We start from the raw sequence: 288,358 nt of genomic DNA on the forward strand, positions 1-288,358 counted from the left end.
AACTGCACCTTATTAGTTTTCAACTTGTGGGCTTTGGACTATGGAACTTGGGCATTACTCTACCTCCGGGTATGTTTTAATAGCGCCTCTTCTCACAATGTACACCGTCCTCCTGCTGGTGTGGGAATCAGTTTCAATTTAAATCCCGGTTTACAATCATCTAGGCTAATTCTAACTTTCACTAAGGTAATGGATCGTTGCCACTGTTTTAGAGAAGATCGGGAGCTGTATGTCATAAAAAATTCAAATAAATGAATGTCACAATCACTAATCTATTTTAAGTTGATAATGAGAGTTTGGAATGAGTTAAAGGATTTTAATAATCCAATCATTTAGTAATTCATCTTTTTATAAAGTCACAAGTTAATACTTATTAATCTTGTTCATCAGAAATTGATCATCAATATTAGTCAGTCAATATTTGTATTAAAGTGCATTAAGCGCATTCAATAACCGAAATAATCAATATTCTTGTTAAGAGAGGAACATGTGTCAGTCATAACCCTTAAAGAGTTCTAGTTCAAGAGAGAGAGTGAAAAAAGTATAAAGCTCCAGCATCAAAGTCAGCTTAATAAATCAGTAATCAATTGAAGAAGAATTTCTCATAAAGAGAGGTTCAAGAAACTCGTAGAATCTCAAAGCAGGTAGGACTAAGCATAGATGTAGAAAATGGAGATATCCCTCTGTCATAAGTCATGAAAAAGACTGCAATAATGTGTGGGTCTGCTCTAGGAACACACACCATTATAGACAACACATGTTATCAACGTTGTAGTTTGTGATTTCTTTTTTCGTCAGCCAGCCAATAATCTTTCTGTACTCCTATAGGAACAGGATCACTCCAGACAGCAAATTTGGTGAAACATTTCTCATCAAATACAATGTTAAAACTTTTGGAGTTTCACATCTTTAATATCCTTTAGAAGGTCTCCATTGTCATATGTGAACCTATTCATTACATCACTAAATGACAAATCCCTAATCATTAGTTAACAGTGGCCATTTTGTAAGGATGAAAACATTTATGCAACTATTATTCATTAAGTCAATGAAAATGTCAAGAACTAAACATTTTACTCACATTAAGCATTTTCTTGTCATGTGAGCTTGTTAGACAAATGTTGCTTTAGCCATTTGAGGCCTTGTAAAAGAAAAAATGGTTATGTAGAACAAATTTTGCTTTTAAAAATAATTTTTATTTTTCATTTAAGCTTATACTATAATTCTGCACTTTATTATAAACTACGTTATTTCTTCAATGCTATTAAATGTTTCTTCACATGCAACCTTGGGTGATTAAACCAAAGCGTGTTATAGCAATAGGTAGGCTAAAATCCTTGGCTGGAAGGAAAGGAGTAGATTGAAGGAGCTCGCCCAGTTGACAACATGTAAGGTGGGTCTTCAAAGTATTCCTGGAATGCAGAAAGGGCTGCCTGGCTAAATTGCTCTTCTTTGGAGCATGGAGAATTGCCTGTTTGCAACATGGTAGCCCAGGTAGACCATCAATTAAAGAACAGCCAGCACAATCACACTAGAGCACAGTGAGGGTATTGAAAGACCAACAAAATGCACTCAGATTTCTGAGATTTGAAATTCACAGTTCTTTCTCATGAATTACTCTGTACAGTAGGTAGTTCCATGAGCCAGTAAGTGTGAATGGTCTTGGCATTATGCCCAATATGCATCTTTCAGGTGCATCTTTGAGGACTGCTGCAGAATCCCTAATCTTGTTGGTGTCAGCAGTGTTGAGGTGGTCCGATTGCCCCATTCCTAATCGAGTTGTCAGACCGACGGACATGAGGCGATTGGACTGCCACTGACAGGTGCGTGGCTATCCAACCGCCATCGTCTTAATTAGGCCCTAAGTCTTAACAACAACATAAACAAATGCATTTAATGCATTTTTGAAAATGTGAAATTAATCTTTGTAGACCAAAGTTGTTAATTGATCACATGATTAAACATTATTTAGTGACGAATGTGAGTAAGTTTGCAGTAGCATTCTGCTATCAGCTGTAGTTCCCTGCAAAATATTACAGCATGGACGAACTTAGGGGTCGATTAGGATGGCGGACTGAAACGGGTACCGTCCACCATGGTCGCGGAAAAATCACTCCCGCCCGCACCGCGGAGAATCCGCGGTTGCGATTAGGATATCCATGTCAAGAAACTCGGACCGCGGCGGACAGATCACATCAAACACCGTACGGTGACCGCGGGAACAGGCCCAACCGCCGCCATACCTGCGAAGGGTCCGTCCGCGCGATTAGGATAATGCCGCCATTCCAACGGAACTCACCGCCGTTCTCCACCGCCACGGAAACAATACCTCCGAAAACGGACCATGACTGCGGAAGGAGCACACAAACACCATCCCTGCCGTCAAACCGATTACAAAATGGCAGACGGAAGTAAATAGAAAATACATTAAACAGAACACCCAACCACCAGAAACACCCACCCCCAGCAACTACACGCCCCAATGACACCCCCCCCCCAGCTCCAAAAAATGCACCTAAATCACCACACCCACAGAACACCTGATTGCCAACAACCATTGGGACACCACCACCACACAGAGTATAAAAAGATCCCCTCCCACTACCACAGTCCTTTGCATCACAGCATAGCTGCAAGCAAGAGACACATTACCACAAACAGCAGACACACACAAACACACATACAACCTGCTCACAAACACACACCACACAACCCAACACAACACCATCCCTACACACCACACACATGCACATCCCACCCCACCACACCAACACCTTAAACATCACACACCATGGCACCCAAGAAAAATCCAAAATTCACTGACACTGAGTTGAAGGTCATGGTGGATGAAATCATCCGTGTCGAACCACAGCTCTTCGGCAACCTAGTCCAGCAGACAAACTTGGCAACCAAAAACCACATGTGGGACAGGATAGTGACCAGAGTGAATGCGTTAGGGACCGTGCCAAGCACCAAACACGACATCCAGAGGCGGTGGCACGACCTCACGGCAAGGGTGAAAGGCATCAGGGCGAAGAACCACCTGCGGGCAAACCACACTGGCGGCGGCACTCCCCCGGAGCCCTTACCATTTGCTGAATGGTAGGTGAAGGTGCTGGGCATACTGCACCCTGAGAGCCTGGAAGGAATCGAGGAGGGAGAAGAGGCTGGTAAGTACAAACAAATGACCACGATCACACTGCCTTGGTCTGCCATGCACAACTGACAAGACACATCTCCCTGGCCCCAATCCATGCATGTGGACCACACAGTCACCCAAATGTGAAGTCCTCAGCTCAAATGCACCCACCATGACCAACCACAAATGTTGCCTCCTACGTTCCCATGCTTGCAGGTTGTTAGAGCAACCAGCACTACAACTCCCAACAGGCCCCCATGTCCACAGGGAGGGTGGCGGTGGGGAGGAGGTGTGGTTTCCGCCATCGTGATTTGGAGGACAGTCGGAGATGTCATTCCGTACGGCGGTGTGTCTGGATTGGGTGTGTCCGCCGCGGGGTCGGGTGTACTTCCGCGGCGGTGCGTGCTCTTCTGCCTCGTACGGAAATTTGACAGTGTTTCCCATCCTAATATGGCGGACGGAGTGTCTGCGGCAGGCGGACAGAAAAAAGGCTTTTTCCGCCTACACCAGGACGGCGGTCGTCCTTCCGTCCGCCATCCTAATGAGCCCCTTAGTCTGTGAACTCAAATTTCAAGCACCCATGTAATGTAATCCTATGTAATGCAGAAGTAGAAATTCTGTATGAGCTGCATCTTTTTGAATTGATCTATGAGACCTATTGATTAATCAAGGAGTTTGAATATATCCACTGGATCTGACCCTAACTCATACATTTGGTGATGGAAGGCTGATTGTCACAGTACACAATAAACATTTAAGGGGGAAAGGCAGACAATCAAGAGTTAATGTATCCAATTTAACCTCTGCTAAGTTTGCCAGACTCCAACATTGCAATGTTTTGTTAATATGGTAAGCTCACAACCGTTGCACTTTGGGCCAGATGTACGAAAGAGTTTTGCATTTGCAAACTGTCCAGATTGCTATTTGCGAATGTAAAAGTCCCTTTCAGAATATAAGCAAGGCAATTTGGCTGGTCCAATTGCCCTTCCTTCCTTTTGGACATTGCTATTTTTGGAATTCCAAATAAGTAATCACAAATAGGGAATTCCAAATTCGTATTTTGTATGTATGATGTATTTCCTAATTGCGCCTAGTTGCAAAATGCAGTTTTAGGAAATGCAAATACCACTAATTTCAGGTGCTAAACAGGTGCAACCTATATACACTGGCCTGAAATTCAACAGGCCCTTTCACAATGGCATCATTGTATGTTCTGTTGAGGAAGATGAGAATTTTAGATGGTATGCAGAGAAGGAGACAAGAGAGTATTGTTAGGTTTAGGGTAAACCTGTTCAATCATAGTGAGGAGGGTATATCTTAGAAATACAGGCTCAGTGGTCAGTAGTCAGATCATTTTAGAATTGATTGCTGATTTACATCCATACTTATAGACGCCACAGTTAGAAGCAATGCTATTTCACCATATGTGCAGGTACTGTGTTGCCTACACCTTTTAGTAGCTGGAAGTTACCAGGGAGCATTAGCAGTTGCAGTGGAAGTTTCCCAAAGCGCATTGTCGCATTTTGTCCCAGCTTTCATGTTGTTTCATCTCCTAACTCAGGGAGTGATGAAACGGACTTTTTTTGTGTGGCAGGTATGTTCATGAATTGCTCAATTTCACAGGAGCATTCATCAGTGTCTATCTCATCATGCTCTATCATGCTCTATGTGGTTTGATACATCGGAGAAAAATATCTAATGTACTTCGGTATACTCATTTTTTATTTACGAGAAAAGATATTTTGTGCTCTAAATTCACTTCTCTCATTATTGGCTATGTTTACTGACAAGTTTTTGAGAGAAAACTAATTTACATGTGTTTCTCTACATATAAGGCATTAGAAATTTAAAACAATCATTAAAATGGAGTGAATTTTCTTATATACATGAAAGTAAGATCTGTAGTTCTCATACTATTATAATTCAATGAAAATCCTATTAAATTTTACTTTCCAATGTAGATTATAGATTTGAGGTTTCTATGTTGAGCTCCCCAACAAACATTTCCGGATGAATTGTTGCCTCAATCATGGTTTCCATGGGTTTGTGTGGTGGCTGCTGAGATAGTTATCCACCTGTCCAACATGGCTACACCAAATAACTTGCTACCTTTTGTTTCGTACACAATCTTAAGTCATACAATCTTTTCCTGATTTCTGGTATGGTAATTGGTGTCACTCAACGGGAACTGTTTTTTCCAAAATGGTGTTCCAGGTTTAATTTTTGTGGGCTTCTCCAAAAGTGAGAGAGCTCTTACTACACAACTGGCCATTATGAACAACAGGCTCCTCGGTAAGGACCTCCAGCTTGTTCTCCGAAAACTTCAGCTTCTGCTTTCTATTAGCAAGATCTTTATCTGCCTGGGGCGGAGCTTGCCATGGCCAATGGCGGACGCGTGTTGAAGACGCTCCGCACTAACGCCCGTAATATCCTTAAAATATCCTACTAGTGGAGGCCAAATCGAGTGTCAGAGGTGGCCACACAGTGCCTGAAGACTCCGCAACCAAGATCTAGAAGAGCGGAGCCGCTGCGAGCCACGGTGACCTACGCGGCGGGTGAGAGGGAGCCGGCAACCTAGGCCGTTAATCCCCGAACTCGAGTTGCCGCGGCGACTGCTATACGTGCTAAGGCGTGCGGCCGGCCGTGGCGACGTCGGCCCGGGGGGGAGTGGAGAGCTACGGAGGACGTGGAAGACACTGCGCCCCTCCCCTGCGGAACGGCGGAAGACCACAACTCGGTCTGCACGCCCACATACCAGCGCCCCAAACTAGCTCACCCCAGAAACGCCACTTGGGGGCCCAAAGGACCGACCACCCAGAACCTCTGCAGCGCCGTTAGCAGGGTAAGGCCTACTGGAGTACAAGCTGAGGAGCCCCTGACTAAAGCGCCAGACACGAGGAAAGTGACTGCCAGCCCCGCTGGGATTTGAATGCTAGCTGCAACCAGACGACCCTCCAGGCGTAGTCTACACGACCTCTGCGGCCGCGCTGTGGGTAAGCTCACTGGTGACGCTAGCTCACGAGCGACGGAAGGGGCCTACCTCCACAGTTGGTATAGCGGGAGCATATCCAGACCGTATAGAGAGAAGGAGTTGGGGCCCAGAAGAGTCATGACTGCGACGTGGACAGCACAAAGAGCTTTATAATCCTGCGCCCTTCCCACTGGGGACGGAGTTGCTGTAAGGGTCCGGGATAGTGGTGAATGTGACCTGGGTGTCCGACCGACATAACCGCATCCTCAGGACATAGCGAAAGTGCGTGGGGCTGCCCACCCGGAGCCCAGCGAGCCAAATGGGTAAAGGGGACAAGACCCAAACCCAGTTGCCATTCAAACAGCGTCGCACCAGAACCCCGGAGACGCAGACAATGGAACCGGACCCATATGCGAAAGGAGCTGAGGCCACGTTTTACTCGGACATCAAAACACTGCTCGTGTCGAGGGAGAAAGGCCTCCAAGAGAGCATAGCATCATTGGGCTCCAAAATAGATGCCTTATCTTACCGCATGGACCGTATGACGGAGATGGTTGACAAGCACGCAGAAAGATTGGACATGGCGGAGAAGCGCATAACAGAGGTCGAGGAGGCCCAAACGGAACAAGACAAATTTCAAAAGCAGCACGAAAAAATTCTCCCAAGTCATACAAGAAAAGTCTGAGGATTTGGAGGCCCGCTCTCGAAGATCGAACATACGTATCACGGGAGTACCGGAGACCACACAAACAGGCAAAATGGAGCTCTTCGTCGAGAAACTGCTGACGACACTGCTGGGAGCGGAGGTGTTCTCGCCGATGTTTATTGTGGAACGAGCGCACCGGACATTGGGCCCACGCCCGAAGACGGGAGCGCCGCCAAGGTTGATCATAGCAAAACTACTGAATTACAGAGATAGAGACGCGGCCTTGCGCACGGCCTGTGAGAATGGCACATTGCAGTACGAGGGCTCAAACATCTCTATATACCCGGACTTTACCGCGAAGGTGCAGGAAGAACGCAAACACTTTGCCCCGTATAAAAGACAGCTCCGCGACCTGGGCTTGGATTATGCTATGCTCTATCCCGTGAAATTAAGAATTAATAGACAAGGCCACTCACACATTTTCACAGATCCTAAAGACCTGCACAAGGCTTTGAAAGTCTGGACGAAAGAACAGAGAGGCAGACCTAGGAGCCAGAACGACGAGGAGGTCACAGGTAGTCAGCTGGACAATCAGGATTGAAGGACTGCATTGAACAGAGGAGCAGCTACTTAAGGGACAACTGACTGGCGACGGCGTGCTTTGCCGCGACCTAAAGCACTGGCGTGGCCATATGGACCACATCGAACACTGGGCTGTTCCTGTCTACGCTTCTGTGTACAGATCTAAAGATTCCGGAGGCTCAGAGACCTGGGTGAGATTGTTTTGATTAGCATTCCCCAGCCGAACATTGAGCCTGAATGACAAACTAATTGTGATATGGGGCGGGAATCTGGGGTGGTTCAGACCTTAACCCTTGCATGCTACACTTGGGTTGGAGACCGCGCGTGCTGGCACACAAGTTAAAGCGGCCAATCTGTGCCTGAATGGCTTCCACTGGTGTCACCTTTTATGGGCGTTAGCAGCAGGGGTGACCCCTGGGGAGTCACTGCCTGGAGTAACGGCCACCCACCTGGGACCCTTGGCCCCCGTGCTGTGTGCAATGTTGATCCCAATTCTGGACTGTTTGATAGTAATGGGTATTATTTGGGTGGGGGACATTAACATGCTGGGCCATGTTGGGGTTGGTCTGCTGTGGGAGGGGGGTGGAGGAGTTATGGGGTACTGTTTAACAGAGTTGCCGCATTATGCATAAGTTCACATTGTTATGTGGGGGAAATTGCGCGATCTGACATGGCACAAGGAAAACATGGTTTACACAGTCTCGCATTTGCTTACTGACCACTCACCTTCAAGGCGTAATGGCTGACACCAACTCGGATGAGACACCTACACACACTCCTATACTGTCTATTCTCACCTGGAATGTCCGCGGACTGAACGACTACCGCAAAGTCAGAAAGGTTGTTAGTTGTTTGCAGCGCCAGCATGTCGATATAGCATTGCTCCAAGAAACACACCTCCCATCACATAATCGCATGCTCCGTTGCAGAGGGCTGGAGGGCAACATCTCGGTGGCGGGGTTTACCACTAGCTCCAGAGGGGTCTTGACTTGGGTTAAACCGAAATCCAAACTGCAGATACACACGCTGGAAGCGGACCCTGATGGACGTTTTGTTATATCTAGATGTGTCGGCCCACTAACAGACATGATAATAGTTAACACACATGGCCCTAACTTTGGTTCACCGGACTTCTACAGATCACTCACGGCCAAGATCAAATGCTTGAATAATGAGAATCTGTTGCTGTGGGAGCGAGTCTTCAATCTTACGTTGGATCCGGCCTTGGACAGATCCTCCGCCTCCCCCGCCGACCGGCGGTGGCTGCCCAGGAGCTGCAGAGCGCCATCACCTGCCTAGACCTGGGGGATGTGTGGCGATCTAGGAATCCACAACAGGGGGGATACACACACTTCTCCGCATTCCCTAATATCCATACTAGGATAGATTACTTACTGACTTCCACCTCCCTACTTCAACGAGTGAGGGACTGCAAGGTCTTGCCAATAACCTTGTCTGATCACTCACCGATCCTTATGAACATCCGTTTACCGGGCAAGCACATACCACCGATTACCTGGAGGTTCCCGCCAAACTCATTGCTAGATCCGGTGTTTAAGGCGGAACTCGCTGAAGCAATAGACTTATTTTTTTTTTAAAACACAGGATCGGTCGAGAGCTTTCAGACAGTGTGGGAAGCCTTTAAGGTCTATATCCGAGGTGTGGCGATAGCCAAACACTCGGGCATTCTTAAAGCAATCAGAAGGAACCTAGCGGATATAGAGAGGAAGCTAGGAGAATTGGAGCGCAGACGGTGCCTCTATGCGGATGATGTAGTGAGCGCTGAAATTAAGACACTACTAGAGGAGTACCATGAGGAGGCGGACAGAGAGATCTGCCACATGAGCAAATACTCCACAGCACGGGTGTATGGGGAGGGAGAGCGCCCGACGCGGTGTTAGCCAACCTTATGAAAGGGATGAGGCCACGCCAACATATACCTTTGGTTCGCACAGCGGCAGGTACTCCTGCCACAGACGAGAGAGAAATAGCAGACACTTTCAAGTCTTATTATTCGGAATTGTACTCCTCTAAAGTGGGGGATATGGAGGAGGAAATAGAGGACGATCTCAGTCACTTAGACATTCCTACTCTTGCCGACCATGACAGGGAATTCCTTATGCAGCCGATTGAAAAAGACGAGATACTAGACGCGCTTGCTAGCATGAAATCGAGTAGCGCGCCAGGGGCGGACGGCTTAACGGCTGGATTTTATAAAGCTTTCAGGGACCAACTGCTTCCACACCTGTCGACCCTTTTTGATGATATATGCGTGGAGGGCGAAATGCCGCACTCCATGAGAGAGGCACTTCTTGTTGCCATACTGAAACCGGGAAAACCACAAGAGGAGTGAAGTTCGTACAGGCCCCTGTCGCTGCTTAATGTCGATATCAAACTGTTTGCTAAGGTGCTAGCCACCCGGTTAGCCTTGCTGGTGGACGGACTGATAGCCCAGAGCAGGCGGGGTTTGTTCTGGGCAGGAACCTAGTATATAACACACGTACTGTCTTGGGGGTGATTCAACATGTCAGACCAGATGTGAAGGCACTGGCAGTCTTCCTCGACATGGAGAAGGCCTTTGACTCCGTGGAATGGCCCTTTATGCGTAAGGTGCTACAGCGAGTGGGCCTAGGGCAGCCTTTCCAACAAATGCTAGGGGCATTATCATGGTCCGAAGGCGAGGCTCCGAATGGGGAACCTGGTCACTGACCCGTACCCAATCAGCAGAGGCACCCGACAGGGGTGCCCCCTCTCGCCCCTCCTATACGCTCTGGTGGCGGAACCGCTGGCCTGCGCTTTGCGAGAATATCATGGAAACGAAGGCATAGGTTTTCCGGGTTATAGAATAATAGTTTCAATGTACGCTGATGACACCTTGCTGTACATACGTGACCCAGACAACAACTTATCACCAGTACTTCGGGAAGTGGTACGATTTGGGGCGCTCTCTGGGCTCTGGGTCAACTGGACCAAATCGCTTGCCTTTCCCCTCACACCGTTCACGCAACAGACACATATGAATACCCCCTCCATTGGACCACAGACACGGTTTGATATTTAGGGATACACCTACACACAGAATCGGAAACTCTCTTCAGGGCCAACTATGGCACCGCGGTGAGTAGATTGGAGGACGATGTGGTACGATGGAGCAAACTCCCACTATCCCTGATGGGACGCATTTCCATAATGAAAATGGTTGTGCTACCGAGGTTCTTGTTCCTGTTCCTTACTCTACCGATAGTCCTCCCCAAATCTTTTTTTACACGACTACAGCAGCAGATGACGAAACTAGCTTGGGCGGGAGGTCAGCCAAGAGTTAAATGGATGACACCTATTATGCCTTACGAGTTGGGCGGGCTGGGAGCACCAGACATGGAGGCGTACTAAAGGACGGCGCAGGCGTCACATTTACACACATGGCTACACGGAGACAGAAACATACCTCATGGACAAATGGAAACCATTTTTGCACAGCCAGATAGTCTCCCCCACACAGTTTTCAAAGACCCGGACCGTAGAATGGGCATTCTTGACTCCCTGACAGCCACCAATCACGCATGGCACAATCTCTTGCGGATGCAGGGCGGGGCACTGCTATACTCGACGATAATGCCGCTTGACTGGGCTAGATGGATTCCGCCACTCAGGGAGAAGGGAGTAATCGCAGCTATGCATGCCCTGAACATACATACGGCAGGAGACTTATTTATAGATGGCACGGTCAAGACATGGGAGCAGGCCTTAGACTCTGGTGTGTCGCCTCCGCTACTGACGCGTTTTCAGTTCCACAGGGTGCGCAGCGCCTTGGGTGATCTATTGGGAGGGGACATGGCGGAACCCCCAGAGGTCCCCGAACTCACGCATGTACTCAAAACCACAACACCCAGAGGACTACTGTCTAGCTTATATAAACTCACACAAAAACCTACCCGGTACCCATATACCAAGGTGCGACTAGCATGGCAAACAGACCTAGGCCTAGCACTAGACGATAACACGTGGCGCTACTGCTGCACAATCACTAAGAAGGTTTCTCTAAATGGCAGACATAGATTGATTCACTTCAAGTTCTTAAATAGAGTATATTACACCCCTGCGCGACTCTTCCGATATGGCCTAAGGAATACGGCAGGTTGTGAAAGGTGCAGCGCCCCTGAGGCGGATTTCCTGCACCTTGCTTGGCAGTGCCCGGGAATCAGGGAGTTCTGGGAGAAAATCTTTGCTGAAATAAGCGCACAAACAGAGGTTGAGATAGCCCCGGACCCCCTAATGGCACTATTGGGTTACACTAAAAAACTACCCAGAGCAGTTAGACGACTGGTTGATATGGGTCTTCTAATGGCCCGCAGAGTGCTTGCATGCTGCTGGATGAGAGGCCCCTTACCTGTACTGAAACGCTGGGAGCGCGACATGCTCTACTGCTGTACCCAATCCGAAACTTATAGCGAACTACAGCCCCCCACCAGCAGACCTAAAAATTTCAGGAGTCTCTATCACACATACTTAACGAGCAAACATAATGATAACGCTCATAAATCTCCACGGGGAGAGGATTAAAGTGCTGGCTGAAAGGTGCGGGACAGATCTAGATCTCGATTGAAGGTTATAGCTGCGAGTCTATTACGGTGTTAGCTAGTTAGCTACCATCCAAGTGACAAGCGAATGTGGTGGAGCACCGCCTGCCCTCTGTAAGGGTTATTGGCTGAATGGCTGTGTATATTAATGACCGTACTGATGTTATACTGCTAAAGGACAATTGGGGGGAGGGGGGTCCATGTTGGGGAGTAAGAATGTAAATGGATGTACTTTCATCAGAAATGCAATAAAAATGTTATAAAGAAAAAGATCTTTATCTGCCTCTTCCCTGGAGATATTTGTAGTTGTTTGCAGCCAAAGATTCCCCCAATGGTACACAGAGGAACTCCAAAAGCAACTTTTCCTACTAGCGATTTCCTAATCCTGAATCGAAAATGTTGCAATTCCCTTTTAGGAAATCACAAAATAGCAAATCTGACTCTTATCATTTAGTGGAAAGTGAACTTTCATACATTAGCATTAGCCATTTCATAATAGTGATTCAGATGGACTCGCTATTTGGAAATCGCTAAACGTAACATAGGTACATCTGACCCCTGGTTTACACCCAGTGTTGGAGGGGTAGTAACCATGGAGATCTTCAATGTCTTTTTATTGAACAGTTGTTTAGTACACCATTTCAGTTGTTGCACATAGAAAAGTACATTATATTTGGTGAAGTGGGAGGAAGGATATACACTGATGAGACACTTTATGGACAATAAAAGCTCGCAATGCCCCTTCCCGCCACCCTGGTCCCTGCCGCCACCATTGCTGCAGCCCATGTCCAGCTGCCACCCTATTTGTGTCTATATTCCTCCCACGGGGTTCAGATCTTTTCCCATTTTATGGGACATCCCCTGCTTTGAAAAGCAACCTTCTTTGCCTGCTGGCTTCAGCATATATCGATTTCGCAGGCACTCACTCTGAGGGGATCCGCAGCACCCCATGTCCTTGCAATATTTCTCTTTGCCACTCCTGAGGCCATCACAAGCCAAAGTCTAAGGTATTTGGGTCACCTCTCTTTTTCTGTTATCTCCAAAATGTGCCATCTCATTGCTAGTGGGATCTGGAGAACTGTGGCTATAATACTGGTCACCCCCTCCCAATATTGTTGAATGTTGAGACAGACCCACACTATATGAAAAAGGACCCCTCTTCCATGCAACCGCTGCTACACAAGTCTGAGTCACAATGTCCCCATCGATGTTGGAGTGTTCTGGATGCACACGACCTGTGTAAGACTCGGAGTTGGATCAATTGAAAATCTGTCCATATGGCTATCTCTCTCAGGCACTGCAGTGCTAATGCCTACTAGTCAACATCCGGGAGCCCAAAGTCTGTTTCCCACGCCTCCTTCAGGGGGCCCAGAGGGTCCGTAGAGTTGTTTCTGAGCTTGCAGTATGTCAGAGAGATGGCCTTCTCTACCATTGGGTCAAGGAGGAGCCAGTCTTCAAGAGGAGAATATTCGGGTATCTGTTTCCCCTCAGGCATATGACATTGTAAGGGATGTACGTTGTTACAACGCATGCTTTTACCACGCATGCTGTTACAACGCAAGTTTTACAACACAAGCCTTTACAACGCATTGCTTTGGGGGGTGCTGGATAGTGAATAGTTTAATTTACTATTCCAACTTCAGTACCCGTGGATAGTAGGGAAGGTGTTGGATAGTAAATTAAAACTATTCCCTATCCTAGAGCGCCCCCCCAGTGCAATGTGTTGTAATGGTTTTCGTTGTAAAACCTGCGTTGTAAAGGCACTGCGTGGTAAAGGATGTTTCCCCATTGTAAGGTGTTCCTTTAACTGCAAGTATCGAAAGCACTCACTGTCTGCCATTTAATACTCAATTTATAGGTCCTCGAATGAGATCATTGCCCCATCCAGCCAGATGTCCCCAAGATGGTCAATCCCTGGGAGGCTCCATCATTGGAAGCCCTGCAGGCATCCCCCATTGCCGTCCCAGAGCAGGGTCTGAGCTGTCAGTTTCTTGTCCCAACGCAACAGTTTTGCTTGCACTTCTATCTGTGTGTGCATTGAGAGCTGTTTTTTGTGACTCTTTAAGTAGAGCGCCACTGCGTATCCCTCTCCTCCCATGGTGTGTCGGTCCATCTGTTACACTGAATCAGTGGTTGCTGCAAATACCCAGTCATTCATATTTATCAGCTGGGACACCAAAGCAGCTGACTCCAGAGCACAAGCCACACAGTTTGATCCCCCGTGCATTCTGCAGTTCAGTTCAGCACCCTTTGACTCTGGGCAATAGCTTATTTCATCTCCACGACAGCCTCCAGAGCCTTGAGACCCGTAGGGGTGATTATTTTGCGCTTTACAAATACTGGACACAGATACACAATGTCTGGAATTGCCAGGATGCCCTCATACACCCCTCAATAAAGTATGTGCAATGCTATCCAGGGGCTACATCACCCTTAGAGCAGGACACAGAGTTTACCATCTATCATCTGGAAAAAGTAATTCAGAATTGTTTAAGGAGTGTTCTGAAGCATGTACAGCAGATGTTGGAGGGCCATCATTTTGAAGAGGACGGCCCAACATGGCAAGAATATCGGAAGCAGCTGCCATAAGCAACATCCTCCCACAGGATCCCTGGTTGTGGGAGTAAGTTCAGAGACACAAACTCCCCCTACGATCTTGTGACTCAGATAACCAGGTATTTGAACTTTTCTTTCCATACCAACGCCTCGCTGGTGGACTTTGGGGGGGGGAGTGCGCCGGCCAGCGGCAACATAAGGGACTTGTCCCAGTTTATCTGGTATCCTGAGTAGCTACCAAACAGCGGGAACATGTGGAGGAGTCTATGGATTATCAGACACAGCTTGGGCGTGTATAAGACAATGTGGTCATCGTATAGGGAAATACACTCTTCCCAGCCTACCTTTCCTGCGATGCCACTCACAAGTGGATCTTGGTGTACCCATGCTGTGAGTGGCTTGAGTGCCAATGTGAAGATCATGCGGGACAGCCCTGGCGTGTGCCCTATGCAGTATGAATGGCCTGGACACAGTCACATTGAGCCTGACTCTCGCATTTGGCTCACAATAGAGGAGTCTGACCCATTCACAAAATTATCCCACAAGCCCAGTCTAGTCAATACGACTAACAAGTACAACTACTCAATGCTGTGAACGCCATATGAGCATCCAACAAGAGCAGTGCTGGGGGCTCAATTAGACCGGTCACAGTCATTTGCATGGCATCATATAGATGCCAGAGGTTCAGTCGGGTGCTCCTTTGCAGCATAAATCCTGATTGGTCTGGCTGGATTACTGTAGAGATTATTGGGTGTATTGGGTTTGCCAGTGCTTGACTAGGACCTTAGCCTCAAAGTTCAACAGTGAGATGGGCCTGTACGAGACACACAGTTCTGGGGGTTTATCTTTCTTCAAGATGACTATTATGGTGGCTGATCTCAGGTCGTCATATTGCCGCCCTTCTTTCCTTGCTGTTTGAAACATGTTAAGCATGGGTTGTGCCACTATGTCTGCCACTCATTTATACAATTCCGCTGGGAGGACATTCAGATCTGTCTTCTTTACGGACTGCATGTCCCAAATAGCACCATTTCTTTGACTGTTAGGTGGGGTAGAGCAGCTATCATTCTGTTTGACAAGAGCGCAGTATTCAACACCGTAAACCATGCAGTGTTGCTGCGGCGGTTGAGGGTAGCAGGTATTAGAGATTAGGCATTAGCCCTACTTACATTCTTCCTGGCATCTAGGGAACAATTGATTCACTGGAACGGCCTCCAATCAGGAAATTTCCATCTTCCAACATTGTTCAACTTATACGTCACACCACTAGCCAGAATATTAAAAAATCATAGTCTGGTGCTAGTGTCGTATGCAGACGGCGGGTCAGCGGGGCACCCGCTGTGCGTGTCTGCTGAGCTTCCGCGCGGCTTCCTCCATAAGAGGACAGGTGGGAGGGAGGAGCAGCTGGGAGGCAGGAGCGGGGCGGCCAATGGGCGAGGGAAGGCTAATCAGAAGGCAAAATTTGGCGGGGTGCAGCAGCGGGAAGCGTGGGGTGGGGGGGTCAGGGAATCAGGGGGAAGACAACAGCAGAGCGCACGGTGACCCAGACAAAATACCACAAAAATACAGCCACAGAAAATAATGTCACAACAATACAATTGACGGCAATACCAGTCCCCGGGGCACACCAGCGGCGGGATCCAGGTAGCAGGGGGAGTCATGGACCCACAGGGGGAGCCGTGCGGCGTGAGGGGTGACCAGAGGTCAGGTCACAACCACTGCCGCGCGTCTTCCTCCATAAGAGGACAAGTGGAAGGGAGGAGCCGCTGGGAGGTGGGAGCGGGGCGGCCAATGGGCGAGGGAAGGCTATCCAGAAGGCAAAATCGGGTGGGGGAGCAGCAGCGGGAAGCGTGGGGCGGTGGGGGGGTCAGGGAATCAGGGGGAGGACATCAGTAGAGCGCACGGTGGGACCAGACAAAATACCACAAAAATACAGCCACAGAAAATAATGTCACAACAATACAATTAACGGCAATACCAGTCCCAGCGGCACACCAGCGACGGGCTCCAGGCATCAGGGGGAGTCATGGACGCACAGGGGGAGCCGTGCGGCATGTGGGGTGACCAGAGGTCAGGTCACAACCACTGCCCGCGGCTTCCTCCATAAGAGGACAAGTGGGAGGGAGGAGCAGCTGGGAGGCGGGAGCGGGCGGCCAATGGGCGAGGGAAGGCTATCCAGAAGGCAAAATCGGGTGGGGGAGCGGTGGCGGGAAGCGTGAGGCAGGGGGGGTCAGGGAATCAGGGGGAGGACAACAGTAGAGCGCACGGTGAGACCAGACAAAATTCCACAAAAATACAGCCACAGAAAATAATGTCACAACAATACAACATGTGTTGAATGCAATAAATATGAAGCGATCTCCTCAGAGACTGTATGAAATTTGCCCTACTTCACGTCTTTGTTTCTTTGCACCAATTCTACCATTTTAAGTACAGTATTGTCGATTTTTGTTGTTTGTCGTCTTGTGATAAGTCTATATACAGAATACTTATTTTTGATATATATATTTTAGGAGTGTACCACCTTACCCTGACTAGAGGCAAGGGTCCTTATTTGTCACAAGTACCTACCTGTGCCAACTAGAGATCCCCAAATCTAACACTAAGGTACACAGCCTAGGTTTCAATTGGAAATACACCCATCCCAGGTGTTTTACTATTTCCCATCTCTGAGACAACCTTTTTTGTTTCAACTGCTGATACTAAGGCTTCTAATCCTTCTCTCCATACATGGAGCGCCTTCCCGGAGGGCAACATCATTTATGTTGTCATTACTTTTAAAGCCTCTGGTCTTTCATTTAATCTTAGGCACCTAGTCTAGAATCGGGAGAATGCTATACTCCTCATACCTCAAATGCCAATTTCTCTTAGAAGGATTGCTGATCATTTCACAGCTGCCTTATGGTGTGACTCTGCATTTATGACTGTATCTAACTCTATGGAGTTCTGAATCCCACTTATAGAAGCACTTATTCACTAGTTTAAAAAATAAAAAAGTGTGTACTCATTAATTAGTTCCATCAGTTCTAAAAATCACCTACAAACAACATGTTGGTGCTTCCTCATGGCATCTATGATGAAGCTCAGAGCTACAGTATGCTTGATTTCAAGTGATCCATTCTACTGGATAATAACTCTACTAGACGAGCATGAGATGTAAGACATAAATATTTTGAGTTTGAGAGGCAGTTTAACGACAGAAACTATGTATCCATGGTATTATGTCCTCTACTACCCACATTATCCTTCAAATTGCTTATTTTTGTTTGTGGCAAGATTTGGATGTCAAAATGCCAGTTGGGAACTGGGATTTGAAATGTCTACTACCACAAAGACCCAAGTGATACCAGATCATATAGGGAGATATGGCCCCTGTTTCACAAAGGCAAACTCATGCTTATGTGTAATTTTACACTTGCTGTAGTAACTTTTCAACTTTTTGGTATTCACAACTATGGGGCTATTCTCAAGAATGTGTGATAATCATCACCAAAATTGGTCAACGCAATCTCTCATATTGCTGTCTATGGCGGGAAAATAACTGTGTCAATGCCCTATTCACAACACAGCAGTAACATGCGATAGTCACCCAATAACGCGTCAAATGTCCGCAATAAAATCACTGGGACATAGATACAAATCTGAACTCGAACATGAAAAAATCTGGAATAGGCCGAACTGCGAGAAAAAATGCAGTGATAAGCAGCTCCACGCCTGCAAGTCCCACAAGTCAGGCCAGAAAAATCACTATAAAAGAGGCAACAAATAACACAAACAAAACACATACAACTGCGAAGCACCATGGGGGTAGCATGGAGCATGTACAGAGGACAACCAGAACCCCACAAGCCCCACGGAAGACCATCCTGGGACCATCATTGGGGATACGGTGTCAGGAGTTGGGGGGCCGGACACTGCACAACATGACCTGAGCCAACAGCAATAGGGTGAGTAACGACCAGGAACTGGGTGGACGGGGAGAGATGGGTACAATGTCACACATGCACAAGTAATTATAGCACATCTGCAGACAAACCATGCCCAAGAGTCACAACTCCGACCAAGAGCCCAATTTACACAAGTCTGCAACATCTCAGCACTATATGAGCGCAGAAGTGAAAGGCACACCACCTGAAAGGGATAAGAGCCAGCCAAATCAAAGCCGAAGGGGCAACTCACCCACAATGCAGCACACCCACATAAGATGCAGAGCACCCCAACATTCACAACAATGTAGTATGAACTGCAACACTGTCACAACAAAACAGAGGACACAACTGCTGCCGCTTGTGTCCAAAGCATGGCCATTCGCATGTGGCATAGCAGGAAACTGTGAGATGACAATGTACAACTACAACCTCACATCCCTGATGGCGTAGAAATGCCAAGTGTCCCGCTTCAAATAGGCGTCTCCTCATAAACAGTCACAACGCACATTGCAATGCAGTCTGACAGTAAAATTGTACAATGCATGAACACAAATGTAAACACCATGCCAATCTGCATTTCCCCTTCACATTGAAGGAGAATCAACACCTCCTGTAGAGCAGGCCCAACAACTCAGCACTGATGATGAAGAGACCCCCCCAACATCTACACCGACACACTCCAACAGTACAGGGACAGCTCCGGCACCCCACCTCCCGGAGCAGGGCAGCCCAGCTTCATCCATGAGACCCCACCCCTTGCACAGACCACACAGCAGGAAGCACCCATCACCATGGCTGTCTCCCAGGACCCCCACGACCAACACATGGCCTTCCAACACCGTGTGTTACGGTACAAGGAGGAGATGTCGGAACAGCTGCGGGTGGGTTACGACCTCCTGGTAGCAAAACCAGATGCCATACATGGATGTCTGTGTCCCATCAGGGACCACTCACAGTTCCTAAAGGACACCCACTATTCACTCCTTGATATACAACAAGCCATGGCTGACATTGCTGGACTCTGTGCCAAAAACAACCATCTAGTCAGAGTGGCCCCAGCAATGTCAGCATGGAGTTGCATCACATGTGAACGATCATGGAGGACAGAGAGCTGATGTAAGTCTCACAAATGGCTGCCATGGCACATAAACACGAGATGTAGCTGTGATCTTCTTTGCCCTGCCGATCCTCATCATGGCATTGCCACCACAAGGCCTGGCGTGGATGGATGCCGGTGCTACCACTCCATCCACATCCCCTCCCCGTGATGGGTCACTGCCACACAGTGGTGCAGACAAAACACCAACACCCACATGTGAGGCACCTGACACACCCGAGGACGAAGATGATGATGAATCTGGCTGTGTGGTAAGAATGAAGTGGTAGCATTCATCACCGCCACATGGCCATGATCAGCTTGGTTAGGCCTTCTGCATCATGCCCTGGAATAACACCTCCTACTGTCTCCCTAAACACTGAGCGACACTCAACTTGGACCTCGACATGGACTGCCATATTTGGTTTGGTTACCAATGACACAGCGATCACACTGCGGACTGTAGTCTTCCACTCCCAAGGAACTTGTCAATCCGAAAGGAGTCTGGCTGGCCCTCCATGGGCCAACAATGTAAAGTGGGGTTTGCATGGCCCTGTACTAGTCCAGCTTCAACACTCCACTGAATGTGAATAAACATTACAATTCACACAGATGTTTCATGGCCATGAACAATCAAGAATGAAAGTATGGATGCATGTAGGGACAGTGATTCCACAAAAAGTTACTCGCTGGATAATGCTATCAATGCACATGTATGGCCATGACCCAGATATCCATTGATACACACATTGTCATTCAAATCATCACTCATCACAGTTGAATACAAGTGAAGGTGCGTAGAATTTATTAGCATTTGCGTGTCAGTACGGGCAAGATAGGTGCCACAACATGCAGACCAATGCAGCAGTATGTCAGAATGAGGAATGTTGCCAAGTGCCGCTGTCGACTCAGGGGGGGTGCCTCACCTTTTGCCAATGGCAGTGACCTCAGTAAATGCAGCATTTGTGCGCGTTACAGTTCCACATGACAGGGGTTGTCCATGTGTCCGGGACGTTCTACCATCGCGTCAGTGATTCTGCATGAAGCAGCACTGTTCTGACCTGCGCCAGTTCTATGGACAAAATGCCACATCACAGATCAATGAGTTGTTTAAGTGTTAAACGGTTGTACACCTCGGAAGGTGTGGGAGTAAGTTTGATGACCATTCCATGCAAAATAACTTCGAGCAAGGACTTCTGTCTGTGGGGTGTGTATACGTTTTTCCTTGGTCAGGCTGTGCGTAGTGTAGGAGTCGGCATCAGCTGCTGTGGTATCTGTCAGGGGGTGCTGGGCACATCCAATTCCGAGGTCAGAGGTGTAGATATTCTTCCACCTGATGGTTCAAACAAAGGAGCTTTCATCCCAATGTTATTTTGTCATCTGGTTGCATTCAGGAATTGTAATGTGGCTTGTTGGAGTTGGGGTTTGGGATGAGTGCGACTTTGGAATTCATGTTTGACATGTCTGGCATACGGCATATGAGCGGCATCACTGTGTGTTACGTTGCTTCTCAGCTGCTCCTCACTCCCCCAGAGTTTATTTACTTGTGTGCGATGTGCGGTTGCATCACTTGCCCTCCTAAGACACACCATTGTCATGCCTGTCTGCGCATGTCCACGAGCCTGACAATTACACTGTGATGTTGGCCGTTGTGGGTGTTGAGCCACGTGAGTGTAGGCCTATGATAAGAATAGGGCAGACACAGATGTAGAGTACATGCCTGGCTGAACTGGCGCATCTAATGTGTCTGGACATTTTTGCTCATGCTGGGGCAATATAGAAACACACAACACTTGGCATGTATGATCCTGGACCCCGAGCGTTCTTGCACTCCTTCATTACTCCGTTTGTGAGAGCCCACCCTCGGAGTGCATGCTACATTGCAACATTTTTGCTTACGGGGGGGACTTAGCTACATATCCAAGCTCTTCCCCACTGCCTGAGGTAACATGGTTGCGTCCGCTGTCCACAACACTACATACACCAGCTGTATATGTCCACATGGACAAGTCTGTTGCGCTCTGCATACTGAGGTCTGTCCAGCACATCACCACCACACTTGGTATTGTGTGCATTCTTATTCATGGGTGACTTGCCTCCTTCAGGAATACTTGGTTCCCACTCCTCCCCACATTCTGCTATTGTGTGGCTGAGGGGCCATGATATTTACGGGACGTCCGCTGTCCTGTTCTGCACTGCCTCAGTTTGGGGGGTGGTTCTCGGTGGGGCATGTTGGTGGTGGCTGTGGGTGTTGTGGCCATCTTGGGTCACTGAGCTTCATGATGAGTGTCTCCATGCCATGTGTTGGTCTTCAGATGTGGCTCTGTGTTGTGTTCCTTATCATTCTGCAGGTAGTCATCCTGCTAAACACCAGTAAAAGGCACGTATTAAATCCCTGCTGCTAACGCGCCTTATCTTCTGTTTTTGGATTGCATCGCAGATCTGGCTGGCTGTTGAGAATATCGCAAAGTGGTGTTTTTGTTCTTTTTTTCCTGGGAACGCCCACTTTGCATATCATTAGCGTTAGTTGTCGCTCTCATCCATGGCGATATTTTTTGCAGGAGCGATCGCTGGAAAACTGACGATATGGGCAGTTTGCACCAGCTTGTGAATTGGGCGATTATTCTTTCACCACTTTTGCTGTGCTAAAGTGCTGAGAACTCGGCGATGAGTTCTTGAGGATATGCCCCTATGAGTGTTATCTTACTACTAATAAAATTAGCAGCAGTAACATTACTCTTGTAGGTTGTGAATACTGAAACAGTGGTAAACCTACTTTAAAATGTAAATTTACTTTTAAGAAACAGGCCCTGTGGGCCTGAATCAGAGGGCCTTATTCACTCACATAAATGCACACTTTTATGTAACTTGCTGTAGTAACTTTGCTGATGTTTTGGTACTCACAATTCACAAGTTTAATTTTAATTTTAGAAAGTTAGTGACATGTGACGGCAGGTCTCTGTCTATGCCGCCTATCGTTGCACAGTCAAGTCAAGAATAACTTTATTCGGTTCAACGAATTGACCATAAAAGTATAACGTACATACAAAAAGAAATGAATAAAATGTGTATATTACATTTGCTCATCAATACATCATATGACTCAAATACTACATAGTGAGTTGTTTTCCTATTTTGAAAGATTTAAGGTTACATTTATTAAAAAAGGCAAATAGTCATTTCATTTACATTTCATACTGTTTCCTTATCAAAAATGCAATTCTAATTAAATATAATACTGTAGCACAAATAACTGACAGGGATCCCAGGATATCGAAACCTTCCTGATAATTGCACGGGCAACTTTTTCTTAAAAATGGCATAAGGAAATGTGTTGCACAGTCTAAGCGCATCCAAACTTCCCTATTGTAAAACTAGCTAACAGCTTGATGTTCTCTAGTTGTCTATGACATCATTTCCATCTACTTCAACATTGTCTCACAGTTGGAGAGAAGGCATTTTCGGAGCTGTATGGGCTGTTTCCTGATATTGAGATTACAGTACCAGTTATGTGAGCCAGATGGCTTACATTAGTGCTTACCAAGTAGCGATGTGTTGTGAATCACTGTTTGGTAATCTCTATTATTAATGTACTAAAGTTTTATTTTTCCATTATATCCTAATTAGTGATTCATTGTAGGTCCCAAATATCCATTCCTCATGAATATTAATGTGATAGGTCGCAGTTTGTGACCCACTAGGATTCCCTAGGAAGTGAGTGTGGATTGCGCACACCTGTGATCTGCTATAGTTATCAAAAATTCAATTATTTACAAAGATGTTGCTTGCTTTGTGTAAATCATGTTAGCCTAACATGTGAGTAAACAGTGAAAGTGGCCAAGCCCCAACAGGCGACTTGGGCTCACACTAGCACAGCATTAGGGGTTAATACTAACACTATATCAACAGTTCTCTATATGTTTAACACAATTTACAATGCAAGAATATGATGTTCATTTCATGCAATTTTTAATCATTGCATCAAAATTTATTTCGCTTTTTTAAGCATGTTCACAAACAACAATAGTTATACTTGTTTCAAATTAAGTACAAACAGTCGAAAAATGCATTCAAATCAATGTACAAAAATCAAACAAAACAAGCCCGCCCAATGCATTTCGGGACCCCTGTCTCTTCGTCAGGGGCAAATCTGAAAGAATATTGAGACATGAATCATTTATACATCTTCAACAGACAGAGAAAAGAATAACCAGAAAACAAATTAAAAAAGACCCAGACCGCAAGGTGGCCCATGCTGGGTGATTGGTGTGCCCACCCACAGGACAACCAATCCTGTAGTGCAACTAACCAAACACGATACCCGTGATATTTATGAGACCCTATGTTAATGAATTGTACCATCACCAAGTTACCATCCAAGTGTGTAGCGACTTATCATGTGCTAAAAAACCTCCTTAGATGAAAAACGATAAGAATACTTTCATGACAAGCAATGCCGGCAGGTTCCAAACCAAAAAAAAGCCAAGATTCTGTGGAGGCTGAAGTACATACAACAAGCTGTAACAGACTTTGATACATACTATGTGCTTAAATAATTCCATTATCACATTAATCGCCTACCTCTATTTTTTACAAAGCATCCACCTCGATCTTGTAAAGGATAGCCACGGTGTCCACTGCCTGAAAACCAACAAATACTCTAGTTGAAATGTCATGCCCACGAAACTAACTAAAGACTTCAAAATCAAAAATCCCCATATCTTACCTAACGTTCTGAGCAGCACTGCTTGAAACACTGACCAGCTACAAGCAAAGCCGAATATTCCACCTTCCACTTTGCGATATATACCACTGCCAAACATTAAGGACACACAAAATCAGTAACTTACAACACAGCACACGCAAAGCCTACAATTTAAATTACAAAGTCAGCATTCTCCCTCTTGCCTTCCAACTGTTAATGCCTGATACTGGTACTAACGTCTTGCTTGCTTCTAAACGCGGCTCCGCTCTACTGGTGATATCCGGGATGTAATAAAAAAAGAAGGGACTATACTATAGTCCGGGGTTTCGTGGTTGCCATGTTAGGTTGTGACTCCAAATCTTAAAGAGGCAAAAACTGATGATGGGCAAGAACTACTAATAGCGGTGTCTCCATCCTCTAAAAACCAAACCTTACTGCTTTCGAAATGTAAACAAGATAAAGTGAACCTCTCTCTAAATGCATGAATTTATAAAAGGCAATTTCATTTTCCAGCTTTGTGTTTGTATATGTGGACATATATGTAATTCTTTTGTTAAGAACACGTTGTTGAGGTTTTGTCAATTCGATAGTAGAGATGTTAAATATGAGGTTTTGTCCCGACTCCTCAATCCTGTTTTCACTTTTTGTTTTTCTTTTTCCTCGCCGGGTTTTCTTTGTGGTTGTGGTTGTATTGTTTGTGTTTCCGGTGGTCTCCCCGCGATCCCGGCCTGGTCTAAAAAAGAAGACGAGGAAGCTGTTGCGGAGCTGCCTTGTGCTGCTCCATTACCTTCAATAGATGTAATTTGACTCAATGGTGCCTGGAGAATGATTGGCACTCTTCTGGTGTCACTATCTTTATCGGTCACCACGCTTTCTTCAGATGACCCCCATGTTTGGTATTATTTCACTCTAAACCCTTATTTGCATATACCAGAGGACGAAACTTAAAAGAGCATCTATCTAGCTAAAAAGCAAGTTTGCCAGAAACAAAACCAGGCACTACTAGATGTGGAAATTGCATCCATTGCAATAATGTGATTAAGGGGGATACCATTATACACCCCCGAACAGGAGAGAAAATTAAAATCAAACAGGCATTTGATTGCAACTCGTCGCACATAGTGTACTCCATCAAATGTCCTTGTGGCCTACTTTATGTAGGGAAAACTGATAGAAAGATGAAAACTCATCTGTCAGAACACAAAAGTAGGATTAGAAACAAGAACAGCACTTCATGTTTAGCAGTCCATTGGGAAGAAGCCAGACACACCATTGCTCAGGTGCAATTTCAGATTATCGAGCAAATCAAGATACAACAGGGCATGGACAATGTGAAACGTTTATTACAAAGAGAGATCTTTTGGATCAAGAAATTGGATATGCTGATGCCAAATGGGCCTAATGACAAACTTGACATGGTATATTTTCTGTAGAGAAACATCACAATAGCACAACCATAATACATGATCCTCTGGTTATTACACATATGCATAAACTTAAGTTAGTCAACATACCCATTAGTTAGGTCACCGATAACTGTATAATTCATAAAAACACAGCATGCAATAGAAATTGCAGCGTCCAGGTAAATAGAAACCATCAGATGTGATGAGAGATGTGATATGTTATGAGTGAGCAGCATTGTTTCCATAAACACAGATATCGAGTATGGCACATGTGCGGGGACGGTTGGCGCCAGTGTGCGAGCGGTCCACATTATGCATTTTTCAACTGTTTGTACTTAATTTGAAATAAGTATAACTATTGTTGGTTGTGAATATGCTTAAAGAAGAAAAAAAGAGAAATTAATTTTGACGCAATGATTAAAAATTGCATGAAATGACCATCATATTCTTGCATTGTAAATTATGTTAAACATATAGAGAACTCTTGATATATTGTTAGTATTAACCCCTAATGCTGTGCTAGTGTGAGCCCAATTCGCCTGTTGGGGCTTGGCCACTTTCACCACTAGGATTCACTGCCATCATAGGGATGGTATCTTGAAAGGTCAGCAGATCACCATTTCTTTGATTGTTTTTCTGCAAATTGTGCCATTTGCGACCGAATAAATGCTTTTTCTGCAGCCTAATGAAAAGTGAAGGCATGCACAATGGCTGCTTGTGGCAAGTAAGTTACAAATATGATTATTAGTAAAAACCATGAGTTTCATACCTGCCCTGGAGCACGTGTTTATTTTTAAGTGTGTCACTGGTCCAAAGAATTGTAAACTAAAATCTTATTAAAAATATATTCTGACATCAAAACACTCTTAAAGTAAAAAGATTAATGGGAGATAGCAGTGATCCTTAAGTGATACTATGCCACTTCAGAATATGCTGTTCAAATCCACTATCTTCAACATAGAGCATCATATCTTTAAGGATTGCTCCGATTTAACACCAGAAATGATCTCAACTGCTACACAACTGCTCCTGATGACATATATTTGATCCAAAGGTCAAGGAAGCAATATATTACTACTGGGAAAATTCCCATGCCTAATGGTCATGGTATACCTTCTATATGACATGCCTATCTGCCAAGATACGTTATGGACCTAATGATGTGCTAAAAAACCTCCAAAGTGTTCTGAGCCATTTGAATTGTGCAAAAGAAGTATGTCAGGGATGTATTTTAGCGCTCATACTTTGTATCCTTTACAGAAACAACCTCAATGCTCATTGGCCCAAAGTGGACAGGATGTCTCTCAGATTGACAGGCTTCAATGACCTGCCCTACTTTATGCAGATGATGCCGTATCATTAGTTCTGAGACTCCTCTGAGCCTTAAGCAGATTCTATATTCTTTCACTACTTTTAGGACTAATCTGGAGATGGATATTAATTATAATGAGTCACATCTAATGATATGTTAGGAAGTGAAACTATCAGTGGTTAGTAGCTTTTCCTATTTGGGCGTGCAGTTTGATTCAACTGGAACATGGAATAGCATTATAAATGTAAATGTAAATGTACCGATATTTATAGAGCGCACAGCTACTTCCCGAAGGTAGTGTCCCGGCGCAGTAAGTATACCGCTTAGGAGCCCTTTCTGGTTTTCCCTGTGAGTGTCCACTCCTGGGCACCCCCAGGGTGAAACCAGGCATCCCAGCGCTTTTGGGGCCGTTGTGGAGATTAAGCAAGCTATTGCCCAGAGTCACAGAGTGGGACCCATGATTAGAATAGGCACCGAGGCGAGAATTATTGGGTCCGAGGAAATTGAGCCCAAGACCCGCCTAGGCGGGTATTGAACCCTGGTCCCGGGCCAGACCTCTGCATCAGGGTCTGCCGCTCTAACCATTTGAGACACACTTCTCCACTGCCCATTATCACTGCTATACGCCTCACATATATTAAGTCGAATTGGTGCTCTTTTTTAACCTTTTTGCTCTGGTAGAAGGCAATTCAGTGCACCTTTTTTGTAAATATATAATGCGCAATGCATACCTGTGACCACTCATGGTGCTGGTGTGTGAGGGTATTCTAAGTTATCTTGCCTTCAGACGGAGGAAAACCATTTCTGTTGAGGATTACTTTCTCAGCCACCTTGTTGCCTGTATTATGTGTGCCACGAGGGGCTTGGGCTCAGCCATACTTAAAGTATCATCAGGCTCGCCCCTGAAACTTTGGTTGCAAATTTGGAGTAACCCAAAGTCTCTAAACCAACTCATAATACAGGACTGTTTGGACTGCGAGAAGCTAAGATATGTCCCTTGGCTTGTCAACATTAAATTACAATTTCTAAGGATGGACAAAGCACTGCTGAATGCTTACTTTGAAGAGCAAAGCCTATCATCCTGCAACTGGGAAGAAAAGTACTGAATCCAGCCCAGCAGGGTCACACAAGGCCACTCTCTGGTTCTGTGAAAGTGAAAGAGATATTTGGTTTCATATTGGGTACCGTTGTGATTTAGAAAATACCCACCCTCACTTGGAAGATACCAATGGGATACAGATGGATCCTTGCTTGGCTGTCCCTATTTTACTAGTCCTGAGGAAGACCTGCAGTGATGTGTAACAACTAACACATACACAAAGGGTAGAAGTGTCGAAACTATTTGATCAGTCTATGTCCTGGGTCAACTATCCACTAAATGTAATTACAAGATGTGATTAGGTGGATATTTAACTAGTCAATACAAAAAGGCTGGACATTTTCTCTATTTGTTTTTTATGTACATCCTTTGCATTGTGTTTCGATGAGCACATTTGGGCTTTATGTTACTACTTCTCTTAAGTCAAGTTGTCTGCTTTTTGTTAATGTTGTGACAGACTTACATGTAGAAAACAGTGTATAACGTTTGGATATATTACTCAAATATATGCAAAAACTGATGGTTATGTTGAGTGTTTTTTATCCCTTTATTTGATTTGTATTATGGAGTGTTACAATATTGGTCAAGTATAAGACCAGATTCTACTTATGTTGTGGACATTGTCTACTCAATTCTCCAGACCATAGTTTGGTATACTAACATTGTTGATATAGTCTGGATATAGTCTAGATACCATTTTGATTATACAAAGTAATCTAGGTCCCCAACATAACTCATTGAAGCTCATTACAGGAAACGCCCAGTTTCTGAGGAACACTGGGTAACCCCATTATTTTCATGGTATCTGTCCCAATAGGGACACTATTGTGGCCACAAAAGGCACCTACTTTCCACTCTGTGGCCTTCAGGAGTCCCTGGCTGGCATCGCCGGTGTCATGAGACAGAGGCATGAGCAAGTCACCTTCCAAAGTGGCCCCAACAAGGATTCCAACCAGATGGGGGCAATCAGAACCATCTTGGAGTCCATGGAGAGGAAGCAGGACTCCCACATTGCTACCATGGCTGCCCACCACTGCAGCATTGCTGCTGATTTGCAAAATCATCAGATCCTCCTTGCTGCTGTGCAGCCTCATGTGTTGGCACAGATGAATTCTGCTGCAGACACGGGTTCCACATTGGCTGCCCCTGATGAGTGTGTTTGCCTCCCTTGGCTCCCACACCTATAACACCCCCTCACAGGAGTCACTGCATACATCAGAGGAGGAAGATATGGACTGCACCTCTTTCTCATGCAAAAGTGTCCGGTAGTGTTAGAAATGAGGGTCTATAGGTGGCAGAGGTGGGTATCTTTCTCCAAACAGGGATCTTTGCTTCTAGTTATGGTAAGGGGGATACACTTCTAAAATAACCCCTGCTCACCTCCTTAGTAGCTTGGCACTGCAGACAGGCTTATCTCAGAGGTAGTGTGTAAAGCATTTGTGAACACATGCAGTAATACAGTGAAGAAACTACAAATGGACACCACACCAGTTTAAAAAAGTAAGTAATCTTTATCCAAACGAAAACAAGACTAAACAACAAAAATCCACAATAGTGTAATAAAAATATGACTTTCAGAGGAAAATTGCAGATGAGACACTGTTCACACAAAGTACCTTGGATGCGTCACACAAATAACGAAACAGGCCACAAGGAAGATGATGCGTTGGTTCCTTATAGTCAGGGTAGATGATGCATTGGTTCCTTGCTCCAGGGAAGGTTATTCATTGTTTCCTTACTGCGGTGCAGGAGAGTTGTGGCATCTGTTCCTTACTGGAGAGAAGTTTAGGCATCAATTTCTTACTACATGTGGAGTTGCTGCGTCTGTTTGTTACTGTGTCCCTCAACGATGCAACAGACTTGGCGCCTTGATGTGCTGCAATGATCCACGACGATGTGTGGATTCTTTAGCCACACAGGAGGGCCTGCGTTGGGATCGGAGCGGTGATCTCGGACTTCGGAGATTGTTGCACCTGATGTGTTGTGCAGTGATTTCTCATGCGGCGACAGGCGCTACAACAGTTTCATCCGCGGTGTGTCGGAAACAGGCACAGATTTGTCACGCTTCATTGATGTTGAATTGATTTTCCAGCTCCCCGCATAAAACAGTTCTCTACAGGTCCAAAGCAACAGCAGGCACCTCTTGCAGAACAGAACTCCCAGCAAGATAGTTCAGTGGAGCTGGTGGTAAAGTCTTTGTGTCCCTGAGACTTCAGAACTGAAGGAACGCTCAGTTTCAAGCCCTTGGAAATCTTCTCAAGATGGGGACACAGCAAACAGCAAAGTCCTTTTCTCCTTTCCTTGGCACCAAGTAGCAACTGCAGGCCAACCCCAGACAGAAAACAGCACTGGGCAGTATTCTTCTTCTGCTTTTCAAGCTCTTCTCATTGGCGAAGGTTCCTCTTGATTTCCTAGAAGTGATCTAAAAGTCTGGGGTCTGGGTCCTTCTTTTTATACTCAACAATCCTTTGTTCTCCAAAGGTAGAGATTGTCTGTATCCAGCCAAAACCAGTTCTGTCCTTACTGGTGCAGCTTCCTGGCAGGAGGTTGAGACAGCATTGTTTAAGGCAGATTCAGGTGAAAGGAAATCTCATATCCCTACTCTAAATGCAGCCCAGGTCTATTCAGCCCAGCCCTGACTCATCAGGCTCTCTGAAGCCACTGCTTCCCCCAGCCCCTGTCATCCAAAGCCAGATATTCAACACACAAATCTAGCAGAGGCACGCTGCATGGCAAAGCAAGAAAATAACTACTTTCTAAAAGTGGTATTTTCAAACACAGAATGTAAAAATCACCCTCCCTAAAACATGCATTTTAACATTCTGCGTTCAGACATACTAAACTGTATTTTCCTACCTGGTTCCCAGAGGTAGTTATGTTTATAAGATGTTATAAACAAACTCCCCATTCTATCCTATGGGACCAGGTAGCCTTGCAATAGTGAAACAGGAAATTGGCAGTAATTCATTATCAGGACATGCCATACACATCAGGGCATGTCCTACCTTTCACATACATTGCACTCTGCCTACAGGGGTACCTTGGGCCTACCTTAGGGGTGACTCACATGTAGTCACCCCTAGAGCCTGGCAAATAGGTACACTTGCCAAGTCGACATGGCAGTACTAGACTACACACAGGCTCTGCAATGGCAGGTCAGAATTATATTTACAGGCTGCTTATGTGGGTGGCACAATCAGCGCTGCAGGCCCACTAGAAGCATATGATTTACAGGCCCTGGGCACACACAGTGCAGTGTATTATGTTCTAACTAATAAATCAAATATGCCAATCATGGTCACCCATCCATACCAACTATTTACAGGGAGAGCATATGCACTTTAGCACTGATCAGCAGTGGTAAAGTGCTCAGAGTCATAAAACCACCAACAACAGGCCAGAAAAAATACAGGAGTAAGGCAAAAAGTTCTGAGATGACCATGCAAAAAGGGCAAAGCCCAACAGGTAGCATTCATCTGTTCCACATACCCAGTTTCTCCTTTTCCCTGTGCTTATGAACATACCAGCAAATATAAACTGCCACTCTCCTCAATTTGCTTTCCACCTGTTGACCTCAACTATTAGTGGACAGTCAATGTGGCTGATCCTCCCTAATGGCAATGTGGTTGTCCTCCTAATTGAAACACTCCTCTCCTTCACATGTCCCATGACATTTCCCCAATTATCTCTGTCTGGGCATCCACAGGCTCAAAACATATTTTGGGGTTGTTGTCATGTGAACTATCCCGGTATGCTGCATACGTATCAGCACATGTAAATAAATGCATTTAGTACTACCTGAATGTTGTCTGTCTGTTGAAGCCTGGACCAAGTTGACCATTGTGCATTCTGTGAGACAAAGACACCAACTACTTGCCAAAGGGACATGTGTTGTTTGGAGTCAGGGACAATGGTGAGTATGAATCATATTTGTTTAACCGTATGTGTGTGTTGACTAGTAAGTAGTTATTCAAGCTTACAAGCATGAAGTGCAACAGGTATCATGCAGTCAATTATAATGGGTAATGAAGTCACACCACAGTTGTCAGGTTTACCCATGGATACTAGCAATCCAACAACATTGGGTTGACAATTAAACATTACAATTGGGAGTATGTATGGGGCAGCTATCAGTGAGTGAGTCAATAAACCTTCCATTTGGATGAATCATTTTACATCCCTACAATGCATGTTGCATTATGTACCCACACAGAGAAATCATGTGTGAATGCATATGTTTCACTGTGTATCCATTTCCATTATGATTGCCATGTACACTGCACAAACATGCCTGTAGAAAGACTATGTAAACCCAAGGGGAGCCTGACAACTCCCTGTCCATATATAAATTACTTACTCATACCTGTTGCGGAGCACTGCTAGCACAGACAAATACATGTACATAACATAACCTGAGCAGACAAGCTAATTCCCACACAGTAAATCATGATGTAGACCTGTATTTAGCAAACAATATCACTTAATGTCAACAGAAAATATAAAAGTACTAAAACCACATAACCTACACTAACTAACTAATCTAACCTAACCTACACTACCTTATCCTACATACTATCTAAAATCACCTTAACTTAACCTAGCTTACTCTACACATATAGTACGACATGATAAACATCAACCACCCCCAACCTCCTTAATACATGTCTTCACACGAGGAGAACAGACACTGCACCTAAACATCAAATAACTACACATATAATCCTAAACAATCATATATATATATATTTTTTATTAGGAATCTGTTAGATTTTTTCATAACACATATAAAACATATTGACCCTCACCCCAAAGAGCACAAAGTACCCCACCCCACTTAAATTGTACTCACCCATACCAAACGCCTAAAACTACCTCCCTAACTCTATAAGTACACGAACTAACCTAAACTAAGCTATAAAACTATTAATAACAACAAAACAACATGTGCAGGGTAAGTGCAGAATGTTTCCCTGTGGCTGATTGGGGCTATGGTCTTGCCACTGCCTGCTTAACTTACTGTAGCAGTGAAATTTCAGGGTCCATCTTATGATCCAGCACCGTCACTCTCATATTTAGGTCCGAAAGGTCCGTTCTAATGTCCTGCTCAAATTAGTTATCCCCTTCTGTGGGCTGAGGCTTGGGTACTGACGGTTGTGTGGGTTTGCTGATGGAGGTGTTGGATACCGGTTTTCTGAAAGTACCTTCACCTGCCCAATGAGCTTTGCACTTGCTTGTCTAAGCTTGGTGGTCCCTAAGGGAAGAAATGTAATTTCCCAGCAGCCTTCTCCGCCGCATAATGCTTCCCCATTGCTGTGTGAGCCTTTGCCACTTTCCATATGTGATGGTAGAGCTCCTTCCTGAAATTGTGTTTCCTCAACTGCTCTGAGGTCATGTTATCTGTTTAAGCAAAAAGGACAGCTGTCAGTCAAAGAGTGACTATCAACAGGTACAAACATCATGAAACAATAATCTTTATAAAACATCAAATGTAGGAGCCCTTACAGCCTTAAATCATCTTACAGCTTAGAGTGAGCATACACACGTCTATTATCCATCATGTCAGAATTACTAAGGCCAACGTACCAAGGCATGGCAAATGTTGTGCAATGCATTTGCACCACCTTGGCACATCGAGGTAGGACCATATCAGTACATGGTATGCTGAGGAACAGTGCTGTGTTATACCAATGGTATGGTACACTTCATCTTCACTGAACATTAATGTGCCTTCTGCTTAATGATATTGGCATTCATCACAGTAAGATGTGCTGTATCTCCAAAGTACATGTATTGTCACAACATAGTGTACCTGATATGGCTAGGGCCCATATCAGGATGCATTGATAACTATACTGAACACTTAGCAGGTATTATATGTAACAATTGACCCTGGATAAGTAACTCACATCACACATATAAAACATCTCCTATCTGAACTGTTGTAAGTCCATGGTGGACCATAACACAGCTCATTACATGCACCCAATGTCATATCATGTGCAACTGACATGCATTTTTAAGTTTTCACACCCATGGCCATGTTCAGATATTTATCCACTGCCACATATTTTCACAAAGTCTGGCAGTGTGAACATGGCTTCCCTTTCAAGCCTTATATCCTGTGGTCCATCCCAGATTGGCAATGTATTCTTCTTGACATTAGTCAGCGGCTGATCTTTTCCAGGCCTATCATCTGTAACGCAAATGTTTTTTTGTGAATGGGAAGCACAATAAATCTGGCACCTCACAAAGAATCTGACATCACACTCAATCCTTGCACTCCACATTTATCATTGACGAAGGCTCTCTTTGGTAATATTGGGGTCCTTGAAACCCTCCACCTCACCAACTGTGTTTGTGGCAGGTCCACGTACAAAACATAAAATGTAAAGCAAATCAGTTAAAGTAGAGCACATACATTGTATGATGCAGAAGCACAGTACTATTGGCTATGTAACCCTTTAGGTTGTAATTAATATGATGATACAATTGACATGCCTGAATGATACACATTGGAAAGGCAGGATAAAATGTACAAACATATTATAAGCAAAAACTAAGCATGGGCTGAAAATTCGTTCCGCTTGCAAAATTTGCGGATTTTTCGCAATTTCGCGTTCCGCAAATCGCGCGAAATTGCCAAACAATCCGCAATTCGCAAGTTTGTGATTTTTTTTGCTTGTTTGCGCTTCAAAAATGCAATCTGGCGCGCGCTGCGTTGACTTACCTTGATTCTGAGTTTGCCGAGTTGTTTTCCTCCCGCGAACAAGATGGTCGCGCCCAAAAATGACCGCATGGGTAAGTTCGCGGTAGGCGCACTGAAAAAAAACGCCACGAACACGCCAAAATAAAAAAAATTGCAAGTTCGCACAAATTCGTGGATTTCGCGAACCGCGAATTCACTTTCGCGAATTCGCAAATTTCGCCCATACCTAGCAAAAACATGCACCTGTTAGGAAATTTGTGGAACCAGTTTTTAGACCTCATAACTATTATATTTCACTATGGTAGCTGATTTTGATGAGTTTCTGTACCTACATATCTCTCATACTATACTCAACATGATATTGAAATACCCATGCCCTCCTACGATTTACACCAGGAAATCAGTATGCAACATTTATCATACGTTATGCTTCCTTGTTCCTTAAGTTAAGCAAGGTATGTACCTTTCAGTGCTGCAGAATACCAGATATTGTTCAAACTTTCCCTGTGCATCCTCGTTTATGTTATTGGACAATTAAAAATAGATATGTTGAGAAATGTCAGATTCAGGCTGACATACCCTAAGATTCAATATCATGTCAGTGGACTCTCTTCTGACACACTTCAGTTCACTTTTTCAATCGGCATTCACAATGGGAGTCTCATAAGGTAAGACCGCTCCAGTGGCTCTGGCCTCAAAATCACCTCCATGAGGCCAAGCAAAGCCAGAAGTCAGGGAAGCTAATGCCAACACAGTGTATCCATCATGGACATCAAGGAGCTATACTGTTTAAATTGGATTTTCTGGTTAGTACTAGTGAAATGTGTTCATTCACATTTACAAATTAGCTACGCTTTGTAAGACAGGCCTCATTGAGTGACTACCCTGAGGCAGTGTGCCATGGAGGATCGTTAGTACATCACTATGTGTCATTCAGTACTGTATGTGTGCTTTATGCACACAAACAAAAGTTTTAAACTGCATTTCTTTGTGCTGAGAGCTGTTCCTTCCAGTACAATATGCACACAAATGCGCACCATAGGTCAAGGGTGCCTGTGTATGCTAAGAACACCAAGGTCTCAATTTGCATGCCCCTTGAGCTGCCGAAGCCTCACTTTCTTACATATGAAAAGTGACACACCGACGTCGCTAGGGGCTTGTAAATTAGCACCCTAATTTGCAAGGTGGTACGCTATAACACTACGGACTGCCCCTTCAGCAATCACTTCTGCCCAAATCTGCATTTGCAGGCCAGCTTATGACAAGCCCTAGTTGAGCAGCATATTACCACTATTTGTGTTTTGCACTCCCACAGAGTTTTGCAGACATATTTATGTGTAACGTATGTTCTGCAATGGCCCTTCACAACTGTATGTGACAGATCTTTGTGGTGAAAGAAGCACCTCTAGAGCTGACATGCACCACCTGGTTTGTCATAATATAGGTTGTCTGGATGGGTTACAGTCATGTGAGTCAGCTCTAAGCTTCTCTAGGATTCAATTGTATCACCTAAAGAGACAATATCACTTGTGTGGCCTCTCACTCACTCAGATAGCACTGGTGCACAGATCGTGCTTGCGCTATTCCCACATCATTTGACTCATTTGCATGAGGGCATGGCTATTTTCAGCAAAACGTTATGTAAGTCATACTTACTGTTAACACTATTCACCAATAGGAAAATGAGACACATAGGAAAACACACAAATCATGTGTACTTACCAACATGTCTACCAACTCGGATGCCAATGTCTGGGAGGTCTGACTCATGTACTACCACATCCGCCCAGTGATGTTTCAATTGATGGAACATCCAGTCGATGCCAAACAGCATCTCCATCTGTGTCCGCAACTTCTCCCACCATTGGCTCCGCACTGCCGTTGGGTAGCCCAGGAGTACACGTCCACCACTGGCTACCATGTTTGGCAGGTAGATGTTAACCAGTCACAGGAAGCTCAAAAACTCCTTGTCATTCAAGGGGTTGGCCCTACCCTTCCCAGATATGACCAAACCCAAACTCAGTTAAAAACCCAAAAAAACAGAACCCTCCAAAAACTCACAACTAATCCTATTTCAATAATACCCCAATATAAAACACCTCACTAAACACAGAACAATACACAACAATGCACAACAAGAATGTACAAAAAGGGACATATCAGGGACAGCAGACACAAATAAACAGCTCTAGAACCAAAAAAACACTCTCCAACCCAGCTGATAGACAACCACTCAGAACATAGACAGTTTTTTTAAATTGAGTTTCATAAAGCGCAAACTTGACTGGATTGGAGCATGCATCATCCATAACATCACTTCCTAGGCAGATGCATCACGGTTTCAGAAGTGCGTTTTTTTTAATGCTACCTGTCAATGCATCGATTTCACCCAAGGTCTGACAAGGCATCTTGCGGTCATTCAGATGCATCAGCTGGGAGCATCATTTCTGTTTCTTTTGCACAGTGGGGCAAATGTGTGTTATTTGGTGTACTGTGATGTGAAATTCATGCAATAATTTTCAGGGATTTCTGTGCTGGGTGTGAATAGTTGAATAGGCGTGCTTAATGTCTTTGCATGTGTTTAATGTGTGTGTTGACAGTATGCATATGTGTAAGTCCATGCTTTTCAGGGATCATACTATGCACAGGGCCCAATTCCTTTGGTAGCACAATGCACGCCTTGCAATAGGTGCCCTGTGTTCTAAATTATTATTATCACCCAATTACATTGCTTTAGCTTCCCTCAGGGAGAACTCAAACTAGCACTGCCATAGGGACAGTGCACCCACATCTACAACAGCGCAGCCTATTATCAATCTATGCCATGAATAACATTGCAAATTGCAAAAAACACAGTAGATGGACAGAATGTAGAACAATGTCATACATTCACCCCAGTACAGAGATTTGGGCCTAAATCCATTGTTTTTTTGCACTCCACACCACCCTGGGTTAGACACTGGCTATATGCAAATCAGCTTTGGCCCTGTGCCTCATGGGAACAGTCTAGTCCGAACTACCAAGCCATGTCTTTGCCAGACCGGAATCAAGCATCCAAGGACCGGTTTCTGGCTATCAGCCTTCATCAGCCTGGATAGCTTGACTCCAGTGGTGTGGAGCGCCTGGGACTCACGTCTGAGCATACCCAGCCCACTCGGGGTGAAAATTGCAAAAAACACAGTAGATGGACAGAATGTAGAACAATGTCATACATTCACCCCAGTACAGAGATCTGGGCCTAAATCCATCGTTTTTTTGCACTCCACACCACCATGGGTTAGACACTGGCTATATGCAAATCAGCTCTGACCCTGTGCCTCATGGGAACAGTCCAGTCCGAACTACCAAGCCATGTCTTTCCCAGACCGGAATCAAGCATCCAAGGACCGGTTTCTGGCTATCAGCCTTCATCAGCCTGGATAGCGTGACTCCAGTGGTGTGGAGAGCCTGGGACTCACGTCTGAGCATACACAGCCCACTCGGGGTGAAAATTACAAAAAACACAGTAGATGGACAGAATGTAGAACAATGTCATACATTCACCCCAGTACAGAGATCTGGGCCTAAATCCATCATTTTTTTGCACTCCACACCACCCTGGGTTAGACACTGGCTATATGCAAATCAGTCTGGCCCTGTGCCTCATGGGAACAGTCCAGCCCGAACTGCCAAGCCATGTCTTCCATGGACTTGAAACAAGCATCCTGGGACCGGTTTCGGATTCATAATCCTCATCAGCCAGGCTATCTTGAATCCAGTGGCCAAGTGAGCAAGGGACTCACGTCTGAGCATACCCTGCCACACTTAGGGCGAACAAAGCGATACAAAAGGGGATGATGGACGGAGCGTTTGAGCAAATCAAACACTCACCCCCAGTCAACTGATCTGGGTTTAATCCATCACCATTCTTTAGCCCACTCAGCCACCCCATTTCAGACATGGCTATATGCAAATCAGTCTGACCCTGTGCCTTATGGGAACAGTCCAGCCCGAACTGCCAAGCCATGTCTTCCATGGACCGGAAACAAGCATCCTGGGACCGGTTTCGGATTTATAATCCTCATCAGCCAGGCTATCTTGAATCCAGTGGCCAAGTGAGCAAGGGACTCACGTCTGAGCATACCCTGCCACACTTAGGGCGAACAAAGCGATACAAAAGGGGATGATGGACGGAGCGTTTGAGCAAATCAAACACTCACCCCCAGTCAACTGATCTGGGTTTAATCCACCACTATTATTTAGCCCACTCAGCCACCCCCTTTCAGACATGGCTATATGCAAATCAATCTGACCCTGTGCCTCATGGGAACAGTCCAGCCCGAACTGCCAAGCCATGTCTTCCATGGACAGGAAACAAGCATCCTGGGACCGGTTTCAGATTCATAATCCTCATCAGCCAGGCTATCTTGAATCCAGTGGCCAAGTGAGCAAGGGACTCACGTCTGAGCATACCCTGCCACACTTAGGGCGAACAAAGCGATACAAAAGGGGATGATGGACGGAGCGTTTGAGCAAATCAAACATTCACCCCCAGTCAACTGATCTGGGTTTAATCCATCACCATTCTTTAGCCCACTCAGCCACCCAATTTCAGACATGGCTATATGCAAATCAGTCTGACCCTGTGCCTCATGGGAACAGTCCAGCCCGAACTGCCAAGCCATGTCTTCCATGGACCGGAAACAAGCATCCTGGGACCGGTTTCGGATTCATAATCCTCATCAGCCAGGCTATCTTGAATCCAGTGGCCAAGTGAGCAAGGGACTCACGTCTGAGCGTACCCTGCCACACTTAGGGCGAACAAAGCGATACAAAAGGGGATGATGGACGGAGCGTTTGAGCAAATCAAACACTCACCCCCAGTCAACTGATCTGGATTTAATCCATCACCATTCTTTAGCCCACTCAGCCACCCCATTTCAGACATGGCTATATGCAAATCAGTCTGACCCTGTGCCTCATGGGAACAGTCCAGCCCGAACTGCCAAGCCATGTCTTCCATGGACCGGAAACAAGCATCCTGGGACCGGTTTCGGATTCATAATCCTCATCAGCCAGGCTATCTTGAATCCAGTGGCCAAGTGAGCAAGGGACTCATGTCTGAGCATACCCTGCCACACTTAGGGCGAACAAAGCGATACAAAAGGGGATGATGGATGGAGCATTTGAGCAAATCAAACACTCACCCCCAATCAACTGATCTGGGTTTAATCCATCACCATTCTTTAGCCCACTCAGCCACCCCATTTCAGACATGGCTATATGCAAATCAGTCTGACCTTGTGCCTCATGGGAACAGTCCAGTCCGAACTGGCACGTGAGTCCCAGGCTCTCCACACCACTGGAGTCAAGCTATCCAGGGTGATGAAGGCTGATAGCCAGAAACCGGTCCTTGGATGCTTGATTCCGGTCTGGGAAAGACATGGCTTGGTAGTTCGGACTGGACTGATCCCATGAGGCACAGGGTCAGAGCTGATTTGCATATAGCCAGTGTCTAACCCAGGGTGGTGTGGAGTGCAAAAAAATGATCAGTTGACTGGGGGTGAGTGTTTGATTTGCTCAAACGCTCCGTCCATCATCCCCTTTTGTATCGCTTTGTTCGCCCTAAGTGTGGCAGGGTACGCTCAGACGTGAGTCCCTTGCTCACTTGGCCACTGGATTCAAGATAGCCTGGCTGATGAGGATTATGAATCCGAAACCGGTCCCAGGATGCTTGTTTCCGGTCCATGGAAGACATGGCTTGGCAGTTCGGGCTGGACTGTTCCCATGAGGCACAGGGTCAGACTGATTTGCATATAGCCATGTCTGAAATGGGGTGGCTGAGTGGGCTAAAGAATGGTGATGGATTAAACCCAGATCAGTTGACTGGGGGTGAATGTTTGATTTGCTCAAACGCTCCGTCCATCATCCCCTTTTGTATCGCTTTGTTCGCCCTAAGTGTGGCAGGGTATGCTCAAACGTGAGTCCCTTGCTCACTTGGCCACTGGATTCAAGATAGCCTGGCTGATGAGGATTATGAATCTGAAACCGGTCCCAGGATGCTTGTTTCCTGTCCATGGAAGACATGGCTTGGCAGTTCGGGCTGGACTGTTCCCATGAGGCACAGGGTCAGATTGATTTGCATATAGCCATGTCTGAAAGGGGGTGGCTGAGTGGGCTAAATAATAGTGGTGGATTAAACCCAGATCAGTTGACTGGGGGTGAGTGTTTGATTTGCTCAAACGCTCCGTCCATCATCCCCTTTTGTATCGCTTTGTTCGCCCTAAGTGTGGCAGGGTATGCTCAGACGTGAGTCCCTTGCTCACTTGGCCACTGGATTCAAGATAGCCTGGCTGATGAGGATTATAAATCCGAAACCGGTCCCAGGATGCTTGTTTCCGGTCCATGGAAGACATGGCTTGGCAGTTCGGGCTGGACTGTTCCCATAAGGCACAGGGTCAGACTGATTTGCATATAGCCATGTCTGAAATGGGGTGGCTGAGTGGGCTAAAGAATGGTGATGGATTAAACCCAGATCAGTTGACTGGGGGTGAGTGTTTGATTTGCTCAAACGCTCCGTCCATCATCCCCTTTTGTATCGCTTTGTTCGCCCTAAGTGTGGCAGGGTATGCTCAGACGTGAGTCCCTTGCTCACTTGGCCACTGGATTCAAGATAGCCTGGCTGATGAGGATTATGAATCCGAAACCGGTCCCAGGATGCTTGTTTCAAGTCCATGGAAGACATGGCTTGGCAGTTCGGGCTGGACTGTTCCCATGAGGCACAGGGCCAGACTGATTTGCATATAGCCATGTCTGAAATGGAGTGGCTGAGTGGGCTAAAGAATGGTGATGGATTAAACCCAGATCAGTTGACTGGGGGTGAGTGTTTGATTTGCTCAAACGCTCCGTCCATCATCCCCTTTTGTATCGCTTTGTTCGCCCTAAGTGTGGCAGGGTATGCTCAGACGTGAGTCCCTTGCTCACTTGGCCACTGGATTCAAGATAGCCTGGCTGATGAGGATTATGAATCCGAAACCGGTCCCAGGATGCTTGTTTCCGGTCCATGGAAGACATGGCTTGGCAGTTCGGGCTGGACTGTTCCCATGAGGCACAGGGTCAGACTGATTTGCATATAGCCATGTCTGAAATGGGGTGGCTGAGTGGGCTAAATAATAGTGATGGATTAAACCCAGATCAGTTGACTAGGGGTGAGTGTTTGATTTGCTCAAACGCTCCGTCCATCATCCCCTTTTGTATCGCTTTGTTCGCCCTAAGTGTGGCAGGGTATGCTCAGACGTGAGTCCCTTGCTCACTTGGCCACTGGATTCAAGATAGCCTGGCTGATGAGGATTATGAATCCGAAACCGGTCCCAGGATGCTTGTTTCAAGTCCATGGAAGACATGGCTTGGCAGTTCGGGCTGGACTGTTCCCATGAGGCACAGGGCCAGACTGATTTGCATATAGCCATGTCTGAAATGGAGTGGCTGAGTGGGCTAAAGAATGGTGATGGATTAAACCCAGATCAGTTGACTGGGGGTGAGTGTTTGATTTGCTCAAACGCTCCGTCCATCATCCCCTTTTGTATCGCTTTGTTCGCCCTAAGTGTGGCAGGGTATGCTCAGACGTGAGTCCCTTGCTCACTTGGCCACTGGATTCAAGATAGCCTGGCTGATGAGGATTATGAATCTGAAACCGGTCCCAGGATGCTTGTTTCCGGTCCATGGAAGACATGGCTTGGCAGTTCGGGCTGGACTGTTCCCATGAGGCACAGGTTCAGACTGATTTGCATATAGCCATGTCTGAAATGGGGTGGCTGAGTGGGCTAAATAATAGTGATGGATTAAACCCAGATCAGTTGACTGGGGGTGAGTGTTTGATTTGCTCAAACGCTCCGTCCATCATCCCCTTTTGTATCGTTTTGTTCGCCCTAAGTGTGGCAGGGTATGCTCAGACGTGAGTCCCTTGCTCACTTGGCCACTGGATTCAAGATAGCCTGGCTGATGAGGATTATGAATCTGAAACCGGTCCCAGGATGCTTGTTTCCGGTCCATGGAAGACATGGCTTGGCAGTTCGGGCTGGACTGTTCCCATGAGGCACAGGTTCAGACTGATTTGCATATAGCCATATCTGAAATGGGGTGGCTGAGTGGGCTAAATAATAGTGATGGATTAAACCCAGATCAGTTGACTGGGGGTGAGTGTTTGATTTGCTCAAACGCTCCGTCCATCATCCCCTTTTGTATCGCTTTGTTCGCCCTAAGTGTGGCAGGGTATGCTCAGACGTGAGTCCCTTGCTCACTTGGCCACTGGATTCAAGATAGCCTGGCTGATGAGGATTATGAATCCGAAACCGGTCCCAGGATGCTTGTTTCCGGTCCATGGAAGACATGGCTTGGCAGTTCGGGCAGGACTGTTCCCATGAGGCACAGGGTCAGACTGATTTGCATATAGCCATGTCTGAAATGGGGTAGCTGGGTGGGCTAACGAATGGTGATGGATTAAACCCAGATCAGTTGACTGGGGGTGAGTGTTTGATTTGCTCAAACGCTCCGTCCATCATCCCCTTTTGTATCATTTTGTTCGCCCTAAGTGTGGCAGGGTATGCTCAGACATGAGTCCCTTGCTCACTTGGCCACTGGATTCAAGATAGCCTGGCTGATGAGGATTATGAATCCGAAACCGGTCCCAGGATGCTTGTTTCCGGTCCATGGAAGACATGGCTTGGCAGTTCGGGCTGGACTGTTCCCATGAGGCACAGGGTCAGACTGATTTGCATATAGCCATGTCTGAAATGGGGTGGCTGAGTGGGCTAAATAATAGTGATGGATTAAACCCAGATCAGTTGACTGGGGGTGAGTGTTTGATTTGCTCAAACGCTCCGTCCATCATCCCCTTTTGTATCGCTTTGTTCGCCCTAAGTGTGGCAGGGTATGCTCAGACGTGAGTCCCTTGCTCACTTGGCCATTGGATTCAAGATAGCCTGGCTGATGAGGATTATGAATCCGAAACCGGTCCCAGGATGCTTGTTTCCGGTCCATGGAAGACATGGCTTGGCAGTTCGGGCAGGACTGTTCCCATGAGGCACAGGGTCAGACTGATTTGCATATAGCCATGTCTGAAATGGGGTGGCTGGGTGGGCTAAAGAATGGTGATAGATTAAACCCAGATCAGTTGACTGGGGTGAGTGTTTGATTTGCTCAAACGCTCCGTCCATCATCCCCTTTTGTATCGCTATGAACAACAGTGCAGGCAGCAGTCCTTTGAAGGCTAGGGCTGCAATTGGCTACAACCACCTGGAAGGTGATGTATGGATGGTGCCATATGATTGGTTGAATATAGGCCCTTCATATTCAAGGGTCATACCGCACAGGAAAGTAACAATGTCATTGGGCCACATGATTCTCACTCATGCTAGTGGTGCTGTTTTAGATCACCATGCATGCCTTGTAATGCTGCGTAAATCACACCGTAACTACACACTGCATCAAGGGGGTGTTGCTTTTGCGTAGCAGTGAGTGCTCACATGCAACACTCATGTAATTTGACCCTCAGACATGTGATGAGACTCACGTGGACCTGCTATGGTCCAAAATTTGACAGACGTCCCCAGTATAGCCAGAGCAAGGATATATCAATTGATGAAACCTTGGCTCATCTGTTTCTATGCGTCCTGCATGCTGTTGCTCATATTGGCCATGTAGAAATATTCCATGAGTTTAGGTACAGAGAAGTGTTGAGAGAACCCACGATATCATGTTGTGGTACATAACCATCAGCAGTATGGCCTTGTGTCTGTGAGGATATGTGTTGGCTATGTACTTTGCAATTGCACATAAACTTTACCACCAAGAGTAGCCTATGATTTGTGGATGATAAGGCCAGCTTGTCTATCCATAACTGGTCAGGAGTAGTACAATATTATATATGTTTGCCACTGGGACCCATCACAATATGTTTCTAGGTTCTGTGGTTACTTGAAGTTTGGTGATTGTGATGCATTCAGATATGAAGGTCCCTTGCAATGTTTTAGACACATTGGAACACTATATCTTGGAATGCATTGATGAATACCACCTTGGCTAGATTAAATTTGAATTATGTGATTTTTGATGCTCAATTGTTACATATTTTGAATCTGGGTGTTGCGCCTTCACATTGCACTAAGACAGTACTGATGGAAGTGAAGCCATTGTTTGTATCTGAGTGCAGTGCACCAACGTGGTAGGCTACTTAACTGCTTGTCCCATTGGCCTCTTAGTGTAGTAGGACAAGTGTGGCTACATTCTCACTAGGTAGACACTGTTGCACTGGCAAAATATAGTATGCAGTATTTGTATGTGTGATATGAGATCTCCTAATGGATTTGATATGTGGATACAACTTTGGATTCAGCATATGTCGACTTTAGGTTTAATCACGTAAGGAGGGAAAAACATGGTGGCCAGCCAGCTGGCGGGTGGCGGGTGAGCCTGAGGAGTGCTTTAAAAACCACAAGCGCATGTTTATCGTAACATGGAAGGCTAGATTGGAGTAGGAGGATATTTCGTGTCACAGATACGAAGGGGCAACTTACTGAAATTGCGGATTAGTGGGGAGTTCAGGGATCTTGCTGGTTTGTCACAGTGCTTAATTTGTAAAATATGAAATGCAGGTGTTCAAATATTTTTTAGGAGCCCACACCCACTTTCCTCGGCTCCACCCACTTCCATAAGTGGCCCCACCCACTTACTCTAGTTGCCCCACCCACATCCTCAACTGGCACTGCTGACTCTGAAGTACCAGAAAACAAACTAGCACATGGTGGCAAAGGCTCATTTAGTGGACTCTGGGCAGATGTAATAAGGGTGCTTCCATGCAAAAAGGAGGCTGAAGTGAAGCAGCATGACAGTAGCAAGTATTGAGTGTTCTACAGTCCCTATCTGTTGGAAAGTGGGTTATTGGTAGGGACAAATGTAGGTGTGCCACTGGCAATAAGGTCACTAACACATGGTAGGACCCAGGATAGGTCTTAGAAAATTCTTCCTATGCTCAGGCCTTGGTAACGTGGCTGCGAGCAGACTAGCTTAACTTCACAGACAGGTATGTAAAGCATTTAAAAACACCATTTCAGTAAATAATTAAGACACAACACAAAATAGAAATGCAACACTAGTTTATAAAAATAGGTAATATTTTTATCTTTTCAATGACACCAAAACAAAAAAGATCCACAGTAGGGAACCAGAGATATGAATTCTTAAAGATTAGTCACTTTCTAGTGCTTAGAAACCAACAGTGCCATTTTAGTGTTTAATTTTCTCTGACAGGGACACCTTTAAAAATTGTTCTGAAGAATTGTCTCACCACTGTGTCGTGCCGCCTTCTTCAGCAAGCGGGGTCGAGTTAGAACTCCTTCCTTAAGTTCTGCTTGCGGGTCCCACATTATCCAACACACAATCCGAGGATCTGGAATCTCCAAGAGGGTCCTTGAAAGTGTGAAACTTCAATTCAACAATCCACTTGAACAATACCCTTACAATTCCACTGGTACTCCTGGCTGGAAATTCATTGTGGGGATGTCCAGGTGCGCTCTGTTAACCTGTAGCATGTAGGGATTCTACTTCTTAGTCCTTTTGTAGCAAGGTAATCCACAGGGCTGCAGTTTTCGGATGGTACAGTTTTCAGAGGTCAGGCCTTAGAAAGTTTGGCACAGCAAAACTTCTCAGCAGGGCACTTCTTGCTTCAGTAAGTTTCAAGCAGCAGATCTGGAGGGCTCTGCCCCTCTCAGATACCTATTAAAAATTCTCTGGGTCAAGCACCAGGTCACTTCTGACCAATGAGAGCAGGGTAACTCCTCATAGTTATGACCACATCCTGTAGAGTGTGGCATTATTTTGTCCCTGAGTGCAACAATCTTCCAAATCCATCATGGCTGATTTTCCTGCAAGGAGGTAGGAGCTGGCTAAACACACCCCCTGGGATGGCTTATTTCCATGGACTCTCCCCCTGCCATCTGCACATACCTTCCTTAAGCCTATGCCTGACTCTGGGTCAAGAGTGTAAGAGTGAAACTTAAACTCAGGTCTCCCCACTGCCTTTGAAGAGCATGGTTTACGACTCCACCCCCTGGCCTGGCATTCCTATAGACCAGCACACTGCCCTCCCAGCAACGTTGTTAACCCTAGGGGTTCTTTATCACCTCTTCAAAGCAGCCTGGCTAATACACTTAACTCTGACCAATCAGGGCAGACCACTGGAAGACTGAATTTGGACTTAGACACAAGAAAGTATTAAACCTTCTTATATGTACACTTTAGGAGAAATTCAACAATATAATGATGTTGGATTTACTACTACCATTCTGGGAAGTCTTTGAATGGTCCAGCTAGTCCTCTCCTATCAATATTTAATAATCAATAACTTCCTACCATGTTAACATGCAGGCCATGGGGTTTGATCCAGTAGAAATGGTTCACCAACCGGTTCCATGTGTTTGTCTGTTCGAAATGTCCTGCCAAGGGAATATCATGAATATCATGACCCTAAGTCATGATGAACTCTCTGTACTTCTGAGGCACCACCAAGCTCCAGGTGGCCCCTTCCTTGAGGTTTCTGACCTCAGTATAAAACAGTCCATCTTCCCAGTAGACTTTGTGAAACCCACTGTCATCCCCCTCCTCTTGCTTGGAAGCAATGCGCTTCAAGCTCTCAAGAGTGGGACAGTCACGCTGTCCCTGACTGAACTCCTCTCTGGAAGGTCCACCTGCTCCTGTCAGTTCTGCCGAATCTGACAGCTTTGGCAGGGATGGAGTCCCTCCCTCAGAGGCCAGATCCTCCCCATCAGGGTTTGATTCTTCCTGCACCTCTGGAGTTCCCTGGGCTAGCTCACAAGGCCCAGTGCCCTTGTCCTTGGATGCTTGGCCCTTTGTTCCAGGGTCCAAGTGTCCAGCCCCTCCCTTCTGGCTAGTCTGTGACCTAGTCACAGCACATACCCACTCATGGAGCTACAATATTTTCATATGGAGTCCTCCCTCCACCTCTGGCCACGCAGAGGCATCAAGATCATTGCCTAGTAAACAATGGACTGAGAGCACATTTGACACAGCTACCTTCATTAGCCTGTCACACCTCCCCATTCGAAATCTACCACAGCCATAGGATGGAGTTTGGTAGTGCTGTCTGCATGTCACCTGGTAAAACTTACCAGGTAACAACCTCTCTGGAAGCACCAGTTCATCCAGGACCATAATTACACAGCCCCAGTGTCTCTGATAGCCTCAACCTCAGTCCCACTCACTTTAGGCCTCTGCCTGTACTTGTCCATGTTTAGAGGTAAGGCAGCAAGGGTGGCAATATTTACCCCTCCAAAGGACACTAAGGTTGCTTCCAGCACCTGACTCCCCCTCCCTGGGGCAGCACTCTTGACCCCTACACTGACATTGGCAATCCCGGTGGATTGCCCCCTAGGGGGAGCTTCTTGGTGCAGACTGCATCTCCCTGCTTGTGCCCTGGCTGTTGACAGTCATAGCACTTACCCACATTTGAGGGGTCAAAGAACCTACCAGGCTTTCCATGAAACCCCTTCCCTTTGAATTTGGGTTGGCTCAGGCCTCCCTTCCTTGTGCAGGTTTTTTGTGGGTCTTTGGAGGACTGGGCTTTCCCCTGGGGAGGGACCTGTCCTCCTTTCTTCTGGTCACCCCCCGGTGCTGAATGGAAACCCAGGTTCTCACCCACTCATCAGCTGATTCCCCTAGCTCTCTGGGGTCTGGCATCTTAGATCCCACTAGATACTGGTGTAACTTTTATTCTGCACAATGAGTCAAAATGTGTACTTTCAAAAACAAACCCAAGACTTTGAACTCAATTTCTGTGTGCCTCTAAACTTCAACCTGTACTGTTCTGGAGTCAGACCAAATCTCTTGACTAAGCATGTCTTCATCTGCTGGTATGATTCTGCATCCTCTCCTTTCATGGACAGGAGTCTATCCCAGCTATTGGAATCGACTCTCACAGGAGTGCACCCCAATACCTAGAGTGGACCCTACTCATTTAAAGGGCCCTCTCAGCTGCTAGCCACATGTCAATGTCATCCCCCTCAGTGTACTTGGGTATTATGCCCTTGGTAAGTTTAGGTTCAAATCTACCACCCCTGGACATCTCAGCATCTTCTTCACTTTCGCTGCTACCATTCCTTTTCTCTTCCTTCTTCCATTTCTTCTCAGCCAAGTCCAGTTTCCTTTGCTCTAAAGCTATCAAAGCTAGTTGAGCCTGAAGCTGTCTCTCTGTAAGGGACGGTAATGGTTCCTGAGTAAGGGACCCTTCCCCACTCCCACCACCACTTTGATTCACCTGGCTAGCACTAGTCACAATGGAAGGGGTCTCATCATCACCCCTCGCTCAGGTGAGGTTGGGAGGAACATCCTCCTCTCCCTTGGTTCTCCTCAGCTGCCCTGGCCCAGGGCTTTAGGGACTCAAGCAACCCTGCTTTTCTCATCTTTTTAGCAGCACACAGCCCCTACACTGTTCCCTAAGATCAGCCATCTTAAGCTGGATCAGTTTAGCCGGGTCCAGCTCCACGGTTCCCTAGTTTTGGGTCACAAAAAACTAGGCACAATAGACTTAGAACAATTTGGAAAAATCAAAACAATGGATTAAAAACAGTTTAGCCCAAATTCCAAAAACCAAACTCAAAAGTTTTGTTCTAAGGCAATTTAGAGGATTTTTATAATCTTAAATCATTCACTAAAAGGTGTACTTTTTAAACGCAAGTCCCCATCCCACTGCTGCCACTCAATGTTGGAAAGTGGGTTATTGGTAGGGGCAAATGTGGTCTGCCACTGGCAAAAGGCTATTAACACATGGTAGGACCCAGCATAGGTCTTAGACAATTATTCCTATGCTCAGCCCTTGGTAACGTGGCTATGAGCAGACAGGTTTAACTTCAAAGACAGGTATGTAAAGCATTTAAAAACAAGATTTCAGTAAATAATTAAGACACAACACAAAATAAAAATTCTACACTAATTTATAAAAATAGGTCATATTTTTATATTTTAAATGAAACCAAAACAAAACAAAATCCACTGTAAGGAACCAGAGATGTGAGATTTTAAAGATTAGTCACTTTCTAGTGCTTAGCAACCTACAGTGCCCCTTTTAGTCGTTTCATTTTCTCTGACAGGGACACCTTTAAAAATTGTTCTGAAGAATTTTCTCACCACTGTATTGTGCCGCCTCCTTCTGCAAGCGGGGTCCAGTTAGAACTCCTTCCTTAAATTCTGCTTCCTTAAGCCTAGCCCTGACACTGGGTCAAGAGTGTAAGAGTGAAACTGAAACTCAGGCCTTCCCTCTGCCTTTGAAGAGCATGGTTTACAACTTCACCCCGGGCCTAGCATTTCTCTAGACCAGCACACTGCCCTCCCAGCAGAGTTGTTAAACCTAGGGGTTCTTTATCACCTCTTCAAAGCAGCCTGGCTAATCCACTGAACTCTGACCAATCAGGGCAGACCACTGGAAGGCTGAATTTGGACTTACAAACAAGAAAGTCTTATAACTTCTTATATGTACACTTTAGGAGAAATTCAACAATATAATATTGTTGGATTTACTACTACCAATGTGGGAAGTCTTTGAATGGTTTGGCTAGTCTTCTCCTATCAATATTTATAAATCAATAACTTCCTACAATGTTAACCTATGGGCCATGGGGTTTGCAATGGGGAAAATGACTTGGGCCAGTTTTATAGCACCAGGGCTTATAAAAAAGTATTTCCCTAATTTCTTCAGGACTCCCTGTGCAACTAAGGGAGACTTTAGGGTTTCCGAATCTGCAGGAATATTGCAGATCCTTCTTGCCCAGTGCTCCTAGCATCAAAGTCGAATTTGGCCAGCACTTTAACACAATGTGGGGAGTGAAATGTGAAATTTCACTTTACCCAGGCATGTAAAAACTCATTTTATAAGGGTGTCAGTATAGATAACTGACCCATCACCCCTGGAATACTTAGGGGAGACCCTGGGGCTCCCTAATATGAAAAAACATTGTAGGTTTTCCATTTCTAGGTACCCCTACCACAAAGTCAAGTTTGGGCACGATTTACTGTGGAAAAGCAGTCCTGGCACCCAGTGCTGCTTTTAAACTGACCTCATGCTTCAGCACTGCACACATGCTAGTGCAGAAAATGCTGATGGCCTCTAAACTGCCATACCCCAGAATACTGGGAACTTCTAGGTAGTTTCAATCCCCTGCCCTATTATATACTAGGGGCCTATGGGGTAGGTCATGCCAATTACAGGGGTACCCCACCATACCATAGTGTACCTTACTGTATGTTGGCTGTTTTAACTGTATTTTAATGTGTTTCTTTCAGCTAAGCACTGGCCCTGGGCCTGGTTAGTCAGAGCCCTGGGTCAGTCAAAATCAGTTACCACCAGCATCAGTCACCAAAACGTTGGGGGGTGCCCAGGGCACAGGATGCCTTTACTATACTATCCCAAAGTAATGTAAGAGAGCCAATGTTGAAAAGGAGATGCCTTTTTACTTTGTTGGGGCAGGATTACATGCTATCCCCACTTGACACATCTCTCTCTTTGTTTCACCGAATGTCAGCGCTTGATGTGGAACTCCATTGAGCAACTCGTTGCTCAATAAACACAATATTTCCTCAAGGGTTTGGCATCTTAATTTAAGGCCATTCTAGTCAGCTGGTTATTTGTCCTATGTGATGTGGAAAGTCCGGTATGTTGCAGTTAACTGAATGAAGTCAAGTGGGGTACTGGAAAACCTAGCTTTGTGGGCGGCATGCGTTCTATGATTGCAAGCAGGGTTCAACAAATCAACATGTACATCTCAATTGCTTCTTATTTGTAGAAGAGGTAAAAGAACCAAAAAATAAATTAATATTGATTTTAGAAGGGTTCTATTAACAAAAAGTGTGAGTCCATGCACTCGAGATGGAGGAGGAAGGAAGTGGAAAGTGATTGAACAAGAACATTGGGAAAAGGAATGAGAGCAGTGCAAATCCAAATTCAAATGAGAATAATTAAAACAAAAATATGCAGTTTAGTTTGATTATTAGTGTTACTGTCAGTTTATAATATAGCTTTAAAAAAGAGACATTGCACTTAGTAACATCGTGCTTGGAGACCCTGAGCTCCCTTACCTCCACTCTTCTGTGAGGCACTTCCTTTTCACAGCGTCTTTCGGTCATCATTTTGAAAGACATCCATAAAAACTTTGTGGCTAGGCCTCCGGATTAACAATAGTGCAAACCACCTTCCAAAGCATGTGTGTTGGGGGAGGCAGCCTTAGAGCATGTAGTTCGGAACTCTACATGTGTTCAATGCATGAAGCTGCTGTTCACTGTTCTGTGAGTGATACACGCACCTGAGAGCATTTTGCATGTGGGTGAGAAGTGATAATGTGTTTTAGCGACTGTAGCTCGGAGCTGTGACCAGGCCCATCTGCGTTGCAGGCCTGTGGTGGTTTCACGCTCCTGCTTCATAGTGCAGACATGCTCTGCTTCCTGTCAACTCTCTGTGCCCTCTCTACCCTGAAACATCAGCACTCACCATCAGTTTCAGCCCTCAATGGCCACCAGCTTGAAGCTGATTCTCGTATTACAGGCGTAGGGAAGCAGCACCTTAGAGCAGTTACAGAGAGAAGAGCAAAGCTGATAGAGACAAAAGGGTCAATGCAGACCACTGTTGTGTGTGTACAGGAGAGGGAGTTCTCCTTGTCGGAACTAGGGCTCTCACACACACAGCAAGCTAGGTGTCATGCTTCATCATTTGAGCCTACCCCTCTTTAGGTCGGTGCTGCAATACCTGAGGGGCACCTGAAACCGGGGCTCTTTATCGGGGATCTTTTGTTCCTGTCGGTGGGTGCAGTGGGGGTGAATGCCCTAGTATGTGTAGATGTGGGAAGACATGTGAACTAAAATAGGTCAGTCAGTCCTAGCCAATATTTTATTCAGAAGGTTAAACTGCTTAGAATAAAAAGAGCGAGAGGGGCAAAGGACTAGTTGTAATGTGTCTAGTGGTGTATGCCCTGCTCTCAGGTGATCGACATGTTTCGTGCCTATTGTGTAATAAAGAGCTGGGCACTTCCTCAGGATCAAAGGGACGCTATCTACACTAAAAATAGGTAAGTGGATTCTACATACCCAGATCTCAGGTTTTGTGACCTGTGGTTTGAATAAAAGCAGATGGAGATGAAATGTAAAAATTACATGTGGACAACACACAATATAGTAATCATCCGGTGTCTCTATAGCCCAAACACTCAATGTCTGGCATGGCAGATGTGCTCTTGAATAAAACCAAAGAAAAGGACACTGTGTCACGCTAATATCACAGTGAACTAGGTGGTAGTTGCCAGTGTGCTATACTCCATATGCATAGAGCTCATAGTTCTTTGCAAACTTATAACAGTGGAGTAATCAGGTAAGTGAGAAGGCTAAACAGAAATATATATGTAGTCAGGACATAATGCAACTCACCTAAACTGTCAGCATGTTAGTGCTTGCTACAGTAGCTGGCGGTAATAAGAGGACACCGATTGGGTCCTATCAGGAAGAAATGGAAGAATTTATGCAAATTGTAACAACAGGTGTAGTCAGAGAGAAGGTAACAGTCAAGTTGTCTTAACGGTTCCATAAACACTGAAGGGGTGGTCAAGCAGGAGTACCGGTAGACCCCCATTAACCTAACCTCTGAGGGGGCGCCCAACTAGTGTGCAATGCGGGACCCAGAGTAGCCAGCCCTAGTCACGTCGGTCCCAATACTGCACCGGGAGTCCTATGCACTACCGGAGCCCCACGAAACCTGGTGAACCGCCCCGGAGCCCCAAGCAGCCACAGGCTTGTGACGCCCCCGGGTAGATCCCAGCGTGGATCCAAACCCATACAAAGCAAACTTACCTCCAAAAGTAGTCGGATACCTTCAAAACAACCCAGAGACACTCACCGATGTTTCCATGTTGCTCGTGTTTAACCTACCCTGCCGCCGACACCGGGATGGTAAAGGGGGTGTCGGTGGTGGATCTAGATATAGTGGGAGTGACTGCGTCAATCATGAGGTCACGTGTGTAGTTCGTAGATGAATGCGCTGTGTTACCTATCAATGGCAGTCAGGCAGTGAGAGTGGAGCCCATATTGTAGTGTACCTACAGTGAGGCACTAGGTCGGCTCCTAGTAGTTAAATGGGAAGAACCAGGTTACAAGAGCTTATGAAAATGAGAGCCAGGCTTCATAATGTAGGTCATGAGCCCTATTACCTAACCATCAGAACCTGTGGGTATAGAATACTGGATTGTCAGTCTCGTAACCATGCCATGAATATTGCGGCATGCAGGCGGTTGCTACCACAGGCTGATTATTTCTGCACTGAGGTGTATAAGGGGAAGTCAGAGACAATACATGGTGTTGAAGCTGAAATGATAAAGGATACATAATAACACAGAAACAATTCTCTATCAGCACACAAGTTTGCAAGATTTATTGGGAACCCAATCAGAATTCAAAATAAACGTGCAGCACGGAGACCTCAGCAAAACTTACTGAGTGCCCAATTGGTTAGACTTTACAGAGATATTTTGTAGGTACCAGCCCCAGAGGATGGGCATCACAAAATACGTAATACAGATCAGACTATGTCCTGCTGGACCAATCAGTGAACCTGGTGTGATACCTTTTAAGGACCGACATATGTCTACGACCTGGTGTTGCTGCCCACGTGTCATTGACAAAGCAGAATTGGGGTTTTCCCACAAAGGTGAACTATGTGTTTCTGCTATACGTGGACATGACACGGACGTGACCGGTCAGGTCATGTCAACACCATTATGAAATGTGCTGTTTCTGCAATAGCAAGCTGGAAGCTGGCACGCGCATTTCTTGGAAAGCCTTGCGTTGCTTTGCACGTTGCAGCTGGCTGACACAGAAAATGGAACGTGTGAACAGTTTGTGCATTCTTGTTGGTGTCAATTTTAAATAGATCAAAGAAAGCTGCAGGCCTTAAAGCAAAGGCATTTGGTATCCTAAAATATCAGCTTCATCATAGTGTGGTGAATTAGTCTCTGGGAAGGTCATGTGTAGTTGATCTGAGTGCGAACAACGCGGAGTGTAGCTCCCCCTAGTGGCAGCAGAAAAGTAGCATTGTAGATGAGATTTTCTGTCAGAGTGAGCGGGAGTATCTTACCTCTACGATCCAGTATGTGATCTAGAGGCATAACGTAGGTCAATATGCATATCGCAGGGGGACCTACCTCTTGAGTAGGCGTGGTAATGAGGTAAGGTGTTCCAAAGCCCCATCTCGAAAAATAGCTGTGGAACGAGTCCCCTTCGGGTGCTCATATATTACTCAAAAAGATCAACGAAGTGTTGTAAAATGATGGTAATCTCTTAAGTCAGTGAGCCCCATGGTATGTCATCATTCAGGCCAACAGTATGTGTAGAGAGTTTATACACCCATCTCTGTTCGGCTTTAAACAAAGCGATCTTGGTGATGTGTGGGTAAGATTCTAACACTATCCAGCGTAGACCGTCGGGAGAGTGTGGTGCTTCCTTGTAGTGAGTGTAGAGTTTAGTAGTGACTTTTTGACAGTGGATATTGCTCCTATGCTCAGTTATTCTGGTCTTAATGGGTCTTATTTTCATCCCTACATACTTAAGGCCACACGGGCATGTGATCATATAGATACACTGCTTCGTATTGCAATTAGTGTGTCTCTTCAGAGTCCATTTAACGTCAGGTTATAGAGATATCTCCTTGGATGTGGGGGTAAGTGGGCACACTACGCAGGAACCACAGGGATAGTGTCCGGTCACAGCCGGGAGACCCCACAGGGTCCTCTGTGCGTCGGTGTTGGGTCTCTTAGGTCTAGTGTGTACCAGGGTATCTTCTAGGTTGTGAGTTTGTTTGTATGCAAACCTAGATTTAGGTAGTTGTAGAGCTCCTGTGTTCAAGATATGCCAGTGTTTTAGGATGATTTATTTAATCCTGGCGGAGTCAGGGTTAAATGAAGTAACACAGGTTAGATTATCAGTGATCGGTTTGTGCTGTACTTCAAGTAATGTCTCCCGAGGGTTATTCCTAGCTCTTTTCAACGAGTCCTCTCAGCATGGTCCTGTCCTAGGCTGCTGAACCTATGACCCTCACTGACCCTCAGATCTCTTGGAGTTGTACTTGTGAGGCGTGACGATAAATGAAAACTGCGCAGTGAGCACATGCCGCCTGCAGCACAACCCCAATGACTGCAGAACCAAAATCCAACCCAAATAAAATCACAGTGTCTCTCCCAAACCACCCACTGAACCGGCAACACTAAGACTAAAGGCCGGGGCCGACGGCCGCCATATCGAATTCGAGAAGAACTTGATTGTGATTCATTCATCATCTCATGAATCTCTACATTCTCCTCTTGGTAATGGCATCATTATTGATGATCATGGAATCGGGCGGGCGAATGGCGGCCCCTGCGCTATGCCATTACTAGTTGAAGTTTCTACTGTCTGTGTGCTTAACTCACTGGCTGCTTAACCCTCACTGGGCGTGGGCGGCCAGTAATTTCGTTCATTCGTGGTGGGACCCGGGCACACACTGACTGTAGACAGAAAGTCAGTCAGGCACTGCCTTGCTTTATTAACTGATTATAATAATAATAATATTAATATTAATTAAAAAAATTATAAAGCGCCTGGTTACACTGAGGCCAGTGTGTCCCCGTGCTGTTATGTGGCTAGCAACAGTTAATCGGGCAGGTCTTCCCCCCAGCTCCTCAGATGCGAACCTCCTCACTCTCTAACCAGAGGGAAGAGAAAGGTTTTCAGTTGTTTCCGGACTATGCGTTCCGAAGTCTCTGATCGCATTTCGGGTGGGAGTCTGTTCCAGTGTTGAGCAGCTTGAACTCTGAAGGAGCGCCCGCCCATCCGAGCTGTTCTGAACTTAGGAACCTTAATCAGCCCTGTCCCGGAAGATTTCAACTGGGGATTGTGGGGCGGTGGGGCCTGCCTGGTGCACCATGATCTTGTTTGCATGCCTCGCCTGGGTGCTGTTGGCCGCCGGGCAATACTGGCTACTGGTAACTACTGCTCTGCTGCCAGTTCCTTAACACCAATGTTGTCGTCGGTGTGGGGTACAGGGGGTCGCACTGGATGGCTGGCACTCAGAGTGAGTAGAGAGTAGTGATCGAGGTGTGTTGAAAGGCCTCCATGGCCCATTGAACCATGATGACGGTAGTGTGGGTGCAGTGCCATGCATTGGTATGCTGGGGAGTAGTAATGCACAATCAAATTTGCGCACATTTCCTCCTGGCGCCCAACCCCCGCAGAACTAAAGTCCAGCCCATTTTAGTGTCCGGACCCGCCAACCCGGCCGGTAACACTGCTAAGGGCCGTGGCCTCCTCGCCAATATATGATCATCAGCAGTACAGTGAGACAGACACTGATTGCAGATCGCATCTTTGAGACGATTGAGATTCATCAAATCTCCCTTTTCTCATCTTGGCACAGGCAGGGCAGGGCAGAGGGCAAGACAGGCTCACAGCTGCAGCCGAACCGCCCGCAACACAGTTTGCTCTGTCGCTGGTTGCTTGGGACTGGGACACCGTCCCGCGGACACCTAACTCTTGGCATTGCATCCAAGTACCAGCGCAGCATGTCATATGCAGTCTGCAGACACCAGACAGACAGTTACTGCTTGTGTACCTGACCGGCATGTTGTCTTCCACTTGGTGCCTTCCTGGATGTTTTTTAAATTTCCCAAGCTGGCAGCACTGAACACTGCTCGCCATCCACACCCAGCAGTGCCACACGATCCGGTGAGGTATCCAGCATTGTTTCAAGTTGTTAACTCAAGCACATTGACTTTTCCCGAGTCATTACACATAGCTAGGGCTGCCCTCCTGGTGTGTAGTGTTACTTTAAGTTCCACGGCAAAAACAACCACTGTAACAGTAACACTGTGCAGACAGGTGCTATCAAAATCAATGACGTGCAGCATTGCGTGTAGACCCAGCCCTGATAATTAAGTGCCGGTGTTAAGCACCGGAAAGCAACGGCACAAATTAATCACTGGTTCCTCAGCAAGAGCAGAGTTTGGCTTCCGGCATCACGGCAGAATAGCCGTGGGCTAGGGCAGCGCTCAAGCTGCGCAGGGCTTGGTGCGCTGCTGCCAGGTTTCCCTTCCGGGGGAGTGAAGGAAGAGGAAGCAGGGATAGTGGAGCCGGCTTCTGGGGAGTCTGCAGTGAGGCTGTGCATGGCACACGCATTGCTGTCCCAACACAATTACCGAGGCTGGTAGCTCAGGATCTGCTCCAGGAGGGGAGTTCTGAGAAAGACGATAAGAGAGGAAAGTTGGGCAAAAGCAGAAAGAGAGCATTAAAAGGCAGTGCAGGTATAACACATTCGAAGGGAGTCTCAAGATACACTCTCAGGAGTATAGGGAGGGGTAGTAGTTGGTCTGTCTCTGAGATGATAAACCCGGTTTTTGAAATTGAGGAGGAGGCAGGATTGGGGAAAGAGGAGGTTAAAGTAAAAAAACTGAGCAGGCCCGGACGTCATAAAGAGTTACCACATAAAGAGGATATAACTTATAGGAGGTTATCAAAAAAGCCTAACCCTGAACAAAAGATAAAGTTTACTCCCTCGCTCAGGACATATTTTAAAGGGGTGCCAAAAACCCTACTTTGAAGGAAAAGCAACAGGGTGGAGTCAAAGAGAGGCCAGGAAGAATCGGGCAAGGACCAAGGGGCAGTAGGTAGAGCTACAGAGCTATTGAATATGGGTGAGTGGTCCAAGCATTTGAGCCCACATCGTTATCAATCCCTGGTACCTGAGATTGCAGATATGGCAGATTCCCGAGAAGGGGAGAAGTCTTAAATGCTAGCCCTGAGGTGTTAAACCCCTGTAGTAGTGTGGATGGGTGAAACCTTTGCTTGGAGGATAGCCAGACGAGAAGGAGACTAGTGAGAGAGTTGTTGGTGATGAAGCCGTGGGGGCTCAAAAAGTACAGAGAATGGGGATCATTCAATTAGTGCTTTGCTTACAACCCTAACGCTAGAAATAAAAAATAGATTTGAAATTTCAGGGAAGAATCAGAAAGAGATCAGGTCAGCCTGTGAAATCTTGGAAAAAAGATTGATGATTTGAGCAACAGAACATTGACCTTGGAGGATGAAGTAAAAGGCCTTAAAGTAGCAGTGAAGGTAACACAATGGAAATAGAGGGTCTCAAAACAAGGAAGAGAGAACAGGAGGAGAGGGTAGTAATGTTGAAAAATTTCCAGAGAAGGAACAATCTATGGATCTTGAGAATCCTGGAGGGCAAGGAGGGAGAAATCATAAAAGCCTACACAGTTCAATTGATTAAAAGGGAACTTCAACTGGAGGAAACTGAACAGGAAATTATGGAAGACATTCAAAGGATACATAGAGACCCCTATAGACTCAATACAATTAGGTCTGAGCCAAAGAGAATCTTAGTAAATGTTCTCACGTATACGTTAAAGGAGAAGATCCCAGTGTAACATCCAACAGACAGTGGGAGTTAGGAAAAAGAATTGAGCCTTTAAGGAAACTGGGAGCATCAGTTCAGTTGAAGTTCCCAACTTTCTTGAAAGTGATGTATAATAACAAAATGCATACATTCTGTTTTGTTGAGGAGGTAGATAAGTTTATTGAGGCACTCCTGCCTGGGGGTTAGCAAGATGGAACAAGCTGTATTAGTTTCTTGTGCGCCGGTTGTTGTTATCCATTGAATTTGAGTTACTGATATGTTAAATGCAAATCTAAGTTCAAAATTAAACTAATCTTCTTTCATGTATGAGAATTATTTTCTTTGGTTTTCGAAGGGGGCACCTATAGGGCTTTTTGACATTGGAACTTGTGCAGGGATTTCCATGGGGGTGGGTGTAGGGTACACAGGGTGAGGGGCATAGGGAAAAAATGAAAACAAAAATCCTCCGATGTCTCGCTGGCATTATACCTAAGTTCAGATTTTCATAAGTGAGGGGATGGTTGAGAAAAGAACAGATGAGATAAAAATGTTATCGTTGAATTTTAATGGGCTTCGGGTAAGATGAAGGCGGGAAAGGGTACTACAGTATCTAAGGTACTGTCCTGCTCAAATTATTATTATACAAGAGACACACTTAACGGAGGGTGGGAGTAGGAAGATTTTTAAAGCCAAAAGATTGATTTCACAGGCAGTTTACACAAGACAGTCGGCAGTTACAAAAGGGGGGAAATAACAAACATAAACATTAATTTGACTGGACTTTCACAGGATAGGGTTAGGAAGAAATGGGAGTCTAGCCGGCTGGCTAACTTTGACTACGGGGAAGAATGTATTAAGCTGTTAGCTTGGAAAGCAAAGAACAACCAAATTAGAAACACAATAAAAGAGATAAGGTGTGAGGAATCAGGAGCCGTTCCTGAAGACAGTCAGGGAATTGGGACATTTTGGGAAAGTCTACCAGGAAGATCAGGACATCACAGAGGAAGAGGTGCTGACTTGGTTGAATCAAAATCAAGCGGATCCCCTACCTGTTGAGAATAGGGAGAGGTTAAATGAGAAAATAAGCGGTAGGGAATTAGAAGAGGCTATAGGGGGAGGTAAGAAAGGGAAGGCGCCAGGACCAGATGGTCTTCCCCATGAGGTTTATAGAGCCTTGGCCACTGTAGTAAATCCCATTCTTGGTGAACTGCTTAATTCAATACATTTAAAAGATATTGTCATGCCGGAGTCTTAGAAAGAGACTATTATATCTTTAATCCCAAAACCAGGGAAATGCCCCAAAGGCTGTGATACTTATAGGCCCATATCGCTTTTTAAATTGCAACTATAAGCTTTTTGCAAAAGTATTGGCAGAAAGATTAAATGGGGTCATGCCGCAGTTGATAATCGAGGATCATAAGGGGTTTATCAGAGGTAGGACACTGAAGGAATTGACATATACGCTCATAGGGTCGAATTATTTGGCCTCTTCCTATGAGCTTACTTTGGCAGTTATGGCGCTAGATACTGCCAAAGCTTTGGACCATGTGAACTGGGTTTATTTGCAGGTGGTAGCTAAATCTCTTATCTTGGGGCATATTTTCTGTAACATTTTGAGAGGAATTTACTTCGCACCAGTAGCCAGAGTCTTGGTAAATGGGGTTTTTACAAAAGCTGTTCAGATCACAAGGGGCACTAGGCAAAGGTGCCCCTGTCTCCACTCTTGGTTGACTTGTACATTGAGCGGCTAGCTATGAAAATCAGGAGCAACAGAGATATTCTGGCTGGAGTATGAAAATAGGCTTATATGCTGATGGCATCTTAATCTTTACTACCAATTTACAAAAAACCTTGAGTTGTGTCCTAACGTTAACAACAAACTTCAGAAAAATCTCAGGTTATGACATCAATAAGGAAAAAATGTAGGGTATGGCCTGGAATACAGAGACTGTGGAGATAAGGTGCAAGAACGAAATGAGATATCTAGGGGTTAAGATCACCCAGGATATTGCAAACCTTACCAAAGAGAACTTTGAAAAGGTAAAGAAAGAAGTGAGTGGCTGGACGAAGGGCTGGTTACATCTGCTATTAACACTGTTAAGCCAAGTGAATCTCCAAAAAATGATAGTTCTCCCGAAGTTCACTTTTTTGTTTGACTCAATCCCTTTATCCTTTAAAAAGGAGTGGTTTCTTAAGATGCAAACCGAGATTAGTTGCATATGGTCCTCTAAAGGACCACCGGTAGCTTGGAAAAAGCTATGAAGGAGGGAGGCGAAAGGAGGGCTAGCGTTACCAGATCTGCTTTTCTATTCATGGGCTTTTCTATTAATGAATGGTAGAATTCTTTTGGACAGATCCACAAACTCTGAGATTGGCAAAATGTTTGAGTCGATGTTGAAGAAAAGATGGGGGTGGATTGTGGTTTTACTTACAAATATGCAGATCCAAAATACTTTTTAAAAAGTTAGGTTTTGAGACTTGGAATAAAATAGGAAAACTGTACATTTGCTATAGTTTAGTCAGCTGGCCCCTATCTGGGAGGTGCCGGGTTCTTCAGAATGCGTTGGAATTCCCACAAAGAGAGGCTGGTATAGTAGAGTGGAAACAACTACTTCAGGAAGGCCATCTGATTACCTGGGAATGGTGTAAACAGGTAATGGGTCAAAGGCTCTCAAAATGTACGTTTCTCCAGATTCAGAGCTGGTATCAGGACACGGACACAAAAATACGAGAATCTAATGAACTTTGGAGAAGCTGTTGTCAGGGGTCATAAAAAGGAAATTGCGTTGTGGTATTGGCTGATGATAGAGATGGAAGATATCTATGTCTATTTATTTTTATTTATTATTTGTATTAACCTTTTTTTCCAAAAAGCTCCCACATTACATCTCAATGCAACTGGTGACATTACAGCGGTACAAACATGCCATCGGGATGTAAACTGAATTCATATGAGAGGAATATTGGAGGCATTAGTCCGTCAGTCTTTGACGCAACGTGAGTGCAGGGGGGGAACTGGGGGAGATGAACGGGGAAACGTGTGTGGGATGAAAGAATCAGGCAATTTTATAGATGGAGATGGAGACCGAGCCAGGGAGAAAAGATTGTGTGGGATGGTCGGGACACATCTGCCAAATGTTGGGGGGGAAGAGGGGGTGGAGAGTATCTCCGACCCGCTTGCCGGTCAGTTACGCTCCTATGGGTCTGCATATAATGTGACTGTGATTGTGATATTTTAAATCCAGAATTCGCGCTGATACTTTTAAATTGTGTATTTTTTTAAAATTGGAATCCACATTTCCCGCACTCATCCAGCATTAACAGCTGCTTTCAGCCACACTCGTGTGCCTCTACAGTCGCGTACAAGCGCTGGTTGCCGCCTCCCACCTCCCATTGTTGCTAGGGGGTGGTAGGCATTTGCGGCACTTCCTGTCCCACTAGGAGCGGTTAGCGCTCTAGTGGTTGTACACAGGGCTATTTAGGCGGAGCACCAGAGGAGCTCGCGGCGGGAAGGAGACGGTGGCAGTATCTCCGACCCGCTTGCCGGTCAGTTACGCTCCTATGGGTCTGCATATAATGTGACTGTGATTGTGATATTTTAAATCCAGAATTCGCGCTGATACTTTTAAATTGTGTATTTTTTTTAAATTGGAATCCACATTTCCCGCACTCATCCAGCATTAACAGCTGCTTTCAGCCACACTCGTGTGCCTCTACAGTCGCGTACAAGCGCTGGTTGCCGCCTCCCACCTCCCATTGTTGCTAGGGGGTGGTAGGCATTTGCGGCACTTCCTGTCCCACTAGGAGCGGTTAGCGCTCTAGTGGTTGTACACAGGGCTATTTAGGCGGAGCACCAGAGGAGCTCGCGGCGGGAAGGAGACGGTGGCAGTATCTCCGACCCGCTTGCCGGTCAGTTACGCTCCTATGGGTCTGCATATAATGTGACTGTGATTGTGATATTTTAAATCCAGAATTCGCGCTGATACTTTTAAATTGTGTATTTTTAAAAAATTGGAATCCACATTTCCCGCACTCATCCAGCATTAACAGCTGCTTTCAGCCACACTCGTGTGCCTCTACAGTCGCGTACAAGCGCTGGTTGCCGTCTCCCACCTCCCATTGTTGCTAGGGGGTGGTAGGCATTTGCGACACTTCCTGTCCCACTAGGAGCGTTTAGCGCTCTAGTGGTTGTACACAGGGCTATTTAGGCGGAGCACCAGAGGAGCTCGCGGCGGGAAGGAGACGGTGGCAGTATCTCCGACCCGCTTGCCGGTCAGTTACGCTCCTATGGGTCTGCATATAATGTGACTGTGATTGTGATATTTTAAATCCAGAATTCGCGCTGATACTTTTTAATTGTGTATTTTTTTTAAATTGGAATCCACATTTCCCGCACTCATCCAGCATTAACAGCTGCTTTCAGCCACACACGTGTGCCTCTACAGTCGCGTACAAGCGCTGGTTGCCGCATCCCACCTCCCATTGTTGCTAGGGGGTGGTAGGCATTTGCGGCACTTCCTGTCCCACTAGGAGCGGTTAGCGCTCTAGTGGTTGTACACAGGGCTATTTAGCCCTCGCCCCTCCCCGAGCGCGCAGCGATCGCGCGCAGCCCCGCCTAAGACCCGCCAAAGAGCTGCCCGTCTGCGCCCGTCCGCGACAGGACGGGGCCAGGGGCCCTTTACTCTGCCGCTTTTTGGTATTATGGACGTGCCTACAACCGCCCCTTATATAAGGTACTCTGCACATGCTCTACTTGCCCTACAACCCCAGACCAAGTATAGCTGTACTAACAGATTGTCAGTATGTCCCGAAGGGCCTTTCTCCTGCATTTCATGTTGCTTTCAAGCTACTCATTCCCATATTACAGTTGGGCGCCCCTGTGATAATCCTGATATTCCAAAAGGCTGGAAAAGCTTTCTACTAAATGTAAGGTCCCTCCCTAAACATCATATACAACTCTGGGATACCATACACAGCATTAAACCAGAGATTTGTTTTATTACTGAAACCTGGCTTAAACCCCACACTACCCCCACTATCACCTTAGGAATACCTATGGGATACAAAATTTTTCGCCAGGATCGACTTGGAAAAGTAGGAGGTGGGATCGCCATTATATACAAAGACACTCTGAATATTAGAGTTCTAGAACAAGTAATGCTACCTACTATGGAAGTAGTAATCTTTCACTTAAAAGCTAGCCCTAAGGTATACTGGAAAGGGGCACTAGTATACCGCCCACCTGGATGCTGGGTTCTCCCTAGCCCTAACTGAACTCTTAGCTCCTTACATTAAAACCAATGAAAATTTTATTTTACTTGGAGACTTCAATTTTCACATCGACACTGCAGACCACCCTGATACAATAGCACTTTTGACAGATCTTGCTCTACTGGGCCTTCATCTTCGTAACAATGGTTCCACCCACATAGGTGGCCACACCTTGGACTTAATTTTTACTTCCCTCCCTAAAGTTTACTGTCATCCCCCTAAGTACATCTACTGGTCTGATCATAAAATGCTTGACTTTTCTTTTCTGCATCTTCCTGAACCCATTAATCACCCTACTACACAGCCCATTAAACGCAGACCATGGCATAAAGTCACTCCTGCCAGATTTGCACAAGCCTGGAAGCAGCCAGTATTTTTAAACTCGGATGACGTTGAGACATCCCTGTCCAAATTTAACTCCACTCTGGTGACAGCCATTAACATACTGGCTCCTCAGAAAACTGTTAAACAGCCAATCATGGCTAAGAGGGAAATATGGTACACTGAGGCCCTCAAAGCAGAAAAGCAGGGATGTAGGAAACTAGAGAAGCATTGGAGACGGACACGTAAGGAGGAAGACAAGGAACGATACTTGGTAGCTATGACCACTTACTACAAAAGCATCAAAAAAGCGAGGAAAATCAGTCTTACCTCCCAAATAACAGAGGCAGGCAATTCTACTCGAGAGCTATTTAAAGTTATAAAGGCCTTCACCAACCCAGTAATGTGTGAGAGCCCGGATATTTTTACCCAAGACCTCTGTAATAAAATCTCCCAGTTCTTCGAAGATAAAATTGGGGGGATATATAAAAAAATCATGAAAGTCTCAGGTCCTTTAGAGACTGCGGTCTCTGGAATCTCCCCAATGGTGACCCTTGGGAACACCCTTCATGTAATCCCAGAAATAACTTCACAACAACTCACCACACTTATCAACAAAATGAAGACCGGCTCCCCCAATGACTTGATTCCTGCTAAAATGATTTCCTCCCTGACGGAATTTCTAGGCCCCACTATTCAAAAACTATTGAATCTCTCCTTTGCCGAAGGACAACTTCCACAACCCTGGAAAGAAGCGGTTGTGAACCCCATACGCAAAAATACAACCCTACCTTGGTCAGAGCTCTCCAACCTCCGCCCTATTTCCCTCCTCCCTTTTATTAGCAAACTGGCTGAGAAACACGTTAACACCATCATTTCCAGCTTTATCGAGGCGACAGGGGGCCTGGACCAATCACAATCTGGGTTCAGGCCCAACCACAGCACTGAATCGGCTCTCCTCTCGGTGACTGATAAGATCAAAATGTCACAGGATAGAGGGGGTTCCATGATTCTAGTGCTGTTGGACCTGTCTGCGGCCTTTGATACCGTGTCCCATAACATCCTTCTCAGCCGTTTGCAGGGAGTGGGGATTGGAGGCTTAGCACTATCCTGGCTGGAGAGCTTCCTTTCCGGGAGGTCGCAATCTATTAGCCTGGGCCCCTATTGTTCCACCTCGAGGGTGCTCACGAAGGGGGTGCCACAGGGCTCATGCCTTAGCCCTACATTGTTTAATGTATATGTGGCCCCCCTTGCTGAGATTGTGCGGAAGTACGGGTTCACACCGGTCTCCTACGCTGATGACACCCAGCTCCTCTACCCTTTCAGCTCCCTTGGCCCCAAAGTCAAGGAAAATTTTGCTGAGGGTATGAGGGCAGTGTCACATTGGATGGCCGCAAACTGCCTTCAATGTAACGTTGCAAAAACAGAGGTTATGCTCTTCGGCAAAGCAAGTCTTTTGTGGTCTCCAGATTGGTGGCCGCTGGATTTGGGTCCAGTTCCAACATCAAAGCCACACGTTAAAAATCTAGGGGTAAAAATTGATCAAAAACTGACCCTTAAGGAACATACCAACCACATCGCAGGATTGTGCTTCCATACCATTGGCCTCCTAAGACGAGTCTTCCCGTATCTTCCTGACACCTACAGGAAGACTCTCGTACAGGCCCTGGTCACTAGCCGCCTGGACTACTGCAACGGCCTGCTGACACTAGCAAACGCAGATGCAGTAGGCCGTTTGCAGGTAGTCCAGAATACTGCGGCTAGACTGGTCTTGAGTGCACCGGCTAGGACTCCCTCTAAGCCCTTGTTGGATGAGCTGCATTGGCTCCCTATACGGCAGCGCATCAGTTTTAAGATATGCTGCACGGTCCACAAGTGCTTATATGGGGATAGTCCTAAATATCTTTCTCAATCACTGGAGTTGTATCAACCTAGCCGGTCACTCCGCTCAAGTAACCAAGCTTTTCTGAAACCCCCTGCAACAAAAAAATCCAGACAGGGTGACCGAGCATTCTCCTCAGTCGGCCCTGCCCTATGGAATAAGCTTCCTAAAGATTTGAGAATGACCACCAATCATCTGTCCTTTAGAAAGACATTAAAAACTCTCCTTTTCCGGGAAGCATTCCAGTTCCACTAATCACTCTCACTGACTCTGTTAATGTTCTGGTGGGCAAAGCGCGGAGATACCCTTACGGGATTGATTCCTGCGCGATATAAGAAATTAAAATTAAATTAAAATTAGAGGAGGAGGGATTACAGCATGTACACTCTATTGGGGCGGTAGCGCCGCCGGGGTTGCAGCGTCGCGTTGGGAGTTGCTGGGGGTAGCGTGCATATGGGCTTGCTTAAACTGGTGGGATAACGTGGCCCATTCTAAGGATATGGGGTGTTTACGCTGACCTTTCGCTTCCTCCACCCTTAGGGCTACTTCTTCCGCTGCCGCCCATTGTTGCATCACACCCACCCATGTCTCAAACGAGGGACCAGTGATCGCAAGCCAGTGCATAGTGATGTTTCTTTTGGCTAGGAGTAGGGCCAGAGCAGCATAGCGGACCTGTACCTTGCGTGTCTTTGGCCTATGAAAGATTCCCAAAGCAACCGCCTCCCAGGAGCGTAGCTCTGTGAGACCCGTAAGAGTGCAGATGGAGTCGAGGACGGCCGACCAATAGGGCTGAAGGGCTGGGCAGCTCCAGAACATGTGTTGAAAGTGTGCAGCTGGGGAGCGACATCTAGGGCATAGGAACTGTGTGTCGGCGTAGAACCTTTGGAGGCGCGCCGGCGTCTGGTATGCTCTATGTAAGATGTAGTACTGTATGTTTTTGAATCTTGCGTTTCTAGACACCTTCTTCGGAAATTCTAGCGCTCTGTCCCATTCCCGGTCACGTAGTTGCCGCCCAAACTCGTCCTCCTACGTGGCTCTCAGGGTGAGTAGGGGTTTGTGTGCGAGTTCTCTAATTGACTTGTACAGCAATGTGACAAGGTGTCGGCCAATGCCCATGTATAAGATAGTGTGGACGACAGGGTGTGTTGCAGGCTCAACGGTGGTAAGGTCGCTGTGTGGGCAGAAACAGTCGATGAGCCGTCGGTGTGTCAGAAACTGCCCCGGGGGGAGGTCGTAGTCCTCCATGAGCAGCTCATACGGGCGTAGTTGCCCCTCCGCAAATAAGACTTCCGCTTCCATGACCTCGGACTTTGTCCACGTACGCAACATGGCTCGCGTGAAGTAAGTGTCCCCCCTTGGCTACCCCACCAGCAGTAGCCGCGGGGAATAGCATGGAACCTTTGCTGCAATGCGATGAATTAGTTGCATGCACCGGCGGGCCACCGACACCTGCAGGGGGTATGTCCGGCAGGGTTTGGTGCCAGGGAGGAGCAGGTGACAGAGCTCGGGGATGGGGATAGGGCCCTGCATTGTGCAAGTCTCCCCGTTATGTCTGCCCACTGTCCAAAACAAGAGCCATTGGAGCTGTGCTGCTAGGAAGTACGACTCAAAGGCGGGGGCGCCTAAACCCCCCTGCATAGTGGGCAACTGCAGTTTGGTGAGGGCTATCCGATGGCGGCCGTTTCCACACACGAGTGCACGAAGGAACACATCCAATTCACGGAAAAAGCTTCGGGGTGGTATTATCGGCAAATTGGTGAAGTAATACAACAGTCGGGGGACGATGATCATTTTAGCTAGAGCAACCCAACCAATAGGGGCTAGCGGTAGGTTTTTTCAGAAGCCTACTGATGAATGGATGCTGGCGAGGGCCTTACAGTGATTGCCCTCATAAATGTCAGTGGGAGAACGGTAGAGCTGAACACCGAGATAACGGGGAGCGCCCATGATCCATGGTAGGCTCTGCGTGCCGATCCGTATTTCCCGTGGAGCGAGGGAATGATGTAGGGGGTAAACTACGGATTTTTCCCAGTTCACCTGGAGGCTCGACGCCTCCGCAAATTCCAACAGGACTGTTCATATGGGGGTCAAGTCCCCGGTATTATCCCAGATATATAGAAGGAGGTAATCCGTGTACATGGATACACAGTGGAAAGTATCCGCAATGGGAATGCCCCAGGCAGTTCCCTCCTGGCGTAGGCAGATCGCCAGGGGTTCCACTGCTAAGGCGAAGATCAAGGGTGAAAGGGGGCAGCCCTGTCTGGTGCCTCTCTCGACCTGCAGCGGGGTAGAAATATACCAATCAAGCCTGACCCGTGATTAGTGTAGAGCAGCCAAGTGCATCGTAGCAGTGTTGGGCCTATTCCCGTCCGACGGAGGACAGCGAATAGGTATGGCCAGGTCACAGTGTCGAAGGCTTTTTCGAGGTCAAGGATGATACAGGCCGCGTGGGGAAAGATGTCCCCTACCTGATCCTGGACATGGAATATCCGTCTGATGTTCTGAGACGTGTTCCTGCCGAGAACGAAACCGTTTTGGTCCGGGTGGGGCGCAATATTTGTTCGTACCTGGTGGCTAGTATTTTCCCCAATACTTTGCAATTGGCTGATAGAAGAGTGATGGGGCGGTATGAGGACAATTGTTGTGGGTCTCTATGTAGTTTAAGAAGGGTCACGATGACCGATTCCCGGAGCGATTCTGGGAGCTCTCTCCGTTCGAATGCGTCCGCGAACATGGCGGTCAACCGGGGGACAAACAGGGTGGAGAAGGTACTCTAGTAATCGAGGGGTAGCCCATCGAGGCCCGGAGCCTTATTCCGCGCCAATGAGCGTATCTGATATCTTTGCATCCAGGGAGACCCTGGTTGCCTCTGCGATATGGGGGAGTGACAGCGGGTCTAGGAAATGGGTTACCGCTTCTTGCCGATAGTTCATCGGGGTGCTGTAAACTGTGGCGTGATATTGCCGAAACGTGTCTAGTATGTCCTGTTGTGAGCACACCAGAATGCCAGCGGGGGTTCAGATCTCGGTGATGGGTGCGGTATCTGTGTCCTGGCGCGCCAACCATGTCAACAGCATACCCGTTTTGTCCCGCTCTCTGTGAACCCGAGCGGCGTACGCTCGAAAATTAAATTTATGCAAGTCAGCTAAGGCAGTAGCGTATTTTGTTTTTGCCTCGGCCACCTGAGCTGCCGTTGCTGACCGGGCATCCTCCTTTTTGGTGAGTGTTGCTAGTGTGCGTTCAGTGTCGACAAGCGTTTGCTCCAGTGTGCGGCGGACCCCCCATATCTGTTAGATGCAAGTGCCTCGGGTCACTACATTAAATGCATCCCATTCCACTAGTCTGGAGGAGGTGGACCCCGTGTTGTGAGTAAAATAATCTTGGATATGCTGTGCATGGTCGTGCCGAAATACCTGGTCTGTGAGGCAGTCTCGCGGAAGGCGCCATGTGGGCACTGGTGGGTGAGGTGGCCTCCATCGGACCCGCAGTATGTGCGCATCGTGGCCTGAGACCACCCGGCCTAAGTAGTCAGTGTGTTGGACCTTAGGTATTAGTGACGGGGTGCATAAGAATCTGTCTAACCGGGTTCGCAGGTTGTGGGGGATGGAGTGAAATGAGTATAGCCTCATGTGGGGATGGTGAGATCTCCACGCGTCCACCAACGCCCAGTGACTGACCCAGCGGCGGAATCGTTCTGACCGTGCAAGGGCAGGAGAGTGTGGTGGCGGCGGGTGGGATCTGTTGAGTGTAACATCGAGTTCACAATTATAGTCGCCCCCTAAGATCCAAGGCAGAGATGTGAATTGGGTTAACACACCTGTGAGGGAGTCCCAGAATCTATCCTGTTCTACATTTTGGCGCGTATATGCTGCCTAATAGGACTGGTTGTCCGTCTAGTAGTCCCTCCATTAAGGCATACCTTCCTCCTTATCTACTACTCTGCGTGTTTCCTGAAAGGGAGTGCCTGGGCGGACAAAAATAAGTGCGCCTCGTGCGAACGCTGAGTACGACGTAGCACATAGATGCCCCACCAACAGGATCGCAATTTGTCTGTCTCAGGCGCTGTGAGATGCGTCTCTTGCAGGAACGCAATGTGGGAGCGTTGGCATTTTAAGTATGCATATGTTGTGTATCTCTTGCGCGTTGTGTGGAGGCCCCGTGTATTCAGGGTAAGTATACTGATATCTGCGTGCTGCATGGGGAGGTTGGAGAAAGACCATCTGCGCCCCGGTGTGCATTCCCAGCTGTAGGGTGCACAGGTGCTAATGGTGATGTGGTTGTGTCGGACTCGATGTGAGCCCCCTCCATAGGTGTCAGCAACCCGCATGCTCATGTCTCCTGTAGGGTATAAGGGGTGGGATAACAGGGTAAGTAGAACATGTAACTGGGTGGGAAAACTATCCCAATACCTGGGATGCATTGGCAAGCCCGATACGTCCTAACCAGTGCTCCTAGAACCGGGGAGCGAACAGTCTATTTGTAGGGGTGGCAGGACGAGTCTGCAAGGTGTGCTCCTGTCAGGGCGTTAGCAGGAGAAATGTTCGTCGGTGCGGGGTGTAATGCGTCCACGTTGCGTTGACGAATAAGGCGGGTTACTCCCAGCCGGGAGTCCCCGCTCACAGGAGCTCTTCAGCGCATCGTGCTTCCTGGCAACAACTTATGGTACTTCCAGTGAATGGCATCGGCAATGTGTGGTGTGACCGGGAGCATAGTAATAGAGTCAGCAGTTTGATGAGTCGCGTTACTGTCCTCTTCACCGCCCAAGGAGAGGAGATGGGAGATCCCCTCAATGTCCTCCTCCGATAGGGGAGCCCCATGCGTGGTGGGGCAATGCGTGCCTGCAAGGTCGAGTCTCGCCGAAGCGTTTGTAGGATCAATGTTCGTCGGTGAAGAGTGCAGTGCGTTAATCGTGCTGCGACACACTAGATGGGTAATCGACTGATGGGTGCACCTGTTCCTAGGCGTCTCCCAGTGCAGGATGCTTCCGAAATAATGCTTTCAGTTACTTCAGTGCAATTTGAGGAGTGATTGGGGACAGGGTAGTAGAGTATGCCGGGGGACGGGCCTCGTTGCCGTCGTCTTTGCTTCCAGAGGAGAAGACGTGAGGGACCCCCTTGACGTCCTCCTCAGAGGGGGGAGCCCCGAGATCCGAAACAGCCTGGAGCGCCTTGCGACGTTCTTGCATGATCTGTTCCAAGTCAATCATTTGTCGTTCCGCAGGCTCCCTCCAGCTCTGCCGGCCCTGTGTCTGCGTCGGCGGTGAGGCACGTCTCCTGTTGCGCGGCACCATTTGTGTGCACCTGTGTGGCACCTCCTCAGTCGGTCCCTTCGTGCAGTGACGGTCCACCCATTCGCAGGCATCTGCGGCAGTAGTGAAGAAGTGTGTGGTGCCAGCATGTATGACTTTCAAGCGGGCTGGATTTAATAGAGTACTGCATGTTATTCACCCGCAGGCGGCGTTTCACCTCCAAGAACGATGTTCGAAGCTTTTGTACCACCTTGACATAGTCAGGAAAGATCATGACGTGCTGGTTTTCAACTTGCAGTGGACCCACTCGCCTGGCGGCTCGTAGTACCGCATCACGGTCTTGGAAATGAAGGAACTTCGCGAGCAAGGGGTGAGGTGCGTTGCCGGGTGGTGGTTTACTGGCTCGGACCCGGTGGGCTCGCTCTATGGAGAAGAACGGTGTGCGGTCCATGGTTGGGGTGAAGGGTTTGACCCAGGCCTCCATTTATTCGATGGGGTTCGTTTTCTCAACGCCCTCAGGGAGACCCAGCACGCGTATGTTGCAGCGGCAAGAACGCCCTTGCAAATCGTCCAACCGTTCTTCCACTGTTCTCAGACGGCCCATGGCTGCTCGGAGAGTCTGCTGATGCACAGTCAGGGAGGGCCGTAGATCAGCGAGTGTTCTCTCCCCTTCTCGCACCTTCTCCGCTGGTTTCCGATGGTCGTCGCGGATAAGGTTGATGTCCGTGGTGAGGGTGCCCATTCGTTCCTCCATTGATGCCCTGGACAGTTTGATAGCTGCTAGGACTTGGTCCAATTTGTCTGAGACAGTGGGATCCGATTGGGTTGTGGATGCTTTAGGGAGCGTGCTGGTTCGGGCTGGTTTTCGGGTGCCGTTTCCGCGACCGTCGTCTAGTGATTTGCCCTGGGCTTCCCCATTCTGCCGACCGCTGATGTCTCACCCTCTCCCCGCCGGGTCGGTTGTGCAGGTAGGGCCGGGGTAACTTGCCCCTGGGAGGCAGGCGGTCGATTTGTGGACTTCTTGATGTACGGGGCGTAGTGTGCCCACAGGTCGCCAGCACCCCAGCGGGGTCCACTCCGTAGCGCCACCAGTCGTGTTTGTTCAGGGGGGAGGTGCCCGTATGTCACTGTGGGGGCTCTGCTGGCGTCGCCACCCTCCCCCGCACGCCCCAGAGGAGTGCAGCTGTGTTCAGTCCAGCGATCCCAAAAATGGGGGAGTCCTTCACTGAGAACACAGACACCGTGTCCCCGCCGCGGCCCAGCAATCCCTGTCCTGGATGGGGCGTGCCCAAGCACCCACTCGTCGGATCCACGGGGGGTTGTTTGTCTCCCCTCGGGGACGTGATGTCACGATCTACTAGGCCGTCAGCCTGCGGAACCTCAGCAGACCGCGACCGCCATCGTGGCTTGCTAAGCCACGCCCCCCCCAAGTATCTATGTCTATGATGTACAAAATAGTTAAACCGGCATACCTGAGGAGGAATCATCTCTTTAACATTCATAGGGCTTACTGGACCCCCCAAAGATTATCCAAGTTTGGGTTTGGAGATGATGTGGCCTATCCAAAATGTGGCAGCATGAAGGAGGATGATCTGTATATGTTTGTACATTGCCCAATGATCCAACCTTTCTGGGATGCGGTGAGTATGGTCTTGTCCAACACTTTGAACCTACAGATCAAGGTAAGCGTCTTTCTAGTTATTTTTGGAGGTTTGGATCTGCAAATCACAGTTAATAGGAATAATGCAAAGCTGGTTTTGTATGCCATTTTCCTGGCGCACAGAGAGATGTGCAAACAGTGGGTGTCTGGCTCCACCAAGTTGTGATGACTGTTTATACTCAGTTATGAGCGTGGCCAAGTTGGACATTTCAGATAAAGGGAAAAAGAGGTATGAGTTCTGGATACCCTTCTCACGCTGGTGTGAGCAATAAATAAGCATTTTAGACCTGGGGTCCAAAGATTAAGCCGTTCTCCACCTCGGCTGGCACCTTTTCTACTGAGCAGGGAAGCTCAGGGAGAATGAATGTGATGAATGTGTATTGGAAGTAAAGAGGAGGGATGTCACAATCTAAGGGTGACAAAGGTGAATCCTCTTCTTGTTTCTTTCTCTAGCGATTTAGTTTTTGGATACACCAGGTTGGAAATGTTAATGGAAAGATGTGAACGTGGCTAATAAGGACAAAACAAAATGTAGATGTTAGGCTTGGGACTGTGTTCCAATACTCATTCTAAGTGGATCACTTCACAGTCTTCATACAATGAGTTGACTCCACTATCGTCCACATGTATGAGTCTGTACAAATGGTTAGCTGTAGGAGACACACACAAACACACAGTCATAGCACACTATCTACTTTACCACTCCATGTTAATTGTGGTTAGCAATGGAGAATTATTTGAATGATAGGGTCCCTTTGCCATGTTGCTGCTACAGATGGAACAGTTTGATATGGCTCCTCATCTTCCTCAGTCCCATTATTGGGCAGTCTCTGCTCCTCATTAGCATCAGCCCATGGTGCATTTGTCTGCACAAAAATATTGCACAATATGCGGCAAAGGAGCCTGATTTTGCATACCATTGGTGGTGAGTAGAGCAATCGGCCCCAAGATATATCCAGACTCCTGAACTGGGATTTGGGTACACAAAATGTCCACTCTACTATGGCCAGGTCCTGTTTAGGGCATGATGATTGTACCCTTAATGGGATTTTGTCTGGGTTTTTTTTGTCAAGAGGAGTCAGTCAGTAAGTCATTAAGTCCTTATTTTCGAAATAGAATTCATAAAAGACAGCGTACAGTACATGAAATGTTTTTAAAAAAAAACAAGAATCACAACTCAATATATATATATATTTTTTTAAACGAGGAGTCATCTCCCACAACTGCAGAGCATATTCTTGGTCAGCTGTAAAGACAGGAGCAGTAAAATTAGTTAAGAGCCATGACAATTAGTGGCCCCACATTCTTGTGCATTCTGTTTTTTTTTCCTGGATTACTCATACACTTTGCCTACTGAAAGAGACGTGCTAGGTCATTGTATGATGAATACGCAACTAGGAATTGGATATGACTTACACAGTACTACACGTGCAGGTGTACTGTCCTCTGTGATTCACTTACTATTTGTCATACTTGTGTGTGTCAATGCCATGAGGGTGATGGTTTCTCATCAGTTAGAAGAGGCAACTAGTCATTGAGTAGACACATCTTTCAAACAAATCTATTGTGTCTGTTATTGACTATTATTGCCCTTCACTCCATGCACCAACATCACAGTTCACTTGTACATGTGGCCAATAGTGGCCTAGGTGGTCTCAACATGTGTGACTTGTAGGACTATGTTACACATTTGCCATGTAGTATGGTGCAGGTATTTAGGCCCACATCTACTGCATATGCACTGTCTCATTCAGCCCAACACTAATATGGCAACGTTATCCAACATAATTGACTGTCATGTGGTCTGTCATGTACTTCAGAAGTACTTACCAAGCAGTAGGCCTTTTCCATATGTCCAATTCTGGAAGAACTCATTGATGGTGAAATGAAAGAAGATGAAGGAGTTATGAGCACTGCCCGGGTACTTTGCAAGGACATTGATGAAGAGTCCAAGATGGTCTACAATTGCTTGCATAATATTGGAATGCATGTGCTTTCTATTGCAGTACAGGTGTAATGTAGCCACTGGAGGCACAAGTTACACATGTGTGCAGTCCATTGCCCCCAATACATGTGGAAATTCTGCAATGGTATAAAAGTATTGCTTGTTTTCCTGTTTTTTGTGTGGGACAACAAGTAGCTTGGCCTGAGAAGGGATATTGGTGCACTGCTGTGATGTTGGCTGCAGCCTTGGTGCAATCTGGTGCAGGAGGTCGACAATGGACTCTCTCCTGAGCCTGTAATGAAAAATGACGTCCTCCTCCCTAAGGTCAAAGAGGATAATCCTCTGGTGGTATGTCTGCTCCCTTCTCCATGTGCTGCCTCTGTGATGTGATGGTGGTCGTGGTGGTCTTCTTGGTACTCTGAGCTGTTGTAGGAGTAGGTCCATGGTGCCGTTGAGCTTGCCAGAGTGATTTGGATATGTTCTGATTTTATACCAGTGGACATAAGTCATTTGTATGCCTGGTTTACCATAGCTGTAAATTGTTCCCGCTATTGGGACTATGCTCGTCTTTTGCCAAAGTAGCATCATTTTCACGATTCATTGTACATATGGCAGCATCAGTTTTGCACGTCTTTTTAAGGGGGAACGCCTACCTACCAATAACAATATCTGCCGGAACCAAATGTGGTGCATTGAAAAATAGGTGCAGGAGTGATAAAAGTGACATTAAAGGCTTCTAGCTTCACTTTGTAAATATGGCATCAAACAAAAAAAGTGCAGCGGTGCTAGCTCCTTGTAAATATGCCCCCTAATTTAGAAAACCCCCAACCTTAACAGTAAAATTAAAATTTAGATTTATATATTCAATCTTTGATTAAAGAAAATATTTCAGTATATGTGTATTTGTATTATGTATACTTGTTTAGTTGTGTCTCTACTTTTGGGTATTTTTTTAGGTACAAATCATAGAAATTGCTGAGGCTGGAGGTCCCTGACTTTCAATAATGAGTCAGTGGGGTCCCTGGATTTCAGTTATGATTGTTAGTGGGTCAACAAAAGTCAAAAGGTTAAGAATCACTGACTTATGGGATATCTGAGTGACAGCTGTATTTATTTTTAGTAAGTGTGTCAACAGTTTGTGTAAAAAGGAAATGCTTAAGAAAATTTTGCGATTCAAAAAGGGGGGTGGTGATGGACAGAGTATCTGAATTAAGCAAAACACTCCTACCCAGTCAAAAGATCAGGGCTTGATCCATCACCGTTTTTTAGCTCACTGCACCATCCCAGTTCAGAACCTGGCTACATGCAAATTAGTCTGTCCCTGGCCCAGTGCATCATGGGAACAGGGCAGACCAAACTACCAAGCCAATTCTTTACTGGAAAGGAAACAAGCTTCCAGGGACCGGTTTCTGGCACTACAGCCGTCTTCGGCCCGGCTTGCTTGAATCCTGATGGTTCAGTGAGCAAGGGACTCACATCTGAGTATACCTTTCCACACTTGTGGTGGCCAAAACGATTCAAAAAGGGGGGTGGTGATGGACAGAGTATCTGAATTAAGCAGAACACTCCTACCCAGTCAAAAGATCAGGGCTTGATCCATCACCGTTTTTTAGCTCACTGCACCATCCCAGTTCAGAACCTGGCTACATGCAAATTAGTCTGTCCCTGGCCCAGTGCATCATGGGAACAGGGCAGACCAAACTACCAAGCCAATTCTTTACTGAAAAGGAAACAAGCTTCCGGGGACCGGTTTCTGGCATTACAGCCGTCTTCGGCCCAGCTTGCTTGAATCCTGATGGTGCAGTGAGCAAGGGACTCACATCTGAGCATACCCTTCCACACTTGTGTTGGCCAAAACGATTCAAAAATGGGGGTGGTGATGGACAGAGTATCTGAATTAAGCAGAACACTCCTACAGTCAAAAGATCAGGGCTTGATCCATCACCGTTTTTTAGCTCACTCCACCATGCCAGTTCAGAACCTGGCTACATGCAAATTAGTCTGTCCCTGGCCCAGTGCATCATGGGAACAGGGCAGACCAAACTACCAAGCCAATTCTTTACTGGAAAGGAAACAAGCTTCCGGGGACCGGTTTCTGGCATTACAGACGTCTTCGGCCCGGCTTGCTTGAATCCTGATGGTGCAGTGAGCAAGGGACTCACATCTGAGCATACCCTTCCACACTTGTGGTGGCCAAAACGATTCAAAAAGGGGATTGGTGATGGACAGAGTATCTGAATTAAGCAGAACACTCCTACCCAGTCAAAAGATCAGGGCTTGATCCATCACCGTTTTTTAGCTCACTGCACCATCCCAGTTCAGAACCTGGCTACATAAAAAATTTTGCTCCATAAAAAAAGTCTCTCCAGGGAGAAAAATGTTGCCAGTGCACAAACCCTATCATGTTAATGTAATCTTATCTAACACACCATGCCAGCAGAATAACAGACTTATTATACAACCTCTCTTAGAACAAAAACATTTCTCCTAATATTATATATTTTCTTTTTAAGAGTAATATCATTATGCAATGCATATCTCTATATACCAATTATTTCACAGCATGTTCTAAGCCCAACACCCTACTCTCTAGACACTTGTAACTCTGATTTATTTGGCTTTAACCACTCACATACTGTGAGAGATTGGGCTGTTGGTTGAGGGGGATGAAACGCTGCTCAAGCAGCAGCCACAACCCCTTTCAGGATGAACCATAAGGTCAGTAAACTAACCTCTCTGTAACCTTCTGGTAGCTTAGTCCGAAAACCGTCAAGCTTAACTTAGAGGCAATATGTAGGGTACTTATACAGCACTAAAACAGTATTGAAGTAAAAATAGAACAAAAAGAAAAGTCCTACATCCGAAAAATAGTATACATTTTATTAAATAAACCAGAATGAAAAAAATTAAAATCAGAGAAATAGAGTAAATATTATTCAATTATTTGACACCAAAAAGACTTAAATCCAATCAGTCAAAGCAGAGCTATGAATTTAGTGACGTGAGAAAGGGGGCAAAGTCAAAATTAATGGCCAACCACAATGGAGCGTGGGTTGAACACATGAATGGAATGGGTCTTGTCTCCTCTTACCTTCAGACGTAAAAGAAATGTTGGCAAAAAATGACTGAGAAGTTGAAGTTCAGTGGTGCAATGAAGCTGGCAGCATCTGAGGGGGAAGCATCATTGTCTGAGAGACCCTGGATAAAGTTGTGGTGAAGATTCCTATGTTCAGACCTATTCAAATTTTTTGGGATGTCGAAAAAGTACAGCAGAATGAAGCTGCAGCCTGTAGCCAAGGAGGAATCCACGTCTGTGAATTGCAGCTGCAGATAATAACATAGTGTGAGTGGAATCAAAGTCAGGCCGACCAGCAATGTTTCTTGGGCAAATTGATGAGCAGGTAGTTTGCCAGTCTCCGCTAGGTTCTCAGAGAAATGATTGGTGGAAAAAAATCCTATGTGGTGGATTTGGGCTATCTGGGCACCTCAAAAACCACAAGCAAGGGTCTAGGACTGGAGGGGCACCAATCGGAGAGTCATGACTCTCTCAGACAGGCTTCAGTTCTGGGTTCAATATTGTTGGAGCCTTTTCTTTCCCTCGAACTCTGATCAGGCGGCCAGCCAACTTGAAGTCACTCTGTAAATCCTGAAATTAAGTAGCGGAGCAGGGGTCAAGCAGCTGGGCAGACCTCTCTGGGCAGGCTTCATGCAGCAGAGCAGTCCATCTTGGTGCAGCAAAGCAGTCTTCTGAAGTCATAGAAGACCTCAGGCAGAATGCGGTCCTGTGAGAGTTCTTCCACAGGTCCAGGAATGAACTGAAGAGTGGGTTTGAGGGTCCTATTTTCATACCTGATGCCCCCTATGATGTAGGTGAAACTTTTGAAGGTTTCTCCCTACGGAAGTGTCTGGAAATTCCTACCTCCCTGCTCTTGTCTCAGTCTGTTTGCAATCACAATAGTCTAGTGTTAAGTTATTTGTGTGTGAGCAGCATGCAGTCTTCTAAAATGCAAGTGGGACTGTGCATACTCCATCCCTCCATCATGTCTGAGATGATCCATCCAGGCACATCTCGCCCTTATATGGCTGTCTGGAAGGAATGCACATTATCCAACTGCCAACTACTGCCAGTCATGTGACCTAGGAACAGGCTGCAGTCACCAAATGGCTAGGACACGAAAAACCGTCTCTCTAAAAAAAACGGCATTACCATTAAACATATTTTAATTTACCATTCCTTAGACACCAAATATGACTTTCCTACCTGCTCCCAATCAAAGGATCACTTGTTAGATGTAAACAGGTAATCAAAAATGATTTAATGGGCACGGTAGGGCATGCTGGAAGACCCACTAAAATGTCATAATCAGGACTTTTATTTTTTTTAGAAGAGTAACATTGTGAGATTTTACACAGTAGAAGAAGGGTTTATGTTTAAACCTGAACACTAGGTTCTGTAGAAAGGGGTTTACACATTTGAAATGTGTGCATGTGTGTATGTATAAATGTATGAATTTGTTGTGACAGTGTTGTGAATGGGTGTGTGTGCACACTTGTGAAATGCATGGGTGTGAGTGAGTGAGAATATATGTGTGTGGCCCTTCCTGCCCTTCCCTTCAAAATTATCGCCCACCCCTGGCAACACAATATTAAATACTGAAAACATAGCACGTTACAGCTTAATTCCATTTTTACACTAATACAATACCCATGGTGTATCAGAAATTGTTATACTACAATTATTGTAATAATTATTTTTTAGCTTATTTTACTGGGCACGTGTGTACTGAGTTGTTATGTAAATTGCACTTATAGAGTGCACGGTTAACCTGGGGTGTCCTGGTGCTAAGCACTACTTGCTGGAGAACATAAAGATGAGTACTACTGGGAAAAAGCCATGTTTTCAGCTCTTTTCTCAAGGAGAGGAGATCCAGGGCATTCCTGAGATGAAAGGGAAGATCGTTCCTTGCCCTAGAAGCACAGGTGATAAAGCTCCTGCCTCCCCAGTTAACTTCGAGGGGACTAGAACTTGTTTGGCTCCTGTTGAGCGTAACATTCTTCCAGGGATGTACCTTCGAAATTTACGCCTAAGGAAATCACGTCCTACTCCGAAGACGGTACAAAATGCTTTGAAGCTTACTCTTTGTTTGACCGGGAGCAATTGAAGTTGCCTAAGTTCCTCCTTTACAGAGACAAATTTTGGAGTCCCTGATAGCAGTCTGGCCGCTGCATTTTGGGAAAGTTGAAGCCCATTAATATGTTGTTTCTGAGCATTAAAATATAAGCCATTACGGTAGTCAAGGCGTGACAATATAAGGGCTGTTACCATTGTCTTAATGCTGTTTTCAGTGAGAAAAAAATTAATTTTTCTTATGATTCTTAGTGCCAAAAAGCAGGCTGGAAGCCAAAGGATCTAATGACTCCTACCCGACGTGCCACATAGATATTGAAAAGCGTTGGGCTAAGTGACGAGCCCTGTGACACCCCACATGGAAGTGCGCTGTTTAAATAGTCAAGTGTGCACCTAGGCAAAATGGCAGCACCTCTGTTTCCTTCCGTCACCCTCCCTCCACCTTGTGCAAATAGCAAGTTGAGCAGCAAGTTTAGCAGCCACAGGTAAGCAGCAGGTAAAAGGATTTCAAAGTTATTAAAACGCAAATTGTGGCAATAGTAGTCCCCTCCTGGCGAGCATTAAATACAGCTTCGCCCAGTCAGGAAGCACTGCGCGTCCGCATTAGCGCGCTGTTTAAATAGTCTAGTGTGCAACCACTAGACTGCTACCTAGGCAAAATGACGGCCCCTCTGGTTCCTTTTGCCTCCCTCCCGCCACCTTGTACAAATAGCAATTTGAGAGGCAAGTTTTGCAGCAACAGGTAAGCAGCATGTTATATTGTAAAGTAGATTTATCGGTTCATTTGGTAAGACTTTCCTCCAGAAGGATTAACAATAATTTTTTGACGGACCTTCATTTTATAGTATTTTACAATCTCTCTTTAGTAACCCTTGAAAGATCAGCTAATTCATTGAGGTACACTAGTACAATGTATTAATTGAATAAATTGTCAGCACTCATACTAAGCATTTTAAAGCAATGTAACCAATGCACGGATGCCAAATCTCTACAAGCATTAAATGGTATGCACGTAAAAAATTAATTTCGGAGTAACAACTGACCCACAGTGGCAGCATTTTCTGCATTGTATACATTACTATGGAGGGTTGACTGTGATGATCGTATGCAACAATGATTTAAACATAAACAACCTTTCCTACTATCAGCCAGTCAACCGCCTATTTCAACGTGATTTAATGAAGTAATGTACACTGTGCGCCATTAAATTATAAAAAAAAAAACATTTTTGAATTGACATACCAAGATTAGGAGTTATTTTCCTAAGGCAATTCATTCATTTGTGAGCACCGCACCTATTTTTGAAGCGCTCTAAGGAATTTTTCTAATAATATCGTAAATAGTAAACGACTAATCATAAATACGTTTTAGTATATCAAATAAAGAAATCACACACCAACCATCAAATAAACAGAAAATGAAGCACCCTGCGAAAATGTTGTATTGTAAAAAAGTAGCGCAATGCGTTGCCTTTCTTTCAATGTGGCTACTAGGAAGTATTGCAATCGACACTATGTGCAGCTGTAGTACGATAAAACAAGGAACAGCACACCGTGCAACACTTCCATGGGGCCCAATTTATCATAAAAATAATTTGCAAGATTCTGCCAGTTATTTCTCATTGTGCAGCATCCGAGGTCCCCTTGAGCATACTATATGCAAGTTTGCAACAACAAACAGTCTGCCTTTCCCGGAAACATCAATCCCTTCCGATGTGAGTGCAGGCGGTCGCATAGGGACACAGAATGCAGCCCGAGATTAGTTGTAGCCATCCTCTGAGTTAAATTTAAAGCTGAGATCCTTATAGAAATCTCACAGAACACATTTAATGCATGGCAATGTTTAAAGCATGGTCTTCTATGAAGTAGCCTTGTACATTTTCCTGATAGGAAATTGATTAATAACGTAAGCGTTCATTCTATGTAACGGTTTCAAACTCATTCTATAGAAGTGATTAGAAAATTGAGGAATACCATACCAGATCATGCTATACAAATGATAGGTAAATTGAGTAATAACATACCATCTCATGCTATACATATGATATATCAATTCAGTAATAACATACCAGCTCACGCTATAAAAAAAGATAGGTGAATTGAGCAATAACGTATATAGTCACTCTATACATGTGACAGGTCAGTTAAGTATTGACGTACATATTCATTTTATAAACATGATAGGTCAAATGAGTAAGATTTAAAACAACTTCTGTACAATCAACCATATTTACACTCAAAAATGAACATACAAATATTATTTGATATTTAAACCTATATTTGCAGTTCCCCACCTCTGCACGAAGGTGACGTCCAACAAATATCATTCTTTTGTAATCAATATTCCAGACCAGTTAGCTTAATTGTTGCTTCTATTACTGCCTCTCGATTGCTCCATAATGTTGGTCATGTTTACCATTACTGCTGCTCCTTTATTCCTCCATGCCCTCCACTCATTCCGGTTAATGCTAGAACTATTGACCTCTCACCCTCAATTCCCCCTTGGGACCCCTCCTGCCATAATGGCAAAGTGGACCCAACCACACCTGTGGCACACGTAGGTCCTAATTTACAGGGAATTGGCGTAGAGCAACACCACATGGCTTCTTGTGGCGCTGCTCTATGGCAATGTAAAAGTGTAGGAACGCACCATATTTCAGAAATACATTGCATTCCTGTCCTTCCCCCCTGTGCTGACGCACAATTTACTGGCACAATTAATGCCTAGCACCAATGCAGAGACTGTGTCTGTGTTGCGTGGAGGATTGTTTTTCTACAGGAGGGGTCATTCTACTGCACAAAAACAGTCCTGAGAGTCTTATTCCCCTTTCTATGTGTGCTGCAGAGTGCAGCAAACATGGAATGAGTGAATAACGAGGAGCAATACAAATAATTTTGCCCGTTACATCTCTCTGGGAAGAAGTAAAGTTGTGCCACTAACCCATGCTTAAGTGATTAAGTTATCTGGGGCAGCATCAAAAGTTGCGTGAGAAAACACCCATGGAATGCCTCTTTTGCTCAATGTACGGCAACGCAGCAGATTGCATTGTTTTTTCTTCCGCCATTTCTATGACGCCATGCAAAACCATACAAAGTGGATTGCATGCCTCATAGATATGATTAAGATCCTTGTACCGCCAGAGCGCCCAATAAAGTGTTGGTCAGCCTCTCATAAATAAGCGCCTTCGTACCTGACCAACAGCCTCACTTCATGGCGTCCGTGTCCTACCCCGCCCCTTCACTCCATCCACTGTTTTCTTGCTGCAACTAGGTTCGGTATATCATCCGAACTGCTCTCCTTGACATGTATCTCACGATATTCATCTGCTCCTGCGGTGACCTTATGTCTTATATTACCCAGCAATCACCTTTGTGTTTTGATGAGATTCTGTATGCTGTATATTCGCTCCTCTGCTATTGTTCAGTGTAAAATTTGGATTAAAACACGTTGTTGGTCAAGCTAAACATTACATCTCTTACACTGTTTTGCTATATTGCATTTTAAACACGGGAACATTGGAGAATTACTGATGTATTTTGCTCTAATTATTTTAGTTTATATGACTATTTTAATTTGACAATCTGACTATTTTAGTTTGATTATCCTGTCATTTTCACGTTGCACTCATAATGTTTAGGGTGCTGTAAGTCATATAGGCACAGTGTTAGAAATGTGATTTCTGGTTGGCTGAAGGCTTGCGCCAAAGCCAGTCAGAAACCACCACTCTAGTCAGGGCAAGGGAGTTACACGCTGAAGATAACCCCTGCTCACCCCCTTGGTAGCTTGGCACGAGCAGTCAGGCTTATCCCATAGGCAATGTGTAAAGCGTTTGCGCAAACAACACCCAGAAGCAACACACTACCAAATGAACTCCACACAAGGTTATATATAAAAATAGCCATTGTATTATCATAAACACATTAGAATAGTAATCACACTATATACACTGTGCCAACTGGCAGTAGGCAATATTTACAGGGGTTTATATACACCTGACAGAATCATCACAAAGAAAAATTGGAAATGTAGAACACAACCAGTACCAACTGACTCTGCCTTCACCCGGTCCCTCTCCAGGGACACAGGACTTTGCAGGGAGCTTGCGAGGCTCCAGAGGGCTTCTCTGGCGGTGGGCGGGACCTCCTCTCCCTGCTTTGCCCAACGTCAGGCAGCTTTGGCTGACTTCCAGGTCGGGACGAATAGGGTTGCAGCGGTGCTGTCCTCTCTATCAGCAAGGCAGAGTAGGCACCCGCAACAACCTCAAATGTGGGGTGGGCACTCGCTTGTCCAATAACTCATTAATGCAGGTTGGGCACCCGCAAAAGGCACTACAATGCAGGATGGGCACCTATGATAAAAAAATCATGAAGCGGGGTGGGCTCCGCTTAGATCTACAAAATGCGGGGTGCTCAAAAGGAGTGTATAAGCGGGGTTGGCTCCTGCCGTCCTACAGCAGCTTGGGGGAATCCCTATGCCGGGACTCCCTCTAGATCATCACGCAGCCCAGCGCTGCAGGTGCCAGATCCTTTCTTCTGCTGGCAAGTAAAATACAGCGCTCACGAGGTGCTAGATGTCCAAAAAGGTCTAAGGGGACCATGGGGCATAGCTGGGCCAGGAGAGGCCAGCACACAGGGCCTTCCAGCAGGGAGGCAAGCCCCTGTGGCGGCTCCTTCTGGGCCCCCAGCAGCAGTAGGCCCCCAGCAAGTCCAAAAACAGCACATAAATTCATGGGGTCACAGCCCCTACATTTATACTCATTTTCTCCTTTGACTGCAGTACAGGGCTTGGGGGAACCAGCAACAACTGGTTCAGGGGGGCGAATTGGAGCACTCTGTTTACCAGGCTCCTCTTCCCCTGTGTCAGGTGGGGAGTGGGTGATCAGACACACCACAGGGGGTGGAGCCAGCATTGTACAGGCTAGGCACAGACCTATTCAGGGTCAGAGGGATTACTCCTCCCACTACTCCCAATGCAGATGTCCCATTCAGCCTAGTCCTCACTCATCCTGGAGCCACACACACCTCCCAGCCCCTGTCACTCAAAAGCCAGACATGCAATTCACATGAGGCAGGCAGACACATAGCACACAGAAATGCCAACTTCTAAAAGTGGCATTTCTAAAATAGTTATAATAAATCTGTGCACACCATTGCGCAGCATTTATGATGACAATTCCAAATATACTAAACTTGACCATGCTGCTCCTCCCATATCAGGAATTACCTCTGAAACACTGATCAGGCAATGGCCAATGCATTCCTATGCGAGGGCAGCCCCACAGTAGTGAGAAACCAAAATGGCTTTTTGTGACTACCAGGACATGCTCCACACTTAAGGTACATGTCCTAGCTTTACCTACAATGCACCCTGCCCATAGGGCTAGCTAGGGGCTACCTTAGGGGTGACTGACATGTAGAAAAAGGGGAGGGTCACAGACATGGCACACACTTTAGGTGCCACGTCACCGCAACAGTAACACTACGCACACAGGCCCTGCAATGGCAGAGGCCAGAGACAGGTTTGAAAGGCTACTTTGGTGAGTGGCACTGGGAAAGGACACAAATGCTGGATGGGCTCCTGCTTCCTCTCGTACTGCGGGGGAATCCCCACATCAAGATCCCCTCCAAAGACGTCGCAACCCAGCGCTGCCGGTCAGAAAAATCTCCCCTTCCCTAGAGGAATCTTGAAAGAGCGGTGCAGCGCTCACAAGGCGCCAGGAGCTACAAAATCCAATGTTCCAAGGACACAAGACTGGGCCTAGGCAGGCCAGCTCACAGGGCCCTCCAGCAGGGAGGCAGTTCCTTGTGGCGGTTCCTCCTGGGACCCAGCAGCAGCAGGCCCCAAGTCCCAAGGAAGCACAACTTTCAAGGGGTCACAGCCCCAGTATATATACACCACATTTCTATTTGTCTGCCCTGGCAGAGGGCTTGGGGGAGCCAGTCCCAACTGGTTCTGGGGGTTATTTGAGCAATTTGTTTACAAGGCTCCTCTTCCTCTTCGTTAGGTGGGGCTTGGTCATCAGACACACCCCAGGGGGCAGAGCCAGCAATAACCCAGGCAGGCACAGACCTATTCAAGGTCCGGGGACTACTCCTCCCACTACTCCAAATGGAGATCCCCCATTCAGCCTAGCGCTGACTCACCTGCCCTCCCTGGAGCCGCACACACCTCCTCAGCCCCTGTCACTCCAGAGGCAGACATGCAATCCACATCAGGGAGGCAGACACATAGCACACAAAAATGCAAACTTCTTAAAGAGGCATTTCTAAAATAGTGATAATAAATCAGCGCACACCCTTGCACACCATTTAGTATTACTAGTCCAACCATACCAAACTTGACCATGTTGCTCCTCTCTTATCGGGATTTAACACTGAAACACTTATCAGGGAATCCCCAATGCATTCCTATGAGAGGGCAGCCTCACAGCAGTGAGAAACCAAAATAGCTGTTTGTCACTACCAGGACATGTCACACACTTAAGGTACATGTCCTAACTTTTACCTACAATGCATCTGGCCCATAGGGCTAGCTAGGGCCTAGCTTAGGGGTGACAGATATGCAGCAAAAGGGGGGTCACAGACTTGGCACACACTTTACATGTCATGTCACAGGGGCAGTAACACTGCGCACACAGGCCCTGCAATGGCAGAGGCCTGAGACAGCTTTGAAATGCTACTTTGGTGGGTGGCGCAATCAGCCCACCAGTCGCATTTAACTTACCAGCCCTGGGCATCTGAGAGACCGCTTTACAAGGGACTGACAGGTAAATTAAATAGGTAAAACAGGTGTAGACCAATCTTACCATATGTAACACAGAGAGCACACACACTTTACACTGGACAGCAGTGCTAAAGTGCCGAGAAATCTAGGAGAAAGGCAAACATTTTAGGGATGACCCTGCAAAAAGGGCCAAGTCCAACACACAGAAAATAGGGAAACCAAAAAAAAAGGGAATATGTAAATAGTTCTTACTTTCACAGTTACCATAATTGTCATAAAACATGACACATCAATTTGATAATACTAAAGCTTTTCCATCTGTGTACTTTGAATACGGACATGCCTTGGTTAGAGCCTTTACTGAATACATTCATACAACGGTAAAGAGCACACTAGCGCCAGACAGTAACAAGCCTTCTCGGGAAATGCACCCAGATTTTGAGCTCATTTCTCCCACCAGTGACAACCAATCCTCCCAGGAGATCTTCAAGACGGAGGTGAAAAAAAATACTTGTTCAACAACTCCTACTAGGTTCTGTAACATTCGGCCACATCTCCTTTCTCTACGAAATAAAGGATTGTTTCGAAGGTCAGCCACTGTGTTTTATGAAGGACTTGACTTCCTCAGGCTGGATCACATTAGATTTCTTCTGCCTATGGGACTTGCTCCAGCTTTGTACTGCTGTCTCACTGTACACAGTTCTTTACAATAGCCTACACTCAATCTTGTGTAACGTGTAGAGACCCTCGCACAGCGTTTGCTCTCTATCCTCCTCATACTGTACATAAGAACCTTCAAGCCTCATTTTATCCATCCACTCTGTAGCTTTGCACTGCACTCTGACACACTTTGGGTTCTGAGGCTGCACATTATAAAAAATAAAGAATCGGAAAATACATACATAAGACGGAAGAATTTCTGGAAACTTAAAACTCTACTCAAAATAGGATATTTTAGTGAAGTTGCAAAACGGATTTATGGATTAAAATTAATGAGAATGGGCCTTAAATAATTATGTATTATTTGGATTCATCACATTCGAACGTATTATTTTATATATTGATTTGGCAATTATATTTCGATAATGATGCACTTTCAACAAGCACTTAACAGTTATTGATAGGGTTTATTAAATCTACTGTAAACGGAGCAAAACATATTCAAACATAAACATTCTAAAATTGTTTATTGATAAACCAAAAGTAAAAATATGCATACAATTAATATACATTGTCCTTATTTGTGAAGAAAATGTGCTATTTAAATTAAATTGACTAGAGAAACATGAATGTTTAGGCTATTTTGGTGTAAAAAAAAACAAACAGCAGTTACTGCATAGCATTTTAATGGTCGTGAATCGCCCTCTCCCTGTTATAGGCTCGGGTTCATTGCCGGAATAACCCTTGGCATTGGGATACCATGCCACAATGAAAGTTGAAATGTTCAAGAGTGTAGGTCATTAGCTACATATAAGACATTTTGGAGAATTAAAGTAATTAAAAACACAAAACAGTAAGTCATTGAGAAGGCTGGGGCCAAATAGGACCATAAAAATCTTTTATAGTGCTAATTCGAAGAAAAGAAACTATGGACCATGACTTCTGTTGCATATATAGGCAGCGATGTTCTCTGCACACATATTGTTAGTATAGAACTGTCTCGAGGAACCTTCAGTACTAAGTACTTTTAATGTCCTAAATGCTGGTGACCACCTTCCCCCAGTGCTAATCCCTGTTGTCCACGTTTGGGGTGGTTCGCATGTATAACATTCATTATTATTTTTACACAAAAAAGTACCCATGGCAAGTTTTTTTCTCTCCATTTTTTGGGGGGTTTTAAAGGTACCAAGGCTTTGTGGATTCCCCTGGAGGAAACTGAGACAATAGCCAAAATGTAGCAACATTTTAAATGTTTGGGCGTAATTGGGAGAATGTACTGTGTAAGAAAGTAAGACCCAGATTTACTAGGGCCAGTGCAAAGCAATGCACAGTGGTGTGTACTTTCCAGCTCAAAAAGCATTTTACACTGTAATGGTCTTCTTTTCTCAGCACAAAAATCACTTGCGTTGCCTGTGTTGCTTTGCATCAAATGGATGTTATTGACGTTATTAGGGTGCTATGTAGGCCGGTCACCATTACCACCCATAGATTTTGACACAAAGCCAGATCTACTAAGATAGTGAGACCAGGCTTTGTATAAAAAAACAAATGTCTCCTTGAAGCAGGCACTAACAGTCAGAAACACTTTACTTTCGAAACAAAAAACACTCAATGCATGTGTGCTGTAGTGCACAATACATATTCAGTGCATCTGATCCTTCTATGCTTGTGTAGACATAGGAATTTGTATTAGAAGTGTATCTTTAAAGGTGCAAATCCTAAACTACACAGCCCACACTGACCTTTGTAGTACTGTAGGCAGCTTTTCAGAATACCGATATTCCCCCCTTTCTAATTTATAATATGAAACAAGCCTGCTGGGACCGGTTCCTGGCTAATCAGCTGTCATCAGCCAGACTAGCTTGAATCCAGTGACAAACCCAGATCAGTTGACTGGGGGTGAGTGCTTGCAATGTTCAACACTCCGTCCATCTTCTCCTTTGGTTTTGCTTTGTTCGCCCTTAGTTGGCAGGGTATGAACAGACGTGGGTCCCTTGATCACTTTGCCACTGGATTCAAGCTAGCCTGGCTGATGACAGCTAATTAGCCAGAAACCAGTCCCAGGATCCTTGTTTCCGGTCCAGGGAAGACATGACTTGGCAGTTTGGGCTGGACTGTTCCCATGAGGCACAGGGTCAGACTGATTTGCATATGGCCATGTCTGAACTGGGGTGGTGGAGTGAGCTAAAGAATGATGATGGATTAAACCCAGATCAGTTGACTGGGGGTGAGTGCTTGCAATGTACAACACTCCGTCCATCATCCCCTTTGGTTTTGCTTTGTTCGCCCGAAGCTGGCAGGGTATGCCCAGACATGGGTTCCTTGCTCACTTTGCCACTGGATTCAAGTTAGCCTGGATTCCAGAGACCCAGTGGATAGACTTGTAGTAAGCAACTCATCTGTTTAATGCCTTGGGGTGGCGTGTGTGCATGGAATTTGATTATGTAATATCACTCTTGATGATGGCCGGGTGTGAGGTGCAGGGCTGCGGGGGTTCTGGTCTGATGTTCTGCAGACCATGGGGGGTGTTATTGGGTGCCGAAATTTCTACGTTATGCCAGTATCGAATATCATGCTTGCTGGTTTGCTTCTTTGGTGCCTATGAAAAACAATAACATTTGTTGTTAAAAGAAAAATGATAGAGTGAATTCCCTCTTTTGCAAATTAAATGTAATCAGCTGAAAAGTGGAAATTTCAATGCTAAATAAAACAGATAAAAACATGCAAAAATGTGTAGTAGGTAATCACATTTAGGCATTATAAGCAGACATGAATGGATTAACAAAATGTATTTATTTAAATTAGCCTGACTACTGATATCATGTTAAATGTCGACCTCCCCTGTTAGGGATAAGAGGCTTGTTTTTGCATTGAGCTATAGTTTTTGCATGAGATATTTTTCTCTTTTCACTTCAAATGCTTACATTGTCCGGGAGCCTTCTGTTTGCTAGTGAATAGGCATTTTTTATATATTAGACATCTGATAGTGAGGTTCTTACTGGGAGGAGAGGAGAGGGCAGCAAACATGACTTGCTGAAAGAACTGTCTGAACCACTAAAAAGGTAATGAACCAAGGATATACCTCCATAGTGCATTATGAAGCTGTGCGAAACTAGGGAGATTACCTTCTACCAGAATTTGTTGAAAACTGGTTGCTGGGAGCGGGAAATGCAAGACTTGTTGCTATTTTTGTTTTGGTAGAATAATATTAGTGTGCTTACCTTCGATTAGGGAGAACCCCACGGAGCCTTTCCCAGAGATGCCTCCTTCTTTCAGAGAACTTCCCTTTCTCTCCCAGAAATTATATACGGAGAGCTTCCTGCAAAACGTTGAAAGCAGAACTTAGGGATGCCTGCTGATTTTGTGCTGAGAATACCTTCCAGCTTCAGCTAATTTCTAATGCTTTAGGGGCAGATTTATGAAGGCCTTGCGCCGCCGGTGCGTCACTTTTTCCCATGTTAAAAAGGACGCACCGGCGGCGCAAGGCCTTCATAAATCTGCCCCTAAGTGCTTAAGCTTAGTGATTATGCATTCCTAATCTCTCATCAGAGAAGTCTGTTTAGGTATCTGAAACTGACACCTTGCCTTGCTTATTAAAGATAATTGCCCTTTATGTCAACCCCTCCCCCCCCATTCATTCGGATTCAGAATTGTTGCTTATGGAACACTTCTTGCATTTTCTTTATTTCCTTTGAAATTATTAATAATATAGTATTTTATCTTGTTCTGAAATGTGAAGGAGTTTGGTGGTTACGAAAGTCTTTGCGGTGGTGGATGTGTGAGTATCAATAGGGTTGTGTGTCGTAATTGTTTATAGCAACCTTATGCTATAATGCTGAAGTTGTATGTCTTGTACTCAGTAATTTCTGCAGTTTAATTGTATAAATGTGAATACATATTTGATATTGAGCTGTTGAAGTTGTTATTGGACATGGCACAGTCCAAGATCCTGGGAAAGAAAAGAAACCTCCTGGGACATTCTGTTTTCCTTCGTGCAAGCCGTGAGGGCAACGGCTGAGACCTAGCGCCGCAGACGCCGTGAGGGGAAAGGCACTTGGCGGACTACAACTCCCGGCAGGCCCAGGGGCGGCGGCGGACGTTCCTCACGCCAGTAGCGCGCCCGGAGGCGCTACAAGAAGTGGGAGCGCCTAGAGCTCCTGGGGCATTCTGTTTTCCTTCGTGCAAGCCATGAGGGGAACGGCTGAGACCTAGCGCCGCAGACGCCGTGAGGGGAACGGCACTTTGCGGACTACAACTCCCGGCAGGCCCTGGGGCGGCGGCGGACGTTCCTCACGCCAGCAGCGCACCCGGAGGCACTACAAGAAGTCGGAGCGCCTAGAGCTCCTGGGGCATTATGTTTTCCTTCGTGCAAGCCGTGAGGGCAATGGCTGAGACCTAGCGCCACAGACGCCGTGAGGGGAACGGCACTTGGCGGACTACAACTCCCGGCAGGCCCTGGGGCGGCGGCGGACGTTCCTCACGCCAGCAGCGCGCCCGAAGGCGCTACAAGTAGTCGGAGCGCCTAGAGCTCCTGGGACATTCTGTTTTCCTTCGTGCAAGCCGTGAGGGCAACGGCTGAGACCTAGCGCCGCAGACGCCGTGAGGGGAACGGCACTTGGCGGACTACAACTCCCGGCAGGCACTGGGGCGTCGGCGGACGTTCCTCACGCCAGCAGCGCGCCCGGAGGTGCTACAAGAAGTCAGAACGCCTCTCGCATCGCGAGTCGCGCGCGGGAGCATCGCGGGAGAAGCCCGGGACAAGGGCGGGACAGTCTGTGACAGTCCGGGACAGATAGGGGCAGTGCCATGGTCCTTGGCTCTGGAACAAGCTGAGGTACCCTTAAACTAACTTGTTCTTGTTCTGCTACCGGTACTCTAGCCTGTTTTTGTCACTCCCCTGCTGTTTTTAGCCGGTTTGTTCCCTGGACTGTATGTGAACTGATTTATTTTATTTCATTTTCATTTTAACTGTGTGTTGGAACTTATACCGGTTCCTGATTAAGGCTTTCGGAATTGTAATATTCTTTGTGTAGTATTTTGAGAGTGTTAATTATGTCTAAATGTAACAGTGTAAACACTCGCCCCGCCCTAGCTACCCGTGACAATTATCTTGTTAAGGTTGTAGATAAAATTAATAAAGATCGCCGACTTTCATTGGGGTGGGGTAGCCCCTCTTTTACCCTTTCTGACCCACCCCAGTCACCCATATCCTTTCCTACTTCTTTAATCGAAGTAAGCTCTAATCTGGAGTTCCCTGTGGCTACCCCTATGGAACTTGAGCCTAATGTGGCTATGCCCGAGTCTCCTCTTGATATAACAGCTTCTGAATCTCTGGCTCCAAGAGCCCAGAGGGTATTAAGATCTGGGAGGAATATCGGCAGGATAAATACACAAAAACGGGGGGGGGAAGTACAGTAAGAAAAGACCAGAGCCATTATCTAACAGCGCTTCAAGCGATTTAGAAGCTGTTGTTGACAATCCCCAGGTTAAACTGGTCCCGGAACAGTTACAGCTCTTGATCAGCATTATCGATGCAAAGATGGATAACATTTTGAAACCGTTAATGGATAAACTTGATGCAGTCTCGGGGGAGGTAACAAGGTTGGGAGGCCTTCTTCTGAGTTTACACGCAGGGTCTAATGTTATCTCAGAAACCAGTACTAGGGATAATGGTCCTGTGATGGAGATACCAATGATTCTTAATGAGGGACCTTGTCCTATTAACATAGCTATATCTACCCCGGTGCCAACGGCGTGTCCAAAGACCCCTATTGCAACAGTTTCTACGGATAAGCCAGGGCCAGTAAAAGAGAAGTCAAAGCGACATGGCTATCCGCAACCCGACTTACCTCCTGAATGTGCTCCCTATGTAGCAGTCTTGACCAATGTTCCACCAGTTAGGGAGTCAGGATTATTTGGCAATTCGGAAACCCAAGAATCCCTGAAGAATAAAACCGTGGGTTGGCTCAACCGAGAGTGTGGTTTCCCTGTAGCTTTGTCTGACCAGATCTTAACTACTACAAGAACCAACTGGAAAGGGAAATCACAAAAAAATATTAGTGTTGATTGTGTAATAGTTAATTTTAAAAATCCCCACCTAGCCACTACCTCTCTGATTAGAGCTACCTCCCGCCCACCAAATGATCAGGGGATAACATTAAGGCCTTTGGGGTTTTTCTATAGACATTTATTTGCTCAGCCAATTAACGATTTGGGGGGAAGAAGAGGTAGTGCCTCCAGTATGTCTAGGGGTTTTGAGTTGGCAACATCGCACCGCTACCAACCACTGAGTGATTTAAACTCCAATGATTGACTGAATTTTGACCAGCCTCCTTCTCAACCTGTAGTAAATAGTGTATCCCATGGTGGAGAATTAGTAGTTGTGGGAAATGATTTGGGGTCTACTACTATTGTAGGTAAGCAAAATGTTAATCGCATGATTCAAATTGCCTTGGATGATTCTGATGGGCATATCGAGGGTTTACCTACAGTAGATAGGTTAAGTTCAACTTATATAGATCCCAATGGTGTGCAGGACAATCATTGAAACATATGAAACATCTTAAACTTGTGGCTAATACTCTGTCAGCTCCGCTCACTGACCTTATCAACCTCTCTCTCTCTCGTGGCATAGTCCCTCAGAGATGGAAAAGGGCTGTAGTAAAAGCCTTACTGAAAAAACCAGGCTTGGATCCCGCCAATCTGACCAACTTCAGGCCTATCTCGCTTCTGCCGGGGTTCTCTAAAATCGCCAAGAAGCTGGTTAACCGTCAGCTCTCTTACTATCTTGAGTCCAACCACCTGTTGGGAGACTCCCAGACTGGTTTCCGTCCCGGCCAAGGAACGGACACGGCCCTGCTGGCGGTAGTGGAGGAAGCAAGGAGCACTCTTGACACCGGAGGATCAGTGGCAGTGATCCTCCTGGACTTGAGTGCTGCCTTTGACACCGTGAGTCATCAGGTGCTCCTCCAACGCCTGTCAGAGGTAGGTGTCTCAGGGACGGCTTTGAAATGGTTGGGATCCTTTCTCTCCAACCGTTTCTACCAAGTCTGGGAAGGGGCAGAGCAGTCTTCCCTATTCCCTCTTCAATGTGGAGTCCCTCAGGGCTCATCGTTGAGCCCTACTTTGTTCAATGCATATATGACTCCACTTGAAAGAGTGGTAGCCCCTTCGGGGTTGAAGATCATCAGCTATGCTGATGATACTCAGCTGGTGGTGGGCCTCACTCAGCTGGCGGAACAACCCAACTTGTTGCATGACTGCCTGGCTAATGTCTACCAATGGATGTCCAACTCGGCTCTTAAGCTCAATGGAAGTAAAACTGAGTTGATGTTTTTGGGCAACTCCAGTCCCTCCATCATTGCCAGCTGCTGGCCCCGGTCTCTTGGCGACCCTCCATCTCCCAAGAAGGAGATCAAGTCCTTGGGAGTATGGTTGGAGGAAGATCTGTCCTTCAGGACTCACGCCAGAAAGACCGCGGGGGTTTGCTTCGGTTTACTGAAGTCAGCCCGAAAGGTACTCCCACTGCTTCCGGATCCAGCTAAGAAGCTTTTGATGCGGGGTTTAATCCTTTCTAGGCTTGACTTTGGTAATGCCCTGTTTCTTGGTGCCCCTGAAGCTACCTTTAAAACCCTCCAACAGGTGCAAAATGCAGCTGCCAGAGTCTTGATGGAGATCCCTAGAAGGCAGTCCGCTGCCCCGGCCCTAAAAGCACTTCACTGGCTCCCCGTTAAGGAGCGGGTGAAATTTAAGGCGTTGTGTACGGCCCATAAAATTTTACATGGCAAAGGCCCCCCCATCCTTGTTAATATGGCCCGTCCCTATAAACCTCCACGCCTTTTGCGCTCAGACCAGCAACATCTCTTGCAATCTGCGAGAGTCAGAAGAGCTCGGACGGGGGGCAGGCGTTTCTCGGTTCAGGTGGCATCTCTGTGGAACTCTCTGCCCCTTAAGATTCGCTCAGAGCACAAGATCCTAATATTTAGGAAACTTCTTAAAACCTACCTGTTTCCACAGTAGTGAGTTTTCGAGTTCCTCCTTCTTTGGTCTGTTGCGCCGGGATGCCCCCGGGTAAGCTGAGCGCATTACAAATTTCATATAATAATAATAATAATAATAATTGTATTAATCCAACTATTATTACTGTAGATACTATGCATATACCTACCGGGCTTTCAAGCTGTTGGAATGTTGCGGGTCTAAAGTCTAAGGAGGATTGTCTGAGGTGGATGGAATTTGTTGACCTCTTTGATATTATTTGCCTCCAGGAAACCTGGTGTAAAAACTTTTCCGGTTATAATGGTTTTGTGTCTTACCAGCTGCCTGCTACGGCGTCAACCTCTGGTAGAGCCAAGGGCGGGCTTTTGATATTGATTTCTGTCAAAATACCTATAATCGTTAAAAAATATGTTATCGTGGGGGCTCACTCTCAAATGTTATGGTTGTCACAGGAGGAGGGAAGAAACATTCTTTTAATTAATTTTTATAATAACATTTTTGATGGTACCAGGCATCTTGTGGTTAATGCACTAGAGAGTGCTCTGGTTGACATTATAGATGCATCAAATGTTACTTTTGAATTTATTTTGGTTGGGGATTTTAACATTGCAGTCTGCCCCCCTTTCCCTCCACGGTATATGTGGGGTTACTAACCGTGTTGGGGATGCAGATCTCCACTTTCCCCATAACTTGTACGGTGAGTCCTTGAATAATTTGTTGGCAGCACTTGATATGGAAATATTGGAGAACATGAGGAATGATTTAGATGAATGTATCCCCACTTTTGTAGGTAGGGGGGCAAATACTGTCATTGAATTTATATGTATGTCTTCTAACCTTGTCCCTTGGAGTCTGGCCCCTAAGGTCGTGGATATAATGCTTAGCGACCATAACTGTTTAACCATTGAGGCCACACTCTGGAAAGAAAAACCTGTACCTGATTTAGGTGTTATCGTTAACATTGAACCCCAAAGACCTAATGGTACCAGGTTAAGATGGAAGGGGGATAAGGCTGAAATCACGTCAGATTTTATTATAAGTAGTTGCCTTTCAGAAATCACTGTGATCCTTGAGCAAGATAATGTCACTGTTGAACTGATCGGATATTTTATTAAAATTAATACCATCATTGACAATAAGTTTACTAAAAAAGCTGGCCCTAAGCCCGACCAATCAAGGGGATGGTTTGACCATGCTTGCACTATTGCATTAAAAGAGCTTAAAGAGGCTCTGGCAGTCAAACCCAGAGATAGGAATCAGGTATCCCAGCTTAGAATTAACTACAAGATAATTTTAAAGCGAAGAAAGAAAGAGCTTCAGCTTGAGGCATGGGATAAATTGAATGAGGCGGCAGAGTTAAAAAATTGCACACTATTTTGGGCCACTGTTAATTGCCCGTTTCTCAAAGATGAGAAGGTTCCAGAATTAACTTCCATGATTAGTATGGAATCATGGATTGCCTATTTCTCTATTATCTTTGATTCAGATAAAGTCTTGGGTAATTGTATGGATGGGTGGCCCATTGTCCCTCTGGACATTACTATTATAGAGGTACTGGAAAGCATTAGAGCTAGTAAAGGGGTAAAGGCTCAGGGACCTGATGGGGTCCCCATTGATGTCTATAAAACAGCCCCGGTTGTATGGGGCCCACTGCTGGTTAAAGTTTTCAATGCAGCAGTATGTTATGGGATACCCGTGACCTGGGAGGAATCAATTATTATCCCCATATATAAGAAAGGTGACCGGGGGGACGCGAAAAATTATCGTCCAATATCTTTGTTGGACTCCTCGGTGAAAATTATGAGCCGGGTACTTCTAGTTAGATTGGAAGAATGGGCTGAAACTAGCTAACTGCCAGTTCGGGTTTAGGAAAGGACGTGGAACAATTGAGCAGTGCTTAAATCTCGAACTCCTGATCGGAAAATATACCCAGGCAAAGAAGGGCTCTATTTATCTCTGTTTCGCAGATTTGAGTAGCGCCTTTGACATGGTGGACCACGCTATTCTCTGGAGAAAACTGATCGAAATGGGGGCACCTGAGGGTATCATTTTCTTTTTGGCCCGCCTTTATGCCAAACTACGTACCAGCGTTAGATATGGCAGAAACGGGGAGTGTTCCACCAAATTTAATATCGGGAGGGGTATAAGGCAGGGGTGTGTTTTAGCCCCCTTGCTTTTTACACTCTTCATAAATGAAGTAGACTCGGTTTTACAGACAGTAGCGGCAGATGTCCCGAGAGTTAATGATTTTAATGTTCCTGTATTACTCTATGCGGACGATGCCGTGCTGCTGGCAAGGACTCCAATTGGCCTTCAACGTTTGATGGACAGGTTTTCGCAATTTATTAAGGATAGAAAACTTGTGATTAATAAAAGCAAAACCTATATCATGGAGTGTGGGCCTGGTCCAAGTAAGCCTCAGTCTTATCATATAGAAGGTCAAAGGGTCAAAAAAGTTGATAACTTTTGTTATCTCGGGATTACTTTTTCTAAGAATTGCAGTTGGACCAGCGAGCATAAGAACGTTAAGATGAAGATGCTAAGGAGTGCCAATGGGGTGTTCACTTTTGCCACTAAAATAGGGAACAAACGGATTAAAGACATGCTTAAAATCTTTCAGTCCAGATGTCTTGCGGTTGCCCTTTATGGGGCCGGGTTTGGGGTCAGGCCCCTGCTGGGGACCTTCAGGTGGAGGAGAACGCTTTCTTAAAAAGATTATTGTGTTTGCCTAAATCTACTTCTAATGATTTAGTTCATAGAGAACTCGGAATCCAATACTTAAGTGATTTAATTCTTCTGAGACCTCTATTGTTGTGGCGCTCCATATGGCGGAAAGAGGAGACATCTCTAACTGGAGATATTATTAATGACTGTCTCACTATGGATCACCATTTAAAGATTCCCTGGATCAAATATATTATTGTCAACTTCCAGGAATCCTACGGTCTTAATATTCTTACTGACCGATATGGCGCTGTAGACTTTTCTAAGTCTGATATGAAGAATATTTTTTTGAATAGTAAGTCAGTGAGGAGGACCTGCAAGGAAGGCAAGTTATCTACCTGTGTCTTCTACAATAGTATGAATGAAATTGGGGGCTATCAACAATATCTGACCCAAGTGACCAGAGCTTCCCATCTGTTTGTTTTAACTAGGTTAAGGATGGGGATTGTGCATATTTTAATTGCTTTCCCTTCCGTGAACAAGCACCCCATTGGCCCCTGTTTGTGTGACAATATCTCTGCACAAAGCACTATGCACTTTCTTCTGCTATGTCAATTGTATGGGAACTATCGTAAAACCCTTTTAAAACCGATCTTCGTCAAGTTTGGTGTAAGCACAGTCCATGATTCTATGAAATTGCTTTTTAACCTGCACCATCTTGACGTTTGTTTTTTTACTGCTACCTTTTTGCTTAAAGCAATTGGCATTAGGAAAAGTATGAGTTTTTAAATATTTATTCTGTCCCCGCCTCTATACTATGTTCTATTTTTAACAATGACTGTTAAATGTTTATGTAAATGGTACTGTAACTGTGACCTGTTTTTACCATTATGTGTGCTTTTATGGATATTCTTTTATGATCCGAATAAAGCCTTATGAAATGATGAAAATGTCTGCTAAGGTTTTGTGGTGTCGATATGTGAGGAGCCATCACGGCAGAATTAGATTAGGGACCATAACAGATTGTTGTGATTATAATGATAGTGATTGTTGTTAGTAAAACTTACTACACAAAGGGGATCTACATTTGTCAGGGTCATTCCCCAATTTGAGATTTCATCTGTATGTGTGCGGAATCTGAAAGTGTTATTTCTGGCCAACCCATGTGTGAATTAATTACTTTAAATTCTTTAGTTGAGCAGGCAAGCATTATTTGTTTATTGTGCTTGCTTAAATTTGTGGAATTTCGTGTACAAGACAATTGTAAAGATAGTGAAACCCTGCAAGGAGTCAGAATTGCACCAGAGAGTACTGTGCTGGGATAGGTCAATTGGTGTGAAGAGTTGCTCTCGGACTGGTTGGTAAGTCATCAGAAGTTGTGTTGTGACAGGTGCATGAAGGAATGAATTGTGCTGAGATTGTTAACAAATATTGATCAGTATTGACTGTGGTTTGAACAAAACATTGAAAATAATTGAATCGACTTTGCTCATTTCTTTGCTAAACTGGTGCAGTTATGAAGTGTTTTAGAACCCTTAAAGAATTATTGTGGTGATGTGCATGTCCCTATCCATAAGGGTGAGGAGGCTCCACCCTGAGGTTCTGTGAGAATCGTTACGGTGTTCCGGGCATGAACGAATACGGGCAAGTAAGGTATCTATGAACCGTAAATGACGTGTTCAGTAAGTGTACGCGTTTTCACTACACTACCTGGCATGGTTCGCCTTATTTACGTGTTTCTACATCTGGACCCTTGGGTTCCATTTTAGATACGGCATCCATTTTGTTTCTTGCCCTCACGTAGCCAGCGAACAGGCAACTGTCCGCATCGTGACCTTTTAGTTCCCAAGCTTTACGGAAGAAACATATTCCTTTCATGCGTCTTTTATAACTAGGGGAAGGACACTGCTAAGGCAATTGCCTCCGATCGAAGGTGATTCTGCCCGGTCGGTCTATTGTTTCAGCCTCGCACATGCTGGGATCAAGCCCTTTTAAGCTACGATTACGCATCCAATATTAACTTCTTCCCTGCTGTCTGACTTCCTTGCAGCTGTTCTTGTCTCTTTCTCTTGCCTATTTACAACTCAAGTGGAATGTACCTAATGGCGAGAAGATGTGCTTTTACAGTTGGAGCTGGTGATGTTAATGTAATTATGTTCCGGGGTTCTGAATACATGAAAGCGACCCTTTTTGAAGCCTTTTTGTGGGAACTGGGTTGTAACCTTTTGTTCACATGTTGTGCAATGGTAAAATCTTGTATAAAAGAGAGCGACTCACATATGCAATTTGAAGCAGACTCTCAGAACTACATGTTGTTGTACTTCTCGTGACTTTTGCCTCCCTGCAGTAATAAACGCTGATCTTTGACGCCGAAGGAAGTCTCCCGTGTCTCTGTCTTTAGTGCGCCAGAACAGGTATCTCACGAAGGTTTAGGTGTTGTTCCCTGGCACCGCTGGGCCTTAAATAGTCCAGTCCTTCAGTTGGCGCCCAATGCGGGGCGACATCGGCGGTACCGGTCCAAAGCCTGACGATTGTGAGGAACTTCGTGTGAAATCTCCGAGGAAAAGGTGCACCCCGCTTCATCGATCCTGTTGTCGAAATAAGTGGTCCGAAGATTTTTCCTGCGAAGATTCCCGCCTCCTGACGGCTGCGACAGACCGATGCCCTGACTGTCGACCTGTTTTCGACGCCTGGCGTAGACCTTTCGTACAGCGAGACGATAGACGGGCCTTCCTGGTGACGCCATTGAAGCTCTCAGTTAAGTATTTGTGGGTCGCTCCCAGTCCTTAGTTGTTGTTTCAGCTTGTTGAAACTTTGTTGTTTGCATGGTTCCATTGCATTTGTGGTTCTTAGTTGCTGGTTCTTAGTTGTTATTTGACAGTTGCAATTGCCAAAAACCGAGGGTTTTGTCTTTCACGAAGATTCAGTACTTCGGTAACCCTTGAAGTTTGATACTAGGTTAGTGTGCACGATGCCTAGCCATAGTGGTTTTCTTGGTTTCTTTAAATGTTGCAACAAGGATTCCCGGTTGGAGGATTCGTGTCCGATACCTCCAGTTGGAACTCCGATATATGAGCTCTGTAGTCGACATGGTGTGGGCCCTATTATATATAATAAATATTGGGTCCGTTACACGAAAAAAGATGGTGTCCTTAGTTGGCCACCGCACGGAAGTTTTGAACTTACGATTTTAGATAATCTTGAAGCTAAGTTGTTTGAAAGGAAAGCTAGGCCAGCTATGTTTGATTCATTTCGGTTGTGGCGTAAAGAGGCCAAGCAGAAAGAAATCAAACAGCTTAAAAAGGATCGAAGAGAAGGGATCGTTCCAATAATGCAAGTTGTACAACAATGTCAGCGAGATAAAGAAGAAAAAGAAATAGAAGTTTCTACTAGATTACATCACATGAGGATAGACAAATGTTATCCGGTTTTACCAGCTAGTCTTGATAAGAAAGAAGAGGATTCAAAGGAGGATCCCCTGTTAGCGTATTTGATGAAATCGCCACCTCCTTATGCACAGGGTGCTACAGCCCCTGTAGTTCCTCCTGTAGTTCCGCCTGTTGTTCCTCCTGTTGTCCCTCCTGTTGTTCCGGCGGCTGCGGGTCAGCCCGTTGTTGGTCCTACGTTTGTCCCACCACCTGTCTCTATTCCTACTGCTCCTTTGCCTGTACCTTCTCAGCCTCTTGTCCCTGCCACCCCGACTATCTTGCCTGCTTCTGCTGTGTCTGCCTTCACTTCAAACGTTGTCACTCCTGTTCTCCTTTCTCCTTCTGTTCGTAATCGTATCCCTAACACTGTTGCTACCCTTTATTCACCGCTTTCTGGTCAGTTATTTCCATCCGATACTTCTGAAACTCCCCAAAGACGGAGTCAGATCCCTAATGGAAGGGAAAAAGAGACGTTAGTGACAATGGCACATAGGTGGATAAGACATCCTGCCAACTACCCTCCACGCATGGTTTTCGAGACGTTTTCTCAGTTTAATGAGCCGACACAGAGATTTGTGTCCGAAGAAATGTGTAACTTTTTGAGGGAAGAATGGTATAATGACAATTTAGATAACGTACCGCCCGATATGATTGAACTTCAGAGTCAATTTTCGAGCGGTATGATTGTAGGTGGCGATGTACGACGTGCCTTAGAGCGATTGTTATCCTTTAGATCCACAGTGCCTTCTCGCGTGTCATTTAATGATGACGACTTAGAAACTTGGAAAGCGGCTCCTGGTCAGTATCCCATGAGAGAAGTTCCGCCAGTATACATGCCAGGTGCTCCCGCTGCTAATCCTCCGATTCTTCCACATTTCCAAAGAGTTTGGATACACCTCCCATGGAAGCGATCAGAAGTCTTGCAGGTGAAACAATCTTTGCCTGATCCACGCAAGAATCCGGCGGGTTACTATAAGGAGTTGTCCCAATTGGTAGATGCTACTATTATGAACCTTGCCGACATCGACATGCTGTTCGGTAATGTTGTGCCACATCCGGTTTGGGCGAAAATTCGTCAGGAAAATCATGCGAATGAGTTAGGCGGTGATTGGGCTGCACTAATAGCAGCTGATGGCCGACAAGTTGGTGGGGCTAAGCCTGAGCAGTTAATTACGGATCTACCTCAGAGAATAATTACACTTATGAAAACTCTCATGCCAGCGATGAGGGTGAACTGGGATAAATTATCAGCTTGTAAGCAAAAGAAAGACGAGAGTGTCTCGGACTTCTTTACTAGGTTCGAGGAAGCATTTGTCGATCATAGTGGTCAGGATATGAGCACTGAGGGAGGTCAGCGGTTATTCGTTGATAAGTTCGTGTTAAATTTGTTACCTGAACTATGCAACAAATTGAAGAATTCAGAAAGTGCATGGGCTGTTTCAACCACTGCACAGATATTAGCGACGGCTCAATATTATGAGAATAGGGAAAAAGAAGAAAGTGATCGTGTAGATAAGAAGACGAAGGAGCTCAAAACGAAGGTTTTGTTGCAGCAAGCGTATCCTCCACGTTCAAATCAAAATGATTCGCAACAGCAGTATAGACCACAATCGCAATCCTCCAGAATACAATCACGTCCTGACTCCTCTGACTTCAGATCTATGCTTGGGTATAACCAGTGTGCATATTGTAGAAGAGAGGGACATATAAAATATGATTGCCCCGCTTTGCGTGACCGCCTTAATGGTGTATCGGCACGAGGGGGTCGTGGTGGTCCTCAACAATCATCTCGAGGTAGAGGTCGCGGTACATTCCAAAATCAGACTGAGCGCCCTAATACGTCCTCGGACGCGAATAATTGTTTTGACCAGCGAAATGTAAGGTCCGATAAATCAGCGCAGTATTACGCGGACGACTATTACGTTGAACAAGAGACTGTTGTAAACGATCGTTAATAGGACAGCCACCGACAGAGAGAGGGAGTAGTATCAGTTCCGGTTGATCAGAGTGGGCCTTACGTCGCAGTTGCTACATCTGGCATAGTTGAGCCTTTTCTGTTAGACACTGGTGCGACGAAAAGTTCCATCATGCATTCGAAACTCCCTGGCGCACCTTTGTCTGGCTTAACAAATGTTTCCGTTGGATTCTCTGGCGCCCCTGTTAGCAATCCTGTCTCTAGCCCTATACACCTTACAATTGGCCCTCGCGAGCTGGAGGCTCCATTGATTTTATCTACTGGTTGTGGTGAGAATCTTCTGGGCTTGGATTTGTTAAAACGGTTATATGCAACATTGTATTGCTCTCCTGAAGGAGTGGAGCTTACATTAGGTCGGAGAGTAATCTCTCCTATGTACTTGTCAATCGATAAACTTCCGCCGGAATTGAGCTCCCTTCCCGCGTCTCTATGGGCCACAGGTCCCAATGACGTGGGTCTCTTGGACATCCCACCTTATATAATCAAACTGAAACCAAATGTGCGAATGCCACGTATACCTCAGTATCGTATCTCCATTGAGGGAGAACGGGCGCTACTAACGATTGTACACGATCTGATCAAAAAGGACGTCGTTGAAGAAACTCGGGGAAATGTGTGTAATAGTCCTGTGTTACCCATTTTAAAACGAACTGATCCATCTAAACCTCCTGTGTACCGTTTCATAATCGATTTGAGAGAAGTAAATAAAATCGTGATTCCACAGTTCCCCGTGGTCCCTGATATCACGACTTTCTTGACCCTGATTCCAGCGTCTGCCTCCTGGTTCACGGTGATCGACCTAAAGAATGCTTTCTTTAGTATCCCGATTGCTGAGGAAAGCAGAGACCTATTTGGATTCTCATTAGGTGGTCGCAGTTTTAGACTGAAACGTGCACCACAGGGCTATTGTGAGAGTCCGTCGATCTACAGTCAAGCACTTAAAAGTCAACTTGATTCATTTATATTACCGGTAGGCGCAGCCTTGATTCAGTACGTTGATGACCTGTTGGTAGCTGGTGATACCGAAGATATTTGTAGAACTGCTACAGTATCGTTGTTGCGGCATTTATGTGACTTACATCACAAGGTGTCACCTTCCAAGCTGCAATATTGTTGCCAAGAAGTAACCTACTTAGGTCACTTATTGTCAAAAGATGGGAGAAGGTTGACCCCAGAAAGAATTGCAGCGATTACCCAAATGACTGTGCCAAAAACTCAGAGAGATGTACGTGCCTTTCTAGGTATCACGTCATACTGCAGACAATGGATCCCAAATTTTTCACTATTGGCGAAACCATTGTTAGCTCTCACCTGCAAGGATGTTCCGACTCCTTTGCCATGGACGGAAGAGTGTCAAAAGGGTTTTTCTGAATTACGTGATGCGTTGTGTTCGGCTCCTGTGTTAGGTACTCCTGATTACAGTAAGCCATTTACACTGTACGTTCACGAGAGGGATGGTTGTGCGTTGAGTGTTCTGGCGCAACAATTTGGTGACAAACAGCGCCCATGCGCATATTTTTCTTCGACCTTAGACCCAGTAGCTAGAGCTTTGCCGAGTTGTTTAAGAGCAACAGCGGCAGCTGCGGCGTCCATTCGACAGTCCGCAGGTCTGGTCATGGATAATATGCTTACGGTGATGGTTCCGCATGCAGTTGACACTCTTTTGAACCGAACGAAAACTCAACATTTGACGAGCGCAAGGTTGTCTGGGTATGAGCTCACGTTACTGGCTAGTCACATACGGATAAAACAGTGTAATGTGTTGAACCCAGCAACATTATTGCCGATCAACACGGAGTCAAGTGATGTAGCACCACATGACTGTTATCTGAGAACTGAAGAAGAAACGAAGGGGCGTATTGACCTAAAAGATACTCCATTGGTAGATCCCGATGGTACTTTGTATGTTGATGGTTCCTGTTTTAAGTTACCGAATGGTGATGTGACGACTGCGTATGCTGTAGTGACGTTGAGTACGATTGTGGAAACTGCAAGATTGAGTCAGAATTCGGCTCAGGCAGCTGAGTTGATTGCCTTGACGAGAGCGTGTGTGTTGTCTAGAGGAAAACGGGTGAATGTGTTTACAGACAGTCAGTATGCTTTTGGTGTGGCACATAGTTTTGGGCGATTGTGGAAAGAAAGAGGATTTTTTACGTCGCATGGTACGAAGATTCAGCATGGACAGCTTGTGAATGACCTTTTAGATGCACTTACATTGCCTAAGCAGGTGGCCATAATTAAATGTAGTGCGCACCGAAAAGTGACAGATGATGTTGGTCATGGTAATGCGTTTGCAGACGAAACTGCTAAAGAGACAGCTAGAGATCTGACAAATCGAATGTACGTTGCGAATTCGGTAAGATGGCCAGCCGAGACTAGCATGTGTGAGGACACAGTTGAAAGTGTGAAGGAAATACAGAATGAGGCCACTGAAATGGAAAAGACTAAGTGGAAAGAAAGCACGGGAAAGTTAGACGAGAATGGATGTTGGGTTGACTTGTCAGAGAAACAGAGATGGATGTTACCGGATGCATATGTGCTTGCTGTTGTTACAATGGCCCATGGCACAGCACATATTAGCTCGAAGGGCATATGCAAGTTATTGTCTCCTGTATGGAAGAATGATGGGATTACTAAATGTGCAGAGAGAGTGGTTAAGAATTGCATGGTATGTTTGATGCATAATCCCGGTAAGGGCACCCCCACTCCACCTGGTCATTTTGCCCCTCCTACATGTCCTTTCGAAGTTATCCAATTGGACTTCATCCATATGGAGAGATGCAACAATTTGAAGTATGTTTTGGTCGTAGTATGCGCATTCTCCAGATGGATTGAGGCTTACCCTCTTAAGGATAATACTGCTCTATCCACAGCTAAAATTCTGCTCAAAGAGTATTTCCCCCGGTACGGCATGCCTCGGATTGTATGGTCGGACAACGGAAGTGAGTTTGTGGGAAGTGTGATGAAGAGTGTGTGTCGTGGTTTAGGAATATCCCAAAAATTTCATAGTGCTAATCATCCTCAGTCAGCAGGTTTGGTGGAAGGATATAATGGCACCCTGAAATTGAAGCTTGCTAAAATCCAGGCAACGACTGGTTTATCATGGCCCGACGCTTTGCCTCTAGCTCTCTTATCGACCAGGGCTACTGTGCACTCTCGAGTAGGGCTTAGCCCATATGAGATTGTGTTCGGCCGTCCTGCGAACATTTGGGGGGTTCCGAGGCCTAAAGAGTTTAACAGACTTGAATATCCAATGTTGATTGATTATCTATATGATCTGATTGCTAAATTGAGTTTGATTCATCAACAGGTTTTTGAGGCTCTGCCGTCACAAACAGAGGGTCCTGGTCATCGGCTCCAACCAGGGGACTGGGTCCTCACCCGTAATTTCGCACGAAAACGTCACCTTGAGCCGAGATTTGTGGGACCCTTCCAGGTGCTACTAGCCACGAGGACGGCGGTTCGGCTGGAGGGACGGAAACACTGGGTGCATGCCGCTTCCTCTGCCGGCAGACACATGGATACGTAAAGGTTTTTCCTCGTCTGAAACTGACGTTCCCCAGCGCTTTGTCCCATTTAGCGAAGCTCAGCCCATAGGGAACACTTCAGTTTTATCTGACACCCCTGTTGATTCCTCTCAAACAACTTCCTTTCCTTCACCATTGAAGAAGTCAAGTACTGAACAATTGCCTGAACAATCGAACACTCTTTCGCCATCCAATCCACTGTTTGAAGATCAGACTCGACCCGGAAGAAACTGATACTTTCTTCGTACACGCAATAAAGATGAATACATTTTTTTTATTATTTTGATTTCAAAATACCCCCTCACATTTTGCCTTGACCATTGTGGACATTTTATTATGTATGTATTTCTTTTCCAGAACAGCTAGGAGACGTATATAAAATTGATTATTTAACTGATTAAAACCTGCCATCTGGGTTGGCCGTAGGGCCGCGCGGGTACTTCTTTCTGTTTAGCAGTTATTGACATTAGGTCAATTTCTTTTGTCGATTTCTGGGAACTCCTGGGAATTGATAATCGCTACTCAGAACGAAGTGCGTCAAGAACGTTGCGGACGGTTGTTAGAGGATGGAGTTCTCCAAGCTGTCGAAGCTAGAGGAAAAGACGGCGCAAAGATCTAAATTGTACAGCACATTTCGAACAAAATGTTTTTTATTACAGGTTTTCATGTTGTTCCTAACTGTTTCTATGCTGCTGGTGGGTGGAGTATATTTTGGTTTTCAATCATTACTGCCTTCTGCCTTACCTACCTCTCCTTCTCATGATCTAAATTTCGTCTCTACTGTTTCTCCACATTCTTTTCACCTACTGCCCCAACATGAGCAAGTCAGACGTGCGGAATTTAGAAACAATTCCTTTGTGCAACTTTTGCATCAGCATCAGTTGGTGGTAAATACTACAAATTGTTGGGTGTGTGGGCTAATGCCACATACCATGGACAGGGGTATCCCATATTTGGTTCTTCCGTACAGCCCCCAAGGGTCAGCTCGGGCATTCCAAACCATGTTCCGTAGTGCACTAGATTCTTACCCCCATCGAGAGCCACGCTCAGCAAACTTTGGTCCTGGGCCGTATCACAAGTCTCTGGCGATAGCGATGGCTGATCTAGATAGAGACATTTTTGATGCTTCGCTCATCCCAGAGGAGGAAGTGCAGGCCTATAAGTACCTTAGTGAGGCTGAGTATAGTATATCAGTGGGTGATAGGCAGCTTAAAAGCTCATCTCCGATCTGGATTGTACCTCACCTAGGCCACTTTTGTCTGCAAGGTCGTGGCCGAAATCCAAGAGCCCAGCTCGGGAAGAGTGCTTGTGTGGATACTTATGTTCTACCGATGCTCTTTTCCCCTGTCTTTCTGACTGCCAAGGGTACCTATTTTGTATGTTATGACCGAGCATATACGTGGTTACCTCATGACTTCTCAGGTACCTGCTATATTGCAAATCTCTTGCCCCCGACTTTCACTGTTGCTGCCGACTATCACAAAATCAGAGTTGTGAGAGGCATCATTAGTAAAGAGGATACTTCCGGTCAAGAAGCAGGAGACTTCTTCAAGGGTTTCCTACCGTTTTGGGGCCCTATGGTCAATAGCAGAAATCTGAGACAGTTAACTCGTGTAGTAGAGTCAACCGCTAACATAACTGCAAGCGCCCTTGGTAATCTGACAGCAGAGCTTCAAGCGGATAGGCTTATGACGTTACAGAACCGTATGGTTCTAGACATTGTTCTAGCAGATAGAGGTGGTGTGTGCAAAGTCATCCATTCGAGCTGCTGCATATTCATACCGGATAACGCTCCAGCGGTTTATCAAGCCATCTCCAAGTTGCACAAAATCTCGGAGTCCATACACGAGGACGAAGGAGATTGGACGCTTCTAGGATGGTTTTGGGGACTGGTGTCGACTTGGGAGATTCTGATGATTACAGGGGTTGTTGTGACATTTCTGTTCACGTGTTGTCTGTGTGTACAGTGTGGTCCTGCCTTATGTGGCCTTTGCGCTACAACGTGTATAAGAAGGCCATCTGTTACCAAAGAGGCATTGATGGATAGAATTATGTTCCAACAACATCTGAATGATCTGATGAATATCGAGATCGAATCCGACTTCGACTAGTTCTTGCCTACATGAGGGCAAAAGGAGCGTCTGAGGTTCTGTGAGAATCGTTACGGTGTTCCGGGCATGAACGAATACGGGCAAGTAAGGTATCTATGAACCGTAAATGACGTGTTCAGTAAGTGTACGCGTTTTCACTACACTACCTGGCATGGTTCGCCTTATTTACGTGTTTCTACATCTGGACCCTTGGGTTCCATTTTAGATACGGCATCCATTTTGTTTCTTGCCCTCACGTAGTCAGCGAACAGGCAACTGTCCGCATCGTGACCTTTTAGTTCCCAAGCTTTACGGAAGAAACATATTCCTTTCATGCGTCTTTTATAACTAGGGGAAGGACACTGCTAAGGCAATTGCCTCCGATCGAAGGTGATTCTGCCCGGTCGGTCTATTGTTTCAGCCTCGCACATGCTGGGATCAAGCCCTTTTAAGCTACGATTACGCATCCAATATTAACTTCTTCCCTGCTGTCTGACTTCCTTGCAGCTGTTCTTGTCTCTTTCTCTTGCCTATTTACAACTCAAGTGGAATGTACCTAATGGCGAGAAGATGTGCTTTTACAGTTGGAGCTGGTGATGTTAATGTAATTATGTTCCGGGGTTCTGAATACATGAAAGCGACCCTTTTTGAAGCCTTTTTGTGGGAACTGGGTTGTAACCTTTTGTTCACATGTTGTGCAATGGTAAAATCTTGTATAAAAGAGAGCGACTCACATATGCAATTTGAAGCAGACTCTCAGAACTACATGTTGTTGTACTTCTCGTGACTTTTGCCTCCCTGCAGTAATAAACGCTGATCTTTGACGCCGAAGGAAGTCTCCCGTGTCTCTGTCTTTAGTGCGCCAGAACAGGTATCTCACGAAGGTGTAGGTGTTGTTCCCTGGCACCGCTGGGCCTTAAATAGTCCAGTCCTTCAACCCAAAGTATGTAGGTCAATATATGGTGACATATGTAGGGCTTGAAACATGTTTGTGGCTTCGGCATTGACACAGGATCACCGAAAAGGAGGGAGCATTAAGGTTTCCACAATATTGTACTTTCTATATATCCCATAGACCTGCAAAATGTGAAGCATTAAATACCTGGGAACATGCAGCTCATGTTAAAGAGAACAATAAAACAGCAGAACAGAGCACAGAGAGCAGTGCATAATAACAACAATGCTAAATGGGATGAAGAACAGCATAGATAGAGGGAATGTGTAGTTGAGGGTGCTAGAATGTATCCTGTTTTGACAACCAAAAAAAAAGCATAGAAAGAATTGAAAGCAGGGAAAGAAGATGGTGATACTTCAAGAAAATCTGATATTGATAGAGATTCGGGGGATGATATTTTGGATGCTCTGTTGCCCTCACATCTACCATAATGTGTTGCTACATCATCAGATTAAGATAGTGCTGCAACATCTAGTGGTACAGTTGCCACAGGTCCTGTTGTTTGGAATGTAAATCGGATTGGGGGAGCGCTCCCAACTCTTTCAGGTGCAACTTCAACTGTGGAAATAGCTACTACTGTAATTGGTTCGAGTGTTTCAGCTTCTAGTGTGAAGGTTCCTGCACCAGTGTCACAAATCACCTCAAACATTAGTAATACCTGTGATATCTGCACCACTGAACATTGCTCTGAATCCTGTGGTACCAGGAATGGTTGGTGGATAGCTGCGACATCCTGACATCGCAAAACTCACAGATTGTTGCCTTGACTCCACTGCAAAATGTCAAATCATTAAGATGAGGAAGGATTTGTATTTACAACTCCAATTGCACAGGGGGATATTGGACCATTCAATACCATTCAATATTGAGATTTTGGCCCCATTTTGTGAGGAAACTCTTGAGAATAGGGGAACAGGAGATACAGAGAGAACACCCACAAGTCAAGGAATAACAAGACCCTAGATGTGCCAAACCCGAGGTGAAACTTGAAGAAATCATTAGAGGTTGTTTATACATTTCACATTTGAATCAACAGCAGGGAAATTTACTGATATACCTGGGTAAGGAAATTGCAAGGCATGCACCTACTATACATAAGAAATTATCAGAATTGGCAGAGAAAAAAGAAGTAGATCTCTGTAAGGATATTATTTACAGAACAGTTTTATGGCACCATTAGATGAAAAGACGATTCTCACAATGCGATCTTCAGGAATGAAATTTCACATTGCTAAACTGGTTGAATGCATTTAGAAGTGGAGCAATTTTGACAGATTAGAGAGCAAATGGGCAAAAAAGCAGGAAAGGAAACAAAAGCAACCAGACACTGTAGAGGAAAATTGTAAATCACATCCAGTACACCCAGATTATGATGATTCTTTAACATTCCCTATGAGTGAGATACCAGGTGGAGGGTATGTTAAGAGTTGAGGTTATCTTACGTCATTCACAAACAACTTCCCTAAGAGAGAATCCTGCCCAATGGTATACAGGTTGACAGGTTTGTGAACATTTTGAAGGTTTTGTGAACAGATTTGAATAACTTTTTTGACATTGTGAACCAAGTGCTCCATGGACTGAACAATGCCTGCATACAAAATCCCCAGGGATCCACATATCTGTGCACCTTCACCTACATTAGTGACAAAGTACGATGAGGTGATTACAGTCATAGAGGGAAAGGTTCCAGCAAGGGACATTGATTTGCTAAAGATCTATAAAACAACTCAGGAAGCTAAAGAATCCATGCAAGCCAAATATAAACAGTTGTTAAAAATACAGTGCACATGAAAATTCCGAAAGGGGAGCTATGGGCAGTTTTGTGTCACAGTTTGTTCTTAGGATGCGCCCAGAGATCAATATGCACACCAAACAATAGAATGTGATTTGTTGGCAGACAAAACATTTTTAAAAGAGACCCTGAGGTATGCCAAGTACTGTAGCGATGAACAGGAGATAAAGTAGGAAAGTCTTAAAGAGAAATTTATGTTAGCTCCTGATTTAAGGTTTACTGCAAAACCTGAAGTATGAGATTTTGTAGGAAAAGACATGGACTCATTGAAGATGTAGAATCTGTACAAATACAATGTAAACCAAATGCTGAATTTCCAAGAACACCACGATTCAATCTTCCATCAAGAACAGTGGCTAAAATCACCCTGATGATTAAATCAATGTTAAACCTTGAGACGCAAAGTCAGATGTAATGGCAATTCAACAGCAAATGTAAAACTGCGCAGGACTTATGGAAAATTAATAGCGTAGTCATCTCTTGTGTCCTGTGACACAGAAACCAGCAACACTATTGTTTCAGATTCCCAGTTATGCAGAGTGGTTCACTGTAATGGACCTCCTCCAAGCCTTTTTCCCCATCTTGTTACAAGAGGACAGTACATTTCTCATTTTCATGATGGGTTGATTTCCTCATGAATTTCCAACTGTGAATCAGAGGATCTCTTCTAAATTAGATCTTGAATATGTTTCACAATTTAATTTAATTTAATTTAAAAATATTTATAAAGCGCGCTTTTACCCAGCGGTTTCATGGCGCTATGAGTGAACCATAAGTCAGCAGCATTAGGAGAGGGTTAAGTGGTATAAGCTAATGTGAAGAGATGGGTTTTGAGGTCCTTCCGGAACTGGAGGTAGGAAGGTGATGTCCGCAGGGCAACAGGAAGGGAGCCAGAGCAGCAAACCTCACTCCACCGACCCTTTGTTTTTTGAAGCGGGGGATAGCTAACAGGGCCAAGTGAGTGGAGCGAAGTTCCCTGCCTGGAAGATAAGATTTAATGGCAGAGCAGATGTACTCAGGGGCGGTGCCCGACCTGGCCTGGTAGGTAAGGCAACCTAGTTTAAAAAGGGCGCGCTCTTTCACAGGAAGCCAATGCAGTGCTTTTAGCAGCGGTGTGGCTCGATGGTACTTCGGTAGGCCGTGAATCAGGCGAGCAGCCTGATTCTGCACTAACTGCAAGCGACGGATTGCATAAGCAGGAGCCCTGTTATAGATTATGTTCCCGTAATCTATACGGGATAGCACCATGGCCAATATGATTATTTTTAAAGCAGAGGGGGAAAAAAAACGGGAAACTTTCCTGATTATTCTGAGGGAAAAAAACATGAGGATACCACAGAGCTAACCTGCGGATGGACAGTGAGTTGTGGGTTTAGAAGGATCCCAAGAGTTTTTACTGTGGATACGGGGAGTGGAGGTACACCAAGGGATGAGGGTCAGAAGGAAGGGGACCATGGGCTGCAACCACCTCCGGTCAGGACTAACTCGGTCTTGTCCGGGTTGAGTTTGAGGTGGTTGCAGTTCATCCAATCCTGGATGAATGTCATAACGGTATGGACATTCTGGGCGGATGAAGATGGATGGGAGAGGTTGAAAATTAGTTGGAGGTCATCTGCGTAGTTGAACATACTAGACATTTACTGTCGAAGGGTGGTAACGAGGCATTGCAGGGAGATTATTCTCTAAACACCGCGCTCCTAGGCCTGTCTTGATTTGAACATGGCATTACTCAAAATCAGCAAGTGCCAATGAAGGAAATTGAAAACCTTCAGAAGCAAATAGATAATGTCCTTAAATTGAATAATCACTACAATATACCAAAATTCAAACTGGTGAAGGTTATACCATCACCAGTTTCTGGTCATTTGGCGAAACTGTAGAATCTCTCTCATGGATACGCAGGGGTAACGTTTAGATTGCATGGCACCCAATGTGGTTTCCAAGCTTGTAACCTGTGTGTGATTGACTTTTTGATAGATTCATTAGGAATATAACAGAAGGTACAGCTTGTAAACTTGAGAAAATACTCTGAAATCAAAAATAGGAAAAAACGAAGAACTTTTAAAGACAAAACATTCACTGCCAGAATCTATCAGTTGAATAATACTGTTTTTGACTCTTTTGTGACCTGAAGCAAGAAGGATTCCTCACAAGCAGCAAAAGAGAAGGTGCTTTCAGCTTTGGCATCAGTACTGGAGAAAAGCAGGTCTGTGATCGCCACCAATCTCATCTTTGGTGAATAGAACAGAGCCAAAGAAGCAAACTGCAGCATTCACCTTGTTTGGTGTCAACTGAATTTAGAGACCAGAATTGGAGAAATAAATTCATGGTGAGGAACCCATGCTCCACCCGTGATCCAGCCATGGAAACCCTACCACCATGTTAAATTACATTTCTCAGTGAATCTCTGAAGTATTAAATACAATAGATTTCACAAGCACAGCTGTGCAGGTAAAAAACCTAAACAAGAAAAAACAGATCAAGTATTTCACTGTTGGAAATGGTAATCAGATACTATGCAGTGGGGCATTCAGTATCAGAGAGAACTATGCCCAGCCTCATCTATTTTCTTAAAGCACAGTCTACACACAGTGAAAGTGATGCTGTGGGAGCCCCTCAAATAAAACCCACTGAAGGGTACTAATCATATACATTGCTTAAAAACTAAAACACAATTTTCAACAAATAGATGCTTTGCATTAGGTATCATTAACTTGAAGACACCTTTGATACTTTTAATCTTACCCCAAAACAAGGAGCCTTTTAACATAGTTATATTTGTTTACAAATCCAATGGGTGCTGAGCAGGAAAGTGCAAGATTACAAGCTCAAAATCTTTGCTTCCATCACAATTCAGAATTACAAAAACACTGCTTAATTTCTGCGTTCTTAACTGCTAGTATATTTTGAAATATATGAACAATACATGTATGTATATTTCAATTTTGTGTTAGAAAAATAGAACATCTTACAGCCTTTCCTCCCACACTTCTTGCACTCATGCATGATTATCACATAGTTCACTTTAAAAAAATGCTCACTTTAGAGTCAGAAATTGAAATGTAAACACCAATCTCCATGATCAACGAGTGAGCAGGAATTAGTCAGAAGACACGGCTTGATATTTGATCTCTTCTTTTAAACGCATAACAAATATAATAGGCAAAATTGCAGAGGGAGAGAGGCAGCAGCCAAAAGTGAAAGAGAGGGACTACAAAAAAGCAAAAAAGGAGTGTAGGAACATAGCGTGGTGTAGCATAAAGTGGAATAAAGTGTCAGAGTGGAGTAAAGTGTCAGAGTGGAGTGGTATAGAGTGGAGTTAAGTGGAGTGACATACTGTGGAGTGGCATAGGGCAGAGTGGCATAGAGTTGAATGGCTTGTTATACAGCATCAGAGTGCCACCAAGAGTCATTGAGGGTCATAGAGTGGAATGCCAAAGAGTGTTGCAGAGTGGCGTAAAATGGAGCAGAGTGGCACAGAGTGGACCACAGAATGGAGTAGAGAAGAATGGCATGGAGGGGCGTAGAGTGTAGGGTCATAGAATGGAAAGGCGTTGAGTGCAAAAACATGTTGTGGAGGGGGTTACACTGGCATAGCATGAAATGGAGTAGAGTATCAGAGGGGAGTGTTGTGTAATGGCATAGAGTGGAGTGAAGTGTCATAGAGTGTAGTAGCTTAGAGTGGTGTTGCATAAAGCGTTGGAGATTGTCATGGAGTATTGTAGAGTGTATGGTCGTAGAGTGTTGTGGAGTGTCAGAGAATGGCCTAGAATGGAGTATAGTGGCCTAGAATAGAGTAGAGGTAGTGGAGTAGAGTAGAGTGATGTAGGGGAATAGCGCAAATGGGCATAGAGTAGCAGGGCATTAAAAGCCATAGAGTGGAGTTTTATAGAGTGGTGTAGCATGGAGTAAAGTAAAGTGCCGTACAGTGGATAAGAACCGAGTGCCATAGCACGAAGTGGAATGCTGTGGAGTGGTGTAGCGTAAAGTGGGGTAAAGTGTTAGAGTGGAGTGGTGCAGAATGGAATGGAGTAGAATGGCGTACAGTGGAGTGCAGTGGTATGGAGTTGAGTGGAGAAGAGTGTTGTAGAGTAGAGTGCCGTAGAGTAGAGAGACTTTGAGTGGTGAAGTGTTTTGGGCAGTAGTTTGTCATATGTGTCATGAGTACAGTGTTGTAGAGTGAACTGGCATAGATAGAGTTTGCATAGTGTGGTAGCATACTGCCATTACAGACAATACATTTTCAATTTAAATGACGATTACATTTGCACAGACATTAAGGCCATAATTACGATGCAGTTTGGACTCTTGTCTCACCATCAACGTAGCAGAAGAAGAACTGCTTGACAAGGAGTCGGTGGTCTTACTGCCGTTATTACAATGCAACGGCTTCCATGGCAGTCGCAAAATGTAAATTTTCTATTGCGGCTTGTGCTGCAGGATGCAACACGAGCCGAAATAGAAAAAAATACTTTACAAACATTCCTACACTGTGTGGCAGTGCAGGGATGTTTGCCCCCGGTCCCCATAGCGGAGAGTCAGGAGGGAAGAGGGCCCTGCTAGGGTCCCCTAAAGTCACTTTCCACCTGCCTTTTCATGACAGACAACACAATATAAAAGGGCAGGCAGAAAGGGACAATGTAATCCCCACAGCGCCTCTATTGTAGGGATTACTGACCCTCGTATGGTCTGATGGGTTCCTTGAGTCTGTTTGAAACTGTCGGACTGTCCCTCCTACTGATGCCTCCTACTGCATACATTGTAATGCGTCAGTCTTACCACACCAGCAGATAGCGATTGGACCGCACCCAATGACCATTTGGATACTGTCCGACTGCCATCAGAATGACCCCCTTTATCTTACTGATAAAACTATACAGCCCACAATCGATCATGTGTTGAAATGGTATCACCAAGTTTATTGATTGTTTTCAACATAGTAAAATATTTGTTTCCTTCACAGTTAAGCATTTATGCTTTCCTAATTCTTATATGTTATGAAATATTTGCACAGTTCATTTACTGATATTTAAATTATGTTGTGTGCTAGAAAAAAATAACATCTTAGAGCATTTCCTCTCACATGTGTCCCCAGCAGGATTGTCACATAAATCCTGTTACTTTGAAGTCAGGGAAAGAATAGTAAACACTAAACTCTCATGGAAGACAGAGCTCGACACACAACCTCTGTCTTTGAATGCACAGGAAATGTGACATGATAATAATAAAATATAAAGGCCTGTTTACAGAAAGTGAGCACTCGCAGATAACACAAGAAGCAAAGGTGAAAAGGATATGCTCTACAACAGGACAAAAGCATGCGAGACAGCCAATAGAGGCAGAACATGGAAAGCAAACAAATGTGAGTTACAAAGCACAAATGCAATTGTAAGCAATGAGTGAAATACATTCCCAGGGAAGTTTTCAGAATATCCCCAAGATGTATTTGCAAACCAGACAGTTGTGCTTTTTGGTAGGCTTCAAACTAAAAAGGGCAACAACATTATAGGACGGTTTGTCTTGCTGGGACTGGTCTTTGCAAAATTATATTTTGGTACACATCAGAGTCAGTCAATTAGAAAAAAAGGTATGTGCAGTGGAGGAGGGAACTGGGTGAATAGGCTGTAGTGGAGGAACAACACATGGAGCAAACCAGGAAGAGTGAACAATTAACAGAAGATCTAATATAATGTGCCAGACACCAGATCTCCATGAGTGAGGAGAAAGGTGCTAAACCTACGAAAATGAAAGACATTTTAGGAATAAGACAGGCAGTATAAACCACTACACACAAGGAGAGATACCACAGATTTTGTAGCGAAGACTATCTGGGTTGCTTTGGGCATACAGATTATCTATATCACTCCTTTCAGAGAAATGAGAAAATATATCAAGTTGAGAAAAATAGATCATGCTGAGAAAATGAGGAAATTACAGGTTTGTGTGTGTGGAATGGCTCCAAGGAGGAGCGAATAACTAAATATATTCTTGCTGCATGGCCAAATGCAAGTTGTATGTGTTGGTTATTGCTTATTATATGCAGACAAAGGAGCTCAAATGACAGACACCATCAATTGTTAAACGGATTAGGATTAGGGGCAGAGGAAAGGAAAACAAGGAGGTGTGGCTCTATGAGGGGAAAATGAAGGTGAACAAGATAGTTGGGGAGCGAGGAAGGAGTAGCAAAAGAAGAACTGTGGGGCATTTGTGCATCTGGTGAGAGAAGTGTTGAAGAAAAAAAAAAGGATTCTATGCTTGAAAAAAGAAAATGTTGGGGGAGTGGTATTTTGTATTATAAGCCATTCATGAATTGAATTACCATACTTGCTGAGTGACATTTAACCTCAAAACCTTTAAGTGAAATGGATTCCCAAAATTGGTATTCCACAAACTTGTCATTTTCAGAGGGCACATGCAACCAATAATTGGCTGCCAAGACTCTATCTACAAACCAGATCTGTTCCCTACTTTCTCAATAAAATGAGTGAATTACTTTATATAGGGCTACCTTAAGCCCAGCCTGCCACTCTCCTCTCAACAATCAACATACTACCACTGCATGGGGATCACAGATCTGTGACAAATGTTTGCACATAGAGACACAGAATGCAACACAATATGTGTTTCTTAACTTCTCATGTAGTAGAAACTGGGCGGTGGACATCCACTAAAAACTCTTGCAGTAAAAAGTATTCCCTATTATGTGGTATAAGCAACTGAGCAGTACCCTCCTTGGAGTATATTGTGCCTGTAATCAGAAGGTTATGATTAAAAGAGTGAGAATTGCTCATATTTGCAGTCTTCTTGCAGCACACAGTACCTGCACTGTCTATGAGTAATATCCCAGTTCTCGGAGGGCAGGATATATTCTGCATGCCTGCTGCAATCAAAAGCAGTCCTTTAACTAGCGACAGCAAGGCATGCTGCAAAACCCTCCCTAGAGTGGGTCCCTACTTAGGCCCAGGGGAGACTGGTAAGTGAGCGTTTCACTGTATTTATCGTTTAGTACTGTCAAAGGAAGCCTTAATAATCACAGAGCCTAAAAATGCTTGTTTTATGATGTTGTCACTGATCAGAAATCTAAAGAATGTGGTCGGTGAATGGGGCAAGTAGGTCGAGTACATGAGTGAAAGGGGTGTTCAATGGCAAAGTGACAAGCAACAGCAAAACACGCAATGCTGCCCTCTCTAGAGTAAGTACCTGCTTCAGCCCCAGGAGGACTGTTGGGTGCACGCAGAGCATTAGGGTGGGTCCCTGCTTTCGCCAGGGGGGACTGGTGAGTGCCCTTTGCAATCAGAGCTTTGGATTCCAACAAAGCAGGCAGAGGTGCTTACAAGCTTAAAAGAAGCACCAGCAAAGCGTATACACACAGTACTCGGTCCAAGGGATACCGATAATAGATACACACAAGGAACAGCAGGAAAGTGTACGCTACAACCAATAGAAATTGGTAAAAATAAGTGGCAAGCACAGGAATCAATGAAAAGTAGGGACAGTAAGTAAGCCCCTTTTAAGATTTATATTAAATACAATAGATCTGACAAGCACAACGCAAGTGGGTTGAAGGCAATACCTAAAATGGCATCTTGTGTAGGTCAGTATATAGTGGCAACATTAAACCTGTGTCCGAAAAGAAGCCAATTCGCTAAAGGTGTACGACGTAATAGGCAAATTTAATCTGAGCAGATCCTTCCATAAAATGAGGTAAGATTAGGGCTCTGTTGGTGTCAACATGTTAGTACAGAAGGCATGAAAACGTTATCACGGGACTGATACCTAGAACCAGCCAGCAAGCAAAGTAGTGCCCAGCTGTAGAGATGTGAGCTAGAGGTATATGGATAAAATGAACCCAAATCTGTTGCACTACCAGTACATAATTTACTGTTATTTGAGTGAAGAGAAGCTTGATTACTCTTCATTTTCTTCCCATCTTTCCTTATATTTAGCCCCAGATACATGTTTATCATTTCTTGAGGTCTTTGGAGGAGCTGAGCAGGTAATGAATGCCAAACTTGTTTGTAACATAATATTTACATACCAGTGTCTTCCTAACTGTTGCTTTTTTAGCATTATATTGCTCTGGGGCCTAGTCACGCCATACAGAGAGTTTGGAAAGCTCTATTATTTCCTCTACCATGCATGCTGAGACCTGCTTCTTAACTACTGTGGGACAGATGTCTGTGTTTCATTCAAAAAGTTTAGCTTGGGAGATACGATCTGACACCAGTGAACTGGAGAATTCACAGAAAGATTTCCATTGCCTCATGCAGGTGACCATGTAAAATTGTGCTTCATTACACAGTTTGGGTGATTGAATAAAAAATGTTAACAACCCTGTTGTCAACCCAAGGAAGCCACAAGTATGGACCTGCATGGCAGCACCTATCTTTAAAAGTAAAGATAGTAAATTCCAGATGTTCTTTCATATGTGTTGGAGTATGATTCAGCAAGGTCAAGTTGAAAGCTCTCAAGCTGTCAAAGAAGCCCTCGACATTGGAAACTTTCATATCAAAATATAAATTAAAATCACCCACGATGATGGTATGCTGGAACTTGAGTGCAACATTGCTATTGTTGTGCAATAGCCTAACAGTAATTTCTTTTTGTGTTTGGTAGGGGTGCTAATACATACTTGGTCTCGGTTGGTCCTTGTCCAAACTCACATGCCACAATGTCTCCCTTGAATAAGGAAAATCAAACTACAGCTTTCTAAATACTAGAGATGTCCTGAAAATTACTTCCACCCCTCCTATTTCTTTCACCTGATCTTGGTGAGGATTTGAGTCGTTTGGTATCACAAAATCACCGAGAAGTGGGCCTGGGAATGGGCAGCAAAGGCCAAAGTCAAAGGCCTTAAACAGAGCTGAAATTCCATATATGGTATATAATGGCTGAATGCACATTACATAGCAGCACATTGAGCAAAAACTGCTGATTGCTGAATGTATGCTCAGATACACCAGGCTTCTTAATAGGGGTATGTGGTGGAGTTCTAAAGATATGTTTCTTTTTTTAGGTTGTCTGTGAAAAATGAATTGATCAGAGAAGTTGAGGTTGAGTAAGTCAACCTGACTACAGGTCACTAAAGTATAATAGATCCTATTTGGCAAAGAAGCTCATTACAGAACTCTTGGTATGGTCGGGCATATTGGCTGGCCGATGGTCCCAGATGAACTTGGGTTTGGTGCTCCTTTGGTGCACTGCCAGTGCACCTGCTGTGTACATGCACAGTGCCAACTTTTAAATAGGTTTTGAGAAGGTGGCACATGAGCAACTACTGCACTCCTCCAAACGGAGACTATTCTTTAAGGAAGTGCCATGCTTTCACCTACCCAGGAACACCAGCCCAACTGCTTGGTAATGCTGAATCCATCATTTAGAATATCTGAGGCAATATGGTAACCCTTTGGACCTCCCCAACAGTAATCACTTCAACAGTAAATCCCCCAGGCCCCATACAATCTGGCAAAATTAGAGAAAGGCTGGCAGTACTTACTTCCAAACAGTATTAATGTTCTGATCGTAGTACAAGTTATTTTAGCATCACTGACGCCTCCTGTAGAACTGAACTACAAATCGAAATCATGCAGCAACAATATTAACAATCATTTTGTGATTATCTGAAAGACAACTATAAAAGCAGAAGCATAATATTTACTTTAGCCTTACCTTTGATATTTGGAGGACATACGCATTCACATGATTTCCAAGAACTCTTTTCATTTTTATCAATACAGTAGGTGTTGTTTGGGAATGGCTTCGATCAACAAGCATCACATTCTTGGCAGAACTCACCAGAATGAAGTAACTTGCATTGGCAGCTATATATTTCTTGCCAAACGTGACTTATGCACTTTCCATGGTTGTTACACAAAGGGGTCCCTGGTTCTTCCTGGCAATGTTGTTGCCTAACAGTGACGTTTAGTCTAAGACCTTGAGTGCAAAGTTCTGATTTGTTGTCTGGGGCCTCCACTATGAAATGGTTTCCAACACGCAGCCACCATGGGTCAACTTGATGCATCCCTTTCATTTTGCAATCAAATATCAATTGAATGAATTCTGCCTGAGTTGCATTCAATGGATTCATTGATGATGCTGAAGATAGGAATAGGATGTCTCCCAGCTGAATTTGAGCTGGGCAAATCTATGGGATGTCCAATGCTACACGGACCTGCTCACTACTTTCAAAGTAATTGGCTGTGGCCCAGCATTCTTTGAAAAATGTAGAGCACACATTTGCTGATACAGTCCAATTGACTACATGGATTTTTGGATGTGGTTGCCATTCTGTGACCAACTCTCTTCCACAAGCTTTTTGAGAATTTACAGTGCATATTTAAAGGAAGGACAATAATAAATAGTAGAACATTTCTCTAGGCATTGCTCAATTTCATTAACCAAGTCCACTCTCAAAACTGAAATTGTTGTAGAAAGTTACCTAAACATTCACCATTTTTTTGCCAAACATTCTGTTAAGATTAACATCTCTCCATCAGAATTATTCATTGCTTTCTTGTGTCTTTGTGGAAAACCTTTGGGGGGGGAAGCAAGGTGAACATAAAAATAATTAGATTCTGCTTAATGAAAGTAGATGAAAACTTTTATTAATTCAAATCACAAGATGTTACTCATGTTTCAAAAATGTACCTCGAATCAATGAAACATACAATTACTTATTTATGAGAAATCTTGTAATAACAATGGGGTTTCCGAAAACGTAATACCCTTTGAAAAGGATACAGACATTGAAAAAATAAAGTGTGAAGTCGGTTTCACTTTTTCATTTGTTCAACTGAACCAAAAGGACCAGAGATTAGTTAAAACCATGGTACTCTTAATATGACTACCACAGTGGTGTCCAAGATGATGTATTACACTTGAAGGCTCAATGAAGCTTAGCACAACATCTAAAACTGATTACAAGTTTTACATTTTCACCCACACTTGTGATACCTAGCTCAGTAACAGGGCAGGACTGGCCATAGCGGCATCAGACATTGTCTCTGATGGTCAGAAGGGTGGGGGCCTGTTTTTGACCGGTAGGCACCGTTTTTGTTACTGGGGGCCAGTTTGGCAGCAGTGCTGCAATGTTGGCCCCCTGTAACAAAAGCAGTAGAAGTGCTTCTCACTAGCATCCCCCAACCCCACCTCTAATTGAATGCAAGCTGCCTGTACTCCAAAATATTAAGGGGGTCATTCTAAAGAAAGTGTGATAATTACAGCAAAATTAACTTAACACAACTATACATATCGCAGTCTATCATGGGAAAATAACGCTATGTTAATTAAGTATTCACAACACGGAGGTACCATGCGATAGGTCCACAACAACACGTCAAATGTCCGTGATAAAGTCAAGGCGATGTAGCAAAAATGAGAAACACAAACGCAAAAAAGGTTATGATGAGGCCAGCGACAGGCCTGCAAATCCCATGCGTCATGTGGGAAAATGCACTATAAAAGTAACAAAAAAAACACACCAAAAACAATTAAAAGTGGGTAGCACCATGGATGCACCCGGACCGAGTGCAGAGGCCAAGGCAAATCCCACAAGCCCCACAGACCACCAGCAAGGAACTTCGGGGTCGGGGAAGGGCAAGGAGAAGAGAAAGAGGAAGACGTGTGAAGTCTGCAGCAAAAACACATCAGCGTCATGGAGGTGACAGAACATTATTATCAACTGAACGGCAATTTGACAAACGTGAATGCTGTCGGAGTGTCGAGGAGGTCAATGGAGGAAGCCAAGTGGCGCTGGCATGATGTGAAAAGCCAAACCAAGCACAAACCCGCTGCCAACAGGAAGGCTGCAACAGCGACAGGAGGTAGGAGTCCTGCACCACAGGAGGAGGCCACAGTCATCAGTGTAGAGATGGTGCAAGGAGTTGGGAGTACGGACACAGCTCGATAGGCCCTGACACAACAACAACAGGGTGAGTAACGACCAGGGACTGGCAGGACTGATGGAGACGGACACAATGGCACACATGCCCAACGATGTGTAGCACACTGCACACCCACAATGACCCAGTGGCACACTGCAGCACACACACATTGCAATCACAGCACATCCCACGACAATGTGATACAAAGTGCAACACCGACACTGCTGAACAGAGGACACAACTGGGTCTGCTCATGCGCAGAAACAGGCCAATCACATCTAACATAGCAGGAAACTGTGAGATTGAAATGTACATGTACAACCTCACATCCATCATGTAGTCCAAATGTCCACTGTCCCGCATCAAATTTCCAGCACCTCCCAAACAGTCGCAATGTACATTGTCATACAGTCTGCATGTAAACAAGAACAATGGGCCAACATACATGTCAACACAATGTCAACATGTATCTCCCCTTCACATTGCAGAGGGACAAACAACACCTCCAGCAGAGCAGACCAGACAACTCATCAGTGATCCCGGAGAGGACCACCACAACTTCGACAACAATGCCCTACAACAGCTCATGGACATCTTAGGCAACCCACCCCCAAGAGAAGGCCAGCCAAGCTACATAGAGGAGACCTCAGCCCCTGCACAGACCACACAGTAGGAAGCACCCGCCACCACAGCTGGCTCCCAACACTCCACCAAGGCACAAATCGCACTCAAATGCCAGGTGTCAAGTATGCCAAAAGGAGGTGGCCGAACAGGTGTGGGTGGGGTCAGAGCTCTTGGAAGTTGAAATACATCACATACATGGGTGTCTAAGTCCCATCAGGGACCACCTACACCCAACAAAGGAGACTCACACTGCGACAGAGACACATGCATTTGCACATTTCTTGTACTGAGCCCCAAAATTACCATGTACACACCCACGCTGGACCTCTGTACGAAGACCCAGTCAACTCCTCTTACATATTGAGTGGGTGATGACAAAGCTACATGTCCAAGGTCTTACCCGCTGACAGAGGGGACATGGTTGCATCCGCTGTATACAGCACAATGTAATGTTGTAGGGCCAGGCCTTTCATGCATATATTATGACCACACGGACACATGCAGATAGTTTGTGGGACTGGCTACGGGCACCTGCACCCGGCCCCTTTATTGGCAGGGTCACATGTACAGTGATGCCTGTGCTGGATGTGTGTGGGGTCAGTGTAAGCCAGCCTTCAAGGAGTGGTTGGTGCTGGCAACAACTACAACAGTGAACACTATTAAAACAGAAACAGAAGACAATCAATCAATCAATCAATCATAGCATTTGTATAGCGCGCTACTCACCCGGAAGGGTCTCAAGGCGCTGGGGCGCTACTGCGTGAACAGCCAGGTCATGAGTTGCTTCATGAAGAGAAGATGGTCCTGGGTCATCCGTAGGTGGATGGGGAGGGAGTTCCAGGTCTTGGCTGCCAGGTAGGAGAAGGATCTTCCTCCGGCGGTGGCTCTGTGGATGCGTGGAACGGCGGTGAGGGCGAGGTTGGTCGATCGTAGCTGGCGGGTGGGTGCGTAGAAGGTCAGGCGGTCATTGAGGTACTTGGGGCCCAGGTCGTGAAGCACCTTGTGTGCATTGGTGAGGAGCCTGAACGTGATCCTCTTGCTGACGGGGAGCCAGTGCAGGTCTCTCAGGTGGCCGGAGATGTGGCTGCGACGGGGGATGTCCAGGACGAGTCGTGCAGAGGCGTTCTGGATGCGTTGGAGCCTTTTCTGCAGTTTGGATGTGGTTCCGGCGTAGAGGGTGTTCCCGTAGTCCAGTCGGCTGGTGACGAGTGCCTGGGTGACGGTCTTCCTGGTCTCGGTGGGGATCCAGTGGAAGATCTTACGGAGCATACGCAGGGTGTTGAAGCACGATGAGGAGACAGCGTTGACTTGTCTAGTCATCGAGAGGGAAGAGTCCAGGATGAAGCCTAGGTTGCGTGCATGGTCCGTTGGCTTGGGAGTGGTGCCCAGGGCCGGGGGCCACCAGGAGTCGTCCCAGGCGGAGGGCAATGATCCCAGGATGAGGACTTCCGTTTTGTCTGAGTTCAGTTTCAGGCGGCTGTTCTTCATCCACTCGGCGACGTCTTTCATCCCTTCATGTAGGCTGGTTCTGGCGGTGGCGGGGTCGTTGGTGAGGGAGAGGATCAGCTGGGTATCGTCGGCGTAGGAGATGATGTTGACGTTGTGTTGGCGTGCGATGGCTGCGAGGGGGCTCATGTAGACATTGAAAAGGGTCAGGCTGAGTGATGATCCCTGTGGTATGCTGCAGATGACTCCGGTGGCCTCGGATCTGAACGGGGGAGGCGGACTCGCTGGGTTCTTCCGGTGAGGAATGAGATGATCCACTCTAGTTCTTTCCCTTGGATTCCGATGTTGCTGAGGCGCTGTACTAGGGTGCGGTGGCAGACAGTGTCGAATGCTGCGTAGAGGTCCAGGAGGATGAGGGCTGCTGTTTCACCGTTGTCGAGCAGGGATCTGTTGTCATCGGTGGCTGCGATCAGGGCGGTCTCGGTGCTGTGGTTGGCTCAGAAACCGGACTGCGAGGGGTCGAGGGATCCATTTGTCTCGAGGAAGGAGGCGAGCTGTCTATTGACGGTCTTCTCGATGACTTTGGCAGGAAAAGGGAGGAGCGAGATGGGGCGGAAGTTCTTGAGGTCGGTGGGGTCCGCTGTTGGTTTCTTCAGGAGGGCGCTGAGCTCGGCGTGCTTCCAGCTCTCTGGGAAGGTGGCGGTGTGGAAGGAGGTGTTGATGATGTCCCGCAGTTGGGGTGCGATGATGGAGTCGGCCTTGTCGAAGACGTGGTGAGGGCAGGGGTCGGAAGGTGATCCGGAGTGGATGGTGTTCATCGTGCAGGTGGTGTCTTTGGTGCTGACCGGGGTCCAGTTGCAGAGGGTGGTGGTAGGGGGCGTTGGTTCGGCGGTTGGGTGCGTGGTTGGTGTGCCGAAGCTGTTGTGTATGTCGGCGATCTTGCGGTGGAAGAACGAGGCGAGGGAATCGCAGAGGTCTTGCAAGGGTGTGATGTCGTTGTTTCCGGCGCTGGGGTTGGTGAGCTCTTTGACGATGTTGAAGAGTTCCTTGCTGTTGTGGGCATTGTTGTCCAGTCGTTCTTTGAATGCTGTCTTCTTGGTGGTGCGGATCAGCTGGTGGTGCTTGCGGGTGGCGTGCTTGAGGGCGGTCATGTTGTCTGAGGTCTGATCGTGGTGCCAGGCTTTCTCGAGGGTGCGGCAGTTCTTCTTGGAGTCCTTCAGTTCGTTGGAGAACCAGGGGGCTTTCTTGCTTCTGGGCTTGCTGGGGGAGTTCTTTAGTGATGCGAGGTCATCGGCGCAGTTGGTGAGCCACTGTGTGAGGTTGCTGGCTGCTACGTTGGGGTCCGGTGTGCTGGCAGGAGGGTTCTGGTGGAGGGAGGTGGTGAGCTGCTCGGCGGTGATCTTGCTCCAGCTCCGGTGAGGAATCTGTTGTGGGTGGTGGTGGTTCGTGTTTTTCCTGAAGCTGAAGTGGACGCAGCTGTGATCAGTCCAGTGAAGTCCGGTGGAGTGGCTGAAGGAGATGTGCTTGCTGGAGGAGAAGACGGGGTCAAGACGGGGACTAAGGAGCATCATGGTGGTGTCGGAGCAAGTACAGAGGTCACCAAATGAGCAAACAGTAGTGTCCGTGAGTTGCAGTGCACTGAGGTTGGGGCACTAAAGCTGAGCGCACTCATGTGAAGAAAATGTCTAGGATTGTGTCCCTTCGGGATATTCCTGATTCAGCTGCAGTATGGTGTGTTACACCTGCATCCTCTTCCTCATCATCATCCCAGGTCTCCCACACTGCCTGAGGTGACATTGCTGCATGAGCTCTCCACAGCACAACACTCAATCAGAAATGGTCCATGAATTGTGGTGCACTAAGTTAGTGACACCTGGAGTGCTGAGCAGGGTATCAGGCAGATGATGGCATCCACGACAGGTTTGAGCAACTCTGATAGTCTGGCAGTAAGACTCTTTCGACTCTGGCAGTTGGCGTTTGGCAGTGTTGAAGTGTGCCTCCTGCGGTGATGCGACGTCCGGGCCGGTCAGAACTCAATTTGATGTGGGAGCCCTGGTGGACTGCAGTGTAGGCCAGAGGCAGCGGACAGCACATGGCCACAGACACTTGGCATTGAGAGCCCTAATGCCATTGTCTCAGAGGCCAGCCAATATCTCAGCAGACAGGGTCCCTGTCTTGAGCTGTGGCCCAGGATTCACTACGGCCGGCACAGAAACACCGCCACTGGGCGGTGACTTGTGGTGCACTGAGGTAGGGCCACGCGGACTGAGCGGGTCCTCGTCGATGTCCAAGGGGAAAGTGGAGGAGGGCTGTGGGGGACAGTGGATGATGTCCTCTAGGGCATGATGCAGAGAGCAGAAGCCATCTGGAAGTGAAAAATTGAGGAGTGGAATGCTACTGCTTTGTTATTACCACCAAATCGGTATCAGCTACATGAGGATGAAAACAACCCCAGTCCACAGACTCAGACGCCACCAAAGTTCAACCAGAGAGTGTCCATAAATGTCGGGAAACAGACTTAGTTTCACTGGGGCTGAGAGGGGATGCAGTCTGCGATGAGGCTGTACAACGATATGAACGGTACCATTTCTGAATCAAGACTCAGTCCCAAATGTGTGACTACTCGACCGCAGTGTAGGCCGCAGGCAGTGGACAGCAGGGGCCCACATCCACGTGTCATTGGTGCACGATGCACAGATTTAGTGACACCAGGGCTGTTGTTTGTAGTGTTCGATCACCTCCGTAACAATGATCCTTTTTTTTCCTGACTGCAATGCGTGACCCTCTTACACCTCTCCTTGCGTGCAATGATATGAACTCTGCCATTGCTAAATCAAGACTCAGTTCCAAATGTGTTACCTACTCAAGCTTAGTGTAGCCCGAGGGCAGTAGTCAGCCAGGGCCCACACACACATGTGGTTAGAGTGCTGTACACAGACTTGGTGGCACCACATCAAAGGGAGTATAGTGATTAACCCTAGGCAAAGCACTATGCTACACTAGTGTAGTTTGCGAAGTTTCCGCTACACGCGTAGCATAGTGCAGCGGTCATTTTTTGCTTGCTTGTGGCCCTCAACGTCAAGTTGGTGACCGCGAGCAAGCAAAATGACATCCCGGTGAGACTTTTTCCACGTTCGCGATCAGTAACATCAAGTTGCCGATCGCGAGCATGGAAAATAAGCCTCCCGGCGAGATTCTCAACCCTGGGAGGTCAGGTTTCTCATTGCGAGTGGTCATGTATGCTGGCGACCGCTCGCGATGGAAACTACCAGTCCACCTTGAGAAAGTTGCTGCTCGAGTAAAAATCTACTCAAGCAGAAGAAAACTACAGGTCGCACTGTGCAAGAAGCAGTTTTCAATGATTGCACAGTGCCGGATGCTTGTCTGTACTGTGCAATCTTTGAAAACGGCATCTTCCACAGTGCGAACAGGCTACTACGCAGTTTGCAATAGTTGCGGGGGTCATCTGTGGTGATGTTTTTTGCAGCTGCAGTGTTGCCAGGGGGCACACGTAGGACATGTGTGCAGTCAAATGACCCCTGACACATGCTGGATGCCAGTTATGGAGTAGATGCATTGCTTGATCTCCTGCTGTTCCTGTGTAGTGTGGGGGAAGTATAGGTAGTGGGGGTGGAAAGCTGATGATGTCATCCATGACTGATGTGAGGAACATGGACTGGGCTGGCTGTGAGACTCATTTGACTCTGGTGGTTGTTGGTTGGAAGGTACCAGAGGCCAACAAGTGCAGCACGGCCAACAACTTTGTCTGTGGTGGGATGTTGGTTGTCCGCTGTGTTGGTACCGCCAGCCTGTGCGCAATGATGTTCAGTTTGCAGAGGATGGTTGTCCTTTTGAGCCTTTGGTGGGCAATTACATTCTCTGGTGTTGGGTCTGTGAGATTGGTACTTTTTCTGAGGGTCGCTGTCTTTGACTGCGCTGCCTCTGTGGTGGTCCAGGGCGGTGGGGGTATGAGGGGGTGGGGGATCCTAGGGGTGGTGGCGGTGGGTGTTGTGGCCCTGTTGGGACTCCGAGCTGCTTGATCAGTGGCTCCATGGCATCTGCTGATCTTCAGGTGTGGCTCTGAGCTGGGCTCCCTTTTCTGGTGCAGGCTGACATCTGACTTTATACTCGATCAGAGCAGGTGTTAATTTCTTGCTGCTAACGCTCCTTATTGCCTCTTTTGGGTTCTCATCACCAATCTGGCTGGGCATTGAGAATGTTGGGGAGTGGTGTTGCGGTGGCTTTTTGTACGGGAACACCTACTCTGCATCTCATTAGCAATAGTTGCGGGGGTCATCTGTGGTGATGTTTTTTGCAGCTGCTATAGCAGGTAAACTGGTGATATAAGCTGTTAGCACCAGCTTATTAATGGGGCGATAAATTTATCGCCACTTTGGCTGCGATAAAGTGCCATTAACTTAGCGATAAATCCTTGAGAATATGCCCCTAAGTCCTTTTCTCTGAAGGGTACCATTTAGAAGCATAAATATAGTTTAAGTTCTGTTTATATTATTCCCAGATAGATGTGTTCAGCTCACAATCTTGGAATTCACAGTGGCTCAGTCCCAGGTAACTAGGCTCATTCATCTAGTGCTTGGTTGTGCTCGCACCCTCTCAACAGGCGAGGACCCACGCCAGTGTCTTGGGGTTCCCACTTCATCCACTGGGTCAGCACTCATTAGTGTCACCTACAGAAGCCGCAGTGTTGGATTAATGTGACCCCTACCAAACTAAAAGTCTATGGGCCAAATTACTGGTGGTGTGGTGGTCCAGTGGCACTGCCTTTCAAAGGCACCTATGTATGCCTTGGAAAAGTCCTGCTGCACCACAACCACAGTGTGTTCCAGCACGGCACGTACTGTCAAGTCCATGACTTTCTTGAACTGGGGGTTTATGCACTCCCATGCATTCAGCACTTTGTTTTATGACCACCAGCAGTTACATGGAGGACGAACCTCCATGAAATGGCTAGCGATCCTGAAACTTGTAAAATGAATGGCAGTGCCACAGTGGCACCGTCCACATATTTTGAGTCTGTGACCACCACCGGACTGCCAGGAAACACTGTTCCCTGGTGATTACGGCAGTGCAATGGCCGTCTAACTGCCAAAGAATGAGTACAGAGGCTGGCCTGCTGATGCAGCAGTGGCTGGACCACCACCACGCTGCCCCACGAGCAGTCGTGGTCTGTGCAGGTAACAGCGATGGGGCTGGGTGGGGGGTATTTTGCGGATGATGCTGATGCTGAGGGATAAATATTTATTTATTTGATTTAAGCCTCTGCATCGTCCCTCGAAATTCTCCACCACCCAGCCCCACTGCTGTTACCTTCACGGACCGCCGTTGTCCATGAGTCTGGCGGTCCTTTACCGGGCTGATCACTTGCAGCCAACCAAGGCCTCAGGTGAACATCACCTTTCTCAAATTGGAAGATTACATTAAATGGCATACTTCATAGACATGAACATCCCTCTGCCGAAAGAAGAATTAAATGACTGTTTGTACATGCTGGCGTTATTTAAGATTCAACAGAAATGTAAGCAATGTAGATCATATATTATTTGGAGACCCATCTCATTCAGAGCATTGTGGATTCATGCATTCTTTTAGAATGCTATGATTCATATTGTAAGGAATGGGGTTTTGGCTGCCTGGGGTATGCATCTAAGCCAGGCGGAACCCACCGCTCTAGTCAGGGTAAGTGAGTTACACACCCAATATAACCCCAATTCATCCCTTGGTAGCTTGGCAGAGCAGTCAGGCTCATCCCAGAGGCAATGTGTAAAGCATTTACACAACACACACACACCTGTGACACACTAGGCACACCACAAAAGAGACTCCACACAAGGTTATATAAAAACATCACTTGTATTATTTATAAAACACATAGACCACAATCAAATACACCACTTTGTCAACTAGGCAATTGTCATGGCATCACATTTAGTGCCTAAAGTAAATATGTATATACTGCACAAGTCATTAAGAAAACATCATCACTGTACATAATATTTAGTTCCTGCTACAACAATACTTGCTATTTTGTGTTTACAGGGATTCAAACAACATGAACCCTAATATTGGGGCCTATAATATAGCAATTTGGTTACCCATGGGCCACCAGATAACATGGTGCAAAAATCAGCACTTTACACCTTAAATATGAAGCCCCAGTGCTTCTGCACTGCTATTACAGGGTATATGGTAATTACAAAGTAGCCTGAGCAGGATTGGGAATCCCCTGTGTCCAGCTATCTGATTCAACTTATCAGGGCCCCCATGGTATCAGTCGACCCGAGGGAGGGGGCCCAGACTATAAACATAAGCACAAGGAGGCCTTGCTGTGTCTACCCGTGTGCTGAAGGTATAGCCAGCAGCTGCCAATAAGCTTGCTGAACAACAGCCGGTGAATAGAGCCCACTAAGCCCGGCTAGGCTGCTGTTGTAACTGCATGAACAAGGTGGGGGCACCTCCCATGTTCTGACTCACGGCACCAAGATCCTCAGGTGCATTACCATGGGGGCACATGCATGGCAACTTACGGCATGGGACGCCTTCAGTGTGGAGGAAATCCAAAGCAATAGCTCACAATCGTGTTGTGTCACTGCCAACCACATCAAGCACCTTTGCTCCTAGGTAGTAACCCAATCATGCTACTGGTGGGATGCGTGCATGTCTTCCTGTGTCTCGCTCGGAGACATGTTTGCTGGTGATGACAGCAGGCTGAGACTCCTTGAGCAGGGACAAGACCGAGCTCTGGAGCCCCTTGTCGGTGGGGTGAAGGCCTACCCTGGCACTGCCACGATCTCTCAGTGTATGAAGAGTGTGGTGCTTGGAGACCCCAAGTACTAAGGTCTAAAACTGCCACTGCAGACAAGGCTCACCACAGGCAGATGAAGAATCAGTAGCACTTCCACTGACTGGTAGCAACAGGGGAAAGGGAGAAATAGAGCAATCACCATGTGCTAAATATTTTTACAGAAGTCAGCAAGAACTTCCCATGCACTGGCTCAAATGTGAAGCACTCCTCACACATGGTTCAAGATAAAAGGTTGAAGACCAGTCCAGTCCTTCTCCTACAGGAGCAGCAACTGCTGGCCAACCCACCCCTCACACACCAGGGGCAGTGCTCCTGGCACAGTTCTTCAGTGCTCCTCTTAGGCAGGTTTCCTTTAGATCCAGTAGGGCTCTTTCCTGAAGTCTTTGATTTCCCTGAGGCACACATGCATACAAGCCCTTTGAGATTCTGCACAAGCAGGATACCACAGCAGGGCAAAAAGAGTCAGTGCCTTTCCTCAACCACAGATATAAGCAGCAACTACAGGCCAACCCACCCCTCACACACAAAAGGCAGAGTTCCTCACATAGTTCTTCTGATCTTCTTCTTGGCAGGGTCCTCTTCTTTCTTGTAGTGATGTAAAGTCCAGGGGTTTCAGGTCAAATAATTATACCCCATTTTGCCATTGTTTTCTTTGTAACTATATAAACTCGAGGGGTTTTGTCCTACTGGACCAGGCAGGACAGAGTAATTATAATAAAACACAAGTGCCTGGTCTCAAATTCAATGCTGCTTTTAATTTTCAGCAAATTATGAGCTTTTGATTAATTATAAAGCTCATGTGTCATTTCACATAATTTTTGTGATTTTACTACTTTATACAATTCATGTAAAAGGTTCTGACACCTTCCAACTCAAATTGTTGCATAACAAATTATAAATTCATTAGCTTGAAACAATCAATACATTGGTATTATAACATAAACATACAAAAACTTTGTGTATAGGTACACCAGAAACAGTTGTAATTCAGTCCTGTCTACTCATTCCTTTTTTATATTTCAGGACTGTTATCACAATAGGCATTTTGTTTAAAGTAATAGAGTGTGTCCAGCTCTGCAGGACACCCTTTTTGTTTTCTGCCTTTTCTGCCTTTTAGTGAGTCCACTGAGCCACCAGACCCGACCAAATGTGTGCACTTAATCAAATAGATGATAGATGCACACCAGTTTTTCTTTGTTTTCTCCAAGTTGTAAGGTGCTCGAGGGAATAATTTTGCATGCAAGTTTGATCAGTGCACTGTCCCAATAGCAGAACTCAACTTGTGAAAATGAATTTGTGCATCATCATACACCATTCAAGCTGCACTGCAAGTCAGGCAGATCAGCAAATAAATGTGTATTTGAGTTCGGCTAAACCAACTTTATTCCAATTTTATTCTGTAACTTTCTCTGAGTTTTCCAAGTTCACAACAGAGGCAATGTGTTTCCAAGCTTCAGATGCTTAAAGACTTACCCATCCAACCGTTATCAAGTAGCACAATGGAAATTTTCAATACGTCCTAGGCAACCAAATGGAAGTCCACCCAATGCATTTTGAGCTATGAAGCCCTTCTTCGGTAGTAACTAGAATGTAATGCTAAGCCCATCAGCATAGTAGAAAACCTTATGTAACATGCTTGTAATGATATATAAATCAAATATAAATATGCAGGCTTTAATGTGCAGGTGCAACACTCTTCCACAAGCACTGTGATTTACATGCCACAAATAACCCCAACATTTTAACAATTAAACCAAACTTTGCGTGCAGTTGTGCAGAACAATTATTATGGGCCAACTGAACAAATGAAAAATACAGTCTTTTGTGTGTAATATGCACTAAAATCATTATGCCCAAAGCCCTTCAAAAACAAAACACTTTGCTCACATGGCCACAAATGGAAAATCTAAACATTCATATCTGCTCGCCAAGACCAGTGCTTCAATTGGTGTTCGTTAGATCAGCCAAAAACGTGTTTGGTATACACTGCTCATTTTAAACCTAGTAAAATCCCAACAGAAGTAATCCTTCTAAACCAAAACACATCACGTAACTGTATGTGCAGGGTGAAATAATAAACATGGAAACATTACAGAGACACCCTATCGACAAAAACATTAATCATGTTTTCTACAAACAGACATTCTATAAAATGATCCATGAAACAATCCACCACGAAATAATACTCAGTATGTAAATAACCATATGCTTGAAATTAACATGTACCTAAAAAGGGTACTCTACATTTAATAATGTCCTGTCAAAATGTCTTAAAAGTTCCTTTCCGTGGTTTGTGTAACTTTATATTCACAGGGAGCCACCGTAAATGGTTGGTGTTTTTCTCAAATTCTTTGTTCATCTAGGGTGCAAACTATCGAGGGGACAGTTAAAATGTGTGCACCTGCCAGGTCAACATGGCAGTTAAAAATTGCACACAGAGACACTAGAGTGGTAGGTCTAAGACACATTTACAGTGCAATTCATGTGCGTGGCACAACCAGTGCTGCAAACCCACCAGTAGCCTTTGATTTACAGGCCCTGGCACACTACTTTACTAGGGACTTATAAGTACATCAATTATGCAAATCATGGATAATCCCTCATATTCAGAAGTTGCACAGAGAGCATATGCACTTTAGAATTGATCAGCAATGGTAAGGTGCCTAGAATCCTATAAGGATCAAAATCAGGGGTTAGGAAGTGAAGAGGTAGTACTCGTAGGAGTACTATGGTGGATGCATCCTCCTCCATGCAATAGTTTGGAAAACAAAAAGATCCACCTCAAAGAGGTTTAGGTATGTCTAGAGATATAAGGCATACACAGTATTTGTTAAAATACCCCTCACACACCAAAAGGGCCCTTGGTGTCATGCTTCATCATCGGGGTCTTCCCGCCCCGCTGCGGGACGGGGCGTGCTGCAACTGGTGACTACGCTGGAGCACTTAGATTTTGTAAGTGCTACGTGAGGTGTATTCGTAGTGAGTGAAGGGTCAGTGGTGAATGAAAATGTGATGTTAAAAGATACCTGGCCTTATGGATACAAAACAACTTTATTTGGTCATAGGCTGGTACCATTAAAAAAGTGGGTCGGAGGAATCACGCTGTTAATGTGCTGATTCTCCTGGGAGTGTCAACATGTTCCGAAGTTGTAGAAGCTTCTTCGTCAGGACGGAGTAAGATCCCTCTGTTACTCACTATGTTGCTATCAATATGTGATGAAAAAATATATATAAAAGTGATCTAAAATACAATACCTATGTGGTATGAGTATATGGTTTTGTAAAGCTCAGTCAGTATTTCTGAGAACAGGCTAGAAACGTAAGGAGTCAGTGCCCCATGAGCCTTCGGGTCGAGAGGTGAAATGAAACTTTCATATGAAGTCGTGAAGTGCTCGCTTCCTCTCTCGTCATCCCGGTCTTCTGTGGTGTAGACGGTTGGCCCTCTCTGTTGGGGACCATGGGGGTCCCCAATCCCCCCACGGTCCAGCCGGCTCCCCACCTCCTGCGGGAGCATTCATTGCTTTTCCACACGGGGAGCTGCTAAAATGCAGCTCCCCGTGTGGAAAAGCAATCTGCTTTGGTGTTAGGAAGAGAGAGCAGGTTTCCTGCTCTCTTTTCCAAATACCAAAGCGGAGTTTGCTATGGCAGGGCGGGAGTCGCAAGGCAAACTGCAGTGTCCCATCATGGGTATCCCAGGTCACTGCAGGAGCCAGCCCTGAGGGGTGACGGTCACCAGGGCCATGACAAGGCTTCAGGAGGGGGGCCATCATTTACAAAGTCCCGGGGGTGGTGGTCCCCGTGGTTTGGGGGTCCATCACGGACCCCGGCGGACTTGCGCTCATCAGGTTGAAAAGTAGTGTGGGGACTCAAGAGGTTTCAAGACTTTACTTTAACTGAACACAGTGCGCCCAAAACTGCAAATGCTTCAGTCACATCAAGATTTAACTTTTTGTTTCCCCACGTCCCACCCGCCCAGGTATGAAGGTTTCTGGGAGCTGTAGTGCGCATTGAAACTACAGCTTGGTTGACGAGCACATGGTTGGGGAGGCGTTAATTCCTTATTAGAGGAGTGTTGCAGAACCATTTAAAGCTGGGCAGAGCTTACCTTCAGTTTATCAGCGCCATCTGAAGAAGGCGTTAGGAAGCCAAAATGCATCATGCCACATCTGTCTATTAAAGTAACCTAGTTAGAAATCCCCGCCTGAGGCCTCTTCCATCTGCATTGCTGGAGGTTCTTTGGATATATATATATTCATTGAAAAAACCATAGGTTTCAAGCAGGTTATAGTTAGGATTTATCATTTAAAAAACTTTGGAAATTCACTGAAAAAAACCATAGGTTTCAGTTATAGTTATAGTTAGCTGGACTTTTCACTCATACAAAAACATTGAAATTCCTCCGTTATAGTTAGTTGTACTAACTATTATCTCTCGCACCCGCAATCCACTGGTGATAATGTCACATATTATGTAGAGAAAAAGGGTGTAGCAAACTCTGAGGGTATATATAGACCCTAGACCAACGTACAATGATATCTACTGTACAGCAACTGAATAAATGTATACTGAAACACTAATATATTCAAAATTATCAAATCCTTTTATTTCAGTCATTTTCTTGTTTTTTTCATTTTTACTTATTCATTTCATATTTTTCTTTAAAATTATTTTCAAATATACATCACAATCAAATTCTATAAATGAGAATTATTTACAAACAAAATAGTGCACAAACAATCAATGTGAATAAAGCAAATATATGAACACACTATTATCAACAACAAAAGAAAACAAGGGGTGATATACGATATAACCAGTCGTTGTAAAGATAGATGAAGGCGATGCGGTTGAATGGAACTACGCGCGTTTCGGCCAAAAGGCCTTCGTCAGGTGACCGTCATTCGTACATAACATATATACAGAAAATGTGATACGGACCTAAACAGACAAGACAAATATAAAAAAAAAAAAAATTTAAGTACAGTGCACATAAATCTAAATCTCTTTCAATAATTCACAATCAAAGCTGTACAGTTATTACAGGGTCTATAACTTTTCATGTATAAGTACATATATCTACAATATTTGTTTTTCAGTGCAACCACTCCTGATCATATACAAGAAACTCTGTTTGTTCATTTTAACTCAATGGAAGATTATTATTTCTGTTTTATATCTAACTGACATCACTGTATAAAGAATCTATCATACATTTTAGTTTTCACCTCAACAAAGTACATTCCCTTATATTCTATCTGTCAACTCTAGGTGACGTGTATTCATAATGCAAAAAGGGGTCATTAAACAACAGTTCCAAAGAGGGTAATAAGGTTTAAAGAAAAAGAAGAGGCAGCAAATGGCTCTGGATATAAATGGAGTGTAGGTTATGTTAAACCATAACTTTCGCTACCAAGAGGATAAGGCGATCATTATTAATTACATGGAAAAAGACGATTTGTGAAAACAACACGGACTATCAGGTTCCTATGTGGGCAGGTTTATATGGATGGCATCGAATTATGGCATACTGAAAAATAGACATATACTCTTATTATATCATTAGTTGTTTATGATATAGTGTTTTGACAAATAGTGACCTATTGCATAAATATACCTGATGTGTTCAAGCAGATGCCCTTCAGAATAATTGATTTCCTATGTAGCCCACGGTTATTAAATCCAGTCTTATTTTCTAAATTCTTGAAGACTTCAATGAGGTTACCTTACTCTGTTTGGGTGGGAACAAAAGGGATGATAATTATATGTTATGGAGCCCCTAACAGTGTTAGTTGAGATCTATTCACAAAAAATTTTTTTGCCACAATAAATAATAATTGTAGTCTCATAATTACATGTACATAATTGAACAGTCAAAACTAAACACCTTCCCTGCACAAGTATTAATGTTTCACAGAGCCCCCTACTCTTTCGTTTGTTATCCATTCAAGGGACTATCTCCACTAATAACGTACCAGTGCAGTCTAATAATTATATGTGAGCGATAGATTTTAGAAGGCGACAAGCCTGCCCTCACTACGTATTTTACCTTATATAATACACATACTAAGACTGTACAAGTATGTGCAATATGATGTTGATCAGGACTGTATATATATGGTCCATAAGTATTACGGTTCTAATGATACTACACTAGGTCATTTTTTAGAGAAACGTAACTTTGAAAATTCCTACCTTACACAAACTGTCGAATATTCTTTAATACTCTTCACTTTACTTGACAAGACGTTTATAAACGCTGTAGACCGGAAACACAAAATACCGGCATCTATTTCCTTCTCTGTTAAGTTATTCTAAAAGGAAAAGTAGACCAGCATTGTTGCACCAAACTTGGCGTTAGTTTTTAAATTACTTCACTAATTACATCTTTATTCAAGTTACCTTGGCGTAAATGTGAAAATAGATATGCCGGAAACGCGATAATGTAGATCAGGCAACCTGCAACATAAGGGTGGAATAGGAAAGAATATGTTGATAACTGTATGGCCCTCTTCTCAAACAATAATGTTGTCCGACCTAAGATATTTTAATTGTTTTCTTTGTAACATACCTTCGGTCTATAGACGAAGCGTATCAACACGGGGGTTCTGCTCCTTTGTTCCCTCCTATGGCGGCGATAAAAACGCGGTGTTCAAGTTCTCGCTTTATATACGTGTGCCTGCTTTTTTTACCCTACCACTTAAGGCACAACAGCTGGTACCTATTTCCTTGGTGCATCCTGATGACGTGCACAAGTCTTTAGCTATTCGTAATCATCTCCGCGCTCTCAGAGATATAGTCGATATAAACGACAGACTAACTAGAGGACCCAGTTAAGATTGTCAACACTACACGAGCAGCGGAAAAAAGACTTCCGTTCGACGCTCTCGTTGTGCATATAAGATAGGCAGTAATCCAATATTTATTCAGGATTATTTGCGAGGCACTTGTATTTCTAAAAGGCGAAAAACAAAAAAATATAAAAATAGAGATAAACGTTTAATTATTTACATGTACCTAATTCGATCTAATATTTATAGATGTAGTTTATAATTGCCCAATGCATTAGCGAGCTAAGATCAAAGCCTAGAGCAGTTATATTAATACTACAAATATTCTCGAGAAAAAGCTTCAAGAATATAGATGGTGTTTCTATCAAAAAAAATAGGTCATGTAAACAAATGAATGATCTTATAGAATATGTACTTAATGATGGATATTTACTAGGTACTGGGCATGGTTATCCTATTTTTATATAATTTTCCCCTCAGTATGTTAACTTATATAGGGCACCACAAGTCTGGCATCAGATGGCCAGACCGTTACTGTGTTAACAGAGACAAACATGTCTATATTTTTTATGATCATATGCGGAATTTATGGTTACAAAATCGCTTGCTGCCAAGGGATTTCAGAATTCAAGCCCGATTTAAAGGTGTCCAGAGTAAATATCCAAAACACTTCACGTTTTCGGCGAATTTTGTCGATGCTAATACCCGACTTAGCCACAATATATGATAATGTCACATATTACATCATTCATGACATGGTCAGTGACATCACTGATGACATCACTGATGACATCTCAAATGACATCACTGACGACATCACTGATTACATCATCCAGTGAATGTGGTTTGGTTCGTTGTTTAAATGTGTATTATATATACACCAATCTGCATTGAAGAATCAGTGGATATATAAATATCTGGATGGAGGATTTAGTAGCAGTGTGATTGACTGTTTACTTGACTAATTTATAGTGTCTCACTAAATATATTAGATAGTGACTAAACTGTATGAATATCTATATTACTTTATCAGTCGTTGTGTAAACTGCTGCAACAGATGGGTACTAGCTACGTGAAAAACTATATTAGTTATTGACTATTTGTATGGGAGCGTGAATGTGTGTGGGAATCGGTGGGGGATCTGTGACTGCCCAAATATATGTGAATAGTTAATTCAGTAGGTATATGATGTCAAACTACATGTTATAATATTTGTTTGGGTGAGTGAATATCTTTATGGGTTTGATGATGTGCAAATATATTTCTCAATGGTACATGTCCAACAAAGTAGCAAAAATGAAAAGCAGTGTATGTGATAGTTGTTGTATATCAAGTTCAAGAAGGGTATCAGGCCATTCCTAGAAGAGTGCGTATAAGGTCGGTGTCAGGTTAGGGATGCTGTAGGACAATGTGGGGTACCTACAAACGGGCATCCATTTTGTTGGATGTAATGGCCTCACACACCCTTGCGAGTGTCATGCTTCATCATCGGCAATGCTCCTCGTTGGGTCGGCGGTGCAATACCCAATGGGCAACACCTCATAGAGGGGCTCTTTAGCAGAGATCTTTTTTCAACTGCCGTATGGGTGAAGTGCGGGTGTGGGGCCAGGGAAGAGTAGACGTGACAGTGATTAAAATGGAATCAAGGGTGCCAGGATCAAGTTTATTCTAGAGGTCCCTTGGCTCCAATTAAAAATTGTACTAGGACTAGACTTGTAGGGAAATAATGTACCCTAGTACAAGGCTAACCTGATATGTGACTGGGTCAACATGTTTCTCGCCTATGTGTCAGTTTGACTGGCGATTCGTCAGGACCAGTGTCTAACCATGTTGGTTAAAAGGAAACTATCTACTGAATGACTATTCCTCTATTTTGCAATGTCAAAACAGATGGAAAGGAGTCGTGTACCTGTGTTGCGCTCTGTGTTCCTGGATTGGGGGACAAAAAAAAGGCAATTCACACAGTGTCAACTAACCTGTTAAGAAGTAGGTGACCTAATAGCACTCGGTGTTGCATGCCTGTGATAGTGTTACTAGCATGTGCTTAAAAACAGTAATATGTCAACCAGGGTGAGCACAGTGCACAGCATGCTCATGTGGAAGAACATAATTAATGAAAAAACAAAGCAGCAGTATTCATTACAACGTAAGCCATTCTGGGCACTCACCTATCAGGTAATGGTATGCTACAACAACAGTGCCTGACGGGTAGAACAGCGGGTGAACCTCATAGTATTCAGGCTGAGTGATACACAACTGGCATTAGTCTTGTTTTAAAAGAGGATATCAAACACATTTGCATTGGCTGTATTAAACTCGGGGCATTGCTCACTGTCAGACGGAGCAACAGGACCAGGAAGCTTATCCCTTCATGTGTCACGGAGAGGACAGGGGTTATGTAGCGGTAGGGCGGCTGCTTGAGGCTAGAAACTGAATAAACAACTGTCTTCTAGATAGCACACAACGACCAACTATGCCCGAAAATGAGCCCAGTCATTCACACGGTTTGTAACCGCCACACTCATGCTGGATTCAAGAGAAATCAAAGTGTCTGGTGGACTGGTAGTGTCATGTGGTATAATCACTTCTAGGTAGTACATAGCGCCATGCTACGCCCAAACGTGAGCCCAGTTGTTCACACGGTTTGTAACCGCCCCATTCATACTGGGTTCAAGAGTAATCAAAACGTCTGGTAAATGGATAACGTCATGGGGTTGAATAAACAGAGACAGCCCCCTGCCAGTATTGGTATGCGTTACTAGGGGCAGGTGCCGTTCGTAAGTGTTCTACCTCTGGTCATGCGCCGTGGCACTGGTGCATTAACCCTGCCTTGCTAGTTATGGGGGTGTGCCGGGAACGGCAAAAGAGGCTGAACGGAGCAGTCTCGATTTTGACGACCGGACAAGACGGGCGCTCTCAAGCAAATTATACTGATGGTACACTTACTTTCAAAATCCCGCGTCTTCTCAATCAGACCTACCCCTCGCCGCCGGACCCGGGAATATGGGCTCAGGCTCGTCTGTGCCCGTTTTGTAACATGTAGCATCACATGGTTTGTGCCACGTGACCGGGGGTGTGGTCTCTCGTTGCAGAGGAAGCGGGGCTCAACCGGAAGTGGTGGCAATGCTCCACTCCGGCGGCCATCTCTCAGTGGTGTTAGAACCGATGAGTCACATGACTGTAATACTTGTGAATCATCCAGTGGGGTAAATGGGTATGTTATACTGGGTGTACAGATATAAACCTCTTGTTACAAAACCCCCCCGCCCAATAGGCATTGTGTGCAGCAATACAATCAGCCCACAATGCATTCTGGGAGGCAAGTGTCTCGGGTTTGTGGGAGTCACATACTGATGATTGAATCCTCCCCTACACCGGAGGTTGAGGTTGGACCCGGTTTTATTAATATGTTGTCAAGTGTGGTACGGGACTAAATATACAAACTTCCGGTGAGACGATTAAAGACATCATGGGGGCGGTTCCTGACTAAGGCTTATTTCTATCAGGTGATGTGTGCCTAGGTTCACAGAGAGGCCTAGGAGATGTCCTCATTTAGGCCCGTGGTATCCGTAGATAATCGGTGTATCCACCTTTGTTCTTTGAAGAACAGACTTTGTTTAGTGGAGCTGGTGTTTGCTTCCAGTACCAACCACTTAATGGAGTCAGCGCTGTAGTTGGATTCAAGGATATGCTTGCACATCTTAGTGTTGTCCTTTTTACAGCGGAAACTGCTATGATGCTCCGCCAAGCGTGTCTTAACTGGGCGCGTGGTCATGCCCACATAGTATAGGTTACAGGGGCACACTATGAGGTAGATGCATTTATCAGTGTTGCAGTTAGTGTGGCCTCGTAATTCCCACAAAAAGGTTGGGGTCAGTTGGATGGATATGTATGTACCAGTGAATGGACAAACGCTGCAGGACCCGCAGGCGTAATGACCTGTAACTGGTGGCAGATGCCACAGAGTCCGTTGGTTGACCAGTCTAGGTTTCCTTGGTATTGTGTGTACCAAAATGTCCTTGATATTTTGTGACCGTTTAAAGGCGAACCTCGGGAGATCAAAGTTCATGTCTCCGGTATTGAGGATCTGCCAGTGGCGTTTGAGTGCCTTTTTGTAACCTCTATCCAGAAGGTTTCTTGACCGTATGGTGGATTGTTTCTTGTATTCAGCTACTTAGCTGCAATTGCGCCTCACCCTCAAAAATTGCCCAACAGGTAGGTTATCCCTCAAAGCTGTGGGATGGTGGCTCGTGTAGTGGAGAAGGCTGTTCCGATCTGTTGTTTTCCTAAACAAGGTGGTTGTGAGGTGTCCATCGCCTACCATGATGGTCAGATCTAGAAACGAGATCCGTGTTGGGGATGCCGTCATGGTGAAGTGCAGAAATGGGTTAAGAGTGTTAACCCACCCAAAAAATGCCTCATATGTGTCTTTGTTACCGGCCCAGAAGATCAAAATATCATCTATGAAACGCTTCCATAACTTCATGTTGTTATGGTATGGGTTGACTTGGCCATGGATGTGTTGCCTTTCAAAGTCTGCCATATAGAGGCAGGCCACGCTCGGAGCAAATGTACTGCCCATTGAGGTGCCCTGAGTGATGAGGAAGTCTATCTGGGAGCTGTCCTCAAAGTCCTCCAGCAATCGCAGGACATCTGTAGTGTCCTGGATATAAGACGGGATACGTCTCACTAGGGGCTGGAGAAAATGGTTACAGAATTGTGACAGTGGCTTGAGCACAGAGTCAATACCTGACACTATAGGGCGTCCTGGCACCGGTGTCGTCCCCTTGTGTATTTTGGGTAAGATATAAAAATACGGGACTCTGGGGTCTTTCTTAATGAGAAATTCAGCCTCTTTTTTGCTGATCCAGTCCTGGCATTTAGCAGATTCCACCATGCCCGTGATTGAACCACTTAGGCGTGCAGTTGGATTTTTGGGGATTGTTGTATAATATCTCCTATCGCCCAATTGTCGTAGACATTCTGTGTCATAGTCTGTGGTGTCCATCAGGACTGTCGCTCCCCCTTTATCCGCTTGCTTTATGGTTAATGATGGATCATTAGCTAGGGTGGATAGGAGCTGTAACTCAGATTTGGAGATATTAGAGTGAGTATTATTGCTCGTGAGGGTTGTGATATGTCAGTATCTCATTTGGTACCATGCCACTATGAGGGATAAACGTCGAGGCATTGCGCAGTCCCGAGTTCTCAGGGGACTCCATCGGTTTCCCATCAAAGAAGGCTTTAAGTCGAATCTTACGGAAGAACTTCCCTAGTGCACACATTTGTTGGAAGTTGTCCCCCTCAGGAGTGGGGACAAAACCCAAACCTTTTTGGAGTACTTTCTCCTTGTTGGCACTGAGTTGGCATGAGGAGAGATTGACCACTAGGCTCACTTGTTCGTTGTCTTGCTCCTTGTGTCCATAACTTGATTGGGAATATTCTCCCACTGCACTCTCTTTTCTGGTGCGTTCCTTCACTTTCGCCCTCGCCCTCTGCCCCAGCCTCTGTCTAAAAAAGGCTGGTTGTCCCCTTGTGGGGCAAATTGCGGGGGTATTGGGATCCATAGGGTGGAAATGGGTGTGGGAATTGTGGGTATTGCCAGTAGGCAGGACCCTGAAAAGGGGGTTGTGAGTGGTTGTACCTGCCACGCCGTCCCCCTCTTTTCCTGCCTCCACATTGTTGGACCGAAGCATCATCCCCACTGGAATTGCTGTCGGTGTTAGAGTTCCTTCTAGACGATGTGGTACTAGAAGCAGACAGGTACCCAGAACCCGGGGGGACATAGTCGTCTTTGAGGTAAGTAAAAACCTTCTCTATGAAGAAGCGTTGGATGTCCTTTTGGAGTTTCGTTACTTTCTGCTTCATAAGGTACTCCTTATGTTCGGCAAGTTCTTTATTGATCTCGGTGAGTTTAGACTTGAAACCTAAACTAGGCATGGTGTTCTTTAGCGCATTTTCTGCTGCTTGTATACTCACCAGTGGGGGATCTGTGACTGCTCAAAGATATGTGAATAGTTAATTCAGTAGGTATATGATGTTAAAACTACATGTTATAATAGTTGTTTGGGTGAGTGAATATCTTTATGGGTTTGGTGATGTGCAAATATGTTTCTCAATGGTACATGTCCAACAAAGTAGCAAAAATGAAAAGCAGTGTATGTGATAGTTGTTGTATATAAATAAGTATACGTAAAACTCATTGATTGCATGAGTGACTATATAGATAACTGTATACTTGTAATAGTTATTTTATAACACACTAAGGGGCCGATTATGATCGCGGACGGACTTTCGTCCGTCCGCGATCACTGAGGAGGAGGGCACGTCCGCATGGGCTGCGGCGTTCCCTCCTGTACGACTAGGATGTGACCGCCACCCTGGCGGTCACATCCTCTATTACTTACATTGCAGCGGGTGCGGCTTCAAGCTGCACCCGCAGCAATGTAAAAAATGCAGGTGTTGCATTTGTATGCAGAAAGAGGCAGGCACCACGCGGTGCCTGCCGCTTTCCGCATACAAATGCAGGGGGGTACCATAGGTACCCCCCCATGTGCACCCCCCACCCCCACTTCACCTAGGGGGCCCGCAACGGGCCCCCGCAGTGAAGTTACACATGCTTTTCCACGGCGGAAAAGCCGCCGCGGAAAAGCATGTTTCCCATCCCATCCTAATCTGGCTGACGGTGTCTGAGAGACACCGTCACCATATTAGAGCTTTTCCGCCGTGGTTGTAAGCCAACCGCGGCGGAAAAGCAGCGGACGGAAACCAGGACCCACCAGCCATCCTAATGTGGCGGTGGGTCTTTGGTGGGTCCGCAGCGGATTTTCCGCATCCTCCGGGCCGGCGGTGGCTTCCGCCGGCCCAGAGGATGCGGAAAATCCACTATCCTAATAAGCCCCTAAGTATGAGTTACTTTCTATATGAATAAATGAGATGGTGTTTGTATAAGTGTGTAGCTGAGTAAATGTAAGTATGATCCATTGTTTGCATAAGTGAGTAGGATGACTGCATAAGTGAATAGGATGTGTGCTGGTGTATAATGTCGATATAGGTGTACAAGTATATTTGATAGTTTTCTATTGATCATTGACAGCATGTATGAGTGAATCTATTGGTAAGTGATTAGATGTGTTTTCAGATCTAGGAATCACTTAGTGGGTTTTTAGTTACTTGTATTGCTGTGTCAATGGATTCAAATATGGTACTCTGTGTTTTAGAGTGATGAAAGATTATACTAGTGTATGATGAGTTGTATCTGATTGTCACGTGGATGATGTCATCAGTGATGTCATTTGAGATGTCATCAGTGATTTCACTGACCATGTCATGAATGATGTAATATGTGACATCATCACCAGTATATTGTGGGCCCGAGAGTTACAGTTAGTACAACTAACTATAACAGAGGAATTTCAATGTTTTTGTATGAGTGAAATGTCCAGCTAAATATAACACCCCTGAAACCTATGGCTTTTTCAGTGAATTTCTAAGGTTTTTTAAATGATAATTCCTAACTATAACCTGCTTGAAACCTATAGTTTTTTCAGTGAATTTCAAAGGTTTTTTAAATGATAACTCATAACTGTAACCTGCCTGAAACCTATGGTTTTTTCAGTGAATTTCAAATTATAATGTTGACCACTTACCCATATTGTCAACGAGAAACCAAATCTGCAATGCTACCCAAAAAAAGAGGCAATAGTTCCGCTTACCACTAACAAATTTACATCATCATTTAACTGGTGTAAGGAAGTTGACTATGTACTGCGTGAATTACATCCAACTTACACCCATATTTAAAGAGCAATATGTGATAGAGGTACTCATTATACACTTACGATATCGAACAAAATCACAATACCCAGCACCACCACCACTACAACCACCCCTCCTGACCCCTCCCCATCTACTTCCTCAGAGGCAGCGCAAAACAGGACAACGGACCTTCCCACAATAATATATCCCCTCAACAGTACACTAGCTCAAGGTTCAGAGATGTGGCAACCAACTATGTATAAGGGAAGGAACTTGCACATCAACAATATTTTACACATTGCCAAGACTACTGGTGAAATGCTATACAAAACTCACTATAGAAACTAAAAACGTTTCCGTGTGTAGATATACCATTGATACGTGTGTACTGCACAGTGGACGCAACCATATTATTTCAGACTCTGCGGAATATCTTGGTCATGTTGCTCTGTTGTCTCCCCACCCTTTACGCAGAAGTGGAGTGGGCTGATCCAACATACGCAACTCCAGGTTAAGAATATAAATAATTAGCCTACGCCTTGGGCGTGGTTCACTTCTGCAAAGAGAAAAGACTGTATTGATTACTGCCTTTTATCTACACTGCGGACAGCAGGGTTCACAACTTAAATTCAGCTTTGTATCTACTCTATGTCCTCAGACTTTGTTAAAAAAAGTGATATCTGTGCTGACTACTGCCTTCGATGTACAGTGTGGTCAGTAGAGTTTACTACTTGATACCAGTGGCGCATCTGCACTACAGAGAACATTGAATTCAGTCTTGATTTATTTAAAGCAGAGACAACTGTACTATGTCCTCAGATTTTGTTTAAATATGAACAGCAGGAAATTCAGCCTTCATTTATTTAATGCAGAGACAATTCTACTATATGTATTAAGATTTTGTTTAAATAAGTGACAAAAGGAATTACCCATGTCTGTGTCAACTACTGCCTTCGATCTACACTGCAGACAGCAGGGTTCACAACTTCAATTCAACTTTTCATCTACACTATGGACAGCATTCAAGTTAGCTTTCATTTATGTAAAACAGAGACAATTTTGTTAAATGATGCGACAAAAAACATTCCTCATTGTCTGTACTGAGTACTGCCTTCAAATGTACACTGTGATCAACAGAGTTCACCACATAATAACAGTTCATGAGTTCTGCATGCAACAGTCAATGTAGGGAGTACATTACAGATAATTCAGTGCAGCCTAAGATCTATACTGCGAACAGCAGGGTTCACAACTTAAATTCAGCTTTCCATCTACACTATGGACAGCATTCAAATTATCCTTGATTTATGTAAGGCAGAGACAATTTTGTTAAAGAATGCCACAAAAAACATTGCTCAATAGCTATACTAACTACTGCCCTAAAATGTACTCTGTGATCAACAGAGTTTACCACTTGATACCTGTGGCGCATCAGCACCACAGACAACATTGAATTCAGTGTTGATTTATTTAAGGCAGAGACAATTGTACTGTGTCCTCAGATTTTGTTAAAGTGTGTGACAAAAAAATTATTCCTCGAGGTCTGTGTCAACTACTGCCTTCGATCTACACTGCGGACAGTAGGGTTCACAACTTGAAATCAACTTTGCATGTACACTACGGACAGTATGGCATTCAAGCTTGATTTATTTAAAACAAAGAAAACTTTACTGTATGTGTTCTGATTTTGTTAAAATAAGTGACAAGGGGGGCGTGGCTTACGCCCGACGGAGATGGCAGTGCTTCCGTAGCTCTCTGCGGTAGACGGGAGCAGACACGGACTGACACTGCTTTTAATCCTCATGGATTGAGCCCAAATTGGAGGCTATTACAAATGAGCATGCCGTGAGCCTCTAGAGACTACCTCTTAGTTCATTGCCTCGAGGTAACGTTCCTTTCCTCCCTTCTCCTCTCAGCGCGTCTTCGCCGATCACCTGGCACCATTTTGTGATGCCAGTTACGGACCGTATCTCCTCACAGCTTTCAATTTTATGCATGCTACGTTAAAATTTGTACCTGCGATAGTCACTGCATATGTTATGGAAGTTGAGGACATTGGTAACCTGCTTCTGCTAAAAATATGCAGCGTGTTACTCGAGGAATTTAAGATTTGACGCTTTCATGTTTTACCTCGTAATAAATAGCATGACGCTGACAGGAAAATCATATTGGCCATATGTCAATTGTCAGCTGTTAATTGTGCGACCAACAACAAGATAAACTGGCAGATGGTATGTGACGCACCTTGTTTGTTCTACATGGCAGTCATTTTCTGAGTATTCTCTTCACTAAATTCTTACAGCTCACACCTCACAGTTATAACTAATTAGTGGAAGTTCGTGTTCGAGCAGTCACAGTTAGATTGCACAGGCCTTGGCACAGCGCAAGATGAGACCCTCTATTTTAAAGACTGAGTGTGCTGAAACACAGCAATATTAAGGATTTTATTTTGGTGACATCTTGTGCAGCTCAGCAGTATAATTATTATTTGCGCAGCAACGGCGAACTGCATATCGCATGGCTGTGAGTTGGGAAGCTTGAATTGTTGTCACTCATACCACATGTGACTTTCGTCCTCTCACTTCAACATCAAGAAAATAGGGGAACGACCACAGATTATCTGTTGATGGAGATCCCTTCACTTTGTCCGGTTGATTTATGAAGATGTATTGATTACTCTCTCCTAGAGTTTTACCCTCCCCCATCTTTTTTCTTGCCTTTTGCCTATTATCTGCACAAGTTAATGTGGCTATGTTTCGCTATTGCTTGACATGACATGTATTTAAATATGTATTTTCCTCATTTCATGCAAACCTTTTATATGCTTATTCTCATGGTTAATTGATACATGTTTTATTAATATATTCTTCTCCTTCCATGGTTGTACGATATATGTGCATTTTATTTGCTACTCTACTGCACTGTAAGGCTTATTTTATGTACTTTCCACTTGGTAATTGTTCCATAACTGAGCCTCTAATACAACTTGTGACCTTTCCATGGGAAAATAACTTAAAGAGTTGCTTCAGTCCAAATCTACCTCCGGTACATTTTTATTTCACACTAGTTCGCGATACCAGGGTTTAGACATGGTTGATCCAGTCAACTCTTCACCAAAAAGTGCGTCTTCCACAGCCAGTACTCCAAATTCTAGTGGAAATGAAGGGTCAACCAAAAGACTAAAGAAAGATCCTCCTTCTCCTCCTAAACAAGTCTCTTCAGTTACCCTGAACTTAATAATAGAGGAGATCAGAGCCTTACGCCCATTTGTTGAAGAAACTACTATTACTCTTCAGGAAACTACTTCTACGCTTCAGGAACTCTCTAATAAGTGGTCATGTGTGTAAGGTCGCGTCACCACTCTGGAACACAATGTTGAATCTTTGACCTCTTCTGCTTCTAAAATTGACTCCTTATGTTTTCAGGAGTCCACCTGATGCAAACAGATTGAGAATTTTGAAAACAGGAATTGACGTAATAATCTCCGCATTTATGGTTTGCCGGAAGGGACGGAGGGGTCAGATTCAATTTCTTTCTTCAAGTCCTTCCTTCCCAAGCTTCTCAAATTACCGGAGAGTGCCAACTTGAACATTCAAAGAGCGCATCGACTAGGTTCTTTGTCACATCAAGCTTCCTCCTCCTCAACAACCAAACCAAGAGGAATGATATTATATTTTCTTGAATACACTGATCTATAAAAAATTCTATCTGCAGCCAGAGCATTAAACCAAATTACTTTGTCAGGAAACCCTTTATTTTTTACCCAGGATTACGCTAAATCAACAGCAGATCGACGCAAAGAGTTCTTGGCACTTAGACCTCAGTTAAGATCGATGGGTGCGCGCTATGGTCTCTTCCACCCATGACTTTTTAAAGTGACTCTCAACAATAAGATCACCACTTATGAAGACCCACTTAAACTCAAAAGTTTCCTTTACTCGTTACAGGCTGATTCCATGGATACTTCTTCACCGTCCACTTTTAAGTAGTCAATTTTGTCTCTTTTTTTTCTATTTTCTGCTGTTTGCGTACACCTTACCTTGCTTATGATATAGGAATTAGCGTTCCCGTGATGAGTCTCATGGGCTGGTTTTGATCTTGCTGTGTTTTTTTTATATCTTGTCTCTATATATTTCATCATCCCCTTCCAGGATATAGCTTTAAAACTCCTTCTATTCCCTTTCCCCCTGTTTCAATGGTTACTTCTTTATTATCATGTCACATATAGACTATGGTGACTCTGTTTTATGATTAGACCCTATTTACTGCACCTTTTTTTATGGTGTAGTTATAAGTATACCCGTGGGACTTATCATAGGTTGGTTTTACTGTTGTTGCTATTCCATGTTTATCTTTATTATGTAATCCTTTTACTACCAAGTTATAATAATTGTTAATCTACTTCACGTTTTTCTTCCTCCCTATTTGTTTTTCATCTTATGCTTAACCTCTTCTTTTCCTCCACAGGTCCCCAACACACGTCTTCCTATTTGTTTTTTCTCCTCTCATGTTTTGACAAGACCCGTTGGTATCGTTTTCCTCTCCTGCCTTCCCTCGTGAGTCTCGGACATGTCATTCTTCCGTGTGGCCTTCCATTCCCCCACCCCTCACATGGTTTGGATTTTATGTAAGTCCTTCCCTTTCCCTTCTTTTCTAGGCTGTTGTTATCCTTTTTTCCTTTTCTATTCTTTTTCACCTCTCCTCTCGTCTACCTCTAATACCATATACAGCACCATTTTTTGTCTCTCTCTTCTGTGTTCTTTATGATCAAACATTATATAACCTTTATTCTCTCTTTCTTTTCTCTTTTTTCTTATTTTCTCAAAGGTTTTACTATATGTACAGTTGGCTTATTGCTAAATTTACATTTATGTTTTTAATTCATTGCTTATTTCACTATTCAATGTATTCCTTTGCTTTCATTATATGCCTTTAAAAATTGTGTCTTGGAATGTCAGAGGTTTACATTCACCTATTAAGTGGCAGAGAGTTCTATCACATCTTGCTAAACTACAAACAGAAATTGCTTGTATACAGGAGTCTCATTTATCAGACGACAAATCTGCAAGATAATCTCACACTGCATACCAATTAGGTAGATGGATTTTGGTTAAAATTTTGATAGATAATGTCTCACTCTCTATACTGAATAACTATGCACCTACGGCTGGTGATCCTTCTTTTTGGACTTCCTTATCACAACACATCACACAAAACTATGATGATAACTTTATTCTTGCAGGGGATTGTAACAAAGTTTTTGACCCATTCATAGATCAGAATTCCCCAGTCCCTTTTGTTCCTCATAGATCTCATAAGTCATTCACACACTTGGTCAGACAGCACAAATTGATGGACGCATGGAGATTATGTAACCCCACACTCAGGGAATATTCTTTTTATTCCTCAGTACATCATACTCAATCAAGATTAGACTACGTTTTTCTCTTACTTAATCTTACTCAATCATTAGTAGATGCAGATATCGGCTCTATCCTAATATCGGATCATGCTCCTGTGTCTATTTGTCTTGATGTTTTGCAACCACCTTCGAAATCCCGTAAATGGCGTTTCAACAACCATTTGCTTTTAGACTTTTTATTCACTTCCTCTTTTACCTCTTTCTTCCATGAATATTTTCTTTTAAATCAAACGCTAGAGACTTTATTATTAAATTTGTCAAATGAATAATGCCCTTCTAAAGCAATTGGAACACTCATAGTATCCTTCCAAATCCAAAGATTGCCTATCTGAACTTATTAAAACTAAAATTCAATTCAGCCAAGATACAACTAATAGTGCTTCTACCTATTTACTAAAATGTACCGCAAAGTATTATGGTGGTCAGAATAAAGCAGGTAAATTATTGACTAATTATCTAAAAGTTAAACAAAACAAATTTAATATAGAGTCTACCTTTGACCAGACCCACCAACTCAAATTTAAAGATGAAGACATTTTAAAAGAGTTTCTTCTTTTTTACTAGTCCCTTTACTCTTCTGAACCGTCTGCCTCTGTTCAAGACATATCTCAATTCCTTTCTAACATTCAACGTCCTCCGAATATGTGCCCTGACTTATCCCCTTTAGAGACAGATCTGACACAAAAGGAACTTCTTACTGCCTTAAAAACGTTAAAAAAAGATAAAGCGCCGGGTCCGGATGGCTTTAGTGTAGAATTCTTTAACCATTTTGCACATTTACTTATTCCTAAATTACTCATTCTCAGACTCACCTTTTTTCAATCCGGTGCATCTAATGGGTTTTTTTCTGATGCCCTTATATGTATTATTCCTAAAGAGGGCAAAGATCCCCAATTTTGTAAGAATTATCGGCCCATATCCCTAGTTAAAATCTTTTCTAAGGCCTTGGCTTTACGCTTGCAATCCCATATGCCCGATTTGTTGGAATCTGAACAATCTGGGTTTGTTAAAGGGCGCTCCTCACTGATAAAACTCGTCTGTTTTTTTATATACTCTCCAAAACTTCAACCACTAACCACTCATTGGCAGCCATAGCCTTAGATGCGGAAAAGGCTTTCGATAGAGTTGAATGGCCCTTTCTTTTCAACATGATAAAATGGTTTGGTTTTGGGCCAAAAATTACAGCTTTTATTTCCTTCCTATACTCTAACCCACGGGCGGCTATATCAGCCAACAATGCAGTCTCTTCCTACTTTCATATTGGTAGAGGTGTCAGACAAAGCTGTCCTCTTTCCCCTTTCCTTTTCAATTTAGCTCTCGAGCCTTTCTTGATGCGAAATCGTCAAAACGACAATAACCATGGGTTTACATTTCAATCTACTACTGTTAAGATGGCGGCTTACGTTGATGATGTTCTTTTATTTCTTTCAAAACCTCAAATTTCCCTTCCGACTTTCTTGGAGGAGGTTGACTCGTTTGCTTCAGTCTCAGGTTACAAACTTAATAAAGACAAATGTGAAATTTTACCCTTCAGCAAATACACTTTTAAGGCTGATTTTGACACTTCTGGTTTCACATGGCATTCTCAATTTATTAAATATTTGGGTTTGCATTTCACTTCTTCCATTTCAGGAACGTTATCTCGATGCTTGGATGATTGTATACAAAGGATCTCATCTTTGACAATGAGATGGCACCCTTTATACTTGTCTTGGTGGGGACGCTTAGACACTATTAAAATGATGATATCTTCTATAGTTTAATTTAATTTAATTGTGGGTTTATATAGCGCTAGAATCAACTCCCGGAGGAGTATCTCCGCGCTTCGACCGCTGGGGAACCCGTCCTGGCTCACCCTGAGAGATGGTCCCTAATGGGTATCTCTAAGGTGCGACCAAGCATCTCCGGCGGTCTGGGGGGCCGTTGTGAAGATGAGGCAAGCTAATGCCCAGAGTTGCCGAGTGTGGTCCCTGACTGGAGTAGGCACCGAGGCGAGAATTATCGAGCCCGCTGACCCTGGTCCACGACCCTGCTGCGTCGGGAATCGAACCCTGGTCCCAGGCCGTCCTCTGCTTACGGGTCTGCCGCCTCTAACCAGTGAGCCACACCACTCCACTCCATATACACCATTTCTAATCTACCGGTATCCATTTTTTCCAAATATTTTAAAAAGATTAATTCAATGTCTTCCTTCTTATGGAGCAACAAAAAATCACACATGTCCATCTCCAAATAAATTCATCCAAAAACAGAAGGTGGAACAAACTTCCCTGATTTCCCTACTTATCACAAATCCTTCTTACTCCGTCAATCTTCACATTGGCTTTCTGACTCCTCTGCTCCTCGTCCTCTTTGGACTACTCTTGAACAATCTTTTCTTTCACCTTTTACTAACACGCAGGCCATAATCAATCTCTTCTCCTATAATTAAATGTACTTCTAAATTACTCCCGGTCGCTTACTCAACCTCCTATTTTAATCTCCCCTTATGGCATAATAAACTTATTACGATTAATAACAAGCCTCTGTTCTGGAAATCCTGGAGGAATCGGGGTTTGATTTGGGTACATCAATTGTATGATATTGGTCAGCTTACATCAATCGTATGATAATGGTCAACTTAACTCCTTTACTCAGGCCTGCATTAAATTTGGCTTTCCTTCTAATCTTGCTTCTAAGTTTTCTCGTTTTCTGAAAACAGTTCAAGATGCTGCTTCTACACAATATACACCTTTGGTCCTAAACACCTCTTGCAATGATACATTGAGATCCCTTCTTCTTAGTGGCTCCAAGGCTTCTGTCATATACACATTTTTTCATAATACACAAGTTTTAAGAGATAGAGAGATAGTAGAAATACTTTGGGATAAGGACTTGGGCTCTTCATGGACTATAGACCTTTGGGATAATATATGGTTCAAGCTTAGGAAATCCTCTAGAGCTGCAAACACCACTCAGACTCTTTTTGCTATATAATAGACTCTTACTCTCTCCATTAACTCTTCACACACGGCATGCTCACTTTCCTGATATTTGCTGGTCATGTTCAGAACGACATGCTGACCTTTTTCATTGTACACTGGTTACAGATTTTTGGGTACAGGTATGGTCTCAGATGCTATTTTTCACTCTGCTCATCCATTATCCCTATCACACATTTTTTCTGGGCAGTCTCTCACCTATTTGGATAGGGAGTAACTACAATTTCCGTATCATCGATTTATTATTGGCAGTAGCATTTCAACAAATCACCAAAAAATGGAAATATTTTACTAAATTGTCCTATCAGGCTTGGTGGTACGCTATTTGTTACAGTCACAGGCTAGACACATCATTTGTGTATCCATTACACATGGCAACAAGACGCTTAACTTTATGGTCTCCTGTTACTGATTTCCTTGATATAAGTGCTCAACAGTCTCTGTCACGTATTCCAAGCCACCAGGAAGCTTCTAAACCTCTGTGACTTCCCTTTTTTTACTTTTTCATATTTTTACTTCAATGTATTTCAGATTATGTACTACTGCAGATCATTTCACTTTCATATATGCATTAATGTATCTTTCATGGTTATTTTCTCACTTTTATACTTTATAGCTGACTGTATTTTATTTGCTCTTTCTCCTCTTTTTTTTCTTTAAACTGTTATTTGCTTGTAACCCGTTTATGCCTAGCATTGTTATGTCTTTTACATTGCTGTATTGTTTTAATCTAATAAAATTATTTTGAACTGAAAATAAGTGACAAAATCATTTGTGGATATCTCTGCTGACTACTGCCTTCGATCTACAGTGTGGACAGCAGGGTTCACATCTTGAATTCAGCTTTGAATCTATACTACGAACAGCATGAAATTTAGCCTTGATTTTTTTAAGGTAGAGATAATTGTACCTTATGATTTTGTTAAAAGATACGACAAAAAGAATTTCTTGAAGTCAGTAATCACTACTGCCTTCGATCTACATTTTAAGGGCTCACGATTCAGGTAGAATGGCGATTGTACAGGACGCATTCCAGTAGAGAAGAGATATTATACCACTGCGACCCCCCTGAACCATGAATCATCGCAGAGTGCACACACGCTGAGTTATTTCGGGTACCACTAACTCCCTGCACCACAAGTCATCTCCCCATAGCCTTATTAAGACAGAATTCACTAGGCAAAAAACATTGCTCCCTCGCAGCCTCCCTGCACTATGCATTATCGCTGGAAATGTACAAGCTCAGCGCCAAAGATAGTACTAATTCAGTGCACCATAAATCATCGCAAAGAAGAGTGAACAGTTTTATGTCATGGTGAGAAATACTGTCCCTTTTAAATGTCCCTAAAACATACATATTTTAATAATGCATTCTATACACGTTATATCTTTCATTTCAATCAAGATTGCAGATGATGCAGTCCACCCTAACATCTACATTGCAGACAGCAGGGTTTTCAACTTGAATTCAGCTTTGGATCTACACTATAGACAGTAGAGAATTCAGCCCTGATTTACTTAATGCAGAGACAATTATACTGTATGTATTCAGATTTTGTTTAAATAAGTGAAAAAAAACATTCTTCTATAACTGTGCTGACTAGTGGCTTTGATGTACACTGCGGACTGTAGGATTCACTACTTGAATTCAGCTTTCTATCTACACTACAGACAGTAGGGAATGTAGCCTTTATTTATTTAAGGCACAAACAAAAAATAGTCCTATGGCACTGCTAGTATGCACAAGCACCTTTAATCCCTGCATCCTGTGAACTATGCTCACAAAGAATGTAGAAGACTGCGCCTAAATGTACCTCCACCACCAGCAATACCAAGTATCTCTAGAGCATCACCTTCAACATACGTCCCCATTTTGAGATGGTTAGAATGCACTGCGTGAAATGCAATTGTTTCATTTGTTATGGGGAGCAATCACTAGACCTAGTTTGAAGAGTAATTGATAACCATTGATAGTAGTTTTTTTCCCCTCAAAATTCATGCAGTAGGTATACAACAGTCAATGCTTTGAGTACAGACCTCTAGAACTATGCATCATCGCAGGGTGGCATACACTGAGCACCAGACGTACCACTTACTCAGTGCACCATAAATAATCGCCACGTGGCCTTATTAAGGCAAAATTCAGTTGCCAAAAGACATTCTTACCAGTGCCTTCTGCTTGAACCACGCATCATCGCAGGCTCTACATAAACCGCCCCTACCTCAGTGTACCACAACTCATGAACCCTTTACGATAGAATCTTCTGTGTATAATTTCACATACAGTGCTCCTACCTTTGTACAGCAGAAGTCATAAATGTTTAGGATTGAATATCTGTGTATGATATTATGATGACTATTCTACTTGTTACCAACAGCAACGTAATAAAATGTAGTTGAGCACACGTGCCCGTACCCACTTCATCTATCTGTGTCTGTATACCTATTATATTTGTAAAATGCGCCCTAAGACATTATATTGTGCTGTAAATAGCGTATGCAACCATCTTACCTCTGCCAATAACAAAAACTTTGATTATATAACTTTCTCTCGCTCATTCTACAAATAAGAACGTACAAAGTGGATCATTACAATACTGCAAAGAAACTGTATAGTCAATTTATAAATGTGTACTATTTCATTTTGTTTTAGCATATTTATATAGCGCAAAGTCGATCTAAATCTATATCACCAATTTACATGAGCACCCTATTTACAGTACATTTTCAGGCATGCGTTGATTATGCCATTACTCAACAATAATAGGATGTGGACGCGACTCCGAGCCTCGATCAATGATTTCCAGCACCAAGTTTGACAGTATACCTGAATGACCACATACGTATATATATTATCTGTCCTTCATGTGCTAAAAACTGCAACCTAAACTTCTTACAGACCTGTATTACAACAACTACAACACTCCACTGAATGTACAACAAACATTCATATTCACAGAAATGTGTCATGTCTACCATATTTTATGTGTGCATCTATGGGTGAATATAGGTTCAGTGATACCCCGTACCTTCCATGTTAGCCATATTGTAGAACTTTACAGACATAATAACACATTTGCGTGTAAGACCCGGGTGACAGCAGCACTACAACACGGACACCCAAATCAGTAGATTTTTCATATAGCTCATGACAGAACCACGCCCATAGCTCCGTAGTCATCGTTCAAAGCCTCGCACAGTACTGGCATACGTCAGTCTAGCCCACACAACAACGCTACATGACTCAGATTTCCATTATAGTGATTTCTTACTTCAAGGTCTAGTTGTAGAACAGCACACGCACACTCCCGCATGGCTGGTATACACCCACACCACACCCATCCAGCACATGAGTGACTACACACGTAACCCAACCAATAAAAAAGATGGGGTGCACATGCTCTACGCCATTTTAGAGTTGCTCCCATCGCAAGCGCTGTGATGGCCCATACTAGTGGTTCAGACGCCTCATGTAGGCACGAACCACAGAGCAGGGGGGACCACTACTACGTCCGTGGCCTTTTTGGTCACTGAGTTAGTGGTACCGCAAGGACTGAGCAGGTGAGGAAGATGCGATGATGGGAGCACAAGTATGTCGTTAGCCATAGCGATATCAAGAATCGGCACCATATGTGAGACCTCTTGGTGGCAGAGAAGGACTGCATGATGTAGAAGGTGCCCTGTCCACGAAAAGGTGAGCAGTCAAGCCTGAGTGTGCAGCGGAGGGAGTATACTGTATCTTATTGCATTTGTATTTTTTCCCATAGCAGGAAAGCTTTTATGATCAGTCAAATGTCCGTCACTTGTGATGATCGAAAGCACGTGTATCACTGCGCACCACTTGCTTTCATAATTAGATAAAAAACATTACTACTATAGTAATTTTACAAAAATCGGAGCCTATTAATCAAGTTGGAACTGTACAAATAGTTGTTTTTTAAATGCGGGAGGGAAGGTGTGTGAAAGGGTGATGTATTTCTACTCCACATTAGGATAGTAACAATTACCAATCATAACATTTTTCTTTTACTATCTTTTAGATGTAAAGCTTCAGGGTGCATTATGTCCTGGTACATGGTGAAAGACACACGGGTGACAGAAAGATGAGCTACAAATATTCTTTTCAGTCACTCTTACACTTCCTCTCTCGTTTGATAAAGAAATGACGCACAATATTAACTTCCTTTTTATCTTACAGGTTGTGTTTCACAAATTGGTGCCCCGATGATGTGTGGCCATCGCAACAATGTCTGAGAAGGCTGCTTCGACATGTGGTGCACCCTCTTTGAATCACGCCAATGGCACAAGGTGAGCAAAGAACCTTGTTTCTGAAGCAACAAGAAGTCACCTGTGTGCGGAGAGAGTAGGTAGTGTGCAGCAGTTTGACTGCAAACAAATGTCCAATTACCTCCGGGCACTGGGAGTGGATAGGTTGCAACAGTCTGAGGGACAGATTTACAAGCCCCTTGCGCCACTTTTGCATCACTTTTATCATGGGAAAAGTGATGCAAAAGTGGGGCAAGGACCTTCTAAATCTGCCCCTGAGTGCACAAGAAGAAGCACTCACCTCTGGACTCTGGGAATCAATGGGATGCAACAGTCTAGGTACACAGTAATGAGAACTCACGGCTATGCAGTGGGAGTGCATGGGGTATAGTACTTTGGAAGAAAAACATTGCACAAACACCTGCTTGCAGTGGAAATTAATGAAATACAATATCCTGAGTGTACAATAACATAAAGCTAAAATATACTTGTGCAGTTGTATGTACTATGCTATTACTAACTCTATACTATCTTTCAGATCACTAAACTGGAGGGTGCACTATGAACGTGCTTGAACACACAATGAAGACAAAATGGTGAGCTACAAGGATGTTCTCCAGTATTAACTGCTCCATCTATTACTTTCTCTCTCTCACACTTTTAATGTATTTTTTTCTCTCTCTCACTCTCTCTCACATTGTTTTTCTTTCTCTTTTAAAGTTATGGATGCTGCTGTCCACTCTGCTGATAGAAAAATCAAGGCTGAATTTAATAGTCTGCAGTGTAAAACCAAAGCTGAGTTCAAGTTGTGAACTCTGTTTGCCACAGTGTTTACACAAGCTAAGCAGAGCGGCCTAGATACACAATGGCTCCAATCAAATGCATTCCAAATAAAGAATATTGTCCTGCATAATGACATGATCTCTCACCTAATTCTCTGAATCATTTTAACAACCTGTTGGTCCACAGTATGAATATATAGGCTATAAGAGAGGTGGAATGTATCAGGCACACTACAGACGTGCAAATTAACAAATATTGCCAAGTGTTACCTTAATTTGTGATTGTTGACCTCATTCAGTCACATCGATCTAATTTTAAAAACGTATTTTCATTTTTGTTTTGCAGATTACCTACCCTCCTTGCATTGGAGTCCATCGAACATTTTGTTTATTATATTGTTATGTTAAAGTTATGTTTCTAGTTATTTATTATATTGTTATTTTAAAGTTAAGTTTCTAGTTATTTATTGTTGTTTTAATAGTTAATAAAAAACGTATATACGTCTTCATTTTCTGACATTTTACTAATATTTAGTGTGATAATCATATGCCTACAAAACATTTAACAATTAATTAGTATAATACTGAGGTTAACTCTTTACCAGCTCTTTACCAAAGTCTGTACCTGGGATTAACAGTTCCTATGGAAAATTAAAAAAACTCCAGCACAGTAACTGTTTGGATTAGCAACATTGTGTGGTGAACTCAGAACCTGTGTGCTCACTTAAGTATTCCATGAACTGTTACTATGGTGACAGGCAGTAAGCAGTTTGGAGGTAGGGTTGAAAGGTACTGGCTGTACAGAAACCATTATATTTACCCAGGATCCTCTACATGACAGAAAGGAAAGCAAACTAAGACAGAACACTGTGTAGCAGATTTACAAGTCCCTTGCACCACTTTCGCGTGACATTTTCCATGTTAAAAGTGATGCAATAGTGACGCAAGGAACGTGTAAATATGCCACATTGTATATTAAACATGCTTAAGTCTACTTCAGAACAGATGTTAGGATCCGACATAAACCGCAATTAGCGAGAGCTTTCCTATCGGTCCTCAAATCCAGGGCCGCCTTGTAAATACAACGCTATTGTCATACCTCCCTCTTCCTTTTATATTCTAATAGAAATACCTACCTTCCCACTGACAACACCTACATTGCAACTCATTGGAGATAGGAGGTGAGCCCTTACCAAACTGGCTGCTAACATGCATTAATGCATCTTAGCGTCACCTAGTAAATGGGGCGATATCATTTTCAACCCATTTTTGGCTTTAAAAAAAGTTGTGGCTAAATGGCACTTGTTATTATGCCCTCAAGTTTCCTATGACAGAGCGGGGACCTAGACTCCCGCCCTGCCATAGCAAACAACAGTGTCCCAGGGGTAGACACCCGAGACACAGCAGGAGCGGCTCCTGGGGGTTGGATCGCCAATGCAGAATGCAGAATGCAGAATGCAGACCACATGGCCCCCCTCCCAAAATATAAAAAAAACCTGGAAGGTGGTAATCCCCGGGGCTGAGACGGACCTTTGAGCTCCCTCACTCTTTTATTTTGTAGCACTGAGGAATGGCAGTCCCCGGGCTAAAGGGCCCCTCTGTAACCCCAATCAAATGTAATATTTTAGAACCCGGGATTTGGCCCTCCCAGGTAGCTAATGCTTAAACAAGTACAGGAGCCTCCGTTTCGTTTTTATTTTGATTACGGCGGATCCATGCTCCCAACGCAAATTTCTCTGTTTTCTCTCCCCCGAAAAGTTTTGGGGGGGACCCTAGGGGTCCTTGTGGGACCCCATTAGCAGGTCTAGATGATCAAAATATTTCTTACATGCCCCCTTTATACCTTTTAAACACTTATCCCACTATTTTCTAGATCTTTGCTTCTACCAAGGCACAAAATGGCTACCAACAATTCCTGGTTTCAAATGTTAACAACCACTTGACAGCCAATTAGCATTCAGAGCGTGATTGGAATGGTGTGCTTAGTGTGTGCGCCAGATACGCGCATCCACTGAGGCCATAGATATATATATACTTTTCATTGTAATTTTCTCAGGAACTACTGAGCATATTGAGACAATGTAAGCAAAAGGCATGAGTCGGAACCAAGGACTACAACTTTGCCAAATTTGGTGTCATCCATTCAGCCGTTTGGGCTGTAGCCGCGATGAACGGTACCTATGGAAAATTGCATGGGGGAAACACAATTTGGGACCCCCTTTTTTCTCAGCCCCCTCTTTACGAATCACCCCAAGACTTTCAGGATAGGAGCGGACTGGAGCGCCCATCAGTTTTGAAAATGTCGGGAACAATCGTCGACCGGCAACAAAGTTATTCCAAATAGAATTTTGCGGATTTCCTATGGAAAATAGGTCCTAACTATATCTACCTACTGGCAACCGCCAGTAGTAATTATAGTTACAACCTAGTTCCCATAGGAAATGCACGTTTTGATTTGCTAATAACTTTGGCGTTGTTTGATGAATCTTTCTGAAATTCTTAAAAAAGTATATCCATGTTTTATTTTAATGAGGTCTCTGGGCTAGGTTACTGGTTATCTCTTAAAAAATAGCAGTGTGGGCTTGCAGGGGTTGCAGGGGCCCACTGGGGTCCACACAGCTTCTCACGAGGCTTCCCTCATGTTGGGAGGGGGTTGCATGACCCCCGTCCTGCAGCCCTCCATGTGCTCATAACTTTGTCTTCGTTAGGTGAATCTATACGGAATTATTCAAACAGGTTCTCTTTTTTTAATTAGCTGCTATATTGAAAGTTTTGGGGTGAATGGTGTAGGAGGGACTAAGAAAAAAGAAGGTCCCAAAACGTGTTTTCTCCATGCAATTTCGATACCATGGTTTACAGAAGACTACGGGTAAAACTGCTGAATGGAATTATACCAAATTAGGCAGGGAGAATGGTGATAATCCAGAAAGTATGTTTTTGTTGAAATGGTGTAAATTTGTTCTGTAGTTTTTGAGAAATATGAAATTTATGATATTGATTTTTGAGAATTGTGACGTGTGATTGGCTATGGGGTTACAAGCAGGAGATTGCGGCTCATTGACTGTGAACTGTTGAAACCAGTAAGAGTTGGCAGTCATTTTGTGATTTGGTCCGTCTGTTTGCCTCACTTCCTCAACAAGCCATCGGGTCAGTAGTTGTACCTCTGAAAGGCAACACTGGCATCTGTGTCTATGTTAGATACCCCTTTCACGCTGCCTCTCCTCATATCACCAGGTTGTGGCTATACCTTTAGAAGATCGTCCATCATCTTGGAGCTTTGTGAGTTGGTCTGTTGGTCCAATCTCCTACAGTACCCAAAGAGTACCGAAACATCAATGCAATTGTTGTAAACTCTAAAACACTACCCCAGCACGATCCCCTACATTAACCAAATACTACCAGCACTACTCTAAATCCCAAAGACTACCCCCAGCATGACCTCCTGCACTACACAAACACCACAGCGGTACCGTGAACCCTAACACACTAACCCCACCAGGACTCCCTAAAGTACATAAACACCATTGTAGTATCTTAAATCTTAAAATTCTACTCCCAGCACGACCCTTTACAGTACCTAAACACCAATGTACTACCCTAAACCCTAAATCACTACTCCCAGCACAACCCCCTACCTTATAGAAACACCACTGGACTACCCTAAACTCTAAAACAATACCTCAAGCATGACCTCTTATACTACACAAACACTACTGCGTACCGTGAACCCTAACACACTAACCCCACCATGACCCCCTAAAGAACATAAACACCATTGTAGTATCTTACATCCTAAAAGACTACTCCCAGCACAACCCTTTACAGTACCCAAACACTACCGTACTACCCTAAGCCCTAAATCAATACTCCCATTGTGACCCCCTACACTACATAAACACCACTGTGCTACTCTAAACCGTCGGTTTTTTCAGCACAAACCTCCAAACACTACACAAACACACTGCACTACTCTTAATCCTAAAACAGTACATGCAATACAACCCGGTACAGTACACAAACAACACTGTACTACCCTAAAGCATAAAACAGTACCAGTCCGTGGGCTCGCAGGCCAGCGTCTGCGAGCCATCATGTCCCTAGCTGTACATGTGCGAGCCAGTCCGTTAGGTCATAGGTGCGTATCTGCGAGCAGGGCCGTTGGCCCGTTGGTGTCCCTTTGCGAGTTAGACTCGATCTCTCCCTCCGCGAGCCAGCAAGCTGCTGTGCATTTGCGAGGCAATGGCCCGTAGATTTCTCTGTGCGAGCCAAGCAGACGGGCCACAGCTCTCCCTTTGCGAGCTTGCCCCACGGCCCGCAGGTCTCCCTGTGCTAGCCGGATCGCAGCAGTCACTCTGCGAACCGAAATTGGGAATATAAGGCGGCTCTAAAAAGAGCCCTTGTGTTTATTAGTTGGAGTTACATATAAGTGCGGATGCACAGCTTCAAGTTATTCAGAAAAACTTGATTTCCCTGATCTGTGAAGTGTACTCCATCACTTCTGTAGATATCAGCCATATCAAAACGTATGTTGTTGTTGTAGATCAACCCCATTCTATGGTCTCTGAGGTATGCAGACACAGCTTTGTTGACATTCTTCCTAGATTGCTCTATCTGAGGACAAAATTGATTTGACCATTTCCACTTCTGTCTTTGGCATATATTGGAATATATAAAGACAGTTTGAGACAAAAGCAACATCAATTGTTGAGAGGTGTCCTTCAAAAATGATCTGTTGTAGTAATTGTACCTGATTGTATTTTTCGCTGCTGGGGAATTGTGCTGGGGGAAGGAGCTGTGTTGAATGCTCCGGGAGGAAACCATTCAGGGCGGGCAACGTGGTGCACTGTTAGCGCTCTAGTCGGGACGGTTTCCGCATTCGCCACACTACAAAAAGGGCGGATGACGAGGCCGCGCTCCGAGGCAAAGCATACTCACCGAGCATTAGCGGTTCGGTCCTGTAAGCTGAAACCTTTAGTTAGCTCTCCTGATTAATTGCAGCGCATCCTCAGTTTTTTAACCTGCTATTGTTTGCACAAGTTCTGAGATCTTTTAAAAATGATCTGTTTTAGTAATTGTACCTGATTATATTTTTCGCTGCTGAGGAATTGTGCTGGGGAAAGGAGCTGTGTTGAATGCTCCGGGAGGAAACCATTCAGGGCGGGCAACGTGGTGCACAGTTAACGCTCTAGTTGGGACGGCTTCCGCATTCGCCACACTACAAAAAGTGCAGATGACGTGGACGCGCAGCAGACGCGCGCAGCGGGCGCGCCGCTGGTGGGCCGAAGGCGCGCCTGAGGCAAGCCCGTCTGTGCCCGTCTGCGCCGACCGGGACCAGGGGCCAGAACCCCTGGTCCGTTTTCTACCGGTAAGCCCATTTATACCACAGAACAGCTTGTCAGCCTTAGATCAAGGGCATTCTATAAATGCAGCCACGTCATGGCGTCATTAAACATGGGTGAAAAATGCCCCCACTGCCCGTTATAATTTAACTACAAGCTTGGGCCTGTGGCCACAGCCACTAGAACTCCGATACCTCCGGCTAATTTTAAATTGGGCACACTGAATTGTCGGTCAATGCCCAAGCATGCCGCTGAACTTAGGATCCTGTTGGAAGAACGGGATCTAGATGCACTTTTTCTATCTGAAACATGGCTCACTAGTTCATCTGACCCTGAGTTGGTCCAAATACTTTCTCCCGGCTACCTGATCCAAAGACTTGATCGGCCACTGGGTGGTGGAGGAGGCCTAGCGATCATTTTTAAAGATAAAATTAAATGTCGTATCGCAGGCAGTCCAGTCCTTGACTGCGAAAGCATTTCTTTCGCACTTAGCCTCTCCCCGACTTGTACTTTCTCGGGGGTCCTAATATATCGGCCCCCAGGAGCCATTGGACATTTTAGTAGAGACTTATTAGAAGTTATAGCCAAGTCAGCCACTTCGGCACCCAATTTTTCCATACTGGGCGATCTTAAGATCCATTTCAATGATTTATTGTCCGCTGTTGCCGAGGAATTGGTTGACAGTTTGGCTGCTATGTCTCTCGTTTAAAAAGTGGCACACCCAACTCACCAGAAAGGCCATTTACTTGATCTGGTGTTTACGAACATTGACAATCTGGTTGTGGATAAACCTATCCCTTTACCCTGTTCAGATCACCACCTGATTCAAATTTCATGGGCCTTTCCAGTTGGCGTCCAGCCAATGGGTTCAGCAAAAAAATGGAGTTGGATCTGGCCCAAACTGTTCATTGAGCCCTGGACACAAATTCTTGAAAACACCAGACCAGTATTAGATTGCGAACCAAATTTAGCTAACGATAAAGTTAACAGATGGCTCAAGTCTTCAGGGCCTTAAGACCATCGCATGGTATTCCCCCCAGCTTAAGGCATTGAAACAAAGCTGCAAACGCTTGGAGAGAAGTTGGAGGAGAGATTTCTCCTCCACCAAGAAAGTCGAGCACAGGGAAGCAATAGCAGCCTATAAATTAGAAATTCTAAAGGCTCAATCCCAGTACTATGATAACAAGATCTGCTCAGCGTCCAACTCCCCCTTGAGATTTTCAGGATCGCTAAATCTCTTCTGACCCCCCATGCACCTCCCTTGTCTCCCTCAGATTCATTGGGACGGTGTAATAACCTAGCTAAATATTTTTTTTATGACATTGACATGATTTATTAAACTTTCCCCTCTATTCCGGTAGGGCAGTGCTCACCTCCCCTGGAGCCTCTGGCCCCCACTCCCAGGCCTTCGTTAGAGGTAATCCTGCCTCTGGATTTGAAATCTCTTACAGGCTATTTTTTACACCTTAAATCGGGTCACCTAGGGATGTTGCTCCTTCTACCATCCTAGGACAAGGCAGCGATACGTTGGCCCCTACTTTATGAGACCATATTAATATCTCACTCTCCTCTGGTTCTGTTACCCTCCTTTGGAAGCAGGCTTTGGTCAGAGCCCTCCTTAAAAAACCCAGTCTGGACTCAGAAGTATTTCCTAATTTTCGGCCAATCTCGCTTTTACCAGGGTTTTCCAAAATTTGTGAAAACATGTTAATGATGGTCTCTCCACATTTCTAGAGACTAATAACTGTCTCCACTCATTTCAAAGAGGGTTCGGACCCCAACAGGTCACAGAGACTGCCCTGCTGGTTGTGGTGGAGGAAACCAGGAAAATGTTGGATGCCGGGGGTTCTGTGGCAGTCGTCTTGCTCGACCTCAGTGCGGCATTCGACACCGTAAACCATCAATTACTGATTGTGAGACTCAAAGAGGTAGGCGTGTCTGGGACCGCACTTAGGTGGCTAGAGTCTTTTCTGGGAAATAGATCATTTCAGGTATTTCAGGAGAATGCTATGTCTGATAGTATGCCATTGAGATGTGGGTACCTCAGGGCTCCTCCCTGAGCCCCACACTCTTCAATGTATACATATCTTCTCTTGCCGAAGTGGTTAGGCCCTCCGGCATTGAGATTGTCACCTATGCGGACGACACGCAGCTGATTGTGTCCCTCAATCAATCTAACAAAGCAGGCTCCAATTTGGCTGATTGTCTGGTGAGGGTGTCCAAATGGATGGAAGGATCTTTTTTGAAACTTATCGGTGCAAAAACGGAGTTGATGTTTCTAGGTAAACCTACTATCCTGGATGCCAACGTTTTCTGGCCCAACTGCATAGGGGAGATGCCTCCCCCGAAAGAACAGATAAAAAGTCTCGGTGTCTGGATAGACCTGAGCATTAACTTAAAAGAGCAAGCGCGCAAGGATGGAGGTACCTGTTATGGTATCCTGAAGATGCTCAGAAAGATAATTCCCTTGCTGCCATTCATAGCTAGAAGACTGATGATTCAAGCCCTGATTTTTTATAGGGTTGATTACGCCAATGTACTTTATTTAGGTGCCCCAGGACCAACTATCAAAAGATTACAAATGTTTTAAAACTGTGCGGCACGCCTTCTTATGCAGACCCATAGTTGGGAATCTGCAGGGCCGCTCTGGGCCTCTCTCCACTGGCTTCCAGTGGCTGAACAGATTCAGTTTAAGGCAATGTGTCAGTTCCACAGATCCCTCTCAGCCACAGGCCCACCGATCCTACGATCTATCATTCCCCCCTATCTTCCTAACAGAGCTCTGCGCTCTGAAAATAAGGGTCTTGCAGTTGTCCTTAGGATAAACAAACCTCGGAGTGGAGGTCGCCAGTTTACATATATTGCCGCCAAATGCTGGAACCAGCTGCCCTCCAACGTTTGCTTGGAAACCAATTTTATGTCTTTCCAGAAACTTCTAAAAACGTTCTTTTTTCGATGACCCCACCTATAGCTTAGTGAGTACTCTTTGTCTCTAGCGCTGGGAGGCCTTCTGGTAGCCATGCGCTCTACAAAAGCTCTTTCATTTCATTTAATTTCATTAGCATTTCCAAACCTACCCCAGTCAATGTGCCTATGTCGTTTCCACCACAGTGTACAATAATGAGGTCAGAGTGTTGGAGAGGCAAACCGGTTTTAACCAAAGGGAGCAATTGATGCCACTGTAATCCTCTTTGTCCAAACCATTTAATGTCCACATTTTGTAAACCTAGATCGAAGTCAATATGTCTCTGTACTGCATACCTCTTCAACCAAAAAACATAGCTATGTCCTACGATCCACACTAGCATTTTGAAGGTATAGCTGGAAGATATGGATAGATGTCTGAGGCTCATGCAGTCAGTTTGTAGAATAAGAGATATGTTTAAAGATGGGGAACTACTTTTTTCCCTCATACAAAACAATAATGGATTGGGTGATGAAAAGCATTGTTTACTAAAAAGTAGGGTGCATATTAGTTTGTCGAAAAGCTTCTTTGGCATTGGTTAATAAAAAGCAGTTTGAATGTGGACTTCATATGATAGGATAAAATGTGCCCAGCCCAGGCTAATGCAAGAACATAAGCCCTGGGTGCCCACGACGGAATGGGTTGAGAAAGTCTATTTGCACAGCTTTTGGTGGAATGAGGACTAAAAAAAAAAAAAAAGAAAAAAGGATACACGGCCACATGCATCAATGTTCCCGTTTGCGAATTCTTAATTGCGAAAATTAAGGAATCGCAATTAAGAATTCGCAAACGGCTACGCATCAAGAAATCGCATTTTTTTGCGATTTCTTAATTTTCCTAAATTGCGATTCACAATTTGCGAATCGCAATTAAGGAATCCCTTTCAATTGATTCCTATGGGCCAAGAGGCCCATAGGAATGAATGTGAAGGCATTCTCATTTTGCGATTCGCGATTAAGGAATCGCAAAATGAGAATGCAATTTCAAGGGTGCAGGGGGGTCCAAAGGACCTCCCCCTGCACCCCTGAAATGTACCTTTAAGTACATTTTTCACACACACATGCCCCAAGGGCATGTGTGTGTGTAAAATGAAACTTTCAAAAATGCACTTTTTTGCACTTTTGAAAGTTTTCGCAAATTACCATGAAGGTTAACTATTTGCGATTTCGCAATTTAAAAAAAATCATGCATTGCATTTAAGAAATCGCAAAATTGTGATTTCTTAAATGCAATCGCAATTTAAGAAATTGCAAATAAATTGTGATTTATTAAATTGCGAAAAAAAAAGGGATTTGCATTCGCAAACTGCCGAATTTTGCGATTCGCACCGTTTGCGAATGCAAAAACCCTTGATGCAAGTGCCCCAAAATGTGCTCAGTTCAACCACACTTGGAAGGCACTGTTCGAACTTAAAACAATGGTGATCTTTTAACCTGCAGGTGCATTATGTGTTGGCGAAAATGTTTCAAAAAAATATCGGCAGGTTTGAAAAAAGATAAACTTTTAACCGGCAGGTGTTGTAGAATATTCTAGAAAGTGTGTTGATAGAATATGTTCAACGTCTCATCTGTATGTGTTCTTAATTTTTTTTAAAATGGTTTATATGGAAAGTTGAAAAATAACCAATAGAGAGAAGTTTAGCAATTTGAAAAAATCAAGGAACTGTTCTGATTTGTTCTTTACATGTATTTATGTGTGGAGCAACAGTGAAATGGTGCCATTACTGGTTCCATTCATGATGAGAGTGGTGCATTACATGTACTGTTTGACAAGGAAAGAATGACATGCGTTTGTGACATTTGGAATCTGCATACCAAATACAAACGTAAGTTAAATTATGCTTGGTGTGGAAATAATGGGGAAGGGGTAAGAGTAGAAAAGTCATGTGTTATTCATTTAACAAAGATGGAACAAAAACCAGAAATGTTATGTGGACAATTTATGGTGTAATTTTTCATACTGAGAGGTAGATTTCAATATCACCGAAGACCGGTGTGTTAATGGAAGGCTTTGGATTTTGGTGTTGTTATCAAATGGAATTTGTTGGGGAGCGTTTCTTCTCTGTGCTGAATATAAGCAGGCTTTTAAGTGGGCCGGGTCTTAGCTGTGGTGTACACTGGTGCGTCCTTCAGATTTCCATAATTTTTCATCCCATTCAAAGCTCTGACTATACGTATATTAAATGAATCGTAGAATGATAGTTTAGGAATTACTCCTCTGTTTACTCTCGTCATCTGACATTCTCAATTTTGTGCACCCAATATTAGTGGTTATAAAAATGATAACAATTAAATATTATAGCTTTCTCCAGTATAGAAATAGGACTTATACTTTTATTGGGGTGTTGGTGGTGTCGTAGTGTATAGAGAAGGTCGTAATGAGTTTGTATGGTACAAAAGGGACGTGACATATGTTTAAAAGATTATATGGTTTTAGGAATAAGCTGTCCCTCAGTGAGTCCTTGGGCCCGTAGTTGTACCTCTGCAAGCCAACACTAGAAATATACTGCAACTCTCTATGAGATACCTCCTTCACATTCCCTCTGCCCACATCACCGTCCCGCACCTATCCCTTCAAGTTGACGGTCCGTACCTCTCCCTATACTAGTCGCCCCCAGCTGTTCCTGCACAAGCCGGCCCGCAGCCCTCTCTCTCTCTACACGCCAGCCAGTCAGCTTGCAGGTGTCCCTTTGCAAACTACCGGTTGGCTCGCAGTTGTTTGTCTGTGAGCTATAGGTCAGTGTTATATCTCTGCAAGTGAACACCAGAAATATACTGCAGTGTTTCTCTACAAGATACCCGCTTCACGTTCCCTTTCCCAACATCACCGTCCCACACCTATCCCTTTATAAGTGGACGGTCCGCAAATGTCCCTATACTAGTCGGCCCACAGCGATTCCTGTGTGATCCAGCCCGCAACTGTTCCTCTGTGATCTGGCCCTCATGTCTCCTTCTACTAGCCAGCCAGTCGTGTCGCAGGTGTTCCTCTATGTGCCAGCTCGTTGGCTCACTACTATTCCTATGTTAGCTGGCCCGCAGCTCTCCTTCTACGAGCCAGGCAGTTGGCTCTCATGTCTTTCTCTATGAGCCAGCCGGCCGGACCACAGCTCTCTCTATGCGAATGACCGTTTGGCTCCCTACTCTTGCTTTAGGAGCTGTCGGGCCTGCAGTTGTACCTCTGCAAGCCAACAGTGGAAATATACTGCAGCTCTCTCTGGGAGATAGGTTTTATGCTCCCTCTCCCCACATGACGGTTGTGCAAATATCCCTTTACAAGTGAACGGCCAGTACCTCTCTCTATACTGGTTGGTCCACAGCTGTTCCTCTGTGAGGCGGCCCAGACTTCTCCCTCTACGAGGCAGGAAGTCGGCATGCAGTTCTTATTGAATGAGCGAGCCAGCCGGCCCACAACTGTTTCTCTGTGCGATGGCCTGCAGCTCTCCCTCTATGAACCAGTGAGTCGGATTCCAGGTCTTCGTCGACGAGGCAGTCCGCCGGCCCTCAACTGTTCCTACAGCTCTCTCTGTATGAGCCAGCGTGTTGGCCGGCATTTTTTCTTGTACGAGCCAGCCTGTCCACCCGCAACTTTTTTTCTGTGAGCCGGTCTGTTGCTCTCTCTGTACGAGCCACCTAGTCGACTTGCAGGTGTTCCTCTAGGAGCCAGCCCGCTGGCTCGTAGCTCTCCCTCTGGGAACCACAGGTGGGCTCTCAACTCTTTCTCTGCGTGCCAGTCCGCAGTGGTACCTCTATAAAGCAATATTGGAAATATGGCGTAGCTGTCTCTATGAGATAATCACTTTACGCTCACTTTCTCTACTTCACTATCCCACACCTATCCCTTTGCAAGCCAATGGCTTGCACTTTTCCCTACAGTAGTCGGGTCGCACCTGTTCCTGTGCTAGCTGGTCCACAGTTGTCCTTCTGCGAGTCGACGGGTCACTGCTGATGCTCTATGAGCCAGTCCACGGGCCCGTAACTGTTCCTCTGAGCCGGCCCGCAGCTTTCCCTGTACAACCCAGTTAGTCGACTCGCAGGTCTTCCTCTATGAGTTAGTGCGCCAGCTCACAGCTCCCCCTCTACAAACCATTGTTTGGCTTGCAGCTGTTCCTCTGCGAGCCGTTGGATGCATAAGTATACTTGTGGAAGCTAACACTGGAAATATACCGCACTTGTTTTTGCGAGATATCACGTTCATGCTTTCTCTTTGGACATCAACAGTTGCAGCTATCCTGTTGCAAAGGAACAGCCAGTACTTTTCACTATAGTATTTGAACCGTAGATGTTCCTTTTCTAGCCGGCTCACAGCTCTCCCTCTGCACGCTATGCAGTTTAGCAATCCTACTGTCAGTGCCATGCACTTCTCCAATCATCCATCGAGCAGTATCTCCTTGTTCTATCTCTATTTCAATATCTAAGCACATATAAATTGTTTACAGCACTGTAATTACCTTAGTTAATAGTCATGTACTTGTAGAATGGCGTATGTACTAACACTAGTATAGCTACAATAATCTATGCAGTATGTAGACTTGTAAGGATTACATCCTATTGAAATCCTGTTCTAAATACGTAGTTAGTAGCTATGTAGTATAGGAATTCTCTTGAAAGTTTCATTCACTTCTCAAATCACCCATCCTGCACTATGTACTTATCTTACCATTCTGCCAATACGTAAAATATACAAAAGCAGATCAGCATTTTACACACAAAAAAAGGAGATTCTAAGTGTTATTGAAGAAGCTTTTGAATTAAAAACAAGTTTGTTTATTTTAATTTTAAAAAGATTGAAGACTTTAAATACAATAATGACGCGTATGAAGGACAGCTGTAAGAGAAAAAGAATTTTACATTTTTGTAAAATATTTTTCGGGGAATGGAAGCATACATCTAGTACGGTACCTTTTTTTAATGAAGAAAGTTATTTTCAACAAAATAGTTTAATGCATGCAGTTGATACCTGTGGTCATTCTTATGAGGTGAGAGATGGTTGTCCAAATCAGAAAGAAAAGATAGTTCCTAGAAATGTTGAAGAATTAATAGCTGAGGAAGTTCAAGGGAGACGTATCCTGGCTCCAGTGTTTACATGAGATCGTAGTAGTATTTGTAGTATATGTCAACAATCTGTCGATATTTCAGTAGATTTCTTAGGAGAATATGGAAGAAAAACTGTGAAACGGAAGATTAAGATATTACAAGGACTGGATGCTTGAAAAGTGAGAGAAAATACAGGGTTGCAAGGTCATTCTCTGGCTTGTCTTTCTAAGAAAGTGTGTCAAAGTCATTGTCATCATTTGAGAATGTTAGCAGTACATCATTAAGAAATGCAGAAGTTGGTTAGAAGATTATACTATGTGAAAAGTCCTGCATTATGTCTAAATGACATTAATACAGCTCTTTTGCATGGTTCAGTGTTGGATGTAAAAAAAAGTCTGTGATGATATAGAGTTACGTTTCTTTGCTGCTCAAGAGGAGTGTAGTGAAAGTGACAGTTCGACAAGTGTAGGTGTTGAAAAAAGAGGTGGAAGATAGTACTGGGGTCAAAAAGAAATAACGTTTAAAGTAGTTTCTGGTGAAAATCCCATCTATGTTTGTATTTGTTGATGAAGTACTCATTATAAAATTCAAACTAGAAAGGTAAATGTGTTTTTAAAAAGTGAGGCGGAAACAATGATAAATGGAGAGAATTTGCTGCTTATCTGTTTGTGGAAGGTCGTTTTGAGTTAGGTACTGTACAATGTATTTGTAAATATTGTTACAATAAATTAGAAGAAAACAAAATTCCAGCTAGAGCTGTCCATAATGACTTAGAATTAGTAGCTATACCTCCAGAACTTAAAGATTTAAATACATATGAGGCTATCCTTATGTGCACCCTTTTCAGGCTATAATTCGTATGGAACCTAAAACAGTTAAGCTGCCTCCAACAGATCTACAAAAAGGTTTAAAAGGAAGAGTTGTGTATTTACCTTTAGATTTTAGGAAAAATGTTGAAACTGTTGGTGTAGAAAGAGAGGATACTGTACCTGTAGTCATTCTTGTTAATGGTGTACCCACAACGAGTCAGAAAATATGACAAGAGTTAGTAGATGTCCCAAAGTCCAAAAGGCTAAATTATATCTGGTGCAAAACAATATTTACTATTAAAATGTAAATGTAGAAGATTTCAAGTGGACAAATAGAAAAAGTGGAGAAGTCAACGAAAGAAGAAATTTATGAACATTATACTATACGCCCTCTAAATTCAAAAGAACTGATAGGAGATACTATTGAATTGTTCAAGATGAAAAAAGCAAAAGGAACTCCCATGAGTGTGTGGGAAAAAACATTGAAGCTCGTTGTTTTCCACAGCTGTTCCCTACTGGAAAAGATGGACAATATGATGAACGACCAGTTCAGATTCCAGCTGCAGAATGTTGTAATTTACGACTGTACTCAGAAGATCCAAGATTTCATCAGTGTAATCCATATTTGTTTCATCTTTTATTTGAGAGTGATCTTTCTGCACTTTCACATGCAGTCAACCATATATTAAAAATGAGAACGCATCTTTTACATGTTTCTGCAAAGGAATTTGTGGACAAAGTTGAAGAAAGAGACGAACATTTAGAATCACAGTTAATTAATTTGATGGCATGTCAACGTGGCACTAATGAATATTGGTATCGATGTAATGGGGAATTAAAATGCATGTTAAGAAACTTAGGAACCCCTACATGGTTTGTTACACTTAGTTGTGCTGAGTACGCATGGGATGATTTACTGGATTTTCTACCAGAAGCAAATTCAAATATAGAAAAGATTGAATTGAAGACAGCTGGAGAACTGTATTCCCTGGATCCTGTAAATGTTTGCAGATATTTTAATCATTGGTTTCATGCTATGATGGCTTTCATCTGTAATAAAAGGAATCCACCTATTGGCTTAGTTATTGATTATTTTTGGGAGAAAAGAATACCAAGCTAGAGGTGCTCCTCCTATACATATGCTTTTATGAATCAAGGATGCACCCAAATTTGGAACTGATTTGGATGAGACTGTTTTATCTTTTATCGAAAGAGTATGTTACTTGTGCGATTTCAATAACAAGAGGAGAAAATATCTTAAAACAGCAAGTTTTACGGTTTCAGAGTCGTCGATGTGGAAAGCATTGTCAACGCAAATATAAGTCAAAAGATAATTTTACCCAAAATGTCGATTTGGCTATCCTTGTCCAGTAATTTCCAAAGGAAGAGTGACCAGGTTTATGTCAGCAGTGAGGCATACTATCACTCGAAAATCACCCAAAAATACTTACAAATTAAAAAGAACATAAGAATCAAAGTACAATAATGATTACAATACTGTGATTTTGAAGATGTGGAATGCAAATATGGACATACAATATGTTGTAGATATCTCAATTGTTGTTGCTCGCTATGCCACGTCATATATTACCAAGTCTGAGAAGACAGAGTTCAAAGAAATGTGGGAGGAAATTTTGCAGGAGAAGACACTTAGCGAAAAATTGCACAGCTTCAGCTTGAAGATGCTTTCACATTGAGAAATTGGATCCTACCAATGTTCGGATCAATTGACATCTGCAAGTTTATATTCAAAGTCAAGAGGAATCATCTGGGTAAGTCATGGTCTTGCTGCAGCACGAAATCGAGTTTTGAAATCTGTACAAGATATTTAATCCTTGGCACTGAATGAACCGGAATGTACAGATATTTTGAAAACAAATATGTTGGATACATACTTTCCAAAAAGAAGTCCATACCTGGAAAACATATGTTTATATGAAATACTGCAACATTATTGTTTTTAAAAAAAATTCACAGAAAATATAAACGAAGGAAAATACGCTGTAATTGGATCTGAAGGATGTTTGGTAAAGCATGACAAAGGAAATCTGATTAATCACAGGAAATTAAGTTGTGATACTCCAGATAAAACAGAGTTTTTCTATTTAGCTCTTCTGCAACTCTTCAAACCTTGGCGGACTGAAATGGAATTACTTGGACATTGTGACTGCTATGCGGATTCTTTCAATGCAGGTAAAGATACCATTGAATGTACAATTTTTCAAAATTATCTCCAAATGTTGAACAAAGATATTAATCAAGAAAGAACTATTGCAGCTGAAATAGCTAGAGATAGTTCTCAAAATAGTCAGGGTTCTGCTCCACAAAGTCAAGATCCACTAGGAGAAGCCATACTTGAAAATAAAGCCGCAATAGCAATGAGTGAAGTGGAAACAGTGATGCAGCCAACACAACAGGACAATATTGATTTGGAAAATTTAGAGGAACATCTGAATACTTAACAAAAAGAAATATATGACCAAGTTACACAACAGATAGAACAGGGATTACTGCATGAAAAGAATGATTGCCAATGTACATCATTTAGACCTATTCTTATGTACATCAGTGGACAAGTTGGAATGGGGAAAAGTTTCTTGATAAAATATTTGTTAAGTTATCTACAGAAAAGAACAGATTCACATGTGTCTTGTGTTGTAACTGTTCCAAATGGGTTAGCAGCACACAACATTAAAGTGATTACAATACATCATCTACGTATGTTACCAGTAGAACATGAAAAGTAATTGGAAAACCACAAGCTATCTGGAGAATCTTGTTTCGAACTTTCAAGAGTACTAAAGAAAATAAAACTTCTGGTAATTGATGAAGTAAGCATGGTCTCAAATTTAATTCTTGCATTTTAACATTTGAAGATGCAGCAGATTTAAAAAACAAATTAGGATGTTTTATTTGGAGGAAAACATGTGATTGTATTTGGTGAACTACTACAACTTACACCTGTTTTTAAAACCCTTCTTCATGAAGACACTAAAAAAATCTTTGGGAAGTATTGGAAATGTAAATATTTGGAGTTATTTTGAATATAAGGAACTTATCAAGAACATGCGGCAAGCAAATGATGAAGAAAATGGAAATATTCTTCAAAATATAAGAATTGGTGTTTTAACAAAGGATGGAAAAAATGCTCAGAAAGTTGGCTACTAAAAAACTTGTTTCCAACAGAAAATATTGTAGCTGAAACAATCTACCGAAGAATTGCAGAAAAGGAATCTTTAATTTGCCTTATGCCAACACTGAAAGAATGCTGTACATTCAATGAAGAACTGTTGAAGCTGGAGAATGAACCGATAATGAAAATTGTCGCTATTGATAAAATAGAACAAGAAGGAGTAACTATTCTTTTGCAGTTAAAATTAGACTCTTTTGAAAAATCAATATCTAAGACTCTTGGTTGCGAAAAGACCTTATATGTCTCTGTAAACTACTGGTTAATATTACAGCGTAATTTAGATGTTGAGAAAGGTTTAGTAAATGAAGCAATGGATAAAGTAGTTGACCTTGTTAGTTATGCAAATAGAGACAAGATTGAATTTTTGAAGATTAAATTTGATCAGATTGAAGTGGTGAAACAAATTGGGCGCTGTTGTGTTTGTTTCTTGCTTGTAAAAGATTTGAATGTTCATAGACATCAGTTTCATGTTTGTTTAGCATATGCAGTGACTATTCATAAATCTCAAGGTTTATGTGTAGCCAATGCTTTGGTAACTATAGGAAGGTCTGTGCTTAAAGAGGGTATGGCATATGTTTCATTGTCTAAAGCAAGAACTTTTTCAGGATATTATTTGATTGATTTTGATGAGCAAAAGGGTTAGTGCAGATGTAAATTTTGTAAAAGAGTATAATAGATTAAGAAGATTCTTTGCTCCTAACTTAGGTGAATATCCTTTTTATGAAAAATGTTTAATACGTCCAAAATGAAAGTATGATAAAGATTATACTGAGGTTGCAAAGAAAAAAAGAATTGAAAAGAATCACGTGTCAGGAAAGAAAATAGAAGGGAAAACAGTTGCTGATATTGTAGGATATCAGTTAGAAAATAGTTCAGGTATCAACTGCTATGCTAATGTAATTGTGAACATTGTTTTTTTTTTAGAAAATCTACAGCATGCAATTATTGAAAACCAAGAAAAAAGATTTTGTTCTTTGTTACATTATATTTTTGAGAAGTTGAAAACTGATAAACCGAAAATCCATACTGCATCTGGTGTGCAGAAACTTCTGGATAAATGTTTTGGTTCTTCACAATTTACACAGAATGTATAGCAAGATGCTCAGGAATTTCTTAAGTTTATTATTGCAGTATTAGAAGATTAAGGTTTACAAATTGAAAATCTGTTAGGACTATGTTACCGATGGGTTCATAGATGGGACAGATGTTCATTTTCATTTACCACTAAAATGGACACTGAAAGATTATTATATTTGACAATGCCAGATTTGAAAACAGTGTCTTTCAACGAACTAGTAAAATCAGCTAATCCTCATATGGAATGTACTCAGTGCAAATAGGAAATGTTGTCAACATTTTTCATAGAAAGATGTGGACAATATATTATTTTAATGCTGCAACATTGTAGAGCAGATAAAACAACATTGGAAACCAAAATAAAAAAAGATTGTCGCAGGTTGTGTCAATTTCAGGAAGAATTTTTAAAACAGTAGCTATTGTTTTCCATGATGGACCAACTTCAACATCTTGACACTATACTGTCTATTTAAAATGCAATAAAGTATGGACACTATGTAATGATGCACATTTAGAGTATACATTGGGGTTGCCTAATGAATTACCAAATTCATACTTAATATTTTTTATGCCAAAATTATAAGAAGATATCAAGATGAAGTATATTTTGGATATTTCCCCTACAAATGTTGTAGAAACATCATTCACCCTATTGGAAACATGTGAATATGATTTTAGAAGTGTATGTTGGATATATTTGTTGCAAATGTTTTCAAAAACATCATTCGGCATATTGGAAAGGCGTGTAAATGAATTCCAAAGTTTATTTTGGGTATACTCAATGGAAATATTTTCAGAAACATCATTTGGCCAATAGGGAAAATGTTTATAATTACAGTTTCAATTATTAATTCTGTTCTTTCATATTGCATTTTAAAGATTGTGTTCGAAAGAAGGTGGTGATATAGTTGATCTTTGTATTATATACAATGTTACTAAGGATGTTTATTTGTGAAAATGTAAATACCAAGTTGTGTTAGTTGTAGATATTTTGAAGAGAAGTATGTTTTCTTTTTTTAACAATCTTATTGATTGTATCTTTTTTCCCGCTGTCATCTGATGATTAACATTGAAATAACTGTTTATGGTGAAATTCAATACAATCTGAAGACAGTAAAAAAGGGCAAAGTGAATATGTGATGTAATTGTATACTCATATTGTGTTGCGAAAAGTATAACATATTGGGGCCGATTCCGATTCAGGAAAAACCGGTCCAAATAGCTGTTCAGAGCGTTTTTCCCATACGAATCGTACCCTGCAACGTCCCCCGTACGTACGATGAAGTACGATTCGTACCAGGAGCCGTACTTCGTACGAGTCGTACAGAGACCGTATGACTCTAATCTCCGTACGATTCTCCCTCGGAACCCACTGTACGCTACATCTGTACGGTTCGCGGCTGGGTTTTACAACCCAGCAAGTACGATACGTGTCGGGGACGCACCGTACGACCTTTTTTCTACGGGAGCTGAAAGCAGCCGGAAAAGCAGAGTTTGTGCCGCAACAGGTAAGGAACGGCCCCCCCGGGTACGGTGCGTACCCCCATGATCGCAGGGGTACGGTGCGTACCCCTGTGATCATGGGGGGTACGGACCGTAGGGTGTATATGTGTTTGTGAGCTTTTCCATATGACTCGCCCTTACCTGACATGGACCGTACGAATCGCGTCCTCATACCCCGGTCCGGATCATTCTTGTCAGGTCGTACGGCATGTGTACGAGTCGTATCGCATGTGTACGAGTCGTACGGTTCATGGTTTCAGCCTTGCAATATGTACGGATCGCGACGATTCGGACGGATTCACGAAATACGGATAGTACTACGCGACTCGGATGGACGGGTACGATTTGTACGGAGAGGGCTCCGGATACAAATCGTACGGACGTTTTTTTTTCGCGAAATGGAATCGACCTCTATGTGTAATACCAGATTTTTTTTTCTTCTTTTTACAGAAATTACTACTAAAGTTTAAAATACTTTAAATTTGCATTTTAAAAAAAGAAGTGAAAATTTATTACTAATAATTTCATATGTGCTTGAAAACAGGTAAGAGTAATACACCCCGGGACTACCCTTGCAGTCTAGCAAATACACTGTGACTCCCCATCTCCAGTCACAAAGCCAGTACTATACACTAATGAAATCTCTCCACTAATACCCAACTACTTGTAAATTCAGCATATACTCTCCTTGCAGTGCTGTAATCATCCAGTCACTGCTGATGTACTCATACAATGACCCAAGCATTATTACAAGCAGTGTTACAATTGTCTGTGCACTATCCATACAGACTTCTAAGGAGGCACATATTACTCATTCACTCCTCTAAATACCCTGGTAGTACCCATGCACTCTAGCAATCACCCTGTCAGTCCCTATGCACTTCTTCAATCACCCATCTAGCACGGTGTCCTTATCTAATCACTTTGCTAATACCAAAACACTTATAAGTACACCATGCACTCTCTTTACAGCACTATAATCATCCAGTTACTAGTCATGTACTTATAAAATGGCCTAACTACTAATAACCACTATTATTATTAATAGTAGGTTTTAGGGAAAATATAGTTAGAAAGTAGCATTTAAAAAACCTTGAAAATTCACTGAAAAAAACATTTGTTTCAGGGAAGATATAGTAGAAGTTACGATTTAAAAAACCTTTGAATTTCACTGAAAAAAAACATAGGTTTCAGGGACGTTATAGTTACAAATTAACACTTAAAAAAACATTGAAATTCACTGAAAAAAAACATAGGTTTCATTGACGTCATGGTTAGTTGGAAATTTCATTCATGCAAAACCATAGAAATTCCGCCGTTATAGTTAGTTCAGCTAACTATAACTCACGCCCCCGCAATGCACTGCTAATGACGTCACATATTACATCATTCATGACTTGGTCAGTGTCATCACTGATGACATCTCAAATGACATCACTGATGACATCATCCATGTGAAAATACGATGCACCTTCTCACACCCTAATATAACCTCTGATACACCGTCTCCAAAATACAGAATACCATTTTCGAAACCATAGACACAACAATGCCACTTACTACAGATCTAGTCACTGGTTGTTACGTCTAGACATACATCCACTCATTCACCCATACAATCACTCATACATGCAGTCACTCATCAATACAATACTAACATACGCACTCATACACCTACACAGACACTCACACACCAGCACTCAACCAGAGTTGGTCACACACCTAGTGAGTCAGGCAAAGAATCAATCATAACTCCATTCACAAACCTGTACCTGAAAATACACAAAACACATTACTTATGCAAAAAGAAAGAAATGCATACATACTCTCGTATACAATCACTGATACAAGTGCACACTCATCTATACAGCCACTGTCACAATGATTGACTTTCATGTATAGTCATTTATATACTCCAACTCTCACATAGTGATGTCATGAGTGATGTCACTGACCATGTCATGAGTGATGTAATATGTGATGTCATCAGCAGTGCATTGCACGCGCAAGTTATAGTGAGTCCAACTAACTATAACGTGGGAATTTCAATGGTTTTATGCGAGTAAAACTTCCAGCTAACTATAACAGGTGTGAAACCTATGGGTTTTTCAGTGAATTTAATAGGTTATTTAAATGCTAATTCCTAACTATAACTGTTGTGAAACCTATGGTTTTTTCAGTGAATTTCAATGGTTTTTTAATAGCAAATCTCTATAGGTATAAAAAGTAAAAAAATGTATAACGAATTTTATATTGTATAATTATGTAATAGTTATTTTTTTGTCCCGGAGCGCTCCCGGGGCGCGTACCGGTGAACGCACGGGTAAGTGCAATGTTACGGCGCGCTCCGGGGCGCGTATCGGTGAGCGTCCCGTTAGCGCTATTCTCACGAACGAAAACAACATTGTGACGTTTTGCGTAACCGCGTGATGAGTCATATGAAGCACTGCGTAAGCGCACCCGGAAGCACGCGTACGCTTACGATCGCGAAACGTCCTGACGCGCTTACGCTACGCGCCCCCGGGCGCGCCCCGGGGCGCGTAGCGTAAGCCTGTCGGGTCATGTGATCTGAAAATAACACTTTTCATTGGTGCAGATCAGTTTTGGTTTCCAAATGATGAAAACTCGGATCATGTGACTTGAAAATAACACTTTTCATTGGTCCAGAACAGTTTTGTTTTCCAAATGATGAAAGCCCCCACCTTTTTTCCTTATTCTGACTTTGTCCTTTGACTGAGGAAGACCTGTTTGGAGATCTGTCTCTAATCTTTTCTACTTTAAAACGGCTACAGTAGCAGCAGCAGCTGGAGCATCTGCACCACCACCACCACCACCAAGAGGACCACCACAACATCACTTTGGTGGTCAGGAAGAAGAGGAGGAGGAGGAGGATGAGGAGGGGAGAAGGACATTCCTCCAAGAAGACAATACCCCATATAGGCCAAAGGAGCACATATTTCTATTCCAGAGGGCAAAAAGAAAGTCAATGCACCAAAGGTGACTTGCCTAATCTGTGGCATGGAACTTTCAAGGGGGAACCCTAATAGGAAATATTCATTTGGTAATTACACCATGATTAGGTATATGCATCGCAAGCATCCCAGGCCCTATGCTGCTGCAGAGACGAGAGAAATGGCCAGTAACCTTTCCCAATCTTCAGCCAGCACCTCCAAAAGAAAGCAACCCACTCCATCGGGACCAGACACAAGGGAGACGATGCCAATCATCCAACCACGGTTTGGTGAATTTAGGGTGACTTGTTTTTTTTGTGGTAAGACCATCAGCTATGGTGAGCAGAGCGTAAAGCTCATCGTTCTTGCTGGTGACAACCACAATTGCCCCAAAAAACCCTAAAAAAATTTCCTGATTTTTTTTTTGCTCCAGTTGAGCCGTTTACAATTCCCTGTTTGATGTTTCCCCCCATAAAAAATACAAACATTTTTTAAAAGTGTTCAGAAAAGCCAAAAAAAGTAAAAAAAATTCATAAAACAATAAAAAAATATAAAACAACAAAAAGAATTAAAAAAAACAGTTCTTTTTAGAACTACCTTTAATTTATAAAAATAAAACTATATTTTTAAAGAACCTCTGTCATTCTTTTTTCCTTAGGGTACGCGCACCGGGGCGCGCACCCAAAAAAAAATAAAAAAAAAAATAATGAAGGAGTGAGCATGAGGGAAGAACACAGAGAGAGTAATGTTAAGAGGAAGAGAGCTAGAGAGAGCAACACAGAGGGATTGTTTATTACATAGTAAAAAACAGAGAAGGTATAAAAGGATGTTATTGAGAAAAGGAAAATGAATAAGGGAGCGAAATTAGGGAAGAGAGACGAAGAAGAGTACAGTAGAGGTACTGGGAGAATGTGAGTGGGTGTTGAAAGAAAAAGGAAGGACAGTAAAGAGTGGGGAAAGAAGGGTAGTGACAGAACCGGGATAAATGAACAACGGTGAGGGAGGGTGAGAAAAGAGCAGTGAGTGTAAGTAAAGAGGGGTGACAGAGGGTGAAAAAACTGAATTAGGGTAAGACATGGGGAGTGACAGACAGAAAAGAGAGAGAGAGTAAAGGAAACAGTGACTGAAAGGGTCTGAGTGAAACAGGAAAGAAAGGTAAGTAAGGCAGTGTGGGTGACTTATAGGGAGTCAGTGGGTGTAGGTGGGGGTGTGGGTGTGAGTGTGTGGGGTGTTTGGGTATGGGTGGAGGTGTGGGTGTGTAAGATATGTGTGGGGGGGGTGTGAGTGTGGGGGGTATGTGTGTGGAGTGTGTGTGTGTGTGGGATGTGTGGGTGTGTGTGTGTGAAGAGTGTGTGTGTGGCTGTGTGTGTGTGTGTGTGTGGCTGTGTGTGTGTGGTGTGTGTGTGGGGTGTATATCAGAGTGTGTGTGTGTGTTGGTGGAAGGTGTGTGTAGGAGTGAAGTAAATGATTAAGGTAAAGAGAATGAGTGAGGGAGCAAAGGAAGGAAACAGAGGGTAAGGAAAGTAAAGAATGGGGACTGAAAGAAGTTGAATGTGGGAGGGGAAATAGGGAAAGGGTATTAAACATGGAGAATATGAATAAGTGAGGAAAGCAGAGTAAAGAAACAGGAGTGAGGTAGGTTGAGAAAATAGTAGTGAGGTTAAAGCAAAGGGTGATGACAAACTACATTTTTTAGTCACACTTACCATATAATAAATGTAACTTTAATTACATTATTTTACTACATTTTGTATCTGTAAAGAGAGAAGAAAAAATAAGTTATAATTAGTAAAATATGTATTTAAAATTAAAGATACAAATGAAGAGGTTAAAAATCATAACAGTGTATTTAGAAATAAAGTAAGGTAGAAGGACAAAAATAGGGAAAAAGAAATAGAAGGAGAGCAAATTACTAAGAGTAAGGCATATAGATTCACTGACAGAAAGGAAGAGAGGAAGACAAAAATGAACTGAAGGTAAGAAAGATACTAAAAGAATATGAGTTAGCAAAACTAAATCAAGAAACAGGAGTAAGTAAAAAGATAATGACTGAGAGGGAAAGGAGTCTAATAAAGGATGCATTTAGAAGAATGACGAATGGAAGATAACGGAGAGTAAGTGAAGGAGAGTCATAGAGTGAAGCGATGAAGGGAGAGAGGATAATATGGAAGGATTGAGGGAAAAGGAGTGAGGAAGTTAGTAGACAGAGGCTAAGGGAAAGACTGAGTGAAGTGGAGTACAATGAGTGAGGAAAGAAAAATGAGTAAGGGAGCAAAAGAAGGAAAGAGAGGAGAATAGGACTAAAGCAGTGCTACTGAGAGAAAGTGATTCGGTGATGAAAGTAAAGAGAAGGACACTGAAAGATAGGAAATGAGGGGTAGTAATGGAACCGGACTAAAAGAAATAGGTTGAAGAACGATGAGAGAGGAGCAGTGAAGTTGTTGTAAGAGAAATGATAGAAGGTAGATAAACACAAGTGAACATAACACAAGGAGAGTGAGGGACTGAGGACATGGAGGTAGTGAATGGAAAATAGAGAGAAGAGGTCAAAAGAAAGGAGGAAACAAAGATAAGCGAGGGAGAGTGGATGATTTATAGTGATAGAGTGCGACAATACTGGTGAGTGAGTAAAGAGGAATTACTAAAAGAGCAAAGGAGGAAAACACGGAAAAGGAAAGTAAAACAGACAGACTGAAAGCTGAATCGTTATGCAACGGAGAGAGGGGATGCAGACAGTTGAAATGAGAATGAGGGGTTGTGAAAGAAGTGGAGTAAAAAAACGGGGTTGAAAGAGAGTGAAAGAAAGACATTATAAGTGAGTAAAAAGAGCTGAAAGAGGGTAGAAAAAGGAAAGTGAGTGTGAGACAATCGGAATATAATTTAAATTACAGAATACAAACTATAGATTAACTTGTACAACATGTTACATAGTTTATTTTTGCTGTTCTCAGAATATATTGAATTTCACTTAAAAAAGTGAGTTCAAACTACTCATCATATGACAGCGGGGAAAAAAACCACAATCAAAAAGATTGGGTTTTAAAAAACCCATCTAAACTTAAAAATAACAAATGTACACTAATCTTTGATTCACTTACTTTTCATTTAGGCCAAATAGTATATCATGAAGGTCCTTTTCGTTGGAAAGTACTCTGCTGTTCTCTAAAAATTCCATTTCATCGACTTTCTAGAAGAAAACCTCGAAGAACATCTGAAATATTTTCATTATTTTCATATACTCCTTCTGTTCAGTCATAACTCTTTGCTCATTCCTTCACCATTCCTTAAGGCCAAATAGTGTCAGATGTATCAGTATATTTTCAAATTAATTAAAACAAACTAAAATTACCGCTTTTCCGACGTTCTGAAAGAAAGGCTCAAACAACATTTTCACAATATTTAAATTTTGGTAATTCCATATCTGACTCACTCATGTTCATCATTTCCTATAATACTGATATCACTTACTATGAGATCCACTTACAGTACCTATATGACAACTCAATTTTTTATATTATCTTGATCACTTTTACTCAGAATATAATTTTAAACAGCAAACTAACCTTTATTAACTGCTCCCGTCTTCATAGGCCAATTACCTTTATTTAAATTTTGGTTCTAAAAACACTAGATATGAATTTTTTAAGTCAAAAGGAAATCGTTGTTTGAAAGTCAAATGAGAGTCATTACAAAGGGTCCAACCTTTACAACTTTTTAAATGGCATGTGTAATGCCCTGATGTTGTTGAAGGACCGTCATGATAAATAATAGCTACAGTTGCAAAGGTTCTTCCTGAAATTGATAACTGAGAATCCGCAACATTTTTAAAAGAAGTTGACAATTTACTTCCATCAGGTCTACATCGTTGGAACATTAAAATCACATATTTACCATAAGTTTGTAAAAATAATGTGGACAGCATTGCAGAGTTACATTGGGTACACACCATATTGTGATCAGCTGCTTTAACTAGATTATTAAAAGGCACTGATTTGCAGTCTGGTAAACTCAAATATATAAATCTTTCAGTGTCTATTCTAGTACTACTTGATAAAGTACAGTTGTCACAGTCATGCTGCCATTGATAAGAAAGGCTAAAAAGATTTTGTATATCTACTCCTTCATCTTCCAATACATCAAACATATACATTAACCATTCCTGACAATCCTGCTGAATAATCTGTGAAAATTGATTTTGACCAGAACATATGTCTAGAAGATTCTAATTTCTGAAACACTTTCTATTTTTGCTCTATCACTGCTACATTTCTCAAACACAGAATTCAATAAACAGCAGAATGTTTGATCCTGATTTTCAACAATCTGTTCTTGTAAATTTTGAAGAAAAAAAACAACATTAACCACTACATTAGCATAGCAGTTGACACCAGAACTGTTTTCAAACTGAAATCCAACAACATTTTCAACAGAATCCTTTTTCTTTCTGCTTACAATTACAGTTTCATCTACTTTTTGTCTTTTTGCTAGTACCTCACTGCAATTATTCTCATTTCTTCTGTTTCGGCCTATCACACGTTTTTCAAACAGAGGATATTGAGGCAAATGTGGAGCATACTCTCTTCTTAACCTATTGTATTTTTTACCACAATCTAGATCAGCACAAATCTTTGTTTCATCACACTCAATCAAGTACAATCCTGATAAAGTTCTGACTCGTGATAATGCCACATATGCCATACCCTCTTTAAACACAGAACTTCCAATGTTCACCAAAGCACTATCTACACTTAAACCTTGAGATTTATGAATTGTCACTGCATATGCCAAACAAACAGGAAACTGTTTTCAGCGAACATATAAGTCTTTCACAAGCAAAAATCTATCTGAACAACGACAATTTTGTTCTATTTCGTCAATGCCATCAAATTAAATTTTTAAAATTTCAATTCCATCTCTATTTTTGTAATTCACAAAACCAACAACATGACCCATTGCTCCATTTACCAGACCTCTTTCAACATTTAAATTCCTTCTCAAAATGATACGACAATTTAAACACACATTCAGAGTCTTTTCAAAACCAGCAGTTTTAGATATAGTCTTCTCTAATGAATCCAATTTTGATTTCAAATTTTCAGACAAAATAATTGTTGCTCCCATATGCTCTATTTTATCTATAGCTTCCAGTTTCACTATCTCTTCATTTTCTAACTTCAACATTTTGTAGTTGAACATGGAACATTCTTTCAGAGTAGGCATCAAACATATGCCAGATTTCTTCTCGTTAATTTTCTTAAAAATATTCTCTGGAAGAATGTTTTCATTTGGGTACAAATTTGAAATTAATCGTCCATGTAAAGCTTCTTTCCCATGCTGACTTACTTTTCCGATTCTTACATCTTGTAGAATATTTTTATAATCTTCATCCTTTGCCTGCCGCATATTTTGGAGTAGTTCTGCATATTTGAAATGTAACCATATATTAAAGTTTCCAATGCTTCCTAGGCACTTCCTGGTATCTTCATGCGTGACCATTTTAAACACTGGTTGTCCTTTCACTGGAGTCAACTGCAGTAGATCTCCAAAAACAATAATGTGTTTTCCTCCGAATAACACATCATACTCTGTTCTAAGAATTTCTTGCGGAACACGCATCTCCAGATAGCTTGTGGTATTGCAATTTGTTATCATGCTCCACTGGCAGCATCAGTAAACAATGTAAAGTAATCCCTTTAATATTATGTGCTGCCAGCCCAGTTGGAGCGGTAACAACACAAGACAGCGGTGATTCAGTCCTTTTCTGCAGATAAGTTGCAATTGCTTTAATCAGAAAACTTTTTCCAGTTCCCGCTTCTCCACTCACGTACAGTTGGACAGGCTTAAATGATGTACATGAGCACTCTTTCTTCTCATGACTGAATCCATGTTCAACCTGTTCTGTGACTTCGTCATATATCTGTTTCTGCTCAAGGTTTAATTTTTTCACCAAATCTTCTAAATTAATTACATCCTCTTGAGCTTGCTCCATGCTCTTTCCACCTCATCCATGGCAGTGGCAGCTTAATTTTGGATAATTGGTCCTCCTAGTGGATCCTGACTTAATGAATCAGAACTCTGACTGTCTTGAGAACTGTCTCTCGCAATCTCTGCAGCATTTGTTGCTTCTTGCTCTATTTCTTCATTCAACATTTGCAGATAATTTGGAAAAACAGGACATTCTATGGTATCCTTCGTTGCATTAAAAGAGTCTTCATAACAGAGAAAATCTCCAAGTAGTTCCTCTTCTGTACGCCATGGTTTAAAGAGTTGCTAAAGAGCCAAATAGTAAAATTCTCTTTTGTCTGGATTTTCACAACTCAATTTTCGATGATTAATCAAATGACCTTTTCTCTGTTTCACTAGACATCCTTCACATCCAATGACAGCATATATTCCATTATTGATATCTTCTCTGATGTTCCTCTTATAAATATATCTTTGCAGAACTTCATAGAGACAAGCGTTCTCAAGATAAGGACTTCTATTTGGATAGTATGTATCCAACATGTTTGTCTTCAAAATATCTGTACTTTCTGGTTCTTTCCTTGCCAAATACTCTATTTCCTGTACAGATTTCAAAACTCGGTTTCGTGTTGCAGCAAGACCTAGACTCACCCAAATGATGGTTCTAGATTTGGCATATAGACTTGCTGATGACAATCGATCAGAACATTCATATGCTCCAATTTCTCGATGTGACAACATCTTTAGACTGTAACTGCATAATTTCTTGCTTATACTCTTTTCATGTGAAATGTCCTCCCACATTTCCTTCAGTTCTGTCTTTTCTTTTTTTGTGATGTAAGACGTCACATATCGAGCCACAGCAATAGAGTTGTCAGCAACGAATTGAATATCCATGTTAGCATTCCACATGGACAAAATCACTGGGTTGTAGTCGTTGATATACTTGGACTCCTCGTTTCTTTTTAAATTGTATGTATTTTTGGGTGACTTCCTCGTCACAGTATGTCGCAGAGAAGACATCAAATTATTTACTCTTCCTTTAGAAATCACTGCTCATGGAAAACCAAAACGACATTTTGTGTAGAACTTGTCCTTGTTTCTGAATTTTCGACGACAGTACTTTCCACAACGATGGGATTGAAAGCGTAAAACTTGTTGCCTTAAACTGTTTTCTTCAGTAGTTTTCGGAACAGCACATGTTGAATACTCTTCAATGAAGCTCATCACTGTCTCATCCGAATCTGTTCCAAATTTGAGTGCATCTTTAATCAACAACAACATATGTATGTGAAGAGCACCTCTCGCTTGGTACTCCTTTCTCCAAAAGAAATCCAACACCTCTCCAAGGGGAGGATTTTTTTTGTTGGTAATGACAGACATCATAGCTTCAAATCTATGATTAAAATATCTGCATACATTCACTGGATCCAAAGAACACAGTTCTCCAGGTGTTTTGAATTCTATATTTTGTATATTTGCATTTGCCTCGCGTATAAATTGAAGTAAGTCGTCCCATGCATACTCGGCACAGCTAAGAGTGAGGAACCATGTAGGAGTTCCTAAGTTTCTTAGCATACATTTCAATTCCCCATGACGACGGTACCAATACTCGTTTGTACCACGCTGACATGCCATGAGATTGATTAGATGAGATTCCAAAATATTATCTTGCAGATTAACTTTCTCCATAAAGTCCCTCGCCGAAACATTTTGGAGATGTGCTCCACTTTTCAGTAAATGGTTTACTGCATAAGAAAGCCCAGACAAGTCACTTTCATACAGTATATGAAACAATAATGGGATGCATTGACGAAACCTTGGATCTTCAGCATATAATCTTAAAGTCCGGTATTCAGATGCTGGAATTTGAAGTGGTCGATTGTCATATCGTCCACCTCGACCTGTTGGAAATAGCTGTTGAAAACAACGAGCTTCCAAACTTTCTTCCCATACACTAATGGGACTTCCTTTTGCTGATTTCATTTGAAACAAGTCTATTGCATTCCCGATTACTTCTTTGGAATGCAAAGGATGAACAGTATAATGTTCATATATTTCTTCACTTCTAGACACATCAACTTTTTCAATTTGGCCAGCTGAACAATCACTGTGTTCAACTTCATACTCATTGTTTTTGACTAAATACAATGTTGCCTTTTTGACTTTCCTAACATCCACTAAATCTTGCCAGATTTTCTTACTCTTTGTCGGAACCCCATTAACTAGAATAACCAGATGTTCCTCTTCCACTTTCTCTGCACCAATTGTATCAATATTTTTCTTGAAATCTAGAGGCAAATAAACAACTCTTCCCTTTAATCTTCTCAGTAAATCTGAAGGAGGCAATTTCCCTATCTTAGGCTCCATGCGAACAATTGCCTGAAAAGGATGGACACATTGAATCAAAATACACTCATATGTATTTAAATCCATCAATTCCGGAGGAATGTCTACCAACTCAAGATTATTATGAACAGCTCTAGCAGGCATTCTGTTTTAATTTAATTTATCATAACAATATTTACAAATACGCTGATCAAAACTCAAATCAAAAGAATTCTCCACCCACAAATAAGTTGCAAAATCCTTCCACTCATAATTATTTATCTTTTCACTTTTTACGTATAAATCAATTAATCTAGTTTGATGCTTATAATGAGTTCGTCGACAACACACACAAGTAAAATTCGGCCTTTCACTTGATTTCACCTTAAACCTGATAATTTCCTGGTCAAACTTTTCTGTAGTTGAAATCTGTACATTGTCTTCCACATTACCTTGAATTTCTGTGTCAATTTCTACACTGTCCTCTTTTTCACTAAAATAACAAATCTCAATTTCTTCACAAATCTTCTTCACATCTAATTCAGTTCCATGCAAAAGAGCACTGTTTAATTGTTTAAGCTTAAGTGCTGGACTTTTTGCATAATACAACCTTCTCACTAATTTCCTCATTTTGTTATGATGCACTGCTAACATCCTAAAATGATGAAAAACACTCGGACAGACTTTTCCAGAAAAACAAGCCAGTGATTGCCCTTGCAAACCTGTGTTTTCTCTCACTCTGCAAGGATCTAAGTCTTGCAACATCTTCATTTTCTGTTTTAGAGTTTTCTTACTATATGTACGTAAGAAATTACAAAACAAATCAATTGATTGCTGTCGCACACTACAAATACTACTACACTTCCAAGTGTACACTGGACCCTTAGTACATCTCCCTAAAACTTCATCAGTTAACACCTCTTCTGGTTCTCTAGGCACACGTTTCTCTTTTTCAATCGGACAACCGTCTTTCACCTCATATGCTTGACCACTGGTGTCAACTGCATGCACTAAATCATTCTCCTGAAAGTAACTCTCCTCATTAAAAAATGGCTCACAACTTGAACTGTGCATCCATTCTCCAGAAAAAACTTTACAAAAGTTAGTCCGATTAATTACTCTTTTCCATTTACTGTTTGATTTGAAAACATCAATTGTCTTGTTAAGTGTCCTAATTCTATTGATTATTAAAATAAATAATTTTTTCTTAACTTCAAAAGCATGATCAACAATCTTCTCTACACTTTTCTTTTTCTTATAAAAAGCAGATCTCTGTTTACCTTTTTTAATATTTTTTAACAAATTTAAAACCACCCTATTGCGAAACATTCGTTTACGAATGTCCCTAAATTGATTTTGCCTTCTATTCCTATACATATTATTGTCTCCTGCTGCAGTAGTAAAATTTTTTCGAAATCTCTCCTTCCTCTTCAAATTTGCTCTCTCCTTCTCTTTTTCTACATTCTGTCCAACATTTATTTTTGATCTACATATGTTCCGTAAGAAAGACTTAGTTGTCTTACCAGGAGCTTTTTTCCTGTTTTTTGAAGTATTTGTTGTAGGAGACTGCTTTAATTCCGTTGCTGTTTTTCATTTTTTCCACTTAGAATCTTTTCGTCTCCTTTCCCTTGAGGGCATATTTCCTTACTATTAAAATCTTGATTTAAATCTGTGGAAAACAAAAAAAATAAATAAAAAAATCATTAAAGACCACTATTACCAAACAACAAAACAATGACAATAAGCAAACAATATAAACACTATAATACTTCTACATATGACCTTATCTCTGTTTTTTAAATATAATTCTAAAAAAATATTTCGGGCACATGAATTACTTTTACATTATTGACAAGGATTAGATAGTATCTGCATGTTTAAAAAAATATATTTGCACATTTCACAATCATATCACCTGTGTTTCCTCAGATTAGTAAGCAGATTGTACACATGAGGTAAGGACTGTCCTGGGGAGCATAGGTGGTGAGGCCGGTGTCTAAGAGTGCACTTCATGAAGCCTATCCCCCACTGCATTCTTAGACACAGCCCTCACCTCCTTTCCACCCCTTGACAGACCTCTCTTCCACTACACTCCTCAACACAGGCATCACCTCCTAGACACCCCTGGACAATGCTCACCTTATCTGCAACCCAGAATAGACCTCAACTCATCTACACCATTAGACAGGCCTCAGTTCATTTACACCCCTGAACACACCTCATCTCATCTGCACCCTGTTACCATCAATTATACTCAATGTATTGAGGCCTGTCGAAGGGCCACAGATTAGATAATGTTTGTATAACGGTCAGAGGAGGTAAGTCCTCTCAATTGCACTCATGGACAAAGGCCTCAACTCCTTTGCGCCCCTGGACATGCCTCACCTCATCTGCACAATCCACTTCCTAATTTGAGGAAACACAGGTAACCTACATTTCCTCTCTCTTGCAAACATTCCTACCAAGCATTACCATAAAAATGACACAAACCAACAGCAAAGAAGCTCAGTCTGCTTCCTAATCTGAGGTAACACAGGTGACATGATTGTAAAAGGTTCAAATATTTTTATGTAATCATGCACACACTATTTATTCCTTCTCAAAAATGTAAAAGCCATTGATTTGTCCCAAAATAGTATTTTGAATAACATTTTAGAAACAGAGCACAGGTCCTATGTACAAGCATTCCATTTCAGTACTGAAAACTCACTATTTTACAAAATACATGTCCTCTCTATTGCAAACATTCCTACCAGGCATTACCCAAAAAATGACACAAACCAACAGCAAAGAAGCTCATTCTACTTCCTAATCTGAGGTAACACAAGTGATATGATTGTGAAAGGTTCAAATATTTTTATGTAATCATGCACGCACTATTTATTCGTTCTCAAAAATGTAAAACCATTGATTTGCCCCAAAATCGTTTTTTGAATAACATTTTAGAAACACAGCGCAGGTCCTATGTACAAGAATTCCATTTCAGTTCTGAAAACTCACTATTTTACAAAATACATTTCCTCTCTATTGCAAATATTGATACCATGCATTTTCAAAAAGCATCACACAAACCAACAGAAAAGAAGCTCAATGTGCTTATTAATCTGAACTCTCTATCTATATTGAATGAATCATTACTCACCTTTACAAATGCTTTGGGAGATTGAGAACAGTGTCAGATACACACACCAATATTTCTTTAGCAGAGCAAAAGGTATGTACTCCAGGCACTGCAACCATGAATGGCACAGAAAACATCTAATTCTACACACATATTCCTCATGGTAACCAATCAAAACTCTTACCTCTCTATTTTCAAATAAACACCCTCCCCCCCCTCAGCCCTTTCTACCTGTTACCATAGCAACTCCCTCCTCACTGAGCTCTCAGGGTTAAAGGTTTATTCTACAATGTTGCAAATGAACTCAGCAAGGATGTTTGACCTCTCAATACACCAGCTTATCCGGTGCAATCTTTCTTTTAATGACTTTTTCTTGACCATTCAAATGACTTCTTTCACAGAACAGAACCATGCACCCTAAATTTCAGTTTTCAACTATCTGAATCTACCAATCATTGCTTGTGATTCAACAGCACTGAAACTCCACAGTTTTTTTTTTGTAAACTCCTACTGTTCCAACTGCCATTTCATTCCTACACTTCATCTGACTGCACCAGAACCTCCTCTTACCATGTACTCTGTCTGGATTATTGGACATAGCTACATTCACTGGGCTCAAAGGTATGCAGCTATCAGAAATTTTCACAACCTTGATTTACCAAATGTGCACATAAAATGGATTGGCCAAAGAGGATTGAGATGTCATCAATTGATACCATTGGTGAAAACCTTTCACCATCTGCCACACCCTGACCTTATAATTTTGCACTGTGGTGGAAATGACCTAGGCACTTTGACTGGGGTAGGTCTGGAAATAGTTTTAAAGGACACCTGGTATATTCCAATATATGCCAAAGACAGAAATGGAAGTGGTCCAACCAATTTTGTCCACAATTTGAGAAAGCACGGAAACATGTGAATAAATCTGTTTCTGCTTACATAAGAGACTATGGAATGGGTTCAATATACAACAACAACTTGCGTTACAACATGCAAGATATCTACAGAGGAGATGGTGTGCACTTCTCAGATGAGGGGAATAGAATATTCCTCCTGAATTTAAGATTGTGCATTGGAACCTACTTGTAGGTACCTAAATCAGCCCCAGAACCCAAAAGCTCTTTTCAGGGCTACCCTACATCTGATCACTCAAAATTATTATTTTACTCTAACTTTTTTCACTATTTTTCACCAGAGTACGCTCCCCGGTACGCTCCCCAGTGCGCGTACCGGGCGCTCACCCCGCGAAAATTTTTAAAAAATATCTTTTTTTGGGCCTATATGGGCCTCCTAAGCCCCCCTCAGAAAACCTAGGGGGTCAGGAAGTGTCTACCGTGCCCTCTTTTGCCTATTCCCAATGTTGTTTGTCCTCCATCTTGTGTCTCAAATCTACCAAAACACAAGATGGAGGACTCCCGTTGCGCTGCCGGTGCGCGTACCGGGGCGCGCACCGGTAAGCGCTCCCAACATTTTTTTAAAGTTAATTTACATAAAAACCTCTGTAGAGAAGTTCACCAAATATATAATAGGCAATACTACATACCAGTCCCTACCATTTTCCCAAATTTGGTGGAATTCCATTGAGCCATTTGGCCTGTAGCCCTGTCTAAATATCCTGAGGTAAATTACATGACAAAAACACATCTGAGGTGTTAAAATTTACAACCAATTAAAATGTTACTTTCATTTTCCACTATTATTTCCTGACATTTGATTGGTTATGTACATGAATATATATAAAAAAAGAGAGGGAAACACAGCCATTTTGACTACTACTTCCTGAAGTACATTTGAAAAAGATTTTCACTGAGAACTTCAACTGCTTTCACAAAGGTAAGTTGTTATTTTGGAAAGTGAAGTATGTTGTGCACTTTAAGTTAATTTGGGAAAACATTTTCTGATAGTTATATACTATCGCTCTGTAATAGTTATAGATTGAGATAGGCTTCTCTGTTATAGTTATGGATTGAGTTAGACTTCTATTGTATAATTATGAATTTACTTAGGCTTTATCACATACATTTTTTTATATTTCTACTTCCAGCCTGATACCATACACTGCCCAAAGATAACTTCACTGTTAAAAAATCAAAACTACCTGTCTGAACTTAAACCCAACAGTGCCCTATCTCTACTGATATATTTATTTTTTATGCAATTTACAGCAAGAAAATGGAAGGAGAACAGAATAAAATGAATATTTCTTTCGAAATTGTTATCGAAAACAACCCTGAAGAAAATATTGCTGAGAATGATGACTTTGACTTTATGGATGAGTTTCTGGACCATGAATTACTTGAGTGTGTGGAAGCAATAGAATCACAGAATGAAAATGAGGACATTCCAGACAATATATTGTTAGAAGTTTTATTAAATTGTTCGAGACATTATTCATTTTCATATGTAATTCATGAAGTAGTACCAAAATGATTATAATATAAAGTGAGACTTATAGTATACTGTGCAACTTTTTTGTGTTACATAGTAATTTTGCTCACAGTTACTTCCTTTCTCCCACTTTATTATCTCCAATGTGTATTTGACATCTCTTTTTCATCTCCTGCCTCCATGTTGTTTCTGCTTTCCTGACAGACTATAGTATAGATTCCATATACCACAATAACTTCTGTAACAACATGCAAGATATCTACAGAGGAGACGGTGTACATTGAATTTAAGACTCTGTATTGGTACCTACATGCTGGTACTTAAATCACCCACACAACACAACAACTCTATTCAGAGCTACCCTACCTCTAAGCACTTTAAATTATTATTTTACTGTTTCACTGGGCTTTCCCCATGTGTGAGGGGGGGGAGGTGTGTGTGGGGGATGTGTGGGGTGTGTCTGTGAGGTGTGTGTGTGTGTGTGGGGGGAGGTGTGGGTGTGAGTGTATGGGGTGTGTGAGTGTGGGTGGGGGTGTGGGTGTGTAAGGTGTGTGTGTGGGTGTGGGTGTGTGGGGTGTTTGGGTGTGGGTGGAGGTGTGGGTGTGTGAGGTGTGTATAGGTGTGTGTGTGGAGTGTGTGCATGTGTGTGGGATGTACCTACAGGTACCTAAATCAGCCACACAACCCAAAAGCTCTTTTCTCAGCTACCCTACCTCTGAACACTCAAAATAATTATTTTACATTAACTTTTTTCACTATTTTTCACCAAAGTACGCTCCCCGGTGCGCTCCCCGTTGCGTGTACCGGGTGCTCCCCCCGCGAAAATAAAATTCTTTTTTTTATTTGTTTTGCCCCGTGGGGCCCTTTTATGGCCCCCACATCAAACCTAGGGGGTCAGGAGGGATCTACCCTGCCCCCTTATGGTCATTTCCCCTTTTGTTTTTGCCACCTCTTGTGTCTCGATCCTACCGAGACACAAGATGGCGGCCGCTCCTGACTGTTTCAAATGTTGACAGACACCCGAGAGCCAATCAGCTTTCCGCGCGCGAACTCGCGGTGCGGGCCGGGTGCGCCCCCCGGTGCGCGTACCGGGGCGTGCCTATAGATATATATATTTTTTTTAACCTAAATTACTCAAAATCCACTGGATCACATATCTTGAGACATAGCTAAGGCACATCGGGCTACCAGTCCCTACAAATTTGCCAAGTTTCATGGGAATCCATTCAGCCGTTCGGGCTAAAAGTGAGTCCAACCACCCTATGGAAATTAACATGGGGAAAACACGTTTTGGGACCTCCTTTTATCTCGCCCCCCGCTTGACAAATCCCCCCCAAACTTTCAGGGAAGGAGCGGACCACCGCAAGGCAAATTTGAGGAAAATTACAGGCAGATCCCTCAATCTGCGCCAAAGGTATTCCCAATAGAATGTTGCGGATTCCCTATGGAAAAAAATCCTATCTATAACTACCTACTGGCGATCGCCAGTAGGTAATATATATATATATATATATATATATATATATATATATATATATATATATATATATATATATATATATATATTACCTACTGGCGGTCGCCAGTAGGTATATATAGTTAGGATTTTTTCTCTATGGGATTTTTGAAAATTCTATGTCTAATAACGTTGGCGTTTGTGGAGGGAATTGGCTGAAATTTTCAGGAAAATGGCACATTTTGTTTCTGAGCAGCCCTTGAAAATTTGGGGGGGGTTCGTCAAGGGGGGGCCGAGAAAAAAGGGGGGTCCCAAAACGCGTTTTTCCCATGTTAATTTCCATAGGGCGGTTGGCCTCACTTTTAGCCCGAACGGCTGAAAGGATTTGCACGAAACTTGGCAAAATTGTAGGGAGTGGTAGCCCGATGTGCCTTTTGTAGGTCTCAATATATGTGCTCCAGTGGATTTTGAGAAATTAACGTTTAAAAAAAGATATATATCTGTAACAGCGGACCTGGCAGCGTCCCAGGACGCGTACTTTACGCGCAACGGAGCTTTGTGAAGCGAAGCTGATTGGTTCTCCGGCGTCTGTCAACATTCCAAACAGTCTGTAGCGGCCGCCATCTTGTCTCTCGGTAGGATCGAGAGACAAGAGGAGGCCAAAGCGAAGGGGCAAATGACCATAAGGGGGAATAGTAGATCCTCGCTGACCCCCTAGGTTTGATGTGGAGGTTTTAAAAGGGCCCCGCGGGGCAAAAAGAAATAAAATAATAATAATCGAACGGCTGAATGGATTTGCACGAAACTTGGCAAAATTGTAGCGACTGGTAGCCCGATGTGCCTTTGCTAGGTCTCAATATATGTGCTCCAGTGGATTTTGGGAAATTAACGTTCAAAAAAAGATATATATCTGTAACAGCGCTCCGCTTCGCGTACTTTTCGCGTTACGGAGGTTTGCGAAGCTGATTGGTTTTTCGGCGTCTGTAAACATTCTAAACAGTCCGTAGCGGCCGCCATCTTGTCTCTCGGTAGGATCGAGAGACAAGAGGAGGCCAAAGCGAAGGGGCAAATGACCATAAGGGGGCATAGTAGATCGTCCCTGACCCCCTAGGTTTGATGTGGAGGCTTTGAAGGGGTCTCGCAGGGCAAAAAAAAATATACTGTTTTTTTAGTTTTTTTGCGTGGAGTGCGCCCGGTTCGCGAACCGGGAAGCGTTCTGGGGAGCGTACTTTCTTGAAAATTAGTGAAAAAAGTTAGAGTAAAATAATAATTGTGAGTGATCAGATGTAGGGTAGCTCTGAGAAGAGCTTTTGGGTTTATGGTACATTTAGGTACTTATAAGTAGGTACCAATGCACATTCTTAAATTCAGAGTGAAAACTCTGTTGCCCTCATCTGAGAAGTGAACTCCATCTCCTCTGTAGATATCTTGCATGTAGTAACGCAAGTTATTGTTGTACAGGGAGCCCATTCCATGGTCTCTCATGTAAGCTGAAACAGATTTGTTTACATGCTTCCTCGACTTCTCAATTTGTGGACAAAATTGGTTCGACCACCTCCATTTCTGTCTTTGGCATATATTTGAATATACCAAGGCAGTCTGAGGAAAAAGTGCCATCAATTGCTCAAAGGTGTCCTTTAAAAGCATTTCCAGACCTACCCCAGTCAAAGTGCCCAAATCATTACCTCCACAGTGCACAATTAACAGGTCAGGTTTTGGCAAATGCATAAAGGTTTTCACCAATGGTATCAATTGGTGACATTTTAATCCTCTGTGGCCAAACCACTTAATTTCCACATCTTGTAAATTGAGGTTAGGTAAATTCCTGTTTTCAGCGTACCTTTGAGCCCAATATATGTAACTCTGTCCAACAATCCAGACAGAAAACATGGTGAGAGAAGGTTCTGCTGCAGTCAGATGAAGTGTGGCAATGAAATGGCAGTTGAAAAAATGAGAGTGTAAAATGAAAAAAACTGAGGAGTTTCTGTGTTAATGAAGCAGTAAGAGTGATTGGTGGATTTTGATTGCTGAAAACAGAAAGTTAGTGTGCATGGATGAGTTCGTTGAAAGATGTATTTTGAGTGGCGAAGAAAAAATCATTAAATGAAAGAATGCTCTGGATATGCAGGTGCACTGAGAGTTCAGAGTTCAATTGCAACATTGTTGTGTGAGAGGTCTTGCAAGAGGTGGTTGCTATGCAGAAAAAGCAGAGAGGGGGCAGAGGGGGGAAGGGTTTTGCTTTGAAAAAAAGTGAGGGAAGGGTTTTGATTGGGTGACATGAGAGATATGTGTGAGGAATTACAGCATTTCTGTGCTTTTGATAGCTGCAGACTCTGGAGTGCATACCTTTTGCTCTGCTGAAGACAAATTGGTGTGTTTCTGAGACTGTTTTGAAACTCAAAGTATTTGCTAAGGTGAGAAAAGATTTCTTTAATTTAGATAGAAAATAGTGTGCTTTAAGGAGAAAATTATGAAGAAAGTTGTGTTTTTCAAATGTTGCTTTGTCTCAAGTGTTTCACAAATAGATTTTGTTTCTTTGAGAAATTGTAATTGGAGAAAATGTGAAGTATTAGTACTGACAGGGCTTTTATGTGCATAGGAGCTGTGGAGTGTTTTCAAATTATGACTTGTAAATCGTTTTTGAGAAAAAGCAATGGTTTTAATATTGATGAGAAGGACATAATGGTGTCTGCTTCTTTATAAGGTAATTGAGAGTCTCTGATGTTATTTTTCCCATTTCAATGTAAGAAGTTTGTCTGTGGAGCAAATTGCTTGTAAATATGCTCCCACCTGTGCATGGCAAATTTAGATTTTGAATGTTTCCGTTACATAGGCATGTTAAAGGTGACTGAAACATGCTGCAAAGGCAATCAAAAAATGCTTTTATGTGTCTTAAGGACATTTTAAGTCATTTCCCCATGTGCAGTGTTTTCAAATTATGAGTTGAAAATCGTTTTTGAGGTAAAGGAATGTTTTCAACATTTATGTGCGCCATATGACCCCAAATTTCTTTTTCAGGGGTGCAGCAGGGTGTTCTTGAGACACCCCTGCACCGTCGGAAAAATTCGTAATTTGCGATGAGGTAATTGCTAATCGCAAATTGCACCTTCATTCCTATGGGCCTCCTGCTGCATGGAAATGAATGGGTAATTTGTAATTAGCAAATAGGTCATCGCAAACTAGGAATGGTAAAGAATCGCTATTTATTCCTTAAAGTTCGCTATTTAGGAAATGCAAAAAACTTTGATGATACATATGGCGGTTTATCTCTAACAAGATAAGAAGCATAGGGATAGATTTATGATGACTGGCGCATCACCAGGGATGTGTTAGTCATTCTGTGCCGCTGTTCCGTCACCTACGGTGTGCTGCATTTACAATGCGGCGCATCATGGGGCAAAAACAGCACAGATGCGTGACGTATTTGTGCCGTAAAGTTGGCGCATTGCTGGAGTTGTATCGCAAGTGTGATGAAGCTCCAGTAAGGTTGAGGGGTGCCCCTGTCGCAGGGTTTCTGTTCTGACACAGAACTGTGGACAGAGGATTGGAACCTCGGCGAATTAGGGTGTCCCAAAACTCACCTTAGTAATCAAAACCCCTTAGCAAGCTAGGTATAGTGTCACATTGGATATAACAAACTCTCAATGTTTAGACAATCCAGAATATGAACTTATAGTACCTCAGGATACGTGGAACTCATGAACAGTCGGTCGTTATATATTTCTTAGAAACAAGAACATGGAGTTAAGAAGAACACATGTGTATTTGAAATGTTTATTTACTAATGCCGTCTTCTCAGGCGTAGTATCTTAGATTATACAAGTACACATATTATCAGTAGCAAAATTACCAGCATAGTCAATAGTACATAAAAAGCGAATGGTGACAGTATGTTAACATGCTGTAAATGAATAAGAGTTAGCAACACTTATAAGCAGCCGCGGGCCGTGGAGGGAGTTACGGTGGGCAGGGAGGCGGGGAGGGGGAGGGGCAGGGTGGAGAGGGCTCCACCCTGCCCCTCCCCCTTCCCCGCATCCCTGCCCCACCGTAACTCCCTCCACGGCCCGCGGCTGCTTATATCTCACCCTCCCTAATACACATAATATATTATTTGCTAAGAAGGTCTCTTTGTGTTGGTTTAGGGCGTGCCGATACTTTAGTTTCTTAGATTTGAAGGAATCATATCAGCATAGAAAAGATAATCCATATGCCGTGCTTAATATCGCCAACGGCATTGTGCCATAATATTCTAGCATGCGATTGCGGAACAGTGTCAGCAGCTGCAGGGCGGGAGCTTGCACAGGAGGGACATCCATATTTAAAAATGTAAAAAAGCACAAGAGCGTCCGCTGGTAATGGAAGTAAAAATGGGAATTCACGAAGCAGAGTGGAAAAAATAGAATGTAAGAAAGCAGGGATGACTCCAAAGATTTTCTCAAATGAAGTCACGAGACCACTGGTAACAATTTTAAAAAAGTGCGCCAGGCCCTTTGTGGAGGACGCGTTAGAGATAGTCCGAACCATCTTGCTGAAATGGAAAGGCGAATCTGTATTTAAAAGGGTCTGCACCTCTGTACGGGTGTTCGCTGTGTGAAGCACGAAAGTTTCACGGGCCGAACTCAAGGCCACCTCTCTCTGAGACAAAATAGCTCTTATTCTTGCCATGCCGTTGAAATGTGCTGCCAAGGTTGGTATTTGTGGCCAGATTGAAAACTCCCTATGTTCATGTGTGGGAGGAAATAGAACATTTCTGCAGCAAATAACCCGTTCATTTACTGTTACGATAAAATGAATACTTTTAATTAACCCAGAACAATCTTCATTATTGAGCATCAAATAACTACCATTTTCCAAGAACTTGAACGTGGGGATGATAGCAGGAACTGGTGTGCCTTGCAACACGCAAGCCATATTTGGTCGGTGTTTGTTGCATGAACCGTGTAACTGTATGTGCCTACACAGTAGTGAATGATCTGGCGTCTCAGTGCATTCCTCTCCATTCAGATAAAGTTCTTGATCATCTTTGAAAATCTGTATGTGTATGGAAGCGACCAGACTTCATGAAGAAAACCACTACCTAAAGGTTAATAACGACCTATTGGTATATATTTCATACAATTTGAAAACTTACATAAAGCAAAAGGCAGCGTTATTAAACCGTGGATAAGGCACGTTGCCAAAGCAGTCAACCTTTTGGATTTATACTGGAAATGTTAAAGGAAGAATTACGGAGTAGGGCCTGTAAATCTTTAATAGACAACGAGTAAAATTACTCCAACCATCATATTCCTCTAACTCCGGGATAGTAGGGGTGTTTAATTTTTTAGAAGTAGCCAATCCAAAGCATTTGGTCTGGGAAATTGTTTCATTCACAAACCACATATGTTTTGGGATGAGACATGCACGGTGGAAAGCCTCAGTGCCTTGTACCTGCCAGGTTCGTGAACCCCAAACTGATGTAGATCCTGGATATTTTTACTCTGTATTACATTAGCATGGTTTCATTACTGGTTTAAACGCCATTTTTCCTTTTTTGTAACTTCTGCACACGACACTTAGTTGTTGTTTTAGCTTTCAGCCTACCTGCGTCAAGATCTATGCCTGCTTCAAGCAGGCGCAGGGTTTTGATGTAGCTTTGTCCTATCTGATTGTAAATGCGGCACACCGTGGGTGGCAGAGCAGCGGTGCACGTTAACTGGTGCATCCCTGGGGATGTGCTAGTTAATATAAATCTGCCCCTTTACATTTAATTATGTGCAGGGTACACAGAGTAGGTGAGGTTTATCCAAGGTTAAGAAGAGATGAGTCCTGTTCAGTGAAAAATTGGAGATAGGCTTCAGTATATTATATACTTAAGTAGTGTGTTAAGTTTTTGATGACTGTTATTAATTTACTGTTGGGTAATAGTGGTTAATAAATTTTTTTATTATATTTTACCACAGATTCAACTGCAGATTATTTCAAGATTTTAGGATGCCTAGCAAAGAAAGAGTAAGAAAGGCTGCAAAACGTCAAAGACAGCAGGACCATGGAATAATGCAGCAGTCCTCTAACAAAAAGATTTGTCAAGTCACCAAGAAAGCACCGGGTAAGAGTCGAAAAACAGTCATAAGAAATATGTGTAGTAAAAAAAATATTACTACAGAAAATGTTTCAGTCCAGAAAAGGAGAAATAATTCAAATGGTAAGGAAAGGCCAATGAGAAATGTTACTGCTAGAGTAAGAGATAACTCTATGCATGAAAGTAGAAGGAAACAACAGTTTAGGGATATTCGTAAATGAATGTTCCGCAACAGGATAATTGGGAATTTGTTAAAAAATATTAAGGAAGGTCAGCAGAAAGTGGTTTTTTATAAGAGAAAAAAAATAGTTGAGTAAGTTATTGATCAGGCATTTGAAATTAAACGTAAGTTATTTATTTTGACAATCAATAGAATTAGGAAGCTAAACAAGGTAATTTATGATTTCAAAAGAAATAGTAGATGGAAGAGAATAGTTAATCGTAGTAATTTTTGTGAAGTTTTTTCTGGAGAATGGATGCATAGTTCAAGCTCTGAGGCATTTTTTAATGAGGAGAGTTATTTCCAGGATAATGATTTGGTGCATGCAGTTGACACCAGTGGTCGAGCTTATGAAGTGAAAGATGGTTGTCCAGTTGAAAAAGAAAAACTTGTGAGAACAGAGATAGAAGAGGTGTTAGGTAATGAGGTTTTAGGGAGACGTCCTAAGGGTCCTGTGTACACCTGGAAGTGTAGTAGTATTTGCAGTGTACGACAGGATTCCATCAATTTGCTTTGTGATTTTATACGGTCATTTAGTAAGAAAAGTTTGAAGCAGAAAATGAAGTTGTTGCAAGAATTAGATCCTTGCAGAGTGAGAGAAGTGATAGGTTTGCATGGTCATTCACTGGCTTGTCTTTCCAGGAGAGTATGCCAGAGTGTTTTTCATCATTTCAGGATGCTAGCAGTGCATCATAATAAAGTGAGGAAATTAGTTAGAATGTTGTATTATGCTAAGAGTCCAGCAATTATGCTTAAACAATTATGCGCTGCTCTTTTGCATGGTTCTGAAATAGATGTGAAGAATATATGTGATGAAATTGAGTTTTGTTACTTTGGAAGTAAAGAGGAGAATGTTGAAATTGACCAAGAAGAAGAGAGTAATGTGGAAGATAGTGTACAGGTTTCCAGTACAGATAATTTCCAGAGGGAAATTGCGACGTTTGAGGTGAAATCAAGTGAGAGGCCAAATTTCACTTGTGTGTGTTGTCGACGCACTTATTATAAGAATCAGACTAAGTTAGTGGATTTATATGGAAAAAGTGAAAGGGAAAATAATAGTGAATGGAAGGATTTTACAACATACTTGATGGTAGAAAATTGTTTTGATTTGGGATTGGATCAACGTGTGTGTACTTATTGTTGTAACACATTAAATCAAAACCAGATGCCTGCTAGAGCAGTTCATAATAATCTGGAATTGGTTGAGATTCCTTCTGAATTGAAGGATTTAAATACTTATGAATCTATTTTGATTCAAAGTATCCATCCCTTTCAGGCTATTGTAAGAATGGAGCCAAAGACAGGGAAATTGCCTCCATCAGATTTACAGAGAGGATTAAAGGGAAGAGTTGTTTATTTGCCTCTAGATTTGAAGAAAAACATTAACACAATTGGAGTAGAAAAAGTGGAAGAGGAACCTCTTGTTATCTTAGTTAATGGGGTTCCGACAAAGAATAAGAAAATATGGCAAGATTTAGTAGATGTTAGGAAAGTCAAAAGGGCAATATTGTATTTGAAAAAATATAATAAATACTATAAAAATGTATATGTTGCAGAAGAGGAAGTAAGTGAGGAAGAGGATAGCGATTTGTGTGCTGGTCAAATTGAGAAAGTAGAACCCTGTACTAGTGAAGAAATATATGAACATTATAGTGTTCATCCTTTGCATTCCAAGGAAGTCATGGGGAATGCTATTGAGTTGTTTCAAATGAAACAAGCGAAAGGGAGTCCCATTAGTGTTTGGGAGGAAAGTTTGGAAGCTCGGTGTTTCCCACAGCTTTTTCCAACAGGTCAGGGAGGAAGATATGATGAGCGACCTCATCAAATTCCTGCTTCTGAATACCGGACTTTGCGATTGTATGCAGGAGATCCTAGGTTTCGACAATGCATTCCTTATTTGTTTCATCTCCTGTTTGAAAGCGATCTGTCTGGACTGTCATATGCAGTGAACCACATCTTGAAAAGTGGTATACACATGCAAAACATCTCGGCAAGTGACTTTATGGATAAAGTCAATGTCCAAGACAGTATTTTGGATTCTCACCTGATTAATCTCATGGCGTGTCAGCGTGGTACTAATGAGTACTGGTACCGTCGTCATGGTGATTTAAAATGTATGCTGAGGAACTTAGGAACTCCCACATGGTTCCTCACTTTGAGCTGTGCTGAGTATGGCTGGGAAGACTTACTTGAATTTCTACGAGAGGCAAATGCTAACGTAGAAAACATCGAATTCAAGACACCCGGAGAACTGTGCTCTTTGGATCCAGTCAATGTATGTAGGTACTTCAATCATAGATTTGAAGGTATGATGTATTTCATCATGAATAAGAAGAATCCACCTCTTGGAGAGGTGTTGGATTTCTTCTGGAGGAAGGAGTACCAAGCAAGAGGTGCTCCTCATATACATATGTTGCTGTGGATCAAGGATGCACCTAAATTTGGAACGGATGCAGACGACTCAGTGATGAGTTTCATAGAACAGTATTCTACGTGTGCTGTTCCAAACGCAAAGGAGAAAAAAAGCCTAAGAGAAAAAGTTCTACGTTTCCAAAGCCATCGATGTGGAAAGTACTGTCGTCGTAAATTCCGGAACAAAGACAAGTTCTACACCAAATGTCGTTTCGGCTTTCCACGATCGGTGATTTCTAAAGGAAGAGTGAACAGTTTGATGTCTTCGCTGCGACATAATGTGATGAAGAAATCACCTAAAAACACATACAATTTGAAGAGGAACGAAGAGTCTAAGTACATCAACGACTACAACCCGGTGATTTTGTCCATGTGGAATGCTAACATGGATATACAGTTTGTGGCTGATAACTGTATGGCTGTGGCTCGGTATGTGACATCTTACATCACCAAAAAAGAGAAGACAGAATTGAAGGATATGTGGGAGGACATTTCCCATGAAAAGAGCCTCAGCAAGAAGTTGTACAGTTTCAGTCTGAAGATGTTGTCGCATCGAGAAATCGGAGCTTACGAATGTTCTGACCGGTTGTCTTCAGCAAGTCTCTATGCCAAGTCCAGGAGTATCGTTTGGGCGAGTGTTGGTCTTGCTGCAACGCGTAATCGAGTTCTGAAACCTGTGCGGGAAATTGAGTATTTGGCGGAAAAGGAGCCAAACAGTACCGACATTTTGAAGAGCAACATGTTGGATACATATTATCCAAATCGAAGCAGTCACCTCGAGAATGTTTGTCTGTATGAGGTTCTGCAAAATTATATATTCAAGAGGAACATCAAAGAAGATACTGAGAAAGGAGTGTATGCTGTAATAGGAAGTGAGGGATGTCTGGTCAAGCAAAGAAAATGCCACTTGATAAACCATCGAAAATTGAGTGGCGAATCTCCTGAAAAAAAGGAGTTTTTCTATTTAGCACTTTTGCAACTTTTTAAGCCTTGGCGTGCAGAAGAGGAACTGCTTGGAGATTTCCTTTGTTACGAAGACTCATTCAATGCTGCCAAGGAGACCATAGAATGTCCTGCTTTTCCCAAATATGTAGAAATGTTGAATGTGGAAATTGAGCAGGAAGCAACGATTGCAGCCGAGATTGCCAGAGACAGTTCTCAGGACAGTCAGAGTTCTGCTTCATTGAGTCAGGATCCACTAGGAGGACCTCTTATCGAAAATGAAGCTGCCACTGCTATGAATGAAGTGGAAAGAGCCATGGCACATGCTCAGGAGGATGTGGTTAACTTAGAAGAGTTGGAAAGACAACTCAATGTTGAGCAGAGGAAAATATATGACGAACTTACCATGCAAATTGATCATGGATTAAGTCATGACAAGAAAGAGTGCTCATGTACGTCGTTGAAGCCTGTCCGACTGTACGTGAGTGGAGAAGCGGAAACTGGAAAAAGTTTCCTTATTAAAGCAATTTCATGTTATTTGCAGGAAAGGACAGAGTCATCGCTGTCTTGTGTTGTCACCGCTCCAACTGGACTGGCAGCACACAACATTAAAGGGATTACTTTACATCGTTTACTGATGCTGCCAGTGGAGCATGACAACAAATTAGAATATCACAAGCTATCTGGAGATGCTTGTTTTGAAGTTTCAAGAGTCTTGAGGAAAATGAAACTTCTTATCATTGACGAAGTAAGCATGGTTTCCAATGTCATGCTTGCCTTTGTGCATTTGAGAATGCAAGAAGTTCTCAAAACAGAGTATGATGTGTTATTTGGTGGCAAACACATCATTGTTTTCGGAGATCTTCTGCAGCTGACACCAGTGAAAGGGCAACCTGTGTTCAATATGCTCACGCATGAAGATACCAGGAAGTGCTTAGGGAGTATTGGCAACGTCAATATATGGTTAAACTTCAATTATGCTGAACTGCATGAAAATATGCGTCAGGCAAAGGATGAAGTTTACAAGACTATTCTACAAGATGTTAGAATTGGAAAAGTGACCGAGCATGGGAAAGAAGCTTTACATGCACGATTACTGACAAATTTATATCCAGACGAAGATGGTGTGCCTGAGAATATTTTTCAGAAAGTTACTGAGAAAAAATCTGGAATATGTTTGATGCCAACTCTTGCAGAATGTGCCAAATTCAACAACAAAATGTTGCATTTAGAAAAGCAAGAGATTGTGAAATTGGAAGCTATTGACAGAGTAGAGCATATGGGATCAACAATTATTTTGTCTGAGAATCTGAAAACAAAATTGGATTCATTAGAGAAGAGTATATCTAAAACTGCGGGTTTTGAAAAGACTCTGAATGTGTGCTTGAACTGCCGTATAATTTTAAGAAGGAATTTACATGTTGAAAGAGGTCTGGTAAATGGATCAATGGGTAATGTTGTTGATTTTGTGAAATACAGAAATAGAGATGGAATTGAATTTTTAAAAATTAAATTTGATGGCATTGAGGAAGTACAGCTAATTGCTCGTTGTTCTGCTAGATTTTTGCTTGTAAAAGACTTATATGTTCGTCGTAAGCAGTTTCCTGTTTGCTTGGCATATGCGGTGACAATCCATAAATCGCAAGGTTTAAGTGTAGACTGTGCATTGGTGAATATTGGCAGTTCTGTGTTCAAGGAGGGTATGGCATATGTGGCATTGTCACGAGTTAGGACTTTATCGGGATTGTACTTGATTGAGTGTGATGTCACAAACATTTGTGCGGATCTAGATTGTGTTAAGGAATACAATAGGTTGAGAAGAGAGTATGCGCCACATTTGTCTCAGTATCCTTTGTTTGAGAAACGTGTGGTAGGCCGGAAACGAAGAAATGTGACCAATACTGGGGAGGTTGTAGCAAAAAGACGAAAAGTCGATGAACCTGAAATTATAAGCAGAAACAAAAAGGATTCTGTTGAAGATGTTGTTGGTTTTCAATTTGAAAACAGTTCTGGTGTCAACTGCTATGCTAATGTAGTGGTTAATGTTTTGTTTTCTCTACAAAATGTAAAAGAAGAGATTGTGGTCAATTCTGATAAAAGATTTTGCAGTTTGTTAAATTCTGTGTTAGAGAAATGTAGCACTGATAGAACAAACATAGAAAGTGTGTCTGAAATTCGAAATCTGTTAGACAGATGTTCAGGCCAAACACAATTCTCTCAAAATAGTCAGCAAGATTGTCAGGAGTTTTTAATGTATATGCTTGATGTATTGTATGCTGAAGGTGTAGATGTAGATCATCTGTTTGGGCTTTCTTATCAATGGCAGCATGACTGCGAGAACTGTAGGGTATCAAGTAGTACTAGTGTAGACTCAGAAAGATTTATATATTTAACTTTGCCAGACAGTAAATCAGTCTCTTTTAATAAGCTAGTAAAAGCAGCTGATCACAATATGGAGTGTAGGCAATGTAAATCTGAAATGATGTCCACATTATTTGTACGAACATATGGCCAGTATGTCATTTTAATGTTCCAACGATGTAGGCCTGATGGAACAAAATTGACAACTTTAATAAAAAATGTTGTGGCTTCACAGTTGTCAATATCAGGAAGGACTTTTGTAACTGTAGCAATTATATATCATGATGGTTCTTCAATAACATCAGGACATTATACAGCTTATTTAAAGTGTAGAAATGGCTGGTCATTCTGCAATGATTCTGTTTTAATTTTCAAAACAAAATTGCCATATGACGTTAAAAACTCTTACCTGGTGTTTTTAAAACCAAAATTTTAGGGAAAGAATCTCGGGATGTGCTCTGAGGAATTTCAAGAAGTTCTCATGGCTCCTACACTATTTGGCCTTGAAGATAAGTGTAGTACAGAGACATAACTTTTTACCATAACACTGGACGTTATTGAGAAATACGTGCACTTTGAATGAGTTCAGAAAAACTATTTCTTTTTATAAGCTAATTGAAGCAGCGAATCAAAACATGGAGTAGAGGGATTGTAAGTCTGCAATGCTGTCTACTGTTTTACATTGCTTTGTGATTAAAAGTGATGTAGAGAATTAAATAATTGTACTAGTCATAAAGGTAGTGTAAGTCTGCTTCATAGTAAGCAGTATCAGTGTGATAGGAAATGTAGAACATGATTGAGCAAGAAGGGGAAGATATTACTAGTCCAGGATTGTGTAAATGATCTTCAACATTTTAATTCTGAAAGTTGCGGAAATGCGAAAAGACGGGATTGGCTAACAAGAAATCCAAGAGTTATACATGGCTCTGACAAGATTTGGCCTTGTGGAATCTTGTGGTAGAGAGCAAGAAGTCATTTATTGTATGTAATATGTTTTTGAAAACGATGGAGGTTTTCTTTCAGAAAGTGGCGGGTTGAAAGTAATAACAGCACAACAGAGTGTAAGCTGTTCATAGGACATCCTTGGCCTTGACATCATCAGCAGTGGATTGCGGGTGCGCGATATATAGTTAGTGCAACTAACTATATATGGAATTTCAATGGTTTTGTGTGAGTAAAATAAGGTTTTGTAAATGCTAATTCCTAACTATATATGGTCTATAACCTATGGTTTTTTCAGTGAATTTTCAAGGTTTTGTAAATGCTAATTCCTAACTATATATGGTCTATAACCTATGGTTTTTTCAGTGAATTTCATTGGTTTTTTAACAGCTAATATCTGTAGCTGTAAAATTTATTCTTCTTTAAATCCAAAAATATATTTTATATGTTTATGAATAATTTTTTTTTTAAATATTTTTTTTTCTTCGTTCCCGCTTCGCGAATCGGGAAGCTTCCCGTTAGCTGACCTTGATGCCGCGAAATAGACCGCGAGGCGGTAAACGTTTCTTTACCGCAACTGCCGCGTTAGAAAACAACATCGTGACGCCTCCCGTCCGCATGACGTTTCACGTTGTCGCGTGATACGTCATATGACGTGCTACGTTAGCGAACTGGTACGCGAAGCGAGTCGCAAAGCGCAGGTTTCTGGAAGCAAACCGGGAGGCCCTGCAAAGCGCTTAACGTAAACACAGCAGGTCATGTGACTTGGTAATAACACTTTTCATTGGTTCATTTCACTTTTGGTTTCCTAATGATGTAAGACTAGGTCATATAATCTAAAATGAACACTTTTCATTGGTTGAGAACTATTTTTTTTCCCAAATGGTGAAAATCCCTCCTTCTTTCCTCACTCTGACTTTCATCATATAGAGAGAAAGACCCTTTGTTACCAGTGAGCAATGGCTTCTTTAGTAGCTTCAGCTGGTGCTTCCCCACCACCTCCACCACATCCAAGGAAGAGTGGACCACCTGCTCAAGTTATAATTCAACAAGAAGAGGAAGAAGAGGAACAGGACGACGAGCACGAAGAGAGGCAGTTTTTGCCTGAGGAGCCCAGGACGTCTCACCAGAAAGAAAACTTCATTTGGCAATTTTTTAAAATTCCCAAAGGTCAGAAAAAAGTAAATGCAAGATACGTAACTTGCCTTATATGTCAAGATAGACTGTCCAGAGGGACCGAGAAAAAATACAGTTTCGGAAACTACACAATGCATCGCTATATGACTAGGTGGCATCCTAACAACTACAGTGCTGCACAGTTTCGGAACGACCTAGATAATCTCCCTATTATGGCCAGAAGATCTGTTGTACCGGAAGTAACGGGACCAGAGGGCAGGGAGATGGTGCCAAATATACAAATGAGATTTGGTGAAGTAAAACACGTCTGCGTAAATTGCAATGGATTCATTTGCTACGGAGAAAGAAGCATCACTCTGATCAACAGAGCTATTGACTATCATATGCAAGTTTGTACGAAACGCCCAAAATAATAAATACTTTTTTTTGTTTTGTTGCTCCTGTTGAGCCCTTTACAATGAATCGTTTTCATTGCCCCCTCCAAGAAAAACCCCAAAAAATATAAAACTGTTCAGAAAAATTCAAAAAAAGTAAAAAAATGTTCAGAAAAATAATAAAAAAAATATAAAACAACAAAAACAATAAAAAAAAAGTTCTTTTCAGAACTACCTCCCCGTTATTAAAAAATTGGTACAATATTTGGAACTGTGCCAACCTCTATTTCTCGTAGTTCGCTTCCCAGTTCGCTCGCCGGTACGCGAACCGGAAGTGAACCAAACATTTTTTTCAAAAAAAAGAACAGTAAGTATAAGGGAAGGAAACAGACACTTATGTTAAAAGAAAGACAGCTATAAGGGAGTAAACTAGAGATACTATTACCCGTAATCCACTGCTGATGATGTCACATATTACATCATTCATGACATGCTCAGTGACATCATCAGCAGAGGATTGCGGGTTTTTTGGCAACGTGCCTTATCCACGGTTTAATAACGCTGCCTTTTGCTTTATATAAGTTTTCAAATTGTATGAAATATATACCAATAGGTCGTTATGAACCTTTAGGTAGTGCTTTTCTTCATGAGGTCTGGTCGCTTCCATACACATACAGATGTTTCAAAGATGATCAAGAAGTTTATCTGAATGGAGAGGAATGCACTGAGACGCCACATCATTCACTAATGTGTAGGCACATACAGTTACACGGTTCATGCAACAAACACCGACCAAATATGGCTTGCGTGTTGCAAGGCACGCCAGTTCCTGCTATCATCCCCACGTTCAAGTTGTTGGAAAATGGTAGTTATTTGATGCTCAATAATGAAGATTGTTCTGGGTTAATTAAAAGTATTCCTTTTATCGTAACAGTAAGTGAACGGGTTATTTGCTGCAGAAATGTTCTATTTCCTCCCACACATGAACATAGGGAGTTTTCAATCTCGCCACAAATACCAACCTTGGGAGCAGATTTCAACGGCATGGCAAGAATAAGAGCTCTTTTGTCTCAGAGAGAGGTGGCCTTGAGTTCGGCCCGTGAAACTTTCGTGCTTCACATAGCGAACACCCGTACAGAGGTGCAGACCCTTTTCAATACAGATTTGCCTTTCCATTTCAGCAAGATGGTTCGGACTATCTTTAACGCGTCCTCCACAAAGGCCCTGGCGCACTTTTTTAAATTTGTTACCAGTGGTCTCGTGACTTCATTTGAGAAAATCTTTGGAGTCATCCCTGCTTTCTTTCATTCTATTTTTTCCACTCTGCTTCGTGGATTCCCATTTTTACTTGCATTACCAGCGGACGCTCTTGTGCTTTTTTACATTCTTAAATATGGATGTCCCTCCTGTGCAAGCTCCCGCCCTGCAGCTGCTGACACTGTTCCGCAATCGCATGCTAGAATATTATGGCACAATGCCGTTGGCGATATTAAGCACGGCATATGGATTATCTTTTCGATTCTCCTACTTCACCTGTGTCCAGCCTGTATTTCACTGCCTGACCTGTGATTTCGATTGGGCCATTGATTTGTGTCTCTGCGGACCGGTTTCTCCTGACGTCGACTTTAATCAGCTGATGACTCCTATCATTACTCACGAGTTGGTTTGTCCTGGCGAAAGGATTATGGCTGTGGCATTGATGCATGGACTAATTGGTCCCTGGAATTTACTGGCGGCAACACAGTCTTTCTTGGAACAGAGCTTTCTTGAAAACCCACCGAGCTGTCCTCTGATGGTGATAGAGGATCCGGTGCTGGGAGAGCACATATGTTCTTTTCCGCTTTTAAATTGGATGGCTGAACTCTTTTCGGATGAAGACGGTGACTTCCTATTGGAGGCTGTTGCAGCTTATTTTGCATACACAGTTATGTCATAGACCTTTTTCATGTTTGATATGCTGAGTACTAGCATTTCATTGACAATTCATTGACTTATTTGTCAAGTTTTTATTATTTAGCTTGCCTATTGGCTTAAGACTCGATAAAGTACTTGGCTGTTTTATTTTTCTTTAGCATTAAATTTTCCTAGTTTTTAATGCTTTACCTTGCGGACCGTCCACATATAAACTTGCAATCTGCTCTCATGAGATGGCACTTCTATTATCTTATTCAGTTCGTTTCCGGATCATGGGGAGGTGTCATCTAGGTCCTGGATATCTTTACACCGTGTTAAGTTAGCATGGGCTCATTACCGGTTTAAACGCCATTTTTCCTTTTTTGCAACTTCTGCACACGACACTTAGTTGTTGCTTTAGCTTTCAACCTAGTAGTTCATCGTGGTTTACATGAGAATAATATGTTATTGCTCTACTATCTGCTTTGCTTGTTAAACTATATCTGTACAGCGAGTGCTGAAGTTTCAAGAACAACACGATACAGAATTGTTATGAGGTCTGATCTCCACGACTTCATACTCATAACATAAGTGCAACTTCTGCCAATTCTGGGCATGAGGCGGGTTTTATATTGCTTTGCCGAACACACATACACAACAGTTGATGCGGTTCACAATAAGAGAGAGCTGGTGTATGCTGATGTGATTCCTTCAAATCTAAGACACTAAAGTATGGGCACGCCCTAAACCAACACAAAGAAACCTTCTTAGCAAATAATATAATATGTGTATTAGGGAGGGTGAGATATAAGCAGCCGCGGGCCGTGGAGGGAGTTACGGTGGGGCAGGGAGGCGGGGAGGGGGAGGGGCAGGGTGAAGCCCTCTCCACCCTGCCCCTCCCCCTCCCCGCCTCCCTGCCCCACCGTAACTCCCTCCACGGCCCGCGGCTGCTTATAAGTGTTGCTAACTCTTATTCATTTACAGCATGTTAACATACTGTCACCATTCGCTATTTATGTACTAGTAACTATGCTGGTAATTTTGCTACTGATAATATGTGTACTTGTATTATCTAAGATACTACGCCTGAGAAGACGGCATTAGTAAATAAACATTTCAAATACACATGTGTTCTTCTTAACTCCATGTTCTGGTTTCTAAGAAATATATAACGACCGACTGTTCATGAGTTCCACGTATCCTGAGGAACTATAAGTTCATATTCTGGATTGTCTAAACATTGAGAGTTTGTTATATCCAATGTGACACTGTACCTAGCTTGCTAAGGGGTTTTTGATTACTAAGGTGAGTTTTGGGACACCCTAATTCGCCGAGGTTCCAATCCTCTGTCCACAGTTCTGTGTGAGAACAGAAACCCTGTGACAGGGGCACCCCCGACCCTTGCTGGAGCTTCATCACACTTGCGATACAACTCCAGCAATGCGCCACCTTTACGGCACAGATACATCACGCATCTGTGCTGTTTTTGCCCCATGATGCGCCGCATTGTAAATGCAGCACACCATAGGTGACGGAACAGCGGCACAGAATGACTAACACATCCCTGGTGATGCGCCAGTCATCATAAATCTATCCCTATGCTTCTTATCTTGTTAGAGATGAACCGCCATATGTATCATCAAAGTTTTTTGCATTTCCTAAATAGCGAACTTTAAGGAATAAATAGCGATTCTTTACCATTCCTAGTTTGCGATGAGCTATTTGCTAATTACAAATTACCCATTCATTTCCTTCATTTCCATAGGGCGGTTGGACTCACTTTTAGCTCGAACGGCTGAATGGATTTCCACGAAACTTGGCAAAAATGTAGGGACTGGTAGCCCGATGTGCCTTTGCTATGTCTCAAGATATATGCTCCAGTGGTTTTTACGAAAATTAACTTTGAAAAATATATATTGGGCTACATTGGCCTATATATATGTTGGAGCCCAAATGTAGCCCAATGTAGCCCAATGAAGCCCAATGAAGCCCAATGTAGCCCAATGTAGCCCAAAGATGGCCGCCAGAGACAAAAAAAACAAATGTAGCCCAAATATCAGCCAGATGTAGCCCAACTATAGCCCAGTGACAGAATGACCAATCAGCTTCGCAAACCTCCGTTACGCGAAGCGGAGCGCTGTTACAGATATATATCTTTTTTTGAACGTTAATTTCTCAAAATCCACTGGAGCACATATATTGAGACCTAGCAAAGGCACATCGGGCTACCAGTCCCTAATATTTTACCAAGTTTCGTGCAAATCCATTCAGCCGTTCGATTATTATTATTATTTTTTTTTTTGCCCCGCGGGGCCCTTTTAAAACCTCCACATCAAACCTAGGGGGTCAGCGAGGATCTACTATGCCCCCTTATGGTCATTTGCCCCTTCGCTTTGGCCTCCTCTTCACTCTCGATCCTACCGAGAGACAAGATGGCGGCCGCTACGGACTGTTTGGAATGTTTACAGACGCCGGAGAACCAATCAGCTTCGCTTCACAAAGCTCCGTTGCGCGAAAAGTACGCGTACTGGAGCGCTGCCCGGTCCGCTGTTACAGATATATATCTTTTTTTAAACGTTAATTTCTCAAAATCCACTGTAGCACATATATTGAGACCTACAAAAGGCACATCGGGCTACCAGTCCCTACAATTTTGCCAAGTTTCGTGCAAATCCATTCAGCCGTTCGGGCTAAAAGTGAGGCCAACCGCCCTATGGAAAACTCAATGTTAAAAATACGTTTTGGGACCCCCCTTTTTTCTCGGCCCCCCCTTGACGAACCCCCCCCAAATTTCCAGGGGCTGCTCAGAAACAAAATGTGCCATTTTCCTGAAAATTTCAGCCAATTCCGTCCACAAACGCCAAAGTTATTAGACATAGAATTTTCAAAAATCCCATAGAGATAAAATCCTAACTATATATACCTACTGGCGACCGCCAGTAGGTAATATATACATATAGGAATCTGCCTTGAACATTGAGTGGATGTATAAGTGTCTGAATGGAGGATTTACTAGCAATGTGATTTAGTGTCTAAGTGACAAATTTAAAGTGTCTCACTAAATATATTTGATAGTGTTTAAACTTTGTGAATACCTGTATCACTCTATCTCTTGTGGTGTAAACTACTACATAAGTTGGTTACTAGGTATGTGAAAGTCTATATTAGTTATTGATTAGTTAAGGGAGTATTTGTATGGGATAGTAAATGAATGTGTGTGTGATAGGGTGGGACGTGTGTGACTGTCGAAAGATGTGTAAATAGTTGATTTAGTGGGTATATTATGTTAAGACTATGTGGAAACAGTTGTTTGGGTGAGTGAATCTCTTTAAGGGTGTGGTGATGGGTAAATATATGTCTCAATGATATATGTCCAGCAAACTAAAAATATAAAAGGCAGTGTATGTGACAATTGTTGTGTATAAATGAGTATACATAAGACTCAGCGATTGTATGTGTGAGATATGGATAACTGTATAGTTGTATTAGTGATTCTATAACAGACTAAGTATGAGTTACTATCTACATGAATAAATAAAGTGGTGTTTGTGTAAGTGTGTAGCTTAGTAAATATAAGTATGATCAATTATTTGCATAAGTGAGAAGGATGTCTGCATAAGTGAATAGGATATGTGCTGGTGTGTAATGTTGATGTAGGTGTATAAGTATATTTAATAGTGTTCTATTGATCTTTGTTAGCATGTATGAGTGAATCTATAGGTAAGTGTTTTAGATGTGTGTGTAGATCTAGGAATCACTGAGTGGGTTTTTAGAAACTTGAACTAGTGTGTCAATGGATTTAAATACGTTACTTCATATTTTATAATGAGTGTTGAAAGTTTATGCTACTGTATGATGAAATGTATCAGTATGTCACATGGATGATGTCATCAGTGATGTAATAAGTGATGCCATTTGAGATGTCATCAGTGATGTCATCAGTGATGTCACTGACCATGTCATGAATGATGTAATATGTGACATTATCAGCATTGGATTGCGGGCGTGTGAGTTATAGTTAGTACAACTAACTATAACCGGGGAATTTCAATGGTTTTGTAAGAGTGAAATGTCCAACTAACTATAACACCCCTGAAACCTGTGTTTTTTTCAGTGAATTTCTGAGGTTTTTTAAATGCTAATTCCTAACTATAACATGTCTGAACCTATGGTTTTTTTCAGTGAATTTCAAAGGTTTTTTAAATGCTAATTCCTAACTATAACATGTCTGAAACCTATGTTTTTTTCACTGAATTGTAAAGTTTTTGTAAATGACAATTTTTAAATAAATGTATTCTTATATGTTTTTTTTATACTGCTTTACTATTTTTTTCAAAACTATTTATGTTTAGATATTTTATTTTTTAAAATACATTACATTGTGTGGCCCCCCTTCTTTTAATTGTTTTTGGGCCCTGGACCCCATCCCCTAGAGCCTGACCCGCAAATCTAAATGTATTTTTTTTTATAGGAATGGGATTCCTAGGGAAGGAAATACAAGTTACTTGTAAGTATGCTTGGAACTACTTTTCAGGGTCAGTGCTGGGCTAAAAAATGCAGCACTAGTTTCTCTGCTGATAACAAAAGAATAAATCGGAATTCGTTCTTCGGATGACTTAAGGCGAATATTTTAAAGTTCGAAAACTGCACATTTAGAAGAATTTGCAACTGAAACCAGTCAATGTCAGCCTATGAAAATAATTCACTCAACAGGTAAATAGCGTTATTATTGCTTTTTTTTTTACTCAGGGGTGGATCTTGAATCCAGCACTGCTGCTTCACGTTTAAACAGTTGAAAAAATGCAAATTACCAAAGATGTGCGGAAGCCCACATCTCTTTTTTTTTAATATCGCTAGAATGCGCGGATCATACGCGCACCCCGTGATTTTCGCAAAAAATAAACGTGTGGAACCACCTGAGCAGACCTAGAGGGTCAGGGTGTATCTACCCTCCCCTTTTTCACGTTTTAAACTCACATTTCACAATCTTCTTAAGCCTCCCTCCTACCGAGGCATAAAATGGCTGCCAACAGTTTCAGGTTTGGAATGTTGCCAAGCACTTGACAGCCAATTAGCATTCAGCGCGTGATCGGAAGGCTGCGCTTATGGTACGATGACAATAAGCGGAGTATCCGTATTGAATATTATTATTGGAAGGGGGCCGCATGGCCCCCCTACCAAGGTTAATTCCGGGCACCGAGGTCTCCACCCCCCAGGGCATGGCTAATTATATATTATTATTTTATGGAGAAGGGCTGCATACCCCCCCTACTGAAGCCACTTTAAGGCCCTGGAGACCCTATTCCCCGGGGACGGGCTTTTTAAAAATTTATTATGGCCGTCACCGTTGGCGACCGTGTTAGTGTCTTCAATTCCCCCACTGTCCCACCGGCTTCCCGCCACCTGCGGGAGCCGGTGTTCTATCGACATCCGAAGTCCATCTGTGTATGTACCACCTATGAGTTGCCTTCAGTTTGCGCATGCACGTTTGTGGTAGCGCATCCGTGTTAATATTACGTATACGCACAATACGTCCCACTGTCTGGCTATGTACCCCTAACGTATTTCATTTTATTTGCGCATGCTCAATTACAACATGCCCAATCACAGCTCTCACACCCAGTGACATCATGCTCAACCAATCATCCTTCTGCAAAGCGTTTATAACCTGCCAACCTTCTCGAACTTTTCCTATTCCGCAGTCACAGTCATTGATATTGTTCCTATCCACTTCTTCGTAGGTGAGCACTTTTTTTAAGAATAACTAAATTAATTAATCTGAATGATCTTTAAATACTGCGTAAATGCAATTTTTTTTCGATTTGACAATGTTGTTTTTAAGCATGCTTTCCTACTTTTTAATATCGTTAAAGTTGACTTCGTAGCTTTTGTTTCTGAGCAAATCACTTAATCCTGCCGCCTTCAATTTTGTAAGTAGTGTGCCACGTGCTGCTTTCTCCCCATGCAGTGCACATGTAATCGATTGGCTAATGTTGTATTTTAGCACGCTCTCCATGTTTTTTAATAACGTTAAACTTGATTTCTTATCCTTTGTTCTGTGCAATTCAGTTAATTCTGCCATGTTTCTTTAATTTGCCAAGAGCCCCGTGGCCCTTCCCACATCAGTGTGCTACGTACTGTTCAAGTTAATGCGATGTAGTTTTTCTCATGTAAGTAGTGTGTTACATGCCCCATGCATTGCAAAAGTTAATTTTTCTGCAATAGTGTATTTTAGCATGATTTCCAGCTCTTATACCTCAGATATCTTAACTTGGTAGGCGATGTTTCTAGGCAAAGCACTTCATCCTGCTGCCTTTAATTTTGTAAGTAGTGTGCCACGTGCTGATTCCTTCTCAGGCAAGGGCCATATCATCAACTGACCACTGTTGAATTTTAGCACGCTCTTCATGTTTTTTAATAACCTTAAACTTGATTTGTCCCCTGTTCTATCTCATTATACAGATATCTCAACCATGAGACGTGCTGTTCACCACAAGCTGTTTATTCCTGCCTATGCACTATACCAGATGGTGGTCAACCACTCGACATAGCAGATCCACTGAATAGAAGACCAAAAAGGGTTCTATCAGATCAAGGCCAGGAGTTCGTAAATGAAGTGAGTGACCAATCTCGGCCTAACATTTGTATAATACAATGCTATTTCCTATTTTGCTTGCCAAATATAACCTCTGATGATTGCTTTCCAACCCCAATCCTATTGAGAACAAATGTTTCTATGTACATTAAAATGAATCTTGGACATATGTACAACATATACATTCTTAACTCTTTTTTTCAGTTTGCAGAATGTTACAAAAATCAGCAGCAAATTGCCGAGGTTGAAAAAAAGTATATCCTCCAGTTCCAGCTGATTACACCGATGTCTCAAATATGGCATGAACTAGTTGTCTGAAGCCAAACACATTCTCACATTTTTAATGGATAACGTTAAGGTAAATACTCTCAATATGAGTAGTCGACGAAGTTAAAAAGTAACATATATAAGTACTTTAGGGGTTTTTGGTATCAGATAATGTCCAATTCACACTTGTACGGATGAGTCTGCTACAGGGTGGATCTGTGTATAACTAGTGGATGATTAGGTATTAGGATGGCATACAACGCTCCCAACCTTCTTACTTTTTCTCTTAAAGGGTTCCAAATTGGGGATGAATATTAGGCTGTGCAGTAAAGGGTTGACGGTGTTGCTCCACTGGCACTTGGGCCTTCTCATAAAGCAGAAGGAGCCTGTCTCAATATCCTTAACTCTTCCCTTCCAAAGTAGACTGGATTCTTAGTCTGCAAGTCCTTCCGCATACTTGCAGTTACACAACAGTACTGTTTATTGGGGTCTCCTCTTGAAAGCAGTCTTGCATATCCGGCAAGTAACAAACCAAAGCGGAGTTCAAGTTGTGAACTCTTTTGGCCACAGTATTTACACAAGGTAAGCAGATCGGTCTGGATATACAATACTTCAAATTAAATGCATTAGAAATAAAGGAGCTTATTTACAAACCCTTTGCGCCACTTTTGCGTCACTTTCAACATGAGAAAAATAACACAAAAGTGACACAAGAGATTTGAAAATAAGCCCTAAAAAATATTGTCCTGCATAATGACTTCATCTCTCACCTAATTCTGTCTCATCTGTGAATAATTTTAAAGACCTGTTCACCTGTAATATAAATATGACGCACTAGGCCTTCTATACAGACACTGTTTGAATGCAAGCCTATAAGATAAGTGAAAGGTACATTGCACACATTTAAAAAATAAAAAATATCGTCAAGTGTTACTTTTACTTGTAATGTCTGACCTCATATAGTCACATCGATCTAATCTTAAACACTAATTTTCTTTTTTGTTTTGCAGATTACTACTTCTATTGGAGTCCATATTATATGATGTTTGTTATATTGTTTTGTTAAAGTTATGGTTCTAGTTATATATTATATTGTTATCATTTAGTTATACTTCCAGTTATTTATTGTTTTAATAAAAGTTAATTAAAAAAGTACATACGCCTTTTTTTTGTGGGGGTAGCAGTCCACAATAGAAATTATATTTATAATTTGAAGTATAATTATGAGGCTAGCTCTTCACCAGATCTTTACCAGAGTGTATAGCTACAATTACGGTTCCAATTCAAAAGAATACAAAGTACAACGCCATTAGCAACACAGTGTGGTGAACTTATAACCTCTGTGCTCACGTAAGTGTTCCTTGAACTGTTACTATAACAGGCAGAAAGCCTTTTGGGGGTAGGTTTAAAAGTTACTGGCTGTAGAGAAACCATTATATTTACCCTGGATCCTCTACATGACAGAAAGGAAAGCAAAGTAAAACAAAACACTGTGTACCAGATTTACAACCCCCTTGCACCACTTTTACATCCAATCCCCTCTATAAAATTACAAGTCTATGAGCCTCAACAACCCCCTCAAGCTCCGGGAATCCCCCCCTCCCCCCCAGAATTTGTGTATTATGGGAGGCAGACTGCGTGGCCCTCCGCCTGGTGCCCTCGAGGGCCCTGGAAACTACTACAACCGGCTCCTGCAGTGTCCCTGCTGTACTGCTATTTGCTTTGACAGAGCGGGACTCTCACGACTCCCACCCTCCCATTGTAAACATAGTTTGCATTTTGAAAGACAGAGCAGTGAAATCTATTCTCACTTTCAAAATCCAAAGCAGATTGCACTTCCATATACAAATTAGCATCTACCCATGCAAAAACGCAATACTGGCTCCCGAAGAATGCAAAAGTTCATCACACAATGTTGCAAAAAAAAAACAGCATGTGTGCTCGACTTCTCAATATACTACCTTATCCTACGCAATGTTATTTTCAATCACGTTCTGATAACCAATAAGAATCATGTTTTCAAAAAACAGAAACATGCACCCTAGTTTTCTGTGTAGAATGTTGTCAAACAACCAATCATTCCTTTTCTGTTTTAATTTCACTTTTGCACCAAACTCCCAAACATATGCCAAAGACAAAAATGGAACTACTACAGTCTATTTTGTCCACAGATTGAGAAAGCTAGGAAAAAATGTGAATAAATCTGTTTCTACTTTTCTCTGAGACTATAGAATGGTGTCCATATACCACAAAAATCTGCGTTTCAATATGCATGGCATCTATAGGAGAGATGCTGTACATTTTACAGATGAAGGGAACAGAGTCTTTCTCATGAACTTTAGACTCTACATCAGTACTTACTTGTAAGTACTAAAATCTCTCAATAAACACAAGGGCTCTTTTTAGAGCCACCCAACATCTATACACAAGCTTGATGTATATCTCAAAAATACATGCTTCTTTTTTTCCGGCGGCGAAATGCGCAGATCCTACGCGCATCCCGCGATTTAAAAAAATATATACTATCTTACTTTTTTGGCCCTGAGCAGGCCTAGGGGGTCAGGGTGTGTCTACCCTGCCCCCTTTTCACACGTTCTACACACATTTCAATGAGTTCCTCAGCCACACTTCTACCAAGGCACAAAATGACTGCCAACAGTTCCTGATTTCAAATGTTCACAACTGGAAAGTATGAATAGGTAAGGGAGAGTATGAAGAGAAAAATGGAAATATGAGGAGAGAAGATCGAGAATAAGAAGAAAAAAAGAGAGTGAGACGACAGAGGGAGCACCATGAGAAGAGAGAGAAAGACTATAAAGAAAAAAGAAGGAATATGTGAAAAGACGCTCAACTATAAGAACAAAAAAGGAATACTAGCAAAAGACAGTGTGTATAAGGAGAGAGAGAACAGTACCAGAAGAGAGCAGGGAGAATGTGAGGAAAAGTGGAGCATAAGGAAAAAAGGGGTGTACAAGAACAGAGGATACAGTATGAGGAGAAAAGAAGGAGTATAAACAGATGGAGGATTATGAAGAGTAAAAAGTGTATGACGAAAGAGGCAGAAGTATGACAAGAGAAACAAATATAAAGAGAGAGGTCAGTATCAAAAGACGGAAAATATGAGGAAAGTGCTGCAGAGTGTATGCAGGGAGTCAAGGAGGAGTAAGAGAAGAGAGCAAACAATATGAACAGATTTAAGAAGTATAAACAGAAATATGAAGAAAAAGGGGAAAATATGAACACAGAGAGAAGGAGTATAGGACAAAAGGGAATATAAGAAAAAATCAGTAGTATGACGAGACATGGGGAAGTAAGAGAAGAGAGAGGAGAATATGAAAACAGGGGTGAGTATAAGAACAAGGTGGAAAATGATGAGAAGAATGTGAGAATAAGAAAAGACGCCAATATTAGTAGAGAGTGCAAAGTATAACAAAAGAGAGGAGAAATGTGACTACAGAGACAAGAGTATGAGAAGAAAAAGAAAAGTATGAGTAAACAATAACGACTAGCTTTAAAAAACAGCGAGAATAAGAAGAAACTGAGAATATAACAACAGAAGAGTATATATGAAGAAAGAGGACGGAATGTAAAGAGACACAGAGACAAAAATGTGGAGAAAAGACAAATATAAGGGAAGACTGAGCGTATAAGGAGAGAGGGAGTACTATGAAAAGACAGTAAGAACTATGACGACAGTGGTGAATATAAAGACAATAGAGAATATAAAGAGGAGGAGAAATATACAAAAAGAGGAGCAAGTATGAATAAAAAAAGTATAAAAAGAGAGCAGAATATAAGAAAAAGAAGATAGTATAATGAGAGAGGAAGGAGTAAGACGAGAGAGGAGGGAGTATGACAAAAGAGTGTAGAAAATATGCAAAAAGGGGCAAATATAATTCCTTAATGTACACAGATGCACAGTGTGATATTACCCCAAAAAATATAAGGCCATGCATTTTACCAACACACATTTACTACTGTGATGTAATATGTGACGTCATCAGCAAGACACACATTCACTGGATGATGTCATCAGTGATGTCATCAGTGATGTAATTTAAGACGTCATCAGTGATGTCATGAGTGACTATCGAAGGGGGTCCTTCTACCACAACAATCTGCGTTTCAATATGCATGACATCTATAGGAGAGACGGTGTACGTTTTACAGATGAGGGTAATGGAGTCTTCCTCTTGAACTTTAGACTCTGCATTGGTACTTACTTGTAGGTACTAAAATCTCCCAATAAACACAAGGGCTCTTTTTAGAGCCACCCAACATCTAAACACATACACTTCATAAATATCTGAAAAATATTCTTCTTTTTCTTCCTTCAGTGCGCTTATGGGACGACTTCCAATCTTCGCACCGTACATTGTCCATACGTGCTTGGTACGCGTACGATAAATCTACCCAAAAAAAAAATAGCCTTTATAACTCGTCATCAATGGAGCGCACACCGCTAGCCCCTCCTCTGGATCGCCCCTCGGGACTCTGGTACTTGTAGTTCTTTAGTGGATCACCCAGGTGAGTGCAAGCCGGTACTTGTTGGACTGATGAATCTCTAGACCCGATACATGTCCCGGGTTTTAGGATATCGCCCGAGACATGTCTCGGGTTTCGGGATAACTTCCCTCATCAGTAGAGAAAGATCGTTAGGGGTGGAAGAGAAGGCCGCCACACAACAGTCAAAGGCCTCGATGCCAGAACCGGCACGCAGGTGCGTCGTCCAAGAGCCCGTCGACCCAAACCTCAAGGGAGCCATATTGTGTTTAGTCATCAATGGAGCGCACACCGCTAGCCCCTCCTCCGGATCGCCCCTCGGGACTCTGGTACTTGTAGTTCTTTAGTGGATCACCCAGGTGGGTGCAAGTCGGTACTTGTTGGACTGATGAATCTTTAGACCCGATACATGTCCCGGGTTTTAGGATATCGCCCGAGACATGTCTCGGGTTTTGGGATAACTTCCCTCATCAGTAGAGAAAGATCGTTAGGGGTGGAAGAGAAGGCCGCCACACAACAGTCAAAGGCCTCGATGCCAGAACCGGCACGCAGGTGCGTCGTCCAAGAGCCCGTCGGCCCAAAGCTCAAGGGAGCCATATTGTGTTTAGTGATCAATGGAGCGCACACCGCTTGCCCCTCCTCCGGATCGCCCCTCGGGACTCTGGTACTTGTAGTTCTTTAGTGGATCACCCAGGTGGGTGCAAGTCGGTACTTGTTGGACTGATGAATCTCTAGACCCGATACATGTCCCGGGTTTTAGGATATCGCCCGAGACATGTCTCGGGTTTCGGGATAACTTCCCTCATCAGTAGAGAAAGATCGTTAGGGATGGAAGAGAAGGCAGCCACACAACAGTCAAAGGCCTTAATGCCAGAACAAGCACGCAGGTGCGTCGTCCAAGAGCCCGTCGGCCCAAAGCTCAAGGGAGCCATATTGTGTTTAGTCATCAATGGAGCGCACACCGCTAGCCCCTCCTCCGGATCGCCCCTCGGGACTCTGGTACTTGTAGTTCTTTAGTGGATCACCCAGGTGGGTGCAAGTCGGTACTTGTTGGACTGATGAATCTCTAGACCCGATACATGTCCCGGGTTTTAGGATATCGCCCGAGACATGTCTCGGGTTTCAGGATAACTTCCCTCATCAGTAGAGAAAGATCGTTAGGGGTGGAAGAGAAGGCCGCCACACAACAGTCAAAGGCCTCGATGCCAGAACCGGCACGCAGGTGCGTCGTCCAAGAGCCCGTCGGCCCAAAGCTCAAGGGAGCCATATTGTGTTTAGTCATCAATGGAGCGTACACCGCTAGCCCCTCCTCCGGATCGCCCCTCGGGACTCTGGTACTTGTAGTTCTTTAGTGGATCACCCAGGTGGGTGCAAGTCGGTACTTGTTGGACTGATGAATCTCTAGACCCGATACATGTCCCAGGTTTTAGGATATCGCCCGAGACATGTCTCGGGTTTCGGGATAACTTCCCTCATCAGTAGAGAAAGATCGTTAGGGGTGGAAGAGAAGGCCGCCACACAACAGTCAAAGGCCTCGATGCCAGAACCGGCACGCAGGTGCGTCGTCCAAGAGCCCGTCGGCCCAAAGCTCAAGGGAGCCATATTGTGTTTAGTCATCAATGGAGCGCACACCGCTAGCCCCTCCTCCGGATCACCCCTCGGGACTCTGGTACTTGTGATTCTTTAGTGGATCACACAGGTGGGTGCAAGTCGGTACTTGTTGGACTGATGAATCTCTAGACCCGATACATGTCCCGGGTTTTAGGATATCGCCCGAGACATGTCTCGGGTTTCGGGATAACTTCCCTCATCAGTAGAGAAAGATCGTTAGGGGTGGAAGAGAAGGCCGCCACACAACAGTCAAAGGCCTCGATGCCAGAACCAGCACGCAGGTGCGTCGTCCAAGAGCCCGTCGGCTAAAAGCTCAAGGGAGCCATATTGTGTTTAGTCATCAATGGAGGGCACACCGCTAGCCCCTCCTCCGGACGGCCCCTCGGGACTCTGGTACTTGTAGTTCTTTAGTGGATCACCCAGGTGGGTGCAAGTCGGTACTTGTTGGACTGATGAATCTCTACACCCGATACATGTCCCGGGTTTTAGGATATCGCCCGAGACATGTCTCGGGTTTCGGGATAACTTCCCTCATCAGTAGAGAAAGATCATTAGGGGTGGAAGAGAAGGCCGCCACACAACAGTCAAAGGCCTCGATGCCAGAACCGGCACGCAGGTGCGTCGTCCAAGAGCCTGTCTGCCCAAAGCTCAAGGGAGCCATATTGTGTTTAGTCATCAATGGAGCGCACACCGCTAGCCCCTCCTCCGGATCGCCCCTCAGGACTCTGGTACTTGTAGCTCTTTAGTGGATCACCCAGGTGGGTGCAAGTCGGTACTTGTTGGACTGATGAATCTCTAGACCCGATACATGTCCCGGGTTTTAGGATATCGCCCGAGACATGTCTCGGGTTTTGGGATAACTTCCCTCATCAGTAGAGAAAGATCGTTAGGGGTGGAAGAGAAGGCCGCCACACAACAGTCAAAGGCCTCGATGCCAGAACCGGCACGCAGGTGCGTCGTCCAAGAGCCCGTCGGCCCAAAGCTCAAGGGAGCAATATTGTGTTTAGTCATCAATGGAGCGCACACCGCTAGCCCCTCCTCCGGATCGCCCCTCAGGACTCTGGTACTTGTAGTTCTTTAGTGGATCACCCAGGTGGGTGCAATTCGGTACTTGTTGGACTGATGAATCTCTAGACCCGATACATGTCCCGGGTTTTAGGATATCGCCCGAGACATGTCTCGGGTTTCGGGATAACTTCCCCCATCAGTAGAGAAAGATCGTTAGGGGTGGAAGAGAAGGCCGCCACACAACAGTCAAAGGCCTCGATGACAGAACCGGCACGCAGGTGCGTCGTCCAAGAGCCCGTCGGCCCAAAGCTCAAGGGAGCCATATTGTGTTTAGTCATCAATGGAGCCCACACTGCTAGCCCCTCCTCCGGATCGCCCCTCGGGACTCTGGTACTTGTAGTTCTTTAGTGGATCACCCAGGTGGATGCAATTCGGTACTTGTTGGACTGATGAATCTCTAGACCCGATACATGTCCCGGGTTTTAGGATATCGCCCGAGACATGTCTCGGCTTTCTGGATAACTTCCCTCATCAGTAGAGAAAGATCGTTAGGGGTGGAAGAGAAGGCCGCCACACAATAGTCAAAGGCCTCGATGCCAGAACTGGCACGCAGGTGCGTCGTCCAAGAGCCCGTCGGCCCAAAGCTCAAGGGAGCCATATTGTGTTTAGTCATCAATGGAGCGCACACCGCTAGCCCCTCCTCCGGATCGCCCCTCGGGACTCTGGTACTTGTGATTCTTTAGTGGATCACACAGGTGGGTGCAAGTCGGTACTTGTTGGACTGATGAATCTCTAGACCCGATACATGTCCCGGGTTTTAGGATATCGCCCGAGACATGTCTCGGGTTTCGGGATAACTTCCCTCATCAGTAGAGAAAGATCGTTAGGGGTGGAAGAGAAGGCCGCCACACAACAGTCAAAGGCCTCGATGCCAGAACCAGCACGCAGGTGCGTCGTCCAAGAGCCCGTCGGCTAAAAGCTCAAGGGAGCCATATTGTGTTTAGTCATCAATGGAGCGCACACCGCTAGCCCCTCCTCCGGATGGCCCCTCGGGACTCTGGTACTTGTAGTTCTTTAGTGGATCACCCAGGTGGGTGCAAGTCGGTACTTGTTGGACTGATGAATCTCTACACCCGATACATGTCCCGGGTTTTAGGATATCGCCCGAGACATGTCTCGGGTTTCGGGATAACTTCCCTCATCAGTAGAGAAAGATCGTTAGGGGTGGAAGAGAAGGCCGCCACACAACAGTCAAAGGCCTCGATGCCAGAACCGGCACGCAGGTGCGTCGTCCAAGAGCACGTCGGCCCAAAGCTCAAGGGAGCCATATTGTGTTTAGTCATCAATGGAGCGCACACCACTAGCCCCTCCTCCGGATCGCCCCTCGGGACTCTGGTACTTGTAGTTCTTTAGTGGATCACCCAGGTGGGTGCAAGTCGGTACTTGTTGGACTGATGAATCTCTAGACCCGATACATGTCCCGGGTTTTAGGATATCGTCCGAGACATGTCTCGGGTTTCGGGATAACTTCCCTCATCAGTAGAGAAAGATCGTTAGGGGTGGAAGAGAAGGCCGCCACACAACTGTCAAAGGCCTCGATGCCAGAACCGGCACGCAGGTGCGTCGTCCAAGAGCCTGTCTGCCCAAAGCTCAAGGGAGCCATATTGTGTTTAGTCATCAATGGAGCGCACACCGCTAGCCCCTCCTCCGGATCGCCCCTCGGGACTCTGGTACTTGTAGCTCTTTAGTGGATCACCCAGGTGGGTGCAAGTCGGTACTTGTTGGACTGATGAATCTCTAGACCCGATACATGTCCCAGGTTTTAGGATATCGCCCGAGACATGTCTCGGGTTTTGGGATAACTTCCCTCATCAGTAGAGAAAGATAGTTAGGGGTGGAAGAGAAGGCCGCCACACAACAGTCAAAGGCCTCGATGCCAGAACCGGCACGCAGGTGCGTCGTCCAAGAGCCCGTCGGCCCAAAGCTCAAGGGAGCCATATTGTGTTTAGTCATCAATGGAGCGCACACCGCTAGCCCCTCCTCCGGATCGCCCCTCGGGACTCTGGTACTTGTAGTTCTTTAGTGGATCACCCAGGTGGGTGCAAGTCGGTACTTGTTGGACTGATGAATCTCTAGACCCGATACATGTCCCGGGTTTTAGGATATCGCCCGAGACATGTCTCGGGTTTCGGGATAACTTCCCTCATCAGTAGAGAAAGATCGTTAGGGGTGGAAGAGAAGGCCGCCACACAACAGTCAAAGGCCTCGATGCCAGAACCAGCACGCAGGTGTGTCGTCCAAGAGCCCGTCGGCTAAAAGCTCAAGGGAGCCATATTGTGTTTAGTCATCAATGGAGCGCACACCGCTAGCCCCTCCTCCGGATGCCCCTTCGGGACTCTGGTACTTGTAGTTCTTTAGTGGATCACCCAGGTGGGTGCAAGTCGGTACTTGTTGGACTGATGAATCTCTACACCCGATACATGTCCCGGGTTTTAGGATATCGCCCGAGACATGTCTCGGGTTTCGGGATAACTTCCCTCATCAGTAGAGAAAGATCGTTAGGGGTGGAAGAGAAGGCCGCCACACAACAGTCAAAGGCCTCGATGCCAGAACCGGCACGCAGGTGCGTCGTCCAAGAGCACGTCGGCCCAAAGCTCAAGGGAGCCATATTGTGTTTAGTCATCAATGGAGCGCACACCACTAGCCCCTCCTCCGGATCACCCCTCGGGACTCTGGTACTTGTAGTTCTTTAGTGGATCACCCAGGTGGGTGCAAGTCGGTACTTGTTGGACTGATGAATCTCTAGACCCGATACATGTCACGGGTTTTAGGATATCGCCCGAGACATGTCTCGGGTTTCGGGATAACTTCCCTCATCAGTAGAGAAAGATCGTTAGGGGTGGAAGAGAAGGCCGCCACACAACAGTCAAAGGCCTCGATGCCAGAACCGGCACGCAGGTGCGTCGTCCAAGAGCCTGTCTGCCCAAAGCTCAAGGGAGCCATATTGTGTTTAGTCATCAATGGAGCGCACACCGCTAGCCCCTCCTCCGGATCGCCCCTCGGGACTCTGGTACTTGTAGCTCTTTAGTGGATCACCCAGGTGGGTGCAAGTCGGTACTTGTTGGACTGATGAATCTCTAGACCGGATACATGTCCCGGGTTTTAGGATATCGCCCGAGACATGTCTCGGGTTTTGAGATAACTTCCCTCATCAGTAGAGAAAGATCGTTAGGGGTGGAAGAGAAGGCCGCCACACAACAGTCAAAGGCCTCGATGCCAGAACCGGCACGCAGGTGCGTCGTCCAAGAGCACGTCGGCCCAAAGCTCAAGGGAGCCATATTGTGTTTAGTCATCAATGGAGCGCACACCACTAGCCCCTCCTCCGGATCACCCCTCGGGACTCTGGTACTTGTAGTTCTTTAGTGGATCACCCAGGTGGGTGCAAGTCGGTACTTGTTGGACTGATGAATCTCTAGACCCGATACATGTCACGGGTTTTAGGATATCGCCCGAGACATGTCTCGGGTTTCGGGATAACTTCCCTCATCAGTAGAGAAAGATCGTTAGGGGTGGAAGAGAAGGCCGCCACACAACAGTCAAAGGCCTCGATGCCAGAACCGGCACGCAGGTGCGTCGTCCAAGAGCCTGTCTGCCCAAAGCTCAAGGGAGCCATATTGTGTTTAGTCATCAATGGAGCGCACACCGCTAGCCCCTCCTCCGCATCGCCCCTCGGGACTCTGGTACTTGTAGCTCTTTAGTGGATCACCCAGGTGGGTGCAAGTCGGTACTTGTTGGACTGATGAATCTCTAGACCGGATACATGTCCCGGGTTTTAGGATATCGCCCGAGACATGTCTCGGGTTTTGAGATAACTTCCCTCATCAGTAGAGAAAGATCGTTAGGGGTTAAGAGAAGGCCGCCACACAACAGTCAAAGGCCTCGATGCCAGAACCGGCACGCAGGTGCGTCGTCCAAGAGCCCGTCGGCCCAAAGCTCAAGGGAGCCATATTGTGTTTAGTCATCAATGGAGCGCACACCGCTAGCCCCTCCTCCGGATCGCCCCTCGGGACTCTGGTACTTGTAGTTCTTTAGTGGATCACCCAGGTGGGTGCAAGTCGGTACTTGTTGGACTGATGAATCTCTAGACCCGATACATGTCCCGGGTTTTAGGATATCGCCCGAGACATGTCTCGGGTTTCGGGATAACTTCCCCCATCAGTAGAGAAAGATCGTTAGGGGTGGAAGAGAAGGCCGCCACACAACAGTCAAAGGCCTCGATGCCAGAACCGGCACGCAGGTGCGTCGTCCAAGAGCCCGTCGGCCCAAAGCTCAAGGGAGCCATATTGTGTTTAGTCATCAATGGAGCCCACACCGCTAGCCCCTCCTCCGGATCGCCCCTCGGGACTCTGGTACTTGTAGTTCTTTAGTGGATCACCCAGGTGGATGCAATTCGGTACTTGTTGGACTGATGAATCTCTAGACCCGATACATGTCCCGGGTTTTAGGATATCGCCCGAGACATGTCTCGGGTTTCGGGATAACTTCCCTCATCAGTAGAGAAAGATCGTTAGGGGTGGAAGAGAAGGCCGCCACACAATAGTCAAAGGCCTCGATGCCAGAACCGGCACGCAGGTGCGTCGTCCAAGAGCCCGTCGGCCCAAAGCTCAAGGGAGCCATATTGTGTTTAGTCATCAATGGAGCGCACACCGCTAGCCCCTCCTCCGGATCGCCCCTCGGGACTCTGGTACTTGTAGTTCTTTAGTGGATCACCCAGGTGGGTGCAAGTCGGTACTTGTTGGACTGATGAATCTCTAGACCCGATACATGTCCCGGGTTTTAGGATATCGCCCGAGACATGTCTCGGGTTTCGGGATAACTTCCCTCATCAGTAGAGAAAGATCGTTAGGGGTGGAAGAGAAGGCCGCCACACAACAGTCAAAGGCCTCGATGCCAGAACCGGCACGCAGGTGCGTCGTCCAAGAGCCCGTCGGCCCAAAGCTCAAGGGAGCCATATTGTGTTTAGTCATCAATGGAGCGCACACCGCTAGCCCCTCCTCCGGATCGCCCCTCGGGACTCTGGTACTTGTAGTTCTTTAGTGGATCACCCAGGTGGGTGCAAGTCGGTACTTGTTGGACTGATGAATCTCTAGACCCGATACATGTCCCGGGTTTTAGGATATCGCCCGAGACATGTCTCGGGTTTCGGGATAACTTCCCTCATCAGTAGAGAAAGATCGTTAGGGGTGGAAGAGAAGGCCGCCACACAATAGTCAAAGGCCTCGATGCCAGAACCGGCACGCAGGTGCGTCGTCCAAGAGCCCGTCGGCCCAAAGCTCAAGGGAGCCATATTGTGTTTAGTCATCAATGGAGCGCACACCGCTAGCCCCTCCTCCGGATCGCCCCTCGGGACTCTGGTACTTGTAGTTCTTTAGTGGATCACCCAGGTGGGTGCAAGTCGGTACTTGTTGGACTGATGAATCTCTAGACTCGATACATGTCCCGGGTTTTAGGATATCGCCCGAGACATGTCTCGGGTTTCGGGATAACTTCCCTCATCAGTAGAGAAAGATCGTTAGGGGTGGAAGAGAAGGCCGCCACACAACAGTCAAAGGCCTCGATGCCAGAACCGGCACGCAGGTGCGTCGTCCAAGAGCCCGTCGGCCCAAAGCTCAAGGGAGCCATATTGTGTTTAGTCATCAATGGAGCGCACACCGCTAGCCCCTCCTCCGGATCGCCCCTCGGGACTCTGGTACTTGTAGTTCTTTAGTGGATCACCTGTAGTGTAGTTCCTATTATCCCAATAGGCTCTGCGCATTGGAATAATACCTCCAATAGTATAGACCTAGACCAGACGTTAACTAGGTCTTCTACTGTCGATATTAGACTTAAAGTTTTGGGTTTGCCATCTAGCTCAGAGTTCACTAGAAACTTTCTCGAATAGGCAAGGAGGAGTTGAACCTCCCTGGATAGGCAAGAAGGGATTTAGTTTCTGACAACCATAGAACATGACAACTTTGCTCTCCCCTAATCAAGAGTGTATCTCTAGAGTCGTGTGAAAACAAAAGACAACTTATTTTACTCAGTCAGTACGTGCATTCTTAGTTTCACCAGATTGTAGAGAAAATGAAGAGACGGGCGTGTTCAATAAAAGATGTTATTTATTGATCAGTCTCTTTTCTCGTACAAGAGAAATGGATCGATATTATCGCAATACTTATGGTTAAGTAAAGTGCATACAATAAAAGCAGAATTATAAAATAATACTGTAAAAACATTGATATGGTTTCTAAGCCATACGTTATTTAAAATGGACAGAATATATACATACACATATACATTTAACTAATAGTACTCAACTGGTGCTTCTAACTACGCCTACCCCAGTGTACCTGACCTAAGCCTAATACGTGGGCGGGGATAGAAAGTAGCAGTTTAAGTTAAGTTTGTTTTGCCAAGTGACTGACTCAAGAATTCTCTGCAAGGGGTTATTCAGCTCTGTACCTGAGATCTAGGATGGTTGAGGGATAGTATCTCTCGTCTGAGGTCTCGATATTCCAAGCTGCCTGCGAGGGCTGCTCGGAAGCGCCGGAGCTGGATTTCTCGGCAGGAGAAAGCAGCGTCTCGTTCTCAGCGCGTCAGGAAGGCGGGGCAGCGCCAGTGGGCTTCGCTCTCTGCTGGGCTTCGGCAAGTCTCGCTGCTCCGATCTCGTCACCACCGCGTGTGTTTGCTTAAGGCAATATCGGTAATATTTATACCTGTAAGGTGCCGAGATTGACGTAAGGATGGACATAGATACGTCAATAAGGATGTCATACGAGCTGGTCGTTAGCACATTCTTTTACTGAAGTTCTCGGTGAAATCAAAACAATGGCCGCAGGGTTTTTCCCAGGTTGTCATAGGTTTGATTTGTTTTGAGAACTCCGTATGCCTTATCAGGGGCTGGAGGAATATTGCTTTTGCCTAATTAGATGGCAAGCGTTATGACCTAATCAGATAACGCGCTCCTGTGCCGTGGTCTGGCGTAATCAGATAACGGTTTCTGCATCATGGGATGGCTGCTAGTTAACTTGTTAACCAGAATAGGGTCAGGAATAGGGGGATCGATATTTTTTGCGCACTATGTTATTCATTAGTGCAGCACTATGCGAGTTTTGTACTGCAAAAGTTTTGCAACATGAGTTAAGGTGTCTGTAATCCAAAACTAGACGATATGAATTGTCTGGTTTGGAGACAGGAAACAAAGGGTTGTTCATTTGTGAGGTGCAAGTTTCAATCACCCCCTGGTATTCTAGTTGATCTAGAATTTCTTTTACCTGTTTTTTAGCTTCTTACTTGATTGGATACTGCCTTTGTGCAGTAGGTTGTGATTTTAACTGGATTTTGTGAGGAGGAGACTCCTCATCCCATCCTACATGATTTTTATATAAAGCAGGAGCTTGAGCTACTGCCCACTTTCTTGCAAGTGTATATTTTTTATGAATTGGAATATGATTTGAGAAGGCAGGCATAATTATTTCTTCGCCATGTGGGCACTCCCTGACGAACTCTGGTGGCCAATCTTTTTCAGCTAGAAGGATGTCATAGCCTTGGAGAGATTATCCCAAAAAAGGCCCCTTATTTTCCTAGTCTTATCCCTTTCTATACGTAAAGTTATTTCATATATTTTGTGAGGTTTGCTAACTCTGGTGTCTGCAGTTTCCACCTGAATGTATTCATTTGTGTCCACTGTCTCCAGATGATTCATAAGGACTTTGCGTGCTATGCTCACTTCTGCTGCGCTGTCTAGCATTGTCTGAGCCCACTCTCCGTTTTTCAGCTGTGTCCTCAGTATTATCGGCATTGTTGAATACTTTAATACTGGCTACCTTCTTTTTTGGAAACTGTAATTTTTTATTTGGTTGAGCGGGTTCCTTGTCTTTGGACTTGACGTGCCCTTCCCTGGGTTCCGATCGTCCTCTTCTTTCCGATATCTGCGAGGAAGTCTGAAAAGATTGAGAGGGACGTGTATCAAAATCTTGATATCTATCCGGTTTCTTTATGTTATCCCTATTTCTAAGGTTGTATTTTTTCACAGAGGGCTCCCTTTGGGGAGACTTGGGTCCTTGGTCCGGAGATCTTTCTCTCCGCCGAGGAGACCTTCCTCTGGACTGGAATCTCTTTTCTTTTGGATTGTATTGTTTGTTTCCATCCCAGTTCTTCTTTTGACTGTTTAGATTATTTTTAATAAATATTTTTTCAGGACTTTCAATTAGTTGGGGCTTTACTGGTATTCCACCCAAACTATCTCTACCTAGTTCTTCATAGGATTTTTCTATAATTCTGGCAATTTCAGCTGGTTGGTCAGCTATATCTGTCTCTTTTAACCTCTGGCGGATCGCCACATTCGCTGCTTCTCCTTTTATGTTGGCTAGTAATATTGCCGAGACCTGCTTGAAGTCTTTTAGTAATTTCATACCGAGAGTTAAAGCGGGTTCTGGACCGTATTCGTCTTGAATTTGTTTTAGCACATCTGGTATTACTGACATGGATGGTACACCATGTGTTTTTGTGTAAATGGAAGCAAAGACTGTACCCCAAGTGTCACAGTCCTCCACGTGTGGTGCGATTCCCATTGGAAGACAGATAGTCAGAATCCTGTGTTTATCCACAGGGGTGGTGTCTGGAAACACCGCCTCTATTTGGGTGATTTTTTGTGCTAACCAGAATGGTATTTGTTCCCGTTTAGCTGGTACTTTACCTAGGCAGGACTGTATGTTCTGTGGTGTAATTTTATTTGTGTTCCCCTGATGTGGGGTCAGCTGTGGAATTTTAACTACAGGTTGGATGGTTGAAGTCCGCATTACATATTGGACTAGTTGTCTATATATTTTAATTAGTTGTTTTAGTTGTACTAAAACATCTGCTGCAGACATTCTTTCGATGTCTGGATGTGGTGTGTATCCGGCTAGGACCGGCCATGTTGCTCCTGGTCTACCTAGTGGACCGAGCCTGGTGATGTGATTATTATGTTTTAGGGCGCAATTAAACAAGAGCAGGTGCTCTTGGAATTTGAGTGGTACTTCCACTTCCTCGAAAGGAGTGTAGGTATCCGGAGGTTCCTCTATTTTATAATAGTGGAACTCCTTTGTTACAGCATTTGCTGCTGGAAAGTTTATCCATGAATAGAATACCTCTGTCTGCCGATATTCGTGTGCCTCAATTACGAATATGACTGTACCACCTCTTGGTGTCAGTCCATTGTCTATAAGTTTTAACGTTATAGATCTTCTTATGTTGACCGGGATGAGTTTTATATCCGGGTCCGCTTCTTGCATAGTATTATCAGCTTCTATTAGTTCAGCTGCTAATCTAGCTCTCTCTCTTTCATCATCACTTTCTGGCATTTTACTGTCAGGAAGGTTATTCTGTTTGTTTGCAGATCAGGTTTCTTATGGAAACAAAGATTAGATGCACAATATTTTGGAACAGTGTATCCTTCAACGTTGATTGAACCAAGAACCATACATAGGAGTTCCCTCCTGCGAGGTTTGGCGGATTTTACCTCTCACCCACTCCAGACGTCTTTGGAGTATTATGGGAAAAAGGGGTCTGAGTGAAAGAGCACGACTGAGTTACTCTAAAGTCTTGCGTTAGTTTTATCGCCTATCCAAACACGTTGGGCGCCATGTAGTGTAGTTCCTATTATCCCAATAGGCTCTGCGCATTGGAATAATACCTCCAATAGTATAGACCTAGACCAGACGTTAACTAGGTCTTCTACTGTCGATATTAGACTTAAAGTTTTGGGTTTGCCAGCTAGCTCAGAGTTCACTAGAAACTTTCTCGAATAGGCAAGGAGGAGTTGAACCTCCCTGGATAGACAAGAAGGGATTTAGTTTCTGACAACCATAGAACATGACAACTTTGCTCTCCCCTAATCAAGAGTGTATCTCTAGAGTCGTGTGAAAACAAAAGACAACTTATTTTACTCAGTCAGTACGTGCATTCTTAGTTTCACCAGATTGTAGAGAAAAGGAAGAGACGGGCGTGTTCAATAAAAGATGTTATTTATTGATCAGTCTCTTTTCTCGTACAAGAGAAATGGATCGATATTATCGCAATACTTATGGTTAAGTAAAGTGCATACAATAAAAGCAGAATTATAAAATAATACTGTAAAAACATTGATATGGTTTCTAAGCCATACGTTATTTAAAATGGACAGAATATATACATACACATATACATTTAACTAATAGTACTCAACTGGTGCTTCTAACTACGCCTACCCCAGTGTACCTGACCTAAGCCTAATACGTGGGCGGGGATAGAAAGTAGCAGTTTAAGTTAAGTTTGTTTTGCCAAGTGACTGACTCAAGAATTCTTTGCAAGGGGTTATTCAGCTCTGTACCTGAGATCTAGGATGGTTGAGGGATAGTATCTCTCGTCTGAGGTCTCGATATTCCAAGCTGCCTGCGAGGGCTGCTCGGAAGCGCCGGAGCTGGATTTCTCGGCAGGAGAAAGCAGCGTCTCGTTTTCAGCGCGTCAGGAAGGCGGGGCAGCGCCAGTGGGCTTCGCTCTCTGCTGGGCTTCGGCAAGTCTCGCTGCTCTGATCTCGTCACCACCGCGTGTCTTTGCTTAAGGCAATATCGGTAATATTTATACCTGTAAGGTGCCGAGATTGACGTAAGGATGGACATAGATACGTCAATAAGGATGTCATACGAGCTGGTCGTTAGCACATTCTTTTACTGAAGTTCTCGGTGAAATCAAAACAATGGCCGCAGGGTTTTTCCCAGGTTGTCATAGGTTTGATTTGTTTTGAGAACTCCGTATGCCTTATCAGGGGCTGGAGGAATATTGCTTTTGCCTAATTAGATGGCAAGCGTTATGACCTAATCAGATAACGCGCTCCTGTGCCGTGGTCTGGCGTAATCAGATAACGGTTTCTGCATCATGGGATGGCTGCTAGTTAACTTGTTAACCAGAATAGGGTCAGGAATAGGGGGATCGATATTTTTTGCGCACTATGTTATTCATTAGTGCAGCACTATGCGAGTTTTGTACTGCAAAAGTTTTGCAACATGAGTTAAGGTGTCTGTAATCCAAAACTAGACGATATGAATTGTCTGGTTTGGAGACAGGAAACAAAGGGTTGTTCATTTGTGAGGTGCAAGTTTCAATCACCCCCTGGTATTCTAGTTGATCTAGAATTTCTTTTACCTGTTTTTTAGCTTCTTACTTGATTGGATACTGCCTTTGTGCAGTAGGTTGTGATTTTAACTGGATTTTGTGAGGAGGAGACTCCTCATCCCATCCTACATGATTTTTATATAAAGCAGGAGCTTGAGCTACTGCCCACTTTCTTGCAAGTGTATATTTTTTATGAATTGGAATATGATTTGAGAAGGCAGGCATAATTATTTCTTCGCCATGTGGGCACTCACTGACGAACTCTGGTGGCCAATCTTTTTCAGCTAGAAGGATGTCATAGCCTTGGAGAGATTATCCCAAAAAAGGCCCCTTATTTTCCTAGTCTTATCCCCTTCTATACGTAAAGTTATTTCATATATTTTGTGAGGTTTGCTAACTCTGGTGTCTGCAGTTTCCACCTGAATGTATTCATTTGTGTCCACTGTCTCCAGATGATTCATAAGGACTTTGCGTGCTATGCTCACTTCTGCTGCGCTGTCTAGCATTGTCTGAGCCCACTCTCCGTTTTTCAGCTGTGTCCTCAGTATTATCGGCATTGTTGAATACTTTAATACTGGCTACCTTCTTTTTTGGAAACTGTAATTTTTTATTTGGTTGAGCAGGTTCCTTGTCTTTGGACTTGACGTGCCCTTCCCTGGGTTCCGATCGTCCTCTTCTTTCCGATATCTGCGAGGAAGTCTGAAAAGATTGAGAGGGACGTGTATCAAAATCTTGATATCTGGCGTAATCAGATAACGGTTTCTGCATCATGGGATGGCTGCTAGTTAACTTGTTAACCAGAATAGGGTCAGGAATAGGGGGATCGATACAGAACCTATAGTAATACATCACACACCCAGGTGGGAAACTGTCCCGAAACCCGGGCCATGTCTCGGGTCCAGAGATCTTGGGGATAACGAGTAACCACTCGCACCAACTGTGGTGAACTACTTTTTACTCGTCCATCTACATGCACTACATGTACCAGAGTGCTAAGGGGCGACCCGGAGGAGAGGCTAGCGGTGTGCGATCCATCTTGGTTGTATTTAGCCTTTATAACAAATTTTTTATAATCCCTGAGGACCCCATCCCCCGGGGCTCAAATGTAACATTGCGAACCGTGGGAAGAGCCCCATGGCCTCCACGGTCCCAGCCGGCTCCCCACTTCCTGCGGGAGCCGGCATTCCTTTTCGTCACAGAGAGCAGCTTACATGCTTACATTCTTCTTTCGAAGATGATTTCAACAGTTATACATTTTATAAAATAATATAGTACTGCACGCTATAGGAGAAAATTCAGCACAATTATGATTGAATAGAAAATAGAAAAAAATACTTCTACACTCAACAAACTCGTAAGCAGAGTACACAGTTTAATTTAAAAGCACCCTACCACAACTAGTTTTTTAAACGCATTGTACAATAAATTGCGTCACAAAATAGGCTACATACATGGTGACTGTATCGTAACGTCACATAGAAAAAAGAAAGCCACTCTTACGCTACCAGAAAAACACAACAACAGTACAAGGCCCAAATTTCCATTGCAGTGATTTCTTAGTTGCAGATCTAGTTGTCAGATCGACACACACACTCCCTCATTGCTGGTATACACCCACACCACAGCCATTCAGCGTATCCGTCACTACACACGTGACCCTATGTATAAAAAAGACGGAGCGCACGTGTTGTACGCCATTTTAGATTTGTTCCCAAAGCACCGAACAAGGGGCCCACTACTACATGCATGGCCTCCTTCGTCACTGAGTTAGTGGTGCACGAAGCACTGAGCGGGTGAAGAAACTGCGATGATGATGATGGGAGCACGAGTATGTCGTTAGCCATAGAGATATCAAGACTCGGCACCATATTTGAGACTTCTTTGTTGGAGATCGGGACTACATCATGAAGAAGGTGTCTTTTCCTCGAAAAGGTAGGCAGTGAGGCTTGAGTACGCATCGGAGGGAGTCAAGGTTGTCGCAGACTAGATACAAAAACGTGCATTAGTATTTTAGACGAACGCACTCCTATATAGTGTATTAATTTACATTCATACATTTTTTCCCAATAGCAGTAACATTTTTAAAGACATTTTGCTTGTTAATGAGGCTTTCATGTCCCCCCTTACAACTCCTGCAGCTCCACTCTTCTTTTTCCTTGAAGTTAAGCCCCCCCCCCCGCAAGGAGCTTGTAAATCTGCGTCTGACTTTTCAAGAACAAATCTCAACTGCAGACTCTGCAAGACAGTTTTTATGCTGTTTTCTCTATCTTTCTCTCTCTCACTCTCCGTGACATCATTTCTCTTTCTCTTTTAAAGTTATTGACACTGCTGTCTACTTTGACGTGTAGAAGCAAAGGTGTCTTCAAGTTGTGAACTCCGGTGGCCGCACTGTTTGGCCGCACTAAATATACAATATACAAGGTAAGCACAGCGGCCTAGATATACAATACCTCCATTGCAATGCATTAGAAATAAGTTGGCGTATTTGCAATCCCGTTGTGCCACTTTTGTGTCAGTAACGCAGTAGGCACTTCCATATAAACACCACTTGAACGCGGGACTATAACAGAAGTGAAATGTACTAGACACGCTGCACATGTAAAATCATAGTGTACCTTCATTTAGATAGATTACAACAGTCTGAAAAACTGATCTACAAGCTTATTGCACCACTTTTGTGTCACTTTTAACATAGGAAAAGTGGCGCAAGGAGCTGGTAAATCTGCGTCTGACTTTTCAAGAAAAAATCTCAACTCCAGACTCTGCGAGAGAGTTTTAATGTTCTTTTCTCTCTCTTTCTCTCGCTCACTCTCTCACTCTCTGTGACATCATTTCTCTTTCTCTTTTAAAGTTATAGACACTGCTGTCTACTTTGACGTATAGAAGCACAGTTGAATACAAGTTGTGAACTCCGGTGGCCGCAGTGTTTATACAAGGTAAGCACAGCGGCCTAGATATACAATGTCTCCATTGCAATGCATTAGAAATAAGTGGGCGTATTTACAATCCCGTTGTGCCACTTTTGTGTCAGTAACACAGTAGGCACTTCCATACAGACACAACTTGAACGCGGGACTATAACAGAAGTGAAATGTACTAGGCACACTGCATACGTAAAATCGTACTGTTACCTTCACTTGTAATGCTTCACCTTATTTAGTAACATCTACATAACTTTAAACTCTTTTTTTTCTTTTTTGTTTTGCAGATTACCTACCCAACGTCTTTTGGAGTCCACATCACAATTTGTTTATAATACTGTTTTATTAAAGTTATTTTTCCAGTTGTTTATTATATTATCTTTAACTTACGTTTAAAGCTATTGTTGTTTTAATAAAAGTTAATTAAAAAAACTATATACTTGTTTTTTTTTGCGGGGAAGGGGGGACGGTCTACAAAAGAAATAATATTGATAATTTGAAGTACTATAGTAAGATGTTTGACAGTAGGGTTAAAAAGTACTAGCTGTACAATAACTTATATTTTCTCTGGATGGACTACAACATAGAAAGGAAATCAAAGTAAAACAATGTGTACCACATTTACAAACCTCTTGCAACATTTTCACGTGCAAACCTACCCTCCTACAAAATTAACTATATTGGCCTCAATGACGCCCCTCAAACCACAAAAAACAACCACCCCCCTGAGATTTCTATATAGTGTGAGGGAGGCTGCGTGGCCCACTGCCTGATGCCCTGGCTCCGTCACACCCAGACCCGGTTCCTGCAGTGTCCTGGGGGAAACAGCCATTACAACACGGTCATAAGCACGCGTGACCATCACCACAAATCCATTAGCACGTGTATGGCTTTACCACGCATACTTTTAGAACTACTATACATTTACCACGCATAATAAAGCCATAAACATCCTATTGGCTTTGTGGTGACGGACACGCGTTGTAATAGCTGTGGCTTACGTGCTTCAAATTAATTTTTAGGTATGCCTGTGACCAAGTCTGATAACATCGGAGTCCAAGGACAAACACCGTGGTGTCTGTGGCAGGAAATCTCATGGATCATAGAGAAGATAGGCGGAGGGTAAAATGAAAGTAGCAGGTATAATAAAAGTAACGGAAGAAAACTACTAAAATGGCGGTAGTCGGAGTATGTAATCAATGTTTGGCGCCTCGACAATACATTTCAAATAAATATAGATAGAATGTGATTATTACTATATTACACAAGTATAGCAGCGGATGACACACACTGCCCGGGTAAAGAAATGAGGACAGCTTTGCTTGGCGAACTTGAAGATAAAAAAAGAAACATGGGCTTGGAAACAAGGCTGCGAATGCATAGAGAGTACAACTGGTACACAAAAAAAACTGAAAGTTTTACATACTATCATAGAAATATAGCTCTTTTTTTAACCAGTAAAGTTAGTTCTCAAAAAGAACAGTTTATTTTTAGCCGCAATGACCCCACGATCCCAGATGGCTCCCCGCATCCATACTTCAAAATAAAACCCCAGGGGGTGGCTTTCCCCGGGTCTCGGAGTGCCTTACAAGCCCCCATTATGGAAAAAAAATGCCCCCGGAATTTAGCCCCCCCGGAGGCTAATTAAGAATAAAACAGTCTTCTCGTTTTTTATTTCCTTTTCCACCACGTACGCGTACCCCATGATTTTTTTTATTTATTAAAAAAACAAATTTTGGGGCCTAAAGATCCATGTGGGACCCCCTGAGCAGGCCTAGAGGGTCAACATGATTCTACCCTACCCCCTTCCCTTATTTATCAACTTTGTTTTACTGTTTTCTTGTGACTCTGTTCTAGCGACGCACAAGATGGCTGCCAACACTTCCTGGTTTGGAGTGTTGACAGACAGTTGACAGCCAATCAGCATGCAGCTCGTGCTCGTAATTGTACGGATTTCCGTACGCGTGCGGTACTTAGTCTCTAGATATCGCTATGATTTTACTTTACATTTTCACAGGAACTACTGAACGGATTTACACCATTTAACAAAAAGCACACTCTGTGAACTGAACTCTACCTCTCTGCCAAACTTGGTGTAATTCCGTTCAGCCGTTCGGGCTGTAGCACTGGATAAAGGTCCCTATGGAAAATTGCAAGGGGAAAACGTGTTTTGGGACCCCCTTTTTTCTCGGCCCCCACTTGACGAATCACCCCCAAACTTTCAGAGAAGGAGCGGAGCCAAGCAGGCCATTTTCTTGGAGAAATTCGCAAAGATTCGTCCTCCAGCGCCAAAGTTATTTTCACTTGTTGGCTTAAATTCACTGGAGAGTATGGCACTCTTCAGTGGTGCATTCCCCTGAATCAGCAGAGCCACTCCCTTACTGTCCTCACAGTTTTATCGCAATAAAAGATGGGTCGCACTCATGAACATTCAATAATCCTTTATTTTATTTTCATTTTGTTAAGGATTCACAATGGCCCTAGGCGTTTCGGTCTCGCAAGGTCTTTAGTTGACAGAGGTATGCACCTTGTCCAAGTAGGGACCAGAATCCTAGAAGGGTAAGTGAAATGTACACTAAACTTTTACATGTGCTTAACACAGAGCAGTCAGGCTACAGTATTTGTGTAACAAAATGAATGGAAACACAATGAACGCACTAAAAAAATACTCCACGACAAGTTAGAAAAATAGATAACAATTCTATAAATGAATCAAGGCTAAATTGATAAAACTCCAATAAGTAGAAGTCGAGATATGAATTTTTAAAAACTAAAATTGTTCTTAGCATTTAGAAGCAAAAAGTGCCTATTTGCATTCTCTGTTTGCTCTGACTGAAGTCAAAAGTTCAGGCCAACCGTGATGGAACCCATACCGAATACAGGAGCCATGCAGGCTTGCTGAACCAAGTACCTTGACACTGGTCATAGCAGCAAGATGCAAGGTGCAGCCAAGAAACGCGTCGGTGTTGATCTCGCAATCGAGGTGATAGGTCAAGTTTCTTCACGCAGTAGTAGCTATGCTCCGTTTCTGAAGAGGAAGCACCAAAGCTGAGATGCAATTGTTCTGAGTGCGATGCGTCGGGTTTCACTGTGCAGCTGAGGTGATGAGTCAATCTTCCAACACTGCTGCCGTGTCAATGCACGGTTCTGACATGACAGTTTCTATAGGCAATGCGCTGGGTCTGAGTACAAAGAGCCAGGTCCACTCCCACAACAGCAGCGATGTGTCGGTTCTGCTTCATACAAGCAGACGATGTGTTGCCGCCCTGGAGAAAGCACCTGGGTCCACTTCCAATGGACCAGGCACAGGATATTCTAGGCAGCAGTCTAGCATAGTCCTTGTACAGCACAGCAGTCTTCCTTGACAAACGTTTGTTACAGGTCCAGAAGTGTCAGTTTTTGTGGGGTCAGAGACACAGTGATTTTACCCAGTTGTGCCTTTGAAGTGGGGATGACTTCAGAGAAGGGTCTTTGAAGTCCTTTCTTCCTAGCTCTGTCTTCAGACTCGGTACATGGAGGTAATAAACCATTTGAATGGGGACAGGACACTGCCCATTCAACTGTAAGTGTTATTTCCTCCCTACCATCTTGCCCAGGATGAGCCATCAGAATGCAAATGGACCCTGGGACAAACCTAACCTTCATTAGTGTATGTTTGTCTAGAAGGAATGCACAAAGTGAAGCTGTCACCCACCCCAGACATGTATTGGAAATATGGTGCAGTCACACAGAGCTTTAGGAGCAGAGGAAAATCAACATTCTAAAAGAGGCATTTCAAAAATAGTAATGTTAAATCCAACTTACTTTACCAGTAAAGAGGATTTATCATTACCATTCCAAAGACATGAAACATGGACTAGCTACTCATTCTCAATCAGGAATTACATCTTAAAAGTGTAATACAGAATTCCCAATATTAATCTATGAGAGGGGTGGACCTCACAGAAGTGAGAAACAAATATAGGACTTTTTGATTACCAGGACATGCAAAACTTAAAAGTATTGTCCTACCATCTACTTACACAGCAACCTTCCCATGGGCTACCTAGGGCCTACATTAGGGGTGACGTATGTCTAATTAAAGGTGAGTTTAAGGCTTGGCAAGGGGTTTTGAAAGCACACACCAGCACTACAGAAGCAGCCCTGAGACATGTTTGAAAGAAAGGCTATTCATGTGGGTGGCACAACCAGTGCTACAGACCCATTAGAAGCATTTAATTTACAGGCCCTGAGTATATGGTATACCACTCTACAAAGGACTTACCCGTTGTGGATATAAACCAATGTTACCATTTTAGGGGGAAGCACACACACTTTAACTTTGGTCAGCAGTGGTAATGTGCTTTGATTCCTAAGTCCAACAAGAAGAATCAGAAAAAGGAGGTAAACAGGCAAAAAGTTTGAGGAATATCACCCTAAAGGTTTCAGGTCTAACAAATAGAAGGATCATAAGACATTCTGTGCAAAGATACTATACATACACACTCACTTTGTTATCCCATTTCTGCACACATATCTTTGTCTTCCCTTGGCCATTCTGCATTAAATACATTGGAAACATATGTACAAAAGTACAGAAGTGTATCTAAGAACCTGCCAATTTTGCTGCTGATTGGCGAAATATTTAGCAGTGTATAGGGGAGTACAAAAACAAGTGGCATAGTAAAAATAAAATTGAATTTTCAATAAACGATTATGTATCCGTGCGTACACTGCTTAATTATTGTTAAACAAATGTTAAAGGCACAGTAATTCTGTCATCTGGTTAATTTTCTTGGTTTAGTAAAAATCTGTTTAGCCATGCTTTTTATTGCAATTTAATTTTCCTTCTTTTACTGGAGTGTCACTACTCATGGGATAATCCTCTGCGATTCAGTGTTGTAGCTCACAACAATAGAGGTGCAGCTCCCCTATATCAATATAAATATGCATGCAAATTACAGCAAATTAATACATTTGCCTTTTCTGCATGGTCACTACAGATTTCTCGCTTTTTCTGGTCTATATTTTTTTGTTGGTTTAGAACTATGTACACTTTACAGCTGCTAAACAGTAATAAAAGTTGTGCACCTCACCTCTAAAACATGGGTTGTACATTGGAGCTCCCTGTGTTACCTTCCTAACTTCCCTATAAGTCCTTTGTAAATGGTGCTAAAGTGCACATATTTCATGGAACCTTTAATGTCATATGTGGGCTGCAGAGTGTATTTAAACCACCCACATATATGACAAAAGTACATGTCTGCCAGAAGGTTTACTGTGCTTTGACTAAGCTGCATTTACCCTAAAGTGTGCCTGTAAGCCCACGGGCAGGGTGCTAATTTAAAAATAGGACACCGTACATATTCAATCAATCAATCAATCAAGACATTTATAGAGCGCACTACTCACCCATAGGGTCTCAAGGCGCTAGGAGGGGGGGGGTGCCGTTACTGCCCGAACAGCCAGGTCTTGAGCTTCTTCCTGAAGGAGAGGTGGTCTTGGGTCAGGCGCAGGTCGGTCCGGAGGGAGTTCCAGGTCTTGGCGGCCAGGTAGGAGAAGGACCTTCCTCCTGTTGTCGCTCTTCGGATGCGGGGGGCGGCGGCGAGGGCGTGGCTGGCTGATCGGAGGTGGCATTTGGGAGCGTAGAAGTTGATTCGGCTGTTGAGGTAGCTTGGGCCTTGGTCGTGAAGGGCTTTGTGTGCGTGGGTGAGGAGGCGGAAGGTGATTCTTTTGTTGACGGGGAGCCAGTGCAGGTCTCTCAGATGTCCGGAGATGTGGCTGTTTCGTGGGATGTCGAGGATGAGTCTGGCTGAGGCGGTCTGGATCCGCTGGAGTCTCTTCTGGAGCTTGGCGGTGGTTCCGGCGTAGAGGGCGTTGCCGTAGTCCAGTCGGCTGGTGACGAGGGCCTGGGTGACAGCCTTCCTGGTCTCGGTGGGGATCCACCAGAAGATCTTCCGTAGCATGCGTAGGATGTTGAAGCATGACGAGGAGACGGCGTTGACTTGTCTGGTCATGGAGAGGGAGGAGTCCAGGATGAAGCCCAGGTTGCGTGCGTGGTCCGTCGGTTTGGGTGCGGTGCCCAGGGCGGGGGGCCACCAGGAGTCGTCCCAGGCGGAGGGCGAGGAGCCCAGGATGAGGACCTCCGTCTTGTCTGAGTTCAGTTTCAGGCGGCTGGTCGTCATCCACTCGGCTACATCTCTCATCCCTTCGTGCAGGTTGGCTCTGGCGGCGGCGGGGTCGTTGGTCAGGGAGAGGATCAGCTGGGTGTCGTCGGCGTAGGAGATTATGTTGAGGTTGTGTTGGCGTGCGATGGCCGCGAGGGGGCTCATGTAGACGTTGAAGAGGGTGGGACTCAACGAGGATCCTTGAGGGACGCCGCAGATGACTTCGGTGGCCTCTGACTTGTACGGTGGTAGGCGGACTCTCTGTGTTCGTCCGTCGAGGAAGGAGGTGATCCATTCCAGTGCCTTCTCCTGGATTCCAATGTTGCCGAGGCGCTGCACTAGGGTGCGGTGGCAGACAGTGTCGAATGCCGCGGAGAGGTCCAGGAGGATGAGGGCCGCTGTTTCTCCGTTGTCCATCAGGGTTCGGATGTCATCGGTGGCAGCGATGAGGGCGGTCTCGGTGCTGTGGTTGGCTCGGAAGCCAGACTGTGAGGGGTCGAGGGATCCATTCGTCTCAAGGAAGGCGGCCAGCTGTTTGTTGACGGTCTTTTCGATGACTTTGGCCGGGAACGGGAGGAGCGAGATGGGACGGTAGTTCTTGAGTTCGGTGGGGTCCGCTGTAGGTTTCTTGAGTAGAGCGCTGAGTTCTGCGTGCTTCCAGCTCTCCGGGAAGGTGGCGGTGTCGAAGGAGGTGTTGATAATGTCCCGCAGGTGGGGTGCGATGACAGCGTCGGCCTTGTTGAAGACGTGGTGAGGGCAGGGGTCGGTCGGAGATCCGGAGTGGACGGAGTTCATTGTGCGGATGGTTTCTTCGGTGCTGATCGGAGTCCAGGCGCGGAGGGTGTGGTGGGTGGCGTTGCTGCGGTTGTGGCGTGCGTTGGTTGGATGCTGAAGCTGTTGTGTATGTCCGCGATCCTGTTGTGGAAGTAGGACGCGAGGGAGTTGCAGAGGTCTTGCGATGGGGTGATGTCGTTGTTTCCGGCGGTCGGGTTGGAGAGCTCTTTCACGATGTTGAAGAGTTCCTTGCAGTTGTGTGCGTTGTTGTCCAGCCGGTCCTTGTATGTATTTTTCTTGGTGGTGCGGATCAGTTGGTGGTGTTTCCGGGTGGCAAGCTTGAGGGTGGTCATGTTGTCAATTGTTGGTTCCCTTCTCCATACTTTCTCGAGGGCTCGGCAGTTCTTCTTGGAGCTCTTGAGTTCGTCTGTGAACCATGGGGTTTTTCTGCTGCCGGGTCTGCTGGGCGGGGTCCTCAGAGGGGCGAGTTCGTCCGCGCAGTTGCTGATCCACTTCGTGAGGTTGTCGGCGGCCTGGCTGGGGTTCGCTGAGGCGGCAGGAGGGTGCTGGCTCAGGGAGGCGGTGAGCTGGTCGGCTGTGATCTTGTTCCAGCTTCTTCGGGCAACCTGTCCGGTCGTTCTTTTGAAGGTGAAGTGGACGCAGCTGTGGTCCGTCCAGTGGAGTCCTGTTGTGTGGCTGAAGGCGATGTCTTTGCTGGATGAGAAGACGGCGTCGAGTGTGTGTCCGGCGAGGTGGGTGGGTGGACACCAGCTGCTTGAGTCCGAGGTTGGCGAGGTTGTCGAGCAGGGTGATGGTGTTGCGGTCGCTGTTGTTCTCCAGGTGGAAGTTGAGGTCCCCGAGGAGGATGTAGTCGGTGGAGGGGAGGGCATGCGGGCTGATGAAGTCGGCGATGTCCTCGCTGAATCGTGTGCGTGGTCCCGGGGGTCGGTAGATCAGGGTGCCTCTGAGGGGGGTCCTCGGGTCGGTGTGGATCTGGAAGTGCAGGTGTTCGGCGGTGGTTAGGGTGTCGTCAGTGTTGGTCGTGATGCGGATGGTGTCTCTGTGGATGATGGCGATGCCTCCTCCCGTCTGGTTGGCGGTGCGGTCCCTCCGGGTGATCTTGTAGCCCTCTGGGATGGCGATGGCGATGTCGGGCGCTGAGGAGGCGTTCATCCAGGTCTCCGTGAGGAAGGCGATGTCAGGGGCTGTGGTGTCGAGGAGGTTCCAGAGTTCGATGGCGTGTCTGTGGACGGAGCGGGTGTTGAGCAGGATGCACTTGAGGTGGTTGCTGCTCGTGTTCGGCTTGGCGGGTGCAGGGTAGGTCCGGATGCAGGTGAACTTGCAGGCGTGGCAGCTGAAGGGTCCGTGGGTGTGCCTCGGGGTGGCGCGATGACATCCCGGGATGCCGCCGGTGTTGAGTGCGATGAGTTCGGCGGCGCTGTAGGTTCGTCGGGTCGGATTCTGTCGGTGGGGGCCAGGGGTCCTGGCACTGGGCGCGGTCCAGGCGCGGACGGGCGCAGACGGGCTTACCTTTGGCGCACAATCGGCGCGCCCGCTGCGCGTCAACGCTGCGCGTCAACGCTGCGCGTTCGCACGGTCGCCATATATGGCCAAGTGCGCGGGTGGGCGGAGCAGCTGGGAGGCGGGAGCGGGGAGGGTACAGAAAGAAAAGGGGCGGGGTTAGCGTTGGTGGCGGGAAGCGGGGAGCGGGGAGGGATGAGACGGGGGTGGCAGAAGGAGGCAAACCAGGGAAAACAAGGAGGAGAGAAAAAAAAACAATTAGAACAACAAACAGCAATACAATTACAATTTAAACGGACCAGAAACAAGGCAAAAACGATTACAGGGACACAGTGCAGGAATCGAGTGCAGACCACGCCGCTCGGTGGCAGGGGGCGTGGTCTCGCGGCGGAGACGGGGCAGGCGAGGCACAGGGCGGGAAGGCACACGCAGCAGCTGGTGGCCGTGCGGCGCGGGGGTGTCCCAGAACTGGGTCACACTCACCTGCGTCGCACGGTCGCCATATATGGCCAAGTGCGCGGGTGGGCGGAGCAGCTGGGAGGCGGGAGCGGGGAGGGTACAGAAAGAAAAGGGGCGGGGTTAGCGGTGGTGGTGGGAAGCGGGGAGCGGGGAGGGATGAGACGGGGGTGGCAGAAGGAGACGGGGGTGGCAGAAGGATATTGGGGGTTAGTATGCCCTAAATTGAAGTAAAAACAGATGCATGTTCACTGTATAGACCTTATAAACCTTCCCCTAAGTAAGCTTAGACGGTAGTCAAATCTTGAGACCAGATGTACGAAGATAGGAATAGTGATTTCCAAATTGCGATTTTCTGTGTCTCACAATTAGAAAATCACTAATGTATGCCTTATTAGCAATTCCTAGTGGTTCAAAAATGGTGAATAGTCATTACAACGAGGCTGTTTCACTGCAAGTAATTACATTGTATGTGTTACAATGCATGCGATGTAACAACGCTAACCATTACTATGCATACCATTGCTACGCATGCGCTTTTAGAATGCATGCGATGTATTGGCTAACTACATCGCTGTGAGGAACCTGAGGCTCTTCCATTTCCTCATAATGACGTGCACCGCCCCTCAGTTGACGCTGGACACAGGAGAGTTGAACAATGAGGAGAGAGCGGTAAGAGGGATAGGGGGTAGGAGGAGGGATGTGCTGGGGGTAGTGTTTTAGGGTTTAGGGTAGTGTTGGGGGTTGTGCAGGGTAGTGTTTGAGTGTAGGGACCAGACTGGGGGCGGGGTAGGGTCGTGCTGGGGCTAGTGGTTCAGGGTAGTGTTGTGGTGTTTGTGTAGTGTAGTGTTTTTGGGTTTAGGGTAGTGCCTGGGGGTCATGGAGGGTAGTGTTTCAGTGTAGGAACCTGACTGCGAGCAGGAGAGGGACGTGCTGGGGGTAGTGTTTTAGGGTTTAGGGTAGTGTTATGGTGTTTGTGTAGTGTAGGGTAGTGTATTAGGGTTTAGGGTAGTGTTGCAGGGTCATGCAGGGTAGTGTTTCAGTGTAGGGACCGGACTGGGGGTGGGGGAGGATTGTGCTGGTGGAAGTGTTTTAGGGTTTAGGGTAGTGTGGTGATGTTGTGTAGTGTAGGGTAGTGTTTTAGGGTTTAGGGTAGTGTCAGGGGGTCATGCAGGGTAGTGTTTGAGTGTAAACTGGAGGTCGGGGAGGGACATGCTGGGGGTAGTCTTATAGGGTTAAGGATAGTGTTCTGTATGTGTAGTGTAGGGTAGTGTTTTATGGCTAGGGTAGTGTTGGGGGGTCGTGCAGGGTAGTGTTAGAACTGGTGGTCGGGGTTGGGCAGTGTAGTGTCACTTACCTTTCATACTTTTACCATGAGTATACCTTTGCCACGCATGCCTTTGTGTTGTAATGGCATGTGTGGTAAAGGAATAAGCATGGTAAAATGATCCGATGTAATGGGATGTCGTTTTAATTACATCTCGTGGTAATAACCACATTGCAATGGCGCGTTTTGTATTACTATGCGATGTAATGAGTCATATTCATCACAAATACACCTACCTTATGAATATTATCGAGGTAGGTCACAATTTGCGATCTATTAGGAATCGCAGCCATCAGAGGGATGGTGGCCTGCAGAGGTCAGCAGACCACGATGATTGTGATTGCTTTTCAATAAAGCAATCTTTTTTTTCTTTAAAATACAGCCAATTTTCCTTAAAGGAAAATTGGCTGAGATAAAGAGAAGAAAATAAAACTTTTAAGTGCTCTTAAAAAATATTTTTTTAACATGCTTAAGGCAGACAGGGTCCTAGGGGGACCCCTTCAAATTTGTGAATGGGTTATCACTACTTTTAAAATGGTGGCAAAATATTACTGTTTTGTGACCATAATTCAATCGCAAAAAAGTATTACAAACCATAAAGATTCGATATTTGGAAGCGACACCTAAGGTACGCCCCTTCCAAATACCAATTTACAAATGTAAATTGTGATTCGGTAACAAGTCACTAAATCGCATTTTGCATTTTGTACATAAAATTAAGCATTTTCCCGTTGCAAATGGCTGAATTTTGCTAATCGGGTCCTTTGCGACAGGAAAAATGCTTTGTATATCTGGCCCCTAATTCTCTATCTTTGGAGAGGGCTGTACAAAATGCTTCCAAGTTATTTCCTGCATAGTTTTTAAAATCTTGTTTAATGGTGGATGCCAATGTTTGATGGCTTAAGCAAAGGGGTAACTTTATAAAAATATTTTTAAGAATGCTTGAGTCAGAACTAGTATCAAACTAGTTCTGTCATTAATCACACCTCCAGAAGTGACATACATGTCATGGGCTGGAAGCCGTAAGGAGCCTGGCTCTGGTGACAAGGGCTTGCTTCTGTACCCAGGAAGGGAAAAATGGTGGTATCTTTAAAATTACCTCTTTTGAGTTGTAGATTCTTAGGAGGGCTTCTGCTAATAATTTCCAGGGCTCTCTCAGACAGTTAGGCTCCAGTCACATTAGGGAGGGAATTCCGTTTTTCTTCAACTAAGTGGAGGATAAGCTAAATTGGGGAGTGGCTGAGGAGATTATTATATGCCTGCCTTTTAGCAGCTGGGTTTCTCCATCTTGAAATAGGGGCTTCTGAGTAATTTTACATTAAGGCACAGAGGAAGTTCTACAAAACAAGTGAGCGGACATGAGAAGATCTTTAGGGAATTATTACTACTTTGTCTTTCCTAAAGTGGATGTTGCTTTAGGACCGGCAAAGCGATGTTGCTGCCGCCCATCAGATTAGGAGTTAAATCCTGGTTGGTGAGTGGTGCTGCGGCGGTCTAAGGCAGCTGTCTGTCAGGCTCATTGAAGAGCCTGACATGCACTGCCTTTCTCAGACCACAGACTGCACCTTCCAACACAGTATGGCATACATGCCACACTGTGCAGGAACTGGGGTTGCAAAATCAGAGGAACACTATATGTGCCCCCTGCATGCACCTCCAGACCCAAGGGCATCCATTGTTGCTTCTCCACCACCTTTTCCATGGCTGGTTCACCACCTTGAAAAGGGTGGTGAATAGGCAACTCCTAATATGCTTGGTGGTGCTGCAGTGGAACCACCAACATATTAGCACTCCTGACTGATACACGACAGCCACGGGATCCATGATTGCCAGCAGTCCTGTGGCTGTCTGACCAGCACACTAATACAACTGTGGGCAGGCCCACAGTGTGGCGGTAGTTGGACCGCCACTATTGGTTCACAAGGCCCTTTTAACTGGATGATAGAATTTTTCGAATCACTGGCTATCAAACAGGATAAATCTGTCACCTCCACCACAACCTCATCAGAACATTCCTCTACTTGGTAAGGTTCATTCTGAAGAAGACCATCATAGAAGAGGACTCCTAGCTCTTGAAATGGACTCAGGGACTCCTAACTCCTATTGGAACCAAGGGTCTTGTCTTGACTGACTCGATCTTGGGGACATCTAACAGCTGAACAACTAGAAAACCCAAGGCAAAATGCCAGTATGGATGCCTGCTGAATGTAAAATACAGTACAAAAGGGGGTGGTGATGGATGGAGCATGTGAACCAATCAAACACTCACACCCAGTCAAAAGATCTGGGTTTGATCCATCACCGTTCTTTAGCCCACTCTGCCACCCCAGTTCAGACATGAATGTAAAATACAAGCAACAACTGAACCAAAACTTACTGATACCAGCAGCAGATTATGTAATGATGAGACTGGACTCAAAGAGGAATCTGTTGAAGGCCCCAAGTAATAGCTGGATACACAGCTGAGTCTCTACAAGAAAATGGAACAAGAAATAAAAAAAACAACAGTGAAAGGTAAGGAAGAAACTAAAAAGGGAACTGAGAGCAAGTAGACATAGCACAGTGTGGGTCACAAAACTGGTGCAAACTATAGTGATGATCACAAAAGCCAATGCAACCATGCAACAAGTTGCTAGGCACAGAGTTAGGATCCCAGAGACTTGAAATTGGGCTCCACTCCTCTTGGCCTGAAAAGGATCCCTGCCCCTGAAGTGAGTACGAGTGAATTTCGAGGATTTTAGGAGTCTAATGTTTACACCTGTTGAAGCCTCCACAACCCCGTTCTCCAGCACTTCCAACCCCTAAGTGCCTGTTGCCTAACCTGAATATTGACAGCCTCTGATTTCCTTCTCCAGGAACACAAAAAGCAGGAGAACTCCTATAAGCCCTAGCTGACTACTTAGCATAGGACCCTGCCGGAGAGAGATGTGGTGCTTGGATGTCTGCCGTGAGGAGATGGGGCTGCAGGACTGACCTGAAGGAACTTTTCTAGAAATATGAAAGTTTCCTAAAACTGTGAAGTGCGGCCAGGGAATTTGCACCAAAGGTGGGAAAGAAAATTAGGTTTGGCTCTCTTGGAACACTGTGCCTCACTGAAAACAGTTTCTGTAGGACCTCACTACAAAGGTATCTAGCTTCGTGGCGTCCTACCTGGCTATAGTTTGCAGCCTTGCTCACTGGAGGATTTTGACTTATGATAAGATCTCTATGCCTAAAAGTAAATCTTTGGACCATGGTGAGGCACAAACTCTCTATGACCCACAAACATTGAAGCAGCCAGACAAGCATGTTCAAGATCTGCTCTAGAACCTCTAGTCGATAATACCTTTTCTCAGCATGAGGGCATGGGGGGGAAGAGAAATCGTAAATAATGTCAATCAATTCAGTTGCACTTCTCTAGGCCTATTAAAAATTACAAACTACTAATTAAGGTAAGTTAGAGATGACACCTCAAGATGAGGCTTCAGAAATACATTGGAAATAATACAAAGCCAAACCAAAGAAAAAAAGTTAAGGCTGTACAGCATCCACAAGACAAAAAATTCAAGAATCATGATACAAAAGATTAAAGAACAAGAATCCAGGTTCTCCTGCATCGAAGGTTTATGGAAATAAAGCATTAATCTGTCCCTTCACTAGCAATAATGTGACATCCCTGGTTAAGCATTTTGTGGGGCAGGATCAGTTAAGGAGTAAGCATGTGGAGTCTCCCTTAGAAGTCTCTCCACTTCTACTGGGTCAAGTAGTGTGAAGCTACTGAGACAGATGCTGCCTCTCCAATGGGCAGAGAAGAAGAAGTGGGGCTCTTTCCCTACCTACAATACTCCAAATATCTCCAGTATCTTCCCAGGATTCATTACTGGTCACTCCATCCAATCAGGCTACATTCTTGTAGGTAGTTTTCCATGAGACAGCGATTTAGCATAATAAGAAACCTTGATTCTTAGGCACTCTCCGGTGAGAAAAAACAACAGTTCTCCTTATTGGTGTTAGCTCCCACTTTCTCCTCTTCTCTTCTTGCCTAACTCCTAAAACAAAGACATTATTCTATCTAACAAGACTGCCTCTTCCACCTGCAACATAAACGTGAGAAAGAGCTAAATCTAACATGCACATGGAATTTAACTAATATTTTGTAATCTGAGACCTTCCAAGGAGAGTACATTTCAGGCTTACAAATTCAGCTAACATAAGGGAAAAGAACATGAACCATATGAAGTTATATTGAAATTGAGACATATACAGTTAACATTTTCATCTACGTATAAAATGACAATTAATAAACACGTTCAATAATAAAACAATTGTCGGTTGCACAACACAAGTGCTTTCTGTTAGTGTTCTCAGTTGTTTATATTTGATTTTCCACAGAATTCTTTAGATATTCTACATTTTGATCAACACACAAAACCTTTATGTTATTACAATACAAGAGACTAACACTCAAGTTACCACAACAAAAGATTATGGGCCCGATGTAGGTGGCTAATTACTGGTCGGTAAACCCAAAATTCGGTACATTTCAGGCTTACCGACCAGTATTGAGCGATTTCCGATGTAGGTGATGATTCGGTAAATACAGAATCGGTATTTACCGATTCTGTATTTACAGAATCATTATATACCGATTCTGTATTTACCAAATCGGTAAATGGTATGTAGGAAGCACATTTAAGAGTGCTTATGTGCTTTAAGGATTCATTATTTACCACCAACTACAAGTTGGTGGTAAATATCGAAAATCTTTACAAAAGCAATTTTGTGCTTTTGTAACAGTGCCATGTGGCAGACATACATGCTCTTAGGGCACGTATGTGTGCCACATGTGCACACATGCACGATTATGGGGTGCAACAGGGTGTCAATGAGACACCCTGCCACCCTTGAATATGTGCCCCCTATTACCGCTTCGGTATTTACCTAATCGGTAATAGTGAATGGCTTCCCTTTCATTGGGAATTACCGAATCGGTAAATACGGATTCTTAAATACCGAATCTTACCGATTTGGTAAAATGTACAGATTTTTTTCCTACATAGCATTTACCGATTCTAAAACACCGAATCTGTAAAATTTGGTATTTTTAAAATTGGTAAATGTAGATTTCCTACATATGCCCTATATGTGGTAATTATAGTGTAATTATAGTGCACCCCTACAATGAAAAGTGGATTTTGCTCTACATCAAAATCTAGGATTATTCCCCTCACTCCTTACGCCTGCTTCAGGCAGGCGTAAGGTTTTGGCGCAGTTGCACCCTAGAAGTGGCACAGTGAAATCTTGCATCACTTTTATGAGGCTTTCCTGTGTGGGAACGCCCACCCTGCATACATGGTACCTGACACAGGCATAATGTGACGCAGGGCTTTACAACATGACTCATCTCCCTAGATGCAGCACGTTGTAAATTGGCTGCAATCTTTATGCCAACACTGCGTCACAGAACTGATTAAATGGTGGCGCAAAAGTGTTGCAAGGGGCTTGTAAATCTGACCCAAAATATGTATAACTCTAATTCTATCAAACCTATTTTGATGGTTTTGATGTCTTACAACTTAACTTTTCTTTTTTTTCTAAATTGGGAATTTCTTTATTCTGTTGTTTTCCTTTCTTTAAAATTGCTAGTACTGCTTGAATATAGGATGCAATTCTTTGATGTTTACATGTTTTATGTATTGCAGCTACCAGGGCTTGAGCAGAGATTCTCCCAGAACTATGCTGTGCTTTGAGCCTAAGCAGAGTGGGTTTATTGGATTGGGAAGGCACCCTCCCTCCAAATTCTTACCGCTATATCTAGCAACAACTCAATGAGTTGCATCAATTTAGTGGCTACTATTAGATTTTCTTCCATCACTGCCAGTAAAGTGCTTGGCATAGTGCTCACGAAGACACCCTGTATTAACATCTGCTGTGCCTTTTCAGCTGCTCATATCACAAGATATAGCACGCTTGTTCTTCTTTTAAAAATGTTTACATACAATATAGGATATTGAAGAAATGTCCAACACCAAGCACTTTATTAATAAAGCTTAGCATATCAACATAAATCAAAGTCTTTAAAAACGTATCCACACTTAACCCCGAGGCCGACAAAAATTAGAAAGGTAGTCTCACTGTACACGAAATGGTGCACAAGTTCCAAAACAATGCCTGTGTCTGCATTGTATTCCTTATTCAATTGTTAACACGCTTTTTGCTAACCAAAAAGACCTAACCCAGGATCTGCTAATCTTCACCGTTCCAGTCCTCTGCATACACACACACAGCCTTCTTCTGTCTCCTTTCACAAGAAATTGGTTACAGAATGTTTCGCAGATTTAGCTGAACTTGAATCACAAAAAGTAATGGACTTCAGCATGCCGTAACAGGCAGAAAGAAATAGCTTTCCAGACTCAGCAATAATAAAACAATGACTACAGAAAAGTCATATGCAAGCACCTTATCCCACTGACAAATCGTCTCTTCTCCCAGCACCTACTACGCACAGGCCCAGCTCATCATTTCCCCAAAGAGACCGCCAGATGCAAAACAATGGGAATTTTTTTTTAGAAATAGATAAATAAAGGAGGTGGATTCAAAGCAAAACATCAAACCTACATTAGGTAGAATTAATGGCACAAGGTTTGCTGCATTTATTGTCGAGGCCTGAGCAGGGATGACAGATTTTACTTTCATAAACTACATTTTCAAACTCATAACTTACATTATCTCATGGAGCGCGTCAGGGTATTCTGTATCAAGCAACTGTGGTGAAAGTAAATGTTTTGCATTGTTAAAAGTTAGGTATCACAAGTTGATTTAAAAATGTTGCTGAGTCTGAGCAATTTGCAGTTGAAAGGAAAGTTGCAACTGAATTTCTGAATGTCGCGCGAATTTACTTGATAGTTAGGGTTGGTAAAGGCATTTTAATAATACAAAATTGAAAATAAACCACGTGAAAAGCTGCTGCATACTAACCCTTGAGATTTTAAAAACACCTTAATTATCCTCATAAAATGATGACATATTTATCGCTGACCTGGATTTCTTAATAATATTTCATTCCTGGCATGATTTTCAGTTTATATGATATACCTTTTTCCTAGCGAATTATCAATTTGGCCAATCTTTTTGGTAGCTGTAAAATGATATGAGATCCTTTTTTGCTTTTCTTCGCTGTGTATTTAAAACGTTCCTTCCAATGGTGTCTAGCTCTTGTGCCGCCTGTGGCGGCCAGTGCCCCTCGGCCGAGTAGAAGAAGGGGGGCAAGGAGCGTGCTGGAGGTTTCTGCGTTGCCCCCCGCCCCTTGCTACCCACTGGTTCCCTCCTATACATATATAAAGTTAAGCCCCTGCCCATGTTAAAATGTCACTTGAAAAGTCACCGAGTACTTCTAATCCTAAAACTGCAATGTTTTGTTTGCAATTGCTAACTGAGCTTTATCTGCTCAGATAGACTTTCCACCAGTATGTCTGACTGTCAGGCTTTAGGCGCTGGAAATAGGGGTGGTGAATGAGCTATAAAGATGCCCTGAATTTTGTATTTATCTTTATCTTGTCACATTTGCTGTGCTGTTCAAAGACAATAGTCAAATTTTAGGCTATATCGTCTGACAAATTGCTGCTTATTGGGAAGCTGGAGTGTACTTTACTTTCTCTGACTGTAAAGTGAGAGGATTTGCTAAAAAAACATGTAGCAGACAATCCTGCAGGGGGTACAGGAAACAAAAAGAACAGCTGTAGATGTCCGTTTCTTTCTAACACACATTAACATTTAAATATCAGTAAAGGAACGATACACATACTTCAAATGACACCAGCAATTAGGAAACCACACATGAAATACTTTTTTGTAAATTTGAAGTGTGATGCAAAGCCTTTATTCGGATCAAAACATATCAAGACACTTTACTTGGTAATGAGCAATTTGCAAATGCTAAATCTTAACTGAAACCCTATTTCCACACATTATAATGTTTTCGCTATTTTACCAGTGAAACTGCACGTCTATGAAAATTTAGTGGTCATTCCCAAGGAATATTTGCTTTTTGTAAATGACAATGCACTACTACACCGGTGCTCCGAAGTACACCACCAGTTCCATGCCACATCATTGTCATCTTCTGCTGAATGGGCGTCGCACATTTGATGCACTGTATTTTATTTTTTTGTAAGACGTTTGGATTTCTCGCAGTACTAATAACTTCAGTTGTATAACATTAAGGACACCACTCCAACTGTAACAATTATTCTAGCACCACTGCTGTCAGGCATTCGTTTCATTGAAGAAAATTGACGAACTCAGAGCTCTTATGTAGTCGACTGGCACATGGTGTATCAAAGACACTCAATTTAAAAACTGCATTAAGTAGAACAATAAAACAAATGTGGCTTATGAGCAAATGTTTTCCAAGTGGGAGAAGCGATGAGCCTAAGACATGGGCTCATGGCAGAATGAAGAGATCTTGAAGAACACCAATAGCTCTAGATTTTAAAGAGTCGTGTACCTGATGTTTTCCAAAAGGACTCACTTTTTTGCATTTAAGTCGATTGAAAAGCTTTTTCAAATAATCGTTTGATGAAGAAAGCCAGAATGAGGATTGAACACCATTACCAAACAACGATAAAAATGCTGTTGCTGATTCAGTATAATAGAGTAACTAATGGAGTTGGCTCTGTATCAATTATATCAACTTAATTTAGTGTCAACATGATTAGCAAATTCTTCATAGCACAACCTACACAACACTTAAACCTGCTCTTGTCAAAGCACACTCCTGAATAAATAATTTCTAACCCCCAGTTCAATAGTATTTACTGTATCAATCTCGACGAGATGAGAGGCAAAGAAGAATCCTCAGGATAAAAACCTCTCAGCATACGGTTGTAGACCGCTACCCCTGTCATGTCCCTAAGAATGTAAAGGCAGCCAGCAGCGCCTCTATCCCCAGTACACAGAGTCAGGCATATATCTCCACCCCACAAATTCGGACCCCCACTGCAGCCTTTGTCACGTTCCATTTTAAAGATTATAAAACACAGTTAGCTGAGTTCCTGAGCCCTCCTTTCCTCACTGCAGAGCATCATCGATAGCTCAGAATGCTGGAAGGGTCTAAAGAAGTAAGAACATGTCTCCGGCCACCATGCATCCAGAATGACTGCCAATCCATGCCTGTATTTTCTTCAAGAGATTTTTCAGCACAGATAAAAAAAACAAAGGCTAATAATGACTCGTGCTGCCTAGATGGACATAATGAGGGGAGAGGATGTAGCCTGTTTCTGGACAAATCTCCCTGTGCCTAACAAAAATGAATGTGCCTCATGTAACAAAACTGGTGTTCATGTAAAGCGATCTGATACTCAATGTCTCGGGTCTAATTTGTGCTACATAAAACTCTAAAAGAACAACATTTTAAAAAAAAACATCACAAGTCCAATAAAATATAATGGCGCAAGCTACAATAAATAGCATATCATCAATTCCCCACATATTGAAAACAGAAGATTATGCACTCACAGGATGGCGGTGCTCAATAAGTGTATGGGCGTGTCACATCCCTCCGAGACATTGTAAGTGTACAATTTCCTGCATCCAAAATGTGGTATTTTGTTAGTAATAGGACCTGAGTTTACGTTAAAATAAATCTAGAAATCCACTGTAAAAACCAAAGGTTAAAGTGATGTTATAGTTAGAAGCTGAAAAAAGATCAAATCCCGCTTCTAAAAAATATTTAAAAAAACATTGATAGTCATGGCTTTAGGCCTATCAGTGTAGCCCAACTGCAATATATACAATGGGTTCGACTGAAGTGTTCCAATCACCATTTGAGCCATTGGAGCCTCTAGAGATAGGGGCTACTAATACAGAAGAAGGGGAAGTCAGCAGCGAGCAAGCAGGAACTCCTATAGCACCTTGGAGAGAATGCTTTGTACATAAGGACCCGGCTATTTTCTTGCAGAGCCATGTGGATACTGCTATTGCTACTGCTGTAACCCATTCGAGAGTGAGCCTTGATACGGACACAAACACACAACCTGCGGTTCAGGCACTGGTTGGAGGCGGGGGGCACTGGCTCAGGAGATGGGGAGCCATGTCAGAGGCACAAGGAGTTCAACAGGAATTTGGTAACCCCAAGCTGCTGGAAAAAAGCAGAGACTCTTAAGAGCACAGTGCTGAGGTCAGTTGGGAGTACACGGGTGAGAGTAAGCCACCTAATGCATCTTTTGGCAAAAAGAAGAATGTAAAGGCTAAAATAATGAGATGTGGGAAGAGAACTCTCAGTGGATACGATAACCAGAAACATTGTATTGCACCCCCACGTGCCAAAGATATCTCAGGCAGCAGCCCCCTCCATAGGTGGGTCCAGGCACAGGGAGTGGTCAGGTACTAGTCTGACAAACAGTGGTGGTAGCATGGAAGGTGGAGAAATAGCGAGTGTCAATCTTGAGCCAAAATTAGCGACATTCATTGGCCAGTCACCTATTTGGTGCACTAATGGCTTGCCATCGACTTTTATCCCTCCTAGTGAGGGCAGGAGACCGTGGATGCACATCAATCTGACAAGGCTCAAGATTACGACTAGCCATCACATCACTCTCTTTGATTCTTCAAGCCCTAAATGACCAAAGACTCGAAGCGCAGGAGCATTATGCGCCGGCTAGAGCTGATAACTATAGTATCCAGCAGTCATTAAAGGAGGTGACACTTAAGATCGGGACACACACAAAAGATATTTTGGAACTACAGTAGACTGTCATGGATGCCGAGGAGACCACCAATCAAACAGCCAGCTCGCTGCAGATGCATGAATCTCAGATCTCAGCTATGCAGGTCCAGATAGAGGACTTAGAAAACCGACAACATCTTCTAAGGTTATTTGGGTTCCCGGAACGGAAGAAGGGATCAGACCCTAGATCATGTGTGGTCCAGCTCTTTTTGAAAAATCATTACAATAGAATGAAAGAGTAAAGGATCACTTTTAAAACATCTTCACAAACTCAGGAGCCAATTGTAAAGAAAGTGCATACTGAGGACTTTTGATTTAGCAAGTCTGTGCTTGACAATCTAAGAAGGGTTAATACAAACTAAAAAATCAATCATAAATTAACTAAATATGTCAGGTGGAACCCTTTTGAGAAACTATTCATAAGTGACTGTATACTTATTATGAAAAGAGCTTCAAAATAGCCTTTCAGAAATAGTCCCAGCTCAGCAGAATCACCCTATGATGAAGCATGATATCTTAACGGGTATGTGAGGGCAATCTCTTCAAATTTGAGGAATTTTCCCACTATCTATTATATTCAACCTGAGACTTATCTATCATAGATGAGCTACTTTTTTTCTCTTCTTTAAACACTACCCAAGCCTAATAGGCCGGGTGGTGGACCTACTTTTACTGCTACCTGTCCCTCTCCTTGTAAATTATATGTTTTATCATAAGTCCATCCCTATATTTTTTCTGTAGGAGGGTGTTGCAGTACTAGTGGTTGGCAATATGTGGAGCTGGAATACTACTGTTTCTGTTTTTTGGAAGTAGTAACTTACACTCGTAAATTTGGCTCCACCCCCTTTTTTGTCAGGGGATGGAGACATGTACGTCTACACTTCTGAGTAGTTATACATTAAACCTATTTAAAAAAAACAATACACAGTTCATAAGCAGAATAACAAAAACATTGCTAAAATAGAATTTAGGGAATAAGACAAATATACATATTTAAAAAAACTGTAAGGTAAAAAAATGCCAAAAACAAAACAAAAAAAAAATAGAAAAAAAAACAACTCAATGTTCATAGTTAACAGGACCGTAGCATGATTTCAGGCCAACCGTGGTGGACTAAAGGGTCAGGTAAGCATTATGGGTCACACTGGTACCTCGAAATGTAGTCTTTTTTTGTGGAAGCCAAATCTCTACAGTAGTCTAAGGCAGGATGCTGATGCTGGCTAGGGTCTTTTTAAAACTGTAAAATAAAGCTTTTCATTACAGTTAAATAAAGCTTTCAATTACTGTTAGGCATCTTAAAAAAACAATGGCAAATTACTTAGGCAGTAAATAATTATTTAGTAGCTGTTGACTTTAGGGACATGTAATGGGTTATAATGAGTATCGCGGTCCTGGCACCACCGTACTTGCAGTGGTCCACCGTCACCCCTGATCAGACCACCAAAGGACCACAGCAACTGCCGGGACACAGGATCCCGCTGTGGTGGCAGTGTGGAAAGGACCAAGAATATACTGGTAGTACCGATGCCAACAGCAACAAGCATGTTCCAAGTTTCATTTTCACCACCCTTTTCATGACGGCGAGCCCGGCATGAAAAGGGTGGCAAACATGCAAGTAAGCAACCCTAACAGGGCACCTGGGCACATTTCTCCTTGGGGGTGCATGCAGGAGGGGCACATGATGTGCTCCCCTTATTTTCACCTTTGTTCCTGCACTTTATGGCATGCACAACATGGTGCATGCTACACCGTGCAGGAATGTGCTGTCTGCCTGCTTGTTAGGCTCTTCGATGAGCTTTATAGAGCACTGTTGTAACACTTCTGCTGCATTGTCCACCTGCCCTGGATTCAACTTGGAATCCAGTAGGCGGTGCACCACATGCTTGGCGGTCCTCCTGGGAGTGCAGCGGTCCCCAGAACGACTGCCAGACTCATTATTGGTCCCATATTCCTTAATACATAGAACACACCATGTTTATATGTTAAGCACCCAGCCTTGTGGGCAAGGAGGCACATTTTGGGTAAAAATATCTAATGTATAAATGTAGGTTTTTCAACATGCCAGGAATTTTTTTTTGTGACATGGTTTACCTCCCTGTTTCAGGTTGCAGTCAGGTATGCCACAATGGTGAGACTGTCAACAGGCATTTACATTTATGCACGCGGGTGGTGTAAATGTCTACTGCAGTTCAAATATGACATTAGACTTCTATTCCACAAGTGCACTTCCTGCGCTATGTTACTCAGGCATTGCTGAAAATTTAAATAAGCGATGGATATGCACTTCCTTTGAGGGGGACATAAATCAACAACTTCAAAGAAAAATGGCAATCTCCTATCCAAAAAATTGTAAAATAATGGTTCAAAGCCTACTCAAACTCAACACTGATTTGGAATTTGCCATGAACTCTGACTACTCACAATCCTAAAAACTGTTGTTAAATTTCAGAAGGCTAAACATCAAAGAGGATATTCCTCCCCAACAGCAACAATTGTCCCTGGTATTGTAGGCTAGTAGGCATGCACTTTCACAAACTAATGATTCTCACTACGTTTCTGCTCAGGAGTGACCTATTCATTCCTAATGATGGACTGGTTAGACTTCCAGAGCAATGCATTTGATTAAATTGAAAAGCTAAAAGCATTTAGAAATGTGTGATTTTAAATAATATGTTTATTGTCGTGATTCAGCTTTTTTCCATTTAGGCCTCAAATGCATTCTTTCCATAGCCAATGTTAAATCATGTGAAAACTGTCACCCAAACACTATGAGAACTGTCTGTACAGTTTTTATTTGTGTTCTATTCTTCAATGGACTCACTTCTCACTTGTAGCAGACTTAATTGAATTTGCAACACATCTTGTTACATCCCTGTGAAATGCACCTGGGAACGGACTGGCGGGTAAAAATACTGTCTACTTCTGAGGATGTTACAGGACACTAAACAAATGGAAGATGATGATCTTAAGGAAATACATAAGAAAAGGATTTCTTAATTCTTCCGGATTTGTATATTTTACCAATCACCACATAAGAGCCCATCGTAAACGAGAATTGAAAACAAGTCTGATTTGGAATTTCTTAAGCAATTCTTTTTTCTGTTGTATCAACCACTGTTGGGTGATCTAGGATAGTTCTTGTGGGCTATTTCCCCAATTAGGGGTTTTCCTGGGTTCATTTTAGTGGACTGTATTTCTTGTCTGTTCTTGACTACCTGGACCCTCCCACCACATCACATTTTATAAACCAATTCAACCTGACTCAGAAAACTCCTCAAGATGAACCAGACATTTCAGTTACAGCTAAACATAATTTTGGTTGTATACTATTAGAAATAGTTATATGCCCACAGCCACACTTTACACATACACCCGTAGTAACTACAGTACAAACATTAAAATGCTTTTCACAAGTAGTTCTGGAAAGAAACATCAATACTATTATTCACAAAGCACCCCCACTAGCTACCATTGAACATAGCCAACAGGCAATGTCCCTAACCATACACGCCATCGCAAAGCAAGGAAATTTCTAGCTACATCAGAACATTATACAAATATTGTTTAAATATCAGAGAAAAAACTAAATATCTAAACATTTCTCTCAGCTCCATATTCGAGCTAAACCAATTACACTGAAGAAATCGAACCCAACCAGCTTCACCCAGTGCATCAAATATATAGTTCACGTGTAGAACACTAGGACAAAAAATAAACTCCTCTCCCTAGATATCTTCAATAGATAGGAACAGCTGCTCTAGCTAGTGAGGAGCAACACCCACATTTTTAGAATAAAATTAGAAAACAAGAGTACTGCACTGTTCACCAAATATGTAGAAAACCCCACCTACAAGGTAACTGACAGCAGATTTGTAACTTTTCTATGATGCTGTTTTGGTATGCCAGTTTTTAAGAATTAGTTGCTCACCATGGACAGTAAATCTGGTATAGAGATGTGATAACGTCAAGGGAGATAACACAAAATAGTCATTCATTGCTTCCTTCAAATTAAAATTAGTTATATTTTGACCTGTATGTAAACCCCTGTTTACGTACGGGTTAAAATTATGAGTTAAAGGTATCTAATGCACTCAGTAATTATTGGATGCAGTAAATACCTCAAGCTTTGTTGAATTTCAGCAGGTTTAGAAATGTGCACAACATTTACTGTACCATGCAGATTTTGGTGTGTTAAACACTAAAATCAGCATGTTGTTCCCCAATAACTTAAAATAGGTTTTATTCTCACAACCGATAAATAACATACCCCTTGGTATCATTATCTATCAGGGATGATATATAAGACCTAAATTCAGCCTTAGACCCTGATCTGAAGATACATTTAAAAATCGGATCCCTACGTCATCTCCTGCTTATGCATGGAACTGAGTTCAAAGTCATGCATGGTTTACTGCCTTCAACTATTTCTTGGTGTGATAAATTCCCCACATGCTTTTCCTCAGGTCAATTTCAGCCGGTCAAACCCTGAAATTTGCTTTGATAAAAATATGCAGTAATTACAAGATATGTGAAAATGTGTACTGTAAGCACAACATTCCTCATAGTATACGCCAATATAGTAATTGCTACAAATTACATAAAGTAGATGGCACATGTGAATAAGTTTAAAAAATATATATATATCCAGTCCGAGTTGTAAATTGGACACTAACCCAGCCAATGTCCTAAAAGTATATATCACTGGACAGAATTATTGGACTTTTCTTCTAAAACTGCATTAGTGAGTGCAGTCATTCATTACATCTTATATGTCATTTGCAACAAAGAAAGTTTTGTGTATAATGCCGACACGAAACATTCAGCGTCTGCCCTCCGCTAAGGTGGACAAGAGTCACCCCACTGCTCTCCGAACAGTGTAAAAATGAAAACTAAAACAATAATTAATGTTATTATAATTTTAGTTTTCCTTCTTACTAGGGTACAGGGAAGGGTGGGGGGGTTGGGCTGGCCAGAGCAGGGGGAGGAGTGTAATGCACACTCTAAAGTGGGCATGATGGTTCAGGCTGGTCAAACCTTCATTCACACTTTGCATCTTCCCCACCAGGCTGCATTACACAGCCTAGTGGAGAACATGCAAATCCTCCAAGCCTCTGTCTGAGCACTGATCCAAGGCCCTCAGACCTAAAGGCAGGGTTGTGATTGAACAGGGGATTCTGGGAGGCTTGAAGCTTCCTGTTGCCGCGCAGAGAAGCAGAGGCGGCAGCACCCGGTGGAACCCAGGTAAGTGAGTTTAATTGTATTTTTGTATTTCCCCCTCCTCTTACCCCTCCCCCATTGCCCCCCGCCAACCCACCTGCATTTAGTTGTGGCCTCTACTAGAAACATTACAGCCTCATTGTAGCCACGCAGGATCAGGTTAATTCCTTTGTTTTTCATTCAGAACAGCCAAAAAAGCATTTTGGCAATGTGCATGAACAGTAAAAGCTGCACCTTAAGTTCGAAAGTTGTATTCCAGACTAGGGAAAAGGGGGAGGGGATTGTCAAATGATTCAAACTAAAAGAGTTGCTTGCAAAGCAAAATCTTGGGTTTTGATAAACATGTGTGATTCCATACCTCTTTTCACTGGAACTGTTATTCTGTTTAATATATATAATAGTCAAAACATGCATTGTTCCATACCATTGATATTGCCTGTTCTCCGAGTGGAGGAGGTGGACAGATAAAGTAGTTTTATTAAATAGACAGCTCAGTGTTTATGAGTATGCATCAGGCTTCTAAATCATACATTAGTGTTTTTCCTCTCAGTTCTGCGAATTATCTGGCAGTTGCACTGTGGCAAAACATTGACCCCCAGGCACAGATCTGGGATTAATCCATCATTATTTTGCTCACCAAGCCACCACAGTTCAGACATAGCCATATGCAAATCAGTCTTGACCCTGTGCCTCATGTGAACAGTCCAGACTGAACTCCTCAGTCATATCTTCCCTGGACCGGACTCAAACATCCTAGGGCCGAGTTCTGGCTATCAGCCTTCATCAACCATTGTACCTTGACTCCAGTGGATTAGTGAGCACGGGATCCACTCTGGGCATACCCTTCCCACATAGGGTGAACAGCAAAACACACAAGATGATGGACGGAATGTTGCACAATGGCAAAACATTCACCCCCAGTCACAGATCTGGGATTAATCAATCTTTATTTTGCTCACAAGCCACCCCAGTTCAGACATGGCCATATGCAAATCAGTCTTGACCCTGTGCCTCATGGGAACAGTTCAGACCGAACTGCCAAGCCATGTCTTTTATTTCAGTATGCACGTTGAAGTACCATACAGGAGTAAAGGCAAGACATCTCTCAAGCTTTCTGCATTTAAACCCACGTGAACAAGGTATTAACATATACCGAGCTATTCTTTCCTCAAGGTATTAAGGAGGAGAAGCGGAATATTCCAGCACAGCATTGCCTAGCCCACGTTCTCTCCTGACATGTTGCTTACGACCTAAGAAAAAGCATTGTCACTCTTCGGGTGTGTACATAATTAAGCGGGTACGTCGCTGTAGTTTGAATAATGGCTGCTGCATCCCTGTTTGTGTTTCATTTAATTCTATCTACACTGGGTCGTTATTCTGAGTGGCATAAATAATGCTTTCTCGTTGATGTTCAAGAGATTAATTAGCTGCTGCTGGACAGATGTTGTCCCGAATGGTTTTAAATGATTAAGTAATTAATGGAAGCAAATGCCTTCTTATTTGTTACACCTGTGCGTGTAGTATATGAGAAAAATAAGTGTCCTCTAAAGAATTTATTTTTAAGTCTCCACCCTGTACTTCTTGTAAAGGGTTTCCTCGCTTTGCAGATAGACTTCCCCTGTTTTATTTATATCCACAACATACGCGCACATCCACTCAATAAAACTGATATAATGAAAGGTGTAACTGTTGTCTCATAATCACGATTATGAGAAAGAAAACACATGTACGAATTGTAGATTTAATACTAATTGTAAATATAATGGGCTAGTATTGAATTTGAATGTTTTTTTAGATAATTTATTAATACATTTTAAAGCAAGAGATCTTGACATTAAAGAGCTATCTATGGCACAGGGCTTACGATGATTATAGACATAGCTCTCTTTAGGATAAACAGTTTAAGGGATGGGTACAGCAGGAAATAGCACCGATTATGAGTTTAGGAGTTATATAGCACACTTGATAAATAACCATGCAATGGGGGTACGTTATTTTTTCTGTATAGTCACAACCATAGAATTTCACCTGTTAGCTTTTAACAGGTTTAAACTGTCAACATTTTAGAACAGCTGAGGTAGTTATCACAGCAGATAATTAATGGATGTGTTAAATATAGCTGAAAGCATAATTCTGACCCATGCATTGACAGGGTTTATGCGTGTTTACCTGCCCACTCGTAATAAGGACCTGTGTGGGTTTATAGCACAATAAAAATCCGCTTAATGTGGATTAACGATGTCAGAAAGTGGATTATTTTCAGTGAAACTCTTCTCGCTTCTTCACACCTGTGATACAGGCAGTAGAAAACTCCTGAGTGTATGTTACATTGAAGCAGTGACTGTGGTAACTGTATAGGAATGTGGGTAACGAGGGTCAGGTCTACTTTGTGAAAACACTTTTGTAGTATTCAAAAAAACTCAATTGGCATGCATCAGAGCTTGTTGGCCAAAGTAACCATCCGAAAGGGTAAATAGTGGAAGAGTTTAGTGTGCTATTCTCAAACATAACAGCTAAGTCTTCAATTATATAGTAGGTATGTGTTTGCCATGTTTCAAAAGGAGCCAATAATGGAATGGATGGTGTGTTTAGATTTTTGGCCATGACTAAACCAAAACAAGTAGTCTTTTGTACTGTCTCATTTACAAATATGAGCAGAGAGGGTATCAGACATGCGTGATGCAATGACGCAGTGCCTTTTACTTGCCATACTTTAGTACCCCAAATAGACTTTAAATCAACGTGTCCTTCTGGTGCTCACAACCTTTTACTGCTTAATCATTTATGAAAGACTACAAGTAAACTAATTTTGGGGACTATTAGTACTTTCGTCCGCCTGCCACCCTAGTAGTGCTGTGACTGCCCGCCAGTGGTGCAGCAGTCCCACACCAGCATTTAGGTGGCGGTGGCATCCCCCATCCACATCATTGTGGAGGGCGGTGCTCACAGCACCGCCCCCACAATGCCTTGGATGCACCTTGTGCATTTGCATGTACAACGTGGCAGGCATCGCGGGGTGCCTGCCACGTTGTGCATGCAAGTGCAGTATGGTATCCCCCATGTGCACCCCTCCCCCCAAAACCCTGGGGGCCCAAAATGGGCCCCCACAATCAGGCACCGCATGCCTTTTCATGGCGACAATGCCACCATGGAAAGGCACATCTCCGCCTCAATTGTAATATGGACACCGCCACCATATTCAGCCCTTTTCCACACAGTCGACTTGTCGACTGGGGGAAAACCGGCGGACGGTCTTTCCACCCACCGGGGTCCCCCCCCCCGCCATTGTATTATGGGGGGGGAAATGGGAGGCGGGCAATAGATAATGGCGGGCAGATCGCCACCGCCATACGGGCGGTGGTAATCCGCCCGCTATTATAAGAGACTTTTGTGTGGGTCAGCATAAATTTGGTTCGGTTGGGTTTCTTTATTTTGAAAAAATAGGATTTGGAGTCAGAAAGATTGTAACCAGTAAAATACATTAATTTACTAAGTTGGGTCTTGGAGCTTTCCTTTAACGGTGTAGGGCAATGTTTCCACTGGGTATAATTAAAAAATGGTCTCTGAGCATTGGTCAAAAAACTATGGCCATTGTGTTAGTTTGCAGAATTTCAATACAAATCTTCAGTATCAAAAGCAGTACATTATTTCAAATCAGAGAACAATGAATGAACAGCATGAATATCCCAGTCATCAGAGGGTCTATTAGGTAAAATCACATCTTCTAATGAAACACGAAATACGAATGGAATGTTCAAAGGTTCGGTCGGGCCATTGATATCAAATGCTACTTTATCCCAAACAATGCCATCAATAACTGGGAATGCCGAAATATTACTAAACTAGGGCTTGATCTTGTTTCATTATATGTGATGAAGTGTGAGGGGCTAAAACTCCTTCAACCAAATTTACAGCAGAGACTTCAGGTAGGTAATGGTCATTTACCAACAGGAAAAACAAAGTCACAAACCCAATCCAAATGAAGATTAACATTATCGTCAGCACCAATCAGACGTATGTCCAGGGTGGGGCCAGGTAAGTCTTCTTGAACCAGGAGATTAAGAGACTGGTATGTGTAGGGGGCTCTACCATAGATGACATACTCCTTATCCACAGTTGAGGACATGGAAGGTAAAATAGGCAACAAAGGAATTAAAGTTTCCATCTCCCCTCCATTTTTTGGGGCGACTTTGAGGAAACAGAATCCAACAGATCCATGGAAATATCCCGGCATGGAAAGCTTGGAGGCATACTTTTCAGAATCGGCCATATGGTGTAGCTTGACATGTTCAATTGAAATGTAACTATTCTCCTTGTGACCTGGCAGTGGAGGAAGAATCACAATACGGGTGCACTTGCCAAGGACTCTGACTGGAGCATGATATGATGGACCAAATACTTATTTGTTCTTCACCTTCTCTCGGACCAGATCGCCAACTTTACGAAGACAGCCAGAAACTGGAATCAGCACTGCTGCATCCGTAGAAGTGGGCAGATGGGCTTTTGCAGGCTTTTTGTAGATCCTGTAACACAGCACAATGGTTGCCTTCATCAAAGGTTGTGGCACCCCCCACAATGTCTAGACCATGAAGTTATGGCAAAAACATGTTAATGCCAAAGAGCATTTTGTATGGGGACTACCCACCATGAGATCCTCTTAGGAGATCATTAAGTGCACGTTGAACTCCATAAAGATGAGCCAGCCCCTGCCAGTACCTAATACCCTAGCTGTTAAAGATTTCTTTAAGTCACGGTTCATCTGGTCCACAACAGAATTACTTTCAGGCCAATATGGAGATGAGATAAGAATTGCAACTGCACCCCCAAAGACTTCATCGCATCTCAGTAAACCTTAGAGGCATAGACAGAACCTTGGTCAGAATGGAATGTGCTACAGGCAAGAGTCCAGACAAAGACACGCAAATCTTGTATAACAGTTGAGCATCAGCACTACGTGCGGCCAAATCCAAAGGAATCTAGTGCAGAATTACACTGCAGCTAAGATATATTTAAAAGCATTGTCAGATGTTAAAGGACCACAGTGATCATGATAAATACAACCAAACAGTAGATTTGAAATGTACTGTTGAGTGTGGGGTGGACGTGAAACAGTTGAAGGCTTAATCTGTTGACAAATGACACTGGAAAGAACATATTTACGTGCCAGTCGATATAAACCATGCCACCAAAAACGTTGCTGCAAATGTGAAATTGTCACAGTTACTCCAGCATGGGCAGAAGCCACGCCTTCATGAGCAGCAATGATCAAAGAAAGTCTGCGGTCCTCGTTGGGAATCAGCTGATCCTCATCGGAAGGTATAGTTGCAAATGGAATTTGATCAAACGACAAGTGGGATGTGTAACGTAAAGGGAAACCTTGCAGAAACTCTGTACCCTCAATCCTTACAGCTATAGCTGCTAGAATATCATCATCAATTTTAATAATAGACCTAGCGACTGCTGCTACTGAGCAAGTGGCTAATGCAGATTTGGTGTCCTCATCAGCCAGTGAATTACCAACAGCGTGTGCTCCCACACACTGATGGCACAAAGTATGGATAACATATGTGGGTGGCCAACTTTCTGTCAGAGCGGCCATTTGAACCCAAAGCATATTTTTAAAATAATGAAAATAATTTTGTGTCCAAAAGAACAAATGGTTATTGAAGTATTGTACACAGTAAAACGAATCGCACAGTAGAAGTGTAGGAACATCTGGATCAGCAATTTCAAGAGCCAAAACCAAAGCATGTAGCTCAACCAATTGAGCGGTGCAGTCTCCAAGAGATTGTGTGACTGTGCACCAAGGAGGATTTAAAATCCCCATCAATAATCAAACCCACCAAAATTCTGTAGACTACAGAATAAGCATGTTTAGAAACAATGGCTGGCTATGCAGATCCATCAGTGTAAATAACACATGTGTACTGATCAAGAGGGAGTGGTGCTAAAGGAGAGGATGTACAAGATCATATTGCTAAAACACCTGTGTTTGCAAAGAAGGATCAAAGACAAAATTGACATCAGCCAACGTCAAAGAACTAGACCATTGTATCCAACATGGATTCAAGGGTTTTGAATTCGGGACACTAGCCTTTGTAACTGATTCTGGAGCAGGTACTGCCAAAACCATGAAAATGCATTTTCCCTGATTCAGAGAGAGTTCCTTTAGAATCACCCTCTGGACTGCTACCTAGATTTTTTCTGCAGAAGAGAAATGCAGTTCAGCTGAAGTATACACATGTGATTTATAAGCAATGGGGACTGTGTCCCCTTCATTGAGCATCAAGTAAGGGATAACTGACAGAATATTGAGGAGAAGAATATCAAGCTGCTTCAAGAGCAAGGTAAAAATATTGACTGATGGAATATCAACTTCCTATCTACAAAGAGGAAAGTAAAAAAATATTGACTCCTAAATATCATTGTTAATAATATAGTTTGCTGAAATATCGACTTCTTTAAATGTCTTAAAAGTAATATCAAATTAATTAAATAATAAATACAATTAAGTAAAACATACTTAAAAATAATTTAAAAAACATTAAAATTAATAAATGATACGTCATGTCGAAAAAATAAACATGCATTTGTATTTTTTATATAAATTGACTTATTAATAATGAATATGTTCAATTATAAAATGTTAAAAACATAACTTAAAATATAATTACATATATATATATATATATATATATATATATATATATATATATATATATATATATATATATATATATATATATATATATTTAATGAAAAAACCATAGGTTATAGACCATATATAGTTAGGAATTAGCATTTACAAAACCTTGAAAATTCACTGAAAAAACCATAGGTTGTAGACCATATATAGTTAGGAATTAGCATTTACAAAACCTTGAAAATTCACTGAAAAAACCATAGGTTATAGACCATATATAGTTAGGAATTAGCATTTAAAAAACCTTATTTTACTCACACAAAACCATTGAAATTCCATATATAGTTAGTTGCACTAACTATATATCGCGCACCCGCAATCCACTGCTGATGATGTCACATATTACATCATTCATGACATGGTCAGTGACATCACTGATGACATCACTGATGACATCTCAAATGACATCACTGATGACATCACTGACGACAACATCCAGTGACTGTATGTTTCTGTAAAGTTAAAATATGTCTTACATATTGAAGAATGAGTGGAAGTATAAGTGTCTGGACGAAGGATTTAGTAGGTGCATGACTGAATGTATGAGTGAAGGATTAAATGTGTCTCACTGAGTGCATGGGTTAGTGACTAAACTGTCTTAATTTGTGCATCATTATGTCTGTTGTTCTGTAAACTGCTGCATGTGTTGATCAGTAGCTATATGAGTAACTATATGGGTTATTGATTGATTGTCCAAGTATTTGTATGGGAGACTGAGTGTGTGTGTGTGGCTGGCTGGGAGGTGTGTGACTCTGTGCAGATCAATGTGTACTTGTATCAATGATTGTATAAGAGAGTAAGTATGTGTTAGTATATGTTTGAAAATGTAAGGTGCTCTATGTTTAACTGTATAGATTAGAAAATGGAAGTGTGATTGATTCTTTACAGGACTGACTAGGTGTGTGAGTAACTCCATGGATGAGTGGCAGAGTGTGAGTGTCTGTATGAGTGCATATGATAGTGTTGTAAAGATGAGTGATTGTATGTATGAATGATTGTATGGGTGAATGAGTGAATGTGTGTGTAGACGTAGGAATCAGTGAGTGCGTATGTAGTAACTAGTATTGGTGTGTCAATGGTTTCAAAAATTATACTCTGTATTTAACACTGGGTGTAACAGAGGTTATATTAAAATGTGAGGAGATACATTGTATTGTCACATGAATGATATCATCAGTGATGTGGTCATTGATGTCAAATGAGATGTCATCAGTGATGTCATCAGTGATGTCATTTGAGATGTCATCAGTGATGTCACTGACCATGTCATGAATGATGTAATATGTGACATCATCAGCAGTGGATTGCGGGTGCGCGATATATAGTTAGTGCAACTAACTATATATGGAATTTCAATGGTTTTGTGTGAGTAAAATAAGGTTTTTTAAATGCTAATTCCTAACTATATATGGTCTATAACCTATGGTTTTTTCAGTGAATTTCCAAGGTTTTGTAAATGCTAATTCCTAACTATATATGGTCTATAACCTATGGTTTTTTCAGTGAATTTTCAAGGTTTTGTAAATGCTAATTCCTAACTATATATGGTCTATAACCTATGGTTTTTTCATTGAATTTCAATGTTTTTTTAATAGCAAATATCAAAAGCTTTAAAATGTATTCTTCTTTAAATCGAAAAATATATTTTATATGTTTTTAATATAATTTTTTTATGTATATATATACATTTTTTTTTTTTTTTTTGTTTCGCTACCGGTCCGCGCACCGGGTAGCTTCCCGTTAGCTCAATTTGGTGCCGCGACCCGGTCCGCGAACTGGTAAACGTTCCGTTAGCGAAACTGGCGAGTTAGAAAACAACACCGTGACGCGTCGCGTAAGCGCGACGTATCGCGTTGCCGCGTAATGCGTCTTATGACGCGCCGCGTTAGCGCACCCGGAAGTGCTCCGGAGCGCGAACCGAGGCGCGAAGCGCAGCTCCCCGGAAGCGATCCGGGGCGCGGCGCGGAGCGCGTAACGTAAGCGTAACAGGTCATGTGACTTGTTAATAAAACTTTCTATTGGTTCATTTCACTTTTGGTTTCCTAATGATGTAAGGCTAGGTCATGTGACCTAAAAATAACACTTTTCATTGGTTTAGAAAAATGTTTTTTCCCAAATGATGAAAGCCCCCACCTTCTTTCCTCACTCCGACTTTCATCTTTGTGAGAGGAAGACCTGTTTTTGCTTATTAAAATAATGGCATCTGTAGTAGCTGCAGCTGGTGGACCCCCACCACCACCACAACCACCTAGGAAGGAAGGACCACCTCCACAGTTCCTTCCCAACCCAGAGGAGGAAGAGGAAGAAGAAGAGGAAGAGGAAGTAGAGGGGAGGCAGTTCTTACGTGAAGAGCCCCGGAAATCCCACCACAAAGACAGTTTTATTTGGCAGTTTTATTCTTTTCCTCGAGGCCAAAAAAAAGTGAATGCCCGACATGTGACATGCCTCATTTGTAAAGATGTTTTATCTAGAGGTACAGACAAAAAGTATAGTTATGGTAACTATACTATGCACCGACATATGCAGAGGTGGCATCCACTGAATTACAACGTTGCAGAGATGCGTCACCTCCAAGACAACCCACCAACTCCTGTGGCCAGTACATCGGCACAGGTAACTCTGTCGGGACCAGAGGCGAGGGAAACGGTCCCAAACATCCAACAGAATTTTGTGCACATGAAGATAGTGTGCCTTTATTGTGGTGACCTACTCTCATGTGCAAATATGAGTATCAATTTGATAAACAGAGCATTTGAAAACCACAAGTGCTCAAAACGCCCCAAAAAATAAAAAAAAATTTTGCTCCTGTTGAGCCCTTTCTAATGCCTGTTTTTCGTTGTTCCCCCTCAATAAAAACAAAAAAAATAAAAATGCCGTTCAAAAAATACAAAAAAAGTAAAAAATTGTTCAGAAAAATAATAAAAAAAATATAAAACAACAAAAATAATAATAAAAAAGTTCTTTTCAGAACTACCTCCCCTTTATAAAAAAATTGCTAGAATGTTTAGCACTCTGGCAACCTCTATTTCTTTTGGTTCGCTTCCCGGTTCGCTCGCCGGTACGCGAACCGGAAGCGAACCAAAAAAACATTTTTAAAAAAAAGAAGAGTAAGTATAAGGGAAGGAAACAGAGAGTAATGTTAAAAGAAAGACAGCTATAGGGAGTAACACAGAGATACTGTTTAATAGATCTATTTACCGAAGAAAAGATGGAAGAGGGTATAATAGTGAAAAACAAAATAGATAAGGAAGTGAAAGAAAAAAAGGAGAGTAGAAGAATAATAAACAAGAGTTTCTTAGAGAATGTGAGTGAATGTTCAAAATAAGATTAAAACATGTGGAATAACAGAGAGAAAAAACAGAAAGCAGAAAAGAAGAATTAACAGAAAAGAAATGATTTAAACAGCAAAGAAATGTAAATAACATAGGGGCATATTATCAACATAGGTGATAAAATTATCGCTGCTTTTATCGGCAGAAATCTGCCGCTAAAGCCGCTTTTGCGGCAGTAAACTGCCGCTAAAGCCGCTTTTGCAGCAGTTTTCTGCCGATAATGACTGCTTTTATCAGCAGAAATCTGCCACTAAAGCCGCTTTTGTGGCAGAAAACTGCCGCTAAAGCCGCTTTTGCGGCAGTTTTCTGCCAATAAAATCAGCGATAATTTTATTGCCTGTGTTGATAATATGCCCCTTAGTGTGCTTGAACTACAGGGAGAAAGCATAATGAACTATTAGTGAAAGAGTGATCAGTCAGAGACAGTGAGAGTAATAGAGACGGAGTGAGTGAACAGGAGTGAGGAACTATGAGAACAGAGAGACTGAGAAAAAGAGTGGAAGGAGTAGAGTAAGTAAGTAATAGAGAAAGGAATGAGAGAAGTAGCAAAGGCAGGAAACTGAGGGTTAAAGAAATTAAGCAGTGGAACTAATAGAAGTTAAATGTGATAGAAATGTAACGAAAAGAGTACAAAACATTTACCTTATAATTGTCGTTAACTTAGTCACTTGTTATTTTTATACTTTCAATCTGTGAAAGAGAGAACAAACATTTGAAAAATATTAAAACATGTATTTAAAAATTAGAAAAGACAAGGGAAAAGATTGAAGGACAAACAGTTTTTCAACAACTTTGACACTTACAGAAGCCTCTGCTTCTCCATGTCCCCTACACAGTCCTAAAAATATACATTTTAAACTAACAGTATCTTGTCGCAGATGAAGTGAGGCCTATCTTGTAACATGGTGCATCTTTTGCATCACTGCTGCATCACATAAGTGATGCAACAGCGGCACAAAAGAGGCGCATGGCCATCATAAATCTGCCCCTAACATTTTAAATGATTGATTCAGGATGCCGATAAGGTGTGGCCTATCCAGGGGTTTGTTTGAGGTGAGGCCTACTCAGGGTTACAGATGAAATTTAGACTTGTTGAAGAGTACAGAGGAGATAATACATGTCCATGCCTACCAATGAAGTGAGTCATGTCCACTGCACTCTTTAACAAAGGCCAGACCTCCTCTGTCTCCCTGGACAGGCCTAAACCTGATCTGCACAATGTGATTCATAATGTTAGGAAACACAGGTGATGTAATTGAAAAACGTGCAATTTCTTTTGCTCATTTCACAATCACATCACTTGTGTTTCCTTTGCTTAGGTATCTCATTGTGCAGATGTAGTCCAGCATATGAAAGAGTACGCAGAAGTGCAGCACTGCATGCAACAACTTTGACACTTACTGAAGCCTCAGCTTCTGCATGCCCCCTACACAGTCCTAATTATATACATTTTAAACTGACGGTATCTTGTTGGAGATGAAGTGAGGCCTATCTTGCAACATGGTGCATCTTTTACACTGCTGCTGCGTCACAAAAGTGACGGAACAGCGGCGCAAAAGAGGCGCACGGCCATCATAAATCTGCCCTTAACATTTTAAATGATTGTTTCTAGATGCTGATAAGGTGTGGCCTATCCACAGATTTGTTTCAGGTGAGTCCTACTCAGGGTTGCAGATGAAATTTAGGCTTGTTGAAGAGTACAGAGGAGATAATACATGTGCAGGCCTACCAACGAAGTGAGTCATGTCCACTGCACTCTTGAACAAATGTCAGACCTCCTCTGTCTCCTGGAACAGGCCTAAACCTCATCTACACAATGTGATGCGTAATGTTAGGAAACACAGGTAATGTAATTGAAAAACGTGCAATTTTTTTTGCTCATTCCACAATCACATCACCTGTGTTTCCTTTGCTTAGGTATCTCATTGTGCAGATGTAGTCTATCATATGAAAGACTACGCAGAATGTGAGCACTGTATGCAACAACTTTGACACTTACAGAAGCCTCAGCTTCTCCATGCCTCCTACACAGTTCTAAATGTATATCATAAATACAAAAAGTACAGAATTAATTATACATGTTAAATGGTTTATTTTTGCTGTTCTCAGAATTTATCAAATTTCACTAAAAACAGTGACTTGAAGGTATTCATCATATAACAGCGGGGAGAAAAACCACAATCAAAATGATTGTGTTTAAAAAACCCATATAACATAACCAATCAAAAATCAGAACTCCTTAAAATTAACTTACTTTCCATGACGTCGAAGGATATCCTATGAACAGCTTACACTCTGTTGTGCTGTTATTATTTTCAGCCCGCCACTTTCTGAAAGAAAAGCTCCATCGTTTTGACAAATATGTTACATACAATAAATGACTTCTCGCTCTCTACCACACTTTTCCACAAGGCCAAATCGTGTAAGAGCCATTTATAACTCTTGGAATTCTTCTAAGCAAATACCGTCATTTTCTTTTTCTGCAACTTTCAGAAAGAAAACGTTCAAGATCACTTTCACAATCCTGTACTAGTAATATCTTACCCTTCTTGCTCACTCATGTTCCACATTTCCTATGACACTGATACTGCTTACTATGAAGCAGACTTACACTACCTCTATGACTACTACAATTATTTAATTCTCTACATCACTTTTAATCACAAAGCAATTTAAAACAGTACATAAAATTATATCAACCCCTAGAATCATTATAGGCCAGTTACCTACCCTAAATTCTTTCTTCTGAAAACAGAAAGTAAGAATATTTTTAATAAGATGTGTAATAAGTGGATGTTGTCAAAGGACCATCATGTCATATAATAGCTGCAGTTAGAATTTTTTTTCTAAAATCAACGAGTGTGTAGCCACAACATTTGAAATTAAAGTTGAAAACTTATTTTCATCAGGTTTATATAGTTGGAATTTTTAAATGACATTATAACCAAAAGTTTGTTCAAAATATGTCGACAGCATTGCAGACTTACATTACCTCTACTCCATGTTTTGATTGGCTGCTTGAATTAGCTTATTAAAAGAAACAGTTTTTCTGAACTCATTCAAGTGCAGTTATTTTTCCATGACGTCAAGTGTTATGGTAAGAACACCGTTTGCTTTGGGAAATACTCTGTTGTCCTTTAACTAATCCGTGCCCACCACTTTCTGTAAAAAAACCTTCTTTTTTTTTCAGGAAATAGTTAAAACTGAAAAATAACTTTTGACTCTGTACTACACTTATCCTCAAGGCCAAATAGTGTAGGAGCCATTAGAACCTCTTGAAATTCCTCAGAGCAAATCCCGAGATTCTTTCCCTAAAATTTTGGTTGTAAAAACACCAGGTAAGAATTTTTAAGGTCAAAAGGCAATTTTTTTTTAAAGTTAAAACAGAATCATTGCAGAATGACCAGCCGTTTCTAGACTTCAAATAAGCTGTGTAATGTCCTGATGTTGTTGAAGGACCGTCATGATATATAATTGCTGCAGTTACAAAAGTCCTTCCTGATATTGACAACTGCGAAGCCACAACATTTTTAATTAAAGTTGTCAATTTTGTTCCATCAGGCCTACATCGTTGGAACATTAAAATGACATACTGGCCATATGTTCGTATAAATAATGTGGACAACATTTCAGACTTACATTGGCTACACTCCATGTTGTGATCAGCTGCTTTTACTAGCTTATTAAAGGACACTGATTTACTGTCTGGCAAAGTTAAATATATAAAATTTTCTGAGTCTACACTAGTAGTACTTGATACCCTACAGTTCTCGCAGTCATGCTGCCATTGATAAGAAAGCCCAAACAGGTGATCTACATCTACACCTTCATCTTGCAATACATCAAGCATATACATTAAAAACTCCTGACAATCTTGCTGAATATTTTGAGAGAATTGTGTTTGACCTGAACATTTGTCTAACAGATTTCGACACACTTTCTATTTTTGTTCTATCAGTGCTACATTTCTCTAACACAGAATTCAACAAACTGCAAAATCTTTGATCCGAATTGACCACAATCTCTTCTTTTAAATTTTCTAGAGAAAACAAAACATTAACCACTACATTAGCATAGCAGTTGACACTAGAACTGTTTTCAAATTGAAAACCAACAACATCTTCAACAAAATCCTTTTTCTTTCTGCTTATAATTTCTGGTTCATCGACTTTTCGTCTTTTTGCTACAACCTCTCTACTATTGGTCACATTTCTTCGTTTCCGGCCTACCACACGTTTCTCAAACAAAGGATATTGAGGCAAATGTGGCGCATACTCTCTTCTTAACCTATTGTATTCCTTAACACAATATAGATCCGCACAAATGTTTGTGACATCACACTCAATCAAGTACAATCCCGATAAAGTTCTGACTCGTGACAATGCCACATATGCCATACCCTCCTTGAACACAGAACTGCCAATATTCACCAATGCAATGTCTACACTTCAACCTTGCGATTTATGGATTGTCACCGCATATGCCAAGCAAACAGGAAACTGCTTACGGCGAACATATAAGTCTTTTACAAGCAAAAACCCAGCAGAGCAACGACCAATTAGCTGCACTTCCTCAATGCCATCAAATTTAATTTTTAAAATTCAATTCCATCTCTATTTCTGTATTTCTCAAAATCAACAACATTACCCATTGATCCATTTACCAGACCTCTTTCAACATGTAAATTCCTTCTTAAAATTATACGGCAATTTAAGCACACATTCAGAGTCTTTTCAAAACCAGCAGTTTTAGATATAGTCTTCTCTAATGAATCCAATTTTGATTTCAAATTCTCAGACAAAATAATTGTTGCTCCCATATGCTCTACTCTGTCAATATCTTCCAGTTTCACAATCTCTTGGTTTTCTAAATGCAACATTGTGTTGTTGAAGATGGCACATTCTGCAAGAGTTGGCATCAAACATATTCCAGATTTCTTCTCAGTAATTTTCTGTAAAATATTCTCAGGCACAACGTCTTCTTCTGGATACAAATTTGACAGTAATCGTGCATGTAAAGCTTCTTTCCCATGCTCGGTCACTTTTCCGATTCTAACATCTTGTAGAATATTCTTATAATCTTCATCCTTAGCTTGACGCATATTTTCACGCAGTTCAGCATAATTGAAGTTTAACCATATATTGACGTTGCCAATACTCCCTAGGCACTTCCTGGTATCTTCATGCGTGAGCATTTTGAACACAGGTTGTCCTTTCACTGGTGTCAGCTGCAGAAGATCACCGAAAACAATGATGTGTTTGCCACCAAATAACACTTCATACTCTGTTTTGAGAACTTCTTGCATTCTCAAATGCACAAAGGCAAGCATGACATTGGAAACCATGCTTACTTCGTCAATGATAAGAAGTTTCATTTTCCTCAAGACTCTTGAAACTTCACAACAAGCATCTCCAGATAACTTGTGGTATTGTAATTTGTTATCATGCTCCACTGGCAGCATCAGTAGACGATGCAAAGTAATGACTTTAATCTTATGTGCTGCCAGTCCAGTTGGAGCGGTGACAACACAAAACAGCGATGACTCAGTCCTTTTCTGCAAATAACATGAAATTGCTTTAATGAGGAAACTTTTTCCAGGTCCAGCTTCTCCACTCACGTACAGTCCAACAGGCTTCAACGACGTACATGAGCACTCTTTCTTCTCATGACTTAATCCATGATCTATTTGGTTGGTAACTTCGTCATATATTTTCCTCTGCTCAACGTTGAGTTGTCTTTCCAAGTCTTCTAAGTTAACCGCATCCTCCTGAGCATGTGCCATGGCTCTTTCCACTTCAATCATGGCAGTGGCAGCTTCATTTTCGATAACTGGTCCTCCTAGTGGATCCTGACTCAATGAAACAGAACTCTGACTGTCCTAAGAACTGTCTCTAGCAATCTCGGCTGCAATCGTTGCTTCCTGCTCGATTTCCGCCTTCAACATTTCTAGATATTTGGGAAAAACAGGACATTCTATGGTCTCCTTGGCGGCATTGAAAGAGTCTTCGTAACATAGGAAATCTCCAAGCAGTTCCTCTTCTGCACGCCAAGGCTTGAAAAGTTGCAAAAGTGCTAAATAGAAAAACTCTTTTCTTTTAGGAGATTCGCCACTCAATTTTCGATGGTTTACCAAGTGGCATTTTCTTTGCTTGACCAGACATCCCTCACTTCCAATTACAGCATACACTCCTTTATCAATATCTTCTTTGATGTTCCTCTTGAATATGTAATTTTGTAGAACCTCATACAGACAAACATTCTCGAGGTGACTGCTTCTATTTGGATAATATGTATCCAACATGTTGGTCTTCAAAATATCTGTACTGTTTGGCTCCTTTTCCGCCAAATACTCAATTTCCCGTACAGGTTTCAGAACTCGATTACGTGTTGCAGCAAGACCAAGACTCGCCCAAATGATACTCCTGGATTTGGCATAGGGACTTGCTGAAGACAACCGGTCAGAACATTCGTAAGCTCCGATTTCTCGATGCGACAACATCTTCAGACTGAAACTGTACAACTTCTTACTGAGGCTCTTTTCATGGGAAATGTCCTCCCACATATCCTTCAATTCTGTCTTTTCTTTTTTGGTGATGTAAGATGTCACATACCGAGCCACAGCCATACAGTTATCAGCCACAAACTGTATATCCATGTTAGCATTCCACATGGACAAAATCACTGGGTTGTAGTCGTTGATGTACTTGGACTCTTCGTTCCTTTTCAAATTGTACGTATTTTTGGGTGATTTCTTCATCACATTATGTCGCAGTGAAGACATCAAACTGTTCACTCTTCCTTTAGAAATCACCGGTCGTGGAAAGGCGAAACGACATTTTGTGTAGAACTTGTCCTTGTTTCTGAATTTACGATGACAGTACTTTCCACAACGATGGCTTTGGAAGCGTAAAACTTGTTCTCTTAGGCTTTTGTCTTCCTTTGCCTTTGGAACAGCACATGTAGAATACTGTTCTATGAAACTCATCACTAAGTCATCCGGATCTGTTCCAAAATTGGGTGCATCTTTGATCCACAGCAGCATATGTATATGAGGAGCACCTCTTGCTTGGTACTCCTTTCTCCAGAAGAAATCCAACACCTCTCCAAGAGGTGGATTTTTCTTGTTCATGATGAAAGACATCATAGCTTCAAATCTATGATTGAAGTACCTGCATACATTCACTGGATCCAAGGAGCACAGTTCTCCGGGTGTCTTGAATTCGATATTTTCAATGTTTCCATTTGCCTCTCGTAGAAATTCAAGTAAGTCTTCCCAGCCATACTCGGCACAGCTGAGAGTGAGGAACCATGTGGGAGTTCCTAAGTTCCTCAGCATACATTTTAAATCACCATGACGACGGTACCAGTACTCATTAGTACCACGCTGACACGCCATGAGATTAATCAGGTGAGAATCCAAAATACTGTCTTGCACATTAACTTTATCCATAAAGTCACTTGCCGAGATATTTTGCATCTGTACACCACTTTTCAAGATGTGGTTCACTGCATATGACAGTCCAGACAGATCGCTTTCAAACAGTAGATGAAACAAATAGGGAATGCATTGACGAAACCTAGGATCTTCTGCATACAATCGTAAAGTCCGGTATTCAGAAGCAGGAATTTGATCAGGTCGCTCATATTATCTTCCTCCTTGACCTGTTGGAAATAGCTGTGGGAAACACCGAGCTTCCAAACTTTCCTCCCAAACACTAATGGGACTTCCTTTGGCTTGTTTCATTTGAAACAACTCAATAGCATTCCCCATGACTTCCTTGGAATGCAAAGGATGAACACTATAATGTTCATATATTTCTTCATTTTTAGAGGCTTCTACTTTCTCAAATCGACCAGCACACAAATCGCCATCCTCTTCTTCACTTACTTCCTCTTCTGCAACATATACATTCTTGTAGTACTTATTGTTTTTCTTCAAATACAATGTTGCCTTTTTGACTTTCCTAACATCCACTAAATCTTGCAAGATTTTCTTACTCTTTGTCGGAACCCCATTAACTAAGATACCCAGAGGTTCCTTTTCCACTTTCTCTACTCAATTGTAATATTGTTTTTCTTCAAATCTAGAGGCAAATAAACAACTCTTCCCTTTAATCCTCTCTGTAAATCTGATGGAGGCAATTTCCCTGTCTTTGGCTCCATTCGTACAATAGCCTGAAAGGGATGGATACTTTGAATCAAAATAGATTCATAAGTATTTAAATCCTTCAATTCAGAAGGAATCTCAACCAATTCCAGATTATTATGAACCGCTCTAGCAGGCATCCGGTTTTGATTTAGTTTGTTACAACAATAAGTACACACACGTTGATCCAATCCCAAATCAAAACAATTTTCTACCATCAAGTATGTTGCAAAATCCTTCCATTCACTATTATTTTCACTTTCACTTT

This window comes from Lissotriton helveticus, chromosome 6 (genome assembly GCF_964261635.1).
Source record: "Lissotriton helveticus chromosome 6, aLisHel1.1, whole genome shotgun sequence".
NCBI classification, from domain to species: domain Eukaryota; kingdom Metazoa; phylum Chordata; class Amphibia; order Caudata; family Salamandridae; genus Lissotriton; species Lissotriton helveticus.